Source organism: Lineus longissimus, chromosome 2, assembly GCF_910592395.1.
Source record: "Lineus longissimus chromosome 2, tnLinLong1.2, whole genome shotgun sequence".
In the NCBI taxonomy this organism is placed as follows: domain Eukaryota; kingdom Metazoa; phylum Nemertea; class Pilidiophora; order Heteronemertea; family Lineidae; genus Lineus; species Lineus longissimus.
The window spans coordinates 7,927,501-8,215,858 of record NC_088309.1 but is presented as its reverse complement, the minus strand read 5'-3'; the positions used below and the strand labels follow the sequence as shown (position 1 = coordinate 8,215,858).

At 40.1% G+C, this 288,358-nt stretch overlaps 13 protein-coding genes and 1 long non-coding RNA gene across 22 annotated transcripts in view; 8 read left to right on the top strand and 6 right to left on the bottom strand.

Annotated features, from left to right (window-relative positions):
* The window catches only part of LOC135482501 (uncharacterized), a 128,125-nt gene extending 3,720 nt beyond the window's left edge, over window positions 1–124,405 (top strand). The window contains exons 2-12 of the mRNA XM_064762575.1: window positions 67,718–67,786; window positions 97,410–97,508; window positions 114,746–114,813; window positions 115,170–115,242; window positions 116,642–116,769; window positions 118,269–118,450; window positions 119,108–119,267; window positions 120,741–120,806; window positions 121,262–122,771; window positions 122,989–123,080; window positions 123,342–124,405. Of these exons, the coding sequence (XP_064618645.1) occupies window positions 67,718–67,786; window positions 97,410–97,508; window positions 114,746–114,813; window positions 115,170–115,242; window positions 116,642–116,769; window positions 118,269–118,450; window positions 119,108–119,267; window positions 120,741–120,806; window positions 121,262–122,771; window positions 122,989–123,080; window positions 123,342–123,463 (2,569 nt within the window). The 3' untranslated portion in view covers window positions 123,464–124,405. The remainder of the gene's footprint in view (window positions 1–67,717; window positions 67,787–97,409; window positions 97,509–114,745; window positions 114,814–115,169; window positions 115,243–116,641; window positions 116,770–118,268; window positions 118,451–119,107; window positions 119,268–120,740; window positions 120,807–121,261; window positions 122,772–122,988; window positions 123,081–123,341) is intronic.
* A 9,117-nt stretch (window positions 124,406–133,522) lies between these two features.
* On the bottom strand, window positions 133,523–162,997 carry LOC135482500 (matrix metalloproteinase-2-like). 2 transcript variants are annotated; one of them, XM_064762572.1, is made up of 10 exons: window positions 162,286–162,997; window positions 154,950–155,224; window positions 143,996–144,177; window positions 142,586–142,681; window positions 141,911–142,069; window positions 141,226–141,423; window positions 137,448–137,599; window positions 137,088–137,232; window positions 136,331–136,603; window positions 133,523–136,135 (listed from the first exon to the last, which is right to left on the bottom strand). In XM_064762572.1, the coding sequence occupies exons 1-10, from the start codon at window positions 162,499–162,501 to the stop codon at window positions 135,858–135,860; spliced, it is 1,974 nt and encodes a 657-aa protein (XP_064618642.1). In that variant the 5' UTR covers window positions 162,502–162,997; the 3' UTR covers window positions 133,523–135,857. The 2 variants fall into 2 exon arrangements, with proteins under 2 accessions (XP_064618642.1, XP_064618644.1); XM_064762574.1 differs by having other exon boundaries at window positions 141,379–141,423.
* Window positions 162,998–168,919: 5,922 nt separating this feature from the next.
* LOC135483619 (ubiquitin recognition factor in ER-associated degradation protein 1-like) lies at window positions 168,920–174,599 on the bottom strand. The gene is made up of 12 exons (XM_064764601.1): window positions 174,439–174,599; window positions 173,698–173,839; window positions 173,379–173,411; window positions 172,955–173,076; window positions 172,352–172,485; window positions 172,051–172,123; window positions 171,738–171,806; window positions 171,293–171,364; window positions 170,756–170,800; window positions 170,369–170,460; window positions 170,027–170,102; window positions 168,920–169,575 (listed from the first exon to the last, which is right to left on the bottom strand). Exons 1-12 carry the CDS (start codon window positions 174,439–174,441, stop codon window positions 169,501–169,503), a joined length of 936 nt encoding a protein of 311 aa, XP_064620671.1. The 5' UTR covers window positions 174,442–174,599; the 3' UTR covers window positions 168,920–169,500.
* A 1,239-nt stretch (window positions 174,600–175,838) lies between these two features.
* Window positions 175,839–185,188, top strand: LOC135482499 (uncharacterized). Its single transcript, XR_010446227.1, has 3 exons — window positions 175,839–176,048; window positions 178,171–181,190; window positions 183,316–185,188. It is a non-coding gene; the product is annotated as an uncharacterized LOC135482499 (long non-coding RNA).
* A 532-nt stretch (window positions 185,189–185,720) lies between these two features.
* On the top strand, window positions 185,721–188,887 carry LOC135483618 (proteasome subunit alpha type-4-like). Its single transcript, XM_064764600.1, has 7 exons — window positions 185,721–185,957; window positions 186,171–186,333; window positions 186,623–186,700; window positions 187,062–187,150; window positions 187,392–187,522; window positions 187,919–188,189; window positions 188,437–188,887. Exons 2-6 carry the CDS (start codon window positions 186,197–186,199, stop codon window positions 188,183–188,185), a joined length of 702 nt encoding a protein of 233 aa, XP_064620670.1. The 5' UTR covers window positions 185,721–185,957; window positions 186,171–186,196; the 3' UTR covers window positions 188,186–188,189; window positions 188,437–188,887.
* A 9,223-nt stretch (window positions 188,888–198,110) lies between these two features.
* Window positions 198,111–210,912, bottom strand: LOC135482497 (P protein-like). Of its 4 annotated transcripts, none has more exons than XM_064762569.1 (19): window positions 210,788–210,912; window positions 208,104–208,394; window positions 207,770–207,908; window positions 207,198–207,273; window positions 206,647–206,777; window positions 205,831–205,910; window positions 205,289–205,448; window positions 204,359–204,430; window positions 204,025–204,147; window positions 203,376–203,500; window positions 203,015–203,153; window positions 202,496–202,631; window positions 202,086–202,230; window positions 201,765–201,816; window positions 201,363–201,471; window positions 200,945–201,072; window positions 200,388–200,552; window positions 199,995–200,182; window positions 198,111–199,775 (listed from the first exon to the last, which is right to left on the bottom strand). In XM_064762569.1, the coding sequence occupies exons 2-19, from the start codon at window positions 208,337–208,339 to the stop codon at window positions 199,682–199,684; spliced, it is 2,298 nt and encodes a 765-aa protein (XP_064618639.1). In that variant the 5' UTR covers window positions 208,340–208,394; window positions 210,788–210,912; the 3' UTR covers window positions 198,111–199,681. The 4 variants fall into 4 exon arrangements, with proteins under 4 accessions (XP_064618639.1, XP_064618638.1, XP_064618640.1 ...); XM_064762568.1 differs by lacking the exon at window positions 210,788–210,912 and adding an exon at window positions 208,778–208,937; XM_064762570.1 differs by lacking the exon at window positions 210,788–210,912 and adding an exon at window positions 208,774–208,792.
* A 120-nt stretch (window positions 210,913–211,032) lies between these two features.
* Window positions 211,033–213,206, top strand: LOC135483617 (lysine-rich nucleolar protein 1-like). 5 transcript variants are annotated; one of them, XM_064764595.1, is made up of 2 exons: window positions 211,033–211,108; window positions 211,514–213,206. In XM_064764595.1, exon 2 carries the CDS (start codon window positions 211,546–211,548, stop codon window positions 213,031–213,033), a length of 1,488 nt encoding a protein of 495 aa, XP_064620665.1. In that variant the 5' UTR covers window positions 211,033–211,108; window positions 211,514–211,545; the 3' UTR covers window positions 213,034–213,206. The 5 variants fall into 5 exon arrangements, with proteins under 5 accessions (XP_064620665.1, XP_064620667.1, XP_064620669.1 ...); XM_064764597.1 differs by having other exon boundaries at window positions 211,054–211,156; XM_064764599.1 differs by lacking the exon at window positions 211,033–211,108 and adding an exon at window positions 211,158–211,216.
* Window positions 213,207–213,811: 605 nt separating this feature from the next.
* Window positions 213,812–224,158, bottom strand: LOC135482496 (non-lysosomal glucosylceramidase-like). The gene is made up of 16 exons (XM_064762567.1): window positions 224,075–224,158; window positions 223,648–223,763; window positions 223,088–223,312; window positions 222,599–222,838; window positions 222,077–222,179; window positions 221,529–221,682; window positions 221,166–221,291; window positions 220,748–220,908; window positions 220,281–220,385; window positions 219,987–220,094; window positions 219,429–219,580; window positions 219,086–219,192; window positions 218,776–218,918; window positions 218,448–218,557; window positions 217,946–218,137; window positions 213,812–217,632 (listed from the first exon to the last, which is right to left on the bottom strand). Exons 2-16 carry the CDS (start codon window positions 223,690–223,692, stop codon window positions 217,435–217,437), a joined length of 2,169 nt encoding a protein of 722 aa, XP_064618637.1. The 5' UTR covers window positions 223,693–223,763; window positions 224,075–224,158; the 3' UTR covers window positions 213,812–217,434.
* A 776-nt stretch (window positions 224,159–224,934) lies between these two features.
* LOC135483616 (dynein regulatory complex subunit 2-like) lies at window positions 224,935–229,796 on the top strand. Its single transcript, XM_064764594.1, has 10 exons — window positions 224,935–225,026; window positions 225,701–225,857; window positions 226,031–226,283; window positions 226,522–226,745; window positions 226,937–227,134; window positions 227,349–227,426; window positions 227,739–227,879; window positions 228,091–228,243; window positions 228,655–228,872; window positions 229,245–229,796. The coding sequence occupies exons 2-10, from the start codon at window positions 225,708–225,710 to the stop codon at window positions 229,348–229,350; spliced, it is 1,521 nt and encodes a 506-aa protein (XP_064620664.1). The 5' UTR covers window positions 224,935–225,026; window positions 225,701–225,707; the 3' UTR covers window positions 229,351–229,796.
* Window positions 229,797–231,044: 1,248 nt separating this feature from the next.
* LOC135482495 (anaphase-promoting complex subunit 7-like) lies at window positions 231,045–240,107 on the top strand. Its single transcript, XM_064762566.1, has 14 exons — window positions 231,045–231,184; window positions 231,664–231,786; window positions 234,340–234,408; window positions 234,583–234,666; window positions 234,910–235,025; window positions 235,264–235,377; window positions 235,599–235,686; window positions 235,954–236,253; window positions 236,654–236,795; window positions 237,199–237,299; window positions 237,517–237,561; window positions 237,756–237,868; window positions 238,242–238,358; window positions 239,003–240,107. The coding sequence occupies exons 1-14, from the start codon at window positions 231,116–231,118 to the stop codon at window positions 239,169–239,171; spliced, it is 1,650 nt and encodes a 549-aa protein (XP_064618636.1). The 5' UTR covers window positions 231,045–231,115; the 3' UTR covers window positions 239,172–240,107.
* A 1,574-nt stretch (window positions 240,108–241,681) lies between these two features.
* On the bottom strand, window positions 241,682–246,726 carry LOC135482494 (serine/threonine-protein phosphatase 4 catalytic subunit). Its single transcript, XM_064762565.1, has 8 exons — window positions 246,662–246,726; window positions 246,110–246,170; window positions 245,032–245,155; window positions 244,779–244,931; window positions 244,417–244,590; window positions 244,055–244,181; window positions 243,650–243,839; window positions 241,682–243,426 (listed from the first exon to the last, which is right to left on the bottom strand). The coding sequence occupies exons 2-8, from the start codon at window positions 246,133–246,135 to the stop codon at window positions 243,297–243,299; spliced, it is 924 nt and encodes a 307-aa protein (XP_064618635.1). The 5' UTR covers window positions 246,136–246,170; window positions 246,662–246,726; the 3' UTR covers window positions 241,682–243,296.
* Window positions 246,727–247,082: 356 nt separating this feature from the next.
* Window positions 247,083–257,934, top strand: LOC135482493 (flotillin-2-like). Its single transcript, XM_064762564.1, has 9 exons — window positions 247,083–247,219; window positions 247,922–248,003; window positions 248,213–248,427; window positions 248,674–248,906; window positions 249,207–249,326; window positions 249,662–249,876; window positions 250,224–250,407; window positions 250,755–250,898; window positions 251,694–257,934. Exons 1-9 carry the CDS (start codon window positions 247,171–247,173, stop codon window positions 251,727–251,729), a joined length of 1,278 nt encoding a protein of 425 aa, XP_064618634.1. The 5' UTR covers window positions 247,083–247,170; the 3' UTR covers window positions 251,730–257,934.
* A 4,374-nt stretch (window positions 257,935–262,308) lies between these two features.
* LOC135482492 (uncharacterized) lies at window positions 262,309–271,934 on the bottom strand. Its single transcript, XM_064762563.1, has 14 exons — window positions 271,871–271,934; window positions 269,925–271,242; window positions 268,887–268,993; window positions 268,541–268,646; window positions 268,142–268,243; window positions 267,637–267,738; window positions 267,295–267,381; window positions 267,029–267,057; window positions 266,582–266,701; window positions 266,383–266,443; window positions 266,013–266,137; window positions 265,430–265,616; window positions 264,961–265,065; window positions 262,309–264,821 (listed from the first exon to the last, which is right to left on the bottom strand). The coding sequence occupies exons 1-14, from the start codon at window positions 271,927–271,929 to the stop codon at window positions 264,636–264,638; spliced, it is 2,694 nt and encodes an 897-aa protein (XP_064618633.1). The 5' UTR covers window positions 271,930–271,934; the 3' UTR covers window positions 262,309–264,635.
* A 228-nt stretch (window positions 271,935–272,162) lies between these two features.
* On the top strand, window positions 272,163–277,869 carry LOC135482491 (zinc finger CCCH domain-containing protein 13-like). The gene is made up of 8 exons (XM_064762562.1): window positions 272,163–272,227; window positions 272,545–272,616; window positions 272,983–273,088; window positions 273,424–273,491; window positions 273,786–273,855; window positions 274,010–274,222; window positions 274,416–274,625; window positions 274,978–277,869. Exons 1-8 carry the CDS (start codon window positions 272,163–272,165, stop codon window positions 276,940–276,942), a joined length of 2,769 nt encoding a protein of 922 aa, XP_064618632.1. The 3' UTR covers window positions 276,943–277,869.
* Window positions 277,870–288,358: the final 10,489 nt, after the last annotated feature.

Here is a 288,358-nt window from a genome sequence, read left to right as displayed (position 1 = left end):
CGGTATGAAATAACTTAATTTCCAATAAATTGTGGTGGATCACGCCATAAATTTGTATACATAGTACATGTATATACAATGTAATACGAACATGGAGTTGTAACACCCATTACTCGTGTTGTATGTATTCATAATGTGACATTCCCACTTAAATGACGTGTAAGAAATACCATAAATGTTCATCCTAAAACTAGTATGTTTTTCGGAGCAGGTCCTCGGGCTTCTGTTATATCAAGTTAAAAAGTCATTTGGATATCAAAACCTGCCACTTTAAATTGATTTTACATCTTGTGTGATACTAACATATAGCCATGTCTAAATTGAAAAATTGGAATGTCCCTGAACACAATCTAATAACACATGTATCCTCATTAATTTTCATTACGCGTGTCCCAATTCTGACTAACACCCCTGTGATTAGCATATGGGAATTTAACACGAACCCCATGACGGACTTGGCCCATAGAATCATCAGACTCATCCTAAACGCATCAGCAGGTTCCCATTCTCACTGGACAATGTGTCCAAATCATCATGACTAATAGATGGGCCAGACACTGACGTATGGTCAGGGATGCCAGTGGTATTCGGCGTTGGAATCTGGCGGCGTTCCTGTAATAAAGAGGGTACTTGTATTAGATAATGCCATTGGTTTGTGATAAATGTACGTGTATCTACCAGCTCTCTAGCATATTCTCATTTTTAAACCAGAACTGTTGATGTCTCTTTGCAATAACATTAACTTCAAGCATCATGAAATATAAATTGTTGTGAATACATACTGCAGTATACTGCACATGTTCATTTCGGACTACTCGTATGTCCATTTTAAGTTCGAAAGAAACGTTTGGACAGCGTATTACAGATCCTGGTTTTACTTCGCAGGTTAGCAGAAGATTGGTTAGCTTACATGTAACTGATATTATTCGTTTGTGATGGTAACGATTATCAACTGAAGACGATAGAGCCCCCAGGTTGGTAACAGTTAAGAATGTTTTACAAGCCAGATCTGGCTATAACAAGCAAACTTTCTTATCGTAGTGAGCCATGGCATTTGCTCTGATATACTACTGAAACCAGCCAAAATACCATTGTTCATTTCACCTATACCTCCAGCCAGTGTTTAATTTGTAACAATGGCTAGAGGATTTTCAAAATACCAAGGCCTTGACTGTTCTAATCCCAACAGAAGAAACTCAAACCACCCCGTTGTGTATTTCCGTCAACACAAAGGAAAATATATTAAGCTTGTTTTTAAAAGGAAGTATTTGAATTACTTGCATTTGATTTCAAGTTATCTTGGGATTAATTCCCAATCATCAAAGGCACGACATTCAAGCACAAACTAAATGAAATAGAAACATTAAAATATTGACAATAGAAATATGATTTGACTTTTGCTATGCGAAACCGTACCAGAAAAATGGCATTCATTCTCCATTGTATTCCTACTCCGAATAACTGTAGTAAAGCCTCACTTCATATCCACTGTTTAAAGGGATATCATGTCAGATTAAAGTATCATAACTGCTTTGATTTTGTTGACAGAAAAATGCCAAGCTGTCATATCTGGTTTCATGGGTGGCTCAGGTAGACGCGTTTTTGATCAGCAGACAGGAACGCATTTACCATCATCTGTATATTCGAACTAACCCATAAAGGTTATGCCTGACTCTGACACCAAAATGACAATATTTTTGACAGAATGACAGCATTTGGGCAATGTTACTTTTTAATGACCTATGGGATCAATCAATGTTTGGGTGTAACCTGATATACTACATGACAAGCTGTTAATTCAGTGTCAGTTATTCAAACAAGGTAATCCAGTACGCACGGAGAGTGACGGTCATGTTTGAGATGTTTAGGTAAAATTTCATGTGGTTATTGGCGACTTCTCCACCACTGGATCTCAATATATCATTTTCAACTCGTAAGCTTCAACTCGTATACTAACTATACAGTACCTGTGATAATTCTGTGCTGGAGGTATTCATTCACAAAACAATGGAAATACGAGACAAATATGACGGACGTTCTCTGTCTTACCTCAGCATTTTTCATCATCATAAAGCAAATAGTTATTCTATCCCAAGGACAGGTGCGGATGATTACAACAAACAAAGACCGAGTGCTTCATCACTACTGTTCATGAGTGCCTTCAGTAGGTCACACACCTGTATTTAACCAATCAGGTCGCAGTTGTATAGTTCAGTTTGAAATCAATGCCTGGTTACACCATACCAGTTGAAAGGTTATTTCCATTTAAAATATAGTTCTTCTTGAATTGTTAATTAGGTGTGTTTAGAATAAAGAAAATGATTGAGTTTCAGTCCAATAGGCTTACGTATATGGCTTCGGGGCTCAAATTAACCCGTCGTGGTTTAAAGCTGATTCGCAGGTTAAAAGTCGTAAAAAATCACCTTAGCCAGAACCCCAAACCCTGAAATTGTCATGCATAACGTACATCGAATGTGTCATCGTTTGACTAACTAATTTGTTTGTGAAAGCGTTCCTCCCTGGGTACGTCTCGGGAAAAGTTACGAGCATGCAGATGTACCGATTTAAATGGAAAACGGCTTCGAACTTTATTACAAGTGCGTGACCAGTGGGGCCACCGCGTCTTCTTCTTCGTCTCCTTCTGCGTGCGGGATTATTGAGATGCACCCTTGAGACGTGCACAGCATTCCTGTTTATTTATCTTTTATAAAGAAAGAAAGTTACAGATATGTTGGCATCATGAGTAGTCATGACAGTTTGTTAGTATCTCACTTAATTATATTTGCCTTTTCATTTAGCAACCAATTACTTGTGTTAACTTGCGAATGAAGGAAATAACCTGCGTTTGAACCCCGAGCCCCCTGACTGAGCACGAATTCTTCCATTATGACTCCAGGCAAGACTTCTCGTTCTAACATGGATGCTTTTGTAAATGCATTAGCACAGAGAAGAGAAATAAAGTAAAACATTCATTATCAATTATTCTTGCGAAAATGAATCAAAGCGTAGCATGTCTCATTCTATCAAAAGTAGTATTATCATGTTCCACGCTCATACATTCTACACGCATATTCTACCATACAAATCTACATATCTCTGGTGCTGATGACCGATACGGGCCAAAGCTGGGCACAAATCGTATGGGCGTTTAGTGCTGTAAACATAAAAATTTTCCCGCCAATCAATCTTTACGATTCGAATCGCAAAAATTATAAATTTCTTTCCGTGATTTTACATTTTTAAAATATTTTTGCGATATTTTATCTTCACGTGTTGAACTTATTTCCGAATTTTGCGGCAATAAAACGCTCGCACGGTTTAAAGTATAGCCATATATATGCACGGACCAGGAATAGCTAAGGGCCGACAACCAGTCGTTTTTGAAAAGTTAAATTTGAGATTTTTCAATTGTTAATGCACACTGTATTTCAATTTCAACATTTCGGCTGTGTAGACCGATATAGATGTATTAGGACTCAGTTATTTTCTTTTTTACGTTGTGACATGTCTGATTATGACATACAGCGGCAATGTTTATTTTTATTTACTTATGGCACATACAAAAACAATTTACACAAACCGCGTAGGCCATTTCTCTTCCTCAAGATAATGAAATATTGAATTACTAACACGTTTTCACCCTGATTGAACTTGACAGATTACGAAATGGTAGAATTTCACCTTCTCTTCACTGCACGCCTCAGATCAACCTCTTCCGATGAATTTAACATGCCTAAGGCAGATGCGTAATCTGAAGAACAGATTGCAGATAGTCGATGTTTAAATCATGTGCATGTATTTTACTCTATAATCAAGAGAAATCGATGAAAGCAATACTGGTTATCATCATCTTGCTCACAAATCAAAGATTTTTATTAAGTCACAAACAAGAATACTTCACCAGATTTCATTGCCTCACTTGTTTATTTTTTCTCTTTTTTTTGTCCTTTTCTTTGATCTTTATCTGAAATCATATCATATACGTTGATACAATGAGTTGTAAATAACGCCATGTTATAAATAAAACAAAGCGAGAAATAAGAATGTTGTTTTTTGGACGAGGGCACGAGTTTAAATATATCACAGCATTACAGTGCGAAACTACACCTATAGTTCGTCAACAATCATAAACATATCTAATCTCCACCCCCTTCGTTACACTAAACCTTTTTCATCCTCGTGACTGAATACACAGCGGAATTTTATAAAAATGAAAAATACTGCGACATGTATGTTGGATTACGATAAAAAGTATAAAGCTTTAACTTCTGTACAATATTGAATGGTCAAAATAACATGTATGTGGTGATAACTCCCAGGAATGTCAAGCCGAAGGGTTTTATAGAAACTTGGTTGTGATAATGAAGTCTCTTTCATAACCACTTCATTGTCCCGAGGTTTCCGATAAAAGGGCCTCCTGATCTTGCTCACGATGCTCTTTCAAGTCAACAGTTTAAACCGTAATCATTGGGAGACGCGAAGAGTAGTCAGTAGTTTATTGTGCCTCCAGTGATCATGCCTATCTGCAACAGACCCTTGTATCATATATATATCAACCCATCATACGTCTAAACCGGGTCCATATATATATATAGTATAGTAAATCATCATTTTGTCTCATCTCGCCAATGGATATCATCATTTCCCCTCCCAAAGTGGGTCAAACGTACAAAGGTCCAATTGGGGTGTTAATTATCCCATTGTCGATAATTTCATTAAATATTGAAAGTCGTCATCATGGATAATACCAGTCGAAATAATGCTTGAAAGTAATGTAGAATACACATGCATATATAGATCAGCAATCATGGCCCATCGAATAATAGTTGACATCAATTAACTGTCAATTACAATAAATTGACCTCTCATACTGCTACTGTAATTTTCACTCAAGGGTGAGATGTATATGAACTCTCTGGCGTATTATTTTTCTGATTCACCTTAACACTATGAACTTTTTTCGGAGACGGTTTGGGGATGTTGAGGGAATAAAGGGGCATGTCTACGTCGAACTGCATGTACCTAGAAACTGGTGAAAATATCTTTACGAATGATTCGTCAGAGGTTCACATCTGCATATTAGAACCGAACTTCGAAATAGAATATCAAGATATTGCAGAATTTTATTGAGAAAAATATCTAAACTTGTCTTTTAAACGACAAAGTCAGTAGCACACCTCGCACTTGACGTGCCTTCTTCCAATGCGGTTAGTGTTGCCAGCGGCGTTGTTAAATTTAAGCCTGAGTAGTCTTATTGTTGTTGGCATGCAAGTATCGGCATCACTTGCCTATTGGCAGTCATCGGTACACGCGACAGCTGCTGTTGGCAGCACGTCAACCCAATCCTCCGGGACAACTCGTGACAATGGTGGTTCCTTCTTTCAAGAGTGGAGATAGTGGTAGTCTGTGGCCGTCCCCTGCCACTGCGGTTTGAAACTGGTGGATCGCGCAGTAAATCAAAGTTCATATAGGAGACTATCTCTTAGGAAGCCTGTATTAGTTGGATCGCGCAGTAAGCTCAGATTTTTATTGGGTAGTGCGGAAGCTCGTGGTTAGAGTTGGCAGTTATAAAGCTCTTAGCTCTTGGCTCGTAACATCATGGACGATGAAACTCGCAATTAAAACGCTAATAGATTGATGTCTGATTTTGACAAATTATCGTTTTATGCGCTGTTCGGCTCGACCTACCCTCCAGTCTTCCCAATGCTGCTTTTCTCGTGATCAAAATGTACATTTACACAAACTTTATGTCTTAAAAAATGGCATACCGTACGTGAACCATAAATGTTAGAAAAAGCCTATTTTTTTTTATCTTTTGATTTTCATGTAGGCCCTATAGTGTAGCTAGAAATGCAATGTCATCTATTGTAACATCTATCTCCATGTATACCCGCCTTGTCAAACGTATATTTCATGCAGAAAATTCAATTTTAGGTCTTCAGGATTCGATATTAATGTCGATATCTATACATAATTGGCATTTCCCACTCCAACTCGATTTGCCTGTGTGCCATGCGGAAAATTGAAAGTTATCTGCCCTTGATGTTGGCTCATGATACGATGCAAATATTGCGCTACGTATCTGAATACATGTGAGATATAATCAATAAAATTGGCAAAAAGCCTGCGTGACACTGATGTTTATCTTGGTTACTAAGATCCGTGGACTGGTTTTAAATTCATTCTATCACTTCTGTATTTTAGCGCTTTTCTCTTTATATCTAAACGTTCTCAAGTATTTTTGTGTGTTTTTCATTTGTTATTTAACATTTATTAAATGTCTTATTTTTGTCACTGTTTGGACCACGAAAAAAATTTATATATAGACTAAGGAATGCTAAATAATACATGAAAAACACACAAAAATACTAGAGAACGTTTAGATATGAAGAGAAAAGCGCTAAGATACAAAAGTGATAGAATTTTTCTGGTCCAAACAGTGACAAAAATAAAACGTTTATTAAATGTTTTATTTTTGCCACTAAATGTCTTATTTTTGTCACTGTTTGGACCAGAAAAAAAATTATATATAGACTAGGGAATGCTAAATAACACAAGAAAAGCACACAAAAATACTTGAGAACGTATTGGAGATGATTTATTATATCAAGTGTTCAACATTAAACAGTTTATTGCAAAAGAATTTCCTATAGTTATCTCAAGTGCAGCGGCTAGTTTTTTTCTGCCTTTTCAAATAAGAGTGCTCCTTTGATCTTTCAAGAAAGGTGAAAAGGGTCCTTTGATATTTTATCTTATCCGCTTAAAAAACAACGACCATAGTCTCCGCCGTACTACCAAAGGCAATACAGTGATACGACGATTTAATCGGATTGTCTTTCATAAACATTCGAATTGCGGAATTTAAGCTCACCCGCGTGAAAACATTTAATCAACACGAGTTCAGTCTTTTTAGATTAAATTTTGAACGTAAAGTGTTTCAATCACCTACTCAAAATTTCAAGACAATCTGTTAAGAGTTCTCCCAACGGAACCTAAGGGGGTCAAAAGGGTTATGTTGAAAACGTATTTATTTTCGGTATTTACAACTTAAACATAATTTCATTCCTTAATTACTTTCAATTTTACGACTTATCAATGTTGATTTTTTCAACTCGACGAGAATATTTTGCATTTTCTTTCACACCCAATTGCATGTAACTAATTGTACGAATACCTCATACATTTTACCCTCAAATGCCTGCGGGGATATTATAAGCAAATGTAAATATTGAGAATTCTTACAAACTTCAATCGAATCAATTTTAATTATATTGTGGTTTCCTGAGTCAGTAAAGGGCTTCGTTAATCTGTAAATATTTCCATTGATAATAGTACGAAATGAAACGAGCAGGAGTCCAGTCAGATCAAGAAATATTTAAACTGGGGTACTAGAGTATCTCTTATCATAAAATGTTATTACTTACGGGGTTACCAAAATGTCAAGCAATTTAAAATTGATCTGTTCATAGTCAGAGTTTGTTAAATTCGGGTTCAGGGATTTTCTTCAAAATAATAAGGATAAAGATAATGATAAACTTTACTTTTCGTCTTAAAAGTGTCACAGCCATCGTCATGTTTCTGTCCTGCAGTAGCCGACTTTCTGGTTAGATAAGCCATGTTATGAAGGAAAGACGATAAACTTTTCCGTCACGAAATCTGTTCGAAAAAAACCCAGAAATGGCTTTCCAAGGTCTAATCCAATCTTTCTACTGCTTGGATTCTTCTGATCATGTACCCACAAGACGACCAGAAAAAAATGGATGTTAGTGTCTTTGGCAATAAAAACTATCGTGACTGGATTAATAAACAGGCCACGAAAGGATGAGAATCACTCATGTTACCCACGCTATGTTCAGCAGCATGAACAGTATGGAACAAGGAAAAAGATAAACGGCGCAGCGAAACATTTTTATAGATGATGATGTGTTCTTGAAACGTGTCCTGCATGTCCCAAATGTCAATTTCGCGGTGGACGAGAGGTTCTCTGCTATAGACATGCGTTATTAATTTTAGATCTTTTGGTCGCTCGACCTTCATATTTTCATTTGAGAAGAAAAATCGTTTTCTTGGATTTCGATTCGATGTACCGTATTTCTCTTTACATTATAATTCGAATTCGAATTTACCTTTTTTTTTAAATGCGCCAACTATCATCTGTCCTTGTTTGCCCATAAAAGTGTAAACATGTAAGACCTTGCTCAGCATCAAACTGCACTCAAATAAGAAAAGATTCTGGAAAATGGTCGACACCTCAAACATAACCTGTGATCTTTACTTTCTCAGTAACCCATTCGATTGTCCATTAGCTCTCACAGCCAGTATTTTTACCCAGGTTAAAAATAGCAATTAAGAGGCTATTTTCACCCATCCATTAATGTGCAGTATCAAGTGGTTTTGTGTAAACACAATTTACAATGTTCGAAGAGAGATGATGTTTCCCTTTGAACCGTTTTTATTCTTCCTCTTAGCCGGTAGGTCATAGGGAAACCGTCTTTGGTTTCAACTACCGGCCACTCCATTAGGCCTCTTCTTATATGAGCTTCGGGGGATGTTGAAAGCTTTCAATATGTGGTTTTTAAAAGCAAAATCATTTTTGTAAAAACCGTCAAACAGGGTCCTTAATACCTACGATATGTTTACTGACCATCTATCAAATTTTTCTTTTGATACTGATTTTACGAAGCAAGTATTATCCATATTACTAAAAAAATCATGTTCTGTCTATATTATGCTTATAAATATCATCGTGAGTTGACAACCTAAGCCATGTTAGCTAAATGTGCTGAAGTTCCAATGACCGGATACTCTTTCTAACCTAATGGTACTAGTAATTACCCACTTGACAAAGGGTGGTGGGCGAGGAGAGGGCGGTTAGTTTCTAAAGATACATTCAGTATAGAGGGCCAAAGTCGCAGGAAGTTCTGTTGATGGAAATGTCGTCAGGAATAAAGGCAATCAAAGAACATCGTGCAGGTCAAACTGGTGACGTCCTAATTTTATACAATAACACGTATACTTGTGTTCTGGATCCGTTCTGTTGATCATCTCTTTTTAGAACCAGTTTTGAATAAATAAGAACAAGAGAACGTCTGAACCGGATCCAGAAGACAGCTATACGCACCATTCCTCAGAATTGGGACGTTACAGTGTTGGATAAAAGAGGTGCTGGTAAAAAGCTACAGGAGTTGATGGACACCATGTCATCCGTTGTATTTGAATTTGAATTATAATCTATCTTTTGGGCCAGTGCCACGATTAGTATATTCACAAGTCCCATGACGCACTCGCCCCGATGGGTTAACTTTGGCATTCATTTCTCCTCATAACACAGCATCCTGCACGAGGGAAATCACTAACGGCGTGCTTCCAAGTCAAATGGGAAAAGGAAATGTCCCATATCACGCACCAATCTTACCATAAGAATGATAATTTGCTAACCTAATTATTAGCTTGACACATAGCAGATTGATGTTTGTGGAGAGGAATGGCATAATCTGCGTGATATAAAGAACTGAAGCTTGCGCAGCTACGAGACGAAAGTAGCTGCACCATGAAAATGCAATAATGAAAATAGGTTGGATTTGAATCAAATATGATTTACCGCGGTAATAGCCTTCTGGTTGCATTCCATGACTATTTCTGGTTGCTTTGTATTATACCCATAAGCCAAATTTGACAAATTCATTTTTCGATATGAGGAGCACTATCGTGCATACATATCTCACTTATTTCCAAATGATTTACTTTTGAATATTGAACTTAAATATTGATATTGTAGGTAAATAAAAGTTCTTACATGTAGTAATCCAAAGTTTATAAAATGATGGGCGTTGCCTGGGCTGGTATTAGGAAATACTAGTACTTGGATGTAGTTGTGCGAATATTCGCCGAGTGGAAGCTACTTTGTCAGCAGAATTTCAGTGAAATGCATCGTAACTACATGAGCAAGTTTTTGGAAGCCAACGATTTGATGACCAGAGGGCTACCCACGACGACAACCTATTTTTCTGAAATGTAGATTAAAGTTGAGGGTATAGGTCTTTAGAGAAACATTTTAGGACTTTCTAACCCTGATCATGTCCTGCAGCATAGATAAAATAATCTCTAGTTTTCCGACACGGCATCTATTTTGCTGATGCCTCCGTTCTTTGCAGTTCCCATCCAGAGGTTTACATTTGACATCGACAGTAAGCTGAGCTACAGCATGTACGGTGAAGAATGATCTTAACGAATTCAATAGCTATGCCTTATTAAATTTGACCCCATCCTCACTGAGGAAATGAAATCACCTCCAGTAGCCATATTGGTTTAACAATGGACAATGGTTAACTTGAAGTGTGCGGCGGTAGATGACGATATGAATTCAATAAAAATCATTAAATTTGCCCTTTGGCCATGTAGTCTGAACCCCCAGTTCGTTCGAAAGCAATCTGTATTGACAAAGATGGCGTGGAAGTGATCTAAATTATGGAAATCGTATATTGATAGCAATGACAGTGAGTACAAGCCAAGCATTGCGCCGGGCGAACATAAATTGATGAAGTTTCATCGGCAATTGGTCATGTTTTCTTCTGTAATTGAATATCTACATTTTTGCTTGAATGGATGACTGAAATATTGTATTTCATGTTTGAAATCCACATGGAAATGGATTGCTCCAAGTGAAAATATCGAAGTTTCCCGCTAACATAGTTCTTTCGTGACTAATTCATTTAATCGACCATCAATTTTTCATCAGTTGTGGTGGTTGAATCTGGAGCAAGGAGTAATTGGGTGCGACAATTTACTGGTGTGCAGAAATGGTGGGCAAAAAGTATGTTCTTATCTTTTCGTGTGTGATTCGATGGCTTCTGTCCCTACAACTGTTGCGTGCACAGTGCATCTGTTCAGAACCTACTATACAGAAGTCTGATCACCTCCATGCTAATGCTGATAAGGCCATGGACCCTCAGATCCATTATCATTTGATGTCCGAACTCTTTGTCAGTTGTCGCCGTTGGGTGACAGAAGTTCAATAGAAACAGATCAAATACTGGTCAATTGTATTTGCCAAATCATTCATGATTGACCGCGGCGTGATATCATTTTCTGTCGGTTATTAACAAAATGTCATGAGTATGTCGTTAGCATGTCATGATTACTTTGAAATATAATCTGCTCGAATGGTTTTAGTACTGCAAAATATCGTGTTTCTTCCTTAATTAATTTGGTTAGCCGTTGCCAGGCGCTGGCTTTGATCCGTACTTTGGTTTTTGGCGCCCTTTTGATCACGTTGGCTATCGTCATTCCTCTCTGTTGTCATCTGGTCCGTTCTGAATTCTTTGCCATCTTCTAGCAGAAGTTATGCGTCGACCCCTGTGGCCCTTCTTGTCCACTCATTGTTACACCAGTGTGCATTAAGTGTATCAGAGAAAGGCAAAAGGACAGGTAGATTTCGTGAAATCGAGTAACATTTTTATACGTACATAAGCATTGTAGATGATACACAGATGACATCAAATTCCTATATGCAACATATCAATTGGAACATACCACTCACTGCTATATATACACAATATTTGACCATGTAACAAAAACAAGTTACACAGAAATACATCTGATTCCAGCACATAAAATGTCAAGCTTTTCGAGTTATTTTTTGCTGACGTACGATACAAAGAATATATGTATTTCTGCAGGACAATCTCGACAATATATACATTTTGTATGTCTCAAGATTTTAAAATGTAAACAAAAAATTACATTTCAAGTACATACTCATAAAAGCTGCTTCGTAACCTGAGATAACCGTGACAGTAACAGAAAGGGGTCAAGATGCTCCTTTTGCAGAAAACAAACACCACTCGAATGACGTGTGAACACGATAAAGCAGGACTATATGGGGCCTACCATCAATGGCATGTACAGGGTGTCTCAAAAAGTATACTCACGTTGAATCATCGACTATGCGTAAACTACTAAATTCTATTTTAGGTAAAGTATGTCATTAGAAAGAGCTGGATTTACTCTTATACAACCTGGGGTTTACATGGGGGTGACAACCAGCTCACTGATACAGGAAAGACAGGTAGAAAGAGTATATGCGATGAGATTCCTGACTGCAAAAAAACGATGACATATTCGAACTCTGTCCGTGAAATCCTTTAAGTGGTTTAAATGGGAGGACTAATTGCAGAATTAATAGACATTTGACGTAGAGACTTGTCCGTGAAATGGCTTGAACTAATGCGCATTCTCTTTTCCTTTGGGATTACTAAAACGTGAAAGGAATGTTAATATACTGCTCCCTATTCCCTTGTGGGAGAACTATCTGTGAGGGGTATGACAGTAGAAACACATTACGGGCACACTTATTGTGGTTGATGACCTGGTCATCTAGGATTTGGGATTTGTCGTGGCCAGACTATTAATTTTTAACTTGCTGATCAAACATGACATCCATGTTAAGTGTTAGGATGGATAGGTGAAATGGCATGAGTGAGGTGTGAAATTTCCATCCTTGGTGAATTCACGACCTGTCCCGCCAGATGTTACTCGATCTCATTTGTGACGCAATGTTTTTCTCCTAGTCCGGAGTGTCAAAGAGAGGACAACATAACTTGGCCACCCTTTCCCGTGTGACCTTTGCTGCTGTGCCCTGACCACCTTGACCTCTCTCCCCTTGACGTTCCAGTAACACATGTACGACAAATTTTTGAAAATTGTAAAAGAAGGCGATGATGAAGATATTTTTGGTAAGATTGTGACTGGCCACGGTATTTACAGGGATGGGTACTCAATGATACATGAATGGGCAAATATAGATAACATTTCCAACTGCCACTTATACGTGTAAATTCACTCTAATTGACTACCCCTTATAATTACAGCCTGTCAGAAGACCCTTCATTATTCATTGACCTACACGCTGGTTTACACTCAAATGTTGATGGACAGCTCTTCAAATAGACATCAATACCTCCTTCATAACCATCATGTGTGTTCAGCCATAATAACAAAAGAGCAATCAATATCGGTGGTGATATTGCTTCGTACCGAATCATAACAAATAAGGTATTCTTGTCAGTCAGATGAAAGTTTAAACGGATGGTTTCCCCGGATGGGTTCACCACTTGAAGTCGCGGTGTGGCAGCTAATGTTCGACGTCTAGGTCATTGATTGCAGTGTTCGCGTGCATTGAGTGATGCCATTATGAAATTGGTTCCGACAGATTCTCAAAGAATGAAGTCCATATTTAGACATTTTATATATCATGTCATCATATTACTTATAACAAGAATTAGTCTTTTTCATTTCTCGTTTCGAGGCAACACTAGCCAGTTTACGCTAGTCCTATCCGCACGAGACATGCCCGATCTAATGTCCAGTTATCAGCTTGCCTTCCAGTGGCATTAAGTGTGAATTAATTCGACTTTACCATCGGCATCACTGCGAACCATGGGCAGATGTCCCCTGCTAATTGACTACTGTGCAATTAGATTGTTAATACGGTGCGCATTTACACAGTGCCCGTTGGCTATTTGATGATATTATTACAAGAACAAAAATACAGACTGTATTAAGTACACACAAGGCTGTGCACATATTTGCCTGCACTGAAGGGTTTTGCTCCCAGGCATATAGACGGTGTCATCTAATAATACCTTGACTGTGTGCTTTCACATGTCCATGATGACAGTAGCTTCTGGCGATGGCATCGCCCGATTAGGCCAATATGTGGGGAAGATGAAGTCGCCTCGTGTCATGATACTGTCCTGTCCATCCAGTGGTGTAATAACTCGAGGCCCGTATGAACTGATTAACTGTTCCTCAGGCCATGACCTTGTTTTCTTTGCGGTTATGTTGTCATCAGTCATGTCAGTTTGATTTCTCACTTTTGTGCACGAATAGCAGTCAGGAGGCCTTGCTTATATCTTCAGTAAAAAAACAGGTCGGCCTATTTTCATCCTTCGCCATACGATGTACATGTATAGTACCGAAGATATTCCTTGCTTCCTTTGTGTTTGGCCATACAGTTGTATATGATGCTTATCACTTGGGACACCATGCAGCCAGCTCGGCCAAGTTGCGTTTTCTGTAATTAATAATGCCCACCGGCGTCTTTCATTGGTTATCCTGAATTAGAATATCATCCAAAAATAATTTCCTGGTGTTTTTCATATTCTATTCTTTTATATTTCATCAATAATTGACTTGTTTTGCTTCTCTCTCGCCGACCGTGATGGCCGTGATGTTCCCCAACGGAGATCAATCGGCCAATTAACTAACTCTCAGGGGTAATCTAAGGCCATTGTGTAACATTGCCATTCACATCGACCGTAACAGAAAAAGAGGTTGCAAGACATGAAAAGAACGTGCTGCGTGCTGCATTATTTCTGATGTGCTGTAACCGCTAGTGGCTGGTACGTCCAGTCATAATACGTTGTTGTAATCAATTTCTGTAGAGCGCAAACAAGATGGAGGTTGTCATTTGATTCCGAACTCTCCTATGCGTCGAAGCCGATAAAAAAAACATGGGAAAAAGCTCACACTGCGCTCCTCCCAATGTGCTCTGACGAAACCCGGTACTTCACAGTCTCAAGTAAAAATGCTGAATTATTGCCGACTTTTTCATTTTTCGTCAAGTGAAATTACGCTTATCCGTTTGTTTCATACTGGAAATGATGACATTTTGGCCTCCGTTGATTTCTTTGATAACGATCAAATTGGAATGACTACCTTCCTCAGCCAGGAAAGAAATACGCTTGTTTTTTCTTTATCCCGAGGGGACGTGTGGTTCAATACCATTTGTACGGTTTCAGGAATATCAGAGGTGCAGCCATAGTCGGGAGGGTACATTTATTAATATCAAAAGATCGAACAGGCGTTTGCTTGGATTCCTCATATGTATCAAGAGGACAAACGAAGGGAACGTTATTCGCATAAAGCTTATTTCCTACAAATCACAGTTAAAAGAATTCAAGCCGATTCTGTCTAAACAATGCCCGCTCGCACCTAGGCCTAAATTGCCATTGTTCTTCTCTCTTATCAAAGGGTTATCAGGGCAAATCTTGATAACATCCATCTCCACGAGACAACGCTCATGGGGGTCGAAACCGGCAAGGTCAAATAAACGTACTGGACGTGTTCAAAAGGTTTACAGTACACACAGTCAATTTGTAAAGTATATCATTGATAATTGATACACTACATCAAGAATTCATACTGACTACATGTATGTGTACTTTTTACAGTCTACAAAGATGAACATGTACAATGTTCTTCATGTCGTACACATCTTCACGACCACCGATTAACCGCCTAACTATATGTTGTCATCTCTTTCTGCATGGCATGCCCCGGAGTATACTGAACACAGTCAATAACTGGTGAGGAAAATAGCATGAACTTCTAACGCAATCATCTTGTGCATTCGCGTGGACATTTTCTTTTCTTTGGCCACGTAGCGCTAACAAACCGTGAAGATCGCTGTGCTAATCGTCTTAATAGAAACCTTAGTAAATAGCAGCATAGCTGTAATTTGCCTCCCAAAAACATTTCCCTGTACAAATGACACTGCGACTGTCGATACCAGTTCGATTTAGTTTCAAATGTGTAGACGCATATGTTAAAGACGCACATAGTACCATATCTGGTATGGTGCTTTGATATTGCTGAGAAAATGGGTGACATTTATGACCAGCAAATGCTTTTACTTCGCACAGGAAGACCGATAAAAATACGTGAAGATAATGCATACAGTAAAGCCTAGTAAATGTTAAAAGTGGCGTAAAGTCTAAATTTACAAGTCAATTCAAATAACGCATTAGTCTTTCTTTATTCAATATCACCCAAATACGAGATACGCACGGTAGGTAAAGGTGTTGGTTTACCTTTGCAACACAGTAGAAACCAGCCCCTGCCATTACAGTGTTGGCGGGGTACAATCGGATAAAAATAATAAACACGGGCCTTACGCCCCTCATAATGAACTAATCTTTTGTATGTTTCTTTTGTGTCGTCATTTCCTCTTCAGGCAAGCACGTATTTTTCTTAGGAAAACCGATACCTTTAGCCACCGTGACACTTGTCTATAAAATGTACAATTTTTGTGGAAGTGCGCTTCAGTTGGTAACATGATCAATACGCGTGAAGTGTAAATAGTTTTCAAAATCTAATGTCAACATTGGAAAGAATTGCTGTAGAACGCATATCTGTCCAGTGTGCACGACCTACCATTACCAATATGGATTATGAAATTACCGCTTAATTGATGCAATTGGAATTTTCATTAATATGCGGGCCCTGATGGCACGCAACCATTCCAATGTCCATGCATATACTGTACAATGCTTCAAATATCATAATTCGAGTTACTTAGTACCCTGTTACATGTTGTTATGAGGGAGAATAACACGACCATGGCATGAGGCCATACGTCAAGATAAATCGTGTCATGTAACTTTAGACAGTCAAACAGATTTCGAACTCCACTCTGGTGATCTCATGACACAGAACCCAGTCAGTTAAGTAGGATTTGAAAGTTAAAAAACGGACTGAGCAATAGATCGGGAATAGTTTTTATGTTAACCTTCGCTGTATCCGAGCTTTGCCCAACAAAAGTTGATACTTTCATCACACAGGGCACGCGGCAAGCAGTTAAGTCCAATATGATGTAAGCCTTCATGCAAAAATACACCTTACAAGGTGTTTTATATCAAAGGAAGAATTCAAAAAGTACTGTTTTACCACATCTTTTCAAAAATCATAAGCTGCGCGGGGAATTACAGTTTGTGTTAAGCTGCATGCAGGGTAAAGATGATCATTCGTTCATAAACTGACTACCGGTTCTAGCCGTGGGCTATGTAAAGCGTGTACACTGTATCCATCGACTGCTAATGAATCAGTTAGTGCAAAAGACCGTAAGAATATCGTGAATGGATGTCCAGGGAGTGTACTAGCAAGTCAGAGTGTGAATACACATCGGTGAGAAAGAACGGAATTCTCTGATGAAGACTACATCAGAGTCAGCCGAGTCTTTGTGTGGTAATGACCCGCAAATTACCTGGAAATTACTTGATGAGGGCGATGTTAGTATAAAGCCGACATTGCTACGATTTCCGTGTGGTCAGTAGACGACATACGACTGTTGAATGAGTGAGGATTCCTGTAGGTCATCTGATGATCAAATGCCAATAATGTGAATGACGTGCATGCAGTGGATCATTTGGTCGAAGACTCTGTATCCAAATTAGAGGCAAAAAGTGTCATGGGAATGAAATAAATATAAAATGAAACACTGCTCTATGATATTACCTTAGGGCTACATGTACATGTATAGTAGTAAAGTCACTCTCCGGACATCCAATCATGACACTATTAGTTGCATCACTTCAATTTTTATTTTTGTTTTGATTCTTGTGTTTGACATTAATAAAAAAATGAGTGTCTCCACCAACGTCGGTGAATGTATGGTGCAATGAAGTAATTTTTCCAAGCTCATGATGTGATGTTGCACGCCACAACATTACAGCGGATTCTGTCACTTCCCGCCCTGTCTTAATGCGCCGACGACAACATTACAAGCACTGATTCAATGTCGGAGGCATTGTGATACATGGACAGATCATAATGTACAAATGGTGTTAGAATGATTTATTGGTATGAAAATAACTGTAATCTTCTAGCACCAGTATCATAAAAGAGTCGCGTTATAGAAACTAGCTGCTATCAAATTCTTTAGAGTTTTGCTGACTTTCCGGTACATCGATAGCTGTACATCCGTTTCTGTGTTGGCTAATAAAAGAAGGTCGACCTGTGTAATTTATTTCAGTCAAAGTGTCATGCTTACATGGAGTTGTTCATGTTGTGGTGAAAGAAGCCAAAGTTGAAATAACGTTGTCAAATTTGGGAGTTTGAGACTCACACAGCTAGATGGAATTCTTTTATTGCATCCAGAATACCTTGACTGTCATATAAAAATGTGCAACCATCAGTGGTATTGAGACAATGCGTTAAGATCATATGCAGATGGCCGAACTTTGGTAGTGGTTGTGCAGCGTAGCAGATGATTTAACCAGCCGAAAGTCAACAAAACCTCTTTATTGGGAGGCTGGTACTACACAACAGTTTTACACAGTCACATAACCTGGTATCATTCGCCAGTTAAAGCCCTGGCATTATCCTACAGTTAGCAGGCAAGTCAGTACACGACAATCTATGACAAGTCGATTTTTCGTTGTCGAAGTTATTCCTGGTTACAACTAAAATTCATGACATCCTTAACATCCCTGCCAGTGCTTTTTTTAATCTATTTCGTGAACAAATTGGTTGCCAGTCTAGCCTATGAGTTACAGCAGTCATGGTAGCGGAATGTCTCGGGTGGGGCTGACAACTCATCAATTATCCCTGTCGGAGTAATTCTATTAGATTGAAGCTTTATTTGAATGGATTGGTCTTTTTCTAATATTCTTCAGCTCTGTCACCAAGTAAGCTTATTTGACGATGAGCACAATAGGGATTTCATGGCAATATAAATATATGCACTCGCAGATGCAACCATATCAATGTTCAGTAAGAAAATATTCCTTTGCTTTGGTCCTGTAGAATCGCACATATGTATTCCAACTGCATGTATACATGTAATTCAGAGCTTCCCCTCTATACACTATCAGTATGGGGTAGTGAAATCAATTTCATTCCATCTATGACTTCACTCACCAGTAACAATCTAAATTGTTTTTCTCACATGAACTCGATGGAAATGGTCAGTCCATGGCATTTGGCAAAGACAATGGTCGTCAATACACAACCATTATGCCTATAAATACTCTGAATTGTTTCATATTCGATAAGAGCTCGATTTCCTGACAATATCGGAAATACGTTTCTCGTGACGCTAGTGGCCTATCGACCAGTACCGATCTTAATGTCACATGGCTATCGGACTATTACAAATCCATGACAAAATCGAATGCTCTGATAAGAGGGAGATTATTGAGACAAAATCCCCGAGATCCTCACCAAATTATCGGAACATATCATCTGCGCGGCGCCAGCCATTGTTACAATTTATTGATATTCATGACGTCAGCATCACGTGGTCATCTCGAAACCAATTAAATCCGCGTATTGGCTTGCATGTCAGTTTCTAGTCTGGGTGGCGCCAGCACCGTGCGGCGCCTCTCTAACAACAAATTAGACGTTTCGAAACAACAAGTGCGCTTATACAATATTCATGTTTTCATATTGGCAACTCATTGCTAAGTCCATTAAGTCAGTTTGATTATTCTAGCTTTAGCGTGAGGAAATCAACAAGACTAGGAACAATAAGAGTGAAACAATCGGTTTAATAATATAATGATCGTGGATACAGAACCTACTTGACACATTGCTCGCATGGATTTGTTTTGTTGCCGTCCATCACATAAAGACGTCAGTTGATTTCAGAACAACTTTGCTGTACACGTATGTGTCCATCCTCCCATATCAGGCCTTTGGGTTGGTCCAACTACAAAGTGAATATGGAGTGATCCAAAGATCTGCTGTGCGAGGCATGTACATGTATCAGAAAAAGCAAATTGGGAGAGACCTTATTGATCTTCTTTAATTGGTTTCAAGTTTTCTATATTCAATTAAAATGTGTTGCGATACACGTACATGAACTAACCCCATTTCTGCATAATCAGGGATGTCATTATTTTGGGAGTAAGCCGGATCTGAAATTTACGGTGTGTTGGTCTTTTTCTTCATCATACAGCATTAATGCTAACAGCAGAGAACAGAGTGTGCATCCGGGCTTGGCCTAATCTCCATGTGATTAATAACATTGATAATAGGCTAGCTTAGCATGTTCTGACCACCAATATATCATTCTCAAGCCTGTCATCAGCTGCTACAAACATCAGATTTCGCACAAACCTGAGAAGGATTTTGCTGAACGTGACCACTGCGGATTACATGCGGATGAGGCAAGGAAAAGCGTCACACTTGTCAATATGTGTCGCATAGATGGAGTTTTTGTGTCGTGCAAGCTACATAATCGATGTATATACGACGAGATGCTTGGTAGCATCCGTTTACCAATAAGAAAGTTTCAGAAGACAACCGCTGAGATGGACCCATCGCGAGGCGTTATTTTGAGGTAACATTCGATCGGGGTTTCCATCAGAAGGGTGAATGAATTAATAGGGTGTTTTTTCCCCATTATACCTCAAGAATCATCGGCACACAGAAATGAGAGCATCTTTTACCATCAGTTGCCCATGTGTCCATCCTCGATGCATAGGTAGAAAGCGCCTGGTCTTCTGTGGTAGAAGGTGTCTTGAGTTCTACAAATATCATTCACGCGAGGCAGCTTGCTGTCGTGATGCCGAAGAACATCGATGACGGCTTCTTCGGCGCCGGGCTTCAGTTCCACTCTGGCAACAGCTGTACAAATCAACTGATGAGCTGTCGTCGATATTGTTGCAGGTCCCACCTGGTTGATTAAGATGTGAAACCAGAAATTCTCAAGGTTATTTGCTGCTCTCCATAATTGAAGAAACATCCCCGATATTGGTCGAAAAACACCGGTGCGTTTATTACCAGGTGTCCGATGCACGAGTGAGACTAGGAAAGAAACGTGTCCTTGGTTTGGATGCGAGATTTGTATACGTAATGCACGTCGTTCGATGATAATTGTACACTTCTAGGTCGGTCAAGCCTTAATATGTCTTTTCATATTGAGTTATCTCTGCACGACGGTTTTCTTTCAACAAGTCATACCCCCTCCTATCACCTTTTTCACACCATTTCGTTCTGGCAGTTAAAAGATGTCACTTCCTGTAACCTTTCTCCTCTGTGTATTGCTCTTTCCTATTCTATCAGATGAGGACAATTTCCACGGATGTGGCAGCTGCTTGTAGCACTCGTCTAATAAGATGTCAGTTCAGCCTGTTTAGGAGATGGGTCGGCGTTTTTACAATATGTCTCATGGCAATCGTATTCCGTTGTTTTTCCCGTTGCTTCTGCAAATCCCGGCAATTGCTTTCCTCAGGGTTTCATTATTGCTGTCTTATCATGCAGACAATCTGAAAATCCAACAGCCTTCTCTGGCTGAACATGCGATGGGTTTGCCAAAGAAGTTGTAGTGATGTTGCAAGTACATGTGTGAATCGAACACTGTCCTCATAAGTCTCAACCATGTTGGTTCAGAGCAAAATGGAAATCCGTTTCTGAATTTGAAGCCTTAATATTTGGACGAGAACCCCAGTGAATTCGATGGCTAGACCCAATTCGTTCATTAGATAACCGACAAGGCTCTAAAAATTTGTTTCATCGCATAGGATTTCCTTCAGTCACAGGACATCCCGCTCAAAAATCATCGCAATCTTCGCTGAAAATCTTTAGCAATGTTTCGCAAAACAGTCAAACAAAATGGCCTGTTCTTTTGCCTATCGATCTGTCTATTCAAGAGGCTGTTAACAGAACGCTTTGAGATTTCAGACGATTGCTCTTGCATGAAATAAAAGGAAACGAGGGGCATATCAGAGGGGATCTTGTAATGAATTAGCTAAGGATTATGAGAAGACATTTCCATGTTGGGCAGCATCAATAGGCCACGGAGATAAAGGAAATGCGGGAAACGTTTCATTGTGATGCTTGATTGGATTTAGCAGCACGGAGTGTTTGCGGGGTCGTGTGGCTCTTTGGCGGAGGTTGTGCCTATTGAAAGTGGGGTGTGTTGCAACACAGAACTCTCAGGCGGTCGTGTTGCTCTTTGACTGCATGGATGGAGACTTGGGTGTATAGCAACACAGAGTGTTCACGCAGTTGTTTTTCCCAAAGGCGTTGATTACGCTGCAAGGAGTATGTGGGTCCAGCTGCCCGAAAAATAAAATCATAAGGTGTCTTCCTGCATTTACCCTGACTTCCCAGACAGGTCAACTTGAACCCTTGATGCACGACAATGACCGTCACTGATCAGAATCAGTGCGACTCCCACCTTCTGCAATTTATACTAAAATTACTCGACTTTCCCAAGCTCACAAGCGATGTATCCGTGTCGGGTATCGAACTCGCGGTGCTTCGGTGTTATGAGCCCAATACCTTTACCGCATTCCGGTACGATAAATCTCAAGTAGCATATCTTTCAACAGTCGTCGATTGATTTGTCTCGATCACGAGTATCCATATCTTGACACCACCGCTTCATTTCCGTCCTAATATCCAGGGAAACATTGATTTGCCATCGAGGCGAATAGCGATAAAACACACTTGACCATCGTATGGATTATTTTGTCCCCGCGGTATGAAATACCACACAAGTGAGGAACCTCATAGAGTTGATGGCCGTAAAAAATGTCAGTCATCCAATCCGATATGTACTAGACCGCAAGTGACCGCAGGTTGTTATGACCTGAACCACTCGTTCGTACTGCGTCCGCATCAGTACAGTCAGTGACATTGATACTTACTTGTCAAACGCGGAAAAGTGTAGAGCGTGGTTTGTCTGACTATGGTTTCTGCGACCATTCATGATTGTGCAAAGGAAAGCCCTGTAGCTATTCGTACATATTATATCACACATCACTCTTACACTGTCTCAGACATAAAATGTAATACGAAGTGCAAGGCTAAGATACCCTTACGGCCCGTCATCTGAGCTATCGTCTGGAGGATATTTCAAAGATGGTGGTAAGCCATTGATTCGACTTTAAACGGCTTATTATTTGAACATATATGAACTTTTCAAGATAGGGGATCAGCTTTCGAGCATAGTGGATCGAATGAGTTCAAAATTGTCAAATACAAAATTACTTGTGATTAGAATCAATTCGTTCCACTCCGCTGGATGTACATACTTGTACATCACATTACCATCACTGCCACATGTCACTTATTGTTGGTATCGCATCTCCTTAAACTAACAAGATGGCTTCCAGTCCTCCATTGAGTAAGCTAATTCCATGGTTTGTTAAATTACTGTCGTCATTACTTTCGACAGCGATGTTTTATCCCATGGGGGCACATTAGCATTAGGAGGACGTTAAAACCTACCCAGGGAATTCTATTGACTTATTCCCCGTCACAAACCTAACGATTTTTGTATTAGTTGGTTCACATGATGGCCAACGACAGGACATTGTATTGGCTGTGTGCATGCTGTTTTCTTAATGGTAACAAGCCTACATGTACTTCTTGAAATTCTCGTTTGATTTTCAAAGCTTCATCGACGTTTAGACTAAAACACCTAACACTACCACGTATCAATAATATTCAGTTTCAGCATCAATTTCGGTTTCAAAGCTTGATTCAACACCAACAATATAAAATCGACACGTAACAACATGATAATGAAATATTCAAAATATTTTCGTAACTAGGTGCTCGAAAGGGAGCATGGGTCTACTATGAATTGAAAATACATCGACGGTTACTCATTCGGTTTCAGTAGAGCAGTCTTGATAATATAAAGTTGCAAGTGATTGTCAATTTCAAAACCTCTATTTTTTCACATCTGGGCTTCCTGTTTACCGCGTCGTATATTTTCGATTGTCGCATACTACAATCCTGGTTACTCTAAGCTACAATGCATTTTAACAGTTCTTTTAAAAAGCAGGTGCGCGCAGATGGCACAAGAGTCCTGGGTGTACCACTTCCCCGTCAAAAACTAAGTGATTTCCTATGGCTTAATGGCAGTCATCGGCCAGAGTGCCATGAAATAGTGTGCAGGTGGCCACAACAAGTTTATTGCCGTCTAATGACCGTCTCTTATCCTCTTCACCAGTCTTATCAGGATTATGCCGCGACTTCCCAGGATGGTAAGATCCTCTCTCGAGTCTGTCACTATCTCCACCTCCAATGTTTCGTGGTGGGAAATGCCATCAAGTCGTTTAGCTGCAGGGATAAGTGGATGAGAGTGCTGGTGTATCACCGAAATTGGTCTAAAATGGCTTTGTTTCTTCTCAGTCATCGCATCGTTTTGGCTCCGAAAAAGTTTTGAATGGAGCTCGTACTATCTTTACAGTGAGATTGTTCGCTGGAGAGTCATAGGACGAATTATTTGGGTTCACCTGAATCATTATTGATGGGGAGTCATAATTGAAGCGGTGCATGCTCTTCAACTAAAATCATTGATCGCGCCCAACTGATGTCTTGAAATTATGCTATTAATAAGGCGTAAAGGCCGACACGGCTGCGATGTTCATGTTTACCTTTGTCAGCGACATAAAGTTGTTTTCCAAACCAGTGTTTGAGTTGCTATCTGTAACATGTTCCAATCACCCTTGAATTCAGGCATCTCGATATTGCTAAATCTGAATAATACAAGTGTATTAAAGCCTATCCCACTCCTGAAAAAAGAGCAAAATGGTGAAGTGCAAAAACCCCTTTGAGGCAAACTCGATAACATAAGACATCCTCAATATATCTTGATTCATCTCGATACTCACTAATTAAAATGCATTGATCAACGTACATTCATCATCAACGGAGCATTTTCCAATATAATTTTATGAGAAGAAACATCCGATGTCGAAATGCTCGGTGTTCTTTCCTTAGAGACATCTCAAAGAAAAACGGTATTCCGTCTAATGTTCAGGTCGCTCATCTACGTGTATTGCCTCTGTACATTCAAGTGGTTAATAATCCATACGTCACATGAAAGATGGCCCAATGGACAAATTAAAGGATGCATAAATGTCAAATGAATATCAAAGGGCAAATGTTATTGGTAATTGAACATTGTGTTATGAAGCTTATTTACCTATATCTGTGTGAAGACTCTGGAGTGGTTTTCAAGCGTGTTGCTGCGTGAATACGCTGCCAGCTGCTGACGTCCACTATTGGTCATTCTTTGAACGGGGGCTACAATTTGTCTTTCATGGTCTTATTCACATGGCATGATATCGATAGAAGATTAAAATAGTCCTAACTCATACTTACTTATTACATCAAAGAAAATCAAACTTTAGATTAATGGTATAATGGTTTCTCTGTGAAATCATCGTCTCTGTGAAATCATTGTCGTGTGAATTGTAAGTATATTACTGTCACAGTGTATTAATGCACTCAATGCATTGAATTGCATTGTGTAGAATATCAGTCTGACCGCATGGCGACATCGCTTCCTTTGGTTACAAAATGTATGCACCCTACCATAACAATGAGTACCAATGTGTTTATTCTATCACAAACCCTCCAATGCAAATTATAGTCGATACATTAGAACTGTTTTTGATTCTTCTGAAATTAATACTTTCACCTTACCGCGGGGCATGGATCTCTGTCGCGTTGATTTAGGGGGGCATACGATAGTACAACCCTCATATTACCTCGATATCAATCAATAGTTGAAACGGAATTCCGAGAGAAAAATGGCTCAGATACCGATTATTTGGTGAACTGGGTCTAGCATCTACCCTTGACTTGTGGGGAATAACAATTTTTCAATATCAAATTCTGTAATCAATAGGTCTGCGGTGTTATAAATAAAATCTAAAGTAGCAGCCATTTTAAATTCCTTTTTGTTCTTTTCAGTTTTTTTCATCTATGGATTTTTAAAACAATTACTGGTGTTCAGCATCATCGGATATTCAGCTTCATACTATAGTAATTGTTCTTAGTTCAAAATTGACATTGATTTTGAGGTTTTTTCAATTACAAAATGGAATAGGAAAATTTTAGTCATGTACATTGAATATAAACCTCAAGACATGTGATAAAATCAATGCTAATTTGTGTACCCGAGTTGGGTATCATTTATTTTTTAAGTTTCCGTTTCCGATAAAATGCAGTAGAAATGCATTAAGTTTACTTTAAATGACTTGAACTTGTTTGTTTTTGTAAAAAAAGAACTGTGCATTTTTACGACAGATGAGTTTTTGAAAGTGAAGTGTGAAGAGATAGAACATGCGGGGTTATACCATAGGTTACACAGCTAAAAGGGCATACATTGTGTGTAGATGCAAACACAATCATTGATCCATATCACCAATGAATTAAGCAAAGTCGGTATTTTAATGCAGCAGCACGTAGTACGTACGTACTATTCATTTATTTTAATATCATATCGTAAGTTGCCGCCGTACTAATACATGTAGAATCCAATGATGGTGCGAAACATTAAATCAGTTCTAGGCAATATCATTGAATACATTGATGATATGATATAATCCCCTTGATCTCGTTGATCATGGCAAAGCCACGGTTACATGATAGACCATGTAATTTCCGAGTTCAATATATTACTCATCAAGTATCACATCGTCCGATGTTATTGAATTGTGATGTGATCAGTACTCCATTAATGAGATACAATCATCCTCGCAGGGGTTGTCGCCAACCGTGACTCTGCCACAAAGCTAATATCCCTCACAAAGGCTGCATTATAGGAAGTGATAGATTGACCGGAGCCTGGTAGTCCGGCCGGGATCTACCATATCACGGGATGACCAGATAATCAGGGGAGCTGCCCGATCGTATCGATTGTTGGTCAGATGGCTTGGCCTATCGCTGAAGACGAACAGCCGGTACCCGTTGGGCTTCGTTTGAGCAAGATCCGCACTATCCAAAGTTCTTACGGGAAGGTGGGCATGAGGAGGCCAGATGACAGATCGTCGTGTTCTGTTCTTAGGTGGAGCTTGTTGTATGTGATATCCAATATTTAGGTGTATTATCCTATCACTGATAGCACAATCGGGATCTTCTCTTGCTGCATATCTCGCACACGATGAGATGGTTGCCTCTATCCATGGAGTTACTAATATAACAGACTAGACGATCATGTACTGACCACTGAACCAGCTGGCCGTAGACATGGTAACATTCTCCGTAAAAGTCCTCAACTCGTCAAATTTGTATCTCTTCCATGACCAGTTACAGTGACCTCAATGTCATGTAACAGTCTTCGCCTGTGACAATCGCTCGTCTAAAACACCAGTGTAGTGCCTGAATAATGTACAGGTACACTGATACCTACCAACAGAGCGGAGCAAAGCTCTTCACACCTTGGCGAACAAACAATGAATCCCTCGAGGGGTTTAAATACACTTCGATTGTAGTTAACACATGTAATTCGTGTACGCTTATAACAATAGGTTGTTATTTTGACACACTTGTGACATACTCCGTTGGATTGTATCCTGAAAGCATAATATAAGCTGCACTATTGTTTTTCATCTAAATCTATATCTGATCAACTGTTTCATCTTGTTGTTGTTAGTCAGACGACTTGCCCTATCGCTAAAGACAAACAGCCGGTACCCGTTGGACTTCGTTTGAGCAAGATCCGCACTATCCAAAGTTCTTACGGGAAGGTGGGCATGAGGAGGCCAGATGACAGATCGTCGTGTTCTGTTCTTGGGTGGAGCTTGTTGTACGTGATATCCAATATTTAGGTGTATTATCCTATCACTGATAGCACAATCGGGATCTTCTCTTGCTGCTTATCTCGCACACGACGAGATGGTTGCCTCTATCCATGGAGTTACTAATATAACAGACTAGACGATCATGTACTGACCACACCTACCAGCTGGCCGTAGACATGGTAACATTCTCCGTAAAAGTCCTCAACTAGTCAAATTTTTATCTCTTCCATGACCAGTTACAGTGACCTCAATGTCATGTAACAGTCCTCCCCTGTGACAATCGCTCGTCTAAAACATCAGTGCAGTGCCTTAATAATACACTGATACCTACCAACAGAGCGGAGCAAAGCTCTTCACACCTTGGCGAACAAACAATGAATCCCTCGAGTGGTTTAAATACACTTCGGTTGTAGTTTATACATGTACTTCGTGTACGCTTATAACAATAGGTTGTCATTTTGACACACTTGTGACATACTCCGTTGGATTGTATCCTGAAAGCATATAAAGCTGCACTATTGTTTTTCATCTAAATCTATATCTGATCAACTGTTTCATCTTCAGATTTGTTTATCCATCATCATATTTTTTAAAATAGGATTTATGTTGGTAATGTCACATCTTGTCAGTTCAACAGTTCGCTTCGCACGACTCTAAGAAGATGCTCATCCACAATATAAATGCCAAGGGGAATTTTTGTCTTCTCTAGACAATTGAAAAGAAAAAACTCTTTCTCTGTCAAACTGTCGCACCACCATTCCCTGTTTCAACCACCCCATCATTTAAGATCGGAAGTAAATCAGCCGTTAGATAATAAAAGCTGCAATGACTTATGATTCCCAAGCTCTGCACTAAATGCGTGATTTACTGACCATTACTGAGACAATGGCTGAGCAGTAATCTACGATTTAAACAGTTCAGGGTTGGCGTCTCTGTGGTAGACCATCCTTCATGACCCCTGTGTGATTTAATGCCTGCCATCGATCCTGCGAGGTGTGAAATTGGCAATAATAATAAATAAAAAAGGAAGGTTAACTGTAATAATATGTACTGAATGCTTATTTCACCCTTAGACACATAAAAAACAATAACAATTGTTACAATAACTTGTTTTGAATGTTATTATACAATATACCAAAGTATTTTGAGCAAGGAGTCAACGTCAAATGTCTATTTCGGGAATTGTGCAAGTTCGAATTGCTTCCAGTCTACACTGTCTACATATACCAAAATGCTAAAAAAGTTGACCATCACAAGCAAAAGCATGGGTGTAAATAGTGTCAGATACCTTACACCTGTTGTGTCATCGGTCAGGCGAGCCATTTAAGGATATGACAAAACATTTCGCTCCGCCAACTAAAAATGTTGCACATTATTCTGGCCTAATCTCTGATATCAACTGCACTATGATGTAATACTTGATACTTGTATTCAAGTGTCGTCCCTCAAGCATTGTTTATCAAGAAGTGTGTCAAGCTTATTTTTTAAATAGTGTATTAACATCGGATTTGGAATGTATCTATTCGATATATGTCAGTTACTTTGAATTTAAAGGAACCCAATAGGTCTCGGAAGGCAAAGACCCGCGTAAAAAATAGATCAAGGAGCAACTCCTTTACAAGTTCATACTTTTGAAGATCGATCGAAACCTTTATGTATTTCTCAAAGATATTTTGTAAGGAAGCTGTTGCACTTTGACAAAGGGGAAACGTCATCAAAAGCGTGGAAAAACGTCACAAAAGCGGCCATTAATTTCCTGGGAGATCACACAGTCTTTGTGATCAAAGTTAGGGATATCAAAACTATGAAATTAAAGTATCAAGAACACAGTATGTGTTGTAATCACGCCGCACTCTCATATACATCACTTTCAAAGTCAACCCTTGAGCTGTGTAAGGGTTGACGTTGGAACTGATGTACAGGAAAAGGCGACATGATAAACAGGCAATAAAAAATAACCTTCTGAAATAGCGGTGCTCTTTAGATGTCAATTAATTGCGTCTACGCAATTACTATTCAGAGAATGTCTGAGTTTCTAATTTTTCAACCTCTGGGCTTTTAAAAATAAAGGTCACAATGTTTGTGAAGACGTCATCACAAAAACACAACGAGTTAAGTACGGTTAGGACTTTTATACGTACTGGTGCAAACTGTCATACATGTTTATGAATCATGTTATTGTGTGTATGCTGTCCGAAATTTGATCGCACGTTTAACTTAAATGCATCGAATTCACAAATTCTCGTTAGTAAAGGTAAAAAGGGTCTTTCATCATCATCAAGCCGCCTTATCCGGTCAAGCACGTTTCTACTCGAGAACCACAGTCGGGAACATGAGCTCTCCAATGTACTTGGTGCGACGCGATTCTTCACTTAATTTAAAAAAAAATCAAATGACGTGTGCCTTCGACCGAAGGGGTCACAGCGATTCCGCCTACGACGAAGGAATAGCCTCTAGATGTAAAGCTGTAAAGGAATCTTTCGAAATGATGACACTAAATACATTTGAGGTGTCTTGAAGAATTTGGAAACCTTTGCAGTTAACATCTATCATCAGGATTACACCCAGGCAAACAAAAATTTCAATTAAAGCTTTTTTTACATGTTTTTCATGTCTTAGATTTTTTAAAGTTTTTTTTCAGGTATAGTTTAAAATATTGTAAGCTAAATAGAATCTTTATCAATGTATAAAAAACATAAAAATTTCTATAGGACCTGTACAGGGTTTCCTTTACCAAATCGATATAGAGAATTTCCTTTGAAATATCTGTAATCGGGGATAGATGATATATGGAGTATACATAGATTTTAGCTTGGATTCTATATACATGTTGATACATGCCTAGATACTGGCCACTTTATTTACAGAATTTTTCACCCAAACCTTTGCATAACGATCGATTACTGGTACCGAAGTTTCCAGCCTGACTTCATTCAATAGTCTTTGTTTTTTATCCATCATCAGTTGCCAATAAAGGGACCTCTCTTATCACCTTGCCTCACCAAAAGTCTCCTGTGAACACCTTCTCAATTCCATCAGAAAACGATCAATAACGCTTTCCCTGTTGAACTTGGCACGCTTCTTGGCAGCTTCTCATTTCATCATCATTCGCGGAGTTCAAAAGTCGACTTTCACCTGACGGAATAGGTACAGTGAGTCATTTACACCTCCCAAACCTGCCAAAGAAATTCAATTTCACCGTAATCGCACTTATGTGTCTATCCTATTTTCTTTAATAGCTATTCATTGTACCGTGCGAGGCATTCTAAATCCCATTTAAATTCTCCTAAGATCTCGTTATTGGACCACGAGGTAGAGTAAATCGAACCCTTCCTTATTCATGGTGTTTTAATTTGCCAATACTGTAATCGATGTTGACAAAGCTTGTCAAAGTTTTGCCATTAAGTTTAACCAGAAGTGGATTAATTTTCCTTTTGAGGGAAAGGTTTATAAGATGTGGTTGCAAGCGTAAAACATGGATTAGATAATCTTACTTCTCTTGTAAATATTGGCCCAATCCCGCCTAGCATAAAGTATTTTGCAACAAACTGTCAGATTCTTGAAGTCGGGTTCTAACTGACTCGATCGTGTACTATTAATACCAGATTATCACCTCTCGTGCAAGTATTTCCGTGATACCCATTTTAAGAAGGTTGTCAGAAACCTGCAAAAGATTTTGTTGGATTATGCGTTGGTTTTTATGAGCTACGACACAAGACATAAGCTTGTCGCAATTCTACGCGACTATAAGAGCATCACTCTCCCAAAATGTGGTGCAAGTCCATGACGAGTTCCCGGCAGAAGATAAGATTGCCCCTCGCCGATATTAAAGAGTAGGAGTTCTGCTATTGTTCACAACAATATTCATGACCAAGCTTTACGTTGCAGTTCTTTTAATTGGCCTTTCTTTCCTCTTATCACATTAATATTTAATTGCCTCGTTCTCCTTTAATGATAATCAGTCGCAGTTGCTCTGACCTGATCTGTTATTTGCATGCAAAACACCAACTTATCACGAGGCACAGCACTTTTCATGATAGGCAATGGGGTGATGACGGAGTTGAATTACTCACACAACTATACATTATACATACCCGCAAGTGGCCTGTCGATTTCCCTGTGGTCCAATTAGGTCTTCCGATGGCTTGTTCTTGATAGTTAATTTGGTTAAACCTGAACGATTTTGACACCGCACCACCTGCAGCCCAATGGAGTTTGATTGTGACAAGCTCCAGGTATTCTACCTGCTTTCAGTTCTTGTCTCACTTCAAGGGACAGAATGACAATGAGAACAAAAGACCGGTTGTACCTGAGGATCTTTCCGAAAGATAAAAGCTTCTCGAATTAACAAGCGAGGGGGTTTGGTACAGTGTAGTTTCCAGGAGTCATCATTAGTGTGGCTAAACTGTCCATAACTTTCCCTAAAGATCGGAGGAAAGAAAGTGCCCGAAGACTCTGAAAGAAGCTGTCATCACTTAAGAATTTCGAGTGTCTGATCGATGCGTTTGTTAATATTCAAACAATCGATACATTCTCATTGTAAAATGTATGAGGGTTAACGAAGCCAATGGTGCTTCTAGAAGCTACTTCTATCAAATTGGTATTCGGTTGGAAGTTCGTTGCTGCATCGATTTCAGTATCGAAAAGCCTCTCTCTTGATTTTTCCACAGAATTAGTTGATTCCTGTTGCGCTTTTCGTAGATAATGACAGCTGAATCTTTACTCTAGTTTCAACAGCTGTTTTAAGACATCACAAGGCCGAAAGGGAATCAATGTGCTCATCGCAAGCACGAACAACCAATATTGAAATATTGTAATGCAACTTCACCGGTCCTCTCAATAACACCTTCTGATAGATGAAACGTGTTTTTGCATTCAAAGCGTGGCGATGACAACGCTGTTCAGGGTTTGATTTATTCTTTCTGCTCCCTCCCTCAAGAAAGACACATCCTTGCTGCATCCGAAAAATTCCGAATATCGAAATTACCACATACCATTGTGCCTGCTAGGTAGCATTAAAATATCTCCTTCGAAACAATTACTTAGCACACGGAATGCGAGGAAGTACGATGGCTGCTAATGAGACCGATTACGTTGCAGAGATTCGCAAGCAGTACCTTCTATGCACTGTGATAGGTATGCGACCGTCTATAGCACAGATTCCCTTAAGGGAACTGTGAAACTATATCGGTGTTGTTCGTGCCGTGTTGTAATTCTATCATCAGGGAGAAAAAATGCCTGGAACTTGGTATCGTTATTGTGGTAGGGTTTGCTTTTAACTGGGTTAGTGCTGAGCTAAACCTTTTTGGAGGATGGCAAAAGGTATTTGCCAAACCCTCGATTAAAGAGATCATTAACATGCTTATAGTTTCTGTAAAATCAAAACAATGTGTAACTTCAGTACCTTTTCTTAGACATTCTTTGATATTTCTACTTTTAACCTCGGATATTCTAGAAAATATCATTTAAAGCTGGATTATAAAGATCGGCTGACATGTTAACATAAGTGCAAAAAATGGTACCTCTGTCTTCACACAAACTGTATCTAGTTCAATCCGATAGTCACCTTTCAAAGGTCTTTGGCAAATGAAATTTAAAATCAACAAACTTCTGAAATGCCGATTTGAATAGAATTAAATGATTCACAAACAGATACTGTATACTGTCAAAACCAGATATCTAAAAAAAGCTCGAAAGGATTAGTAATCCATTTCATTGAAATAGGTTTTAACTAAAGTTATAGCAGGAATAGTTAAATAATAGAAAGGAACTGATCTATGTATGATTTTTAAAAGCCAAAGAACCTGTCTGATTTGTAACATGAGTTTGAAATGTGACTGTCAAGACTGCTTGGATGTCTTCTAAATACGAATTGTGATCAATCCAGAATAACCTGACACGTCTTTGAAGACTAATGCAACAGGATGTGCGAGGAAATGAGAGTTCTCTCCACCAAACGAGGGGCGACACGTATACTTCAACACAACAGGAACAGGTAGAGCCTAAACGCGGGCACGTGATCTGTAAATGGCGGCGTGATTTGTCGTCCAATCGGCTTTTGATATTAAAGGTGGTGTCGCTATCGCCGATAAGCGGAGATAACGCCTGTGGTGTTCGTTGCGTTAGGTTAGTATAGGGTTACAGCAGAAAGGAAGTAATATCAACTGGTGGTTATGGCAAGGACTTGAGTTTCAAATAGATAATTGGTTTCTCATGTGCTACACCGTTTCACAACACAAAATGTGCAGTACCTTTATCATCCGGTTTTTCGCCTCATATATGGTGCTTTATATGGTCATTTACGAACCCAGACCGAGATTTCATTCGATGACCAAATGCGCAGTCCGAATTGCCGACCACCGGTTCGGCAAAGGCAAACCAGCTCGCGTTGATAAAAGAGCCAAATTGAATACATTTTACTCCAGTCACGTACATGGAAACAGAGCAGCTGCATTGACAATCCTTCTACTGGGATCAGTACAGTGATAGAATCAACCCAGTCGTGACCTCGGGGTATAATTTTAGGTCTGCAAACCTCAGCTTGGCGAACTCAAGTGCTGGGGTGATTGCTTGGATTGGGTGGCAAACAACGTTGCGTGTATCAGTGGCTTGATATGTCGATGCCTGGCGAAGTGTAGTGAAGTCAGTAAAATACAAAAAAAGTATATTTTATCACATAAGTATTAGTGAAGTCTCTTATTCCGACAAGTCGCTTCGTGATTCAACCTGATTTCACCACCTACCGACGTATTGATAGTGAATATCAGATGTTAAACTTAGATAGCTTGGAAAGTACATGTAAATTTCCACGGTCCATGTTCGTGTGTAAAACCCGGCGTAAAGGTTTTAAATGTCCTAGGATAGATTTTGAGAATGATTCGATTATGCACTTTAATGCGCTGAGGCGTTGACGGTTACGGTCTTTGTAGAACCATATACCGTAATGCGTCAAAGGGCAATATGATCGAATTTTTTCCAGGGGAACATTTTCGACTGCTGCACCGGCCTGGATTATGAAACTTACTTGACGCATCAAAACTTACGCCCACAAGCCACGTTCACGTTTCTATGATTGCCCTTTTAGAAAGAAAAGCCTAGTGGCCTCTGATGATGATGATGATGGACAATCAGAGGTAATGACACCAGGTTTTGCTCCTATAAAACGATAATCATTTCTCCCTGCCTATTTCGGGCAATTTTCTCTTACGTCCGGTAATCTATCTCAAGAAAAGAGAAGAGAAGGGGAAGTTCTGAGTCACATACTCAAATTATGATCACTTCCCCCTATTCAAAGTAATGGTCTTTCGTTAAAATGTTTTACCACTCGTCGAGAAATTTTAAGGGATTTTGCTCGTGCAAGGATGTGACGTGATCTTCCAATTACATTCTCTACAAGAGTATCGTTACGGTAGTAAAAGCCTTGTCCCAATTTTCTCAAGATACTTTAAGGAAAGGTTTGGTTGCATGTCACGTCTGCCCCTTTACATGTACACAGTCATGTATCTTGTTCTGCGGGGAAAACGTTGCAATGCGTTACTTATACTGGCGGGTTTCTTCACATTGGGTCCAATTAAGGATGCTCTGTATTTGCTATAGTCGTTGATGTGGTAGAAATGGGTGTGCGTTTTTCTTCATTCATCGCAATTTGGCACAGATCTGAAGCACATTATCTCCAATCTGCAATTGTCATCAGAGATCGTCTATGCTATCAACATGGACTATGCACCTGCCAGAGCATTGTTTAATGGCATTGCTGCAGCCGGCTTCTCCAGTTCCCGGCCCATTTGAGAAACATATAAAAGATCTTGCATAATTCATTAGCAATTAGTACGTTTCTTTCCCGGGGCAAGCTAACATTCCAATCTGATGAAAGGTGAATTCTTAAAAAGCTGAAATAACTGGATAAGATAATAGGTTAATTGAATCAGGCTTCTTTGGAATAGCAATAAACTGGAAAAAATTTGTCACGAAAAAGCGCTGTAGGTGTAGCCCAGTAGAGTGATGATATAACACCATGTGCTTTTGATGTGGTGTCGTTTTCTGATATCATATCAATGATGTCTCCGGCTAACATGTGCCGATCTTTGTTACAATGGTATCAATGTCATATAGTCATTTTCTCGGTGAGAATCTGACAATACTAACGCAATGAGCATTTAGTGTGGTGTCCTATTCTGATTTCAATCATGAATATCATTACCTCCCTAAATACCTTTGTCATAGAAAAACGTGATTATCCTCTTTTTCCGTCCTTCCTCCTAAAAAGCTTATTTGCCTTACCACGAGCTCATAATAGCCGTCATTCGCTGAAGGCAAAGTAACCTGATTAAAATGGCTTCTCGGTTTTTTCATCCTTGTGTATGACTGTCATTTATTTCGTACCTCATTACGTGACGCTGAGCGAATCCGACAACTTTGATGAGCTCTTCTCCCAGCCCATGCCAATGCCATAGATACCTTCACCATATTCTTGTGAAGCTTATGATTAGATGAGATAAGGTTGGTGTCCTTTGCCTCTATGTGTTATGCGTCTTACCAATTATGACGTGCACCATGAGACATCGTTACTGGAACACTAATGGCCTGAGAAATTGTTCAATATCTGGGAGCACCTGCGCAGGCTGGATATGGCGTCTATTACACTGATGGAATCTGGGGGACCACGCATAGTACGGGAAGTGTAATTGTAATCATTTCATTGGAGGGAACAACCTGTGCCCGGGGGACCTATATATCGGGGCTCTTCCGTACCGAGTGGCTACTTTGAGTACGCTTTGCACCTGCCACAAAATGCGTTGGTGTAATTTCGAGAACGAACGTGTCACCGTCATTGATAGCCGAATTTTGATTCGCTTTCTTGGCATATGAAGTCAGCAGCACGTTAAGCTGATGCGTTCATCTCCCGGGTTCATCTTAGGAACATGAGTGATTCCGTCCCTGTCTACCACTTACGCCACAACCAATCTCCAATTCATGTACATGTATACAATGATTGCAACGCTTAAGCATAACGCCAGACTCCGCTGTCCTATGAGAAAAGAAACATCGACAGAATTGCCATGAACAAAGTGCACGCTTTCTCCTCAGAGCAGACGAGGTCACGGCTACTTACATCAGTTAGCACTGGACCACAATCGAATTGATGGATTAGATGCTATAGTTTCTTTGTCAGTAGCAAAGTCCATCATCCACTTCTCAATTAATCCTTCTTCTGGGCCGATTTCTTTAGTCTCCGGTAACTAGATTGATCCATCTGTTGGGACGAGAAGAATCCAATGGTTAATTCAGTGTCCTTCAGTATCCGCGCGTCACCCTACTTGAGCAACTCGAAGAGCTTTCCAAGTCCGCTCTCACTTTCCCGAACATGCCAGAGCTCGCCCGTTTTGTATTTAACGATTTCTGCCATGGTCTTCATGAAAAGGACGTAGGTGATTTAAAACATCCAGATCCCCTCTAAGTGATGGGTTCTCTTTACAGAGATTAAAATGTCTACGTGAACGCTTTACAAATCACCACTTCAAATGATCACATAAGTGGCGCAGTGAAGCGCCCGTTGAATGGATAACTTTCCCCATTAGGGATGTCGTCCGTATCCTAGCACTGTCTGTCTTACATCAGGCTATTATTGGGGGATATGAGCTATTCGTGTACTTATGTATGAATCGATAGTCACTGTGGATTTGGAGTATGAAGTTTGGTATCAGGATGGAAATAGGTGATGTGTGGCAATACCAGGTCATTCCACATTTGGTGTTCATACGAAAGGACGATTCGGACCATTTCTTGGGTAAGAGGCGTTTTCCACGTCGGTTACTTCTTTTGACCACAATCCACCATCTCTGAACATGACAAACGACTTTATGGAAAATCTGAATGATAGATACTACCTCGTTGTCAGATTATCCACTATCTACTTGACTTTTAATTCATATATCATGTTATTTATCCGTTATTAAGAGGTTTGGTTTGTCATGTTATAAAGTTTTGTTATAATCATTTGTTTTTGACAATTGGTACCTGGGAAAACCTCTGAACCAGCGAACAATGAAAGTGGGACAAAGACGTCACAAATTTAAAGAAACGCGTGATTGCTCAATGATTCTTCAACATATGACGGCCGCAAACCCCGACTTCCGGTGGTACAGTGTTGCCTATCTTTAGCAGTCACAACCGCCGTTTCTCCTCCATCATTGATGTCACTTCAGACACGCGCGGCCAAGCTCGGCCGGACAGGCCACAAGTAATTATGTCCTGACAAGGAGACGATCAACATAAATTGGAAGCTATCGGGTTAATGAATTGATTCCACCTAAACCATGCGAGTAATATGACATTCTAAAGTAGCTTGTTAGGACTCTATTTTCCCCTCGACTGCAGCCTGTACCGCCTAAGTAACTACAGCACGATATGACATTTTCGGGATGAACATTCCGAGCATGATGTATAACGTTTCCTCTTGCCTGGATTTCTTTCTATGTAGCCTTGAATGAAATATCAAGCAATCTTTCATCATAACTGTCACGAAATGTAAGGAAATAAACTAGAATTAGACATCCGTTTTATTCGTCGGGTTTTTTTTGTACATTTACATGTCAGATGGAAAGCTAGGGAGTCATACCTGCACTGAATCCCCTGGAGGGTTACAGCACCGCCGCATAAAGCGGAGTCACGCGAGGTCAGTCAATCGAACGGTTTCTCAACGATCAACCGCTGCATGTGCGCATGGTTGCGTATGCATACCTGTGCATCGGAGTTTGTGAGATGAGACTAATGCATTGTAACAACGACAACGGCCATACATATCATGATACATTTTATATCAGTATTTTCCAAGGGCGGGAGGCTTGCTAAGGTATTAAGTGACAGTAGAATAGTTCATTTTTGTCGATATGAGAACACCTCCTAAAGAAATTTCCACCGTGCATAATAGACTTTTCATAATATCCCCTATGTTATTTTTGTTGGCAACCTTAATATCATTCTAAAGCGCGGTACTCAAATTAATAAAAATGTAAATAATAATAAGAAATATCGCGTTTCCTAAAATGCTTGGTTCCCATCTACAGTCCATCTATGCGGAGACGATAGTATCACTAACTTACCTTTCGACGTTCACAGTTGCATTTTCTGCTTCGATAATCTAATAGTTTACACCCTTCAAAGACGTATCACAAACGACGGAAGGAACATGCCAAGATGCCAACAAAGATGGAGGCCATTTTCATTGTGCCAGTGCGACGCCAGGCTAAACATCTTAATGAACAATGTCCTTGTCAATGCCCTTCATCAGCATATTGATGACTATTGCAGTTATTTCCTATTTCTGATTAGCATTTTTTGTTAATTTGTTCTGTGCTATGCCAAGCATGAAGAGATCTTTAGGAGTTCACAACTTGGGTTAATGAGACAGCGCTAAGATACCAGGTAATCCCGGTATGAAATGCTTGGCTGGTAATCTTAATGACGCGTTCTTTCGTCTTACTGGGAAGATATTCGGAGTAATATTTCCAGAGTAATCCTTCTCTGTTCCTATGGTGAATGATTTCCCTGGTTAATAAGTTTGGAATTATTTTGATTTCTGTTAAGTACAAGATTCAGCAGGTATGTGTGCAGCAAAGAGCTAAATTGTACAACCTGTAGTACATCATCGCACAGTCGTCGTGTTTTAACGCCTCGTGGCCCATCCCCGGAATATATTCCCCACATCGAAAACCGTTTAATCACTGAATTAATTGTTGCTGATGACTTTTATCGCTTTTATATGATTGAGCGACTCGACTCCGAATGAGATCTTCGAAAACATCGATACGTTCATTCGTATCTATTCTGTCTTTTTCATGGCCTAGACTGATTGATAGTTCACTGCATACAGTTCAGCCAGGTGACAGTCAATAGAGAGTATCTTTGGTGTAAACTTACATTGGTCCGATCCTCACCAATTCTGGTAAGTGCCTGTATCGAACTGACACAAACTCCTTACCCGCAGGCACCCCTTCCTGAACCGCGATATGATCGTAACCCACCACATTACATCGTAACATGCCTAACCAGACTACTATCGACTCAACAACATGAAATCCTTCATTGATTTTGCAATTTAGATGCTTTTGCGACGTTTCGTCGAATACCCTAATCTTTATCGGGAGTAAAGTCCTCAAGATGTACAAATTGGTTGGCCTGGCAACCTTTGCCTCACCTAGCAATCACAATATCGGCCAGCTGGTTTCTTCACTTATTTGATAATTAATTCCCGCTCGCAACTCGGCGCTTCATTCTCGAATCATCGGTTTATCTAATCTTCCAACTTGGCTCTTCATTCTTCAGTCACCCGGTTATGATTCATCAGTGGCTAAACACATTGCGCGGTGGTTACAAGTCCGATATTAGATCAGGGTTCGTTCCCAGTTTGTTGGCTAATGCCTTATTGTACGGCTATCACATTATGTGGGGAGAAAGTCCCTCATATAAACTGATAAAGCGGGTTTTATAAGCCCTATAAAGTGACAGTCAAGACTCCCTTTATGATGTCCATAAGACGCTTTATGGGGATATCCAACATCGGCTTCTGCAGAGTTTGTGTTATAGAGACAGCAACAGTCCAAACCAAACGACGTTTCTTATGAACTTAGCAAGGTTCTTATAAGAAATATTAGCTAAAGACAGATACAAGTATTTCAGAAACCTGTAATCAATGAATCTTAGTCAGACTTCTAACTTGGATGAGATTATACAAAAAGATGGCGTACTGAAATTCTTAGGAAAGAGATGCATGTTTTCACTGTATCAGTTTTTGCTGTAATGCATCACATTATAGTTAGAGTAAAGGATGGGATGCTGTCTCATCGGGCTTACACCTGCTGTTGGGCACCTGTAACTATAGGCCAACTTAACCATTGATAAGCCAAACTTAGTAGACCATCGACACAGTTGTACTCTCACGAGGTATCTATCTTACATGTACATCATTTTCACCTCCAGCGACTCCAGACACAGTGACACTGATATCGACGTATCATACCACTAGAAATCGACAAGGACAGAATGAGGGAATTGACGAAATGTACGCAGCAAATGTCACTGGGTGTGTGATCGAAGACGATCAACGACATGTTTTGTTAACATGCCATTCCCAGCAGATGAGTGAATTGATTTCAGATGACACTGATCAAAAATAGCAAAACCATTAACAGGGGAATAGTTTACGAAGATATATACACCACTTGGGAATCCCTTGTTAGGGTGTGTATGGCACTTAATCAAAGAAGCTTCATTGGCAATGTTATTGTTAATGTTTTTCGGAAGTCCGGGTCGTTTAGGGTATGCGAACCATCCATCTTCACATTGCATCCTCGTTTCAATATGATAGAACACAGTCTGTTGGTGGCGTCATTTTATTACTTGATTTAAAGCGACAATGCTGTAAAAAAATTAATGTTCACGAGGGGTCTACACTGAGGTTATAGGGAGTGGTGATTGGCAGCTACAGTTATAAGTCTGAACGGACAAATTTGCAAGGAGGAGGTCATCTCGTGCTGCGTGATCTGTAATTTCAACGCAGATAAAACGCGTTTCGCATCAAACAACTCGATTTTAATAACCATGAACGGTGTAAAATTGGACATTGCAGGAATTGCAAAATGACATTCATGCACACTGTTTCCGAAAAAGGTGCACAGCCTCAAAATTATAAATAACCAGCTACCTTGATTGATTAGATCTAATTAAAATTATGTCACATCAGATGACGTGGATCTAGTTACCGAAAGCACATTGTTTTTAAAATGCCGAATGGAACTGACGCATCATGTTTAATTAGAAACTGGTGATGATTCGGTGTATTTTATTAAAAATATGGTGAGCTGCTAATTTGACTTTTTTTTGAATGAAAATGTTTAAAAGATATTTTTACATGAAGGATGCTTTGAACTGAGATTCGCTGTTATCTTTGGGTTCACGTTCTTAAAATGTCAATGTCGGCTTCAAAGCATTCCAAATAAATTGTCATTTATTTGACGACATGCAATGCCAATCTGAGTATCTGGCAAATATACCGCTAAGTTTGCATGTAGGAAAAGTACACGAGAAACTATTGCCTTTAAATCAGAATAAGCCATTCATCCCATCATTGCTTTCTCAGAATATCACTTAAGTCGTTGAGCAAGTCATCCCTTAACAGGGAGAACCCGGGGCCCTGTCTGTGCTGAAGATGTTGAATGCATTACACGAACTGCAGAAACCGAGTACAACTATAGTCTTGATGAATTGATATTCGCTTACCATTATTCAACAGAATAACCCTAATTGATTTGATGTATTATAGTCCGGTGGGGCCACTCCTTCAGAAAAGCAAAAACCTATTTGTTGAGTCGATTCGATTTTACATTTTCTATTCAATAAATACAAGTGTATCCTCATCGGGATTTGTACGTCACTCTGTAAGTGGAAACCTCTTTGAGATACCGGAGTATGTTTCTTTGCGCGGTCGTCTGGTGATTCAGTGATTCTGTTCAACTGATGCATGTTAATCCATCCAGGCAACATATACATTTATTTATACTTAAACCAAACATTATTTTGGCAAACCTTCTTTTCTCTCACAGAGAAGTTACACCGTATTTGGACACTAGTTTCTTTATTCAGTATCAAAGTCTCGCTGTTGTCCGAAACTCGTAGAGACGTGTGCTCTGCACTGCTTATAATGATGTTGACGTAAAAAAGCCCGTGAAATGTTAGTTTCTAAGTCGACTTTCGAATTTCGAATGGGCATTTTCGGTTCTTGTATTGTTGCTTGCTACACAAGAAACAGCTGTGTAATACAAGCACTCCTGTCCTTTTAACTAGCAATAGTAACATTATGCTTGCAAATATGATGTCTTGGCTTTACTTGGCAAAGACGACCAGATATTCTGTCTGTCATCAAGTACATCAGAGGTGTATGAAAATTTCAGTCTAATAGCAAATCTAATGGTGTGCGTTTCTGACCATTCCACCATGTGTGTCTTCGTTGTTCATATACATGCAGCAATCATAGCATCACCCAATCTTCCTTGATCAGCTTGGGGTTGACACATCGGTCAAAGTGCCATCCAACTGCTCACCAGTTGAAGCTAGCCTAATGCAGGAAATTAGTCACTTATTTACAGTTGATTGATTAATTGATGTCAGTTGCACTTTCGTTGTGTGTCTGTTGTCGTTAGCATGTGATAAACACCAGAGCTTGACCACTTAGAGGAGGAGGGAATTATCTCATCTATCAACATGCACACTTCAGCTGGCTGACCTGCGAACAGTAAAGTCAGCAAGGTTTGTCGGATATTTAATGACAGTTTGCACTTAAGTTGTATCCCCATTTTGGAAATATGCGCGCGACACAAGCAAGCCTCTTTAGTATTGTTTGCACTGCATGCTCTGAGTAGTTGACACTGCACGCAAAAAGCCTAAAATCTGCTGGGAAAATATTCCAGTATTTTCCTTTAAATCTCTGTTCTTGGTGATGCTTTGTCCTATTTTGGCAAAGTGAGTATTTTTAGATAATGTACTTTGAAATTTCACAACCGCCGTCATCAAAACGTTGAGGGTCCTTTTTAGGTGAAATGGACTATGTAGCAGAAGGAAATCTATTCCATGTACACCATCGACAAGCCCGGACGTCGCGTGTACAGTGTTTTTGTTCGTAATGCAAATGAAACGTGTAGGCCTATGCATTTTACCGTTGCTTTCAAGTACATATGCATTTCGGGTTCGATCAAAATACGGTAGGCTCGGTTATACAGTTTTGGTTCTCCTTCTGACGGTTGACAAACTTGCTTAACGTGTATCTGATTTATTCAGTAATTGCACCTGGCAGCTCACAAGAAAACACTGTAAAACTTTGATGGCAACTGTACAAATAGTGATGCAATGTTCAGTATAATTATTTCCTCAGTTAATGTTTATCTTGGAAAAAATGGAACGAAACAAACCATTGGATTTTCAATCAATGAAATGAAACCTTTTCGTTGATGTTCACCCTCAGTACGGGTTAGATTAGGTCGGTACTCGGTAAAAATAAGCATGGCTTGCTCTTCTATGGCCATATTATCGGTTGTAATATTTGACCATGGCTACATACAGTACATTATTGACATTATTTTTCAGTCAAACTGGAGGCGGCAATGCCGGTGTCAAACCGTTGGCCAAAGACTATATGTTGGTTTTGATGACTAGGTACCAGATGGTAATCATGAAGTACATGTCGAGTTAACGGACTAACCTTCATTTCATCACGCCTACGGACCAGCAATGCAGCAGTTGAAAAAAGTGTTTAAGATTTCATTTGAAACTTCGAAGCCCAAAGTATATTCATGTATCTTAATTACAATGACCGGACAATACATTACCGGGAACGAGTCTTTCAAAAAAATGCTGACAGATATTATCGGCCATTTCCAAGCTTTTTTCACGCAGTGCCATATTTTGTGTAATCGAATGTACTTCTTGACCTGATGATCGCCGGACTTTTTCGACTGGAACAACAAAGTGCTGCTATTGTATCAACAGGAGCTACAGAGCACTCTTGTCTGACGGATGAGTTATTACCGGTGTTAATAAATCTCTGTTCAATGCCATTTTGCAGCTGCACTTTAAACCCCTTACCCTGCCAATGATCTCAGACAAGATCTACTAACATTGCACCCATAACTCACGTATATATATCTCGTGATTACATGTATCATAGTGCACAAACAAACAAAATACATAGATGTAAAAAATTGATAAACTGCAAGGCTTATCTGATACTGGAATTTGAACTATCTATTACTGAGAACTATCGACAACTGTCTCTGAAATCTATATGCACAATTTCGATCAAAAAAAATCATAGGTAACCTTATGAAACCAGGTGATGACGATTTAATTGACAGTTATCGTTTGCCCTCCATGAAAGCTTACTTCTCATTTGACTATTGGCGCCACACCCAAAGTATACGACTTTCAATTGTATCTATTGTTTTGTGCTTTTCAATCACCAGTGGCATGTGACTCGACTTAATCAATAGGACAACGCTCGCTGACGGATTGGGATGACCGAGACTTTAAGTGCACCGTAATATCAGCTGGTGACCATGCATCGGTTACGTCACGAACCTCGGCTTTTCCGTCCCCATCTACGCAACAAGAGAAGTTGTCAGAAAGAAATTAGAGTTGTTTAGCCTTTATCCTAAAACTGCAATAGAAAATATACTCTTCGCGATAAAAGGTTTCGTGGCACGGAAATGACTTGCTGTGGTTCATGACATGCACAACTGAGTACATGAGATTAATTTGGCATGTTTCGAAAGATACATGTACGAATAAAAACAACTAAAATCATTCTTTCGTTTTGTTCGGAGGCAGCTATATAAGCCACGCTGAAGAAAGAAAATCCATTATTTGGCGGAAAGACCAGCAACCAAAAATACTGGTGACCGAAATTGGACCAATATCTATTAGGGGTCATATAGATAAGTCAACCTTCCTTAGATAAGTTGCTTCAGCAGAAAAGGTTAATTGCGCGAAATCATCTATTGGGTCCTGGGTCTTCATCATTTAACATTGACGTTAATTTGCCCCTGGTGATGTCATGATAATGTATTATTGTCTCAATCAGGGGTGATATTTTGCCACTAGGCTTCCATCGGGGTGGTGCCATCATATTATGTTCTCTCGAATGGATAGACACCCCAGCTCGTCAGCACAATTAAACCCTGCCGAGTAATTTAATGAATCTTCCGTCGTTTTCTACGTGGTGGCTCGGGGTAATGAGGCCAGCCTCACGAACTGAGGACTCCTATCGCCTCCCTCATCGATCCCTTGGTCGCGTCAAGAGAACCAGCATCTGAGCAATTTACTGCTATCAATAATTCAACTTGGACATACTGCGTTATCGAAAACAAGTCTCATTAAAACTGGCCACGTTATGCAAACACTCTGACGCACTTTTGGCACAGCCGATAGAGCAGATACTACCATACATCCCGGTGAATCAATGACGCATTGAGCCGCGGACACGTACCGCACAGGCATATGCACAGACAAGTTGTGCGTTTATTTTCTTTAAGAATGTATCCAGAAGCTTCCCTTTATTCATAGGTGTAATGTAACACTGACAGATATTTTTTTAATTTTAATACAAGGATTGTAAATATCTAAATTATTTGATTGCATGATTTCACTCCAACAGACCCCTCGTGATGACATGCCATCTATACTGTTTGGTCTGTAGACGCGGACCGTGTGATGGTAACGGACCACGGTGCTCTTGTACAAGGTGACCTTTTCCAGTATCAACTTTCAGATTTCAATCGACTAATGTTTATTGCACCATTATAGAAATATCACAAAAACAATGGGTTGGGTTTCCACCACAATTGAATACCTTTTAACAATAATAATGTAAACCATTCCCTATTTGTTTTCAGTTGTTTTGCAAATATTGCGGAATCGTCCCTGAATATTTCATTGAAAAGGTTGGCAAACATACGCAAATAGAACAAATATTTGATTGATTTTATGGATAATAACACGAGTTTTTAATGATTAATTGAGTTGATTCATTGGTAATTAAGAGTCGCAAATGGGAGTTCTGGTCGAAATGCCACCCGATGTCGCGGGTACTGCGTATTAAAAAGAAGCTTTGAGTGTCGTTCTCATCTGTGATATCTACTTTCATGTTGATTTTATGACGAGATAATGCGTAATTTGTCCTTTTAGATTAGATGAATTGAGCGATAATATCTTCACAAAGAAGTTGGTACACAGTGAAGCCATGATAAATGATAAAATGAGAACAGAAAAGGAGTTTATGAATCACAATTTATTCATTCATTTTGTTTCTTTGAATTCATATCTGCACCTTATCGTGGTTTACATTATTATGTGTTGTCTTTTTCGTGTTCAAGTATCAATATCTGAGCATACAATGTAACTGGTAGACAGATGTCTGATGTGAAACCTTAGACATAAGTCATTTGAGGGTCGTATCTTATCTACATGTATCTTGATCGCAAATATCAGTATAGTCTATCAGGTGTCTTCAATTGGTACCATGTATCATCATCTATCGAAATACTTACCTTACCCGTTGCTTTGTTGACGGAAATCAGTTGTTAGAACATTCCTCATCATTTATTAAAGGTGATACGTTGATTTCCTTACATGTACATTGCAGCAGATAGATTATTTAGAAGGCACCTCTCGCTATTGATACAATCTGATCTTTTGTAAGAGACTAGACACATCTATAGCTCTCCTTACACCGCGGTGTCCTTAGATTCAGGTCCTTCGATAGCTACCCCCCTCGTGGGCAGTAAGAGGACCCCGGTTTAGCCAGTGAACCCATGAGACCATTGGCGTATCTCACTCGTCTTGCAGGTTAGAAACTGTTTTCACAATACATTGTCGCGAGAGAGAGAGTTTTTGTACAAAACTATAATCATGAGTTGAAAATCAGAGCAAAATGGCTTTCATGAAAAAAAAAACGAGACAGTTGAACAATTCTCTCGTTCAGTCCTGGAAAGTTGAATTGGGGGATTATTTTTTAATCAGGTCTCATGTGATCAGTTTGTGCCGCACGTTTTGAGGATTGAGAATTGGGAATCCTCTTAAAACACAATAGAGGCTCTTATATCGAACAGATAGGTTTCCAATACGGGGATAGAAAGTTATGATTAGTTTGGTCTCGTGTCACCGGCTATTCAAATCCCTTACAATACGCGGTACAGTAATTTATAAGATATGAGGATAGTTCATATTGTAGCATTTTCATGAAGACAAGTTCTTCAGTAGAAATGAAATTGAAAATCGGGTGTAATACACGTTGAAGGTAATAAATATCAGCGGAGAGAAAATGAGACTTGTTTACATATTTCGTAAACAGCGTGAAAAAACAACCTTGATTGCTGTTGATATCAATACGTTATGGCCTTGAAAGTTGGAATAGCTACAAATAATTATCTGTTTATCTGCTGCCCTTGATTTTTACTGAGCTGATTGCAACTTATTTGACGAGTACGCCAGTATACCTGAAAGAAAAAGGAAAGCTTTAATAACATTATCAGTCGTGAATTGATTCTCACCAGTGTATGATGCCGACGGCAGGAGATGTGTTCACTATGTTGACTATGACTGCTTACCCATGGACTATTCTCTTGTGGACTGGTGAACTCGTGGTGTCGTGGCATTGTACTCTGGCAAAAGAATGAGTATCTTTATTATTTATATTCCCAGTCGAAATGGCACATGCGCCTTGAACAAGAGGAACAGTTCAAACCACAGCGTTACAGAGAAGTTATGCTTCGTGACGCCTTTAACATCTTCGATTTATCTTGGGTGCACCCTGAACAACGAAGTTTTTTCTGGAAATTGTACATATTTTTATCTCATTAGTTTTGTTGTCGTGATTTTTTTTCGGATACCACCTTCCAAATGGTGTTTCTTGCGTACATAATAGGCTGAGGGATGTTTGTTTTTAGTACGCAACCACACTAATGGGTTGTCCCTTCCCATTTCAATTGACGCATATACCATGTCTAAAAGAATATTGGTTAACAGTACCCCTGGTACATTGAACAAGGTGTATTATCAACGCCGGAGGCAAGTGTCATTTTCCTTTCCCAAGCGGTTTAGACATATGCCCGTGTATACTTAGATACACAGAAAATGGGCCCTTGAGAGCGAGGATGGATTCTATGAATATGGCTGTGACCCTGAAGGTGTATTATCTGGTATCCCCAAAGATGAGATTATATCCCTTTTGAAATTGTAACTTTTAAGATTAACGCTCATCTTGATGCTTTATGCCTTGAAGTGGTAGTTTCCCATAAATTACAAGTTGCCCACACAAATTTCGATATTAAGTAACGCTATGATGAATAACTGACAATAAACTATGAGCAAAGTAGCAAAGGAAACAATATTGTTTTTGATTAAGACAATAAATAATGCTGCTTATAATAGATGATGACATGAACTGACTCATCTCTAGGTGGAGAATTTTTACTCTGCGCTGCACAACCCATTATTCCGTTCTCAGTTGTATCTGTCATCCGATGCAATCAACTTTGTCCGTAAATTTGTGCAGTGTAGTCCTGACAGCTGCAGACGGCAATGGTAGTGTAATTCTATATCACAAGTCAACTAAATTTGGGCGTGTGAAACGCCAAAGCAAATAGAAAAATCTCTTCCATGCAAGAGAGCTCGATCACGGTGGTTTGACAAACGGTCCATCACAACAAGGGGGGTTACAATGGATTTTGAACGATGTTTTCAATTACATGTATAACGTTTTCGGAAAACATTAAAATATCATGTGATGATATACATGTAGTATGTACGGTAGCTGGGAAAGGATATCACAGGATTTTTTTTCAGCATGAAGCGATCGATATATTATCTCGGGCGATCGAGTTATTTATCTCGATCGCTCGAGATAATATCTCGAGCGATCGCGATAATAAGTTCATCGATCGAGATATTTCCTGAAAAGTTTTTTTTCTGTTTAAAAAAAAAGTCAGTGTGATGTCCTTTCCCAGCCACCGTAAATTTGCCATACATTTTGTAGTCATGTTTAGGTTCATCCTCCTTTCAACAATGCGTAGAAATCCTCATTCAAGGTGCAGCTGGGGAAAGCAGTCAATCATGCATTGGACGTCAAAATAGCACACATTTTATAAGCCAATCGGAAAATGATAACAATAGTGATGTCCTGTTTTCAATTTATCACTATAAATGCACGGGGATGGTCTTCTCGCCTAGTCATCTTTAACGCAAACGAATGAACAGCTTTAGACAGTCGATTTCCTGGCCCTGTCTATTCACTGCATGAAATGACGAATTGCCCAGTTTGTGACATCATGGCCCGTAGAGAGATCAGTCCCTTTGAAATGGTAACAAGGTTGAAAACGAATTTCACTTCCTTAATAAATGCCTGTGGGGACGAATTTGTGTTGTCGATTGTATGCCAGGCGAGATAACACGGGGATATTATATTTTAAGAAAACACTATCACGATCACATTCGATTCGCATAGAGTGTGTTGTTTGATAAAAAGTGTACTGTCGGGTAGTGAATGAATGCAATTGGGTGTATGTGTCATATCATTAGTTGTGTCGCAGAGACGAGTGTTTTATGCACTGTTTCTCGAGGCGTTTGTAACTCGAATAACATGGCAATATAAGTGCATCGCAAATTCCTTGCCATGTATATCGGGAAAGTTGAAGGAATCTATCATGTGTATGCATCAAGTGTACATGTCATTTGAGGAATACTAACATCATGTTTGCCTTTATCTTATACTTTTTCCTTTTCTATCTTTTAGGTAAGTCGTTCACCACTTGATTCTTGTCAAGATGTGGTAAGTTCTCGTGTAGCTGTTTATGTTGCAAACATATATAAACAACACTTACGATTTGTTCCGGTAAAGATTTGATGCCATCATTCTAAAAAATCTAGCAGACAAGCGATTTTCTAACGATAAAATGTCGCTGCAGCAGAAATTAAAAGATTGTGGTGGACTTTAATCCTACACTGTCCTGGCAAAGAACTTGTCGCTTCAGATGAGCTTCTTTTTTTGTCGACATGTACATGTAGTTCGGATGAACAATTTTCCGTGCTGACTAGCGATGGTTTTGCTGCACTTCTCTGCGTGCAGGCTAATTTTTTCAACGTCGCAACAAAAATCTCTGGTCCATTGCACAGTCCAGAGTATTATTTTCAGCAATCTTTCTCCAGCCCCAGTCGCTGTTGGTCTTAAGATCCGGTAATAACTTCCAAAGCATTTGCTATGCAATTGTCGCCGTGCGCTAATTGACTTTTATATCATCCGTGCAAGTGAAAGAATCCCTGAGATAAGCTGGAAGATTAATTAACCTTCTTCGATCTTGACGGATTTAGCACACCTTCAAATCAGATTAACTATTCCATAAGTAAATAATGTGAGACGCGGTTCGATTTATGTTTTTCAAGAGATAGCTAGAAATAGTCAATTTCTTTCTGAATCATCTGGTGAAAGCTGTAGAAGTGGATGGTCAAAGTTGGAAGAAGAAAATAAGCAAACCCCCACCTGTTAAATGTTGAACTGGGTATCGGCTGATGGTTTTATCCCACTTTATTAGAGCCAACATCCCGTATACAGCGCTCGGCGTTACATGGTAGCAGAGCGCGCGGCATTACACTACTCTCACATACACTGCACATTACATACATGTAGCTATTTGAAAACGTTTTGATTTTTGTCCATTGCTCAGCTTACGCAACAGGGAGGTGCGGGCATATTCGCACAGTTATTTGAGTCGGGGCGTTTAATCAGTCTCCAGATTGATACCATCGCTGGCTTCCCTACGATTCCCTTGAAAAAAATGTTATTGAAGTTCGGTACGGTATTGGATTTCATTTCCGATCTCGTTGCTAGACGCTTCATTCTTGGCTGTCAGTATTATCTCTATCGATCAGACCATTGCTTGTTGAGTGCTTTACATCTGTTCTTTTAAACTAGATGAGGCTGAAACATGTGTGACAAGTTTGAGGATTTTTTGGATTGGACCGTCATTTGGCGCATACGCAAGAAACCCCACGATCTGTATCCCATCGTAGTTTGTGATCGTCTAGACAGAATGATATCTTGTGATATGATCGGTGTCACCACACTCATCCTCTCACAGCAGGGATTTGTTTCATTCCTAAGAAATGCTCTCAATCATAGTCTTCATGTGAGTGAATTTAGGCCTGATATGAGAGGATGTACCATATTAGCGTACTAGTGTCTTCGTCACATACTCGATCTTCAGGCTGTTTAAAGTCTCAGCAAAATTACCACGCCCTCTGACATCAAGCATTATTGGCGGTCCACGATATATCATTTCAATCGTCTCATTAGTCTTTGTCCAGACCATCGGTAATCAATCTTCCTGTACTTTTTTGTATCAATATGATACACAGCGCCAGTCAGATTACAGACGACCGCCATGGGGAGATGGATAGTACATATGCAATATTGCCCCATATCTTTCAAGTCAATTTCGGTGTAAAAGCATTCGAAATCATGTCACAAAAGAACCGATATACAGACTTATACACCTACTTGTCCAAGCTTTGATTAAATATTACCATACGCTGAGACGACACAAATGTAAAAACTCCAAACCTGATTCTCAGTGGATCCATTGCTGCAGCAAGGAACTAGCCTATAGAAGGCATTCAGTCTCTGGATGACATCCTTCGCCGTTAATAGTGTCGTGAAATTGGTATCTGAGTTCCTCGAAACTGCTGAATTGGGTGTCTGATCTTCTGGAGGAGCTTCAACAACTGTCGCGTTTGCCATCATCGATTTTCTATTCCGCCCTGATTGCAACATCTGCCCTTTTTGATGAGGTAATGTCGTAGCGTGCGTGACTGCTTCGTATCAAAATAGCAAATCACTTAACATTGGAGGGCTGTTGAGTTTGGGCCGTGTTGCTCTGTCGGATCGTGATGAGGTACAGCCAGGTGGTGAGTTCATGATGAATGAGAGGAAACGTGTTATTACAACATGGCAAGCTTGCCAGTACAACTGAATTCTGGTCAATGATGATCAATCTGTTTTAATATGAGTGCATCACCTCCACTCCAAACGTTGAGACATTGATGTTCCCAAGCTTACTTCGATCTGTAAGTCAGCGAATTCGGAACAGGCTGTGGTCGCAATGAATATGTCAACTGGTTACCCCGAGTCAATCAGGAGACGAGGCAAGTAATGGAAAACCTATAGTATCTATACCTACAAAGATATACGCGGACCTCTGATTACGAGCCGGTAATGCTGTATGTGAGGCTGTGAAAGTAATTAGTAAATTGAGACGACCGACCACTCCCCGATGTGGTTGTATTCTAGGCACTGGTGTCCGCTGAGTATTATGGTGGCTTGGGAGTGTCACCAGAGATCAATGCATCCGTTGCCCTGGGAGGTATCCTTTTAAGGGTAAATAGATGCATATAAAGAATATAGGGAAAGTTTCAGCAGGAGTAATATAAATAATCCGACAATTTCGCCATAAGAGGTGAGCCGAATGACAGTGCAACAAGGCATCAAATGAAATTGCGATCTAGTAAAATTTTGCCATTTGCCGATGGGGGGGGGGGGGGTTAAATATAAGGACGAGTTCGACATGTATAGTATTCGCATCAGCACAAGGCGTCGGTTTTATACCCATCAGTTGCTGCAATGGCGCCCCATACACATGGCTTAGTTGTTTATGAGATGCGGCACTGATTAAAGATAGAATCCCACATAGACAATTAGATTATGTTTCAATCATCACAAACTCAATTTCACAGAATCATCGTTCATCTCACACAAGATTGACTTTGATCTAGCTCACGGCATTGTTTCATCTTTGAGGTATTTTCAAGATGGCGCATCATTGTCATCTCTCACAAATACATCTATACTTGTATATCTGCCTCCTCTTTGATATCTGTATGTCACTAATCGATTCACAGCTAATTGGATATAGCATAAAGAGATTAGTTGAATTGGATTGGCTATGAAATTGCGATATCAGATATCACTCCCGGCATAAAATAAAAAGACGTTGATATACTTCAAATGGGAGGGGTGGGGTACCCTTGTTGCCAGTTCCCCTGAATTTCATCACAACCGTAGAAGAAGATCCCATTTAGAAGAAGCAGCAGTTTTCTATAGCTCGGTTGAGTTTTAGAAGAGGAAATGCCGGCTGAGAGGTCGTCAAGATGGTTATAAGGAATTGCCTTCATAGGACGCCACGTTTACATGTTACGTCTTCTATTAAGTGTGTCTGTAACTGCGCTCTGCTACCAGGTAACGCCGCGCGCTGGATACTACGCTCTGTTACAACTACGCTCTGCTACCATGTAACTACGCTCTGCTGCCATGTAACGCCGCGCGCTGGATACTACGCTCTGTTACAACTACGCTCTGCTACCATGTAACTACGCTCTGCTGCCATGTAACGCCGCGCGCTGGATACTACGCTCTGTTACAACTACGCTCTGCTACCATGTAACTACGCTCTGCTGCCATGTAACGCCGCGTGCTGGATACTACGCTCTGTTACAACTACGCTCTGCTACCATGTGACGCCGCGCGCTGGATACTACGCTCTGTTACAACTACGCTCTGCTACCATGTAACACCACTCTGCTACCATGTAACGCCGCGCGCTGGATACTACGCTCTGTTACAACTACGCTCTGCTACCATGTAACTACGCTCTGCTACCATGTAACGCCACGCGCTCGGCTACCATATAACACCACTCTGCTACCATGTAACACCGCGCGCTGGATACGGGATTTTGGTTCTAATAATACAGTGTATCTGGACACTGCGACATGTCAATGGAAGCGAAGTGAATGACAATATGGCGTTTATTGAAATCATCATGACTTCCAAGATACGGTTAGTCTACCTTACCTTTGTCATATTCATCATGCCAATTTTACGGCCATCACCAGCATCCGGTTCCCCAAGGGTGATCTCCGATGTCTGTGGTGGCGAGATCCGATCACTTCTCAAATGGCTTAACCTCATCGTTTATCATCTTACCCTGTATGACCTATCGCTCTTGCCTATATCATTCGCGAGGCGGCCAGTCTGATCCCAAATGCAACAATTGTTCATCAACAAACCCGACCACATCTCGCGCACTCTTCAATTTCTTCCCTGGAGGTCAAGGGATGACTCCAGCGCGGTCTCAAGAAGCTGGCGGCGGCTTGGGATCAATAGGTTGGTTAATAAGGAAGAGCTAAAGAGATTAGCAAGCCAGTGTCTCAATGGTTCTCATTTGTATGGATGATTAGGAGATTGTATGGAGAGGATGGACAACTCGGCTAATGGTCTGTGTCTACCTAATCAGCCATATAAAGTCAAATGTGATTGGGATTGTCTTCTTCGTCTTATTCATTGGATGTAATGTTGTCGCTTGTTGCGCCTTACTCCTAGGATGTGATCTTGTCGCTGGTGACACAGTCTTAAAATCGATGATTGTGCTGTTGCTTGCAGTGTGGATTTCTCGCGGATGTGCAAAAAACTGCACTGTGATGAGTGTCTGTGTTCTTCCCAAGTTCCGGAGTTCGCTAATTGATTCGAAGTAATGAGAATCTGCTAAGTGCGTTTTAGCAAGAAAGCTTCCTTAGACAACAAACTTCAGAGATGGAGTAGATATGAGGACGTTAATCCAATGGTTAGTCAATGGCTATTGTCATATCATCAAGGGGCCGATAATAGGCGTGTGATGGTGATATAAACATCGAGAAGTTGATACACAACCATGAATTGATGGAAATACAGAAGCAATAAGTAGAAAGCAATAGATTTTTCGTTTTTGATATGATTTGTTACAGAAATAACTTTGCGAAATCGAAATGCGAAAAAAAGAAAACAGCTAAAAATGAAATGAGAAATGAACAAATCACGGTCTGTAACAAAGGTCATAGCCTCCACCTGTATGCTCAGTTTTCCCAATGAATACATAGACGGCTGCCAGGGAATTGTGGAGAAAGATTAAAAGGAAATTAAAATGGAAATTGGTTTCATTTCGTTTCTGCACTTGAGGTTGGCTTTCGCTTTTCAAAGTCTGTACATAGCTGTATTGCTGACGCACATGGCAGAAAAAAATTGATTTCACATTTCGGCTGAGATCAGATAAACAGACCCGAGATTCACTAATGAGACTCGGGATTAATTTTAGCTGCCATGACTGCCAATTTCCTCATAATATATTGGCGGGCACTTAGCCAGAACATGCCGTGATGCTAGACTAATGAATTGATGAGTTGATTATTTTTGCCAGTTCATAAAACTCGCAAGGCCGGCGGTCGATTGGTTTCAGAGGCACAGAATATGGTTTTCTACATACTGCACAGACGTATACACGGGAGTGCCATATAGTAAACCGGCTCCAGAGGCATCTCGAAGGTAGCGTCGACCTATCGGCTCCCTATTTCCCTCCAAAAGATGAGGAAAATCCAAAGACGGAATCTCAAGTGACGCCATTTAAACAAATATAATCGATCGCAGTTCGAATTACCAGGAAGATTTTAGTCCCGCCACAAATTTACCACGTATTCGGTCACCAGGTCATTCTGTCGTCGTGTCTGAATTCTCTCAACCACCAAATCAGAATTGACGGAGCCCTGTTTGTGAAAATGCTTCCTCGCAGGGGTCCGCCACCAGGCTACAAAGTTTTCAGTCAGTTTACACCAATTTGCTAACTAAATTTGAACCTACCAGAGTATTAAATCTCATTACGGGCGGTTTGTTTGAAAATGTGATCGTCACCTAATTACCATTATCCTGATCTCTTATCTGGAATTATTCACGGTCTGACCAACCTCCGAAGACAATTACTGTTCAGTGGAAAACTTAAGGTATTTAACTATCCTTAACTGCATTATCACCCTGGGGTGTGACCACCCCACGTGCTTCCTTCACATTTACTTCAAATCATTGTCATCCCTTTCTTTGTTAGAACAACATCGAAAACAAAAGATTTATATCTAATTAAAAATAAGGGCTTCAAACAGTTTTAAACCCTTTGAGATTTTCCACCCTTTCTATGAACCCTTGCAATATTTCTAATCTCAGGATTAAGCTATCCCCGCTAAATCCAATTTTTACGAGTATTTTAAAGGGATCCTATTAAGTATAAAGTTTGTAAGGAAAATCTCATTTTATGTACTTTATCTTAATAGCGTGATTCATTGAGTTTCAAATGTTACAGAAGATATGCCACGACTTACATCCCAAACAAAGGAGCTTAAAATTTCATGCATTTGTGTTTCTATTTCTCTTTAAGTCAAATTAAACATCAAATAAGTACATGTATTTGTTTTATTATCAAGTATACTAATTCAAATTTAATGTAATTGTATCATGAATTACTTAATTCTACTTTTTCCTGGTTGCCGGCATTGCTCTGCGCTTTCTCGGTAATTTTACCGTGGTGTAGCAACATTGAGGTAATATCGCGAGTACATCTGAAGTAGAAATACATCGACCGAAATGTCCCTGAACTTTATTGAATTGACATCAGGTAAAAGCTGAGATACATATAGTGTACATAGTGTAAGGTAAACTTGTTTCCGTTAGAGAAATATTCCATCGTGTTACTATACGAACCCACGGTGAAATAAACATCTGTGCCATAATCTTTTTTTAAACAATCATTACTCTAGCTGAAAATATGGAAATATCTTGACATTGAACAGAAATCTGCTGATTTTAGTTCCTTGATCAATTGTAGACCCATATGTGCGTTTGTGTATACCCTAGCGGCCATGTTATTTGAGATTTGAACTACATTTTGAATGGCAGAAATCTAAAAGTTGACATTTCTGTTTTCGGCATTCTCAGATGTACTACAAGTCGTCCTCATGAATACCGATATCGGGTGCCATTTTGAAGAGGCCTCTTATGGTGCCATATATTGCATGCATTACAATTGGTTATTTATACTCCATGAACAGTGTTATTTAAATGCTATTGTATGCACAGGTCGTCACAGTCATTGGCTCAAGATCTGTAAGCCAGACCAACGGTTATTTCTATTGTTTTGTTAGTCAATGTTCCAGGGCAGTAGGGGAAGGGGCGCTTTGCAGATTGTGCATGACAAGTCACAATAACAGCGGGACCAGGGCCTATACTTAGTCCTACTGGTACCCTTTTGTAGACCTCCAAAATGTATGGTCGTACTTTTACAGTACATAAAGGATAAGCTACCGGTATTCACGAGGACATCCCGTGTATAAAAGACATTGCATCCACCATCACTATCAGTATGTCCTCGAAAACCATTTTCTTCAGTTTTTACAGTTCGATCTCCGATATCTTCATGTCATCTCCGTCAATATGTCTCCAAAAATATTTCAAAACATTAACGAGCTGCTCACCAAAGTAGAAAGCTTTAAAAAATTCTGATGAAATCTGACAGATGCTACAATTCAAATCCTTTGATCTTCCTATTAAATGTTCCATTTCTAGCTCTGAGGGGTTTTTGAAACGGAGATTTCCGAAGTAAAAACATTCTACTGTTTGATACGCTATCATTAGCGAGGTATGCCCGGGTTTGTTCCCTTAGCCGCCGGTTAGAAAACACAGCAGGGTAATTTTGTAATTTTCTGTGAAGGATATGTCATAATTTGGATGAGTGATAAAGAAGCAGATGCTACTACGTTGTCTAACTTCAGATGGATGGCGGTGATGGCGGATTTTGACAAACCATTGATTTCTTACCGACGGCAACAACAACTTGACCTCTTTGTTTGATGGATACGAAGGATTCGGTCGACGACAAGCGACACTGAGGACGCAAGGTCGTTCCTAGAAATTCTAACATTAGCATGGCTAACAAGACAAAAGTAGATACTTTGTGCATCTTCAGATTGTCGATCTTTGGTCAGCCTCGAACCCCGCACGCATTATCTGGTTGTATTGATCTGAAGGAATGTCTAGCGACAGCTAACGGACCGAATCACCAACCACCGTAGCATCCCGGTCACGACTCTGTCCACCATTACCAGATCTTCGTCATTGTTTCACGTCATAAATAAACGATGAAGTCAGTGATTTCTGATGTTCGTTTCGAATCTTGGTACCATGCCCTCCCCATTTATTATTTAGACTTAATTTATCAAGCCCGAAACTCGTATAGCCAGGTGATTTTAGAATAACAAGAAAGTAAGTACGTTGTTGGGAAAACAGCAGACTGGGAATTCCAATTGAGAATTCTAAGAGAGGAGAAAATTTGCTTTGAAGTCCATTTCGTGATTAAAATCTTTCTTTATTCACTGTAGGTTTGTGCTTTGGAAGCTAATCAGAGCTGACTGCTATTGTTGGCTGGCGTAAGGTACGAAGTTGTGTTCTTAATGAAACCATGAGAGGCATCGTTGGTATTTCCCAAAGGTTATCCCAAACCACATGAGAATGCTTAAATCCAAACTCTAATTTAGCCATTTCAAATTTTTCATCCTAAAGTGGTAGCCGCAACGCAAGTCACGCTCGATAGCCTGTTTAAAATTCTGTAATTGAAATTTTCTTTTTTTCTGATGGAAATTGTCCACTGAGCTCTCCCGGTAGGAGCAGATTAATCTCGCCTTCCGATCCTCAAGAGCTTTCGAGGGTTTGCTATGGCAAGTAACCGGCTAAAGTAACCATCGATCTTTATCGCAGTCAGTTTTTATCAACACGGCTAGTTCAGATTATTACGATTTTAACCTTCCACTATGGCTTTGCATTGGGTTATCGCTCGTTGCGTGACTCGATGCATTGGTATTACCACCTTCACGGATCTACTGGATCTACTTTGAGATCATAGAGTAATCATAATATAAGTGTATACTTTCATGATGGAGCAATACTGTAGAAACTAAGGTAAACATGAGTAGATGGTAACTTCTTATCGTAGTTTTCGATACAACTTTCACAACAAATACAACAAATCCATGATGAAGATACTTAGTATAGGACTGCTCGTACTTTTTGCAGCTTCATAAAAAGCGAACGTACATACCCAGCACTATTAGAAAACATAGCAGTACTTGTCGGAAGTGTACTTGACTGCAACCCTCAAGTACATCTCTGTTTTGCTGCTTCAGCTAAGCTCAAGTACTCGTTATTGATACAATCTACCCGAACCTCTTTACAATGTTACCACAAACCTCTTTCAGCTCTTCGTATTATTTTCATGTATACTTGCCGTGTACATTTATCGATTACATTACTAATTAATTCATTAATACGAGAGGGTTGCGTTTCTGTGCTATCTTGGGAATAAAAGCTATCGGGTGGTTGTGGAATAAGGTCTCCTGGGTTGTGCAGGGATAATTGATGTATGCCTTCCTACAGACACGCAGATTAGATGTCAAGAGGGAATCGGTTACAGCCAAAAGGATACAACACGTAAACCCATGGTAGCTTGCTTGGTTTGACCTCGCATGAAAGCACAGAGTCTTCCCAAGCATGACCTAGGAAGCAGAACTGTTGAATAGGACCTCGGAAGGATGACCTAGAGAGGCAGCAGAACTGTTGAATAGGACCTCGGAAGAATGATCTAGAGAGGATGCAGAACTGCTGAATAATGCTTCGAAAAGAACCAACATCTTTCCCGAAGTTTGACCTTGACAGAAATTAGCCTTCCCAAGCGGTTTCCTGAAGAGGGGCCTTCCCGGGGTCTTACATGGAAACGAGTGGCCTTCCCAACGGTTGACCTTTCTGAAAGACATGATCGGGTCACATGAATTCTACTCAGCGACGTAAGGTCGACTCAGTATAAAGGTGTGGTTGTTCGTTCCAATAAACTCCTCTCTAAGCATCCTCCCATCTATCTTTAATAATGTCACTGCTCTGATCCAACATCATACATAAGCACAGTTCACGTTCTTTATTCGCTTTGTATTTCCAGGGTCACTTCAAATGGATATTGATGCTAGTGCGCTACTTGCATGTACGTGTATCATCAAACATCAAATGGCCTCTTACAAGTTCAGTTTTGTCGGCAAGGCCAAAGGATTGTCATCAAAAAGGAAGCTTTGATGTCTGCAACATGGCAGATTAGACTGGTTGATCATGGACAACATGGACTTTCGTGTGAGTTATAAGGAACAAGGAACTGGACAATGGTTTCGAGACACCTTTCTCGCATAAGTAGTCCGGCTGCAATTCGATCCACACGTTTCTCTCCATTAAGATGATTACTCTTGTATTGAGAACTATATCTTTAAATGACGTACTCTGCTGAAGATGTCGAATAAATGGTAACAAACCAAAACGGATGGACCAGTTTCAATAGAAATTTAGAAAATACGTGCTTTGTATTCAGTATTACATGTACTTGTCTTCCATGCTTCCATGCATGGTTAGCTATCCCCGCTGGCTTAGTATCAGAGTGCTTTGTATCAAAGTGCTCGGTTCTTCCTTGAGCCCGATAATGAGTTACAGGACAACTCAAAGAACAATAGTTAAACAGCAGAACCGGCCACAAAAAACGATCTTATTGTTAGATTCTTGACAAAGAAGCAAACCCTGATAATAAAGGATACTGTATCAGAAGTCGCCTCGTCTTCCGTAAACAAGTAGCAAGGCCGCAAGAGGTGGTGGTACATCGTAAAGTACATTGCATTATCTATCCATACCTGCGGTGGAAGACACAGTGGTCTCATTGGTTATTGTCTTTTCAGAAAAACTTTTTCTACTTTGTCTATTTCCTGGGTAAAGGGCAGTTGGGCGGGTCCACCGTTATTTTCAATCATCGATTATTTAAAAAATGAAAGTGATTTTATCTTTTAATTAAGTGGGCGTTGATTCTTAAGAGTATGAGTCATGGAACGTTTTGAACATTGATTTCAGGAAATATAAGTTAGTGGACATTTTTTTTTTCTTTGCACTTAAAAGAACCTCCAGAGCAAAGTGTGATTGCGCATGCCCAACTGAACTGCCGATACGATAGATGATAAAGGATAGACAAAGGTGATTTTTTTTAACCTTACCCAGCCTTCAGATAGTTAAGCCTAGTAATGGATCTTTCCCCCGTAATTAAACCATTATCTTGGATTAATCCCTACCCTGTGTCATCTCTGATAATTGACATCGTGACTCTCAGAACTCCTCAAAAGTTGCTATCTAGACGTGATGTCGCTAAGCGAAACGTGTCACCAAGGTGACAGATCTCCGCCATCTTGGAACACCAATTTCTTCTACTTCCGATCTCATCCGAAAACCTTGTTCTTATCGCTTCGACTCTCATGAAATGACTTCTGTCATTTCCTGAAGCAGATGTTCTCCTGATTTCTGCCTCCGATTATTTCAACCATATACCACGTATCGTGTTTATCAGACCGCTGGGATTGGTTCTGGATTATTACAGAGCCCGATGATTGCTGTTCAGAGACTTGTCATTCGCCCGTTGATCGGGGATGAGTTGGGTAATGTGCTAGGCAAAAGGTAACTGCATTTCGAGCACAGCCGGCCTGATCGGACCACGGCATGCGCAGTCCCATAACGTTCAAGAGAACAATTCTTGCCTGCACATTGAGCGATAAGTTCAGTTCACTGAAACTAGTTTTGTCTATCTTCAACAGTTACTGCTACTTGAAGAGTAAATGTCCTGTGAACCTAACAATATGGCGTAAGAATTATATCTGATATAATTGGTTGCACATCTTCTGGGCGCTGCGTGGTTGCGGCTTTACATCTCCGGTTCTCAAGCAATGCACTGACACTGGTATCTAGCTCTAAACAACGCATAGAATGTAAGGTATTGTGTTATTACTCAAGATCGTTGCTTTCCGAATACCAAACAAATCATCTTGTCCATGGCAATTGCTATTTTGACATAAACAGCTGGCCTCCTTTATTAGTGTTTGCATTCCACAGAATGCCAAGAATTATCCTCACATTACCATGGAGAACATGTACGTTCTAGAGAAAAGAAGAGAGAACGCGTCGTTGTACTTTTTACAATCCAATTCCATTATGACCAAAGTGATGACCTTCCAATGACCCAGTGCTGTCTGTTGGATGAAAGCAAAAAGAAGCACAACATATAAACATCACGAAAGCTAATAGGCAGATGGTCAAAGCTAGATAAACAGAATGATGTAGCCATATACTCGACACGGACCGAAATAAGTTCGTGTTGCTGACAAACCTTGATACAGCGTGGTTTCCCTATATTTAGCCGATTAAAAGTGCTTTTTCCCAGAGTTGGAAAACGGGTGCAACTTGACTACATATTGTTGTTTACATTAAAAGCTGAAATCAGGGTATCGTTTACGGAATGCATCTTAAATGATGGACCGGGTCAAAACGAGCAGAACACAATGGATATGTCATAACATTACCTCTTTCTCTTTTAGTATATGGGAGGCAGGGAAACAATTCATTGCACGGTACAATGTCTCAGTGTTTAAGTAACTTGGCGCTTTCCGATTGCGTTGCGACTCCAATATTAATAGCAGATTGAAAAATGTAACATTCTTTGCCTGAAACCATTTACTTCATATAATATTCTTCTCTAAGTATATCTGCCAAAGCCCCTGGCGCATGTGTTATTGGCATACCTTGTACCGCTTCACTGGGTTCTTCAAGTCAGTTTCTTTTATCAAGCACAGTACGGTAATGCATTTCTTCCGCAGATGGCGATTGTTTAAAACAAATACATTAGGATATTTATTCTCGCGGTAAAAATTAGAAGTTGTCAAAAATTTGAGATGGTGATAGAGATAGTGTATTTTGTGTGATTTTAAAGTTCGTAACGGTGGTACCTTAATCCGCGCCAAGCGTATGCGAGGAATACAGCGCTGTTTCTGTAATTTACTGTTAGCCTCATTTTGTTCAGTTTCAAGTTTGACTGTTTTAGGAACGGATGCAAGAGATATAACCATAACATTGGGCAACTTAATGACTTGAGACAAAAAATGAAAACGAGAGAAACACACGTAGCTTTGTACGCCTCCTCGATCGGTTTTCTCATAAATATGTCTGTTGGTAAAAACAATCAGAAGTAATGTACACTTTTTAATGTCAGAAATGATAGTACTGTACTACACCTAACAAAGCGTCTGACCAGAAGATATCAAAAAGTAACACTCATCCTTTGATTGAAAAGGTTATAGGCGTTGATCCAAAGTCAAACGGTGGCTCCCACTGGTACGTCTAAAAATGATATGGTCTAGCTCTTCTGCATGGTCTACTCGAGCTAATGAGGACTGTAATGTGACCGATTCTATCTGATCATGGCTCTGGTTATCACTCAAGGATCATCTTCCCGAACACTATATTTAATTCGGAAAGTGGATAATTGATATTGATCTGATGGATTTTTCTATTCACCATATGCGTCAGGTTGATTTGAATCTGAGGAGCTGAGATTCATTCCGACCGAAGCATACTACAGCGGAAAATATTTTCAATGCGGACTTGGCATCATCGTTCCGAGGAGTCAGCAATTCAAATTCCGTGATAACGTTTATTTTGAACCCTCAAAGGCCCAAGTCAGTAAAAAGCCCAAGGAAAATCGGGAATTTCAGATGAGATTGACTAATGGGATTCACTAAAGGGTGCTCATTTGATATAATATAAGCTTAACAACTCTCTGCAGAACATTATTTTCTACCACTTTGATCAAGCAAAATCTTACCTCCGCCACCCAATTCCTAGCCAACGACATCATCGAATTGCCATATCGTGCAGCATAATCATAACAATGATAAACTACCACTTTCTCGGGGCTAATCGGAGGCTGTGCTTCTGGTATCCATGATTAGCATTCACGTCCCGAAGTCCGAGTAGCCAGATATTGTTCTCAAGATGAACAATCACCTGTAATGATGGCCTCACGAAGATGCTAGCCATGTAATATAACAACGTACCACTGCTGTGCGGACGGCCATTATGGTCGGGTTTATTTATTGCTCTCAGCAGAATGCCTAGGCGACCGGAAGAATACCCATAATAACTATTATGCTTTATAGGCAGAACTGTGTAAACCGCCGACTGGTTTTCTCGTACCAGCACCAGCATCATGGAGAAGTGTAGAATAAAAGTGGTGCGCGCATGCATAGCTCAGCTCACGGTCCATCCAAAGGTTAAGGTTACTGAGTTAATATGAAGAAATGGTATTATCAAGTATGTATAAAGACCATTTGGTATTACCAAGAATAAATAAAGACTGTATCTATGGAGAAATTCTACTATATCGACACATTTGATCGTTATTGAAAAGGTTACAAAAAGATATGCCAAATAGTGTACATGTACCATCTGATACCATGACAAAAGCTGATACTGTTTATCACTTGTAAGGATGGAAACAGATCATTTTACGATGCTGCCTCGATCGAGATCGTCTCCGTTTCGTATTCCACCTTAATTCCCCTAGTGATGAACAAACGAAAAGGACATCTAAATACTTGAATGTATCATCTCTACAGTATGCCAAGTAATCAGCTCGCAAATTTCCCATGGCGACAAAGTCCGATAATTGTAAAGAAGTCATCGCATTATCAAAGATGTTGACCTGATGTTCTTGTTGCTTAATACATGTACTTTTGGTGGAGGACCTGAAAAGTGTCGCTGTCTTAAGGCAACTTGATATAAGCAGAACAAGATAGATTATTTTTTAACTAATTTTGATAAAAAGACAGCATTATGTAACTACTGACATTCACACACTTTCGATTTTACATTTTTGGAGGAACGCCAAGTGTCGATGAACCTAGGCAGTTTAATTCCAGCAGAATTAGGTAGGTTATTTCATAAGCTATTTCAGTAAAAATACAACAGCTTCGCATACGAACGTTTGGGAAGAATTAAGAACTGAAAGGTATCACCGGATGTAGGAAAACAAGGTCGATTATCCTATTTCCTAATTCGCTAAAAATGAAAGCAGTCGCTTTCCTCCTTCCAGCCTTTTGGAGAACCCCAGGCAATCAGTTTTGGTAGAGAAGGGTAGATAATTTCTGAAGCTACGTGGTGGATGAACAACAGGAACTGTCGTTCTTTAAAAACACCAAGGCTTGCAGACCTCAGGCAGGCGGGCGACCTTGTGCTGTAGAAGTTGATTTTATCTGAAACAACGTAGATTTTTGAGAAAAGCATGACCCCAGGCGATCTATTATATTGTTGCAGGACAGAGAATTAAGAATATTTCGGCAACTACATGGTTGTGGCGGATGAACAACAGTAACAACCGTATTATTACCATTTCGAGAGACAGACCCGGGAAGCGAAATTTTTTTCTGCAGGATACTTCTGCCATAGTGTACATCTGACAGCCAATCAGAATTCAAGGCAAGCACGTGTCTTTGTTGACATCATCTTTCCACATGGCGCAATAATGTCAACAATGCCACGTGTTCTGATAATCTTGGAAAGAACAAGTTAGCAAATGGTTAGAGGAGTATATTAGCTAAAATATATTTATTTGCAGTATCTTAACATGTATTTTCATTGTCGTCAATGTCGAGTGGACTGTATTTATTGGACTTGTCTGTTAAAGGCGCACTGTGCTCGGCAAAATAGCCGAGGTTGAATGTTTATCTGTCAACCGTGTAACTAGTTCTGCTGTATATGCATAGGTGGCGCCACCATTCAATTTATTTTGTTTGCTTGTCAAAATGTGTTTTATACAATGGCCCTTCAACAATGTTCAAACTACCAAAATAGGCCTGATACCTTCAACAAACAGCAGACATCGGATACACTGTCCCTTTAATAATTATCAACATTGGCAACAATGTTTATCTGTCAACCGTGTAACTAGTTCTGCTGTATATGCATAGGTGGCGCCACCATTCAATTTATTTTGTTTGCTTGTCAAAATGTGTTTTATACAATGGCCCTTCAACAATGTTCAAACTACCAAAATAGGCCTGATACCTTCAACAAACAGCAGACATCGGATACACTGTCCCTTTAATAATTATCAACATTGGCAACACTGTCAGTGTCACTGCCCCTTAAAATTTCACAAATCGCGAGACATCGGATACACTGTCCCTTTAATAATTATCAACATTGGCAACACTGTCAGTGTCACTACCCCTTAAAATTTCACAAATCAATGCATGCACTGCAATGTAGCGATCAGATCAGCTGATGCCTCTTTTGTACGCATAATATCATCAATTTTACAATGAATCTGTGCAATTCATTCCTAAACACTACGACACAAACCTTGAGTTGAGCATAATTGGGGTCAGACAATGAACTATTGTCACATTCACAGTTGAAGTGGCACTCGGCATGCGACTCGGTATCGTCCATTGTATTTGCATTATCATGCATAAATAAACAGTGTGACGTCAAAGATCGCGCCAATTGTGATTGGCTGTCAGATGTACACTGTGGCAGAAGTATCCTGCAGAAAAAAATTTCGCACCCGGGAAGTGTCACTGACCCGAGGGAGTCTAGCTGAACCTAGCCAAAGCAGGATGGTTGCCTCTGCAACTATTTGGGTGCTAAGAAGAGTTTTGAATTCTTCTTCGTTTACATCTACAGGGCATTGCAAGATTATGCCTCTGTGGTTTTGCTTGGTGACTTAAAAGAAAAGATGAAATTCGGCATTCAGTGCGCAATCAACCAGCTACTTTTAATCAAGCAACGGAAAAGAAGCCGTTGAGAACTAAAAGAAAACATAATTTTTCTTGCAATTTCTTAAAATAATGGCTGAACGTTACTTGAATAATGATCAACCAATTCGCTGTTGGCAGATTCTCCTTTGTTGCCAGAATGACTCAAGAAATTTTAACCAATATTGTTACGTTGAGCCTGTAATGTAAGTTGTAAACAGAGCCAGTCGTGTCTTGTTTACCAAAGACTATTGTCGACATGGCTTTCTTTAATAAATACGGATTAGATTTCCTTCTCAAATTGATGGTTTGCGGAAATTAAAGATTTGAGCGAATCCGAGTGTACATAAGATTTTATCATGTATTGGGTTATTATCTCGCTTTTAAAAACCATGGTATCTCTCTTTGCTTTTGGGCTTCTTCACTTCCTTCGCTTGTTTGGAGCTGGGATTAATCTGAAACCTATCCGGAAATGAAGGCTGATGGTGTCGCAATACCTGCGACATCTTAATCTGCAATCACAGTTTTAGTAAGAACAAAAACAGCCGGCCTGATGCTGAGGTTCCGGTTAGATCTATATATAGTTTTTGATGAAAGTGGCATGTATATTATACACGTAAAATGCACAAAAAACAGAAAGGTCATATTCATTATATGAGATGTCTAGAAGGACGAATGGTCGCGTATCGACCGGACAAATAAGACCTATATTGTTTCCAAAGCCCATGTCTTCTTGGGGCACACAGCGTCCCATTTTCCCTGCAATTGACTTTGTCGAACGAACGGAAACTCCCCGGCTTTTAGTCACTCAGTCATGTGAAATTATGTTAGCAGCCATTTTCAAAAAAGGCTATCATTTCCACTCCGATATACCTATGAAATGGCAGATGTCGTAGTATCACGTCATTGTACACAGACCTGGTGTGCTACTCTTTCTATGAATCGTGGCCGATGCTGTTTGCTTGTTTTCATTCAGTGTCATCATTCAGTACCTCAGAATGCATGTTCTTGAGTTAGTTCCCGAAGAAGATCCAAGGTTGGGAGCGAGAAAAATTTGAGAATAAAATTTAATGTGTGACTTATCTTATATGTTCGTGTTGCTGGAGGTGCTTCTTCTATTCTCTATAGAAGACATAGAGTTGAATGTACAACACAACCACGGGCACAAACCAGGACTCTTTTTGTATGCATCCCGATGAGATCGGTGTCACGACAAACGCATTTGCTTGTGTTTTTCTCTTTTCCTGTACTCTCCTAATTAGTTTCCGTGGCTTCTCTCTTTTCAGGATACTCTGGGGCCTCATCATCATCGTTATCTTTGGGTTGTTCTTGTATTCCGTAGCAAGCAGTATCAGGTAAGGAATGCATTAGGCGATATCCACGTGTATGGGTTGCATGTGCCCTATTTAATTGGTGAGAGAAATCGCACAAATCATATGGGTTTTATAGGTTGGGCTAATGTGATAACGGACGTTCATCAGAATTAAAGTCACTAGATGTTGGTCAAAAGGCTGGGTTGTTCCAACAAACTGACATCGCGTTACGTTTAACTTATCAGAATGGGTTTGCAGGTAGTTTCTCATAATGCGACTTCTGTTACAGCTGTCATTCTCTCCTGTTACACAAGGTCGGGGCAAATTAACACGGCAGTCTATGGGTGAAGTCACAAAACATGTTTTGCATCTGTACATGCAGGTCTTGTGAACGGAACTGTTATGATTTCTGCATGTTAGGTTGAAAAAAGGACGTACATTGCCATCAGCCGGTTAGCACCCTGTCACTTAGTTAGTAAATATCAATATTGTCACCTAGCATACTACAAACATTTGCGATTACTGCTAATGGGAGGTTTAGGGAAGATTCCCACTTCATGCGATTGCGACAGCATAAGCATTCAGGGATATGCTATTTAAGTAAACCGCACACCTAAACACCTAAACAAAGGATTTGGTTCTGCGATTGCACATGCGATTCAAGCAAAATAGCATTTAGTGGAAACCTAACCTTACACTGAATGCGATTGTGACGACGCATGCGGCAGTGTTTTGTCATTTCTCGCTGGTCGCACCCGCGTCAAATCGCATTTAGTGTATATGTAAACCTACCCTGACTCAATCATGCAATGTTTATGATGATCAAGAATACATTCATTGTTATACATTTTATGCAGTTACTTGGTACAAATATATTGAATATTTAGATTTAACACTGACGGAGAATCCGATATTTGGAAGATTAGCCAAATCAGATATATATCTATACCGAAGGGTACTCTATTGCGATATCTCCACACTGCCTTGCGGAGGGCGGTGTGTTGAAAACTAATCTCGTAAAAGCTAGGTAGCCAAGAAGAAGCACACGTAGTATTACGTACAAGATATCACCAATACATTACGATATCTCGAAACAGGCGTGTATATTATACGACTTCATGAATATGCTGTGCTGTATTTTTCACATGATCGATATAAAATGCATTCATTTTCTTTTTAGAACTCGTTCAGCTCTGATTTGGTTCATCTGTACTTGTAGTGTTCAAAGACGTGGTCACTAGGGGTTTTTCAATCTTTACATAATCACAGGAAAACTAATTTGTAAAACTAAAATATCGCCAATGGTCGTCCTTTGACACATTCAATATGACATTCATCACGGCTTCTCATCATTAGTCCGATATGGCCTTATATCGGCATATCTTTCTTCTCTGGGTAACCACTGTCCTACTAAGGCTTCGTAGCCCTGGTACACCAACAGTCCATTGTCTACCCAAAGAGGCGTGTTTAATTACAAAGCGGAACTGTATAATGAAGTTGTCCATTGTCTGTATAATAAAGGAAAGCGTGAAAGGGAAAGTTCATTTTACAGGACGTCGTTCATCCTTTAGTGACCGAGACATTATTTTAAATTATTCTTTAAAAAATTTCCTTGTTGAAAGCTATTTAAGTTAATAAATAACTGGAAAAGTCGGTCTATCCCAGGCAACTTAAATATTCTAGGTTATCATTCCCTTAGGGCGCCAATGTCAATTTCAATGTACAACCAACAAACCAACCTTACATTACAGTTTCCACTCAAAAACGCACCCGTCGAAAACCTTGTAAAAGCGGGGAAATTAAACAAGCAGTATAATCCGTTGACAAGGTCTGGCTAGAAATTTGAATTTAAAAATTTATTATTCCCTATGGTAATTCAAGTGTGTAGGATCAGGTGTGACTCAGGTGAAGCTTTGCTTAATTATCCTATCAGTTCTCAGCGATCCATTGCCGAGGCTCTCTTGACAACCTCTGATGGCACGGGAGTGTGAGGAATCACCTGCTCCACGTGCTCAGGGCAACTTTCTACCATTAAACCAACTCCCGTGAGGGATTTGACTTTAACCATCAATATTTTAGTCCTTAAGTGCATCATTCCCATCCATGTGGAAAAAAAACATTTTAGGGCGTTTTTGGATTTGATTGTGTCATCTATTTTGCCTATATTGGTATAATGTGTGCATGTAGTATCTCAAATAACCTTTGCTTGTCATCTACTTTCAAGTTTTTACTGTAGACAAAGGTGAAGTTATGCAAGCGTATTGATTCTGCTGGAAACGAAAATCCAGGCGTGATGCTGTTGGACTGTATTAAAAAACATATCTGTCAAACCTAAGGTGTAACTTTAATAGTTATCTGATGGTGACCTATGCAACAAGAGATCATGTTAGACTTCATCTGCTTGTGTCATAAGACCCACAGATGCGCTTGCGGTATTCGGCAGATATGAAAGATCACACCAAGAGCTTGTTGCAACAACTACGCTATGAACAGAATCCCTGCAGAACTAGTGCACTGACACTGAATTTTTATCTAGACCAGAATCCCTGTTCAACCATTGAACTCCCGACACTGAAGTATCAGATAGACCAGAATCCCTGCTCAACTAGAGAACTTTCGATACGATGACTGAACTATCAGCTACATCTAAACCAGAATCCTTGCATAACCAGATAATTCCCGACACTGAACTATCAACTACCTGAAAATCTAGTGAACTCCCAAAACTGAACTGTCATCATGACTTGAACCCCTGCACAATCATCTTGAGAGATGAGGTGAGACTTGGATAACCGCCATTATGAAATATTGAAAACATCACTTTCCCATTCCAGTGACTCGCACATCTTTATCACGGGAATATTCCCCACAGCTATATACTGATTCAGATTATAGCAAAATAAACGACCGTCTCTTCATTTTCTATTCTGGCACAATTTATTTCGATTCGTTATCAATGGTAACGTGTAAATTTTATGCACAGCTGATGCATGTAATTGTGCATCAAGAATCTGTGGTGTGGCAAATTTCAAATTGGCATGAAGTGAGGTGCATTGCATTGTATCCTCTGGGAACAACTGGTGCATTGCTTTTACTGTACGTCCTGCTTATGTTGCGTGGAGCGTAGAGTTGATATTTTAAAATCATTCATTACACCCACGAAGCGAACCTAATTTTTTCGCTTCTTGCCTTTCGATTTTGATTTTGTTGATGATGATTTCACTTTGGACACATACTCCTGGGATTGAAAATCTGAAGGAGATTGATGTGTTTACATAACGAGGTCAGTAGATCAGGAGTCAGGAAATGGTGGTGGAATTGGCTGATTTGCGAGTAAAAGGCAGTTCCTTATAACTTGGGTCAATCCAAGTGCCAGCAAAAGACCCCAGCCGGCTGCGAAATGTGACTACTGTAGCTTGGGATTGACTCCTTCCTCGCCGCAGATGGACTAACTAGGCCAGTTGGCCCGGGCCCCATGCCTAACCGTAGCAAACACTGAGAGAAATTGAGCTTTGTAGCCAAGGCAAAGTACTGACTGCGGATGGAGACTCGTGATATTCAGTAATGTTGGATTAAAGGACTGCCTTCCCATCTTGCAGATATTCACACTATCAACCTCTTCTACATATTCTAGCTCAGTTGGGATTTGAGTGATCGACCTTGTAAATTGTGATGCAGATTGTAAGTTCCACTTAGAAACGCCAGTCCTGACACAACTGGCCGATTTCACCCATCACAACGGCCACAATTGAGTCTTATGGGTGGCGTGGTACTATGGTAATTTTGGGAATGTGATGACTTGAACCTGTGACTCAAGGGAGCTGTGTATCAGTAGTACATTTGCGGTTACAATTGGCTCGTTCAAAGTATTGTAATCGACTCGTACGTGGGCTGGCTGCTGTTTTGGAACATCAAAGGCATCATAGATGGTGAAAGGTTGTCCTTAAACGAGATGGAATTACTAAACATGGAATTACTAAACTTCCAACTCCTAGTGTTAGCTGATCGTACAGCATACATTTAGAGACCACTGGCGAAATATGTACGGAGAACTGAGAGTCCAAAGAGCATAGTGTCAACTCAATATAAAGTGAGCTTCATGCTATTTGTGTTGCTTTGAGGATACTTTCCAATACCGATACTAGTATGCTGGCGACTCTCCCCGTTTCTACACCATTCGGTCGCATTTTCCAGGGTCCCTCATTAGTGACCATTGATGTTCTGAAAAGAAAATACATGTGCTGACGAAAAGCGAGATGTTTTCAGTACACCCATTCTGAGTGCGGGTCTCAGGCAAGGACTAAGAAGCTCCGCATCCATTGTCAACGGCTATAGCTCCCGTATACTTGTTTTGCAGCTTCTTTTCATAGCCCTACGGCCTCTGTCTGCAGAACAGAACGCATCATAACCAACAGAAAGCTTTTACCCAGGATCTCGAGGTGACTTGCTTCGAGGTACATGTGGTGGTGCATTAAGGTTATATATTTCTCATTGGACAAGATGCTACCAGATGTCATGCGGAAATTGTTTGGCACTCTTGTCGTCATGTCTTCACAAGACACCTGAAAATTCCTGCCAATCTGGAGCAATTTTAGCTGACAATGCTAGCTATTTGATTGCGTTGCGTTGTCCGAGGCAGGTGAGAGTTAATCCATTGATTTGATTGTATCTTAGTCGAGATGACTTTATGACGTATCATGATGGATGGCAGCATCATGCAGCAATTCTCCGGACAAATTAGCTGTCTTGAATGATAACGTTAATGGGACCAAGGGAGCTTGCCACTGCATGGGGTTGGGTGAGGTACTGCATGGATAGAATGCAAAACCATCGTACCGTGGAGGGAGCTAAAGCTGAATCCACCCAATAGAGTATACATTAGATTCCCCGTAGGGCATCAAATCTATTGTAATTATTCAATATGCATCCAAATCATACAAAATGCTAGTCAGCGCTATTATTCATGTAGCATGTGGTTGGTTGAGGTACAAAATTAGTAGAATGCAGAATGATCGATGCTGCAGTTGTCGGAAGTGGGTATTAAGAAATAACTACAGTTAGAATAATACGGGTGTTTCCCAGTCATTTTTTCTGGGCCACTCTGTGAAGGGAAAGCCAGTTCCAATAACACTGAGTTCTCCTCTTCTGATATAACTAAAGAACCCATCTGTCAACATAGGATGGTGGTTTCACAGTCAACTGTCACCCTGTGATGTGTTCCTACTGGACGATAAGAATTGCATTTTTTTTAAAGGCCGCGGGTCAGTTTATTACGGTTTGTTCACATCTCTTAGGATTAAGGTTCGCCTCATCACGACTGATGAGTCAAATGGCAGCTTTGAAGTGACCATACCTCGTAGATAATGACAATAGGCGTCAGGGCTCGCTTCAACTGCCGGTTTGAGGCAGGTTAATACTGATTGATATGGCATTACTGGTCACAAGCGCTCGACAATGGTCACTAATCACTTAATATGTAAAATGAGTGCAATGGACAGTGTCACCTGCAGTGACCTAACTTTGGGTCAATGATCCCATGTTAAATCCCATCGTAAGACAATTTGTCCAGCCTGACTCATTACCTAAGCCGTGCTAAAACTGTTATCTCTCCGGCCATACACTTCATGTAGACCGCGCCAGACTACATCCCCGTCTCTGATCCCATCATTCGAGTATCGCGATGGTAATATTTATTCCACCCCAGGGAGTTAGGCTGGAGACTTATTGTTTTATGAGTCATTGTCTCTGGCCAGTGTCCCTATCTATTTGCTCATCTCAAGGAGATGCTATTACTCGTGTCATCAGTCTTTCGGGAATTCCAAAACATATCCAAAAAATCACTTTGTATTCTTAGCAATTGCTATGGTCACTTGGCAAATAGAATCGTCGGGTGGCTATTTGCGAGATCGCGCGACGACTTCTATCACACTATCATGACTATCTCTCACTTCTTTCATGTTCATCGGGTATCATAATTCTAACATGTACCAGTGTCAGTTTAACGTCAATGGGACCCTCGGGTAGAAATGAAGTAAGAGAAAATCACTACAAGTAAAGTTACTATTGGATCATGTCAAAATGGATTCCTATCCAATAGTTGCACATTCTCAGTTAAGAATCAAAGCTTGCGAAAACAGCCAAACTCTTCATTATAATAAATAGTTGATTAGCGGTCAGGGCAAAGCAACATTCAAAACAAGATCATTATTATTGACGGGGAAGAAAACAATTGGGCATTCTCAATTAAGAAAGCTTCCTGAAACAATTTTACTCTTCATTGTTGCTATAACAGTCAATAAATGGATATTCAGGGCAAGACAGCAGACACGAGAAGACCATTACTTCGGACACGCTTCGCGGGAAAGAAAGAGAAAGGCTCCGGATGAGAATGTCGGCCATCGTGCCATTATCGGACAAGAAAGAGATATTCTCCGGCCCATTTACTCAGAGACCGCCATTCTTATGGAAGTGTTTGCATAATTGGTGACACACTGAGACCAGCCAGATAATGGGCAGGTTTCCTGGACTGAGTTTACTTTGCTCTTATCAAAGCCGCTGCTGAAACACAACTCACTTCAAATCCAAAATCCCCTCGTCTGGTTAGCGCTGGCAAATTCTAGTTGCCCGGAGATTGAAAATCTTGACATTAAAGACGCCATCAGGCGATAGGAAAATAAAAGAGCAGGTCATTCCTCTTGGCGTTGAGAAAATACCTCTGGTTTGCTCAGGAGTATGAGTCATTCTTTTTATGCCCAAAGCCATTGTTTCCTCCATCTCTCAGCTAATTACAGTCCTAATTAGTCCCGTGAATGGCGGTCTGATTAAAAAAGACAGCGCAGTGGTGAACGAGCGGCGCAATTAAGCATTATGCAATCTCACAGTGTAAGAGTTGATAATATCAAACGGCTGGAATGAGGTATAAGCGTTCCATCACAAACAACACGCTGTCAACTTGCGTCTTTTCGTAACAAGTAATGAATTAGCCTGTCAGCGCTAAGATTAAAAGGGTCGGAGTAGTGAGGAAATGTTGCATGGCGAGTCTCGTGTTTTGAAGTGAGAATGCATTGTGGATTGCAATCATTTGTGAGAAGATATATGGGGAAGTGCATGTGGTCTACTACATGTACTCGTTGGCGTGCATTTAACAATGCTAGTCCAAGGTGATATACAATTTTCCCCTTTTTCGACACAGTGGACCTCTGCAACTCAGATCAAACCTACCTGCTCGTCTCACTTCCACTCTCCATTCGTTATCGTGCCAGGCACCCCGGCGAAGAAGCAGATTTCTTTGAAGACATGAAACTAGCAATTCAACATGATACTTCAATTTAATTATTAAATCACGTGTGTATCTAAAGAATTCTGCTAGTCTGCTTTATTGGAGGTTTTATTGTTTTAAGAATGCATCACTGTTATAAATTCAAGTCAACAAGTTATTAAATGGGCGTATTTGACATTTATATAGGCGTAGAAATTTCGCTGATGCGATTAAACCAGTAATTTGTTCGATATTTATTTAATCTATACCTTTTTATTACCGTCACATGACAATTATAATTGGATGGTCTACCTGGAGCCTGGACATTACACAAAGGACATGCCCTGGTTAAGCGACTAGAGTATCGCCTTCTGAACCGATGCGTCCATACGATCATGTTGACCAAAGGAAGCATGAAAATTGGTTGAGATAATAATACGCCCACCAATTATGAAGCTTTTCCCTGGAGGTATTGTTTTATTGGAACCTGACGCTTGATAGTTCTGATTGATATCAGTTGATGATCTTAAGACGAGGTTGAGCGCAAGTAACTACCCTGGTGTCCACAGTTGCCTGCGGCCATGTTGGATTTGAGACGGTTTCTGGTGTCGCAAAAACAGTCACCCGCGCGTGGTATATGTATGTTCAAAACAATTTTTTGTGAGGATTTTTTGACTCGAGTGCCATGTTAGCCTTGCCGTGTTTGTAACCAATTGGAGCAATTCTAGGCTTGCCCTATCGTGCAAGTTAGTGTTCTACAATAAAAAATTGTGACAAATGTTACATACCAGTGCTTTCTGCTGCCTACGGCCGTTTTTAATGCATGCTTTCAGTGTAGCGGTAAAAAATCCCTCCCTATGAAAATATATATTTGCAGTGAGACTTCTATTATGCTAGTGGGTCGACTTGTTAGTCAAAGCTATTTGCTGGTGTAAGTACGTTTCGTGAGGAGAAAAAGTTAAAATAATGGATTTTGTCAGTTCGCCGGGTTGGGAATGGAATTATTGTCTGTTAATGGCGCATCTGGATAATATGGTTTTTTTGGTGTGCTGCAACAGTTATATCCATTACTAGTTGCACTAATGTCTAAACTTTCAGCCTCAGGTGATATCATAAACATTTCTTTTTTCCTCATGTTACCACAACCCTGGCGCATTGGCAACATACTGTAAAAACTTATATAGTGTATTCGTCTTGAGACAGCAAGACCATCTTTGTATACCGTGTAGTTTTTCCACTAGTTACTTCCAATACTTTAACATTTCTTTTAGAATTACATGGCTAATGCATTATTTACGGTCTACAAACGTCAGTCGCTTTAGCTTTGGCTAACACCAAGTTCGCCACCTGAAAAATGTTAGAAGTCTGTAAACTCACTCGGCTGAAAATCTACATGCAGGAACATATCCACATTGGCGTAACTGTTATGAGTCTGATGGGTGTGCATTTTTCTCAAAACAGCAAAACTACATTGAATACGCCAACATCTGGGGCCTACAAACCTAAAAAATCTTTCCAAAGAATTTTCTTTTTGCGCACGGTGTGCGAATGCCAGATGGTCACTTCTGACCAAGGATGCACTTGACTCTCGATCGCGACCACCTGAACATTAATCAATGCGCTTTATGGTGGCTTTATCGCCAGTCTGCCAACCTTCGATACAGCAACTCATCATTTTTATTTGCTTTGGCTGCATTTGAGTGGAAGGTAAAGGTGTGCCTAATGGGCCAGAAGTGGCCATGGGAGAGTTTAAAGACATATCAGCCTAATTAGAGGAACCGGCTAAGGGGTTGGTAATTCGGACTCGGCAATATTATAGGTGAGATGGTCTCACTTTTGAATGACTCAGAGTTTGCTCATCATTATTTCTTGTTCTATTGCCGATTTATGGTCATTTATCAGTCTACTGGGCATCAGGTGATTATGACATAGAATTGTCTTACAAAACGCGCCATTTCATTTCTTTATTTGCCAATCTAAAAAGTATACCTGCTGCAGAACATTATCATAGATCCCGTGATTGAAACAGCTATGTCTCCACCTTATTAAGATTATAATTGACAACGGCTAAACTGACCTGACCTGACCCTGACCTTGAATTTCGGCCGGGATTTCTTCTACACCTTTCCCATACCAGTCCATCACAGCAGTGATTACCCACCTTTCATTTCTTCCTGCTGGCCGCAGGTTTCATGTTGCGCAAAGAGAACCCAATAACACTAATGCCCGTATAATGCCACTAATTGACCACGTGACCCATTGCCTCTCTTTCATCTTATCCACTTAAATTTGTTGCCAAAAGAAAACAAGAAAAATCCATCGTTTCAACATCGATCTTCTATGTCAATCCAACCTTAGAGGGTTTACATGTACTACTGGGGACGAGATTTGGGAGCGTTATCCCTTTTATACCATCCATCGTCGCCAAATTGAAAATTAGTACGCGTCGCCCCCACATGACGATTGTGACGAGGTCGCGCAGATGACAAGTGAATTGGTGTAAATAGTCATTCTCAGAACAATCGTACTTTTCGATATTTGTGCGCTTTTCTATGTACATTTGAATGGTCATTCTTAGATAGAATCGTGGTCAACAGAAGTAGTTTTTGACGCCAGTGACATCATTAATTGCGTATCTGCACTGAGGTTTGAGTGGATTCTCATGGACCCGAGTCAAATTAATTGCCCATTTACCACTCAGTTCATTGTCTTACTACAAAATAACTGAGAATCAGGTTTACAGGTATCTGTGCGCAATGTTTGAAGGAAGTATTCGCTTTTATCCATTTGTACATCATTTAAGCAGCAGGAGATACTGGCAAGTGTCATTGTGCCTTGTCTGCTTTGTTTTCCGTCAGTGATATCGTCCATTATTCGGTAGCCATACCGTTCCTTTGGCCGCCGATACTGAGTGCTTTGGCTCTGCGTGCATTATCTTCCATTTCAAAAGACTCAAATGCACCGGCGTCCTCTTGTGTTTTGCTGTAGCCAGAGGCGGTTTCGACCATTACATTTGATTAACCTGAATCAGCGAGGCAGTATCATCTCTGCAGATTAGCTGTGGTGGACATGTGTCATTATGCACCTACATGTTGACGCCATTAACCCGCTACTTTGTGAAATATGTGGCCGAATCCGGCGATGAAGACCCGTTTTAATAAACAGTTTGGACTGCGGACTTGTCTATGGTGTGGCTACTTCTACATCATTCTAAGCGTTATCCTCTGATGGATGCTCATAATTTTGTAACACAGTCAATAGATATGGAAGACGCCTACGTTGGACCTTTCCGTACAATTCACCGCCCAGTATCCAGCTTGTCAGACTCAGATAGTCTTTTCTGCTCCCTCTCCAATTTGTCAATGTTCAAGAGATTTTTATAAAAATGTTCATGTTCTACACTGGTGCCACATTTCCTACCATCAGAAATTTCTTTGTGATTCTTTGCTGTATGCCATTTAGGCCTCTTTTTATTTTAAATCGGGACTTCCTTGTCATTATTTTCAACACATCCCGTCGTTAATCAATTGTTGCAGTGTTTGGCTAATGGATCATAATCGGCATGATGATTGCACTGCCGTTGATGTGCCTAATTTCATTAGGGTTCAAGAGAAATGGCAGTCATTCTGGACTAATAGCCTTGTGAAGAATCAATTTCGCCAGAACACCTGTGTATCAAATTGGAGGATGGGTCCGACCTGTTCATTTGTAACGTTTTTGGTCCCCATATTTCAGTGTACCGTAAAATAGACAGTTAGAGAGACCATGACATTCAAAAGTGGGAAATAGAGAAGAACGCGTCAATCTGTTTTTCAGCGTTCCCCAACTTAGAGGGGAAACACTTGAAATGGAGACACTCAAAACCGTTACATCCACAATGCCAGATGTTTCTTTTTGAAAAAAAAATCCGGGAGCTGCGTCAGGACGTTACATGGGCGAAGTATAAGGGCCAAATGACCCACTAAATAAATAATGGCGAGTAAATGAGAAGTAACTCGTTCTTATATGGCTTTTGCATGGACCTTCCCCTTATTGTGCGAGCGAAACCTAATGTCAGTATGTTTACCAATCATTGACTATTGTCGCGGCGGTCTCCCTCGATGATGAGCAGAGCAAGCGCCGAGAATGCCAGCGAATCGTGTAGCGGCCGCGGCAGCTCGTGTATCAACCCGGCGAGACCGCTCAAAGACGTGAGATGCATCCATTGCTATCCGTTACTTGAATCTATGGACACAATATGATGTTACTTAAACAGTGTGTTTAACGCCTTAGAGCAAATGTTTGTTCTTTATGCCTTGATTCTAGGATTTCAAATATCTGCGTTCTTTGTAATCTGTACAGTACATGGCTGCTGGGATATCCAAATGTGTAATGTAAAAGAACTTGACGGCATCAGCTTTGTGATAGCTCAGCTAATGTTAGCGAGGTCAACTATCTATTTTGTCATTGCTGTTGTATAGATTACGGTTAAAGTAAATAGGTAGGTTTCGCAATCCTTCCGAACGACGAAGAAAAAAATACGAAGGTCTGTGGTGTCATCAGTTCCTGAGCTAATTCCTTACGGGTGTTCTACTGTATTTCCATTATGTCATGTACAAGTATGAATCTTGTATGGTGGGGTTCGCCACTCGTAAGTCATCGTTTAGACCTTTTATAGTTGAAGATGGAATCGGGTGAAAAAAATCGTAGATAAAATTCATAAACATACTTCGCACTTGGTCTTTCGTAGCTCTAAGGCTTGCGAAACCTGTCTAATGAAAAGAAGTGAAACGAACCTGATCATTTGACATTGGTAATGTTGAAGGGTACTTTCTGATATCGGAATGAAATCCTTTCAAAAATATGAAAGTAAATGTTTCCCCATGAAGGCTATTGGCCAATGCATCATTCTACTATATAGATTTCGACCATATACATGTACACAAAGATATTTCATGTCACTATATCGATGGTCTCAAGTCTGTAGTAGAACCACTTTCGGCATTTTGACAATTTATTCCGAGTTTCCGAACGAAAGCAAAAAACCGATCCATCATCCTGTCAGAGATTTAGAAATAGGGAGGACAGATTCTTCGTAGTTATCTAAGTCAGTCAGCCGCCATAGATTGCAATTCACATTTCATCTGATCGAGTGCTACGCCAGCTAGATCGATTTCACAACGTCTCGGTGTATAAAAAAGAACACACCTTGTTCTCGGTGTTTCACATTGAAACCTATCATCATTTAGTTCCGAAAAAACAGCAGGACATGTCGATTGAGAGCGACGAAGACTACCGCGTTAAATTGTCCTTAAGTGTACATGTAAGGTAAATGTTAATTACCAATTATTGGCGCATCTGCCGCAGTGCTTTGTTCATCGCTAAGAGGTGGTACATGCAAAACTGAGAAAAAGATATGATTTTTAGTTAGCAATGCGAAAGAGACGCCTGTTCGGACTCTGCACTATCGTCGCTTGAGATATTAATGCTATCAAAGTCAACAATAGTATAATATACTTACACTATAGTATTTTATGATTGAGTGATTTATGCATTGACAACGTTAACGCGCAACTGATTCGAAACTAATCTCTACCTGAATCAGATCAAAACATCGCTGCTAAACTAATCAGTTAAATCCCCTGTCAGCAAGCCTATTCCCTATCTCCACGGCTCCTTACCCCACGACAATCACGGCTAATAACCATCGCCAGCCTTCATGGAGACGCCATCTTGATCAGATTAAAAACAAATCATGTATCGAAGTATCGATTGGACGAATCCTCCATTTAATAGAATTTAATTTCATGGTGCATGGTTGCAATTTTCGCTCGCATCGCTCGCTAATTTGATGGCAATGAATGGCTGGGTAACTCCTTCTCCAGAGGAAGGTTTTTAATCGTCATATCATTTCAGTAGACATGTAATTGGTTATAGTTTACTCTTCGGAGATGATGATTGCCCTTAACATTGTTAGCGAGAGGAGTGCTGGATGGAAAGTAACCCGGTGTGGAAGAGATCATAGTCCTAAGAAAAGATGTTACAAATACAATATTCTTCTATATATACACCTTTTTTTTCAAATCCTGTCATTCGTTTCTTATCGAACAAAGGTGATATAAATGTACAGGATCTACCATCTCTTTTAGCAGATCATAGTAACTTAGCAATACAGACGATGATGGTCTATCCATAAAAAACAATAGTACAACTCATGCGAGTTCTGTAAAACATGTATCATTTTCCTTGTTTTATCTAATGCATGTATACGAATGTCATCTTTGAGTAACCGTAACTTTCACCCTCCGCCATGTATCTGGAAATTTTACTTCTGCCGACCGTGGTGTTGATTCAAAATCCTCAAAGAAGCATTCAGGTTTGGCTTGGCGTTGAAATTTTTACAGCGTCCGTCATTTTTGTCTCACCGTAGAGGAGTCTATACTACAGTGCTACCGGCAGTATCTCAGGATGAGATGATTATCCCTGGCGTCGAAAGACTCGAGGCTATTTGAGTAACATAGCTGGGGTTTGAAATGCCTAGGGGGATTTTTAACCATTCGGGAACGCAGTATGCTCATATTAATGGAGTATTTCAAGCTGCAGTGATCGATTTTTTAAATGACTTTCGATTTTAATAAGCTTTCAATATCATGCGGGAGGTCACTTCCCACTAATCCTCATCTAAACCTAAGCGACATGCGATAAGCTAAAGGAGTTTATATTCTAGTCATAATTTGGCTAAGAATGTAAACTTAAAGCTACCTAATGGACGCGGTTTTAGTTACACCCCTGAGGGTGAGCTGGAGGTGCATTGTCGCTTCGGCTAAGAAAATGGAACAGTCAGATCATTTGCACTGTATTCATTAAATTACCTCATCCTTCCTGTTTAATTAATGTCATGCAATGGATTAATGCACGCAATAACATGCTGAAGTGGAGCTAAAGAGAAAAGAATTCGAAAAATTACGTTTACGATTGATTCAGGATTCTCTTTCGCTCATGGCTTAAAACTCCTTGCTGTGGGATGTGTTCAGGCATGAGGTTAATGGGCTGTCGTGGGCTGAAATCGCGATCGATGGATTAAGCCGACACTGACATTGGAGAAAGGCTTTCTCTACAACCTCTGATACACGTCTCTTCCGTGATTCTCATTAAAACTTGTTTTTTCTTCTATTGGTTCGAGGCTTTAATGACTTCATTGACATAAAGTAACATGATATCAAACTAATTAAAAAAGGCAGCAAGTCAGTCTATGACTATTTACAAAAGGTTCCGATAAGTCAATTCCAATTTGGAAATAAGTGGTTTTGATCTTTGTACGGATCTAGGGAAAACAAAAGCTGGAATAGCATCACCAGACATCATTGATGTTAAATCGAGATGCGATTTTTGTGCGATAGTGCAGGAGAAGGCTAAATTGGCTGCTGGTTGTCAACGAATCCGAACTTACTTTTGAGTTAACTACTATCATGTTTCGCTCAGAAAGTAAATTTAATTGGTTTTTACTAATTAATGGCCACATATCTACTCCCTTTGGCACGTCATCCCCTCTCTGTTGCTATTTGATGCAACCTTTGATTATCTCCTCATGTTCACATCAAAGTCTAATCAAGTCCGGTAGGGTGGTCCGATCAATACTGATCACAGCACACGCCTTCACTAGTTGGTTTACTGGACACATCAATACGTGTTTGCAACAAGGTTTAATTAATCACGAAAAGTCGATATTCTAATGATTAAATTATTTCACGATGTTAGAGTTGGAAAATCGATTCAAAGCAATAGGAGCCAGTGCAATTAAAATCATCTTACATGTCATGTTGAGGTTTGTCAGCACGGCTGTGTTTGAATGGCGTAGTGGTAGCCCCTTTGTGCAGACTGGAAATCCCTGTTTCTGGTCTAGCTAATGAAACTGTAGTTATCTTTAAGCCTCTTATCTCGTGCTTTTGAACTTTGTTTGATGATGCAGGATGATGTTGGAATCATTGTTGATTTTTACTTTAAATGCAAATAATTGGTATCTTTGATGACGGTGTAATGAAGACTAGGTTTGCGCTTAAAGCAATGCCGTCATCTAATCAACTATCAGAGCCCATAATTCCTGAACCTAAGATAAGTTAACTCCCACTGGCCGCATTTACCCTCTCCTCCGAGAGTATTGGAAAACTATGGAGTACAAAACACTCCTCTTGACTCTCCAGCCTTGGATCCACTTCGCCGACTCGGACTCCGTTATACCGTGCTTGAAGTTGGGCTTCATGAAACATGTCGAATGCCACTTCAAGATGTGAAGTCTTCATTTGAAAGTGAGCAAATATTTTCATAACACACCGAGCCGATTCGATATCAGATTACTCGTGCCATTCCCTAGTTAATTAACATGCAACCACGTCTTTAAGCTAAAGCTCCAAGAAGCCTCTAATTAGCCTGAAATATTGATCAAGATTGCTGATTCTGCACCACATACTGTTTTTATGCTCCATCTTCAACATTTGTTATTGCTCTCGGAATATTTCCCATATTAGTTAATTGAATTAACATAGCCCAAAGCGCCAACAGAGCAACTTTGGTTTTCTTACCCCATGGCTTTGGGTTACTCATCATGCCCTTTGGCTATTCCTTCCTGAATCACTTCGTGACTCCTTGACTCTTTTTTGCTCACCGTAGGCGAGTCTATAAAATACCGTAGTGTCCGGGTCCGTCGTCGTCATCCGTCGTCCGTCGTCCGTCGTCGTTTGTATCCTGTTTCAGAAACAGTGGCACGTTTCATACCTGCTGGGGCTATGAACTTGAAACTTTGTAAACTTATGTGCTAAGGACCCCCTCAGACACAGATATTGGTCCGATCTCATTCTTGACTTGGCCACCGACGGGCCAAAAGTGAAAACCTAAAAAGTGTGATATTTCTCTCATAATTGAATCGTTTTCGATAACGTTTTTATGGTAGGTATTCCTAGCAAAGATACATCACATATCCTACGAGTTTTTTAATTGGCCTACTTTTCATGGTCACAGTTGTCACAGAGCTGAAGAATCTGAAAGACTGGTATTAAAGAAGTGTCTTCTAAATCTTACTTCTGCCAGCTTTAATCAGCACGCGACAGTTATAATGACCTTTGCTTCTTAAGCTCATCAGGAACAGAGCACAGAACGCATTTCATGCCTGATTCTTCTCCAAAGATCCTCTATCGAGTACAAGTCCAGTCACAAAATTCATCAGATTTTGGGGCTGGCCGAGTGAAAACGTTTATGGCGATCTCACAGCCTTTGGATTCAAGATGGCATATTCCTTTCCTGATGTTCTCGTTACCGGCCTCTTACCTTCTATATCCAGCAGGACATCATCATGAAGAATTCGGTTGATTGCCCACGGTACGAAGATGGTATTTTCCGCCACATATTAAGCCCCGGACATACGAAATTAGTTCCGTTACCGCGTGTGTTAATCATGGTATGACATTTGCGGGGCGGCAGATTGGTAACCGAAGCTTAGATGAATGTGTAATTAATCAGTTCTTGAGGAAGATCCAACACCTAATGATGTTTACCGCCCACCATGATTGCATAAAAGAAGCCTTCTATTGCTACGAGGAGAAAAGGCTTTAAAAAACGAGAGAACCTGAAAAAAGCCAATTCATGAAATTAAAGTGATAACTTCAAAACACAAGGTAGACTGCATTTCAAACTGATTTATTGAAATTTCTGTTCATGATAATGCGACTTGTGAAATTGAGGAGTGGTGGAGTGCAATCACCCAACTAAAATTCACTTGAGAAAAGATTTCGCCGGGTCTTTTGTGGCCCGTTACCGGTAAATTCATTCGTCACGATTAGGTACCGTGCAAAAAGAGGAGCAACTTTTTTTAACTGCCTCGTATACACGATAGTGCAATGAGTCTGGAGTCCAATATTGTTGTGACAACATGAGTTGAGATAAACGATGTTGACCATGCTGAAGTGGAGGATGGCAATATTACGGTCTAAACATGATTTGTTACAATTTCTTATTGGAAGCATACGACCGGACGTGCCATCGAATGTACCAAGAATAAGGTGTACAGGTTGCAAGTGTAAAACATGGTGATGATTTAAAGGTTCCTTTTAGGCTGTGGGTATTATTTGATAAGGTTGCGCTTGTGTACAATGGCAGCGTCACCCTTTCAGAAGTCGGTTTTCAAGGCACGGTATACGTGCAAAACGTATCCCCTTGAAAATGCTGATGATGCAAAATATTAGAATCAACCAACCCACCTACCACGAACACACAAAATGATCTTGTTGTTGCTGTTATTACATGAAGACGTCTTTATCGCAGAAGGTTCACTTGCAGAGGTGGTATCTGAATCGAATGACATTGTCTCAATTACCCTCTCCACCAGACCTGTTATCAGATTATCAAGAGAGGCACCTCCGAACTTTTAGTTTGTAGCGAGTAAACCAGACCAAGGCCATTGTTATCAAGACTCAGTTGACAAAGGCTCATGCCTTAATCGTAATCGTGTTATGTCACTTTCTCCAAAGAACTTGCGGAAAAACTCTTGTCTTCGAGTATTAATCAGATAAAAAGAAAGATAATGACCGAATCCTTAGGAGAAGTACCACCATAGGAAATTAACTCGGAGGAAGACAAGGATAGTCTATTATCCATTTGCATGTGCTCACGCGATTTGTTCCGAGCGTACTTGGTCGCAGATAAGCTAGTCGTAGCGCTGAGTATTTCTTCGAAGGACCATTGAGGCTGCCACGACCTAGGAGCAATACTCTCAGTGGCTTCTTCTGTCGTTTCTATAGGTAATCGTTAGCCTTCGCGATACCGTGATAATGACGTATATTTTGGGTCAAAGTTTAAATCGATGTGGAAACAATAGCTACGTCTTTTGGATGTGGAGGCGACTGAGTACGGATTAACTCTGTGAAGCGCTATAGATAAAATCCAACAATTTCAATTTTTTTATTGTTTGAGCAAATCATTCGTGGCCTACGAATAACATTCAAGATGAACCACGATGATATTTTGGATAACACCCCCATATATCATTTTCATCATATTAACATGACCACTGAACCAATGTTCTTTCTAATTTTACCGTCTTCTTCTCCCATAATTCGTGCTTGCTGTCAAGAAAACGTGTAAAATTAACCCCGAGAGCTGATAAGCTGTGCATGTCATGGCCCGGCCATACATCAACATTAACGGGGAAGAAGACTGACCATTCCATTACAGCGTATTACTCTCCGGCCAGAAGTCGTATGTTAGCTTGGTTAATGATGCCCTTGAGAAGGACGTGGAGTAGCGATAGTGGACTGAGGGGACAGGTTGAATGATAAGCAGATGCTCAACTTTGTTGGGCGACATCCGCGCAGCACTGGGCCCTTTTTGTATTTCGCCCAAGATCTGCTTAAAGAACTGTTGCCCACCTGATCCAACTCAACAACCCAACAGCTCTGCTCGACTAAACACCTCTTTGTTCATTCCTCAGAGACAGACAGCTTTTTTACAGCTCTGTACTGCGTCCGCGGAATCACTTTTCTGACTTGAGAATTATCCTCTAGAGGAATGCCTTGCTGAAAATACGTGTTTGCTGATGAGGGCAGTGGGAATTTCGGTGAAGCAAGAATCCTTGGACTGGTAGAAAGCATCTAAAATATATATATCATACGTTTCCTGTATAAGAAGATATACTTTTTTACATCCCTTCTGAGCGGTCACTCTGTCAATGATCTCGCCTATCTATGACTTGCATGCACGTATTACATGTAAGTCATATGCCTTATCATTGACCGGTTTGAAGGGATCATCATAATGATGTATTTCATGGTTGCTGCCGATGAAAGTCATTGTATTGAGATTTGACTACACCGTGAGTAGTTCTGTGTAATCCGCTATACCATGAAAAGTGCTTGAATCGTTTTAGTAATCTTTAACGGCTTTTATGATGAATATATCCGCAACACAGACATAGTAATTTCTTCAATGTCGCATGATAATCACAAACAGCGTCAAACTTCGCAGCTTGTTGGTCTCCAAACGGGTTAACGTTAATATAGGAACGGTGCATGCACAATGATTACCATCCCGATTGCGATGATAGTCATTTCCTTTATAGGACAACCGGGAAATAAGCTTGGACAGAAATCTTTTTTGCCTGTTGGAGCCAGTTTGAGTTGAGAGAGGTTTGTGCATTTCAATCAGGAGAGTGACTATGTGGTGTTTCGTGTCATTCAAGGACCAGCTTTTTTATTCCAGGTCATGGTTGTATTAGTAGTGTATTGCAAGGAAGTGTGTTGATAGCAACTGTTAATCATGCCAACAATATAGGGTCTTTCGAGAATATAAAGCATGTATTTGGGATGTCACTGGCAATGGTTGACCTTGGTCTTATAAATTCGGTATCATTTCTGTCGCTCGATATTAGGTATACACCCTTAGAAATAAAGCTATTGAGTGTTTGAAAAACCCTTTAATTGTTTTCGGTCAACACAAACATACAGCCTGGAGAACTGGCAACCACAAGAAAGATCGCCACAAGAAAGGAATTCACTGAAATAATCGTGCGAAATTAAGCTGAAACTTATTCACATGCGCTGTGTAATAACAAAAATATATTTCTTTGTAACACCCAGCTTATTACGTATTCTGTCTAATGGAACTACTCATTGTATGTCATGTTGTACCTTTCAAATCAACATGCATTGCAATATAAAGCGATTTGAAAGGGATATTTAGGCGCCATCGATTCGATTGCCGGTAACATTCATTTGTTGGCGACAAGAATTAACTCTTCGTTAACCGAACGTTGCTATATTATTAATTGAGGTGTTCCGAAATCTCTTTTTCGAAATGGCGATAAAGTTTCATGTCATTTAGGTTTATGCCTTTACACATTTTGAATGCTGAAGAAAGAGAAGATGTCCCGAATGTCAATTGTGTCTCTGCATTGATCAAAGAAGATAGAGCTTCCACCAATGAAGGTCTTCCACTATTGCCGTCTTATTACTAAGCTTCCTATTCTTAAGGAGAGCTCCTCTTGAAGGCACCACCTTCCCTTCCTCTTCCCCATCTCATTGCACATGGGTTAACTCACAATACTCTGACTAACCCAAGATGCAGAGCAACCGCGTGGAAAAGTGGTCGAATCAACTTATGAGAGAAACAAGAGATCACAAGAATCTCCTATTGTGTTCAGCTTCCTCAGTTTATGCGAAATCATTTTTCTTGTCATTATATTTGGACTGTGTCTTATTCGTTGAGTGATTGCGTGAACGTATGAATCAAGGCTTGTGCAGTGGCATCCCCGGACTTGGCAATGGCAGCTTTGGATTGGATTGCGATGTCATATCCGGTCAGTGAATTAACCTGACCAGGACATTCAATCACCCTGTACGTTTTACAAGGTGGTTATCAGTATTTACTGGTTATGTTATAGTGTTGCAAAGAGTTCCTTGATCATGGAAATATGACGACGCCTTCGCTACCATGTAACAATGCACTATCAAATCAAATAGGGTTTGGTTATGACAAGATTATTTGGCCTTTTAGTGTAAGGAATGGCTCTGCCAGTTCTAGGATTTCCTTCAGCAGGTTCAACCAACATTTCTGTACTGTCATGCAATATTTAGTTTTACTCAATACAGTAAATTTATATTTGAGGTTTGCTCATAGGCGAATCTGGGGAACGCCTGAGTACCATTTCGGGGTTCGTATAAACGGTATACTAACATGATTTAACGATGTGTGTTGCAAGAAAGGACGTTAAGTCTTAAATTGAAATGAAAATCGTGCGTTGCCTTCAATATCAGTCTTAATGAGAAATAAAGTTTACAAAATAAACATAGACATCCTCATTACGAGCTCATTTGTAAAAATGAGAGTCTGCCAGACAGTTCAGTCCCATTATGGGTCATGTAAGTGATTACATGATGAATACCCTAGATGGTCTTAAACCATTAACAGTAACATCGAAGTTTGTTCAGGTTCAAAAGTAAAACGATTTCTGCTGAGTCATTCCACGTGGTTCAATTATACGCTAGAATGTCCCCAACTCTACGGAAATCGAAATTGCAAAAAAGCGTATTTTATCATTACCACTGACAAAGGGCGTACCTTAGTTGTTATAAGAGGTGTAACAAGGCCACCAGAGTTGAAAGTAATTACCTGAATAAATTTAACCTAGAACTGAATCAAAAATGTGGATTTAAATTCTGCTGTAGATCTGGTGATGTCGAGCGCATCTTTTGTGTCAAAGATTACAGAAATGCACATCGCTGTTTGAAAACGAATTTGAAAATCTCGTTGTCACGACCAGTGGAATTCTTGACTCTAGCTCATCTATTGATATGAGTCAGTGTCGTCATGATAACTAATTAATATAGTAGATAAGACGACCGAGATCAGGATATTAGTCTTAGTAGGCTATTCGCTTTCAAACTCTTGTAAAAATATGACGCTGTCGCCTAGGTGGGTCATCAATAATGAAAGGCTTCGTAGCGCCCTCCCCACGGTCTACCACCTAAGTGACACCGCGATTTGTCCCGTTACCCTGTCGGTGATCGTCCCCTGGAGAGACCCTGTGGTACTGTAGCCAATTAACCGAAGCATCCAGCAGCTCGAAGATACAATGAGACAGAAGCAATCTCAAGTCCTTTTCATCTAACCGCGCTAAAGAGAACACATCACTACCTTAAGGTACTTTTTCAAATTCCTTATTAAGGAAACCTTTTTCGATGTCTTCTTGAGAAACTCAAAAGGCTGTTGGCCCGCAAATGAGCAATTTGCTTCAAAACCAGGAAAACCTTGAAGCCAGTGACTTATTTTAGCTAAGGTTAAAGTTAGCTTAGAAGTCCTTAGGATGCAAAATCTTAGCTCCGATTGACATTGCTTCTGTGTATGTCATTCTACTGAAGATGAGGGAGGGGAAAATACACATTTTACATATTCTTTAGAAACTCTTCTTTGCGTGTTTTCTCGATCATAGGGATTATACCTTAGATGTGGCATGTCCTTAGGAAAAAATTCTTTTGCATCGTAGATGATGGTATAAAATGAAGTCTACAAGCAACTTGTTGGATGCCTTTCGTGAGGGAAATTGAATTTTGAAAAAAGTTTTGTTATTAATACTGTTCAGTGTTCAAGTCACAGTGGATTAACTCCAACACTGACATCACTGTTCAACTTAGATTTTGGAGAGTGCGTCACCTTAAACCTTGTTTCACCTACGTTACTGATAGTTTTTGAAGATGTGTATCAAGTGACTCAGCAATATTGGTAGATATCTTACATTTCCAAGTTAGAAAACGTGTTCTTTCAATGTAGAAACTGGTGTACAAAATGTCTCATTCTTAAAAGTAAAGCTTTTGCATGCCTTGATTTCGAAAGACACGAGCTTGGCTGTTTTGTTATTCACTGTGCTACAAACAGATGCATACATTCCTGTCTACGGAGCACTTGTTATTGAAACCAAATAGACCCCCGATCTTATGCAATCAGTTCCAGTGACTGACTCGGGAGATGTCATCTAGCGTTCATTTCAGATAGCATTATCGAGTGACAGTAACTGTCGCACTTTGTAGTGAAAGAAAAGGAAGTGGTAATGTTCCTTAGTCACCCTCCAAAGATTTCTCTCGATGGTAACTGATTATTTGCGCATCCACAAGTCACCGTTTTGTATACAGTTTAAAAAAAAGCTTATTACATGAACTCTGTATAGCACCGTTCAGTGCTTATTAAAATGTTCATCACGAATGGGAATGTGTGCTTTTGAAGCCACTACATGAATCAGTTAAGGTATGGCTGGATAACTTCTGATTCGACGGAAGTGTCATCTACCGTGTGTAATACCTTGAAATGTGTTCTTTTCTTTTCTGATGCGTTTGCTGTTACGTAACACTTTCAAAAAAATCACAACAGGTGTGGCGACTCTTTAGTCTTTAGATGCAGAGATGGTAGCCGTTTCAACTTCTGAGCCGTTTAAGATTACCTTCAGTAATACATAAGACTTTTGAGTCTTTACTGGAAAAATCTGCCATGTCAACCAAAATATACTGAAAAATGGATATTTGATGAGCAGCAACAATTAGCATGTTAAAATACAAAGTACATTTGCTCACAAATTGCTTCTGCATTAAAATGTAAGCCTCTTGTATCCTTTTAACAGCCTCTATAAACAGCGAAAGTAACCAACACATTTCGGATATCCGCCATGTTCAGTACTTTTAATAGATGTAAACAAGCCGAATTTCAAAGGGTTGTATTCATCAAGCTTTCCTTGTCGAGATCAATTCCACTTTCGCAACGGAATGAAATCCTTCAAGTCAGAATCCATTACACGCGAGGATCAAAGGACTGTATCGATGGGATGCAATGAGGTAGCGCTTTGAATAGAGTTGTCTGAATTTGATAGAGCTATCTTAGGTGGCTTTCTTCTTATGTCACAGTTTTGCTGAAGATTAGCAAATCCGTTCATTTCATACCTTGATTTTATGTGGCAGTGTTTGAGAACTTAAAGTCCAAGTATAATCCCATTATCATAGTTTTCGTATCGTATATTAGAGTATTACCGCTCTTTGTTAGGTAAGACTTTAAGACTTCTTTTTTGCCTGTAATATTAATCAGTATACTTTAAAGATTTTGTTTTACTAACTTCTTCATGATTCAGACACAGTGTGTGTTATATTAAGGGTTCTCATTTCATTTTACAAGTATATAAATCATAAGAACAGATCATCTGACCTTAACATTGTTTCAGTGTGAGTTATAGGTTACAAAAGAACACTCTAGCCAAAAAATAGACCTTCTGTACAAGAGATTACATCGATTGTCTTCCTGAATGAAATATGACGCGGAAACAACTAACATTTACTCGGCATCGATTCAATCCTCTTTCAAAACGTTAAACTTATTGATTGCGCCAATTTTCTATCCTTGAAAGTGTTTTTACGTTACAATTGCATTGAGCTGAGAGATGAAGATGTCACATTCCCAGATAATTCAGCTCGCATCTGCAGACACTAATGGCTTAACTCAATGTACTGATTTCTAGTAATAAAACAAAAACAATAGCTTTGACGAATTTCTTCATTATTGCTCGATCACTTAATGTTTTCGGATGATGCTGCTTCATTCAACTGTCAAAGCGTCAAGGCAAACTCATCACTGTTTTTAACCTCTCGTTCCTGGCATTTTCTCGAGAAAAGTATTTTCGTCATCCAATTTGTTTTTGCCAATTAACTGAGGTCCATTTAAGATGGCGATGAATTGGAATTGCTGTACAGATGTTCCTCAAGAGGAACTGGACTTGTTGGGTGTTGTATTTTCACTGATTTTGCGAATGACCTCAATTCGCGAAAATGAAAATAGCAAAACGTTATTTGAAAAACAAAAAGACATTCCTCGAATAAAAAATCCAGAAATGTGTTGGCAGCAGTTGAAATCCCGGCTCTTTATCAGTTGGGCGTCCCAAGCCTTCTCACAAGAGAAGATATTCACTAAAAAAAGTGATCCACTGCGTCCTTGGATGCACTAATCAACTTAGACCCTGCACCCTGGAAATAATGGCCATTTTGTTGAGTGCAAGTAATGAGAACGTTGATGCAATTAACGGAGAAATCAATACTAACATGGTGAGGGGAGGAATCATGCCCCCTTTTTATTAAATCAAACCTTACAATGACCAGTTCTCTAATTGTGGTAAGACAAAATGAATGTAAATGGTTCATGTCTGGGTCGTCTTTAATTAAAGCTGTAATAAGTCTGTGTTGGTCTGCAGCAGTCTTCCTTCGTAATCACCGGATAATTGTCTGAGCTAATAGGTTTTGAATCATGTCTTTGGGTGAGCGATGACCTGGTAATGGTGAAGCCACACCACGTTAATTGCTGACCAGTGACTAACAATCAGAACACGCGGCTCCAGACCGACCTACTTGCACTTTGGCAAATCTTCTCTTTTCATTGGGAAGATAAAGAATTACTTAGATTCTGTCGATGACAGCCAAGAAACCAAGGAAAAACTGAGTTAGGTGTTTACTAGCCAGTTAGACAGAACATAAACTTTTAGCTGAGTTGAGTTGCCATAATGGTAAAAGATTCGTACATTATCAATGGCCTTGGTTTCATCATAGATTGGCAGATTCCCAGAATCTAGTATGGCCGCTTATAGAGGGAAAATAGACATTTTAAATCGTGCAATCTGGAAAAAATGGGCTTAAACAATTCTTTATTTGGTGGCTATCCACCAGTCGCTACCAATCCACTACGGGCAACCATATTGAGAATAAAACAGGACACGAACCAAGTACATGTAGTGTCCGTATCAATATAACGTATTATAAATATTACATTATTTTAGGTCAACCAGAGTTCTTGTCGCTGGGTATTAATAAGAACAAAAGCATATGATAGTTTATGAAGAAAAAAGTTTATTTTACATTATGTGTGACTCGTGGCGAATCACCGTTACTGCTCATCAATCTCTTCAACCTTGTCGCCCTCACCATTGAAGTCTGTGTCCATATCATGTTAGTACACACAAATCTCACATTTACCTTGATTGTGGCCAATCCATTAGTACACCAAACCCGTCACATATATACAAAAGGACACCTCTCCTTTCACTTGGTTAGTCATTGATGAGACATAAGTAATTCCAGCTCTTCCCAGACATGGCCAAGATTACTCTCTAGGAGGGCGTCAGGTGCGCTTCTGCTGATTCCAATCCTGGCATGTTAGTAAAATTAACCCAGTACACGCTACGATAATGACCTAACGGTAATCTCCCGTGGTTTAGTCGTCTCACAGCGTGCGGATGACCCGTTTGTCAATGAATTCGCTCTTCATCTTTCTACGCTGCCTTACTGTGCAGAGGAGAAGTCAAGAATCATGGAGATCGTCAAAATACGATATGACGTCTTAAAACATCTCAGTAATAGATATATTTGCCTGATTAAGGGACAAAAAATCGTGTTTATTGAAGAACAACTCATGAAATTCACCTGAGCGTCGCAATATCACCAACTGTCAGAGAAGAAGTATTGGAAGAGTTCATCCTTATAATGTAGAACTCTGAAAGACACTCAGATTTTGGCTGGTAGACTATAGGTCTGGGTAGAAAGGAATACTTATTGTTCATTGTTTGTCAAAATGCATGTATGCCGTAGCACGAGCAGAAGTAGTTTTGAAACTGCAGCGACTATGTTGAATGCACGGAGAATATCAAGCACTGGTCATGCACACAAAGTCACCGCCAAGTGATGTATCATTTTAGCATGACAGTAGCAAAGCATATTGTGTAACGGTCTAAACAATGGACGAGAGGGTGGATAGATGCCTACCTTAAACGCTATTTGAGATCAAGGGTGGCCAGCTTGTTAGCTTTGACGAGATCAGAGAAAATCGTCTAAATTGTTCATGGATATGGCCGCTTCAGGCTAAGTAAAGGATCCAAATAAAAAGAGAGTCACTTTGTAATTGCGAATCCCTACATGTTCTCTTCGCCAAATGAAGTAATCTAACCCGTCTACCGCCACGGGTTGCCCATTAGCATGGAGAAGACACTGCTTGTTCTCAGGCTAGATGTCTCTTGACTAAGTCATGCAGACATTGCTGCTATCTCCAGACATCGCTTCTTTTGTCTCAAGTCAACTGTGAAATCCGCTTGAAAGTGATGAGTGATTTTTTTTCCAATAGAATTGTAATCGTTCGATAAATCCCTGAACGAATCTTTTTTCAAGGGTGACCAGATAATGAGTAACTGTCTGCCTATACAAGAATGATCTCGATTCCATTGTTGTCGTTGAGCTTTTAAATTATTGGTTAATACATGCATTTTTTATTGAGAAACTGTTATATTGTGCACATCTATTAATATGGTTCGTACGTTTGTGAATTTGGACATTTCGAACCGATGCCACTTTTTTATTTATTATTTTATTTGTTATTGTTTTGGCTATAGGCCTAGCTTTCTTGTTGTTGTTGTTGTGTTGTCTGTGTTTTAATTACACTCACCACCCGACCTCAGCCCTCACCCACACACAGAGTTTGAGTGACGGAAGTCTGTTCGGGCTCTAATCCAACGAGTGTTCCATTACCACATAGTTCAGGATAGATAAGTAGACTCGCCCTTAAATCATGCGTCTTCGCGCATACGCTAAAGTTATGAACAGATGGATATATAGCCAGTGGCACCAGACGACGAAATTACATCTAAAATTTGCCAAAGGGTGATATGGCATATAAACGTACTTCCTGCACTTTTTTTCAATTAAGGAAATTAGCTATCGGACGTGACATTTTGCCATCTCATAAAAAAGTATCACGGCGTAAATTGGAGATGATAAGACTGCGATGACGTTGGCTCCTAAACTCAGAAGCTGGGACAACGGTGCGCTGGATAGTGTTTGGTCTACTGCTGTGACATACTGATAAAAAAAGACTTGATGTCGCAATGGTATTAATAATCAGTCAGAATGACACACATTGTACATTGTTGCTTTACGGACGATTTTCCTGTGAGCAAAGAATATGGCCAATAAGAAAAATACTAAAGGATAACTGCAGTCACTCTAAGCTGACGTAATCCTGTTATTGTCCTGGCTAGCTGATGTCCAGACCATAACTCGAGCAGCAAGAAAAACCAATTGCCCACATGACTCTGCATTAAGTAGAAATGCTGCATTGGCAGCAAATAAGATTGCATTCAAAGCCCATAAGACTGTGGGAAATCGGATTTGATGCAATATTTTGTCTTCAGCTTTTTAAGAACATTCATTGGTTTACTAGTATTCGGCGCGGAGTGTAGCATTAGTGACGCACTCGAGTTAAGGTTCAGCTCACCTGAGTTTTATACTGCTTGTTAAGACTTGATGTTTTGAACTTACGTCCATCTCAAAACAGGCAGTGATGTCAAGACTTTTTTCACAGAGTACAAACTAGCCTCGAATTTCGTACAGAAAGGGATCCCTTGAATACGTTAGAGCATGTTCCACTTTTAAATTCAAGTAAAGGTTTCTAAATCACTTCTTGGATGGGTTCCGTAATATATCATGTTACACCTGACTTCCCCACCGTGCTCTCCAGCTAACAATGACCAATTAGCCGTCTCTTACTTAAACCTTGCATGCCTGAAGACCCCTCGGTCATTTCACATCGTGTCTAATTTGTTAAAACGCAATCTTTTGTTCGTTTGTCTCAACAAATTGCCGATTCAAGCATGAAGCAGTCATACCTGTTTCTGGCGGATAATCACATCGCCTTGAAATCTTTTGTTTCGGGTCTTAAACGAGTATCGGGAACGTGTCCATTGATTTCCTTTAGTCATTTAGCAGCATCTTTTGACTAATTAGAGACGGGCCGTTTTGCAGTAGATTCGCTAGTGACTGTCCCTAATGTGATGTTTCAGATACTGAGTAAACATGATTAACTTTAGATTAATGGGCGTACCGGGATACCAGCACAGTACTTCGTCGGCATAAATGCGGGTCGACCATGTCCAATTGCCAGTCAAGGCACTAGTATGTGACTCAAATTTGCCTCAACTCCAGACATATATACTTAATTCTAGGATTTAAAATGAAGCATAAGTGCCACGCCCGTTTGGCATTACCGGAATTCACATCCCTGTGCTCATCACAGTTTGTAATTCTAAAAGGACCCTATGGTATAACTCGGTATAAAACTGTAATTGGAGTGAACTTTAGCCTATGTTAAAAAGCGCTGCAAGTTAGTCTACGGAGATAGTTCGAGACAGAGCTGAGATGCCTCTTCTTTGTCGTCACTTCGCAGTTGCTCATCACCACTGCAGAATCATGCAAGTTTCTATAAATACCACGAATAATACAGTGTATAGTGCAGTGGACATGGTAGACATAGCAGAGTCACTATTCTCTTGTCAAACAACACCCAACAAGTCTTGCCACAAGGAGTGTCTGCTCCGTGCCATATCATACATGTCAGATGGGCCCGGGGCAAGACGGCCAGAAGTAGCTGTCTGACCTTGCCAATAAGAATGGTTGAATTGGATATACCAGTAACTATTCTAATAAACGTCTCGCCATAGCCAAGTACAGTTGTATTTTCTACTATATTGACATATAGAGTTCCTGCCCGGAAAAAATATGTGCGTTGTTTTATGTCATTGCTATCTTTGTACATGTATGTAAGCGTAATTTGCACACGATTTATTGCTAAAGTGGCTTATACATATTATGTAAGCCGTACATCTCTCCGTGCTTGGGGTGGGGTAAGGGTGGGACCTCGTACATTGAATTGTATGATTGACTCGTAACATATATTTTGCTATCTCCAAGTGTGTTTTTTGCATTTTCCTTTTTCCTTCCGATTCTCGAGATGAAGCAAGAGCTGCGTTTCTCACATTTTAAATGATATGTACATTGTATTTTGCTTGTATTTTATTCACTTCACTTTCTGTCGTTGCAGCTACTTCATGAGTTATCCGACCTCAACATATATCAGCGTCCATCACAATACATCCCTCCGTTTTCCTGCTATCACCATCTGCAGTAAGAACCTTTGCCGGTAAGTCATCTTGTTTTGTCTGTAATGGGTTTTGCTGGCGAGTATGTGCACTTTTTCCACATGATATGTTGAGGGAACAGCCACGAGACCTACACAAACAGGAAATGGCCAATTATTCGCTGGATATCGACTTGTTTTTCAAATGTGCTCCAAATGATATACCTTGCTACTCAAATTTAAAGGCACCATGTTGTCCACTTCTACTTTCTTACAGAGTGTTCCAGATGATTTAAACTTCCTCTTTATATCATGCTATCCAAGGTTGAAAGAAAAATTGAGAGTTGTAACAGAGTGATCGTTCTTCTTAGTAGTTAGAATTAAATGTCCAGCTAGTTTTCCTTATTATATGGGAAGGGGTCCACAGAAAAACTAAAAAACGAGTTATTTCGGCTTAAGTCTATCTTGAGATAATTCCTTACATGGCAACCTACAGGGAGTAGCGACATATTCGGCCGCATCGCCTCTAACTGACGAATCATCATTGAACATATGATATTGATGGAGCTAACGATACCTTTCATTGATCTGCAATTCATCTCGATTTAATTCACTGTAATCAAAGATTAAAGCGCCATAGATCTGCCAGTTTCAATTTACTGATCACAGGATCAATGTTATGACAGTGCTTTATCGACACCACTGAAAGACTACCGGTATGCCCTCAGTTCAGCCGCTAAAGGTTCACTGGTTCACATTGCGATCAATTTGATTCATGTTAACTTAAGGGACCATGGCTTTTAAGTAACCTGGATTTTGTTGTCAACTCTACTTTCAAAAGCCACAACATCAGAAATAGCTTTTATGTTTTCCTCTGCGTGTTTCACTACTCTGGTTAAAGTCTTTAGGAGAAAGAGTGACGTTTTGCATATTTATTGTCTCTTAAACTAGTAATTTCTAATGCAATACTTAGTATTTATTTCGCATTAACCACTTTAAATTTCATGAGCTGCATGTTTTTAATAAAATTGGTTACATTAACTACGATATGAAGCCAAATGGACGGCGTCAACTCCAGCCTGGGCTTTATTTATACCCTACCTGCGTCATAGCAGCAGACTCCTTGCAAATTGACTCTACTAAGCACAACAAAAAAAATCAGTGATGGCATTTTTTCCTGCGCTGCCCTAATGGGTGCGGAGGCCGACTTCATTATCCCCAGCCAAGAGTATCGTATTCAGGCTGATCCGGTCCTTAATGAACATGAACTGTCACGTTGATTGGCAAGACGACTTCCTGACTCCCAACTTATAATAAGCCTGCCCTTTCAGCAGACGTCTTTTTGCGGTTGGTTGTTGTCATAAATATGGAGAATGTAAGCATGTTATTGATGTGCTTAACATCCTTAATTATTTGGAGGCCCAAGTGTATCTATATGGGCAAGAACACCTCGTTCATGAATATCCTAAGCCAAGGGTATCTACGGAGAGGCGGGAATAACGGCTGCTGCTTTTTATGATTAGTTCGGCAAAAACAGGGGTAATCTCCAACAGAATTATTCTTGGTTTCTGTTTTTGCATGAGTAATGACTTTGACGGGAAGCCCTAGAATTTCTCAATGCGGCGTAAGGAAGCGTTTCCTTTGTTATCACAGTTTTAGACCTGTGGCCTGATATTGTGTTGACAAAGGATATGCTACCATTTTCCATCGAATTAGAGTTGAGAGGTGATCAGTGCCTAGAGCGAAATGTTCACTTTCTTCTCAAAATGCCCAACTCACGTTAGTTTGCTTGCCCATGGCCAGCTGTTACCTCCCCAGTCCGCCATTAAGGCGGTCAGCCATGTTTCTTGGCAGGTCCAATTCCGGGCCGCAGGACAACTCATCATATCAAAGCAGTGTGTATGTGTCTCTGTCAGGTGATTGGAATGGTGAGGTCATCATCATCCTGGATACAACAGTCCTTCAACCCTCCCCTAGCTCTGAAACATGGCGAGGAGAGGATGTAGGGACTCTGGTATTAAGGATGGGTGATTGTCGACCTGAAACGATGTCTTTTGGCTCTGCATGCACCCTGCTTTAGCATACTACTGCAGCTGAGTGGCAAACTATGAATTGTAGATGTCAAGATTAAGTTTCATTGTACAGAAAATTACGAAATTGTTGTCCCAGCCATGGTGAATAAGAATCCTGTTCTTTTTCTGACCTCTCATTATACAAAGCAGAATTAACTCTTGATTCTACGAAACAATATAAAAAAGGGAAACGTTTCAGACCTAAGTCACATTCCCTCATCGCTCATCTTCTGGAGAAAATAACCGATATTTATGACAACTTCAAGAAAGCTTGTAACGTTCTTGTCATATACATTTCCCAAGGTCGTATAGTTTGAGCTACCCACACAGATCAACTTGGGTTTCGTGGCACACTTTAAAAAAATATTGACATGAGAGGTGAGCGTCAACTACATGTAGGGTATCATAAGCTGTCCCACTCCTAAAGGTAATCCAGCACTGTGTGACTTCCCGTAGCAGTCCCGTCGCTGGTGACGTCCAGTTTCATGGCCTATACGGCAGCGGACGTCTTGATCGGATCATGAGATCAAAAGAATGTCACGGCAACGTATATAAACCCATTATCTCTGAGTAGCCTTGGAAACCAATTAAGGCATCGTTCTAAAAAGGCTACATGTACATCGGCTCGTTTAAAAAAAATCAATTAAGCAACTGAGACGAAGAACCCGTTTTCTCATTTGTAGAGAGTAGGGCGCAGCAGGTGGGTTTCTTTTCAAGGAGATTTGTTTGCTTAGCTATTGTTTTATCATGAGCGTGTTCAGTGTTATTCGATACTGGTATAGTATTTCAACATACCGTACCAACCTTGTTTAACATGCCAAAGCAACACAGATTCAGACCACTGTGATATGTTTATAAAGATACTGACTGGCGTCACGTCGATAACATTCGCTATGAACCGCTAACAATAATTTTCCGCATTTTTCTCAAATTTCTGGTACGCTCCAGTGAAGTTACATATATCACCATACATGTATATCGGGCAACTAATCAATTTCAATACACATTTTGAACAGGCCAATCTTGCACACAACTGTTTGTAATGGTCCTCTCCAGGTCGTTACAGCCAGCGAAAAATCGTGATTTTAGCCTATCATTTCCGACTATCATTTCTGACCACAAGACGGCATCGTCGATTTATACGGCCGACAGAATCCATCTAAGTCTCTAAATCTTTTCCTGCTTTTTCCTCAGCACGCGCTTACAGACAGATCAGCCATAATCACAGCATTTATGTACCATTAAGAGAAGACATCGCCTCAACGAGCATACCTTCTCCAGGAAACACTAAGAAAGGAATTACGTTGAGAACGTGACGCATTAACCACGAGAACGTTGTTAGATATCGAGGAGGACGACTGCGCTCAGACACGAAGCTCCTTCTTCTTGAGAGCGTTGATCTTTCATTCTTGTTGGTTCTGTTGAAGTCAGTTTTGATTGACATAAGCGCTGGGTTTAATCAAGGGTGTCTTTGATGAACGTATTTATCACTTTGAAGTAGAATAGCAGAGGATGATATAATACACATGATGACAATAGAATCCTGAATTAACTCTTTTAGGTGATGGAGGTGTGTAAAATGTGCCGACTACATTGTTTTTTTTTACAGAAATGTACGAACTGGTGTGTCTTTATCTTCGTGAAAGCTGTAACAAATACGAAACAGACCCCAAAACAACCTCAGTACTAAAGGCAGAAATCGTTCTATTAACTTCTCAAGGTTCTTACCTTCCTGCCAGCCTTCATCCACCAGATCCAACACTGGCAGCTGTCTACAGAGGCGTCCAACCACTTTATACTTAACCTAGGATATCCCTTATGAGTTGACGCGAAATATGTAATTTTTTATCCAATTAGACTGTCATGTTTATGGCGGTCCAGGGAGGCCGCACTCTTTGATCAAAGGCTTCCTATGATGGGAATTCCTACAGTCCGGCACAAACCGCTGAGATATTAGCTCCCCTGAAGTGAGTGATACATCAAGCGCTTTACCATCCTTTACTGGCTGACTATACTTTTTTTAAAGTATGATTTCGATGCCGTCTGATGATACTGTATAATACTATATGTACATGAATGAATAAAAATATTAAGTGAAGAGAAAATAAATGTTGTGGATATACGGGGAGTCGAACCCATGACCACCAGATCGGAAGTCCAGCATTCTAATCGTTGAACCACAGAGGTTTTTTATGTTCGGGTGGAGATTTTCTTTGCCTGTAATAGCCAAGCTGTGGCAATATGAACTTTGTGTGAAATAGAGCGCCATTTTTATTTCACACATGCTTCAGATCACCATGATGCTGAATTCGCTGAGATTTTTTATTTGTGGTTGACACTTTGATGGAGGACCTGCGAGCAATAAATTATACGTAGTTGTTTTTAAGCAAACGTTGCAAAACAACAGTTTGGCAACTGTTTCGTCTTTTGTTGACTTCTGCGAATGGAGTGAAATGTCCACTGGCATTTAGCATCATCTTCATTGAATAACAACAGTCAGTTTTATCTTAACTAACATTTACACCGTGGTGAAATTAGGAAAAAACCAGCCACCCATACGTTTTACAACAACATTATTTCCCCATTAGCTTTCTAACTCGCGAAGCATTTCATCAACAAGCGATCAGAAATAAATTCTCTCTCCAGGATACCTTTCGAGAACATTTACTTTCATCTATCATGGCAGTACTCAACTAATGTGTTACGGAACTGTAGAATAATCGAGCCCACCGACTGCAACAATGGTGGCGATTTTAAAGAATTTCCTTTCGTAGACCACAAGCAATAACTTCAAAAGTAACACAACGAACCAATCATGGAAATGCGTTTGTTGGCATGCTTCAGTACCGTAAACCAGACAATTTTCGCGCCTGATATTTTTTCGAATGGCCAAAATTCTAAAAAGATCAAAGATTTTACACGGACTACGAAATTTATTCTGGTTCTTTCAATAACTTCAGTAAACCTTTAATGAATAAAAGCGTTAATGAAATATATTTTCGAGATACTCATTTCTGCGAAGCGATATTATTCCTGAAGTCCGCGAAAATAAAACGCCGGCAAAAATAGGCGGTCTACATGCATCATCGTTTGTTAAAGTGAAGAAATGGAGGGTTTCTGCATCCGAGCAATGACGAGAATCTTTGCGGCATCATTGGATGAAACCGTACAATAACAATGCACTTGTTTGTCGAAGGATGGTTCAGTGATTCGCTGCATTTTGTCCTTAACAATAAAGTGGGTAATGGAAACTGGAGGCGTAGATCACACGAGTGGGGAGAAGAAACTCGGCCACTAGGTTTACCAAAATTCAAGAAACAAAAAATACAATATGTTAGTGCTTGTGTTGAAATAAAACATCTTCCATCTGCTGAGTACACCCATCCTGTACACATTCATTGATATTCAGAAGTGAGGAAGCTCAATATTTTCCTCAGGGGCCCAACCATATATGTGTCTGGATGACTGAGCTGTTGAAGATAATCTCGCTTTGAAATTTCACTCAGTGTGTGCTAGACCCGAGTAGATGTGTTTCCAGATGGATCTGTTTTTGTTTGTACTATAAATTCATAAAATGACTGTTTCCTGGTATTTTCAATAAACTTTGCAAAATACAGTCCCTCGGCAAGATGATCTCCCCTTTCTCCGAGCTGAAGGCACTAAGCAGTCCGTTCTCCACCTCGTATTTCTATATGGTAGTTTGAACTTTGTTGCTTTCCTCTCGAGACACTGTAAGATCACTTTCACCAGCGCTAGGATAAACGAGAGAAATCAGATGAGCTTGCACAAATCTGTCAACACTTCCGACCATCAGTACGACTGTGTGGTAACCATTAAACATTGTTCTTGTCGAAAGTGAGCAGACAGTTTTACATGGGTGATAATGACGGAAGAGGTGTTGGCGTAATTAGGATCCGACTCATCACAGCACATCTGATTCTTGCATTCCTACCATGGCATCGTTTTACAACTTGCGGAAAGCTGGCAGACCATGTGTTGATTGCCTGATTCCACAGACCACCGTTTCGAAGGTATTTCGAAGATTTTGTTAATATGATTAACAGTACGAACGAAACCTTGGGAAAAATTCCGTTGCTTCAGCCACGAGTATTGACTCCAAAAAAACACCTCAATGCATTTTGGATGATCTTGGTTCCTTACAGTCGAGGCATTAGATTTCTCCGTAAATCAGCCATTTTCAGCGGACAATATGTTACCACGATTAGCCGATCACAAAAAATCTAATGTGGTTAAACTTATTGAACGACACACTAGTTTCTCTTTTCCGAATGTTGATATTCTTAATGTACTAACGAATGATTTTTGTCATCCCTTAAATTAAATTACTTGTTTGAAAACGAAACCAATTCTGAAAACCCAGGATAAATTGACATAGATTTTGTGCTATGGCGACTGATCAGCTGCCAATCGATCCCCGAAATGAATGAAACCGATTTCACAATATTCCCACAGTGTGCAGAATTCTTCCCCTTTCTCCAATGCAATTCGCACCTCTGGTTTTTGCTGGCAGCGTGAGGAGTTTATCAACTCTTAACCAAGTGAAAATCATTTATTAAGCACGAGAACGTTGAACTCGTGCTTACATGTATAATGTAAGTTGGCGGCATCACCTGAGATTGGTATATCGCGCTCTGATATACGACGGTAATACCGCGATTCTGACTGATCAGGCTCCCGTGAAGTGGAACTGATTATAATGATAGAATCAGATGACTATCATTTCAATAACCTACTTGGTTGGATGTCTCATAATTGCCAATTAGGCTGACTATCAATATTGCCATGGTCCAGGGATTAGCATCCAGGTGACGCAGGGACACTACCATCTGAAGGAAGGCGCGCATACTACATCAGAGGTATGCGCGATCCCTTGGGTGTGTAGAGGCGTCGGGTGTCCAACTGAGATTCATGCCGGAAAGCCCTGTACACATAATTATATTGGCGCCCTTTGGGATGCAAACTTTCCCAGTTACCTGATTAATTACCAAAATGTATGAAAGGACCCGATTAGCGATATCCCATAGAATGAAGGGAAACGCGCTGACTTGAACATCTTGAAAGGATGAAAGAAACAAGGGGAAACCAGTAAATAATGTCCAGTGTTGACATTGTATTGACACATTTAATTCATAACGTGTATTTGCCCTTCTCGATTTAGGCTTATGGCCTCCAATGTAAGCTGTTCCGTGGGGTCGATGTTATCAAGGCTTGCCCTGATAACCAGGTGTAAATATAATAGAACAATGAGAAAGTACATATAGGCTTGTATATCACCATCAAACTTCGTAAAAGCAGTTGGATAACAATAGTACAGGAATTTTTTGCTGCGAGACAAGGGAAACCGACTTAATGTATACGGCATTTATAATTTAAGAGAGAAAGAAATAATTTTCTTTTCGATCTCCTATTAACACCGAATGCTCAAAGCTTAGTCTGCTGTCACGCTGAACAAAATAGGGACAAAGCGAATAAGATTGACTGAGACAATTGCCACATGGCCTAAAAGCGCTGGTATTTAACATTTCATCCATTGGTAAAAAAAAACGGCAAATGGCGTTCCTTTATAGGTCCAATGTAGTGCATACAGAAACCAATTAGACATACGGTTTCATTAAAATGATAAAAAATCACATATGGCATGTCATACTGTCAAATATCCCTTGTTGACGACATTGCATCATTTAATCCCTTTTAGTGTGCTGTGTCTGATGGGTAATGTTTTACAGTTAATGTACACTGCTTCTTAATGGACTTTTTAATGATTTTTTGGAAAGCATATACACTATACGGTTTTTGTTACCTGAATGAGATGTCAATATAGTGCAACGTAAAAAAAAAATCAAATTGCATCTATCATGTCTATAGTTCTTATGAAACACAATACTAGCTGCTTATAATGGAGGCTACATGCAAAATATTTCTTTCCTAAATGATAGCACATTATTTCCTTCCTAAATAATATATATGCTGGACTAACTCTCTGTCAGCTTTTCTAAGACCTTCGATTCGAAATCTCCTGATTCTTCCAACAAGCCAGTTAAACTTTGTTATGAAGCAATATTGCACATTTTGTAATAATCAAAACACAGCTCAAATCTTTTCCAATTCATAAATAATAAACACCTAAACAACACGAAATACAAATAAAACGTATTAATTATTCATTGAAAGAAAACAAATAGAAAAGGCCCGTCAATAAAATATAAACTCAAGTGAAAGCCTTTGCAAAATTTAAGTACAATGTAGGCCTTGGTACTGATGACATCGCTTGTGAGGTGATATTGATTGGTGTATTTTTCACCATGAAGTATAGACTTATTTGTTATTTGTCCTATTCACCGATACGCCAATTTGAAGTAAACCAATTTGCCTGCAGTGATCCTGACAAATAATGCAGGTACATGAAGCTGTTGAATGACTCTGATGAATTTTATGCCAAGTTCGTTAATTTTCGCGGGTATCGCGAATGACCAAACTCGAGAAAATAGAACCTCAAAAAAGATTTTCTTAATGGAAAAATCGAAATAGATTTTGTAATCCGCCAATACAAAATTCAAAAATACAATAATATGAGTATCATATTTTTTCTTTTAGAAATTTGCGCGAACTGCAAAAATATAGAGGCGCAGTGCAGTATTTGTGTTCTTTTACAATTTTTTACATTTAGTTCCAACTTGTGACATATATATAGCAATCGATAGATGATGTAGTGGATATATTTACAATTTTTATTAGTGGTAAGCGTTGGTGTGAAAGGAAAATATTTTCTTATTGGAGAATTTCAGTGCGCTTCAGGACGTAGGTCTGTTAGTATTCTTGTTTCAGAAGCAAATAACATGTTGCTCAAACACCAATCAACTGCATCTTCCTTAAAATAAAAGCTCTCTTACATGTAGCCTAAACACCAATCAACTGCATCTTCCTTACAATAAAAGCTATCTTACATGTAGCCTAAACACCAATCAACTGCATCTTCCTTAAAATAAAAGCTCTCTTACATGTAGCCTAAACACCAATCAACTGCATCTTCCTTAAAATAAAAACTCTCTTACATGTAGCCTAAAATGCAAGTACCTTGCAGCTCAAATGCATTGCTTTTTAAAGCTTAGCCCAAACTGCTTTTAATGGATCCTCTTCCACTACATGTACACATACTGTGTAGAGTCATGTATCCAAATTGTCAGCAAGATACCTCTTTGCCATTTAAGTATTCTAAGAAAGTACGTGTTCCGATTATATATGGTGCTGCTTTGTAGCACTGAAAAAACCCGGTAGAATTTGTTATTTGTTTGTTCAGATGTTTGTTTGGTTTTTTTGTTTTCTGATTGATTGTAGATATTTTCAATTATCACGCGTTCTTTGAATAGCCTGGGGCCTCAACTGAATGAAGATCAAAAGCTTTTCGCATTCTTCAATCCATGTGTTAGAGGTTATTGAAGTATGAATACAGTGATATTCCCTGTCATTAGGGTGTATTTTGATTGTCCCTTTCGTTTGTACTCCATATTCGCTTTCGTTAGGCCGCTTGATATTCAGGTACTGCAAGGTTTTGCCAAGTCGTTGGATTGTTCATTGAATTGGATTTATTCTAATACATTGAGTCTATTAAAATAGCATTGTATGACTTGTATTAGGGTATTTTTAATTCTAATCGCATTGTACTATTTTATTAAAATACGTACAGTCATGCAATGCGAGCAGCAGGAAATTGACCTACATGTAATAAAAACATTCAAAAAAAAAATTAATTGTCGATACATGTGTGATGCACTATTGGTCTGTACTGGCAATACAAGGTTTTGAAATACACACTCTTTCTCTGAACTTAAGAGGTCAGCCCAGATTTTATGAATGCGAATCTGGCCTTATAAGTCCGTGGATAGAGTATATGAACCTATCTCAGCTTAACCAATTCAATCAGTTGAATTTTGATTAAATACGCGTGCACGTTGTATTCTCTGATCAAATTTATAATTCATAAGAATATTTCTATTACAATACAGCGGATTACATCTTTTTATACTTTATCACGAAACCAGCCTTTGTTGATTTGTTGTTTACGTGGCGTGATATAAAACGCGTCAACACTCACAAAAACAAAAAAATATGTACAGATATATCATGTCACAATAAAACAGCGCTGTATCCAATATTCTCTATTATGCCCCAATATTGTCAATTGGATGCCGATTGAATTTTTGTCAGAGCAAAACGTCGATTCATCTGTCGAGTTTCGATTTTTGAACGACTTTAAAAACTTCATCCGGGTCTAATATCTATCAGTATTACAGTATAACGATAGCTGTTCACTTCACAAAAAAGCTTACAATAAGCTTTAAAACCAATACAAAGCCCTAGGTTTTAAATGAATATCCAGAATTCAGGTTTTTGTGACGTCGTTCTTGACAAATTAATATCTCGGGCAGATACAATGTGCATGTACATTTTTTGTACATGTAGTCAAATATAAATGTTTGATGGTATTTGCCTTTGGCCTCGTGTTATTGTTTCGTCATTTGATCATCAAATTTACTGATCACATATGCCGACAATACGGCATTTTTTGTCACACTGCAAACATTGAAAGGTGGTTTCTTTAAAGCAGTTTCAACGGAATTATTTATTCATGAGAAGCTAAAGTCTTGAAACACATTCTACAAATAATTGCCGTTGTGAAAGGAATCTTTAACTGCAAATTGATCAGTACGGTGTGAATCGATAGGAGAACAAAATATCGATAGATACAATTCTTATATTTCATATACAATGTACTTGTCAAGCTTGGTACAGAATAAAATCAAGGTGTTTCAATAATAAATTAATTAATATTTTTTCAATTACTTGCTGTAACTATTGCTGAGTTGTTGGTGAGTAATTAAAAAAACAAGCTCCTCTCAGAATACGGTGTTGTTTATACTGATGTGGCTATGTGGATAATGGGCCAACCTCCCCGTATAGGTCCTGTGCACATTTCAGAATTCTAACTACATGTAGGACTTCGGGTCGGAGGACACCAGACTCCAGTGTGGCACAGAGCAAACCACTGATTCCCGGATTTATTTGCTAGAAACTGCAATTTCTGTACTTTCATGCCTTTCCTCCATCATAAGTTCGCTTGGTTTTAGTTAAACTACGGTTTGTATTCGTTTCATCATTGCTTCAAAAAGAATTAACAAAGATTACTCTTTTTTACTTCTTGATATCATATCTTTATCTTTATTACGGTTCTTAATCTTGAAATATGTAGATCAATTAAAAGATTCTGACAGGATCTGCTCCTGAAGTCATTTACCGGCCACACCTAGATTATCCCTGACGCAGGACTAGAGAAGAAAAACATGCACATTATGCAATGTATAAGACGTATAAAAACTCTATGGTGAGAGAAACAGTTATTTTCAAAATAGCTATCAGCAACTCTGCCTCTGACTTTGTTTCTTGCAATTTGTGAAGTAAGATAAACTCCGAGCCTAGAGCAATGATGATACAATATGAAAAGTACTTTAAGGTTGTATAAACAAAGGGAACGAGGTTAGATGTCGAGTAGTCTGCAGCGCCGCTGTGACCTATGACCCGAGGGTGAATGACACATTATCGTAGATTTCAATATTGGCAAGAAATGAACGAGGTTTTATCAAATCATGGTGGTTTCATTAGCAGATGTAGCGCAGGCGTGTCATTTGAATACGCCAGAACGTATCCTTAGGGATACATCGACACCAATTCAACCCAACTTTCTTGGCTGACAAAATGAACTGCGCAACAGGCGCAGCATGTCGGCATGAAGGCATGCATGTCTTTACTGCATGCGTGCATTTTCGACAGCTGGTCTGTTGCAATATTTTGACCCCATTTGATGCAGAGAAGGCTGCAAAAGTTGCTTGTACAATGTACACTTTTTCGTGAAAGAGTACATTACGTCCGCTTCAACTCGGATACCACCAACCATGAGACGGCGTACATGAGCCTATCTTAAAAATGGTCACGAATCGTACGTACATGAAGGGCATTGCCCAACATGCCCTTAGACTAACAGGAAATCTGTATCAGGTATGACAAACATTTACGAATCTCAACCCAGCCACAAAGAATTTTTTAGAGTCACTGTCGAATATCTCCTAAAAAATCGAACCAAATTCCGTACTTCTCAATCCGTCCTTAGTGTGAGCAAAATCATCTGAATAGCAGAATAAAAAATTAGCCCCTCAAAACCTAATTAAGCGTAATAATGTTATGAAGTTTTTTACTCAAATTAATATCCACCTTGTATTCAAGCTAATAATACGTGATCTAATCATGGTAACATCTTTTTAGACGTATTCCCAGATGCTATTCATGTTGCCCCCCAAGAAAGTTTTCAAATTAGTCAGATTTTTTTTATTCCAAATCATAGTCGGGATTTTTCCAAATCATTAGCTCTGATTACTAATTTCAAATGCGCACGCATCATAGTGATGTCACCAAATCTCGTGACCTTGGGTCCTCTCAGGCTCCCGGTCTAACGAGATGAGTCATATGACATCATACCTTTTAAATTGTAATCAACTTGCCTTTGTTAATCTGGTATATTAGAGAATAACAGCATTGATCAATATGTTTTCGCTCATAATTTCATAGCTTTGATTTACCTTTTTGAAGTTCTCACATTTTTTTCTTAAGCACGATGTCCTTGACTTAAGTTACAGTGCCAGACACAAAGGACCGCCACTTATCTGTTTTTCAAAACACGCTCCTCGTAATGAAAGTGACAGACAGCGTCTAAGTGAGCCAAATGGGATTTTACAATTATTTCAAAGGAATATATTTTATGTCATCCTTAGGTGAAGGTTGACATCAAATACTATAAAATGCTGAATCTTGTCGTATATAACACGACGTGTTTTGAAAAAGGTATTGCCTTTACTTGTTCTTCAGCCACTTCACACATGTTATTCTATCCGTTTTTTGGATGAGGATTACACCAGAAGCATAAAAGAATCTCCGTGATTTATCCATGCAACCAGTTCGTGGCCGACTCAGACCCATTACTTTGGGTTGTCATGGAAAGGTATGGGGCAATAATCCAAATATTCTAAGTAATACATCTGCTAAGTGGTGGCTAATGTCGCACACCATTATAATCAGGGTCACACCCAGCCAAGTGAGTCTGAGATCCGTTGAGTATGTAGCTTAAATAGGCATGCAGTGGCCTTGGATTAGACCAGAAACATTTGTTTTAGTTACTTGCGAGGCAAGAAGTGGTGTTCTGTCAATACCCTAGATAACCATTAGTCAGACAGCGCCCCTTAATGTCTGACAGGTAAGCTTATAATCTGGTACCTTCCAGGGAAACAGTGTGCAATAGCGAGATACCAAAGGACACACAAACAAAAAATATGAGCGATTTCTTCCCGTTAAGCTACCCCGTGCCGCTCATTATTCTCCAAGTGTGACTTTCTGCCCAGCTGCTTGCAGCTTGTTTATGATTTCTGTAATTGTATCTCTCATCATGTGGACTTGAGCAGAAATGGTTATGATATATGGTATTTTAGAGTACATTGTATATTAACTTCGACCCTGCTAAAATCAGGGATATGAACACAAAATGTCCAACAAAAGTAAACTTTCGTCCAGAAGTTTGTTCTGCTTCAAAAGGAGATGACTCGGAAACAGGTAATAATCTTCCTTCTGGGATCCCTCCGGCCATCGCAAAGAAGCAAGATATTACATAGATTTTTATGTAGCGTATATCAGCACCTTGGCAAATTGGATTTAGATCATGGTAATTGGACAAAGTAGATATTATGCGGTTTATTGAGTGAGATGATTTTTCTGTCCGTCACGTCCACAATTTGATGAGTCACCCAAAAACGACTTACAGGAATTCTGATAGGAAATAAAGATGTCCTGTTGTCTGGAAAATCGGGCTGATTTTATAAGCCGTTACATCATTTTAGTTCTTTGGATGACACGAACCGAGTCATCGAAAGATCGCATTTGAGATAATGCTATTTTCGTATACATTTTCTTCTGTTCCGCAAGATCGGCTTCTGTTAAGTACTTGATATATATTTGACACCACAAAATGGAAGAAAGTTAAGAATAAATTGTGAGATGTTGGCACCAATGACGAAGAGAAAGTATGAATGAAGTGTCAGTTATAATATCTCGTGCCAAGGAGGAAGAAGAATTTAGAACAAGGTACATTAACTGCATTGTATTTTACACCAGAAGAAGAAATATTTGGTGCCATGGGTTCAATACACATGTATCTGGCACCAGAAAGGAAAGCAGTGTGAAGAAAAGTGCACGTTCTTCATACAGTAATTGGCAACAACGAAACGTTGTGCACAGTGTTCCAAGCGCACTTTTTGTCGTGAGTTTCAATCCAACCAAATGATAGTGCCACATTATTATGTACTTTAAACACGTTCCATGTGCATCAGTTACTGGAGCCAAGACAAGTGAATACCCATTGCAACCAATCTGTTCAATAACCGTAACGGCCTAACATGCAATCGAAATGTAATCATGGGCAAATCAATAAAAGAGAAAGGTTTCTGCCTAATATCATAAATGAATCAATGGCTTCAAATCGAATCGGCCTTCGACGGCCTTTCTCGCTGGATGTAGAGTTACAGATGATAGAACTGTGTGATTGACTCTGAAACTTAGTAGAAGCCGGAGGAAATAACGTAGAAGTTATATGTATGAAAGAGCAAGAATCCTGTGGCAGTAAGTTTGAGTATAATACGGTTTTTTGAAGGTCCTACTCACTGAAGCATGGTTAAAAAATCAAAGAGATTGAAAATCTGTCCATCAGAATGTCGGCACTAATTCGATTTAACGACAGTCAAATACTGCAGCACTAACTTCTAAGAACCCAGCTGCCTCTGGGTGCTTTACATCTAGGTGAATTTTATTGGTATCATAAGAAGTATCAGGTTTGTATGACTGGCAAGGAAATAACCCCAATCTGGACCCAAAGTGCACATTTTCATAATTTTGTAACTGTTTCACGAGAAAACCATACACGCGAAAACTGCCATGAAACCAAGACCAAATCAGAAATTCGATTTAAGCCATTCTTCACCTTTGCGACATTTAATGTACAGTATCCATAGCCTCACAGCAATCACTTTAGGATTCATGCAAAAACCGAACCAATGGACAAATTACATTACTCATATTCTACTCTACCAGGAAATCTTTATTTTCCCTTTTTAGTTTTCCCAACATCCGGGCACTGTTCATTTTTATTTCCTTCCGATGAATATCCTTTGTTTATTTTTCACAAAAGGCCCATGATGTCGACGATGCCTTCGACGAATTTAGCAAATGGTGAAATCAAGTTAGTTTTTGTCCTCGTATATTCCATTTATTACTAGTCCAGGAATGGATTCGTGAACATTGTTGCTTCGTTACAGAGTGATATGCATGTACTACAGGATCTCAAGAGATACACTGCGTCTCCGCATTTACGCTTTATTCTGTCATCTTTATTCAATAAACCTTCGCTTGTTCCTAAGATGTAAAGCAATACATCAGAATGCAATTGTACGCTTCTTGGAACAAGCAACACCTGACAAACAGGGAAAACAAAATGAATCATACTTTGGGCCATCCTGTACACGAGAACTATGGAGAGCGAAGAAAGTTAATCTACTAGTCCTGGGCAAAACACCATCTCATCCCTGAGCGTATCCATCTCCATGATGAAGTTGACGCTACCAAACAATGCCCTCCATTAAAAACGCATTACTTGGTATTACAATGGGAGCTGGGCCTCAGGTTTGTTCACACAAACACCATGATTACCCCCTTGGTCAGAACATTGCTGATATCTTCCCATAATATCGAGATTGTGTATGTGTCTTCATGTAGAATGGCAATGAATAATGCATCCCGTGATTCCATCTCAGTTGACCGGATCCTTGTGTATTCACTACATACATTAAGGTTTTGAATGTATTGTTGATTTCTGCCATGCTTGAATTAGTTTCCAATCCAGGGGCCACGTAACACCTGTACAGCGAGGTAGTATAAAAAATCATTTCCCTTTTGTAACGTCTGCCGAGCTGCTGAGGCGCTCAGGAAAGTACCACGGTCCTGTCGGATGATCAAAGCAGATGATGTGCTTCGACTCTTGAATAATTTAGATGGCTGAGTTGGCTCTAGGAGCAGATCGGAGGGTGAAGCGGTCAGTGGTCCACTATGTCGATTTGGAATGTTGGAAACAGTTAGTCAAACGCAAGTTACTCGGGTCTCACTTGTCAAGGTATTTTTCCTGCCCTGGCATTGACAACAGATACAAGGAACAACAGTTTTAAGTCTTATTCGAAGGACTGGTGAAGAACAGGGAAATTTTGTCCCTCGACATCCAGAAATACCATCCTCGGTTCAGCAGAAACAAGCCAAACACAAGGTGATGTTATGGCGATACATGTATTTCCACGCATCTATAAAGGAATTAATGCGGAGTGATGACGATATTCCATAATAAGAATTCTTCGAAATATCAAACAGATGCAAGTCGTGGCTACAAGTGGTCACAAAGTGCTCTCTGTACCTGACAAGGCAACTCCTCTACTACTTTACAATCCCACAATATCAATTCGTTCATCCGTTTATAGAAAATAACCACGGCAAACAAACCAACGAATCTGTGTTTGTACGTAAGGACAAAATCATTACAAAAGCCTCAAACTTCAATATTTCATTCTTGTGCAAATATTCTGGTGGTTCTTGATTAATTTTTGTAAGGGATTACAGCAAGCTGATTTCTTATGTTATTAATCGTATTTGGTGGTGATTGGAATTGAGAGGCACTAAGTACCTTTGCCATTGTGTTGATGTCGTGGGGGAAAGGGAATAAGAAATGTATCAGAGCAATGGGATGTGACATGGATAGTTTAACTATAAAAGCATCTAGAATGTTAGTTTGAACAATATTATGGCCAGGATTTCCACCTCAAGCTTGACCAATTTGTTGGAACCTGGCTCTTCTGCTCCACAGTCCGTTCTACCCAGTGCGAAACAAAGAACCTCAAACAATTCATCAGTACTGATTCCTTTTCAGACGAACTCCTTACTTGAAAATGTGAACCGCCAATGTTGCTCAGGCGTTGCTTGTTGTTGTCAATCGCCCGATCCACCAACGAGCTTGATTGGCCCATCTCGATTTATGGCAATTTAATTTACCAAATATTCAATTTTTTTTAATTTCAGAATCAGTTCCCTCTACCGCAATGGGTTTGGGGCATTGTTGGATCCACAAGCATCTCGAAGTAATTTGCGTAAGTCGTGCTTCTCCAGCTATTGATTGATTTTTAGTGGGGTTTGTGTTCTTAAATAAACGATAACATCTATATGGACTTTCTCAATTCTCACCTCTACTTAACCTTTAAAGAATCTCTCCTGATATCACTGTGGCAACACTTTGAGTTCAAGACGATATCCTTCTTCTGTTAGTAAGAATCTATCATCATGAACCCGTAACTTACGGTGCTCGTATTTCTAGACTCAATAACATTCCCAAAGCCTTATTTTGAACACCGTTCATCTCAAGAGACCTTTGTAATATTATTAGACTCGATTTGTAGCATGTATATATACAATCATGTACCTACAGTGTTTCTCTCTACCCTTACAGGCTACGCCTACTCGAAGGACCTACGGGAATTCTTCCAAACGTGTGCTCAACAGAAGGATAAATTGATACTAAGGTAGAGGAAACATACTGTGGATCGGGAAATAATTATTTGAGCAGAATGAAAATGTCAAGAACGGCAAATGGACCTTCTCAAAGCATGTCACTTTAAATCTATAGCCAACTATTAAAACGAAAACTATTTATTACTACTACTTGAGCAATTCTGATTGTTTAATTTAATCCTACGAGGATCATCTTAGCAGTTAGGATGTTAGAAGTTACTGAGACGTTACCTTAACATGTCTGCACCAAATGCGATGGTCGTCGTCGTTGTCAACAGCCTTGGTGTTTGGCAGGAAGTCGAAGACACTGCGATTAGGCAGACGAAAGATGAGATTTGGGCTATTTCGGTTTTAGACGCTTACCTTCCGGTCGTAGTGGCCTTTCTTTATCTAATGCGAAGGTACAATCAGCATCCAGGTCAGACGATTGTTGGTCCACTCAAACCAAATGCTAAAAGTAAATATCGACGTTCCCTAATCTACTAGACATCAAAGGTTATCAAAGCTGCTTATTTCAGCCACTGTCTTCAGTTTGAAGCTCATGGGATTCGGGCCGGGAGTGCAGACTGGTCCTGAATTTCCCGTGTGTCATCACAATGCTCAGATCCATTTATTCAAGAGCTGTCACCCTGCCTCCCCAAGAGACCTCGCAGTCGGGTCTCGTGCGGGGACATTAAGATTTAGGAATAACATGTTAATTCAGAATTCTACTTTCCTACCCAAAATTAGGATGTAATTTAAATTCAAACCGCTTGGGAGTACCCATCATATTCAAATTCTAGTATCATTTGCATTTGCTGACTGTCTGAGGCGATAAACTGAAGTGAATATTACATGATCATGGATAGTATATTGCCATCTCCTAGGTTCGCTGGAGTGTGAAATGGACAATCTATACCTGATCTACCTGATTCCGTTGACAAATTGAATGATTTAATTTTATCAATGACAATCAGATGATTCAAATTTCCTATATTTTCTATAACGTTCTTTGCTTCTACAAAACTTCTTTGGTGTTAACCTAGGCGATAAAATTCGTAGAGGGACGTGATCGACTACAACAGGCGAATGATCATGACTTGCCTTTGTTATTAAAAAAGGGAACTGTGCCCACCGCGTAAGAGTTGGTAAACACTAGAAAAGTGCTCAGGATGGTATTCAGTTTTTTATCTTCTTGCAAATAGTCTAGCGAGTTGATGCAGTGCAACTTTCTTCTTTTCGAGCAATCCGGACAATCTTCACCAAACAAAGGGATGCGCATCGAATTGATGGGTGATAATATCTTTTCTCCAAATCCTAATCACTTTACCATCATAACCACAATACGATTCTGTGGGTATAATTTCATCAGCGACTATGGAAGGTTCTGATTTCATCAACTAATATTTCCATTGTCTTATTGCCTTTTAGCTGCGCGTTCAAGGGGCAACCATGTGGTCCTGAGGACTTCAAGGTGACCTACACGGACCTGGGGGTCTGCTACACATTCACTGGGATCACGGACGGACAACCGGACAGTAATATCATCAAGGAACCGGGTGAGTTTATACAACAACCGAGAACCGTTCTATGTACTATCAAATATTAACCACAAAATTGAATTCGTTTATAAAAAACGAAGTCTTATGATCATAGTAACAAAGGGAACACTACAAAAAGAAAGGTCGACCGTGGCTTTTATTCAACGATATGTAGTGCATTGTGTGGGCAACGGTAACTGACACTAGACATAGATGGTAACACAAACCGAATCGTAAATTACCAAGCAACCCTATTGTCTGCCATCTGCAAAATGAATTCCCTTTACGGTTATTACATCTCTGATTTCAAAACCATGTAACTAATTTAAATTTATTGTCTGGCATCCACTCACTCCGTCCATTTCATTTGGGTTTAAATAACAAACGGCACGCGAAATGCTCCTTAACATCACAGCGTAGTGCACCAGGGCCCCTTAATGACAACATTGTCACACCATGTAGAGGCTGTAGCCAGAATGTTAGTGTTAGTGGCTAGGACCTCACTGACGATTTGAATCTGAATCCTTTCTGAAATTTATCCAAGTTATCCTCCCAAAAATGTCAACATCTGCATGTATAAATAATGGGCGATGTACATGACGTTCTCAGCCGGTAAAAGCATTTACATTTACCACGGATCCGTGCATTTACTTGTCTTTTTTCATTTTACCCCGGCATTATACAGCCTTTATGTCTAAAATAGCACTGTCAAATGATTGAGGTAATTAAAGTACATGGTGTATGATATTTCATGTATAAACGATTACACGAAATGTACGCGAGCCACATTTTGATCAGGTCTCCTTTCAAAGAAGCTGAAGGATGATCCCTCAGCGGATGTCATCAAGATCATACCCCTGGGGACCTGCCACCCTTTATAGTAATGAAGAATATAAAGAAGTTGTTAGCTCTTAAGTCACTTAGGCGAAGATGGTTTTCCATTCTTGGTCGACCATTTCCTTTCATCCATTTCTTTGATCGGATGCTATTATCTGCATGGCTCTTATTTCTAAGCAAACAGATGCTACTAACCACATCCGAGTGCAGCGTCAACAAGAACGGCAATGATGCAAAACCTACCGCAGACTAACGCGAGTTGCGGTGACACTCGAGGGCCTTCAATTTCAATTCCAATAAAATCTTTGATAATGTTTTTTTTCTGCGTTTGTTAGCTTTCTCAACGCCTCGTTGTGAGTCTGCAAGCTATTTTACACTGGATCGACGTAGCCGTACCATTACACATGTACAATTTGGTTTTATATCACACACAAAAACTTGAGAAAATGGTCCATAGCACTTATTTGCGTGAGCACCTTCAAAAATACATCTTCCTTGTTGGTTAAAGTGGAGGAAACCCGTCATTGAAACTCTTTTCCTTCGTACATTATTACAAGAACAAAATAATTCTTGGTGATGATACATGTAGTCTTCGACTTGGCCCTGTGGTAAACTTTATATCTCCATTTAATTTATTGCCGAAAACACCCATTAAAAAATGACAGCCTGTCTTCTTTCAGGACCAGCCAGTGGCCTCTCCTTGTTTTTGAACACTGAGGGCGAAGAATGGACGCAGAGTTGGTACGGCGACGAAGGCTTCCAGGTAGTTGTGCACCAAGCCAGCGATTACCCGCAACCCCAAGCCAATGGAATATCGATATCGCCAGCGACGGCCACAAACATTGGCCTTCAGGCGTCGCAGGTAAATAATACTGGCAAAACGTTTTTGGAAATAACAAAAACATATAACACGTTTTTGGAAAATAACCTTACATCAATTTCGGCATGTCTGTTAAAAGGTTCAACGAAATGGCTTCTCCCCTAAAGTTTCGAGTTACAAAAAGGTTAATGGTTTGCTACATGATGATCTACCTTGATTCTCTGCAAAGAATTTCAGAAAAAGCACCCGTTCATAACATCTTCTTTAGGTTCGTCCATCTAAAATCAGTCGTTCATCGTGCTACTATGCCATCATGCTCCCAGCAGAGTTCTGATTCGGATGAGAACAACAATATACTGCTGCCCTCTGCTATAACGATGACACATCGTTAGCATCGTTAGCAGGGTTAGCATGGTAAATGGGATCGGATCGTTGGTACGTTACGATATGTCCTTTATTGATAGGCAGTTTCAGCAACCCTTACGAACGATATGGTCTGTGGGGATACCAAGTCATGGGGAACTCTTCAAAAACAGCCATCGATAAAATATATTCACTTACTTCGTCGTTAAAGCTCTTCGTAAGGGTTGCCAAACCTGGTTGTTGTAGAGTACATGTATATCAATTAACGTCGGTCCTTGTCCTTGCGTGTGCGGCCTCTTTTTGCATTTATATCATTTTCATATACACCATTTTCAGTCCAATAACTTGGCACCTCCATTCGGAAGCTGTGGTGTCACAAAGTTGAAACTGTTCTCAGCGTACAGTCACTCCAACTGCATACAAGAATGTCTACTGTCATACATTCTGAAGGCCTGCAACTGTACGTTGGTGTATAGTTTGAGGAGTCAAGGTGCAGGTAAGACAGACCATGCTAATACTCTTGGTTGTTTGAATACAACGTATTTATACCCAAGAAATGCAAGGTGGTGTCCATTCTTATCAAGAAGCCGTGATAGGGCGGAAGCAAACAGTTTGTATTGAAAGTTCTTTCGCGGAAACTGTACAATGTGGTTGCTTTGCTTCCTTGGTTTCATCTTCTCTACACAAAAATTAGCCTAAATATCTTTACCCCTGCATTTTCAGATCTTGCAAATCTCAAATCTAAAAAAAATTAATGACAAGGTGGCGATGGAATTGACTCATCTTTCTCAAAATCTTTTGTTTCGCTTCTTAAAAGTGCCATTTCTGCCATATTTTACAACTGCCATAAGGCACCCGCGGCACTTCGAGACAAAATAAGAAAATTCAATTAGAATGGAGCATTATTTTCAGAATTGAGTCGGGATAGATTCCCCTCGAATACAATTAAGACAATCAAATTTAAAACATTCGCGATATTGATAATAAACAGAAGGTCAAAAATGTCATATTATATTCCATCAGAAAAAAATGAGACCCTTATAACATCACCCAATCCCTTTGTCTGCTAATCTACTTGACAATGAGCTTACCGTCGTCAAGGGCCGTGCTTAACCAGAGTCTGGGCTCCGCAGGGAGATGCACCGCGCAAGTCTAATTCCCTCAGACTCCGAGCTGTATCCCTAGCGGAGACCAGCCCATAATCGGATTATCTTCATAATTAGTTTAAGTTTAATACAGATGAAAGGTGATCAGTTCAAAGAGCCACTTTTATTGAAGATTATCCCTGAGCTATTAACTTTACAAAAAATTCTACCAGTGGTAATTTTTTGATGATTTTATCATTATCAATTACGGCGTGGAACAGTGCTAGATGTCAACGCGCGTTATCTTGGTCTCTGTCAAGAAACATTGGAAATCGAAATCCGGCTATTCGCACGCAAAATCTCTCTCATTCAGATTAATTCTCAAAATTATGAATAGTCATTGACTTGGCTTGAGGGCCCTAGACAATGGTTCATTTGATACCGTTGTGTCACTGGATTTCACTCTTGAGGTTTCAAGAGGTGATATCCAAGTCTACGGTCCCAGTGCTTTTGTCAAGAACAGCCGATCATAATTCCGCATGTTGACCCATGATAGACCATTATAGCTCTAGGATGACAAATTACAGGGTCACCGAAGAAATACCATTCTCACAACGATATTGTGATGCTGTCGTAAAAAGAACAAGACGGACCATTTCCTTGCTCATCTTCTTGATGTTGAGATGCAGTGTATTATGCTTTTCCGTGTTCCAGACAAATCACCAGCGCCGCAGTGAATGTACGCTTGCACTCGCCTGCACAATGTGACATTGTCCTTAGCACACACATAGTGACCATGAGCTCTCCGACATCAGCAAATTAGATCACATCACATCATGAACATCGCGCCATTAGCTGATGCCCGTTTTTTTCTCCCTCTATAGATTCACTACTAAAGATGCCGATCTGTAACGTGAAGACGTATGAGAAATGTGCAAAAGCCGCTAGAGGTAAGATGTAATGAAGGTGATTAGATGGTAGTTGTTCCGTCTTTAACCCTTCATATCGCACTGGCCATCTTACTGACTGATTTTTATGCATGGGGCATTTAGGCCACCATCAGCATCAATGAAAAAAAACGTTTTCGTAGAAGGTGCACTGCGACTTTGTTTTCATTATCTGTGCTTTTTCGCCTCAAAGAAAACCATGAATGAATGAAAGTGTATCATTTTGAATTAAAAGAAAAGCCATTGTGCTATTTCTCAAAGTTCCATGTTTAAAATCTTCATGGTGCCCCCTTAAAGCTGCTTTTATACGATATTTCTCCATTACTGAAGAAGGAACCATCTACATGTATTAAGAGAAAAACTGCAACTAGAACATGCCAGAAGGAGTGGAAACCTATTTGGTTGTGCCAAGCTGTCCTCCTAGAGTAATTTAAATCTTCAAAGCTACTTTTTTTCAGACACTTTCTACAAGGTCAAGATCGGGACCTCCTGCAATTGTCCATCGTCCTGCTGTACCTTCAACTACCAGCCCATCCTCTCACAGTCCAGGCTATCGAACCAATACGTCGAACGACTAATCCGCCGAAATGACGCGGTGCCAAAGAGACTCGCGGACGATTATGCCGCCGCGAAACTATCCCAGTACACTCACGAATATCGACAGCTGGAAGGCGACAAGTTCCAAGCAGTCATTGGGGCATACAGGAACGCCACGACTTGGACTTACCCGAAACTCGGGCAATCAGTCGACGACATCGTTACAGTTCTGCGCAGCTTTTCAAGTGGCCAGAACGGTCGTAATCAATTCTTCGATTTCATCAAGCGATATCTAGATGAATACAACGATAATTATCATTCAAAGATCTTCTCAGCTTTATCCAGCGCGAAACATCTCGTCCCTAAGTACCTTGATGTGGTCACGGCGCTCTCATATTCGAAGAATACTGGTAACTACACTACGAGCTCCATGTCCCCCGAAAGAATCAAGTCAGTCACTCAAACGAAAATGGATGACTTCAGGGTCCATTATGAGCACACCATGCTCTCTCTTGACAAGATCGAATCGCTGTACATCCAAGGCCAACTTCGTGATTTCAGCCGCGACCAGAAAAAACATCGTTTTGACTTCAAGTTTGGCCTGACTGCCCTGTACAACAACATCAGTGCACTCTCCAGCGCCTCTGACGGCGACTACGACAAGTTCTACGTAGTCGCGGAACATTTCAGTCAAACTGTCTGGCCCAAAGGAGCACAGGCGTATGAATACTACGGGACTAAGCTACGCAATATGACGGACAATATGATGAAGTTCCAACGCGGCTTAACAGAAGTGATCCGGGAGCTTGCCAAGGGACCAAAAGACTGGATGTTCTTGGACGGCAGTCAATTCTCCACCTCGCCTGAGAGCTCTTACATATACGGGGCAGAACAAAAATGGACCAATCTGCGTGATGAATATTTCCGAAACCCTGGTAACCTGTCAACGAGGTTGATGATCATAAAAGCAGTACAGGATGACATGTTCAATTACACTGATTTCATGACTGGGTTGGCTGGCGATATCAAACGGATGGAGAATCTAACGAATAGCGCACTGACCCTTTTACAGGACATCTACGTCCAAATCATTGAAGCAGAGATGCTACAGTCGGATACCTTGGCAGGGTATCAAATCTGGAACATGACCAGCACTTATGTTGACATGACCACCAGGTGGAAAATATTCGCCATGAATCGGGAGTTGTTCCGATCTGTATTCATGGACATAATGACAAGAGTTCGAGAGAAGCTCCTCCCGAGACGTGAGCGCAGGACCTATTACAGGTCAGGCAAATATGATGAGCTCATCGCAGATGCGAGAACTATGGAGTTAAATGTAACAGACTCTTTAAATTATTTAAAGGATTATATGACGTATTTCATAAACAGTGTCAACATTGAGAAGGTTTTACAAGAGAAAGTATACAGGTGAGACTTGAAAGTTATCAGGCTTTCCATCGAAAAAAACAAGCTCTGAGAGGAAAAAGTTAAGAAATAACTTGGAAGAAATAAAATGGACACGAATACAATATATTGAAGGCTTTTTGAAAATCAGCTTCATTAGCCTCTTAGAGAGATATTAATTCTTGGTGAAGCAGTTTTTTTAAAACATAGTGTGCTTTACAGCGATTTCTTTTCATTTCAGGGAACACTTTAGCCAACTTAATATATACTTCCAAGATACGAGTTATAAAGTAGAGTCTCAGATAGCTTCGTATTCACTCCAGAAACTTTTAGGTAAGTCAGGTGGCGATCGTTGGGCTGTAGGTCAAAGTTCAGTGTTATGCACGTTCATAGAATTAACTAAGAGCATTTTCCGCCTCTGATCTGTTGTCAGCAAAAGGACCATCACTACCCGCAAGCACAAGCAATTTACCAGATATCAGAGTATTCAATAGGATAAGGGGTAAACCTACAAGGAAGAATCCGAAACCCACTAATAGACCGGCAGTATTTCATGACATATTAATTTCATTTTATACGTTTTCCTCATTTCAGCCGACATTGGCCTGTACCTGGCCATATTCCTTGGCAGCAGTATCTTCATCATCATTGAGCTCATTGACTTTATCCTTCACTCTCTTGCCACCAAGATGTGTGTCGGCGAGAAGAACACGTGACATATGCAGGAGGACTGGTGTTAAAAGTGAAAACTCAAAACGAATCATTATTGTGTCAACGTCACGTATACCAAGCGTCCAGATGTCTTGGTCCGAAGAACTTTCAAGGTGGATAATCGGCTTTCTAATCTCTGTAGTCTTGATCAAACGAGAAAGTCCTGCACTGAGCGACATGGTCTATGTACAACTCAAGCTGGGGATAGGGCCCAAGCACCGGCAAGGTGAATGAACTTGGCTTTGCTTAAAGCACCAATAAATATCCGACAGAAATTTTCCTATTCGACAAGTGGTTTTATGTTTGCCTTGACGTTGTTTTTTGAAAGTGTGAATGTATACATGTATTTGCAACCCAGTATGCTATTGCATACCGCATCAATGGTGGACACCATAGTAGATTACGCAACATCTGGCATGCCTTACAAGAGTGGTATGGACAGGAGCTAGGGGGCCAGTTGGTGGCCTCCAGTTGACCATTAAGCACAGCTTGGGGATTGGGTATGGTTTAACTTGGTGATAGAATATTCTAAGCACAGGTCTGAATTGAACTGATGTAGTATCAAAAAAGTAGATACACCTTTTGGTGACTTTCTGTAACTTAATTTGGCCCGCCTGGCTCCTGACTAGTCTTGGCACTCTGTTGACATTACGTTTAATTGCCGCGGTTAAGACTTATCGACCTCCATGAAAGCTTTTTCGTGGGGGTCGATGTTATCAAGAGTTTCGCTGATAACCTTTAGTAGAAACAATGGTAAATCAGGCCTAGGTGCGAGCGGGCTTAAAAAGACAATAGTCCGCTTATTGGCCTGTACCTGAATTCTTTTCACTGCGAGGTCGGGGCAAACGTAGCAACGCTATATGGTAAAGAGGGGTTTCCAAGGCTGTGTGATGGTGATATGGTATGATACGGAAATATTTTACTGCACATGTTTTCTGTGGTCATCCTCAAATGTGACCCGCTCTACCAAAACTAGGCGCTTGTCGCATCTGAACTCGACAGGTTGATACGGACTTGTTGTTCATTTCCCTATTGTAGACCTTTTGTGAAATCTATTACAAACTAATTTGGTCACATTTCACAAAAGGTCTACAATAGGGAAATGAACAACAAGTCCGTATCAACCTGTCAAGTTCACATGCGACAAGCGCCTAGTTTTGGTAGAGCGGGTCACAAATTATTGTCGTGCATCTTTCATCGTTCCCGGACTTCTCTTATACATTTACATAATGAACATTTTAGATAGATGTTAAATAACACGCGTTTTGTTCTTCCCATACGGAACGCCATACAATATCATGAATAAAATGTGATTGCTTTTTTGATAATCGAAATCGTTCATAGAAAACTAGATTGTGGCTAAAGCTTTTCATAGTGTATACTATTCATTAACCGGGAATGTTGAATTCAGTTTGACCGCTGTTTGCCTCTCCTGTGATGTTTAAGTGCCGCCAACATCGATTGCATCATATCTTCCACATTGTGCTATAAACCTCAAATCTCGTGTTAACGTCACGTCAAATTAAAAAATATCAAGATATTAAACTATTAAAAACTCTTCCAAATAAAACCTCTATTATTGCCATCGGATAGTTAGTTACATCAAACTGAACATAAACCCTATACTTCATGTCCCAACAGCGGACACTGGGCGCTATGATTAAAAACTAATAAATGCACTTACTGAAAAGTCATGTACATTGACACTTAGGGTTTTACGTTATACAAAGCTGCTTTTAAGCATATTTGATGCTTTTAATAAACAATTCATGTACATTTACACGAGGCTGTTGTGCACACAGCTGAAGTGAACGCATACTAGTCTTTATTCATATCACCTACTCTTATCAGGTTTAATTCTTGATATAACGAGTAAGCTTATATACAATTTATAACGTTTTTCCACTGTGCCGTCAAGACACTCATTGCAAATTCTATACGACTGGTATTAGATGCTTTACAAAGAAGGTTCAATTTTGAAACCTCTTCGTAAATGGTTTACTTTTTAAAATATTCATCGCACCAAAAGAAGCCGACTCCTCTATCAAAATCATTACGTCATGACATATGCTCATAGAACTGTCAAGCCGAAATAGATAATCCATTGTACATGAATGTACTACATTATGTAAATGTAGTGTTCACTAAACAAACTTACTTCGACACGGTCACGCCGACAAATTCCAGTTTGTAGTCGTCAAAATAAACATGGCAAATCCGAATTTGTCGGTCTAGATTATGAGCTACTGGACATTATAAAACTCTTCTTTGCTGCAGAATGATAACTCTGGTTTATAAGGTAATACTAAAACGAGTGTTTCAGTATTCTTTGCCTTAAGGTGCTCCAGATCTTTATAGTCAAAAAGGACCTGTAAAATGATTGACGTTGTTTTACACATGAAATGTCATTTTGCTGATGTATCAATGGTGTATTCTTATGGTGTTTTACACGGTTGATGTCGTGGTATTAATGCACGAACAATTAGGATGCTGTATCGTGATATTGTTGGCTGCCTAGAAAGTGCATTTGTCGCAAACGGTCCTACCACCAAAAAAACATGCTGAAATTATGTGTCAAAATTAAGTATGTCGGGGAAAAACACTGTGAATGTTGATATCTAATCTACTTGTCTCTTCATCATCTCGCGGTGAAGTTCCCCTTTTCCTTAGAAATCCTTTTGGAGCGGTCCGAAAATTGCATGCAAATCATAGGCCTATGCCTATTCTGTTATCTACTAAAAAAGAATAGATTTCAAAGTATGGCCAGAGCGCGCTCTCATATGGCGACAACGAAACTCAAATGGAAAAAGGCCAGTGATCTGATGTATCGTAAAAACACTGCTTCTCTCTTAGTGCAGGAACCGGTCTATTTATATGTATCTGCATTTACTCTCAATATATTTGCTATTATCGAGATAGTGTATCCAAGGTCAAAATTAAATACTGCACATACGAGTTCTTCGAATTGTTCCCTGTAAACTTGAATCTGAATGGTCACATTGTTGGTATTTATTTCACATTTGGATCAGGTTTTACCCAAGGGAAGAGGTTTGAGGTAACTACGCCTAATACTGTGCAACAGTTTGACGTAATGATATATCGAGGACAACAACTGACCAGGTTGATTGCCACCAAAACTTACATGTACTGTACATTATTGAATTTGGTATTGATAGCACATTTTCTTTAAAATTCTGTCTTCGTTGTAGCACCATGAACGGAAGCCACCGTTTTCAGGCTTAGTTTCAAGTTTGATTGCATCCTATACCAAGGTTCTTCGCAATGGTGATCCCACCGACGTTAAGCTTACATTTGGTGATAAGGACTTTATTTATATATAATGTACAACTGCTTGTGCAACATTTGACAACGACTGAGTTCTGATATTTATTAAATGAAAATGTATAGTATGATATAAACAATGTATGATGATAAAAATGTATGATGACTAAACGAAGTTTAGTTAAGACTCCTCAATTGATGTATTGAGGAAATTGATTGTAAATTCTTCGGTTTCATTCCGAATGTATGATTTCCTAGAAATGATTGAATATAGTATCGTGTCTTACTCTTTGGGGACAAAATGCCGATGTTAACTCATCAAGTAAAATTTGATGATTAACTTAACGAAATCTGCATTTTGGTCAATGGTGTGGTGAGATGTTAGTGTAATTTTGTGATCAATATTACTAATATAATTATGATTGCTGCCTGCCTTTTACCGTGTAAACCTGTCCCTGTAGTATAAAAGGTGGGTTTCGCGAGCCCTGTCCAAGGCCTACAAAACCGTATACGGAGGTCCTCATTTCGTCACATTAAAAGCACACGAGAAATCTGCGATTCTTTGTTAAAAGTACATTTTCATACTATAGACATACATGAAGTACATTACCATACAATAAACATACTTGGTACTTCGTCGTTCGGTTGCGAAACCTGCCCATTATTGTCCCCAAAGAGCAAAGAGATGAATTGTGTGTTTGTACAAATATGTAAATAAAGGTGGAGTTGCTTTTTTAACTTGACTCGACGCGTATTGATATAATCTGGTACATGTAGCAACTTAATCATGACATAGGCATAGTATCGTATTCCACATTAATTGAATCATATGTCAAATTTGCTCAATGCTACTCACAACATATACTTGTCATCGTTTGGGACTAACTGGAGAAAATCAACCAAATGATTTGCTGCCAGCTTTAAAGCCTCAACAACATACGAGAAGACAATAAAATCTAGTCAGAAACATGGGCTAAATTTAGTAGGATTGAAGAAGGAACGGTTTTACGTACATGTACGTACAGCTTCTCAAGACGAATCTGCAACGTCTTGGACTTACGTCCCCTGAGCTGCCCGCGCGGTACGCCTGGCTCGAGCCTCCTAATCTTTTCAGGATCCCTGTTCCAAATGGTGACAACAATGTTTTTAAATCACATCTATCTGTCGCTATTAAATGCAAGAGTTTTAATACTAGGTGTCTGTAGAATTAATTCATTTGTGTCTGTGAGAATTGAATCGTCTATGAGAAATGTTCACTTCCAATGTATTGTTGTTTGTACAACATCACATTCTTAAAGTTTTTACTTATTTCTGGAAAGACATAATACTTATACTGATGAGCTATTTGGTCAAATCGAACGAGTTAGATAACAATTGTACATACTGAATCTTCCTGTTTATGCCGTAAGTTTACACTATTAATATTGTTAACGATAGGGGATGGAGGTTTTTTTGGCTCCTCGACCAGCTGATGAAGTGACCATCCTGCGGCCGGTCATTTACAGACCGGTTTTTCTCTTGACGAAATATATCAGTTTCGTCAATGGATTCTTGATAAAATAAGCACTGTCATCCTCATAATGGATTTGTTTTAGAATAGAAATTGATACCTCCGGGTTGAGCCGTCATTTCGCCCAAAACCTCGGTTGCCGCCCCGGTTTTATGGTTGTGATTTTAGCTACACCTTTTAGCTGCTTGCATTGGTGAAACGGCAAAGGCCTGAAATTCGGTATCAATTCCTGGTGCTGAAACATATGAGAGATCACTCCTGGAGAAAATGAGCTGTCTCAAAAGGCACTTCACTAACCATTATTTTGAAGTTCTTTTGTAGTACCTTGTACCATGAGGTATCCTGCATCACTTCAAAATGGAGACTGGGTTTCTGCCTGTGATCACCCTGCAATGCTGCCGTGTTGATTCCGAAAAGACACCGGGTATTTTACAAGTAAAGATGTTGTATCATTTGTGTTGATATCTTGATCACTCACTTTTGAATTTTCTATACTTTCGTTATGTATCACCTTTTAAGAAAAACGCGCCCCTTTCATTACGACTAGAGTACTAATCAGTGTCTATAATACATGTACTTAATTATGGTTGTGTTAAAGAGTTGTATGTACAATATCTTCCCGGTGTTGTAAGTGATGAAGGCGTTGTTGAAATGCACCAGGCTGTCAGAACTTTGCATGTCCGCTTCTGACACCAGGAGTAGTTTGTCGCCTAATACGGTTTCTGGTGAAAGAGTCCCTTGTAAAGAATCTATATCTAAATCGTTGTACCACCTCTGATGTATAAAAGGCTATATGCTATGCCAAAGCCTATAGCCCAGCTGAGAATAGGCCTATTCAGTGGTGCTTTCCTTGTACATTTTCCTTGACTTCTCATTGAACCCTTCAGTTCTGACTACTAAGTCGCTTTCCCTGGTGTCGGAAAGCGCCTACTTCTGGTGCGTGGGCCAAATGGCGGATGTAAATATTAGATACATGTAGCTATTTATGTGGGAAAAGTAAAGTTTGAATTAGTCTATTGCTCCCTCTCTCAATGTGCACTATCAGCAAAGATTTATGTTCATTATATGCTTAAAGGATTTCCGTCTTGAACTATACTGATACATTAAACGGGCAATTCTGTGTACATGTATGGCAGAATTGATTTGTCCTTTTCTGTGACTGTATTTATTTGTAAATATATTTGACAACGATTGGATAGCTTTTTGGAATATTGTTCCGTTTTAGAGTTACAGAGAAATATTATTAGAGTTATTTTGGTGATACTTGCTGTTCACTTTATCGAACAATCAGCCGTTGCATATACAGTTAGTTCCTTTCAATTCGCAGTAGTTTATAAGAGGTAGTATCCATCTGCCTATAGCTGCTGCTATAGCCCTTTTCCGCATTAGCTTGCAACCAGAATGAGCTAAAAGAATGGAAAGACTTGAAAGAACTAAAAGGGGCTGTCATTGACGCAATTACCCAAGGTCGAGTGCAGCGCAGAATCATTCGAGACGGCCAGTTACAGAAAACCATGATGCCACTTGAGGTTGTTAGCCGAAGGGTTGCAATGCAAAATGACCTACATGTACATACATGTACGTCATGGTTAATACATGGGACTTTAGGGTCGTTTTGCCGTGTAGCCATTTAGCTGTGATTGGAGTGTTAGAATTTATGGCCAGGTAGATAGAGCTGCCCGAAGTAGATCTGCAGGTGTAGGGAGATGAGTACTGTTTCTTATATACTGCTATTCGGTATCTTCCAGCCACTTGATCTGTCTCTCATACGTGTAGGATTACGAGATGGCACATTCATCATATTGATTAATGCTTTCGCTGAGGTGAGGCGATTTGGCGTATTTATAGTCGGTGGTCTAACCTCCACAATTTCTGCACAACGCAACAGAAATGAACATGTTATATCAATACATGTATGTGCAAAACAGTTGCCAAGGTTCGCTTATATATTTTGGGTTAAGGTAATGTGTTTTTTGGTAATATTGAAGTAAGCCAACATGAATAATTCACCATAAGTAGTTTAACACAAGAACGTACATATATATTTATCACAATTTATTTTGTCGAATTTCGCCAAGAGTCCCGAACGTATACTAAATTCCCAACTACAATGTATATACAAAAAAAATTCAGACTTTGTTGTGAAAAAATTCTTGTCGTTCAAATCCACTGACATATTACAGCACGCTATTTATCATCTTGACCCGCAACCGATAGTGGTGACGCAAACGCATGAGAGTCAGGATGGCGTTTTAGTTCCGTGGCGTTCTCCAGCGATCGTCGAGAAATCTCGAGAAACATCACCGATATCAGCCGAGTTTCTAGTCGTTGCGAACTTAACCAAACCCCCAGCTAAAAATGCTTTGCCTTCACATGAAGCGTAAAAGATAACGGCAATTTATGTATTTTTTGTATGTTTTAATGAATTCTTTTTTGTAGCTTATCACGTTGTCGTAAAGCTAGAGAGAACGAAGTCGTCAAACCATACAAAAGAAATAATTTTGAAAGAGTGACTCAAAGATACTATTTAAAGATTTCTTAAATGCCTATTGCTTACTCTTACGCCACACTGTTGCGTGTGGGTTGGAAATCGACATCTATCGTATTCGTATTGGTGATGCCTTCTTGAAGTTGAGTTATCAGTATCCTTGTGTTGCGCTGTCTATTCCTCGCTTCCTGTGCTTCGTGGTCACTGTCAGCCCACCCCATTGTACTTTACATTAGACTTTATGATAAGATATGTGTCTGTTTGTCTACTTTGCGGCTCGTTCAAAGCGCCGAGGTCAATCGTGCTCAGCGTTGTTTCCAAAATTTTGAAATCCAGTGAAATATTTAGGGAAAAATGACAAATAAAGTCAAAATCACGCGACTGTATTGGCCATACCTTTACCGAAAAATGTCGCAGTCATGTATACTAAAGATATACTTAGCAAATACTGTGGCAGTTTTGAGTCGATACTTTCCCCTATACTTTAGACTTTATTACAATCTATCACAGAAGTATGTAGCAACAACGTCTATATAAGCTCGTGACCACGACGAATAATTGTAAATGCCCCACAATGCATTCCCAGATTCATGTAAATACATCCACACAACTGGTGCTTGGAATATGTACATGTACATGTATATGTAATAAATTGCACGATCACATTCGTAAAATAATCGACTTCCGTCTTTGTTTCTATCGGCACATATAATTGGTAACCGGAAAAACGCCGACCGACCGACCGACTGACCGACTGACCTGCCAACCTACCGTCATATGCAGTATCCCTTTCGCTTCTCTATAGCACATGTATCTGTGTAGTGCCCAGCGCAATGGACGTGATGGAGTCCGACGTGTCTGACAGCAGCATCTCCAGTCAATTATACCGGGAAAACGAGCCCACGCGGTAAGGAACTGATAACGATACTCTAAAGATATGCTTTGTCTACATGGTCGGTGGATATAAAAACATGATTGGGGCCTAGTATATGCACTGTAGTTTTTCTACTCGAGTGTCTCGACCGATGCAATGCATGAACTGCAACGCGCAACATGCATTTGTTGTCATTTGACCAGCTTACGTGCGCTTGTTTACAATTTCATTTCATATGACCTGCTATCGTGTATTGGATATCACATTGACTTATGAGTAGGTTGGCAGGTCAGTCGGTCGGTCGGTCGGTCGGTCGGCGTTTTTCCGGTTACCCATATAATTGCCTCATGATACGGTGACGGATCTTTGGCCAGAGGACATTAGTTATGGACTGTCCTTGTATACCGCCCAAACATGATTGACCCAGAGCCTAGTAACAATTTGCGTTTTATTTGACCGCCCCCTCCCCGGATATGTCCGACCAAAAGCCATGGAATTAAATATAAAATCGCGAGATGAGAAATCATCATTTTCTGCCACAAGATTTTCTACTTCCCTAGACCATCACAATCACCATATTATATAATGCTGCTGTCCACTTCTCCATTCAATGATAGTGGGGCCGAAGACAATACAGAGGTTACATGCAACTGCATGTTCATCTTGACTACAAAGGTGTTTGCAACTTATCAAGATATACATGTACTGTGAGTATAATATCACGAGGTTCAGAATGCTGCATGTTTATTTTCACGTTACGCCTAGCGGCACAAGTCACCATACCCAAGATTGACCCATAACAGAGGATATGCACCTGGTGAACGTCTGGTCATCCCTAAAAATAGCGCGGGATAGTCTGACCATCGAAACTAGGCTGTCTTTTCAATGGGCCAATCAAAACAAGGATAGCTCCCTACTTCAGCTTCGATCAAATGAATGTTCGCCTTTTCAATGTCCATATTTGCAATACATCCTCCTGTGGCGCATGGTACTCACCGAGGTTGGCATCTCGCGGTTGATAATAAACCATGGAAGATACCACTATGCACCAGTGTAATTGCATATGCAATGAGGTGGATCATTGTCTCCAGTCGTATGTAAGAGCAAAGGAAATGGTGTCGAAACATTGACAAGGCCTAATTGGGCGTTACTGGCAGCAGATACTTTCGAATAAGACAGTCATGCAGACACAGGTGCAGTCACGGGTAAGTGGTCTTTCTCCAGTATGAATACAATCATGTTCATTTACCCAATGACACTGCACAAAAAGCATCGGGTAATCTGAAATATTTTTTCTCCCGTATTGATACATGTACGTGTACATGGTAACTTTGGTTCCGAGCAAAATCATGACGCTGGCGCTCTCAGGAGTGACTGGTTGCGGCGCAAATGGTCTTTCTCCCGTACGGACACCTTTATGTTTGTGTCGCACAGTAACCAAACCATTGGATCAGAGCAAAAGTTCTTTCCCATGTGTTTAGCCACTTTCTGTACACAAAACAAAACACCCGGCCACGACACTGGTGGCGCTGTCAACATGATAAGTGGTTTTTCTCCCGTACGAATATCAACAGATGCGTTCGAGTAGAGGTTTAGATTTTGTGATGTCGTTCAATCGTACGCGAGGACTCGCGACGACAATGCTTTTTGCTGTTATTATGCAGGCAAGGACGACGTGGTTTCGGTCTCGCTTATGACCTGGTATCAGACTAATTAACCGATTGCAAGTTTGACCATTATGGCCTTGGTGCGGTCAGGTTAACGTCGTTCGATATGTAAAAGATTCTACATGTATGTGAGGTCACATTATGGCTGCCTTGGAGAATGGGTTATGATTCATGCAGCCTTCGGTGGCAGAGCAAAATGGCTGAACGGATATCTAAACAAAAGAAAGGGACTAACAAGAGGTGTCTTATTATACCTTTTATTACAAATTGTGTAGCTTTATAACAGTAATATAACGCCTTATGCGAACTTTGATGATAGTAATGTCACCAGATCGACATTTAAAATATCATACCGGCCTAATGGTACCCTTTTAAGCACGAAGTCTGTGTTTTGTATAGGACCTGTTTCAAAAGTCAACGGACATCAAGTGCATTAAATTATTCTAACAAACCTATCCCATCACTGTGAAAGTCTTATTTACTACCCTCAATATACGCAGACGATTTGGCATTTACGAGATTGCTGTGTGTGTGCTGTGAGTTCCACAAGAGGAGATCAACAATAGTGAACGATAGATATTCTATTTACAACAAATCGTCATTAAAACGGATACAACCTTTTTTTATATCTCTTTTGACCAGATTACACTAGCAATGACATCGATTGATCATTTAGTAGAGAGATAAATTATATCAGGATAATTTCCTCTTTCAAAGACACGAGGTAACTCAAAATTGATAGGTATAAGCTTTCGTTAAGAGCATACGCCCCGCCCCCCTAAGCACAACTTTCATTTATACGACAAGCAGCCGGCACTTCATGTAGCAAATTATTGGCAATTTTAAATTACATGTAGAACATTTGTAACTGTATCACGGCAAGAAAATAATGATGAATTAGTAATCATAGATCCCGGTCATGGATAACTTAATTAACAGAGGTGCAGAATAAAATAGGATTTTCATGCAATCTGTGCTAACTACTATAAATCTGTGCTTAATATGTACATACTTATTAACAAAACGTATTGCGGTTATGGAAGTTACATTATAGACGGTGTATACCATAGAAAATACATAGCGAAAATTATAGTAACACCTTTCGCTAATCTCATGTTTTGGTTGAGCAAAGTGGGTTACCATTGAGTATCAGTCGACAACCTTTTCAGCCCCTACTAGGAGGGTTTCCAATCAACCAAAATTGGGGAGTTGAATCTCAGCCGACGATAACGAAAAAAAACATGAGCACCGTAGTACTCAGCCCAGCAAATCATAATAGAAAAAAGTCGTAACATTAACATCCAAGTTGCATTGGTCTGTTTTAGGGAACTACAGAGAGCAAAAGGAAGTTCAATACCATCTAATTTCGCCAGCAAATCATAATATAGAGGTCGTCACATTAACAACCGTGATGCGTTTGTCTGTTTGGAGAAACAACATTTACAAAAAGAAAGTGTAGATTTTATTATAAGTCATAGCTGATCATAATCTTCTAGTTTCACCAATCGAAAACCGCTTCATAAATTTCTACGAAAGCGATACAAAGGCCAAGGAAGTTGTCATGACCATCTACCAACTTAGTGTCGCCTACTATGCCTATCCCAGTTCAGCATGTTGAATGGTATCAAATAAATATGCGACTGTATGTGTCTATTGGGACTTGGCTTGAATATTAAGAAACGGTCTGAGATAGGTGGAACTAGATATAAAATTCAAATTCAGTGCGTTATTCAATTGATCGTAGTGCTTCATTGAATTTGAGATCAAGCACTATCCATTTTATTACTCAACTCGTGTAGATCGGCCGAAATGTCTTTGCCTCGCGCCTGCATCTCATTCAAGAGGCTAAGACTGCTCGTACATCTCTTTGCGTAAGCCACGGATCTATATTGCTATAGATCCGTAAGTAAGCTTGGACAGCATTGTTCTTCCTAACCATTTCCTAAATCAAGAAAGCCCTATTGCATTGCGAAGATTGGCATTTTGGAATAAACAGAGGACATGCAAAAGATGACTGGTCAAAAGTTCCTTACGAATCTCATGATCAAATGGTAATATCTAACTAACTGGACTTACACTGTACAAGCCTTCAGAAAATATGAAAGGCATGTTTGCACATGTATGTTTGTGGTTGTAATACACTGGCGCATGTGTCTTCTGTTGGTAGTTTTTCTTCGATTATAATAAATCAAATACTTGTTCACACAAACATTGTGATTCCTAAGCTTTTTCAATTAGATTGATATGCTTCACGTCATGCAAGTATACAAAACGATATTTTTATGATAGCATCACAAGACAACATTAAGTCAGAGTATACTAATTGAAATTCACTTGACAACATTACCGTCATGATTAATTGCACATTAAGCATGAAACTAGACAAGCACAACCATGTATTTTGACATCACCTCAGTTTTACAAGTGACTTTGGCACAGTACATCGACATGTGAGTTAAATTGTGACCATTATAATCGGACGATAATCTGAAAATTTAAGCAGATGTCCTTAAAACGTGACGTTTAACTCCGAATATCCGTGGTAAGTTTTATGTATGCTGCCATTACGAAGAACAGCTCATTGCACAGTCTCTTGTGTGAAATATGATGTTAGCAAGCAAAGCACTATCATAACTGCTGAAGCTGAATATTTTTCAGCACTATTGTGTCCTTCCTGCCCTGCTGCAGATCTATCACTCATACCAGGGATTACATTGTCCGATGTCATAACCTTGGTCTCATATGGTGAGCAACCAAGCCACTTGGTAAGTGCGGACTTGGGGTAGCCCTCCCGTACCCGCATCTTGGCATCGTTGAAAGCATAGTAGTTGAGTCCCTTCATGAAGTATGTAATACCTAGGAATGAAGTAAGAAAGCACTGATAAGGACCAAGACAACAATCGAACATATATGTAAGCAAGCAGCCCCCTTTCTTGCTGAGTCCACATACCATGCTGCAGATGACAGCAGCTGCAAATTCAACTTTCAACTATACCCAAGTTCTCTTTAAAAGACACCTATCATTCAGCGGTTATCGTGAGTTCCACTTACCATCCCATGAGCGGAATGATGCATCCACCGGTGTAGGCACCCCCTTCCACATGCTCATGTCCCTAGGATAATCATAGTCCACTACAGCACTTTTCTCATTAAACCGCCAGTACATATCACCACTCATAAGATAAGTCTTCTTGTTGTGGCCCCAAACAAATGCCGCATCTATCTTCTCGAGATCGTGGGGGAGACCGAGTTCTGTGATAGGTCGACCTTGTTGGGGGAAGCCAACTATCACATGGTTTCCATTGAAACGCCAGTACTTCTTGCCTGTGAGGAACAGAACGAAGAGATAAAGAATAAAGGAAGTTCAAAACGTGAAATCACGCAAGGTGGCATCTCCGGAAAGAAAGAATAATTGTTCTGACAGACTTCTGTGCGCGGGTGCTCATCGTTGCCTATCAAAAAATTGTGAGAATACATGAAGGTAGGTTTCGCAATGAGAACGAACGACGTACGATGAATTACAAAGAACGATGGTCTGTGTTGTCATCATGTCTTGTGCTATACTTCGTTCGTAACACTCGTAAATCATCTTCCTACTTCGTTGGATAAGGAATCGAATTTTTTTTAAACGTAGATAAAATACATTTGCGGAGTTTCTTAGTTCGACGTTCGTAGCTCTTCGTAAGGCTTAGAGATTGGCTTGATCTTTTACATCATTCTACCGATTATGCTCTGCCCGCAATACAAACTTCCAACTTCGATGTGTGAAATTTTATGTTTGGGTTTCTCATCTCACTCTATCACTCACCTTTGAAGAAGACAATGTAACCATCTAACGGACTCTCATAGACAGCATCTACACTATCCATATTGTCGGGGAAGCCAAACCAGAATCGGTTCAGTTCGACAGGGTATCCATCAACCAGGCCATTCTTCGTCACTCGCCAGAACCACTGAAAAGATATTAAGCGAAATATTTAGAGACAACGGGGGAGGGTTTTAGCTGAGTACGATGAGTACGTTAATTCCTTCCTCCGCGGAAACACTCGCACGAATTTGATCTTCCTGCATAATTTAAGTTCTTGAGATAAAAGTAAATCGCTACTAGACCCGTCATGAATTGGAATGTTATAATACGGTCGAGCTTAATCCTTTAAAGTTGACCTACCTTTCCTTTGAATATGAATATTTCATTTCTGACCACCGCAGTAGCATCAAAGGATGTCCTACACGTATCAGGCCTGTTGCCAATGGGGACAAACTTGACTCTTGTCGGAACCTGTCGTGGTGGGGAGATGGTCGTTGGATCTGGCCTTGGACCTGAAGAAGATGATGCACACAACTGGTAAATTCTTTTGTGTCGAATGGTAAAGTTCTTGTCCGGCGAAGCTGGCATTTAGGGAAGGTAGGCAAACAAACAAAACACAAAGAAAACGAATTCGGCATTAGATTCCAAAGCATTTTTGAAAATGGAAAGAAAATGCTGGCAATGTTGTGGTAAGGTTATGTGACCGCTGTAAGACACCCGGGTCGAAATTCTTCCGAGGAGAACAAAAGAGTGCAAACAATATGCAGGCGCACAGAGGTTTCCGATGTCTCTATGTTCAGATATTTTGCACAAAAACTTGACGCAAATCGGGCTGCCAAGATCATCAACTGATATAAACCTTCGAAAAAGAGAGGCGACGCAATGATTCGAGTGGATGTTTGTAATTACACACATTTCTCGATCGACACTGAGTGTTGCTGGCTTCGTCAGAAAAGCTACTTCGGACATGATGTAATTTCCGCATCATGATGACATACATGTATATTGATGCGATACGAACGAAATCGCAGTATCGACCAAATGGCATGTTCTTTCATTCACAGTTCCGTAACCGTATTGCACTACGGCCTGAGTAAATCGCTCTACTACTGTAACACTACTTGGTCACAGACGAGTTTGCTGAGCATTGCTGCCTCTGTCTCACAGGTGATGAGAAAAGCGAAACAGCAAGATGATCATGAAGAGTAGGAAAACCTTAACGCGAGTCCTTTTAGCTAGCTCGTTTTATAAAAGCACGTAATCTGATACACTTCCTATCTCAATTGGCTAAAGTTTTCTGTGTTGCCGTTATCAAGAGGTAAATTACTGCGGTTCGGATGGCTAAAGGTTCAGAACTTCACACAGTCACGTACATGACATAGGAAGAATTTCTAACACAGCAATCCAATTGCAATATGCTTTTTTCCAGCGCCTAATTTTATCCAGTAAACTTATATGTTGTGCTTTTGGCATGTAGCCTTATGGCCAGCCCTATGCTTTAATGCCCTAGCGAAGTGCAATGAGACAGCTTACTTAGCAACGGTTTAAATGCAAAAAACACTTTGCGTTCTTCGTTGTTCGAAGACAATCTCCTCTTTAGCGTACATAATGTGCTCCTCTCCCTCGTACACAAGTGCTTCGGCAAAAACGTCACGTAGCAAAACCACCCATATCCTTTAGTGATGGGACAATTGAAATGCAGACAACGGATAAGTCGTATGACCGCACAAGAATGTGACAAATTACGACCTTCTCGCCGAATTCAGAATTTTTTACAACTTTTAACATGCTCCAGCACGATATTTTTCAATATTGAAAAAGTTGACAATGGTCTTTCATCAAGAAAACTGTCCGAGAAAGATGCGGTTTAGACCATTCAGGGATTGACCTCGCGGTTAATAAGGAATTGGGTCGAAAATTTCAACAAAGAGATACTTTTTTGTTAAGACAGGATGCCAGCTTTTCAAATGGGCGTTTTGTTTGATCTGGAATAAGCTGATGAACTATCTAGCATTGGTTCTATTGGTAAACCAGCATTCGTTGTACATGTATGTCACCAAAAATTAAAGTTTGTAATAAAACAGACGCATAATTTTGTGTTTGGAGACGTATTAATTCTCCAATCATCTCATTATTGCATGTAATTTCGGCAAGACACTTAATTTGGCCAAATTTGGCGCACCGATCTGGTATAGGACATACTGGCATGATCTGACGGGTTCAAAGGTATATAGAACATTGTAGAACAACCAATTCCTTGGCTTAATCGGCAAAGCATTGAAGGACTGCATGGCGAAACTTATGATAACGATTCCGTCAGTACAGCTAGACGATGATTCTTTGCAGCCAACCATCCCGAACGGTTGGCAACAGTTTATAAGTCAAAAGGTAAACTTACATGTATTAATAGTCTACTGGGATTCTGAATGCTTTTACATTGATAAATAATGTATCATATCAACAGGATATAAAATGCGTCCGCGAGAACAAAATGAAGCGTTACGGTAGTCAGAATTCGGCGAAGGTACACCTCCTTCATCAGCTAAGCCAGAGACAGCCGCCTGAAGAATTGAGTCATGATTCGCACCGCCGAGCAGCACTTGGACAAACACAGAAGACCACGTTCTTCTGTCTATCCCAAAGGCCAATGTCATGTCTGTCGGTGGTAGAGCATTTTCAATTGGAGCCCCTCAGCTGTGGAACAAACAGATCTCTGTTATCTTTCAAGGGACAACTTAAACATTTGCTTTTTAAAGAGGCCTATCAAGCGCTTTGAGCGGCCAGTTAATGGTTGGATACTGCGCTATATAAGACTCGTATTATTATTATTATTATTATTATAATAAAGGGGACAAAGATGAGATTCAAACACAAGAATACATGCCATGATGCAAATAAACACATTGAGTAGATTGATACTTATCATGCACTATAATTTGAAATCAGTGCACAGAATTTGAAGTCAGTGCATAGAATAATACGGTTCAAAACTTACCGTCAGATGTACCAACCCCTCCTTTGTATTTCCCCTCAACGATATAAGTGAGTATCACAGAAAGCCATAAGACTGTTAGACATGCAGACATAGCCCCTCATCATCCATTCCCGCCCACGTTACAAACCATTGCTTCTACAAGACCAGCGTAGTTAACGCACTTCACTGTATACATGTAGGTACTGCCAACACAGACAGCGACTAGTGTTGCAGCAGCTGCTCTTTTTTACCCGGGGAATTTTTTAGACCATAGGTATAGTCAATAGCGCATGCGTGAGATCAATTGCTGATAACTGGGCCATGCTGAAACATCCAACGATCTGTCGGGAAAACGATGTAGGATTGAAACAAGCTGCACCGTCTATATTGATCTCGATCATGATGCATTGAACTTGAAGCAGGTGGAAAGGTGATCATGGAATGAAAAATTATATAGAGGAAATCACCTTGACACAATTCCGCTCATATAAAACCGTTTAGCAGAACATCATTACTGGGATTCATCACATTTTATATATTTTTATCACGAGAAATTCTTCTCTATACCGAAAGCGATAACACATTTACAGGACATCGAATCATGCATACATTAATGCCGCTAACATGCGGATTTAAATCCTTGATGTAACTTTTCCGTTGACACATGTAGCGTTTACGAGTGAAATATCAATGCAAGGTCTTCTTGGGTCGTCGATCGATACGACGAAGAGAGCTTTCAACATACCATGCCATGCCATCGTCATCCCAAGGTTAAACACAAGACATGGAAGATGCGAGGTATGCGTCTTCAAAAGGAAGGTGCTGCCTTACACTCCGCCATGCATATCCCGGTATAAGTACTGTATTTTGCTTCGAATTCAATTAGATTTTAGTTCACAGTCTCGACTGTCATGGCGCCAAAAAGCCAAAAGGTGCTCTATGAAGCCGGGCCTGATACGTACAGCCGTATTTGGCAAAGGTCAGAAATTAACAATCAAGAAAAACGAAATGATGAGCATCCCGATTGAGGGTTCGATAGAATCTCAATTAAACTTCACCTTACAGGTAAGTCTCGTGTAATTTTTTAATTTTGTCATAACTTTGGGCGTATGCCATGTCGTCATGACAGTCCAGACATTATTGTTAGTAGAATGCTGTTAGTACCTGGCCACGGGCGTCTAGTAGTAGTAGTTGTGACTATCGGGCGTCTAGTGGGATGCGGAGGGTAAGGACGCCAAGTGGGCCGAATCGGACGCCACACAGTGGGCCTCGGCCGTGGAGGATACGTGCGTCCATATGGTCGGCGAGTTGGTTTACCTGGTCCACGGTCTATAGGCTTCGTGGGTATGACGTTCGGGTCTCCTAAAGAAATACGATGGCAGATGAACATATGATATTCAACAAGGAGAAAAGGTCAGAAAAGTACGTTAAATTGAACCTGTTCTGATTAATTCATGCTATAAGTTGCAAGGTAAAGCTCCCTGAAACTGGTGTGAAAAATATAACTTTACTCCCTTTGAGAACTAATCCGACCCTTCAAGGATATTTTTTAGGTAGAGAGAGTATAGTCTTAGTTAACGATGTCTGAGCTTTTGTGGTAATATATATTTGGCAAGAAATAAAGCAGTAGAGGAGTTTTCCGATGAAATTTATCATGTCAGCTGATCCTAAAACAGGTAAACACTCAAAGGATATATTTAGCTGAGGTATTTTCATACAGCACCAGGTTTGTAACTGGAATATTTAGGTACGCAAAAACGCAGCATCATATCAGTGAGGACTAAATACATGACCAGCGTCTACCTCCCTGTAACCATTCGAGATAAACTAACATATCCATAGTACTCACCATATAGTGCATGTATACCCCTTATGTCGTCCTCGGGCAAGCGGAAATTCTTCACGTAGCCTTGATACCATGGGTACATGAGCGATTTCTCTACAGAAGAATGGCCAAGTCCCAGAGCATGGCCAAACTCATGCGCGGCCACTGAGAACAGATTCACACCTAAAAAGAAAAGTAAAGGCGCTTGAGATTCCTGTTCGTTGTGAGGTAATCCACCAAGATCTCCTGTCAGGTAAGAACATCGACGAAGGTGACCAGAGGTAGTTTGAATTAATGTGAGTGACTTTTCGCAAATGTCCCGAAACGCCAACGCCAACCCCTCTCCGTTGTTCGATGTCTTGATCAGGAGCTCGAACAATGGGATGTAGGCGTTGACGTTGGCCTTTCGGAGGCTTTGCAAAAACTCTCTATTCATCGTACGCGTAATTAGTAAGATTGAGGCAGAGGGTTTGGTCAACGAGTTAGTATCATTTTGTTATTTTTTAACTTCTACTCCTGTTTTTACTTACATGTGCTTAAAGAATATGCTTTAATACGATTTGGCTTAAATATGATGTCGTATTATCACTTAAAATTGTTGTTAGTGTGGTACTAAAACTGTTGTATTATTTTAGTTGTTGTTGTGTTGTTTTACTGAAATTGTTGTTGCGTACTATAACGGTTGTATTGTTTACCTACCTGGTTTATCTTTGTAGGACCAGGTCTCATCGTCATCGAAATGTGTGTCCCCTCCTCTTCCGTCACCTGGGAAGAAGGCATGAGCCAGGATGAGACCTGCGAACAGAAGCAGTTGATTAGGTATTTCATAGATGGCATGGCGATCATACCTGAAGCTGCAACTGAATTGCGAAGCAAACACAAGCACGGTCGCATGCAGCAAAATCGCTCGTTTGCGGTGGTCATCGCGGTGCCTGCGTCAAGAATCGGTGATCGTAGCGACCAGCGGTCAGTATCAAACCCAGCGATTGCCGGTTTTAACTGCAGATAAGAGATTGTTTTGTCGCACATAGCAGCATATAATCGCAGATCGCGCAAACACCGAAGGCTAGTCAGTGAATGTATACAAAAGTACAAAAATCTCACGATATCTTAAATTGCGGTAGGTTATTTCCAAAGTAGTTCGGATAACCTAAATACATGGCTGTTGTTGTTATATAGAATGCTCATCACGTTTGATCCTGTCGAATAAGTTGATATAATCAAGAGTACACAATCATATATAATCCATCCCCGCTTAAATAGCGGAGCGATTGGTTATCACGCAATGTGATGGATTGCTGGGTCAGGCCAGGGTCATGAACCTTTCATTTTGTTTGGCTTGGATGAGATATAAATATGTTCCAATGATTTAACCTTATAATTTCACGTTTTAAAAGCGTTTAATTTATCCTGAATACACTCCATCATCACGATTTCAATTTGAAATGATTGATATATCAATGGCAAATTCCTTCTTTTCGTTTAGTGTCAACGACAGGAATGATGGCCATCCTTTTAAGTTTGATGCTTTCATTTAAAGCTCGTTATCTTGCCCAATATCAGTGGCCCGGTATTCCTGGTATTTGTAGACCATGTGAGATTTCATTCCCAAAATTATTTCGAGATACTTTGGTAAGCTGAGAACCCTGGGCTCGGCCAAATCGCGACTGAATAACTGATACGAAGTGATACCCACTCAGTTTAAATGACACGATTATATCATAGCGAAATATGACTTAAAATGGTTCGCCGCATCACCACCAGGGGCATCATAATCTAACCAAATGTACATTAGAATGCAAAAAGTATCTATTTCAAATTTGAAATTTGCACACGTACGATAACTGCATCAAGAACAAGATAATCATCGTATTACTCTACCTTACTTTAGTACATAGAGTCCAGGCAGAAAATATACATCACAATAATTAAACCAGGTTAGATGCTGGTGCCACCACCGGTGTCGGGCGAACCATCACAGACCTGACGTAAAAGTCCCTTTAAAATGTATATGTTCAAACTCCGACAATGGTATTAATGAATCGTTGTGAATTTTCCAGAAATGTTCCATTTCTGATCATGTGATTTATTCAACCAATGTGCGCCTACCTTTCCCGTCAAATGGATAGCCATCAGCATGGTAGCCGACGGCAAACTGAATGTTGATGTCAGCTTCCCCTCGCATGATCTCTCGGAACGTCAGAGACGTGACTGCGCTCCAAACATTGAACGCTCGCCGCACCGCGTCACGCGTTTCATTGATGTTCATATCTGGACTGTAGTTACGGATTCTGCAAAAAAAATATTGTTTATATGACTATTAATATGGTGAGTATGCAGCAAGATACGTTCCATCACTTTTTTCAGAATCCATGTATGATAAGTCATGATTAGGATAATAGTTTGTGCACACATACGAAGCACTCCCAAAAACCATGAGTCTAACGATAACCCGAAAATCTGCCTAAAAAATAAAACTTCAGTGCACTGGGTTATGTAGTCATGAATGAAAATTGTCATTGGGAGAGATTTGAAAAGTAGGAGGTTGGAATGGGCCTTTCAACTATAATAGTCATGTGTTAACATCTCACAAATCCACTACGCTGTCAATGCTTATACAATCATGTTCTCAATTGCGGGGTTTGGAATCTTGGAAATTGAAAGAGTCAAGTGTACTCTACTACAGAGAAGCAAACTGTGGGAAAACAGCAGGCAATGATAAATTAACTTCTGTAAGAGCAAAAACTGTTACAAAAACAATAAAAACGCGCAAGTCGCTAACACATAGCAGCCACTTGCCCTAAAGGTGCATATAATGGCGGTATGAGTTGCCATTCAAAACACTGTGCGCAAGCAATGATTCTAATCATTGATATTAGATTCGAATAAATAGCTGAGGTATCGAAGCTGAATTATGGCGAAGATAGACTCCATTAAAGCGCTATCAGCATGCAGTAGTGAAATACCAGTATGTTTCTGGAGAAAACGTAAGCGATTTAAGTTCGAATCGTTTAGCGGCGGGTGGAAGTTGCAACTGAGTTTAGAGTTCTCTTTGTCACTTCCACAACGTTCGATTGTGGTCATAGGCCTCAGCATATGTTCCAGACAAATGATAGTTGTATAGTTGTATAGTTGTAAAATATCATAGACCAATGTATAAAGCCTCCCGTCATGGAAATGTTGGCAGATAGAAATGTTTCGAGGAAAAATTCACGCACGCTACATGTACATCCATGATATTCTGGATGTAGCATTGAAGCTAGCTACTGAAATACATGTATAACGTACACGAAAGCTTCAAAGGATGTACACATGCATGTATCATCCAGCGAAATATGATTTATTTCTAAGATTATCGTCCGATACAAGCATTTGAGTCATTAAGCAAGAGAGATGATTGATTAGGCACTGGAGGCTGGTGTCAGACATGATACCTCATAGAGATACAAGTGAAAATTTATGCTAATTTACTCCCAGAATAAAATTCAAGTCCAATAGCGCTTTCCATAATTCAGATGATTCTGGTTTGGAGTGTTTGCCTCCAATGCATTCCTATTCATCGGCTCAACCTCAAATGAAACAGTTCGCATTATTTGATAGGACGATGATTTGGCCATGAAAATACAAGATATTTTGTCACTAAACTCTAGTTACTTATTGAGTAGCAACATACTGACTATATTAAGCAACTCGAAGAACATAACAGTTGAAAGAACATAGAACAATCAAGAATGTAGCATGTACATGTATCATAGCAGTAGTCTGATAACTTCGCATTGGGCATCCTTCCAATATTATGTACTTGTATTCCAGACGCTTCCTGTTTTTCTTGGTGTCTGGAGCATGCAGAAGCAGAGCTGAAACCCATATAATATGGAGCGCCGTCACCGTCATAGTCGGTCGCAGGTAACGAAGGCCACTTGCTAGAGCTCTTTATGCATCAATGGCTGCACGTCACGCATTTTCAAACAGCCATCGACCATCACTCTTCGATCTTGACCAATATTCCTCTCCAATCGATCCACCATCGATAGGGGATTAATCAATAGACTGTATTCGAATAGCCCGTACTGAAGCAAGGAATCATGTTGCTCGGGAGGAATCCGTGCGCACACGTGCATACACGTTTTACATTTCCTGAAGTAGCACGTTGTTCCTCATGTCAAACTTGAAGAAAAACATCAACTCTATATATTTAAAACTTCGAGGTTGGTCAAATAAATTTAATCCTTCGTTCTTCTACTTTCCAAATTAAATGATACCAACAGCTTACCATTGACGTAAATCCGGAACCAGGGGAGTTAGATCATCTACGCATTCGCGAAGATGACTCAGTTGATCCTGCTACCATGCTACTGAATTGTTGCTTTTATTCAGCTTCGTGTGCCTTGTCCTCCCCAGCAGAGACAGGGGAACGAATGGTTCCTCTGATCTTAAAGACTCTACGTGACACAGCCGTAACTCCTTTCTTATCTTTCTTTTCGTAGGCCAGCACAGTCTCTTATTCCAACTATCATGGCTATACGATTGACGATATCTTTATTAAATTAAGATATCACCTATTGTGATTATGATATACTCATTAAAGAGACCACATATTAGCCCTATCGTGTCAAAGTGTTTAAAACACAAAGATAAAGTGATAGCCATGATTCTGCTTCTCACATTTATTATTCGAAAACTCCTTTCGATAGACAAAACGCTCTGTCTTGTTCGTGTGGCCTGTCTAGCCCAAAACTACGCAATAGGCGCTTGGCTATGTCGCCCCTCTCCTCTGTTCCTTCTTGTCGATCACGGCATTCCGGATTGCTGAGGAAGAGGAATGACAGTGCTGCATTGTCTAACCTTCAACGGCGTTTATCTAACTTGGAATGTACATAAGTGCCTTCATTTTCGAAAACATGCCTCAACAAAAACAGATCATACCTTTGATCGCAGTTAAGGATGCCCCTTGGAGCGCCTTTGCGACAACAACGACTTCATTCCCAATGGGTGAATCGATGTTTCTTGGAAATATCTATCTAACTCACAGTCTGAAGTGGTCGCAACTGGTCTGCAAAGACCATAGCCAAGTGATGGATCTCCACCTTGCGGACTGACTAGGGTACATGTAAGCCTATTTCATCTAGTTATCTCGGTCACTGATCATGGTGATAGAAAGAATAAGTTGACCTTGGGCATGTAAGTGATGGGTGGTCGTGGCTCCCGTTAGCTCGAGTAGCTCCCCGCCGGCGAATGTCGAGTGGTTTGTGAAGCATAGGGCCTATGATATCCTATGACTCACACAGCAACAAGAGATCATTCGCTACTGGAACTGCTCTTAAGTTTGTATACCGAATTTCCCAATGATATTGAATGTAAAAGATAACCAAACCAGTGTTTCTCTCACCCATAAACTACCTGCCATCAGCTGAGAAGGAAAATTCCAAACGCGCTGACTCAGCAATTTCGCTCTGGGGATGTGCAGTCAGGTAACACGGTAGAGCAATGTATATGCATGTACATCAGATGCATGAGTAGGTGTATGCATACATCAAGCCTGCATGTACACTGTCTGTACCAGGGACAACTAAAACCATGAATGAGGTGAAGCTAAAATAACCTCCGGCGAAGTAGACTGGAAAAAAATACTGCAGCTGAAAAAGCCAAGAAGGTGGTTACCTCGGAGATGGTAGAGGTGCGATGAGAGATGGATGTTCAGTTCAAACTTATTTGAAGCCTAGGTTGTGATTGAAGCATGACAGCTGATACGAGGATATTCCAATTGAGAAGAAGTAAAGGTTTATTGGCCAATCTATGTGGCTGGCGTCATATGATAGAAACCCTCTAATTCTTGTTTTAAAAAACCTACGATTTTCTTCTATCTGACTGCATGTCCATACAATACTCTGAGAGCATTTTCGTAAGCAAACAGATTTGGAGGGGTTTACCTAATATTCTTCGCCAACCGCTCTAAATTGCCATGGACGATTACCACCATGTTGATGTCACACTAAGCCATGCTGACAGTGATAGCTCCCCAGTTCCATCCCACTACAGCGTAGTTCGATATGATCTAACCAACAATTCTGTCCATTCGTTTACGCCTGATTGGAGGCTTTGCATGATTTGAGGTATCGGCTCAACATCTCGTCAACCATAAGCGGCGGGACTATAGTAATGGTCCAACTCATTACAGCTCGCCAATAAAATAACCGAGCAGAGATAGCAAAGGAGATAGGGCTTGGAGACCGCCCGAAGTAGTGGTCTGTGCCGCACAGCAGCAGCGGAGGACTTCGAACCAGACAAAACTTGACAAAAGTTGGAACAAAATTTCCCGATTTTGTACCCGGTGTTTACGCATGCCCACGCCAGATTTTGCTATGTTACTTATTCAGGCGCATGAACCGATTTTTTTTATAAACAGCTGATAAAAGTTATTCCACTCAGCACGCCTATATTCCTCTTGAGTTGAAATACGATGCTACCATTTGTTTTTTGTTTGTTCTCTTTCATTTCGCCATCATAATTTCAAAAACCTCGTATTTTAACCTCACAACACACCAACACCTTTACACTTTGTCTTTGACTTAAAGATTCCACTATCAGCCTCTCATGCTTACTAAAGAAACATTGCAAATGTTTGGGAATGACATCAAAGAGATCTTCAAACACTGGCAACACAAAAGCAAAGGGCAAAGATTCTTCAGCCGCCATCTTAAATGAACTCTCCTGCTTGAAATCTCTTTAAAATCTATAAAGGATGGTGGCCATTAATTCAGAGTGATGCGGGGATGTCACGACCAGATTCGGTCAAGCACCCTCAGATGTCGTGAACCGGCTATCCTCAAGTACGAGTGCAATATTGATGGGAGCGGGCTCCTTGCTTGAATCTGGCGAATACGGGTCTCCTGCTGCCACGGATGGCAGTCTGTCGCGTTGTAGGCTACATGAATCCTCTATGTCTTCTGATGAATGCAGAATTATAAAAGCTACTTGGAGAAACTTTATCAGATGTCGTGAGTTGTATTAAACCTCAAGTACTTGTACGTGAACAACTAACATTGATAGTAAAAGCCCGTTGTATGAATGTGGCGTGTTGCTTTCGCAGTACCATTCGCCACTTTTCTCAAGAAATTGGTACTTCCGATCAGGAACCGGCCAGTCAGGCATGTCAATGAACTAGGCCTTTGCTTTCTGTCCTCTGCTTCCTGAGCCGAACCAACATGATAAATGTCTTCTTGTCGGCTAATGCCTAATCGAAAGTCTTCCAAACGAAAGTGGCGAATTGTTCCTTATGGAATTCTGATGGTTTGCAGTCTATGGTGTTGTCGGCTATTCGTCTCTTCTATGTCTTCCAAGTGAATTAGGAATGTCCTTGGAACCTTGAAATTGTTTTCGTAAGGGATGATCGGTGCGAGTCAGAAACCTTAGTAATACCCCTTCGCAGTGATGGGATTAGGGGCATCATAACTATATCTGGCAGTTGTGATACCCATAAAAGGAAGCAATAGATTGAGGAACTCAGTTAAGGTTCTCAGTATGCAACTCTTTCAATACATGTGCTTTCGAATATTTGAAGAGGAAGCCTTAAATGGTCGACTCCTTCACCAAAAAGTGGTTGAAGAACTTCTTTTCCAAAACAAAACATCGCTCAACACAAAAAAATACGCAGGGAAGAAGAAGAAGAATCAAACTGGTTTGATATCTTGCTTTCGCATCACCTTTCAGAGATTTAATCCATGGTTTTTTTCCAGCCAAGTTACCAGTTTATTATAAGAGAAAATGATGTACACTGAGTATGTATGATATAACAACAAGTGTATACATGTATACAGCATGATGTACCGCCGAAATACACTGACTAATACGGTGGTTGTCGGGAATGCCTCTATTATAACATTTTTACTTCCGCCCAGTAGATTGAGTACCGACCAATAAATGAAGCTGTATACCAGCTCGGAAGCTGTTTACAACAAGTTTTTCATTATTTGTAGTAAAACCAATTATTTAGCGTACCACCTAGAATCATGCTATCTTTTGGACTGGCGAGGTCAAGAAAGAGCACTGATTGGCTTCCTTACCAGTTGTTCAGGCCAGGTGTTTCCCAGGAATAAGTTTCTTCTTTGCGCTTGTGGCAAGGTAGGAAATGGAGGTTGATGTAAACTACAGCACTAAGACAAAAATCACGTGGAAATACTTCACGTTGCGATATAGTAGAAACTGAACGAGTTACTTTCCAATGGTGATGGGTTTTTAGTGGAGAAGAGCCAACTTGATGTTTACCTTTCTTTAAACATGCTGAACACAGGCGAAGTCTAGTACTATGAATGCTGAGGAAGACTCTAATTTGCATGCTGTCGGCTTGACCTATTTCGTGGTCAAAATACAAATGACGCCAGTGCGGACTCCTGATCACAGCAAAGATATTGTCCTTCGTGCCTGTATCACTCCATTCGATTAGTTTGTACTTAAACATCACCCTTCATTGATAATCATCTAATATGCTGACATGTTAAAAGTTCTTGCTGCAACAAAAAGTCGAGGTTTAATCTCAACGTGATGTGCGTATAGATTCTGCTGATTAAACACTTGGAGAGAACTCGAAGACAGCAGTTTCCTGGACCTGACTAACTAAACGCAATAGCGCCTAATCATATCGCGACGAGTTGTCATTCAAGGAGGGTATGAATGCGGCAGTGATGTTGTGTGAAGCCGTATCAGTCCACTGTCACCCTAGGGTTGATTCTGAAGAATTTATCGGCAACCGATCACTACCATATTGATAAAGTGAAATCTTAAGAAACTCTGCAGAGCTGAAATAATTCAGATTAATTAGGCATTTGTGATAGTTCGTCAACTTGTGGTAAGCGACGTTGAAGGATCGAGATTAATGGTATGTAATGATTGGTGAAGGAAGTCGTTCCCGTGGTGTAGTTGAACATTAAAAATCTCTTACCGCCAACCAGATTGCGAAATGAAATTATAGATGACTTTAGTTCCGTGAGCCAGGACTAAAACAAGAAGAACGGTTCTTCAAAATACGCCAAATATTGATATACCGTATCCCTGAATGGACGGGCATCAGGCTTCAACATCATCAAGTTTCGCCAACAAAATCCTAGTTTACATCAGAGTAACAGTTATATTTAAACCTATGTTTTAATCGTGTATTTGGAGACTATTATTCGCGAGGCCCCAGAGTGAGTCGTCCTTATCAGATAGATCGACAGGTCAATGCTTTCTACGAAATCGTTTTGACGAAATCACGCCAACAGGTCTTATCTCCTTAAATTCCCTCCTTTTTCATTGTTTCGGCTGTGACCTCGGTGATGACAGTATAGCCCCTGAACCCTCATTCAAGAAGGTTGTGATGAACACGTTGGTAACACCACAGCCAAGCTGAAAGAGGGCCCATGATGCTATTGGCGGCTAGCCTTCTGATGATATCCGGGAAATATTTAGTCCAGGATACGGTATGTTGAAACTCAGACGGACTTCATGTTTCCTTTGGTAGTTAATCCTCGCGATATGAAACAGTGATGAATTTACAAAAGCCGTGTACCGGCAGTGTCTCCAGAAAAGTGTATGTCTTATTGGTTGACGAGAAAGTGACGACAACGGAATTGAGTTCAGAGAAACAAGCCTAAGCTAATAGTAAGAATTACGAGAGTAGTCTATCCCCGTACGTTAGACTGTTGACATCTTCTTGTATGAGTAGCACAAAGATCATTATCAGAACCAATACATGAATTAACGTTTAGAGAAAACAGGATACCCCTGTTGGAAAATATATTTCGCCTTAATTGTGCATTTATCGTTGCCTAAGCTGAGAAGGGTCGCTTACTTAAACTCGATATCTCCTCCTAACACCTCAATTACTGTTCCCAGCCGCATGGCAATTTAAACGTCATTGCGATGACGGTATAAGTCGTTCAATCATCGTGTGATCTTCTGGCCAAGCCCGGGTGTACTCAACCTAATGACATGCATGGAATCGATTAAACTAAGACAAATCTCCTCAATTCATATTCATGATAAATTGAGGCTTGGGATCATCCTAAGGAGAACTCCATCTCGCCTGAATATGTATTGGGTAGTGCATTACCATGAGAAATGTCAAAGTTACATAGAATTGTAATGGCACGAGCAACAAATGGAAAATATTTCTAGGTTGGAGAATCACTGACAGGGCATGACTGCGAGGATTCGCTTGAAGGATTGATAAAGTTGACACGCTACACAGTCAAGAGTCAGAGTTACACGAGTCCAAGTCTGAACTAAATACTCAAGCAAACTGCATTCCTTGTTGTCATTCAAGCATCGATTTCATCTTTAATTTACATTTAGATAGCTAAAGCCTGCGTTTAGTAAAAAAAGAAATCTAGCAGTAAATAACGGTCAGCATTTTTAGTGTCGCCTTTGTGTTTTTTTAGTTTTTGGTCGGGTGTTTTTTACTAGAAGGGGAAGTTTTCCGGAGGAAAACTACCCGATATAAAAATACCGTCCCAATTTTGCTACAGCCATTTTGTTTGATATAAACATGCATATGGTGGCTTCACACCATGGTTTCCGTTCGTACAGAAATGGTGAGAATATAGCTCATGGTTCGGAAACTATCGATTGCGGTTTGTATTTCGAAAGTTTCAGGACCAAAAGGTAAGGATCAATAATTTATGGTAGAAGTTTCAAAGGAATGTAAACCTTTCTGTACGTGGCATATAAGATCCTGTAACAACTGTCTACCTTTACAACGCAATCGGAAGTGTTTTGACATTCCTTACTATACGGTGGTTTAACGTACTAATACGTTTACCGAAGCCATCGCATCAAGAATCTGTAAACAGTAAAACATTCAGAACTAACCGTCTCAAAGTACAGGCACATGATACATGTAATCAAAACGCCAACCCAACTGAAACTCACCAAATAGCATAATTTGAGAAGAGCTACACCGTCCGGTGTAACATGATTAATGTTCCCCGGCATTGTCTCAATGATTCCATACGAACAGTTATAGGAAGGCCATTCCTTTTTAAAAGAAAAACACAGAGAAACATCAGTCTTTTTCAAGCGTTCCCTAAACAAAAATGGAACAGTCAGAAACAGAAACAACATACACCCGTTTTCGCGGATGCGCCACCTGATGCGTCAAAAACTGATTCTGTCTAACGCTACGGCTGTACCACATTGATAAGTCCTTAAGTACATATCATTGGTGACCAGTGACCCTGAAATATATGCAACTGACGGCACGATGCGTCCAAGCGAACCAAGGAGGACCCGGTCGATCGTCCTTCGCATTCGGCCGCAGTCATCGGCAGAAAATTTCACGAGTTGATCATGCGTTGGCATCCGATAAATGCAACAGCCGCACCCAAAGGACACATTCAAAATATCCAGCTTATTAGAAGAAGAAAACATCGAAGTTGATATTCCGTGAAAAAAAGTTAATTGCACCACGAAGTGCAGATCAAACTTTACAGCAAAAATCGGCAAATGTAGCAAACCATTGGAAAATGTCCGGTGTGTAATGTCCAGGATGTGTCTCCCCAGAGAACCCAACCAACGTGTCGAGAGGCTGAGCAGCTAAGGACTAAACCACTTGAGGCTACTAACTACCTCCCTGGGCGCCCATCATAATGAATCCATTTCAATTCATGGCATATTCCAACGATAACAGAACAAAATCCACCATGATTACCATGAAATCCTAGCAGTCCCCCGAGCAGAAATGAATCATCAAATTCCGCATGAGCATAACAAATCCCAGGACCATTACCCTTTGCTGGAGACCTATGGAATGACCCGTTGCCAGGGAAAGTTGATCCCTTAAACGTCAGGAGTCGGGTAGCAAATTACCACACCAACCACAGAAGCCCATTTCAAATTATCACCGACATCTGCCGTTGACATATCAATTGATTCCAATATCAGACAAATTCAAGGGAGTTTCCTGCCGAAGAACGTGATTTCTATGACACATCCCGGCAATGAGTGGAGTCAGTCACTCCCATGGGCCGACTTAGAGACCGGGAGACCAAGAGATGACGCCGTGGCCATAACGACGGTCACATTGACGCTGTGAATTTATAAATCGATGGAATGTTATTGCTAGATCAATCAATGGGAAGCCAATTATTTCCCCACAATTGTGAGCTAAGACATTGTCAATTACTTTCATGTCAGTAATAAATGGTTGGAGGTTTGATTGCGGATCCGAGATTGCGTCCATACGTCGTCGCTGGCCGAAATGGCCTTTGCCCACGTGACTACAGAAACCAATCAGTGGCCGTCATAAAAATCAAACACGCAAATATCGTACTCACTAATGCAGTGATCTTGTTATCACCTTCGAGGTCGCTTCAAGACAATCAGAGACCATGGTTCTGACATTATCATACCTAGTACGATACATGCTACTCCAAAGACGCCTGACCATGGTTCTGACATTGCTTTACCATTCCGACATTCCTTCACCTGTAGCTTCTTCTCCACCATGGTTCTGACATTGCTTCGATGGTTCCCTTAACACTGTGCTGGCATTGCTTCGAGGTTTCCGAAATCAGCAACGAAGATGCCTCTTGACCATCATGGTACTGGCATCGCTTTGAGGTTTTCATCATCACAAAATGCATCCAGAGCATTCCTTCGACATTTGCACTATTAGTTTGTTCGCCATCATGGTCCAGATATTGCTTTGAGGTGCTTAACGATAGCTTCTTCTCCACCATGGTTCTGACATTCCTTCGTGTTCTTCACCGGTCTAGCTTCTTCGCCACCATGGTTCTGTTCATCGGTTCTTTTTTGTCGGTCAGTGATGTATCCCGAAAATCACTCCCAAAAAGTCCAGCCCAAACTTGACAATCCAAAGTGACGAGGTTCTTACGAGGTTGATCTTCAAATTTACCTGTACCAGAGTCTTTCTATAAATTTATTGAAATACTCTGCCTACGGAACACTTTGACCCACCAATAAGTCTTCGACATCGCAAGACTGCTTCTCAAAATTACTGGGATATTGTGGAGTCTGGATGTGTACGCGGATGCACAGAGAAATATACATACATGTAGGTGGTACTTACGTGTAAGTTAGGTCGTTTTTATACCATTTGCTCCCCGCGAATGCATATCGTTTATTCCTTGTTCGACTAGTCCTATCGTTTGATATTGCTGTATCTGGTACGCCACATCGCCGCTTCTGCATGAAGTCCAATGTTTTCGCGTCAAGTACTCCCGTCTCAGGGATGTGAGCTATCCGCTGAAAGTCTTTTATTGCCCTTTTTAAATCTTCTGATGAACGAAGTTCTCCTGTTTCTAAATCTGACTGAGGTAGGTAGCCGAACTTCATCAAGTACCCCTGTAACGAGACAAGATATGGACATTATTTACTGCTCTAAAGGGACGCTATTGGCCGGAGGGAGGAGGTCTCCAGTGACAAATATGAACAGTTCGGGACTGGGGTCTGGTTTGGTTACTCTGAAGGTTTGAATTCATTCCTCATACAAGTGAGAACAGTGGTAAAGAACTCACACATGGCTGTAGGCTGTAGGATGCAAGATGACACTGTACGGAATTTTTGTCTGAACGGGAAAACCGCGGTCTAACTATTCTTGGTCGCTTGTGCCTTTAAAGCTGATTACGACGAGACGGTGTCAAGGCGAGGCAGTCCACACCTTCCTCATGCGATCAGCAGACGAATACGTCAGCATTGAGTCTGTATACGATAAAATCTCAGTCCTCGGATGATCTAAAGCCACCATTTTTGCCAAGCGCTGCCCGAGGTAAAATTTCCTGTCATATCCTTCTACTGAGTACCGTTACTTTCCGTTAAGTAATTACTACGCTAAAAGCAAGCTGTTCTAAAAAATGCTGCCGTGGGGCCCTCATCACTCAGCAAGCTGATACAGCCATCCCTCAGCTTCCTGCTCTCCGCACTACACTTAAAGGTTTTTGAGCTCTTGAAAACCTTATCGACCAAAACAAATATATATACCCATTGGAGGTATTCGGCGAAATAAGAATCTCCCTTCGAAGAAGTTTAACGGTTGCATATTTCTGCGAATTTTCGTCAACTTTAGTCAATAGTACATTTTAGCACCATCTGATAACGCCAGGGAAGATGAAGTCTTTAAAATTCAAATTCAGGGGCTCAATCCTCAAGGTCCCCGATACAATATACTAACAGTTCATCATGTTTTAGTCAAAAGTGCACGCACCTTCCTTGCTGACATGTATTTTGCCCAGCACCTTCATCGCTTTCAGAGACCACCACAGGTTCATCGTTATCGGACTGTTCCAGGTGACAGAACAATCTCGACATAAACCAACACTGAGTGCGACAATCTCGTGAAATTGTTGCAAAAGTTAACTGAATGGGCTGGTCAGGAAATTGAAGAAGTGTCGGTCCCACAGACAGAAAACATAAACCTCATTCTTAATGTCCGTAATTGACTGGGCATAACCCAACGTGACACTGGATGAAACAGTATTACTGATGCGTCCAGCTTTGTCCGCGTTGCCAAGGACGCGATGGGAACATCATAAAGCACTTAGCACTCGCCTGGGTAAGATTCTGATTCAACTACAGCCTATTCAGGGGACGATTACTGATGCAGAATTAACTGGAGAAGCAAAAGTCGTGGTCCATTGCTTCACAATGCAGAGACGCGTGGCCCCCTCAAGCAACAAAGACCAATTCACCACGCGCCGTTCACGGCAGGTTGCCTTTGTTCAGTTCACCGCGAGAAGGAGATTTTAATAACACGATAATTTGCAGCACGTTACAAGCTAAAATTGCGGAATAGCTCTTCTAAAGAGACATGTTAACATCAAATGCTACTTACGGGGCAATCTAATTATTTTTGCTATGGCATGACAGCGGTGTTCAGCTACTGGGGGAAGCCTGGTGGGGACCGATAATACCCGTTTCGTTCGATTCCCGGTGACTGGGCGGGTTCATTTCCGAAGCAGAATTACATGTCCGTCGTTTATGTCGTTTCCACATAATGAGAGAGTACAATCACAACTGCAGTACGGTACGGTAAGGTACATGAACAAGGCAATCTAATGCTCTCCGTAATCGGATTGTGGTTTCGCGTAGAGAGTTGCGCATAGCGGACATTTAGGGTTCGTGATGTACCCCTCGATATCCCTGAATATTCCGGGATGCCGAAGCGCTTGATGGATGTGCTTAAAAATAACCGAACTTAAACTTTAACTTGGAAAATATCAGTTGTTCGGCAGGAGAGGGGATCAATATGATTCGGCGTAGAAGTACAATCAAGATCTTGTCAGGTTGTGGGGCAACTAAAGGTGACTCTTGCAAATATAACGTTTGTAGCGAACACGCCAGACGTATACAGTATGGCTCATGCGGCCGAATCTGTGAACTATGGACTAGCATTGGCAAGGTTGGTCATTTCCGTTACCCTTAAGGATAGAATTTCTCCTAAGGGATGTTTCAAGTGCCATTTTGATAATAAGTACTTCCCTCAACTTTGTTCGCCCATTGTTGATTACGGATAACAATGTACAGTAATTGTATAATTGGTGCATACATTTAGTTAGTTTGTTCTTTTTCAAACAGAATTTTTTCTCTGAATTTATGGAAACGTGTCAATAAAGGTTAGGCGTATATCTCTGAAGGTTGACAGTGAGGTAATTGTTTGCTATTGGTTTAGAAAGTCTCCGGTGTAAAAATAACATGCGTAGTTTGATACGAAAACACAGCAACGCTTTTGTCAAAATAGCTTATTTGCGTTGCCAATAATCGGAAATGCAAGTTTTCCTAATCTTCTCCGGAAGTTTTTGCCGCAGCATGTTAGTCTCGGTCCGATACAATTTGGAAGGTCATAGTTCGGCGATGAGCCGCAAACAAATTACTCAATAGGAGCTTTCGTAGAATACTAAGGGGTTTTGTATTTAAATTGTTTAGATGTGACTGCTGTACCCATCAGAAATTACAATAAATTTTAGTCTGTGATACAGTTATTATACAAAAGGTGATGATTTTTAGGGTGCATTTGTAACGTGTTACATATACTCCCGCTGGGTTCCACACTCATGAATACATCCGATGGAAGTCATTATCATTCGAGTTCATTAGGCATCATTGACTAATAAGATAATAGTATGTATTTTGTTGGGATAATTAACGGCCAATTGTAGTTCCAACTAATGTTTTTATACCAAGAACAACAATATGACATCAACGTACTTCAGGAACAATGTGGCTTGTTATTGACTGGAGGCAAGACTCAAAAGGCTGTCCATTGTCTAGACTGTCCATGTGGGCAGTGACGATGTCAACACAACTGCGTCCGGAGTGTAGACAGCAACATGATATTTAAGAAAATATATATTTTCCGACACACTGAAAGAGTAGCATAGGATATCGGAAAAACAGTGGTATTAACCCTGGTGTCGATGACGCCCTCTTTTGGTCAGAAGAAATCTACCTTGTTCCTTGTTCGGCGCAGAAGGCATAATTAGGCCTGACTTCCGATTGGTCAAGTTTGACCAGAAGACCCAAGCAAGTTGTTTAAGGAAGAGGCAAATGGTATTACTATAGCCTACACTGACATTTTTGGAGCAGATTTTCATTTTCATAAACATCATGAGAAATCTTCAACTATTTGCAATTAGGCTAAAGGTACCGTAATTGAGCCATTGCGGCAAAGATTTCGCAGGTATGTGTAAAGTACCAAGACCTGGACAGGACATGATTTGACAATGTACATGTATAAACCCTCGTCAAAAAGTACTGGGTCAGATTTAAATTGTCAATTAATTTCCCATTAATACTCCATTAAGTATGTCATTTCATACAATTCCATAAATTGATATCATTACCGAGTATGCAGAACTTTTCTTTATACTCAACTTATAGTGATCACATGCTCCACTTAAAGGACACTCAAACACTCTGACGAAAAGTTTATATTTTAGTGTAAATAGGCCAACTGAAGGGTGTCACACTCTAAAATTTACTGAGAACTTTCAGAATTCCAATATTTAGAAAACGACGTCATCACTTGATCCTCATTACTAAAACCATGTCCTGAAGAATGATATCATGGACGTACTGTTTCATACGATTTCTCATTAAAACTGTCTTACTTACAAATAAGAACATGGAAAGTCGTATCCTCCCTGATATTGTTAATTGATACGTTTAAAAATTATACGTATATAAATATATACATGACGAAAACTGTGTCTTTCTTAATTCATGGTAAAATATATACAAGAAATGCCGTTTGTCAGGACAACGAGGATATTGGTTGAAAACATTGAATTATTGTAGGAGTTAATGCCTCCATACGGTCGTCTTGACCAGCAATGTTTTGATATCGCTGAATCACTCACCCTAACGAGCTCGATAGTGGTGACGCAAACGCCTGAGAGTAAGGATGCCATACAGTCGTCCGGACACAGACACGTCATTGAATTAAATCAGCTGAAATTTTCTTTGACTTAATAAGATTTTATCGTTGAACATTCCTTATAACATTTTTAATCTAATATTAGCTTCACCACGATAGTGCCATGGTTTCAAGTAACATTCAACCCTACATAACACTCAGCCCCAAGGAGCTCCATGTGACCCTTAAAGGCATGTAGTAATACATGTGTCCTCGGGGACTAGGGAGACGGATCACCTAATCAAGATAATTGATATACGTTTACTGTCTACGTGCATTGATGTGCCCCAGTGATCAAAGCCTCAGTGATCCCTCTGTACATATAAACTGATGATTCACTGGAGAAATTGATGAGTCTGACGGTCTCTCCATACATAATCCACTCGGCGCAAACATGGGAGTGACAGACCACCCCGGCGAACAATGGAGATGATACCAGGGTCGTTCAAGCAATGAATCATTCCCTTTGAGGTATTTAGACCCCTTCCTGTTCTGTCTTAACTCGTCTGAGTTGAGAATGTCACCAATGAATAAAACTTCTCAATTTCAATTTGTCTGTGTGGAACGCGTCTCGAGTGGATCAGTTATACAAGTATTTGACAATGAGGAGTGCCTTTTGAAGAACTGATATGTATACCATCTGGCATCGCATGATGTAACACTGTGAGAAAAAACTGATCAGAAATTGTTTATATTTGTATAGGACGGGAAAAGTACTGATCTCGGGTTGATGATGACTGTATAATCTATCTAATCCAGTCGATCAGATCACACAAGGCATGAGGCATTGCTCAAATAATGCACATTGACTGGTGACTAATAAGCAATACTTAAGAGGCTCCATCTTGACGTCCACGGTTTTCATATTAACATAGCCTTTTATGGCATGTTCATTGTTCATGGAGAAGCTCTGGGTATCAGAAGTCACGCAGCAAAGAGTCCAATAAAGAAATAGATAACAAAATGAATACTATCATATATACGCATATTGACATTGTCTGCAGCATCCAACCTCCCTGTGGCCTGTATCATTTTAACATGGAGTAGTATTGTGATGACAAATGAACGCATCCAGACATTACCAGAGATTTTCAATGTACTCGATATTTTGTAATGAACCTGAATCCCAGGATGCGATGAACATGCGCCATCCCAGTAGCCATATTCCTCAGCAGGCCCTCGAACATTAGTGCTATTTCACCGACCCAACCGGTTTTCTAATGCTTGTGCATATTATGTTGATCGAAATTAGTGTATGATATTCTGAATAATTCTTCGTATGTATGATAGTATGGGTTGAACGTTTGATGTGACTCAGATCATGGCTGGCTATATATACTCCAAGGGGACAAAACAGAGCAACACCTGCGCCACATAATTCACCTCGGTATCAATTTATGGTCTTAATTTATATAAGCTCAATTAAGCATACATAGGAGTATCTGAAAAGTACACTCATCATATAACAGGATATTCTATTGAATTTCATTACTGACTTGGATGACTGGTTCGCACAAAAATCTATCAATATTGAGATTTGTCATTTCCCCTAATGTATTGCAAGACAAACAAAGCGATAATTTCATGATTAATTAATGTAGGTTGACAGCAATTCCAGACATATGCAGTATTTCGAACAACTCGTGGTCACACAACAAAAAGAGGTAATTAACCTTACTGCCGGCTGAATTTAATCAACAAGATTGTATCTTGCCATCTTTATTATTAAAAACACCATGAATCACTGATTGGTGCAGTGATGGTCTGGTCTGCATACCCGGTAAGCAAAAGACTTCGCTGATGCCAGGTTCGGTGTGCTCGAACCCAGCATATATTTCCATATGGCTATTTTCGATTCTTATTCCGCAAAACACCTGAAATTTGATATATTTTAGCCGTAATCCACCGCGAATCTGCTCTCGACACAGTTTATTTCAACCCAAGAGGTTATGACCTCTGTGACCAAAACGAGGCTAATACATAATCTATTTTAGAAGTGGAACATTGTAACCAACGTGTTTTTCAATACAGCATTTATTCAAAGTGTGTCTGTCAACAGAGAGCCCTGGACCGATCTGGCTAGGCCTGGAATCCATCCAAGATCGATAATCCAACCGAGGCAATAAATCGCTTAAAAAATATCACTCAGATGTATTCATGCAGAAGCATTCCACATGTGATGCATTATGTTCCTATGATACATAAAAACATCTCTCTTGCAACGTAATTACAGAGTCAATCATGCAACAGTTATTTCGTTCATTAGGACATTGTGTTATGTATGCCTGGGTCATGCATTTTCATACAGCATGGTTCTAGTTATAAAAATACTGGTATGGTACAGACATAATGATATGCATTCACATTGCACAGAGAGCAGATGAGAATGAAAACACAATGCAATAATATTATTTGTTAGGTCGCGCCAATCCTTCCCAGCATGCAATCGACAGTGGCAGCTCATATAGGAATAATCATAATAAGACTGTCACAGGCCAGCTGCTGCTGAATTTATCGTCATCATGTGCGGAAGCGGCGTTACACTTCCTCAAGTGCATCACTACTTTTGCATTCAGTAAACTACTTTTGCACCACACCAAAGAAGTTTATAAGCCCGCTGATTGACGGCCCCACTCGACTACGGACCACCCCTGAGCCATCCTCCGTCCTAACCTCCTGATCAATAAATGCGGATCAATGCGCCGAACGACCTTCCAAACCCAATGAGTAAAATGACGTAATGAGTGAATCCTTTCTTCTATCAGTTATGTGCACAAATTACAACTACTAAGAACCCCTTATTGACGCCATCGTAAGAAATGTCCCGAGGAAAACTTAGATAGCTATCCATCTATCTATCTCTCTATCTATATATATATATCTGATAAACAGGTCAGTCCGAAGCAAACAGAGACTTGCCTCATCTGCTCAACATAGATTACTACAGCATCATCAACAACAGCATCATTTTCTAATAAGTGATTGATAAACTTACCATCCCATGTTCCATGATGCCAGCTACCCCAGGATTCACTGGTTTCTTTGTCCCATGCTTATAACTTGGCGGCAAAGGCGTAGGCCTCGTCTCCACAATACTGAATAATATAGTCACAACCAATAAATAAAAAGTATGCCACGTTTCTGTTAGAATTACTCCTTTGTTTTTACCACTCCGCAACGTCCGATGATGTATCTGTACTTTTAGCTCCATGTTGTGTACTGCCTACTGGAGTTATAATCCCGCGCTGCCGACCTGTCTCGGAGGCTGCACAGCATCAACTCAGTCCAATCCTCTCAGCTACACTCAGCTTCTGTACTCGTACCAGCAGCAGCCAGATACTGGAATGTAGGTTTGATAAGCAGTTTGAGTAGGGAAAGCTGCCCGCTAATTCTCCTCACCACCACCGAATCCACTCAACTGATCTATATGAGATAATCCGAGTTATGAATTCATCACAAAAGCCCATTCATTGAAGACACACACACGTTGAACACTCACTCACAGAATGAAGTATGGAACAGCCATAGCATCTGCTTTATCATGTATATGCTTGTCGTGCTAAATTTAAACCAGCTGATATACGCTCATGAGATTTTCTCGAGGGAGTTTATCATAGGCCTATAAGGATTACATTCTGTTCTGTCACGTTTTATAACTCCGTTGTCCAGTTAATTTTCCTTCCAAGAAAATGACGGTGGCCTACTCTTCTGACTGTCCCAAATCTACGGATGGTGTATGAATTCTAGAGTAAGATGAACTGTACGATGGGCTACATCCTGCTTCTCTACGGCAATGTGGTTTCTATTAGAGAAGAAGCTTTCCGGACTCCTGGGTCTATCCAAGTAAATGATGTAATGAGAGTATTAAGTATATACCAGGTAGCCCAGACGCGAATAAATCAATCATACAGTGTGTGTATTCTGTTCATTTCTATAGCAACACGATTTGTCAGCGTCTTTGTTTAACATTCACTTCACAACCTGGGACAACGAGACACTGTTGCTTTGTTTGATCGAAATGAATACAGAAAGCAAACTTGCGATGGAAATGTTTGATTTCTCAATGTAATACAAGTTCTTTGAGTTTCTCATTCACAAAGATATGGTTACTTTAAGCAAAGATCCACTGTGTAGAAAAGTATGGTTGCAGCTTGGAAATGAGACATTTATTAAGCCGGCAACGTCAGCTTTGGAAAAACTACTACAATGTATAATGTTGATTTCTCTACGCTGGATTTTATCATCAGTAAAGGGCCAATCTTAAGATTTCTTGCCGTATTTTTGTTGTTGATGATAAGATCCTAAAAAAACAGCAAAAGGTTCTTATTCCCAAGAAAATCGTCTGCGGCCACCTCGATTGAAATGTTTTTTGGGTTTTTTTGTGAAAGAAATAACATTCGGAACAACAATACATCATGCCTCGGGATCCCATGACCGAGATGGTGACCTCAGTCAGCTGTAATCGTCAAAGTTCTATTACTCATAAGTGCCACTGTTTATAAACATCTCCTTCGGAGGAGACACAGTAATAAAGATCGAAATAGCATTTTTGGAATTAGTTTGTGTTGGCGTTTGTCAGCAGCAGTCGGAAATCTGCTGAAATGCAGGCCTCTGCATGGCGTTACTTTTGTGACCAAGATGGGGATTACCCCATTTCTCTAAAAAAAAAGTTAACCATTGAAGTGTTCGACGAAAACAGAAACAATAATGTGAAATTTTATTAAAATGAAATCAAGTTTAAATAAGAATCCATAATGAAGTCTTTCATTCCTTCTGTTCCTGATAACTTTGCCTTTTGTTTTAATGGTATCTCTGGCCATCCCCGAAATCTGACATTAAAGCCATCAATGAATTCCGTGTTTTCCCTTTGTTTCCCACATCTCGGTCACTTCACCAAGTGCCTCTAGCTAAGGATGTCCTTGACTTCCCTGCTGCCCAAATATACATTTTGGTTCAAAAGCTTATCTGATGTTAGTAAGCCAGAGAAATATTTGATTCCTGTGTAAACAACTATCATTGATTCTCCTTCTTCATCTTGCGATCTGTAGATTGAAGTCTGTGATAGTAGGAATGTAACAAAAAACGTGGCCAATATCTCAACTGCGTGGAAAGGAAAAGCGAAAAAAGTCGATATTTTGGTGCGGTTGAATGTTAAATGTAACCAACGAATGACAAGAAACCATTTCATTTACATCAAGGTTGTCATTCAATTCTGCGTTTTTAATGGGAACATCAGGAAAAAAGCTTGAAAATGCATACGGAATAAACCATTTCTGTTTGCCTTTCTTGCATGTTTGGCTGGTGTGTAGTAATTCATCTTATCCGTGCCGAAATAAAAACCCATACAGCCGACCTCTGAAAAAATACGACGCCCCATTTCATTAACCTCCGGACAGAATAACGGCTGTAAATGGAAGCTGTCATTGAAATTATTAAGTTTGGCCCAATTACATTCACATCATCATTGAAAATAACTAATTAACATCATCTAGATGCATGTTGCAAACGTCGTCTACTGGCGAATCGTGTCTTGCATACAATTGGTTAACAAAATAATGATCTGTTTAATGTGTTTCCAGTCAGAAATCAAATTTTAAAAACGAACTAAGTACAATTTCTGGTAATTGTAAATTGTAAAATTTGTATCTGCAGCGAATTTTGCAATGATTAATCACACTGCCTGTATATTTATTTCCATTGAAAACATGCTGAAAACCGTGTGTTTTTGAACATTTTTTTGCCTTGCAACCTGCTGTGCCTATGCCACGCGCTCGCACTGGCTCTTTGTGTCCTACTCGAAGTCCACATATTGTGTGCTTCGGTCCATTCAGGTGACTTCTTTGTGCTCTCACGATTATTCAACATGGAGCCCGACATGCCCGAAAACTAACAAAGGAGGCTGTGTCCCCATGATGAGGCTAGCCCAGCAGACCGTTAACTTTGGGCACATCTGTCAAAAACGGCTCGTGTTGCATTTTTATCGAAATGAAATTATGAATAATCCATTGCATGTGTGTATCGTGACAGAACTTGCACTGACACGGTATTCCTAAGGTCTCATTTACTACAATGTTGTATGTTGTTTCGAATGAAATGCTGTGATTTCGAACAAGAGACGTTGGTATTAAAAGGGACAACGTGTGCATGGGAGTAGCCTTGTCAGGAGGATAATACCCCTGCTTGCCAACATGCGCCGCCACTGGTAGTATTACACCAACGCTGAAAACGATTTTCGCTGTGTTGCGAGGCACTTATGGACAAAGCTTATGAATTTTAGGCAGGCCTAAGGTTACGCCCCGTTCTAATGCATTGTTTATTGCAATTCAATGATTTTCAGTCCTGCTGGAAGATATTATGTTTTAAGAAACCAACATGTCTCATGCCTAGGTTGACCCTTTAACGTTATTTGCTGTTTTTTCCAGTCTTGAAAGGGTTAAAAAATCAATGTAACACAGCTTGACTGCCTCACCACCTTAGCGTCAACGTAACATTAACTAAGTACGGTATATAAGCATATCCTGGTCAATACCCAATTGATCAATTTTAATTACTCTTCGTGGTGCATTTTCCTCGAAGTTATCCGTTCATGCAGGAAGAGATCAATGTTTCTCATCTCCATAATGAATATTATAAAATATGATATTGTTGGACGTATCGTTGTATCATGATGAAACAAACACCTTGCCACGATTTAACATTATACAACTAACTGTATAGTCAGGAAGCTGGAGCCCGAAGCAGGCCTGGTTGTCCGCTAAACATGTTGGCTGATGCAATACTGCTACATGTACTTAAAACATGTAGTTGTCAAGAGAACGCACATATGAATCTGCCTGTTGACACCCCGATTTCTTCCGACAACCTTGCGAAAATGCCCTTTTCCATAACGAGATCCAAGGGGGTCGTGGTTGGTGTGAGGTGATAGGGAGCATCCTGCACTAACATGCCATTCCAGTCGCTACAATATAAAACAACTCGCATTTTTAGTCCCAGCCACACCCGAAATCCATCCCAATTTGCCCTATTTGTCCGTTTTAAAATGACAATGGCGGGAAAAAACGAGATCCAAGGGGGTCGTGGTTGGTGTGAGCTGATAGGGGGCATCCTGCACTAACATGACTTTCTGACTATGTACCACTTCTTAAGAAATGTAGGCTTCCAATGCAGAACCAGATTCCAATATCATATTTTCTTTCTCAGGGGGGCGAAATGAGGCTAATATCACTACATTCGAAGTGTACCCGCGTAAGATGAGGTTCTTGTGTGTATACCGCCGTCTCGGGTATGGTCATGGTAGTGGTCGACTCGAAGTAATGTCCTCTAATTAACTGATGCGGGTCCGTCTGGAAAATCGTAGGATTAGAGCTTTAAGATTAGAGATAATTCTTGTCTCAAGTAATTGTTCGTCGTCGGGGTTGCGTAGAGTTCGGCTCGGTTCTTGATATCACAGACTATTGCCAGAGAGCGCTATTGGACTGTGGGACGGATCATCTATACCCGTGATAGCATTAGCCCCTTCCGACAGCCTCACCACGATGCAGAGTACGTGCGCTTTGATCGCGTTTGTCGACCAGCGTCATTGAGAAAATGAAATGCGTGCAGCCCCTGCTCAAGAAATCAAGGTACAAAGACCGGTTGTACCAAAGACCGCAACAGAAACCAAATCAGTTTGTCGTTGAAACAGCATTGCGATATTTTCAGAGGCTGACTTTCTCATTACGGTAATGGCATAATCAGAAAGCACTCTCTGGGACAGTATTGCTGCATCATGGTTGTGTCGTTCTGGACTAATTCTTAATGCTGCGACGAAGCACGCCTTCTGACATTCTCCCTGTGATTGATCTCCAAAGAAAGTAAATTAGAAATTCGCCTCATTTCATCCGAATTCCATAGGGACTATTTCCTATCCCCCAGCAGTGGCTTTCTTCGCAAAGTCCCGCAGAGACGGAACCATTAGCGTAACCGGAAATGGTAATCGCGGTTGGCTGCACCGTGGAAAAAAAATAGCCACGCATTGGTACCTTGCGCATCAGTGGCACACGACCACAATCAATGCTTCATTGATGAAAGTATGCTTGGTTTGGTCTATTTAATGAACTAGCTAAAGCAGTTGAATCAGCGAATGGGGAGCATGATTGTAAAATCATGTTCAGCAGACGACATGGTACTCTGGTGCATTTGGCGCCCGTTAAGATGGCGTGTTCCATTGTTTTGATGTCATTGAAATACGGCGCTGTGTGCGACATCACAAATTAAGAGCTTCTTCTTGCATAATCTTCCATAATGAACGGCACTTTCAGTCTTTTCCATCATGTTTCCATGCATAAGATAAGTGGTTATGGGTCGTAAATCTATCGAAGGATTACCATAGTGTCAATATCGGGGAAATGCGGTCACATCTCATGGTGGGAAATATCAGACTACATGAATATTCGGTCCTCCCTAGCTCACTAAAAGCATGATGCAGCTGCGTCCAAGGGTCTATGCGCTGATTCGACGACATCTTATTCTAAATAGGCGCTGTGCTCGAAAACGAGCGATTTAAATCACTGCGACCTGCAATTTAAATCGCATGCGACGATATTCGCTGGTTTGCGGTGGTAATTGCAGGTCGCAGCGACCTTCGAGTCACTCATCAAACCGACTGATCGCCGGTTTTATCCGCAGACGTACGAGAAATCAATTTGTCGCACATACACATAGTAGCCATTAATCGCTAGGCTGTGATTTAAATCACTCGTTTTCTCGCGGCGCTTCACATCCAATCCCAACCTCTATATATAACAGTCGCAGTCCCGAGTTCGTCTTAGGGACTGTGCGTCTAGATGCACAGATACCGCACGTATGGGCTACCCTCCGGAGGTAGGGATCGGCCTCACATCTCCCTCTTCTTTAGGGTGACTATGGACTGCTTCGGGAGCCCAACAGCACGGGGAATGTTTCCCGCGCAATGTCTCACCGGAAATCGACTTCAAAACTGTTTCAAATTTTTAAGGTCGGTCCTGTCACGGTGAGTGCCGGACCTCCAATTGCAAATCAGGGTCTGATAAAGCTTGACGCGAGATGCCTCAACACGGATGAAGTGACGGACGGTTCAACAAATGGATGTTGGACCGCCGCCGCGTCACCAGAGGCAATTATCATGAATATGAATAGGTGATTAGGTGATTAGTCAAATCACGGACGTAGAGCAAATGATCAAATGGTCAAATGAACCAAGCATCTTTAGAATTATTTATTTTATATTGTAATTACAGTTTTGGCTGATGGTGTGATGGTATTATCCTAGACGTCGATTTTACATCAAAAGTCAATTTTCATAAAGATCGACTAGGATATGCATGCTAGACTCGATGATGAAGTAGGTGCATAGAAGTACAATAGTTTTAGTGTCCATTACCTGTTCAATACCACGCTTGCTCCACCTGCTTGCTCCCATTATTGCAGATGGTCAAAGAGAGATGGTCACATGAGGACAAAGTCACAACCAGGACCGCCAATCTAATGCACTGCCATCTTTTTTCAGAAGAGTGACCTAATCCTGAACAAGGAGATAGCATTGATCTCTCAGAGACTGGCTCTTTTGCATGCAAAATGAGGGCAGAAAGAAAATTAAATAAATATACAATGTTTTGTGAACACTAGCAGTCATAATTTATTATTTTCTCATCTACATGTATTTACAGTATAAACACAAAGAACTCAGTGTTGGGGCCATTTTGTGAACTTGAATATAAATTCTTGCCGGACTTTTATACTCCCCAATGATTAGCAACAACTTACATACATCGTAGCAAAATGCTACAAGCATAATGAAAGGACACATACCTGATTACAAGAACGTTTTGTACAAAGCAGAAAACTTGTACAAAAAGGCACAAAAAACTATTTGTAGTTGTACCCTTCAAAAACTGAGACTCATCAAGTCTCAATTATCAGATTATATCCTCTCAACAATTAATATCATGGCTCAGAACAGGGTCGGGCTTTTAACCCCCACAGTTTAACTGGACTGAGTGTTGAAAAACTGAATTTTCACCAATGGATTAGCTGAGGCGGTGTTTTCATATGGCAACAATTCAAACCACAAAACGTCCACAGGTTTGCTCAGTACTGGCACAACAGAATCCAATTGAAATTTATCAGAATTTTCCATTCGGTACGTACTGACATGGCCCACTATATCACATATCATGTCTTTGTCAGCGGATTATTTCCTGGTGACTTTCTTTCGAAGTGATTGTCCTGATCCCGCAAATGCTTCAAACGAGTTGCCTTCTTTACTCTGTAAAAAGACAAGATTCAAATGAGTTGCCTTCTTTACTCTGTATAAAGACAAGATCCAAATGAGTTGCCTTCTTTACTCTGTATAAAGACAAGATTCAAATGAGTTGCCTTCTTTACTCTGTAAAAAGACAAGATTCAAACGAGTTGCCTTCTTTACTCTGTAAAAAGACAAGATTCAAATGAGTTGCCTTCTTTACTCTGTATAAAGACAAGATCCAAATGAGTTGCCTTCTTTACTCCGTAGAAAGACAAGATTAGTTTGCTACTGGCACAGACACAATACAAGATAGATGATTAAACCAAATGTTGCTTCTGGCCTCAGGATGCCATCTGGAGGCGTTGCACAAAGCCTAAAGTGCATTGTAAAATCGGTCAGGATCTGTCATTACTTTCAAGGTGAGATTTAAAGAACTGAATTTAATATTAACAGACAACTGAAATGTACTTACATCACCGTTTTGGATTTGTCTCTGTGTCCTGATAAATGTTAATTTTCCCTTCTTGAAATCGTAATTCGGAATGCCTCTGAAAGTGAAATAGAAATTAGGAAAACTTACCAAAAGAATAACATTAGCAATGTATGCAACAGCGAAATACACAGATTGAGTTTTGTCCAGTGCTGGCAACTACTCTAAGGCCAATACTTCCTCTATGGCGACCTGTTATAGTAAGCTGTGGAAAGTATCTTAGCCCTGGGGAGTATACAGAGTTGTAGAACTGGTTGTATATAAAGCATGTAAAAGTTGCTTATTTATTATTATCATTATCGCACTGATTGAATGCTGTCTAACCTCACTAATTCCTGTGGCGCCACTGGTTTTTCTGATGTGTTTTCCTTGTCCCTCTTCTTACCATCCAGTCTGTTGCCCGACCCAGCAAACGCCTGGAAATAAGGTTCTTCATCATCATCAACATTATCAATAAAGGCTTCCGGTCTAGAGTTGGGCCTTCGCCATTGACTGATTATGACTGATCAACAAGGCAGCTTGCTCACGAATTGTGACTATTCGCATTCAAAACATTTAAGACTTGAAAATGATGTTCTTTGCATGATGAAATTTGCTTTCCTTTTATGTCTTGCTTATTTCTATTGGGAACGATTTTAACTACACAGGAATGATAACATTATGAAATCGACACAACAGGAAGACTTCTTGATTGAAATGGATTTCACTCACTTTGAATCCTGGGTCAATATAATCACTCATTTCAGTGGACATATCCTGAAATCAAAGTGACGAAGGTGTAACACAATGGCACGATAAATTCTTGGGTAACTGTATGTACATTGGAATTTTAAGGAGAAAAACACAAGATTTGCATCGGTACTTCATGAAATTGAAAACATTGGAAATTTGCTCAGTTACTGAAGGAGTATCATGAGAAAATCCCTGTACATTGGAATTTTAAGGAGAAAAAAACACAAGATTTGCATCGGTACTTCATGAAATTGAAAACATTGGAAATTTGCTCAGTTACTGAAGAAGTATCATGAGAAAATCCCTGACTGGCAAGGCTGAAGTGTACAGCGTTTCTGTTCAAATCGCAGAGACCATGAGCATTCCACATACATTCTACCAACTTTTTGTTCACACTTTCCAGCGTACATGGTTATCTGAAACTCATGTTAATTCAATCTCTCCTCCTAACCAGTCAGAGTATCATCTTGAGATTATGGAAATATGGCCAAGTTCTTCGCGTTTACTTGATATTACCTCATCAACTGAATCTGTGACCACATTTGAAGGTAGCGGCTCCTTGTATCCAATGGGTGCAGCAAAGTCAACCTGAAAATAAGAGAAAAAGATAAAATATTCTGAATAAATAAAACCACGCTGACAACTGCAAATGGTTTGTATTATAATGTTTACATATCCTCCCAACGGAAATACACATTAATTTATATTGGAAGTGTATTCGTCCTTCCATTCAAATATTGCATGGGCTGTGAAAACTATTTCCTTTTCCTCCATCACTAAACTTAGTTCAGCGCAATGGCCATTGCTGTAATGGAAAGCCGTAACAAACCATTCTTATCATTGCTGCGTTGCATGGAAAGCGATTCTGTGACTTTTGATTATAATTGCCATTTATTCCAAATTGGTCTTTTGAGGACAAAATAGCAACCAGATTGCAGGTTTAAGTTCATTTTTAACTTACATTCAGATCACATTCAATAATCGACACTGCTTTTCCTGGCTTGGCCTCAAGAACACACAACTCGTACGCCTGAAAGAGAGAAGTCATCAGTCGAAAGTAAACGAAGAACAAGATTTGTCTCAGGTAGAGTAAAGGAGACAACTAAGTGACAGGACTATTGCCAGGGAGCACTCATTACTTGGACATCTGGAATTTTTGAAAGCAACTGGAACTGTCTCACTGATGATAACTCTGAAATGGTTACACAAAACGGTTATCTTTGCATTGGAGATGAATATCAATTTAAAAAGTGGCGAAAAATGTCCCAACTCACCTTGTCGTTGTACTTAATCGCAATCATGTCACCTGTTGTCAGACAGGCAAAGTTACGCAGGGCATTTTCGAGACTGGGAAGGGGTCAAGGAATAATCATTAAACAGAGATGAAACCATTCGAAGTTTCAATCATCCCTTGCCCACACCTCCTAAGGATTTAAAGCTATTGCCCTCTGAAACACTTAAAGGCAATGCAATTGAGGCATTCATGTTGGCTTCCTTTCATTTTGAGAAGTTAATTTATTCCTGGCCCTTTCAATTCACGAGGAAATGGGATAATTTCCCTTAATTAAAGGATACACAGCTTTTGGATTTGTTATTTCAAGGAAGTCGACGTTCTGTGGCTGGAATTTGGCAAATGTAGCAATCGGTAAGGAGACACTTTCCAGTTGCACAAGTCCACCCTCTTCATCAAGTAACAGGTTACACGTCATCTGAAAAAGATCAGTATAAAAAATAGCAGATGCATTCAGAATCCGAGAGACAACTGTAGGGATAAAGTGACTTTTGGTTTTTTTTACAACTGGACCCAGGCACCAGTCAGAACTTTTTTATTGAAAAGTTACCAGATAGACTGGCTCGATTAAAGTACAGTGGAACCTCCCTTAGTGGACACCTCTCTATTAAGGACAACCTCTCTACTAAGGGCTCTAGTTTTGGTCCCAAATTGGTTGTTTCCATTCAATTTGACCTGTCTAATCAGGACACCTCTCTATTAAGGACAGCGCTAGTCAGTCCCGAGGGTGTCCTTAATAGAGAGGTTCTACTGTATAAGGCGAATGATACCCTCTATCATTCTTAATATGAGACTAAGTTTTGTCAAACACAATCCAACCTCCTTTATACTTTCATCTTTAAGGCCCTAAGCAGGCATAAGGTATTTCCCTCATGACAAAGACTCACCCAATATGGTATGTAAATCCTACCCTCATCTGCAACAAATTCCAAGACACCACAATGTGTCTCTCTGTTGGTCTTCTTGTTAACTAGTTTGAACAACATTGGGTATTGTATGTTCAAGCGGGCTGAAAGTTAAGTCAAAATGATTAATTACGGTAAATAACTGGTAAACAACTGGTATTGATAAAAGGGGATGATTACTTGTGCTGATTGTTCGAATGAAAAAGATTTCAACATTTTAACAACTCCCATGTGTCCATCAATATTTTCCTCAGAACTATAGAGAGAAGACTAGGGCATTTGCACTTGCAAACCTATGTGACACAAGCCCCTTTTCCTCCCAAGGCAAGCTAAAATTTTAGGAGAGATGAATAACTTTCCCTCCCAGAACTGGTCTCACGTTCCTTTCTCATATCAATTTACTCACCAAGTTTATCTAAGGCCGATGGTGGCATCATGACTAAAATAGACAAATTCAAAACATTCATATGAAAGAGAATTATGATTCAATGACCATGCATTACATTTCTCCAGCTGTGGAGAAGTTTTAGCACAAGTGTGACAGCCGAACATCATACAGCCTAAAGCCGACAGACACTGATGTCCAATTTAAGTTTCAAAGGCCCATCTTATGTCCCATGTCTCATCATTCCAACAACTGAGAAAATCTTAAATTAGTTTGTTGACAACACTTTCATTTGCCTTCAGTACAAATAGGATTCTTCAATTCTGCATATAATACCTACTTTTCCCTCCTCTCTCCACATCCTGTCTTTCTGGACCAGGGAACATGCTGATTGAGTAACATCGGTATGTTACTTTGAAGCTCTCCCTTAGCCCCAAGCCCTCCATTCCTTGATAATTTTGAAACATGTTTTCTATGCTGAACTGAAAGAAAAAATTCGATAATTCTTGTTTTAAAAGCAATGACAAAATGACAGGTCATAATTCATCATCCCTACTGCACACACTACAGGCAGCTCTTTTGCACAGGGACTTGACGCAATACATGTATATGGGTTATTGTGTGGGTAAGTTGGGGTCCAGGGTGGGCAGAGAACTCCTCCCGCGTCAAGTCCCTGTGGGCCCTGCGCCTGGCCTTAATATAATTACAAAGTGGCTATTCTTACGACTAGTCGTAACTTAGGATTTATGCGATTTCAGAGATTAAACTGAGGATCTAGGGAGATAAGACTAGTGTAAAGGAAGGGTTAGGGTTAGGGTTGGCGCTAGGAGTAAGTGTTAGGGTCAGGGTGAGCGTCAGGGTTAGGATTAAGGCCCAAAAAGGTGAAAATGATCGTCGTAAGAATAACCAGTAGTTTGTATGTAAAATGCATTAGAAATCGTCGTAAGAATAGCCGCGGCCTATAATTATGTGATGGTTTTGTTTACACTTTTATTTTGATTTTATTTTGGACGATTTGCATGACACATTGACAGAGGCGATTTTCACATGAAAAACACTTAGGCCCTATTTCCAAACTTACCATTTCCAAATATCAAAGAAAATGTGTAAAGCAATCTTTCCTGAACAAAATAATTAATTTCCTATGGTGATATTAGCACAAAAACGAGTTAATTTGATGGAAAATAACGCAAGATATCTGTAAAATTTACCGGAAGTGATCAAGCAAAATATTCTGCGCACCGGAACCTTTTTGATATTGCGCAATAGAACACCCCGCGATTCGATGTTAATTCGAACTAGAAATAGCAATGTTGCTTCAAATTAATTCAATAGTCAATGTTGATATTCAATTATGGATTTATTGTTCAATGATTGAATTGCCTTTGTTTTTGAGAGACAGTCGAACCAACGAGTCATGGTACAGCCCGATTGTAGTTCTACATTTATCCGCTTGGTGAATTTGTTATATACAGTGTGTTACAAAAATGACGCACTATTAATATTTACAATACCTGACGGATCTCTGGGATCTCCGTCCTCCTTTTCGATCATCCGCAGTACTTATTACTGTAATACAGTGTAGACATTCAAAGTCATCCAAATATCAAAATTGCTGGGATCAGGATATCCGCTCAAATCAGTTATGGGTTTCAGCATTTCATTATATTTATTACTGTCCTTGTGTGCGACATCCTAACCAGACTACCAAGATAGACAGCGCAACCACGCTCTGCTCAGTATGTGAAACATCATTCAGATATTCAGTTCTAGTTAAAATTACTAAAGTACTCGTCGGGTTCAATATCTCTTGTCGCAACCACCAACTCCTTCATCAATCATTCATTCCGTTTCGGAAATATGCGATTAGAAAAACCTCTTTAAGAGAACATCAAACCCTAACCCCCCCCCCCCCCCCCCCCCCCCAACTTTCCTTCATTAAATTAGTTAAGCTGCTTTTTTTACTTGGATCGTTACACATTGTTGTTACAGATATCTAAACAGTAACAGACGAATTCCACATATATAACATTTGAAAAATCAGTCAAAATCGACCATGGGCAGAATCAGCGTTGAAATGTGTGTTTGAATATATAGAATGTATGACGAGGCAACATAAGTAGCAATTAGAAAAACGATTTGGCCTAAACTAAAACAAAACTCGATATCCCCGTTCGAGCGAGGATAGATGCGCTGTGTTATACATGTACATGCTGCAAATTGAAATCGAGGAATACATAATAAACACAGTTAGGATAGTGGCTATAAGATCAGAGATCACTCGCATCACCCGAAGACGCACAAGTTTGCCTCATGCTCAAGTCTCCATGGGCGTAGTACATCAAAATTTGTATTCAAACGAGAAGGACTTAAGATATTCCAAATACATTGCACTTAAACGAGGACAACAGTACAATGAAATATATACTTCGTTTGGAGGACTACTGAGATTCTGAAGTACTAGTAAGCAGCTGCATTTGAAGTGTGTCTAACTTTATTCAGCGGACGTCGCGTTTCTCATCGACTCACAGTCCTATCTGTGAGTGCATGAGAGCTGACTCCATAGCGGTCCGAACTTGTGCGACATAACAGGCATCGCAATGATCCAGAAATAAACTGGACCCCACTTCCAGGTCGATAGATAAAGGTGTTTCCTCAGGTTCAAAGTTACACTTTAGGATAAAATCAAAGGTGAGTTATCTAAAGTTCTCTTTGAAATAATCAGTTTTGCACAATATTTGGAACAACATACAGTAAACTATTTGGTCTCCCTGTCGTCTGCCGGCCGTTTGTAAAAGTTTCTAACTTTTACTAGGCCTACTATTGCGCATAATTGAATTGAAGAAGTCGTGTATCATATCGCTCGGGAATGTATTTGATGTTTAAATTTAAATTATAATTAAAATGACACAGCATATGGAAATGCAGAATTTTTTATGTCATGGTCGCACCGATTCGTCGTCACAACTTCCAAGGCGTGACATTGATGCCGGGACCTTTAAACTGTCCTATAGGCAGTGGTTAAAGACGGAGATGTCTAGATATTTTCTTATTTTCTCTTTTAGTACGGACGTAACGTGAGACTTGCGTTTGAACGTCGTCACTGCTTTATTAGTGTATGATTGTGCCCTACGGACGCCTATTCCACGCTCCGGTCTGATGCTTCGGCCACTCGTCTGATAGGTCAATGGATCATCCGATACCAAACGGCCACATCTTTAGATATCTTTTTTTAAACATTCACCTTCCCGAAACGTGCGCAAAAAGTAGTGACTGAAGGGTTATATAAAGTGATTGACATACATTTAAACTGCTTGCCCCCACTCGAGGTGGAGGGAGTTAGTTGTCGAATAATTCTTTTGTAACTGATTCATTGTGCCGAACTCTTCAGAAAAAAAAACTCCGCCAAATTTATGAAATATTGAAGCGGAGCTTTTGAAATTCGTTGGCCAAGAGGGTCCAGCATGAGATGAACCTGAAAGTTTAAACGCTGAAAAAAGGTTTTGAAACCGACGAGATTTTTGGATGAAATCTGGTGCATTTGTTCAAAGGCGTTCCTTGCTGCTACGCCTAAGAGAATACTCGTAGCTTTTTATTCGTGCGTGTGTAGTTGGTCGATATGAGTCGTCAAACAAGTGGAGTTTGACTAAAAGCAATATTTAATGATTTACATTTATTTGAAACTTTGCAAACTAGTTAACCATAGTCTTGTGAATGAAACCGCATGATACATCTACCTGGCTATTGATCGCGAGATGTTCTATGGTGCGTAAACTAGTGCAGGGTATGACAAAGTTTGATACACCGTACATTCCCAACTGCTAATGGAAATGTCTGCTGGTTTGTAGTTGAATTGATCCTACAGTAAGATTCGTGTTACATTTAACTTCACTTGTCACCACTTATACATTTTACACTATAATAATTGGCATATGGCTGAAGTTGCATGAAGGAGTGAATGTGGTTAAGTTCAGCAAATCAATTTTGAACGGGGTCCAGTTTTGAATTGATCTTGCGAGCAAGAGTGCCTGTTCATTTTCAAGTAGCAAACGCACGACATATTTTACACAACCAGTATTTAACGTCACTTTCAGTATGCACCGATGTCAGGTAACGCCTGCATGGTATTCTAAAATGGATTGTGCAGCCAAAGACGAATCCATGCACGGGACCTTTAAACTGTCCTTCAAGTAGCACATCGAAGGACATTGACGAATCCATGCATGGGAACTCATTGTCCTACGTGCGGCTCATCCGAAAACAAACACGAATCCAATTGTCTTCATGTGGCTCATCCAAGAACAGTGATAGGACGAAATCATGCATGGTATCTCATTGTCCTACGGGTGGCTCCTCTGCGGCGAATGAGTAATCCTTATGCACGGGATCTTATTGTCTTACCGCTTCTTCGTCGTAAAGCAATGATTCCTTGGTAAAACCAGAATATTTCAACGAATTTTTGAATCAACGAATCATTCTCTAAGAAGAGTCTTTGGTACCACCGAAGACCGAAGACTGGGACAAGAAACCATGGGGATATGCCCTTGGTTCTGACGTCGATAAGAGTGGTTTACTTTGGAGCGTTACGACCATGAATTCATATGGATTTTGATAAGACGGATTGCTTCTCTCCCTAGTTCGGATTCACCACATCATTTTTGACGGGAAATATTGATTTGAGATCCAAAGCAATCGCGGTCTTGACCATTGACCCCTTGTCCCGAGACACATGACGTATTGAATGTCTTTTTCATCACCTCTCTGAAATAAAAAAAAAGCTCAACTCATTCAAAAGTACTTCGTCTCGTTGCAGATCATTATGGGCGTGGAAATAAAAAAAGTGACCATCGACCTCGGCGACAAATGTCCGGAACACAAGAAGCTAATCATGTTCGTCTTGGCCTTGGGACAAATCATCCTTGGAGTTTTGGACGTTGCTTTCTTTATCGGCCTCCTCGTAATAAGAATGTGGCCCTACGCTTCTGGCTGCGGCATCTGGGGCGGAATACTCTTCATCGCGACAGGCGTCATAGGGATCCTCGCGTACCAGCTGCAGAAGTTGCTCTGGGTTGTCCTCTCAATCGGATTGAGTGTCATCACCGCCGTATTCGCGTTTAGCTTCTTCATCGTCCATGCTGTAGGAACATCGACGTTTGATGTAAAGTGTAGTGGTTTCAAAGCTTTCTGCAGCAATATTGAATCTGCGAAAGCACTGAATGCGATTTTGATGCTTGTCTGTCTAGCGCTTCTTGTCGTCTGCGTCGTCCTTGTCGTGTTTTCGGTTCTCTCTGTGATCAGTCACACGGAGAATGCTGACAGGTCGCAGTACAAGGCCCGAGAAGAAACGAATCACCAGGTACCCAAGAATGAAATGCAGGAACTTGGACGTGATAATGAAGCGGTAACAGTTAAAGCGGATAGTAGAAATGACAATAACATGGAGAATGTCGACGTTGTTCAAGTTGAAGAAAGATTATAGGTACTGGAGTTTTATGCTTAAAGTGGTCTTGCTTGGCATTCTGGCTGTGACATTCAATTGTCCTCGGACCAAATTGGGATGAATGATATTTAATTAAAACACCACGAAATCTCTCCCCGCAAAACTCAGCTATGATGTTACATATACGATGCAATATTAGTTTCGGGAGAGATTAGGTGAACCACTGCAGACGCAAGGAAAGCATGTTAAATGGAGGAAAATAACGTTGAACAACGTTGTGTCGAGTTTAGTGTTCATCTGCAGGAAGCGATCGACCACCCAAATATCGCGAGATCTCGCAGTGGGGTGCGTAAGTGGTTTGTTTACTAGGCTGGGAGTCTGATTGAAAGCTTCGTGGTACTTCGATTTTTCTCAATTATTGAACGTCATAATCCATCACAATTTTCGTCACTTTTACATTTACTATAATTTTTTTTTTTTGAATTAGAAATCCTTGAATGTAGGTCACTATGTCAAGACTCTTCTCATTCTCTTTGAAAAGCATAGCCATTGGCATGAGTGGTTCAGTAACTTTGAAAAACAATAGTCGACGGACTGTGTCCCCTCATAAAATAGAATTATCAGTAAAAAAATTATTTGTAGCGCTATAATTTGATTGTGAGTAAATCTGGATTAAGAGGGATTTGAAAATACCATTAGGATAGTTGTTAACCTCCTCCCAAAAAGAGTTACTTTGCCTTATTATATCAAAAGTTTAATGTTTAGCTTAATGCAGCTTCTATCTTATTCATGTAATTTACTTTTTCAATAAATATTCTATTCATACAACCGGTTTGGTTGAAAAATATTGAACCTTATGTGACGTTTCCACAATCTGTCACTCTAGATAAAAATGTCATCCGGATGACCTGAGTGTCATTGACTGATAAAATCGCGACAGTCGTTTTAAAGTTCAATCGGTAAACAAAAGATCTCAACTGACTCATTTATTTTGGCACTAATAAATCAAATTCGGTAAAGGTTTCTAAATGTCTCGTGGTATTTGTCTGAAGTGTCGCACTGTTCACTTGTTTGAGTGTCTTTATCGAAAAGACGTTGGGCTTTGATACGAAGGACTTCTTTCTGCATGTCTTCATGTACACCACATGCACGCAGCTTCGCCTTTTATCTATGAGTGGAGTTCATTCTACCCCAGGCCACTGACAAGAGGGACAAGACGACTCTGACACTTATGACGCTGAAAAGCACAATCTAGCGGTTGGATATCACATATTCCGTGCAGGCGTTTACCCAGTAGGACAATAGCCGCCTCTCTGTGATTACAAGTGATTCGAGACCGGAACTCGATTGTAACCGTCTAGTAAGTGTCGGAACACACTCAGCCAATAGCATTTCTGTCTTCGTTAAGAGACACAAGTTGAAAGACAAGGGATGTGACAGGGTACAACTGAATGTGTCGACGACGTCTGTGGCGGACAACTGTTAAAAATTGTCTACGCTGACCCTCAACTGCAATGCTTATTGCTCTTGTCCATCTTCGACACAAACTGTGATGGGGAATGCTGTTGGGTCTTTCAAGTACACGATATCCGCCCTCGGAGCTTGGTCGGAGGAGTCTAGGAGGAATATTCGCCGGGCAGCAGACACTCATGTGATCCTGACTCGCGCCGTCCAGAGACTGGCTACATCAATCGTATGTGGCATCACGGCCTTCGTGGCGGTAGCGACAGCTTGGCTCTTTGAACCCAAGTCGGATGAACGGATTGCCCTGACCCATTTATGTTTTGGTCTGATTTGTCTTCTCTTGCTTATTCTATTGAATATGTTAGTGAGGGATTAATTTTTCGAACAGCAGAAATCTATGTGATACATTTTGACCTGTGCTTTCTATTGACATTAAACAGTTGTCCTATTTGATAATTATTGTTGACAATCTTATTATTGATTTCATGACTTGGATTCGTGCGTAAAAAGTCGTTGCTCCTAGCTATGTCGCCGTGGCAAAGCTTTGTCGCCGCGCCTATAGCGGTACACCACTCAAATGGAGTCGATATAGGTGGAGCTGGTTGCAGCTGGTTCCACATGGAAAGAGTTGTAAACATCTCTTTATTGACATGGCACGAAGATCTAATATTTCATATTATCATTCTAATGAACTACCATAACAATCCCTGCGACAGTTCTCCCATTTTCCCCACCTGTTGCAGTGAACGGCTTAATATTTGCACGTACACCGCCCAGAGTTGTACAGTTGACCTACAGTGATCAATATTTATGCAGAACCGTACGGATGATCACTTTATGAGGGATACCAGATGATGTATGCAACACATGCTTCTACCGCGGAGTTTCTAATTCGAAAGCTACATTTTCTATTTTAGATAGGGTGTAAGGTAAATATTTCATAGTTGTATAGCATCACATTTTTATCAGGCCATGCACTTCGTTGAGAAAATCTCATTTTTTCAAGGACGTATTATTTTCAACGGCATCGTCAATGCTGTTTGTATTGAAGACAGATTGTGGTCCATTGTTAGATAGTGCGTGATACATTTATGTGTTCAGCAGAGAAACATGCCTTCGCTTACAAACAAAAAGGGGACTAAGGTTGCCCTCTCTGGTGAATTCTCCGACTCTGTTGTCTTTCTTTTCTTTAATTCCTGTTTGTCTGCTGAATAAGATGCAGGTGACGTATCATTGACGCATTGTTTTCTTGGAGAGCGAAAGCAAGCGTCGTAGAACTCAGATGATGCACCTGAAGTGCCCTTATGCGGTCATTCTGGTTATGACTTGGTCCTCATTAGACCAATCTTGGATGAGTGGAAATTATAATCAAACATCCCTCTGCTTAACATCTCAAAGTATGTTCTTTTAACGCGATGGGGATTCGAAAAACACACAACGAAATTCGTCTTTATCATTCCTGCGTGAGTTGCTCGGAGAGAGATTCGGCGGTCTTTGATTTCCATACATCCTTCATTGGTCTTGGGACGAAGTCACAACCAGGAGGCCGCGATAATATTTATTTTAGATATGAAAATTATACTGTAGGCGGTGAGATATTTCGGGCCAACCCATAGAATCTAGGAGGGAACATCAATCATTCATCCGGTTACAAAATTCTCATTTTCAACCATGTGAACCAGACATTTGCTTATTCATTATTCAAAATCATAACTTTTAAAATCTAGATGTACACATATTTTCACCTATACATTGTGATGTAGTATTTCATGTTAAAGGACCATGGGGATTATCAACGGCATTAGTGCATATGATGACGCGAATCAACGTTTTTTATTGTAATAATGATGAAATATATTGATTCAGATGACTTATAGTTGATGGGGTTGGAATACGTTATCTTTCTAGAATATCACAGGTAAAGCCCGTATTGGAATGCAGCCTTGGGCGCACTAACGACTTTTGCCTTCAACATGACTTAAAGTCAATCACTTCACACACGCCAGGGAGAATCCGATTGAATCTGGGAGTGAGAATGCGAACGAGCTGAATTTCCTCTCATCTGGTTTTTCTCAAGTCAACTGGATTGGTTTGCATCATTGTCTCAGGGCATGCCCATGCCATCTATAATTCTCGTTCTCGTTCTTGGATCAAAATATAAAGCTATCACAATAGCCTCTCCATTGTTTCCTGCCTAATACATTTCAACACAGCCACCATTGCACTGTAACCAAACACGCTGATTATATCTCTCATCTCGCTCAGCTCCGGGTGTACTGTTGTACGAGATGAATTGATTCTAATATAGCACATCATCGATTTTATTGTTTGATGTTGGGGAGGCTGGATGTATGCAGCAGTTGGCCTCAGTGGACTGATTCCATTACAGCCAGCCCTGGGGCGTGTCCAGGGCAAGGTCTTGAGGACATTGTCCAGAGGGGGGTCTCTTAGTCTGAATGATAACAGGGAAATTATCTATTAGCTTATTTAGGCCTTTTGACGTCTCCGAGATCGCAAATTCCCTTTTACGAGCTCTGCCTGTTATAAAGGTGGGATATGGATAATTGGGGGAGATGGTCTTTTGGGTGCAGCTCGCTTGCGCACCAGTAGTCAGGGTCAATCACTCCAACAGATGTTACCTTGGATGGTGTTGTATCAACTCACTTCAGCAGAGACTGATCTGACCGGTTATTCTCTTCCCAGCCAACACAGTGTATATACCGTTACAGGCCAAATCCATCCCAGAGCTAGAGCTGTCATACTGCCTTATATCGATTCTAGGGACAAGGACATGTCCTGTAAAAATAATAAATCTGAAAACATGCACATCCTAAAGTCACATCTCTATAATTCACTGTCCATTCGTCGTTGTGCAAGTGTGAGACAAGCGCGTATAGTCCTGAGCCTATTTCTATTAAACTATGAGTTCAGGTACCGTAGCAAAAATAAGATACGCAATGATGTTGTCTCATCCCGACCAGTTGATCAACCCGGTGTGCATGCTGGCCTGCTGCTGGCCATTCCTTTTCATATATTTTTCAAATTTCTTTTCAGCGACACCTCGCAATCATAAACTGATGGGTCGGTCGTACAACATGAACCCGCCCATGCGCAGTGAGACAGAGGACAGGCAGACGACATCAACAACCGATCACAACTCGGCTCCAGCGGAGTTGGACGTTGACGCCCATGTCTACGAGCACAACAAGTTATGGACACCAATCGCAGCGACTGTCGAAATAGTTGCAGGGTGCTTCGTTTTTTTCTTCTACATCGGAATGATGGTGGTCCGGGCGTGGTCATTTCAAACCGGGTTCGGTTTCTGGGCTGGTTTTGCGTTTGTTCTGTGTGGATGTGTTTCAATCGCTGCTCACAAAATTAAGAAACTTTTGTACATTTTGTTTACCCTCTTCGGACACATGGTAACATTTCTATTCGCCTTTTCGTTATTTGTTGTGTCTTGCGTGGGTGTGAACAAACACGAGGTGGAGCTTCACCTGCTGCGGCAGAAAACCTACGAAATGGTGATGTGTGAATCCTACTGGGATAAAACCAAGCCGTCGGTACTGAGCTTTTGCCTGAGTCACCAGGAGGACCGGAGTTTTCGGATAGCGTACGTCAGAGACGGACTCGTCCTTCATGCCCTGTTGCTTGTATTGACATTGTTCCTCCTGCCGTCCATCGTCGTGCAGTTAGGCCTCTGCATCAGGGCTGTAGACAAAGCGAGGAGAAACGTGCCTATTGCTCCAAACGGACAGGCAGGAGCTGGACAGAGTCGGGACAACAGGCGATACCCAGCAAACATTGTGTCAATGGTGTGAGAAAGGATTCTCAAAGCACAGCCAGACCATGACTTAAAAACGAAGAGACCATATTCCATGACGGATACGCATTCAGGGGATAAGTACTCAACTGAGACACTAAAAAGTATTATCCATTTTCCCTGGGAACTTTAGGAGACAAAATTATAAATATTTTTATACGTCGGCTTAATTACTTCAAGGAATACCATAAAAGTAATTGAATGCATTTTGATACAACCTATTCACTAATTATAATTAAAAACGATTATATTGAGAGTATCTTCAGAATGCAGATAGATTGTGCAGGTGGAATCTTGGCAATCTTGTTGGTCGTCCGTGTGATACTCTATCCTCGGACTCTATTTTGGAGACACATTGCGTCGCTCGCAATTCTCCTCCGATTCCGTAAGGGAAGAATACAGAATAGCGAAGATAGAGCAAAGAACTGATCCCTGACAAGAAATTTTACTCAAAGGTGAAAATTACTTATTCCAATGTCCTTGTACCTTGCACAGTGTGCGTGGTCTCCAAAATCTTTGCAAGGACAAAAGCTATTTAGACGCCCGATCGAGTTTCATGATATAACGATGCTCCGATACGCGCCCGCAGCCGATTATGCGATGGGAGACGCAAAAAGGTTGACACTATTTTCATCAGAGACGTATACGTTGTTCGGTGAGAAATATAAGCAATCTAGCCATATCATGTGCCTAATTAACTGCTCAATACAATATATTTCGGGATTATTGTACAAGTACATGTATTTCAATATTTACTACCGGTTTTATTGTGTTGAACGAGGAACAGATTGAGGAAGATTGTAAATATTTCCTGGCCTCCAGTCATTTTACTACTTAAATATCATATTAAAACTATTCAATAAATATAAATCCAAGACACGTTGTGTCTTAGTTAGTCTGTTATTTTACTAATGATTGATCGATTGAGCTAAGACCAACGCGAGCGACATGTGTGGAGGTCAGCTCGAAGCAGTCGAGACGGTTCCTATCCAATTTTACTGCGTTTCTCTGGACACGATCAGCCATGTAGCGGCGGTAAGAGACCGGTGGATGTCTTCCCTTCCTGTTTCACATATGAATAAAGCCAGGAGTAAAGTTCCTGATACAATACGGTAATACTTGTTTAATCTTTAAATTTTACTGTAAAATCGGATAGGATCGGTCCGCATATTTATGGCGGCACCAATGGAAATTATCTTACCGACGACCACAACAAGAAAAATGGTGAGTCGCAAACTGCATTGTCAGCGTACTATTCCCTTCGAATTCATCTATTTTAGACCCTTTAAACTTACCTGACAGAGTCGTATCTTATTTTACACGATGCGAATTATATATAGATTTGAAAAATACAACGAAACTGATAGATTATTGTGTAGTTTCTTGCTTCTTTTTGCCTTCCCGTCGGCCGGTTTTCGTCATGTGAATCAAATGAAAATGCACTGCACTGACCGACTGTCCACTGTCCTGTAGTGCAGACCTAACATGCTAATTTTACGTTTTGCACAGCAAAACATTTTGGGGTGGCAGTGATAATGGTTCAGTATACTCTGACTATGATCAGTTATGCGAGAGAGAATGGACCTCTTTCGATAAAGACACACCTGGCCGTGGCCTCTAGGCCTAGGCTAGAGCCCAAACTGAAACAAAACAAATGCGCAAACTCAGAACAATTCAGTTTTGGAAGGCCTGAGCAAACTTTGGCCAATGCCATAAGCCACTGACCCTTTGTTCCAGGTGAAACGCATGACTAGTCTGCGCCCTTGGCAAAAAAGGTTTCTTAGTCAGGCTGAGGAATGAATGTTACTTAGATTACCTTTTTCATTCTAGTCTCGACGATACGATTCCAAGACCACCATCTTTTCCCCTGAGGGTAAGTTATCGGAGGTTTCTGGATGGAAGATGTTGATCTACATACATAACACATCATGCTTCAACATTTTGAAGTGTGACTGGATTTGAAGACAGCTTTTCTTGGCTATAAGTATAAAGTTACACATCCTAGCTCAACACTATGCCTAATCAATGCCATTACTCGATAAACAGTTGTAACTTCCGACTTTCAATGTATTCATTCCTTTTGTAGGGCGGCTGTACCAGGTCGAATATGCCATGGAGGCTATTGGGCATGCTGGGACCTGTCTCGGTATCCTTGCCAAGGATGGGGTGCTACTAGCCGCCGAGAGAAGGAACACCAACAAGTTGTTGGATGAGGTCTCATATTCAGAAAAAATTTACAAATTACAGGAGTGAGTACAATTCCGCTTTCACATCGTAATGATTTGGGTTGCTTAGGAGCTACAGACAAAAGAAAGCAAGCCCAAACACTCCTGACAGCATCGCATTCAGGAAAGTCGTGCATGACAAATCATTGTTCTACTCGCCAATACGGCAGTGGCTGGCTATGAAAACACTCTACCCAATGGAACATTTGTAATCTCTTCTGTTATATCTTACACTTACAGTCCACTTCCTTTATCATACACTTGTCCAAAACAGCATCAAATTCTTATTTCTTGTATATTTTTGTCTTTACAGGGATATGGCATGTAGTGTGGCAGGTATTACATCAGATGCTAACGTCCTGACGAATGAACTGAGACTTATCGCCCAAAGGTATGTTCCTTTTTAGACCTCTGGAATTATAGTCACTGCTAATTCAATAACTGGAATTATTATCATCCTCATGATCACGAATTGGCTTAGTGACCATGATTTGTTCCCCGCCCCCTCTATGTGCTTGCTCTAAAGAGCATTTGTTCCATGCCACTATGATTGGGCGGTGGTTGGGTTTTTATCAGCGTGTGACTATTACCAGGGAGTGCAGTCCATCTTAAGCTACTGTCTGGAGGGTCAGGAATCCTGCCCATTGAGTTCATTGACACAGAGATGAAAAAAACACGCAGTGTTCCTTCGGAGAGCACCCTCGACCTCCTTATCAGGAGTTTTTTTAATGCTTCTTCTGTTCCTCTTCCAGGTTTAGTTTGTACTACCAGCAGCCCATCCCTTGTGAACAGTTGGTCAGTTCTTTATGTGATATCAAACAAGCCTATACGCAGTTTGGAGGTAGGTAGAAAGCCCTAACACTACAGTCAGCAGTGTTGATTGCACAACAATATTGTACCAACATTGATATCAATCAGTCACAAATTGTTAAGTGAGTCAGTATTCGATTCCTATATCCATATTTATAATGTTTAGGCTGTCAGACTGGAGATGAAACAGTGTCGATTAATTAAGTCTCTTCCAGTGTCAAAATGATGTTGATGCAGACTTTCCTTTCTTGACATGGTTGTCTTTTTTGCAGGTAAACGACCATTTGGTGTGTCAATACTTTATATGGGCTGGGACAAGCATTATGGCTACCAGCTGTACCAGAGTGACCCGAGCGGAAACTATGGTGGATGGAAAGCAACCTGTATAGGCAATAACAGCGCTGTAAGTAGAAACCATTTTCAAATGAAAATAGTGTAGATTCCTTCTCCCCTTTTGGCATGTTTGGAGTCATAAATTTGTAGCTTGAAATATGTGCAGTTGAACCTCCCTGACACCGCTGTAGTTTGCAAGACACCCTATCTAGTAGGGACATTGTTTCAAGTAGGTTGTTTCTATAGAATTTGGCCTCATCAGGACATCTCTCTATCAAGGACAGCATTTGTTAGTTCCATGGATGTCCTTAGAGAGATGCTTCTGCTGAAGGATACAGGAGATGAGTCAACTAGGAACTGGACACACTTCAATGTTCATTTTGAACGTCACTCTTGCGTTTATCTTCTACGCCACCATTAACTTTGGATTGTGAGCATTGTTACTGTATTCACTCTTCAATTTCAGGCTGCAGTGTCCATGCTGAAGCAAGAATACAAAGAAAATGAGACCACACTCGAAGATGCTTTGAACCTCTCCATCAAAGTCTTGAGCAAAACCTTGGACACGAACAAACTCACTTCAGAAAAAGTTGAGATGGCGACGCTCACGCGAGAAAATGGAGTGACGAAGATCCAGGTGTTGCCAGCAGAAACCGTGAATAAACTGATTAAGGTCTATGAGGAAGCTGAGGCAAAGGCAGAGGCCGAAAAGAAGAAGAAGGACAAATCGTAGAGAGGTAATATATCCTGCTTTCCTTATAGACAAAACTGACAATTCTTGTAGGGAAGTAGAGTGTCTTCAAGTGAATGATATGATATGTTAAGTTAATAGCTTGTAGTGGTCTTCTCAATCTCAGGGGCAAGGGACCCAAGTTACATTCTACCGTATTGGCATACAAGAAAAAATGTGCTGTGATGTGCCTACAGTAATTGAAATTAAAAATTGAATTGTAGTGCTAATGCCATCTACTTTCCTTATTCCAGGCAGGAGAGTTTGCAGCAGACCGCATAGATTTCTGGTATCTTCGAATCACCTCAAAAAATCGTTGGGACAAGAGCCAATGACTTTATTTGCCTTCCTTCTGTGTCTTTGGGAGCCACAACACAGTTTAGAGACTAAAATGCACATTTCCTTCAGGGAATGACAGACTTTATAAAAAGAGATTGACAGTACATGTACATGAAGATTGACTTTCTCATCACATGACAAAGTACAGCTATCATCAAAAGTGCTTTGATCAGTTTGTTTTGCAAAACAGTCAACTTGTATCGAGGGGTTAACTATTCCTTCAAGGACTTTTTCTCAACCTTGCAGAATTTATGTGCTCATCTGAAAGTTTCATAAGAAATAGATGTGAAACCAGATAAGATAGTGATCTATTTGTATTTGCATTTATTCATGCAATTGTCAATAAATCGTGAATTTGTTTCGTAATCAAAAGCTTCTTTGATCCTTTCAAAAACACAATTGCCAAAAAGTCTATGATGAAATCCCCTTGACAACTCAAACCTCAAGGCAACTACTGTCTTTATAACGTGACCACGTCTTTAAAACCTAGGATGGGAGACAACGGGCCAGAAACAAATGAAACTAGGCCAACACCCAATTAGGAATCTGGCCCGTGATATATTCAGAGTGAGGTTTTCTGCAGCCCCATCCTGCTGGCAGACACTGCTCCAGCCCAGTTTGAATGTTCCATAAAATAGGAAGGTCAGGTCATGCCTGACATTCCCACAAATGTGCCATATTGCAATGGTGAATGTGAATGGCCATCACATGTTTGGGATGTCACACTGTCCGAGGCCTGATCTGATTGTGACATGTAATTCATAGAATGATCCCCGACATCCATTGCTCTGTGGCATGATTCCCGTATTCCTCATGATAGAATGTCTCTTGTGGTTGTTCTGTCTCCCCCATAGTGAACTGTATGAGACATTGTCCATCTAATGATCCCCGACATCCATTACTCTGTGGCATGATTCCCGTATTCCTCATGATAGAATGTCTCTTGTGGTTGTTGTCTCCCCCATTATGAGCTGTATGTGACATTGTCCATCTCATGATCCCCGACATCCATTGCTCTGTGGCATTTCCCGTGTTCCTCATGATAGAATGTCTCTTGTGATTGTTCTGTCTCCCCCATTATGAGCTGTATGAGACATTGTCCATCTAATGATCCCCGACATCCATTGCTCTGTGGCATGATTCCCGTATTCCTCATGATAGAATGTCTCTTGTGATTGTTCTGTCTCCCCCATTATGAGCTGTATGAGACATTGTCCATCTAATGATCCCCGACATCCATTGCTCTGTGGTATGATTCCCGTATTCCTCATGATAGAATGTCTCTTGTGATTGTTCTGTTTCCCCCATTATGAGCTGTATGTAACATTGTCCATCTAATGATCCCTGACATCCATTGCTCTGTGGCATGATTCCCGTATCCCTCATGATAGAATGTCTCTTGTTGTTGTTCTGCCTCCCCCATTATGAGCCGTATGAGACATTGTCCATCTAATGATCCCCGAAATCCATTGCTCTGTGGCATGATTCCCGTATTCCTCATGACAGAATGTCTCTTGTGATTGTTCTGTCTCCCCCATTATGAGCTGTATGAGACATTGTCCATCTAATGATCTCCGACATCCATTGCTCTGTGGCATGATTCCCGTATTCCTCATGACAGAATTTCTCTTGTGATTGTTCTGTCTCCCCCATTATGAGCTGTATGTGACATTGTCCATCTAATGATCCCCGACATCCATTGCTCTGTGGCATGATTCCCGTATTCCTCATGACAGAATGTCTTTCATGATTGTTCTGTCTCCCCCATTATGAGCTGTATAAGACATTGTCCATCTAATGATCCCCGACATCCATTGCTCTGTGGTATGATTCCCGTATTCCTCATGACAGAATGTCTTTCATGATTGTTCTGCTTCCCCCATTATGAGCTGTATAAGACATTGTCCATCTAATGATCCCCGACATCCATTGCTCTGTGGCATGATTCCCGTATTCCTCATGACAGAATGTCTTTCATGATTGTTCTGTCTCCCCCATTATGAGCTGTATGAGACATTGTCCATCTAATGATCCCCGACATCCATTGCTCTGTGGCATGATTCCCGTATTCCTCATGACAGAATGTCTTTCATGATTGTTCTGCTTCCCCCATTATGAGCTGTATAAGACATTGGGTGAGGTCAAATCTCAGAGTTTACTAAGTGTTAACACCAGGTGTTAAGAAAGTGTTCCAAAACCCCGAGATTTGACCTCCTCACTTGACTCCTAGTTAACACTTTCTTAACACCGAGTTGACACTAAGTTAACACTTGGTAGACACCTAGGGAACACTTTGATCGCTCAGGTGTTCCCTTAATCTGAGGAAGTGGCCAAGTGTTAAGAAAATGCATTACAGATCGTGTACATCAGGTGTTAACCTCCTGGAGGTTAACACCTGTGAGAGGTCAATTCTCAGAGTTACAAAGGCAGCCATGTTTGCGATTCCTATGTTTCAAGTTGTTGCCCTAAGACATAATAGAAGAGCAGAGAACTTTATTCGAATGCCTGCCTACAGTGGAGAACCGATTGAGCGGCATATGAGGCTCAACCAAGAACAATTTGATCACCTTGTTGATTATTTTCATGGATGGAGGCAGGCTAATCACCAGGGGAATGGCCAAGTCAACGCAAGTACACCTTCAAGAAGAATGAAAACTTTTTTGCACTACCTCGCTTCAGGAGGCTTTCACAGACAGGTCGGTTATGCTGTTGGTTATGCTAAGCCAACTGCAATATTACATGTGACTGAGGTTTCTGACTTTTTCTTTGACATAGCTGCGCGTCATATTTCATTCCCTGAGCAGGATGAGTTTGATCAACTGGCCCAGCCTCTGGTTGATATCGACGGAGTTGAGCGGCAAGTGATTCTTTTCATAGACGGCGTTATTGTGAAAATCCAAAAGCCTGATAGGGCTGGTGATGCGTATTACCGTGGGAGGCCGGGGAAATGTTGCGACTCCATCAACGTGCAGTACGTTGTAGATCGATTTGGCAGGGTAAGACACGTTATAAGCGGAGTACCTGGATCGACGCACGACAAAACAGCGGCCGAGTGGTCTCGAGAATTGTTCGACTTCCTTGATCAACTTCCAGAGGAGTATGTTATGCTTGGTGATCCTGCCTACAGGAACCTGCACCGATCTGTGCTGATTACTTTTACTGGAAATAATCTTCGACAGGAACAACTAGATTTTAACAACAGATGCACTCGACTCCGTCAAATAGTTGTGAGGTCTATCGGATGTACTGAACTGATATGGAGGATCAATCAGCTAAAAGAGAATAGGTACGCTGCGAAATATGGCCCTGTTTTTCCATCAAAATGCACTGTAGCAACATGCGTGTTACACAACCTTTACACCAATTTCTTGGCTTGAACCATATGTGAAAGACAAAGACAAAAGTAAAATAACTGAAAATGATTGCTTATTCTTAGTATCCCCAATTTAGTAACTCAAAGAGAAGCCTACTTGGCTGTCCAATCTGTGGCATGTCACTACTTGTAAACAAATCCTGAACCAAAAATATGATGGAATAGTCATGGCTAGAACTGAAGAAACAAAATAGTCTGTTATCACACAACAATTGTACCTCTCTGTTTTGTGGGTGTAGTATAGATCAAGCCACCACTATAAAGAGCCATCTATAAAATTAACTAAAACTAATTCCTTGCTGTTAGCGTGACAAATCGCAGTTTCTGTAACTGTTTTCATCAATAAAATGTTGTTCACTCAGCAATCATGGTAATTAATTGCATAAAAAGAGTCTTGTCTGTATGACGGGACTCGGTGCTTGAAAAATCCGGTATTGAGCGGGTTAGTAGGGACTGTAATTTAGTCGGTATCAGGTAATTGTTCAATAATGGTTATTCCTCTCTCCTCCAACACAGCAGCACGGAATAAACGAATCTCGTACACAAGTTCACGGAGCGTATCCCTGATTTCTTTCATCAAGTCACAAGTTTGCTCTTGATGTTGCACAGAAGAGTTCATGAAATCACTTTCGTCCCTGGCCTTCTTTCCTGTGGTCACCGGGGGCATCATTTGTGAAGCAGGACGTTTTTTTCCGGCACTGGTACTGGCATCGGTTCCTGCCTGAACAGTTGGCGTTCCAGACCTTGATGTCGAAGGGGATGGAGTACTCCTATCTGAGCTGATGACAACACCGCGGTCATCTGGTATGCTGCAGTTTTCATCGCTAGGGGTTTGGGGTCAGGAGTTCGTTGCAGATCCTGGCCTAGTGATGCCGGTTGGTGTCATAACAATTGCAGGTCTGGCTGCCCCGCCCTTCGGATAATAAAGTCGATGGAAAGAGTCAAAAAGTTCAAATAATTCACGAGAGTCCTTGAGTTTTAAACCAGGGTGCATATCATCTGTTGCAGCCCCTGAAGCCTGCTGTGTCTTGATGGCATCTCGATATTCCTTCCCTAGGTTCTTAAGCATATTTTCAACCACTTCGGCGTGGGTACCAACGTGGTTCCCTACTGCTGCATAAAATTCCTGGACCAGAGCATTCTTCTTGGCACGACGAAATGCCTCATGGTGATCAATCATGTACTCAAGAGTTTGCATCCTCTTCTCGAGTGTCCACTGGAAGCGTTTCTTCCCCTTTCCGTCCATGATGACTGCTCAGATGACAGACTTACACTAAAGATCTACGCATAGTCCAATTCAACCTCTCTTCAACATGGGCAAAGTGCCAGACCTGTGCAACCAGGAAACCAAGTGAAACTAACATCATTATGTAACTGTGGCATGGATTATTTACCACTGACATGTGCCAGGCTTGGCACCTTGCCCATGTAGAAGTAAAGTATCTAGAAGGTGTTAGGAAAGTATTATTCAAGTGTAATCTTGGTGTAACCCAGGTGTCACCAAGGTGTTAACCTGAACTTGGTGTCTAGGGTTCAGGTTAACACTTTTCACAGAGATTACACTTGGATAATCTAGGTGTAGAGTTAACTCTGAGATTTGACCTCACCCATTGTCCATCTAATGATCCCCGACATCCATTGCTCTGTGGCATGATTCCCGTATTCCTCATGACAGAATGTCTCTTGTGATTGTTCTGTCTCCCCCATTATGAGCTGTATGAGACATTGTCCATCTAATGATCCCCGACATCCATTGCTCTGTGACATGATTCCCGTATTCCTCATGATAGAATGTCTCTTGTGATTGTTCTGTCTCCCCCATTATGAGCTGTATGAGACATTGTCCATCTAATGATCCCCGACATCCATTGCTCTGTGGCATGATTCCCGTATTCCTCATGATAGAATGTCTCTTGTGATTGTTCTGTCTCCCCTATTATGAGCTGTATGAGACATTGCCCATCTAACGATCCCTGACACCCATTGCTCTGTGGTATGATTCCCGTATTCCTCATGATAGAATGTCTCTTGTGATTGTTCTGTCTCCCCCATTATGAGCTGTATGTGACATTGTTCATCTAATGATCCCCGACATCCATTGCTCTGTGGCATGATTCCCGTATTCCTCATGATAGAATATCTCTTGGTTGTTCTGTCTCCCCCATTATGAGCTGTATGAGACATTGTCCATCTAATGATCCCCGACATCCATTGCTCTGTGGCATGATTCCCGTATTCCTCATGATAGAATGTCTCTTGTGATTGTTCTGTCTCCCCCATTATGAGCTGTATGAGACATTTCCCATCTAATGATCCCCGACATCCATTGCTCTGTGGCTTGATTCCAGTAATCCTCATGATAGAATGTCTCTTGTCGTTGTTGTCTCCCCCATTATGAGCTGTATGAGACATTGTCCATCTAATGATCCCCGACATCCATTGCTCTGTGGTATGATTCATGTATCCCTCATGATAGAATGTCTCTTGTAGTTGTTCTGTTTCCCCCATTATGAGCTGTATGAGACATTGTCCATCTAATGATCCCCGACATCCATTGCTCTGTGGCATGATTCCCGTATTCCTCATGATAGAATATCTCTTGGTTGTTCTGTCTCCCCCATTATGAGCTGTATGAGGCATTGTCCATCTAATGATCCCCGACATCCATTGCTCTGTGGCATGATTCCCGTATTCCTCATGTTAGAATGTCTCTTGTGATTGTTCTGTCTCCCCCATTATGAGCTGTATGAGACATTGTCCATCTAATGATCCCCGACATCCATTGCTCTGTGGTATGATTCATGTATCCCTCATGATAGAATGTCTCTTGTAGTTGTTCTGTCTCCCCCATTATGAGCTGTATGAGACATTGCCCATCTAATGATCCCCGACATCCATTGCTCTGTGGCTTGATTCCAGTAATCCTCATGATAGAATGTCTCTTGTCGTAGTTGTCTCCCCCATTATGAGCTGTATGTGACATTGTCCATCTAATGATCCCCGACACCCATTGCTCTGTGGTATGATTCCTGTATTCCTCATGATAGAATGTCTCTTGTAGTTGTTCTGTCTCCCCCATTATGAGCTGTATGAGACATTGTCCATCTAATGATTCCTGACATCCATTGCTCTGTGGCATGATTCCCGTATTCCTCATGATAGAATGTATCTTGTGATTGTTCTGTCTCCCCCATTATGAGCTGTATGAGACATTGCACATCTAATGATCCCTGACATCCATTGATCTGTGGCATGGTTCCCGTATTCCTCATGATAGAATGTCTCTTGTGATGGTTCTGTCTCCCCTATTGTGAGCTGTATGTGACATTGCCCATCTAACGATCCCTGACACCCATTGCTCTGTGGCATGATTCCCGTATTCCTCATGATAGAATGTCTTTCATGATTGTTCTGTCTCCCCCATTATGAGATGTATGAGACATTTCCCATCTAATGATCCCCGACATCCATTGCTCTGTGGCTTCATTCCAGTAATCCTCATGATAGAATGTCTCTTGTCGTTGTTGTCTCCCCCATTATGAGCTGTATGAGACATTGTCCATCTAATGATCCCCGACATCCATTGCTCTGTGGTATGATTCATGTATCCCTCATGATAGAATGTCTCTTGTAGTTGTTCTGTTTCCCCCATTATGAGCTGTATGAGACATTGTCCATCTAATGATCCCCGACATCCATTGCTCTGTGGCATGATTCCCGTATTCCTCATGATAGAATATCTCTTGGTTGTTCTGTCTCCCCCATTATGAGCTGTATGAGGCATTGTCCATCTAATGATCCCCGACATCCATTGCTCTGTGGCATGATTCCCGTATTCCTCATGTTAGAATGTCTCTTGTGATTGTTCTGTCTCCCCCATTATGAGCTGTATGAGACATTGTCCATCTAATGATCCCCGACATCCATTGCTCTGTGGTATGATTCATGTATCCCTCATGATAGAATGTCTCTTGTAGTTGTTCTGTCTCCCCCATTATGAGCTGTATGAGACATTGCCCATCTAATGATCCCCGACATCCATTGCTCTGTGGCTTGATTCCAGTAATCCTCATGATAGAATGTCTCTTGTCGTAGTTGTCTCCCCCATTATGAGCTGTATGTGACATTGTCCATCTAATGATCCCCGACACCCATTGCTCTGTGGTATGATTCCTGTATTCCTCATGATAGAATGTCTCTTGTAGTTGTTCTGTCTCCCCCATTATGAGCTGTATGAGACATTGTCCATCTAATGATTCCTGACATCCATTGCTCTGTGGCATGATTCCCGTATTCCTCATGATAGAATGTATCTTGTGATTGTTCTGTCTCCCCCATTATGAGCTGTATGAGACATTGTCCATCTAATGATCCCTGACACCCATAGCTCTGTGGCATGATTCCCGTATTCCTCATGATAGAATGTCTCTTGTAGTTGTTCTGTCTCCCCCATTATGAGCTGTATGAGACATTGTCCATCTAATGATTCCTGACATCCATTGCTCTGTGGCATGATTCCCGTATTCCTCATGATAGAATGTATCTTGTGATTGTTCTGTCTCCCCCATTATGAGCTGTATGAGACATTGTCCATCTAATGATCCCCGACATCCATTGCTCTGTGGCATGATTCCCGTATTCCTCATGATAGAATGTCTCTTGTGATTGTTCTGTCTCCCCCATTATGAGCTGTATGAGACATTGTTCATCTAATGATCCCCGACATCCATTGCTCTGTGGCATGATTCCCCTATCCCTCATGTTAGAATGTCTTTCATGATTGTTCTGTCTCCCCCATTATGAGATGTATGAGACATTTCCCATCTAATGATCCCCGACATCCATTGCTTTGTGGCTTGATTCCAGTAATCCTTATGATAGAATGTCTCTTGTGATTGTTCTGTCTCCCCAATTATGAGCTGTATGAGACATTGTCCATCTAATGATCCCTGACACCCATTGCTCTGTGGCATGATTCCCATATTCCTCATGACAGAATGTCTTTCTTGATTGTTCTGTCTCCCCCATTATGAGCTGTATGAGACATTGCCCATCTAATGATCCCCGACATCCATTGCTCTGTGGCATGATTCCCATATTCCTCATGACAGAATGTCTTTCTTGTGATTGTTCTGTCTCCCCCATTATGAGCTGTATGAGACATTGCCAATCTAATGATCCCCGACATCCATTGCTCTGTGGCATGATTCCCGTATTCCTCATGATAGAATGTCTCTTGTGATTGTTCTGTCTCCCCCATTATGAGCTGTATGAGACATTTCCCATCTAATGATCCCTGACACCCATAGCTCTGTGGTATGATTCCCGTATTCCTCATGATAGAATGTCTCTTGTGATGGTTCTGTCTCCCTATTGTGAGCTGTATGTGACATTGCCCATCTAACGATCCCGGACACCCCTTGCTCTGTGGCATGATTCCCGTATTCCTCATGATAGAATGTCTTTCATGATTGTTCTGTCTCCCCCATTATGAGATGTATGAGACATTTCCCATCTAATGATCCCCGACATCCATTGCTCTGTGGCATGATTCCCATATTATTCCTCATGGCAGAATGTCTCTTGTGATTGTTCTGTCTCCCCCATTATGAGCTGTATGATACATTGTCCATCTAATGATCCCCGACATCCATTGCTCTGTGGCATGATTCCCGTATTTCTCATGACAGAATGTCTTTCATGATTGTTCTGTCTCCCCATTATGAGTTGTATGAGACATTGTCCATCTAATGATCCCCGACATCCATTGCTCTGTGGTATGATTCCCATATCCCTCATGATAGAATGTCTCTTGTGGTTGTTCTGTCTCCCCCATTATGAGCTGTATGAGACATTGTCCATCTAATGATCCCCGACATCCATTGCTCTGTGGCATGATTCCCGTATTCCTCATGATAGAATGTCTCTTGTGATTGTTCTGTCTCCCCCATTATGAACTGTATGTGACATTGTCCATCTAATGATCCTCAACACCGATTGCTCTGTGGCACAATTGCCATATTCCTCACGACAGCCAAATGTCTTCAGACTTGTGAACAGAGCAATGATAAAGATGAGTCGTTTTGTGGTCACTGTGCTCAACAAGGCCTATAGTGGGAGGAACAGGAAGTAGTTTGGTACATTTTTACACCCCACAAAACACATGTTTGTGTATTTGAATTGAGGGGAGGACAAAAGGAACTGGTAAGAATGAAATTTCAAAACAGCACATTTATTATTTTGTAATCTAGCATATACAAGATTGCTCAATAAAATGTACAATCTCCTTGCAAAAATAGATACTAACACAATAACCGTGTCAACTAGTCGTCTAATATGTTGCAAAATTCTACTGCACAACCACAGTATTCACCGAGAAAAAATTCATGCACCAAAGCAAATTCACAGGCACCATTAAACCTGACAAAAATCTCTTAATCTTCAAAATATGATACAGTCAATTACCTGCCCTTTCCCAACCTAAATCATGGCATTCATTTGATCAAGAACTAATAGTTCTTGCCTTGAGGAATACAAACACAATTCTCGGCCAATGAGAAGAGCTTAAAGAATCATGTGGTGTTGGAGGTATGAATTCTTGCCATGAAAAATTGGTGAGATGGCATCCGACACCTCTCACAAAAGTGCATCAAAACAAGTGTGTACAATGTGTCAATTTAAATAGAAATTAAAGATAAGCCATGAAAAGTGTTATTTTATGAAAGTTCCACGCTTAATAAAAAAAAAATCATCTCCCTGTAAATCATATCACAGTCCGTTATCCAATTTATAGCTTCTCTTCAATATATTAGCACCGTCAAAAGTTGAGAGGCAAACTGCATAAAGTACCTACCCTGTCCAAATGCCTAGCAAGTTTAAACAAGTTCCAACAATTATTATACATTATACATTACCGGTATACATTTGTATTGGTTTGCTTTGCATTATCTAAATCTCTTAAAGTAATTATTAGAATCTCAGCTTTGAAAATAGTGTTAGGAGTACTAGAACATTATTATGGTAGAATGGTAATACAACATATAGGATATATAACTTTACCAACAACAAATCATTTTGGTCCACAAATGTTTGTATCATTTGCCATGTACATATATGACATAAATGTACAATATGAAATTATGTGGTCCTACAACACTCTCGTCAATGAATTCTGAATTCATTTGCAATTCATACAATAAATCATACATCAATTACATATCAATGTGTACCAAAGGAACAGTTTTCAAGTCAGCTCACAGTGCTTGAGTAAATGAACAACCCTAAAACATCACCAAAATCTAAAGTCTGGCACAGTAGTGGACAGTCCCCCAGTGAAGATTGTCCACACAGGTATCACTGAGGAATGTCTATAAGCCCCCCAGTGAAGATTGTCCACTCAAGTATAACTGAGGAATGTCTATAAGCCCCCCAGTGAAGATTGCCCACTCAAGTATCACTGAGGAATGTCTATAAGCCCCCCAGTGAAGATTGCCCACTCAAGTATCACTGAGGAATGTCTACAAGTCCCCAGTGAAGATTGTCCACTCAAATATAACTGCGGAATGTCTATAAGCCCCCAGGCATGGATCAAAGAGAGGGCAGGCAATGCCAGCTTGATATCCCCTTCCCTAATTTTAGAAAAATCCTTGAAATTGACCATAAAATGTCAACATTTTGAAAAATCTTTGATTCGACCATGCAATTCTATTGATTGGGGGGCCTGGGTCCCGTCCTCTACTCAGAGTCTTTGACTGCTTTGATAACACAGTCCATTATCATCACTCTGCTCACGAGTAGTTCCAAGCTATCGGTGTACAGTGGCAGATGAGGAGGTAAACCATGGCCATACACACTGTCATCAACATCATGGGGAAACCAATTCTGAAATGGAGGAGAGGAAGAAATAGATAAAATTACACATTTTCCCCAGTCTCTTCCAAATACAACTACAGATTTATTACTCTTTTATCAGTCTAATTCTAGTTTAAAGTAAGCTATACTATTATACTACAGTTTCTCGTTGTTGATCTCAGTATTTACACACCCAGAGTGAATGCCACTATTGTCTTATTCATTGCTCTCTTTCATTGAAATACTTACTTAAAGAACTGAACAAAGCTAAATCCATAGCCATGCTGCTCTGCTATTCCAGCACACACTACGTTAGCCGATGCACCAATCAGGGTACCATTGCCACCAAGACATGTACCAAATGCCAATGCCCAGACGAGAGGCATGAAGGGCAGGTTGAGCTTGGGGTCCTCTCCCAGCTGGATTAGAACTGGAACCTGAAAAGGGCAAGGAAATGCTAGTTCTTTTTGGTTCTGGGGCCAAACTAATGGTCAGATTTCATTGAACTTTGGGGTTTTTTATCAGAAAGGACATTAGAAGACTTAGGAATCTACATCAGAAACTGAGCTTGAAGACCATCTCGCAAAGTATATATTGATGGCAGAGAGACAGGATTCTCAGTATGTGAATATTGATGCTTACCATAGCGGTTGTGAATGGAATGTTGTCAATGAAGCTAGATGCCAGCGCAGACACCCATAATATGAGAATGATGGCCACTGCCAGGCGATCCTGTTCATTAACCGCCTCTATCCATGAGGCAATCAGACTGCCAATCCAATCCATCAGTCCCATCTCACTCAGGGCCTGAAATCAGTACAGAAAAGAAATTACTTTTCAATACTCACCGTACATGTGGGAGATAAAAGCTAGTCATGTACTGCATGGGCATTCACACTTAATGGATGAGACGATTGTATTTTTTAAGAGGTAAGTCAATAGCACTGACTCTAAGGAATTTTGGATCTACATTTACCACAATAATAAGGAATGCTGGATTTTACACTCTGGTATTAGCCAATCAGTAGCCTTGTAATAAGGCCCATTATTCTATGGCAAACAAACATGACAGATATCCTCTGATTGGTCAAATCCTGATCAGAAGCCCAAGATCTGCGCTCGAAATCATGAAAACACCAGAATCTTGAGCCGACGCATGTAGATCGAAAAATTCTTACTCTGATAATGGGGCTACTTACCTCCATGAGAATGAAGAGGGCAGCAAAGAACATGAGTGTTGCCCATTCCACTTTGTCAAGGATTGTCTCGAGATCGTGGAAGTCTGATAGCACCAATAACCACATCGCACCAAGGATAGCAATCCAACCTAAAAGAAAAAACACAATTTTATTTTGGTTTCAACAGCTGTATCCTACAGCAAGAAACCCAGCTCCAATAACTCCCCATTTATACTCCTGGATGAGGTAATGTAGGGTGAGGTGTCTTGCACAAGGGGAAACAGAGATGAGACTGGTGATCCTTCCAAGTCCAACCCACAACCCCCTGATAACGAGCCTCGTGCACATACCACTATACTTCTGATCTCAAGAAACTAGGGTCAATACATGTAAAATCTTACTGTTATCATTTCATTATCACAAACTGTAGACTAATTACCAAGTGAAAGCCGGATAGCCTCAATAAATGAAGACAGGAAAAACAGCACAATAACCACAGAGAGGACTATTCCTGTCTTGACGAGGAGCACTTTATCTCGAATCCGGTACTGAAAAAAGAAACAAATGAATTAGTGATGATGTTTATCATGGCAAAGGCCATGATGTCTTCGAAGTGGTAGGTCTTATGAGTCTAACTAAAAAGATACGCATCATATATGTAATTGTATAGCAAGTGGGCACTAAGTGCAGCAACAGAAGCTGAACGTTATGAGACATTGCCATGATAATAGCAGACGGAAACTCGCATATACATGTACCTAGTATTACGGTACCTGTACATGTGTATGTAGCTCATTCATGGAAAACAGGCCAAATGTAAGATACTGTTGTATGTACTTACCTTTGATTTCATTTCCAGTAAACTCTCTTCGAAATCTTTAATGACTATCCCCCTGAAAAGAAAGAAACATTACTTCCAAAATTCTCTAAAAACTTGCTGCAATGTGGAGCTGTTTGGGAGTGCCTAAACTGGCTTCAAATAGTTTCAAAACTCTTTCTCTAAGGAGAGGTGACCGTGGCAACTTTTGTCACAAGTATCACTCGGCTATGTTGCCACATGATGGCAGTTTGGCCTTTGTGTCAAGAAAATGAGTAAAAGCATTCGCCAACATCACATGGTACTAAAGTAGGGTGCAACATAAATAGACTCCTGTCTACTCACTTAATTTGTGATTTTCTATTCTGAAGTAGAGTCTCCAACGTTACCACTTTCTGCATCAACAGCGCTTTAACCATGCTCTCTTCTCTTGTGGCCACGGTGATGCGGTTACATGCCCGTCGCCATATCTCAATCTCATGCTTCAATTCTGGAATAAGCAAACTTGGTATTAAGGCCTGTGGGTCTTTCATGCACACCAAAGCAGACGAATTGAAAACACAAAATATGTAACAAACTGCCCAGGAAACCTTAAATTCGCTAACTGCGGCAACTCAGGAGTCAAATGCAGTTAGTTGAGAGAATGTGAAATTTTAAGAAATGATGCCAAACTCTAGTTGTTTTATCATGACATAACTGGTTAGAAACGGTGTAAGAAGCACAACATAGACTTAGAAGACTTTCAATATTCCTACCCATGATCTCTTTCGGCTCTGTGTTCTTCAGTTTGGACATGTTCATAAACATTAGACGGAGAAGTGCATAGGTTCCAATGAGTATGAATATCACTCCAAGTGCAAGGTGACTGGTGAAAGTGTTGAAATCCACACCCTGGAGAAACCAAGAAGTATTTATATAGTGATATCACAGAATGGGTACAGTCGAAGGGTTCTATACCAAGCGACAAAGAGGACAAACAGGCAGTTGATGTGTAGAGACAAAGAATGATATACATTGGAATTATTTCATGACAGAACACTCAATCAGATGAAGGTTTTTTGTCAGTAGATCTATCTGTGGTATGATTTATAGGTCGAAGAGAAACAGCTTTGCCTGGATTAGGAATATCACTAGACAACAAGTTCATCAAAGCCAACAAACAAAACTAAATAGTACCCTACTGCAGTCAATGTCATTCCACATCACCAGTCATATCAAAAACAACCCTCAATATCACACAAGGGTTATCCCCGATAGATTAGGATTATGTGTACCTTTCTGCTTGCATCTGCATTTGATACGATGATGACATTCGGTGGATCTCCAACAGCGGTCGCTGCTCCTCCGACATTAGAGAAGATGACCTCGGCGATTAGCACATATCTAGGATCGAGGTTGAGCACTTCACACAGCCTGAAAAAATGGGAAACATTTTTAATTTGAATGATGGAAATATGAGCAACTAAAACACAACTACATGTACATTAGTTACATGGAGGTTTCTCTTCTCTTCTCACCCTTTTATGAACCAACAGTGGAGTTTCTAGTCAAGGCCAATTTTTACTTGAGCCACAGTTTCGATAGTCTTTGGCAATTGCCTATGCAACTTTAACTTCAAGGATGATGCCAATGTACCTTATTGTTACCGGGGTCATGAGGAGCATGGTGGTGACGTTATCAAGAAATGCTGACACAATAGCCGCAAAGAAACACAGGATCGTGATCAAACCCCAAACATTCCCCTTGGTAATTTTATAAGCCTGAAATGGTAAAAATGAAAAATGAACGACACGCACCGTTAACATAAATTTTCAAAGGCAGCAAGAAATTTCGCACATAGTAGCATGCTACATGGCAGTAATGAATCAATGGACAACGGAGGTATGCCTAAGATCAAACCTGTCAAACCGACAATAAACACGATCATGCTGTTTTATCTCAGCTAGCAAGACAAGTGAGGGTTGCACCATGTGAACCTATAGGAACATGTTACAGACACCGCATGATCATTATTCAGGACTAGGAGGGCAAACATCACAAAGACAGAATTTGGTCGCAGTTTGTCATGTAAAGATTATACTTCCACTAAAATACAGTGTGTCTGGTACAACAGTATAGCAAATTAAATTAATTTGCTATACTGTTGTACCAGACACACTGTATTTGGGTGAATGCCACCATCAGCAACTGTCAGGAGTTTTTTCTGGTCATTTTATGGTGAACAGGGCCAGGTCAGATCAGCAAAAACAAATTAGTACTCTATATCGATCATCACAGGTTTTACCTGGAACGCTGCCCAGTCGAAGAAACCTGTCTCACAGAAGACCGACACCAGAATCATCATTCCTAATAGAAGTGTCAGTGTTTCATAGTCAATCCAGCTGACGAGAGTATCATAACTGGGACGCTGAAAAACAAAAAAATTTTATGTTATTTATTCTCTAAAATTGCCTTTTTATTAGTCATGAAAACTTCTGATTTCACTTCCGCCTCTGCCTGCTAAAACACCAACGTTTAGAAACCGATTAGTCATATCAAATAGGTACTCTGGAACCTGAGGACATCTTTCTATCAAGGACAAGATTCGTCAGTCTGTAGAGAACTATTCTATAAGTTACCTCATTGAGAAGTGAGAGAATAGCCAAGGCAGCAAGGGCTCCAAGCATAGCAGCAATCGTCCTGTGCACTAGCTGAAAAGTAAAACGAAATCATCAGATTGATGCAAAGAATAATCTACATACATGTATGTAGAGTCCTGAGAACTGCTTGACTGAAAAATACATGTATGTTTTTGATTGGTTCCTTCAAACTAAGACATCCTCATCGCTGCCTCCCTGCTCCTTAAACTGACATTTGTTCCATCCTAGTAGCACCTTTGACTGACATTCAGTAACTCCAATATTCTGATCCTGACTGCCTTGTAGCCAGGAGCAGGAGCTCAAAGGTTTGTCAAGACCTGTTGGTACAGCTCATTCAATTTTGACCGGTAAGTAAGCCACCAGCTAGGTTAATATAGAGTATAAACTACCTTCTGGTCTGGTGTCCAGCACTAAGGGACAATAGCATGGGAGTAAAGAGTGTCTCATCAACTCAGTTTGGCTCAGGCCCTCTCAGTAGATGAGACACTATAATAAACCAATGTTACTTGATTCTACCTTTCAACAACATACATGGCGTCAAGGCAAAGCCAACATGAGCCATAAAACTTCCAAAGGACAGAGGAATAACTGAATACCAATTCAATTATCAATTATCATGTATCATGAACCTTTAACATGTATAAACAATGTATCATGAACCTTTAACATGTATAAACAATGTATCATGAACCTTTAACATGTATAAACAATGTATCATGAACCTTTAACATGTATAAACAATGTATCATGAACCTTTAACATGTATAAAAATGTATCATGAACCTTTAACATGTATAAACAATGGTGCCCTCCTTTTTTAATGATAGCCACGGACTTGAACAACAAGTTCAAGATGTTCAAGGAAGGTCAACCTACATAACTAACGAGATGGTTATACAAGTTGCTTACCTCAAATATGATAAGAACATAGACAAAGGCCAGGACGGCTCCTGCATAAATGACTTGCTGGTTGATCTGTTCGGGGTGGCAGATATATTTCAAAGAGAATGGAAACGGATAGGAATTGGTAGACTTGGCACTCACGTCTACACTACTGACCGACCCATTTCTGAAAAAAACCAACGGCAGCCTCAGGGAACTGTAACAGGACAACAGCGACCAATTCTTGCAAACCTTACAAAAACTTCTCCAGCAAAAATCTTTACACCTTCACTGTTCAGAATTGCTGCCCGCTTTTTTTCAATCCCTATATTTTAGCTTCAGATACCTGTCTATTATGACAACACTACAATGTACTTTAATTGAGCATCTTGACAACTCTGTAACAGTGAGTTCAAATTGATTTTCCACTTCAGCAATTATTGCTGGGCGCGAATTAAAATGCAAACTAAAATGCACATGAAAAATCTACCAGTTCAAGGTAAACGTTTATGGATAACATACTTAAAGTGATCGTTTTAATCAATATTACCAAAAACACATTTACTCACAGTTTATCAAGGTCAAACACAAACTTCTTTTCAACTATTTCCCCTATGTAATAATCTCGCTGCAGGACAAGAACCCATTTCTGAAAAGAAACTGCACAGGTAAAACTTCAGAGAATAAGTTTGCTAAATCAGTTCTGGACGAGTCTTTAGTTGGAATCGCTTCCACATTCGACCTCTGTGTCAAAATTGGACTCCTTGGAACAGGTCATCACAGAAAGCTGATTCCCCAGCAGAACCGATGGTATGAACCATATTTAAATAACAAGACGTGATCCGAAAATTTCAGATATCCAGTGCTTTTCGGTGTAACTCTAGAATATAGGTGAGACGTCTCCAGAATTACTTTCATTACTTCGTGCCACGTTACTACCATCCTCGAATACCAGAGTCAGTCCTTAATGCTCCACCCCTCATGTTACACAAGCTCAGTCATCAATACCGACAGTTGCATTAAAGTTCGGATGTATTACTACAGAACATCACATAGATCAAAGGAGAACACTCTATACTAGGAAACATTTGCGGCCATTTTTTTACAGCGACTTTTTTCGAGGGTGACAGGACTGGTCAGATTGTACTCAAAATACTAAGGTACATAATACATGGGAGGTAAAGAAGTACTCAGGTATATCTAAGGTTTTACTAAAATGAAGAGCAAACTTTACAAGACCATGAACATTTTAGTTAGCTACCATGCCCTTCTAATTTCACTTTGTTATTAGATTTATCCTAAATTTGAATTAGAATTTATCATAAATCTTGACTTGGCTCATCCTTGCACACCTTACTAAAGGCAGGTGATGAAGCAGTACATACCTCAGCTGTAGCATCTCCTTCCCTGGCAGAGAATGTAAGATTATCATAGCCTTCTTGAGGGTGACGGTCTTCAAAAGCTCCTTCCACGATCAGCTTGATTTCTGGGTCAGTGCAACCGGTGAAGTTAATTTCTGAAGATATTTTAAAATAATCAGATCATTAGACAAAAACACACATCGTAGAGTAAAAGGGGGCTTTATCAAGAAGCATTCATCTCAATTGATGCAAGTATTCTGGAACCGTTGATTTGTATACATTTCTGATTCTGTATCAATTCTGCAGAAAAGTTGGGACACAACTTTAAATACTGACCAGTTCAGTGTGCCCCAACATCTCAACAAACAAGGAAGTTTCTTTCTTTGTACACACAGCAGAAGAGTTAAGGATATTTTCAGATTATTCACCGACTTACTCTCATGAATAATTGATAAATGACCACATTTCATTAATTTTAGTCCTAGATCAAGCACAGTTGGATTTTGGGACCTCAAAAGGACTACTTCTGGGGAGGTCCTCAAAGAATACTTTGTTAGGACCTCAAAAGGACTTACTTATTGTGCCCATTGCCTCGCTGATGCTGAAATATTCCTCCTTTGCCTGGGCATCTGGGGTGACAGCTATGACAAACTGAAAATGAGTCAGGTGACAATTTCATTGATAGATATCTGGTGACCAAATATGGGGGTTAGTAGCAACTGGTAGCTACATTGTGTCCAAATGTTTTTTCACTGTTGATTCGACAGGCTACTCTATCCCAAATTTGGATTTCTGATAAAGGCTCCTTGCCACTTTGTGTAGAAGTACATGCAGTGGTGAAGGTTGTGGTCTTAATTTAGTTGTCCATCTTATGTCTACTTCTACTTCTATACAACACCCATTTTCCCATCAAAACAGATAGATACATGCATAGATGATGTTAACAGAAGATTGAGTGAATGAATAGAATGGCCAGGTTTGAAGCAACATCAGTGTACTTTAGACATATTTGAGAACAAACGTGTCTGCCTGAGGGGAGGTTCTACTGTCTTTGTAGATGGAGCACCATAATTCGTTGGGCACATTCAGCAATACAGTTAGAGTAAACACAACCCGAATACTTGGTACTTATATATTATATACTTACTGAAAAAAAAATGACCAGTGCAAAGATGGTGTAAATCTTGATATTTCGTAGCACGGTTTTCCACGTGGACGAGACACTCTCTGTAGAACTAGTACTGCTGGAATCTTTCAGATATCCTGAACCAGAGCCCTCCGATACCCTAAAACAAAGGAGATGAAAGTTTATAAGGGCTACAAAAAACAGACTGGAGAGGTTACTCATACCGTACACTCCCATGGGAGCACACGTTTTTTTCTTTCTCTGCAACGAATAGAAATAATCACCTCATTTTCATCACAGGCATACCACAATTGACACATTGGTACATTAGTATACACTGTATGTTGGTACTCACATATTTTTGTCATGATTTACATTTTTCTTGGTTTCCATCAGAAGCGGTGTATCTTCCTCATCCATCGGTACAGTCCGTGAAGAACTCAGCCCATTCTCGTCCCTCACAATAACAGCACCGGGAGTACATGTCCTCAGTTCATGCACCTGGGGGGTCTTTGGACGATTTCTTATGCTACCACCTTCTGGAATGCTCGTGTAATGCAGGAAAGTCCCATAGTCCTCCTCTTCGTCCATTGTAAACTATTAGCATTGCACACTTCAGATAAGTATCACGCAGTCAGTTGAAATCCTGGAAAGACAGAAGCAAGCATATTACAATACATGAACACAACCCGCATTATTTGCATTTCCCAACAATTGACATCTCAAGCTCAACAAGTATTTTTTTAAAGAACTGGTTCACCTACCCCCAACATGTTCAGAAGTGCGAACTCTAGTTGTTACAACAAAGAATCAACCTAGTGGTTTTCAGTCAAACGTCTGGGACTCAACTGTCATGTCAAACCTTCATGTGACGACTCACTCGCAAAATACATATAGTTTGGAAAGTAATTTATCTAAATATAGTCACACTAGAACAGAAATTTGCCGTATCAAAACCCTGAACAAATCAAATGTCATCAACCATTTGTTATTTTTAAGAGAATAAAACTGCATGTGGATCTTACTTACACTCCTTATGCCCTATGGTCAGTACTGTTCATCATATAACAATGAATGATCACATGACCCACAGATAGAAAATGATTTGACCTCATTTTTCAAATCCAGGACAATCTCCAGCTCTGATGATAAAAGGCTTGACCCAGCACTTCAACGACACAATTTTTCACCTCGCTTAGGCCTATAACTGAACTATCACGACTGTTTACAATAGCTGTCATAAGAAAGAAGTAGTCAAGCATGACAATGTCTGTAGGCTTTATTTCTTCTGGCCCCAAAAACCAGGAAGAAAATCTCCCCAGAAGTATACATGCAATTCGAATAAGAAGTCATTGGAGAAGAAAAAATGCACGCTTTTTAAACCTTGCAAAAGAGTATGTAAACATGAGTCATTTCCCAATACCCAACTGGTTCTGTAATCTGATGCTGAGCTATGCTATTGATATTTTTTTCCATATTAATTATTCATTTTTTGCATATTAATTTCAATGTTTTATTTGGTTTCCTTACCTCATGTACCTCAATACGGTCCAAAGAGAAAATATGACCATATATAAGGGCACACAAACACATGAATATACAGTTGAACCTCTCTATTAAGGACACCCACGGAACTGACAAATGCTGTCCTTAATAGAGAGGTGTCCTGATAAGAGAGGTCAAATTAAATGGAAAGTACCAATTTGGGACCAAAACTAGTGTCCTTAATAGAGAGGTTGTCCCTAATAGAGAGGTGTCCGCTAAGGGATGTTCCACTGTATATTGGTACTTAAAATGTCTTGTGATCATCCTCGTGATCATAACAGATGTTCAACAGGTCTCACAAGACGTATAGCTTACAACACCAGAAAACAAGTCTAAATGCAACATGACAGGAACTTATCCTCAAGACAAGGGGAAATAACGTTATTTCCTCTTGTCTGAGTTTTCTACTAATTTCCTACTCCCACCACTGATTCAATAATGATGTCTTGCGGAGAAGTTTTGTGTGGGTGATATGGTCATGGGAGGAAGGTCAGGAGAAGGTTGAACCGACAGTATTAGGACTTTGGTCGAGTACGGGATACAGTTGGGAATTGCTCATCGGGACCATCAGCATTGTATCCCTTTAACAGTATTAAGACACATTAGTGTTGGATTTTTTGAGTTACAGTACACCTATGAAGGATCTTTTGCTTGCCCTGTGTAATGGACACACAGGTATCTGACAAACCCTTGTCAATGATGGATAACACCAACTACGCAACGAACACTCGCAAAAGGGCGCCATCCTAGATTTGGTTGCTACAGTATACTTTTTACTCTTAACAATAATATGACTTTATATGGCACGTATTGACCCACCCCTTGTTGCGGTATACTGACATTGATCAAGTGTGGTATATTACCAGTTAAACAGCTATAACTTGAGTTTGTGCCATGATTAGGCAGCCCATCCAGAGATACCCGAGGCAGGACGAGGTTTTTGATACTACAGTAGAACCTCTCTATTAAGACACCCTTGGGACTGACAAGTGCTGTCTTTAATAGAGAGGCGTCCTAATTAGAGAGGTCAAATTGAAAGGAAACTACCAATTTGGGACCAAAACTAGTGTCCTTAATAGAGAGGTTGTCCGTAATAGAGAGGTTGTCCTTAATAGAGAGGTGTCCGCTAAGGGAGGTTCCACGGTATACTACTACCTCATAGTAGTATACAAAATAAAAATATAGAGAGGCGTAGTATATTGAAAATCAGCGATTACATCAGAATGGGCACATCCCATTGTTAAAGGAACAATGCAGCAACTAGGCAGGCAGGATCATAGAAGATAAAGTTACACAAAGTCGGCAAAATAGGGTCTCTCGCATCTCACAGTACGTCGACGCTTGTTCGAGGAATGTACTTAGTGCTGAATCTGACCGTTAGCGTACTGTATACTCGTCAGCTGAAGATAGCCAAATTAGCCCCTCTGCTCCTGCCTATAGTCCCCCTTTAATGTTGTCATCACTCAGCCAGCTGGTTATCCTTCTCAGACTCACCTCAGAGCTCAGTTAGGTCAACTACTTAAGGTGAATTAGCTGGATGCCAGTTTGACCAATACACTAATAAGTACACCACCGAAAATCATTCATAATTTCGGTGAGTGAGAATGAATATTTGATGATTTTAGTTTATTTTGTTCCACGCAATTTGGACCATTCTCGATTGAACCAGAACTGAAGGGGTTTGCTCATTATCATAAAATATGCGCACATACTGGAGATAAACAGTTCTATTGGGAATGGTCCAAGTCGCCTTGTTTTCTTGAAATCGTTGAATCGTTTCAACCGGCCGTTTCCCCCACTTCATTCCCTTTTAGTGTAAGTTTATTGCTTTACTTTATAGTTCTGATAAGTTTTGAATATATAGTAAGGAAAAGTTGAGTTGTGGTCTCGTGATTTGTTATGGTTTCATTGTCCGAAAATAGAGTCAGTACCAACTGCCATGCATGTCGACCATGTGACTAACCTGGTTTTGCATGACCCGTTTTCCGGACTGATGAGGAGGCCATGGAGCGGCTATAGGCCCTATAATATGCCATGTGCCGGATTGGGATTGCCTGCCCACTGCCTATATATAGGCATGGCCTCCTCTGATCAGATTGAACGTTAAGACTTGTACAGGTTTATACAAATTATGCCACATAATCGCTTTCTTTCAGTGGACTTTGTATTTTTTGGAAAGGCCGCTCATTTATCGGGTTTTTTTATTGTTAATTCTTACAGGTTTCCTCTGGAACCAGCCGGCCATTTGAAAGATGAAAGAAAAATCAAAGAACAAGAAGAGGAAACATTTGGAGGATGGGGGGAAAGACTCCCAGGTTCCTAAGAAGCAGATAAAAGATGCTCTTGGTGAGGCAGTTGGCCTAACTTTAAGTAAAACAAAAAAGAGGAAAATGGGGAAGGATGACAATGGGGATACACAATGCGAGAATGATGTAATTAAGGAGGGAAAAAAGAAAAGGAAAAAGAAAAAGGAGGATCGAAAACTTGACTTGGATGACATTGGACAAGTTGGTGACCCTGACGCAGTTCATGTGACCAAGAAAAAGAAAAAGAAAAGTAAGAGAAAGGACTTGTTGGAGAGTGAAAATGTTGTTGTTGGCAAAACAAAAAAGAAAGCATGTGACACTTCTGGTACTGAAAATGATGGTATGGGGAATTCAGGAGCAGTTGAAAAGAAAGAAAAGAAGAAGAAGAAGAAGCAAAACAAAATTAAACAATCTGACATTAGTGTTCCTTCTGAAAATGTGGCTTCTGTCAGTAAAAAACATACGAAGAAAGATAAGGGTGTCAGTGGTGTAGGACATTCTGATGCTGAATTAGACCCTAAAAAGAAGAAGAAAAGTGAAAGAAAAGAAAAAGACATTGGTGACACTGACAAATGTGATGATGTTGGTAAAAAGAAAATGAAAGATAAGCAAAGTGTTTTAAATGAGATTATAAGTTCTGAGGGGGTGAAAAAGAACGAGAAGAAAAAACGGAAAGATACAGATGATGTTGTTGGTGTTGATAATGATTCAGATGAGGTTGTTAGTACTGATAAAGTTAAAAAAGGCAAGAAGAGAAAACAAAAAGATGTAGATGATATTGTAGGTGATGATAATGATGTTCCTGTGAGTAAAAAGAAAAAGAAGGGCAAGAAAGATAGAAGTCCTGATACTGATATTATAAATTCTGTGTCTGGTGCTAAAAGGAAGAAGAAGGATAAAAAGAGGGGGTTGAAGGAAGGGGAAGATGATAAGAATGGTGATGATAGTTGTGGTAGTCCTGTATCTAACAAAAAACCAATTGAAAAAGTTGTTGCTTCTGAAAACTTGGCTGTAGAAAATGAAAATGGGGGCCAGCTGAATGGTGGTTCTTGTAAGAGTAGGCCCAGTATTAACTTGGGTCAGTGGGGTACTGCTACATTTGATGATAAAGAGAGACAGGACAAGTTCTATCGTCTCCTTGGTGGGTTCAAAAAGAAAACTGACACTCCGGTCCAAAACACTGCAGTGACAAACTCGGTGAAGAAACTAAATCCATTTGTAAATCCAAACTCCCCTTTCTTGCGAAAAAATCTTGCTCTGTCGAGTTCAGATGCGAAGAATTTGGATGATAATTTGGAAAAGGATTTCAACCGTGCAATGGAGTGGAAGCTGACCATGCCAAGGGGGACAGGTATTGGGTATACCCCACCTCCAGATGCAAATAAAGTATTTTACATTGACAAAACTAAATCAAGTTCTATAAAATTTGATTAAAGTTGCTGGTACATGTAGATAGAAATTTGTCTTGGGACAAACGTTTGTTTGAAGCTGGTAATGTTGTTAAAATGTCATTTGCATTGGATGGTTATGTACGATTCTATTGTTTGTGAATAACTTCGTTGCCATCTCTGAATAAACTGTCAATGTATTATTTCATGATTCAATGTCATTCTGTTCACCCTCACCCTGGGTAAAGAAATACCAAAATGGATTTATCACGATGGGTTGTCTTGTTTGTTGTCTCAATCACAGAGACCACTTGGAAAGGGGAGCATCAAGGGGCTGCAGCTACAAAAGTGCTCATTTCTGCTCAAACTGAGGACAAAGCACAAGAGCGTTTTTTCCGAGCTCCCCCTCTTTGACCCAAGGTCAAAGCACAACGAGCAAGGTCTTTCTAGGAGCTCACCATCCTTAAACCGAGGACAAAGACATCTTTCTGACCTCACCATTCTTGAACAAAGGACAACCAGAGAGGTGTTTCTGAGCTACACATGTAATTGCCATCTCTCAATTCGCAATCTATCGGGGACATTTCCTAATTAGAAAGAGGTGTCCTCTTTGAAATATTTGCATAAAGTGCCCTGCAAAATTGCTGTGTCCTGCGTTCATGATCACATGCAACAAAAATCGCATATTGCATGTTTGTGCAGCCCTTTGTCATCATCAATTTTCCATTCACGGAGTTCTTAAAATAATGAAACTGAAGCAGGCACGAGATCATTATTTGTCATACAATAAAAAAAATTCAAATACTATCAGTGTATTTCACATTTTATTGCGTGTATATGAAAAGCAATACCAAAGCATGAAAGTGAATAAATTATACAATTACTCTTCTTACAAAAGAAAAACTTTTTTTCAGTAACACCACTCTTAAAATGTTTAAAACATGACTTACAAACACATATTTCACTTCAGATAAATTATTCCCAGTGGCAAGCATTCACATTCACATTCACATATCTTTTTCAGAGTTTTCTAGTATGGCCTACCTCTCATACTTCACATCAGGGGGTAGCACAGATACTCTAGTTTCAACGATCTAAGACCAACACTGAATAGTAAATTCTAGATATTATGCACATGGTCGCTGGATACCATTCAGCATGTTTAGCTTGGATAGATAAGGGTTGGTGGCACCAAGTTGTCCAGTGGTAATGACCCTCATGTTCCAGCAGGTCTTTGTTTTGATTTCAGCCAGGTCATAGGTGGGTGAAACAAATGCATACACACAAATGCATACATAAATAACCATAATTACCAGGAACAAGTCATACCCTCATCACTACCATTCAGCATGTTCAACTTGGATAGATAAGTTGTCCAGTGGTCATGACCCTAATGTTCCAGCAGGTCCTTGTTTTGATTTTAGCCAGGTCATAGGTGAGTAAAACAAATGCATCCTTACTAAATTCGAGAAAAGTTTGTGCGCTCATATCTCCCAGACCGAATGGCTGAGCGACCCCAGATTTTGCATGTAGCATTAACGGGTCCCGAAAATGTCCTTACGAAGCTCGATTTTTGAATTTCCAACTAACATCCGATATAACGCCGTTTATTGGTTTTATCTAACGTTATTCAGCTTGCCCGCGCGACGATTTTACCTTCGTGTCATGCGCGTCTCGGGCGACGTCACTCCCGACACAGCCTGAACGCGTCACGGCTCCGACGTCAGGATGGGTCTGCTGACGTCATGACGTCACAATTCGACGTCTCGAGCCCTGTCACTTCAGTCAAAAGCTTTTGCGCGTTCACACACAGCTTGTGAAAAGAAGGTTTGTATTAAATGTATTGATTGTTGGCGGCCACGGGTACAGTGGACTAGTACATACAAATGCATACATACAAATGCGTTCATAAATTACCATAATTACCAGGTACAAGTCATACCCTCATTACTAAAAAATTACCGTCATTACCATAAAAAATAAACCAGTCTCATAATATATATACATGTACCTTCTAATTGATACATTAGAATGATATATCAAAGCTTTACCAGTAACCATGGGAACCGCCCAACCTGAGAAAATATGATCAGAAAACATACCTTGCCTTCAGGTGTATGAATGCCACTGAAAATTTTCTATAAAAGTTTAAAACCATTATAACAAAATTCTTACGTGGTACAAATAAAAGATTCATTACAAAACTGGCAGACACGCTCAAAATATTAGCAAACATCACAGAATTATATCTTCACAACCTTCGCATTGTACAAGTTACGAGGATATTCACAATCAACTCAACACAGCCAGCAAACGACCCTAGTTTCTAGCTTGGTATGGATCTCGCGAGACTAGAGTGGGATATTCGAAGAGTTTATAACTCAACTGCAATACCAGAACCATCCAGAGAACCAATTATTGATGATATACATGTAGAGAAAAAAGAAACGGTGGCTTTTATAGATAAATTTCTTTGTTTACAAAATGATGATGACATTCAAACGCCACAAACACATTACTGGTCGCCAACTGAACAGAGGATGGCGTGATGCAACAATATTAATGTGCACAACTGATGAAAGAAGAAGCTTTTCTCGCCGACCTCGTGCTTGCAAAATATTTTGACACAAAATTTGGTATGAGGGCAGCTATACATCATAACCTAAGCTTCATTATGTTTTTAAGAGAAATGTCAACAGGAGACCAGTTTGGCACCATCTGCTTCACGTACACCAAGTGGACTAGCTGCCAATGGCCCCACGCAGCATGTACATGTATACAAATTGTCCTGATGTCATCAAATATCTCTTCCTGAGATCAGGTGTTTTTTTACTTCTATGTCATATAAAAAGTTTGAAATATCGACAGATGGAGTACATCAAAAAGCACTCGTTATGCCAAGATGCAAATATATACCGGCAGCACTTTTCACTGGCCAGTTTTGTACCTGGGCCAGTTTACCGCCTATGATATAGGCACCTGGGTCTGGTTTAATATGCATGTCTGCCTAGTGATAAATATATTCCTCGTACAATGGTGAATACTGTGGGACAACAGAAACCTATCCGTAACCTGGCCCACCTGGCTCCTGCCTATTTAATGGGTGATATGAATAAAGACTAGCAATTGCTTTTACTGAAAACCCCATGTACATTTACACTAGGCCTTTCTGTACAAAACTGAAGTAAAATCATTCACTAGTCTTTATTCATATCACCCATTATCTCCCTTTTAAAATGCCAAATAAATTAACAAGTGACAATTCTCCTCTGACACAGTGCATCTTTAAATCTCTATGAGGAAAGATCCCTGGTTTATGACATAACTTTCAAGAAGAATTTTAAAACAATATAATGTAGAAGCCTTATGAAAAGTTATGTATCCTCACCAATTCTTTATCAAGCAAAGATTTGTTTAAAAAAGCAAGTCTACCCTGTAACCTTTTCAACCACCCAGTACATGATTATGTCCTCTTGTCCTTTGTGATCTATGTCCTGCATGCATCATCCCAACACAGCAGCCCGCTACCAATGTTGGTCTTGGATAATAGATATGAATGAAAAAAGACTAGTCAGAGGCTACTATTTCTACATTTGTAATAGCCAGGTTGCACATCATTTACCGACTTCAACTTTGAGAAAAAAATCAATTTTTTTGGTATCAACTATGATTTCGCTGAACTGACTAGAAACATTTCATGTACTTGAACCAGAAGTTTTCAAATTCCAACTTGGACCTGTGCATAAGGAGAAAATGATGAAGTCGTATTCAAAGTCATGGAGATAAACCTCTGACTGGACTTCATTATATCCATATCAAACACATGTCCGTTTTGGATTTCAATAATAGTAATATGAATGCGTTCATCAGTCAAGTTAAATGGTAGATTATACCGACAACTGTAAATCAGCCTCAAAGTCAGAAGTCACAGTGAGAGTTGTACATGTGTAATGGTGTGCAACCTCTGTAATACACAATTTACAAGAGCAAATACTTAAAAAGTCATAGTGACTCTTCAGATAATCTGCACCAACCAAAAACCTATTTAGGCAATAACAAACAGTGAACAGATATGGAATTTTACGATAAATCCCCTCAACTCACTAATACATGATTGATACGAGAGAGAATATAAGCTATAGTGATCCTTCAAATAACCTGCCTCAATCAAAAACCGATTTGGGCAATAACACTGCATAAATATATAATCAAGTGGTGGACCCTTTAAACTTCCCTAGCATTTCCTATCAATCTACTACCTACATTTTAACAAGCCTTCAATGGTACATTATTATGGTCGATACAAAAGATCTTTTCTCATGAGGTATTTTGCATCACCTTGACAAAACCCATTCACTCAGCCTCGGGTCAACCCATTGCGTCCCAATTTTCAACTGGGACAAGGACACCCAATAGATGAATCTACGTTCATCTTATCCAGAACAAATTACTCCTCAAACAGCTGTGGTTGGAATTTTTCCAATGCGTGCTGAATTGACCAAATAGCTAGAGGCCTCATGTACCCTAGCGACCGGTAGACCTTCTTTTCATTGTAGGCCTCTGGTGACTGGAATTGCAAGCCGTAATTCTCATAGATGGTGTGGTACGCACCATAGGCTGTCTTCAGGCCTTCCTCCACCATTCCCTGAATGACAAGAAATCGAATTAAAACTGATAAATGACAATAGAAATTGGGTCAGCTGTTGTTCTAAAATCTTAAACCTACTTACATAATCAGTAGCATCACTTCCATGTTAACTTGCCCAGCAAGTCTGCCATAACATGTGCAGGAGTCTGAACCCACACCCACAATACAAATCAAGGCATTCACCACCTTAATACTTTGAAGGTGAGACCGCAATCCACAGTGATGTGTCAGGAACAAGATAAGTTGGTTACATGTAACTCACAAACTAACAAAATAATCTTGACTTCAAAGTAACTAGGCAGAACCTTACCTCCATTATCATTGTTGCCCCAAGTCCGTACGTCACACCGGTCCAGAATTCATCCGACTGCACACTGGTCAGGTCTTTCTTCTTGTTGGGTCTCATTCCATTGATCGCTCCAACGGTTCCATTCCTAAACGGCATCACACACACATCAAAGATCGTCTTCAACGTCTTCCGAATATTGTCCTTTGGAAACACCTGCAAGGTACCACAATGATTTATATCTATCCTATTAAGATTTTCTTGAAACCCTGATTTAGTCATTAACAGCAAGGAAAATGATAACCTAAAGAGAAACTTCATGTGAAGACCAGTACATGTAGGTAAACTAGAGAAACCAGAGTTGTCTTTCTGGATGAAGCTGTTTGTTTTGTGGTTGTATTATTCCTGGGTCTTCAATGTACACTGAGAAAGACACTAAACTGAGACTCTTTGCGAAGATGTACCTACATGTGTTACAGTGCAGCCTAAAGGTTGCACGCAAAATGAAATTGAGGAACAGACTTACTGAATTGTCAGGCACAAAGGATGACTTGAGAAACCAGTGTCCACAGAGCTGGTCAGACATTACACTGTCGTAATAACTGGATGCACTGCTGTCGTAGTTATAGTAGGAGCCTGTAATGCAGAACAAAAGCATTTGAACAAAATCCGTTAGAGTGAGGATACATGTGTATACTGATGAATGTGTTTTTTGTATCGATCTCAATAGCTGTGAGCTTCTTGAACTTCCGGTAAAATTTTATTAGCCGATACCTGAACAACAGAAGACGAATATATGACACCATTTTCATTGACCCCTCCCCCCGAATTCCTAAGGATGATGATAAACTCACCATTCCACAGCTTTTCTTCAAAAGAAGCCTTCCCCTTCTCAAGCTTTCTGGTGTAGCTCTCAGTATCGTCATCTTTGCCCAGTATGGTTGACATCTCTTGCATACACTTGAGAGCACCCAGCCACATACCACCACAGTATGCACTGAAAAAAGAATATGTACACTCAAAGACTTGAACTGCTAAATCATCAGTACTGTAAACCACCTGATTTCAGGGAAGTCGATAAATGTTCAGCATACCTAGCACCAGTAACATCATCAGTACTGTAAACCACCTGATTTCAGGGAAGTCGATAAATGTTCAGCATACCTAGCACCAGTGACAACCCATGCATCGTAGGTCTGGTCAGCAAAGCCGCCATTGTCAATTATACCATCTCCATCCGTATCCCAGTGCATCGAATATTCCATTACAGCCTGAAAACACACAAATTAAGACAAAATTCAAAATGACTGATTACAAAATGGAAGTAATGTACTGCTGTTACGTTCATGTCGAAAATGGTCAGTCAACAGTAACTTTGCAGACATTTAACAGAAATTGATATTCTTTTCTCTTATTCTACAATATTTACTCTAAAATATGTGCCACAAAGCCAAAAAAGGAGAACAAACCACTCATCAGAGACTTGGAAAAGGATGCTTCTACTAACCTTTGCCACAGGGTACATGTCTTTGAGATAGTTCTTATCTTTTGTGAAGACGTAATCCCTGAAGACTTGCAGAACAAACTTGGGATTCAGATCTTTCCAGTCGTGTGTGGGATGTATACAGTAGGCATTCACTCTACTCCAAGGCTCGTCCTCTGGAAATGAGACGATATCAAATATGAATTCCAAAACACCTTGGTTACAATGTCTTTTTTGATCAATTTGACCTTGTGATTCTGACCTTCGCCAGGTATGTGTTAAGGTAGTGCGGAGGTATGGACAAGTCTTAAAGTACATGTAAGAGAGAGCATAATTCCCTCATTTACACCAGCCATCGGCAAAGTAGACCCATGGCCAGCCAACTGAGCTATGCAGCTCTACTAAGGCGGCTTCAAAATGTCGCATTGCCTTGCCGATCCAACAGTTCAATACAATTCACTACAGAATCACAGTCGCCTCTACCTAATTATCTCCACAACTCTGGCGAGTGGTGGAATCGATATTATCTCAATCTATCAGAGTCTGAAATTTTAACAAAACAGATGTCTGTGTCTTTCTCACCTGGATCACCAACATCATGTGGAACAGTATCCATTGCTTTGAGGACCCCATGCTTATTTGGCATCAAGAACTTTATTCGGGAATGGTCCTCTGATTTGATGATATTGGCTGGAAAAAACAAACATAACTTGTTCTCATTTCCAAATGGGTGGAGCTCTGAATCAATTTTGACAATTTTTGTACATATCAAAGCATGAGCCTGAATCCTAGGCAGGCAAATCTTCACTAAATTATCGAGCTTTGAATACCTTCAGAGAAACATACGTTACCCACTTAATTCTAACAGATACTTACCGATATCGTACTGGATTGACAACTGAAGCTTTGGCCACAGCATGATGAGAGCAAATGATGCGTAGTGATGAACATCGTACGTGTTGTACATCCTGTACTCGTGACCTGTAAGAGCAAGAAGTACCAGTAAAACCTTTGGCCTTATCCTCAAATCTTGTTCGTTGTTTTTCACAATCTTAAATTTCAACTTGTTCTCCAATGCTCACTCTTCAGACAATCACGCTCATCACTCCAGTTTTGAAGATCCTAATGACTACGAGTTCTACATCACTGTAAACCCCATTATTTTCATGAGCCTATTTCTTTTGCAAGTTTGCGCAAGGGGGTCAAGACGTGAAAATTAATGGCCGAATATTTCTGATCTAATAGATACAGACACTACATACATCTGTATTTTAGTTTCCTTATGATAATTATCTGCATTACAGTTCAACAAGCAGTAATTTCAATACTCAAATGAGCAGTACCTTCTAGGTAAGCAAATTTTCCCAATTCTTTCATTTCTTCAGGAAGCTTCTCCTGACCGGGCAGCGTCTCTCCATCCATGGCATCCAGCCACACAGTACCACCATCACTCACAAAGTAAAGCTCATTGAACAGGGCAGACTTGTACCAGGCAGGGAGATTCCTGGAATAGAATATCTCAACAGATAAAGCATGACAAGCAGTATTGCACTATTGCAGTCAAAAGGTCAAGGGACTGATATAAATCATCACAATTTCCTCAGCTGTTGATGTGGAAGATCACAGTCAAGTGTTTACAGCTGTGAAGGCACTACTTCAAAGAAGGTGTAGTTAGTTGCTTTCTTCGTCCTTATCTTTTTTCATTGACATGTTGCTAAAGGGTCTGATTATCAAATGAAACACTTCTTTGAGGACACTCACTTATTGTCAAGTATAGGTCTTTGCCAATCGTCAATGTCCTTTTCCCAATGGTGATAGTTACTGAGCGCATAACTGGCAAGTTTTGGCGAAGCGTCACCATTGTCACCGAACCAGCGGGTGTAGCGTCTGAAGAGAAACAAAGTATGGTGTATATTGTTATTCATGTTATGTGCAGGCTCAAGAATAAATACAGAATAGTCTTTTTCTTTTTCAAGTTCTGTCATGATCACGAGGCACTGTCAAGCTTTTGAATGGAAGTGACGAAGTTGGTACCACCAATGTTAAATTTTTACTCACTCTTTCAAAGGTTCGTACAATGTACGAAAAATAGAACTATGTGTATGAAAAAATGTATCCTCTTACTTTCTGTACAGAGCTTCCTTGGCTCTAAAGTTTATTATTGGCATATCCCAACTGAGACATAGTTCCACATAGTTTGAAGAGCGAGCTTCCACTTTACAATGGGCACAGACAGCAGTGGCTATCTCTTCTCCTTTTTTTGTTGGCTTGCTCGACTCTGAAATAGAACATTTTGATAATTACTGAAACTTTTATAGACAGCAAGACATTGTGACATTTTATCCCCTCCATATTTGGACAACTGACTCAGTCAGCTACATGTATCACATTTTATTTCCTCACCTCGCTACAATTTAAGTTGAGGAATTTCAACAACTACTGGAGAAGGAAAGTGGTACTTGAGAAGAGCCAAGCAATCACTGTTGTAAGAAGACATATCTTTTTGGGTACTTAGGCAGAGGATCAAAAGAGCCTGATGTGTACAGGCCTCATTCAAAATCTGTGGCCAAGGAATGGAAGAGTCTGATATAAATATGTAGGCCACGTTCAAATTTTGAACAGGTCAAGAGCATTTCATAAGTCGCTCATGAAAGCAAGTAATCCACACATACCTGATGAAGAATCAAGCTGGCCATCATGCATTAGATCCGACCAAACTTCCCGCGCTGGCGTCTTAGGGTTAAATGCAACTCGATAACTCACATCAACACCTTCCTGTAATACAGCAATAAAGTTTCAGAATGAATCGTAACTGAATGATATTGTTTTAAAATTAATCTTAATTCAACTTTTTTTAAATGCTTCTCTCAGTTATGATAAAATGCACCAGGTATTCCTGGAATATGATTCGATTGTGTCATACTTTTGTCATGCATTTGCTTGAATTGAATATCAACAAAACAAACAGGCACATCACTTTGCAAAACATCACTTACTTTTAGCCCCATGTATGCATAATTGCAATACAGTGTTATGCATCTGATCTTTGCATCTGATCTATTCAAAGACTGTACGTGCAGACAAATCAGTAAATGAACAGTAGATCAGATCTATTCAAATACTACCTGTAGACATGTACCTTGCTTTTGGCCACATGCAAAACACCCATTGCAGGAATCAATATTGTGTCTCACCCTTTCCTTTCCTGATACTGCATACGCACAATCCATCCCAGCGAACTTCTGATGAATCATCACACCAGCAACGTTCGTCTTCTCCCGCGTCGTCCTGAACGGTTCATTCCAGAATCCACCCTGCTTGTCCGCCTTTTCACCTTGACCGCTTTGGAATGAGAACACGATGCTGACTTCGACTGGCTCATCATTCTTGTTGACGATGTCCCAGACAAAAACTGCAACTGGCAAGCAGGAATCCTGAAAAAAATGGCACATGCAATTATATAAGTACTGGTAGAGTCAGTAGATCGCATTCAAATTGTTCGAAATACTGTTTACCTGTGAGACACCAGCAAGACAAACCACAACTGACCGAATTCATCTGCCAAAATATTGGCACGACAGAGGCGTCTGCTTAGGTACATTCCACTGTAGTGTTAATGTCCTATGGTTAGAACCATGTTTATTTTAAAGGTGCAAAAGAAATTCAGTACAACCAAAACAAACCTTGTAATTATGCGGTATGACTGGTGATATCTGTCGGCAAGTCAGAGTAACATTTTGTCCAGGTAACTCATAGACTGTCCAAGCTCTTGGATACAGGCCATGGTAGGTGGCATGTTCTCTGCTGAAGGCCCAGTTCCAGGAGTTCAAACCATGACCCTTTGGGCGGAAGGGAGAGAGCACCTGCTGGTAAACTGTTTGCCCTCGCTTCCTGATGTTAACAATGAACTGAAAAGAGAGAAATTCTCAAATTGATGCAAACCAAACATATTTTTATAGGTAAGGTAAAGTGGGGCAATCCCACCATCAGTACAATTATAGCCCCTTCAGGTAAGGTTCTGCTGTTAGTGCTACTGAATGTCAAAACATTTCCAAGCTCTTGGCAGAGAACATTCAATCAAACGAAAATGTAGCAGGACAAACTGTCTACCCAATTTCCGCCAGGCATTAAAGATAAGATTTGGAAAGTACAGAGGGTCTCGCACACCAAATCTGGCCGGCCCTTCTATCAGGGTGACAGCACTACAACACAAGCTTTACTTTTCTGTGACACTTCACCTTACCTGATCTCCTTCCACAACATTATATTTGTATCTTCCAGGTATCATCTGAAATCGACAAAACTCTCCTTGATATCCGCGACCAATAGTCCCACATCCAACTCCTCCAATTGGAACGCCTAAAAAGAGTAAACGTGTGTGTAATGTCAGTCTGATTCTTCTTTACACTTACTACGCAAAATCCGTCTCCGCTTCTTTACACTAACTACTGTACTACAAGTACAAAACAGAGTAAATAATCAAGCTGAAATATCAATTGCAAACCCTTCATTCACACATCACAGGCACTTTTTAAATCTTTCAATCACTCAACACACATGTTCATTACAAGCTGGTACTGTAGTGAAATATCAAGAACTTGCAAGTCATAATCATGTCAGACCAGGCAGGGCAGTAGGCCTACCTGTATTTATTAATACCAAAAGCTCACCATAGATGCTCTTGTGTGGAACAAGATCAAAATGATCAATGAAGGGTTGTTTCTTCTCCCTCCAGACTTTCTTAATCCAAAACCTTATGTACCTGCAATTACAAATTGGTGATCATTTGTATGTTAAAGAGCTTTATTCAAAAATGAATCAGGGCTTTCAATTAGTTTTGCGCAATATTGTATTGCCACGCCCTGCATGGTATGGCTATTTACGTCATGACGTTAATTCCCTTCAACAAAAGGCGATATTACCATTCCTTCCCACAACCAGGCGGTGATACAATTGGCTTATTCAGTATTCACACTGTGGTGTGCGCAACATACGCCGATACGGTAGCCTACATGATTTTGCGCACACCCTGTATATTTCGTCTTTTGTTTACTGCCAGCTTGTATCATGTAAGGAGCAGAGGTTGTTTTAATTTTGGCTAGCGCTGGCCTCCATGAGGCACAGGCACAGAGTCGGTATGTGCACCATGTACATGTAACTGTGCAAATTGCATGCAAATCACCAAGGCATTCCAAAAACTCAGAATTTTGACCAAGCCAAAACAGCAACACCACACAAACCTCAGTTCAAATGGTATCAATGGTAGAGCAAGCTTCAGGCTGGGGATCTGAAATGCAGAACATTTCACTTTGCATTTGTGGGATAATTTAACACGCCATCCAAAATCGGGAACATTGGGTATTTTCTCTTTTATTTCCCATTTATTTTTCGATTCTGCATAATTTTCAGCCATGATCCTGCTATGTGAATGACGTCATCAAATTTGTGTTATTAAAAACCAGCTGATCCAGATCAGTGCAATTTGTCATCAAAATCTGTGCTCGTACGCATGCGTACACCCACTTCCGTCATCTCTAAGGACAACAAACGAAAAGAAAAGAGAGAATATCTACAAAAACAGTGAATTTTTTCATCTTGTATCCCTAGCTTGAATTCGGAAAGGTACTGAATGTATATTTCAAGTTGCATTTGTTGTGTTAAGTCGTGTGTGGTATTCAAAATGTTAGTTGCTTGCTCATATTTCTTAACTGAAAGGTGCAAATCGTAAATGACTGTCACTGTAGACCAAGTATAGTGCAGTGACATAGGTTAGATGTAGGCCTAGGCCTAGTACAAAAAATGATATAGGGCCTAGGCCCTAGGGTAGCCTAGGGGACCAGTATCATGGTATGTATAGCCTAGGCCTAGATTCATGCACTTGATTGGGAACAACGTTTACCTCCGAAGACGTTGCATCACGTCACGTTACAGTAATGTAAAGCCGTTAGAGCTGCAATGCATCGTGACGTGACGACAGCCAACATAACATGCAGTGCAACACACATGAAACATTGCTCCCAATCAAGTGCATGAATCTATAGACAGATATGTTTGTTTACAAAATGACGTCATTACCATTGCCTGCGCGCGCATACTGTTCATGAAAACCATGTTGAAGAAATACAAGTTCAATACAAGAGTTCGCACGCATGATGTTTACAAATTAGCCGTGCGTCGGCAGATATCCATCTATAGCCTAGGCCTAGGCCTACTAGCCTATATAATATTTTTGTAAAGTTGTGACTTCGTCCTCGGTAGGCCCTGGCCCTGGTAATTCATTGGTCATTTAATTCCAGATCAAAGATGGCACCAAAGGGAAAGAAGGGAAAGAAGAAATCTGCCAAGCTTTCTCGGATGACCGAGGAGGAAAGAATACTGTACTTGGAACAGCAACGGCTGGCAGAGGAAGAACTGAAAAAGAAGAAAGAGGACATGTTGACCCAGTTCTTGAAAGTAAGTCAATATCTTAGGAGACAACTAAGTTTTGCTGCTGGTTAGATAATATGGAGCTTGTTTCGATCAAGACTGTCTCCTTCAATGTGTCTCCTTACACTAATTGACTAAACAACCAAAACCATGGCAGAACTGGGTTATTCAGCTAAAAATGTTTCCCTTTTTCTTTGTAGGATAAACTTGGGAAGGAAGAGAGAGCCACAAAGTTCAATCAGAATAAACTCAATCACCAATGGCGTAACATAATGAGGGAAGCAAAATCCAAGGAACTGAAGAAAGACATTGAGATCTTGAGTCAGACCTTTGAGAGAGTTGTCGATCGTAAAGAGAGCGTCATCAAATCTTTGGCCAAGGATCTGATGGAGGCAGAAGAACAGTACAGCATGGCCCTCCGTAGTCATCTCCAAAATGTAGACAATTTGATAGGCAAGTATAATTCACAATCTGTATTGGATAAACTTTATTCAGAGGGAATTGAATAGAAAGAGCTGCATTCATAATAATTGAAATCTTGCAAGTGGGTAAATGAATACCTCTTCCCAAAATCTGCTACCTGACTCAGTTGATCTGTTTTTTAATTTTTTGACATTACATGTACTTTGTTATGAATTGAATAGCCCCAATTGTCAAACATTAGTCATGTTTTATATCTCAAATATTACAGATCTTCAGAAGCAAAGATTGCAGACTTTACAAAAGGAGTACGATGAAGAGTTGGAGGTTCTAAAGAAGGAGTTTGATACAGAGCGTGCCATGATGATCGAAAACCATAATACAGAAGTCAACGACCTACAAGACATCATGTTTGCTATGGAGCAGAACTTCAATGAAAGAGAGAGCGAGGCAAAGTCAGAGTTCCAGAGTCTCAGGGATGAAATTAAAAATAAGGTATGATCCAGCAAGTAATTTCATTATGTTTGTAAGGATTGATTCATCCAGAATGTCTCTTTTATGCTTTCCATTGAAGGAGACTAATCAATTTTTCAATTTTACGGTATCTGCTTAACAACAGTACACTCTGACTCAGTATTTCTTGCATTTCTTCTGAAGTTCTATTCAATATCTTTGTCTACTTTCAGAATCTTGAAGAGAAGCATGCATTGCGGGTCCAGCTTGAATCGGCCGTTGAGAACCTTTGGCAGCAGTTCCAGGCGGCCTTGAAGAACTATAATGAAACTACGGAGGAGAGGAAGAACGCATTTGAGTCACTGAAATCCAAAGATGAGAAAAGTGCTGAAGAGATTGAAACTCAAATGCGTAAACTACAGAGAATTTCAGTAAGTTTTGTCACTTTGTGGTTTAATTCAGGACCAAAATAACTCACTTGGACACAATAGAAATGGAGATTGAGATTTAGTTATGTATCATGCTCTTCCCCGATGTCTGACAACATGCACATGCTTAATAAAAGTTAAAAGACAGATTTTTTCTACATCCTATGAATGACTGCAATATGTCTATCAATTGCTGAATCATTGGTGTTTTCTTCAGGATGGCATTGCACAGCTGAAGTCTAAGATGTCTGCCAATGCCAAGGAATGCGATGAAAGAAACAAACAACTCAAAGATGTAAGTAAAAATTGAAACAAAAATGTTGTGCCCAATGATAACTATGCATCAGTGAGCTGACAAAAACCTTTTCATTCAAATGGTGGATTGATATACACTCTAACATTAGCTCTATCCTGTCATCTGTGTATTTTCTAGTTTCTCTAGCTTGAGTGTGCTATGTCCTCTCTCAACCAATGTAAACCAAATCTATGCAGCGGCATCGTGGTCAGTAGCCCACATGCATGAAAGAATAAATCGCACTGTAAAACAACAAGCCATATAGAAGAAACACAAATAGTTTTCAACAGTGGTTCTTCTCTTGTCTTCCAGGAACGAGAAATGATGGTGCACCACTTCCAGGAACTTAAGGGTCAGATGAACAAATTACGTGACGCTGAGAGGCAGCGTCTCACAAAGTTAACCTTGGAGAGCAATGGTGCCATCAAAGAACTCCGACGTATATCAGACAAAGTAAGTACATTTTGGTTGGTGCATGGTGTTGCCGGTTCGTAAACTTCTTCGAAGGGAGTGGTGTACCTTTGGATTGAAGGATCTGTTGACTCGGACCCATAGCCAGCTATTTCGAAATTGGGTAGTGTTGGTCCCACTGTCATTTGCCCCTTAAAAAATCTTCTATTCGACTTGTTCATTCAAATAAAATAGCATCAATTTCCTCTTTTAGGGTGAGCGTGGCCTCAAACTTGCTGAAATGTGTCGTAAGTTGGAAACAGAAGAGGAGAAAGTGCTGCCTTTCTATGCCACATCACTTACACAGGAGGAACAAGAGGATGTTAGTGCTGCTGTCAAAGAGCCTCCATCAGAACCACTTGCTGCTGTAAGTACTGAAATATGAAACCCAGAATATCTTCTTGTATTGTCTGATTGCTCCCCGACAGTCATCTGTCCTTAAGATGTGAAGGAGTTTTGCTATTTATAGCTGCTGTGGTTATGGTGGAATCTCAAATCCTGTCGTCTGATTGCATAGGGACTCGTAGAGTAGGTGGAAGCGCTATAGACATGATAGAGAAAGGATAGTAAGATAAAATAGAGTAGCAAGCCGACAGGAAGAAGAATGTTACAGCCACCTGAACTTACTTGTTCTGACCCTTTCAGTCAGACAGAAGTAAAATGAATTATGCCTAGAAATTACACCAAAGGCTGAAGTAGGCCAGTTGACAGTGCCTGGGAACACATTATTTAACAGAAGGAAAAAAAAGATATCTGACCCACCATTTGTTAATTGCAGGTGATGGATGAGTACAGCACCCTTGAGAACTTCTGGAAGAGATACAATAAAGTACTACTGGATAAAGTGGCCCTCGATAAGGAAAAGGGGATGTTATTAGGAGAAAATCAACAGTTACGAACCCTTCTCAAACAATATTTGGATGGTATCTCTGTCAATGATGAAATATTGAGTCAGGTTAACCCTCTATTCGTTGTCAATCAGAAGACAAATGTCAAGTAAGTTCTCAATATTTTGGTTTATTTTCTCTGGGATCTTTTTAGCTAACCTGGGCGATCAAGCTTATTTCATCTGTTTTGATTGGTTGTGACTATTGTCTCTGGAGTAATGCAAGGACTTCTTAGGAATACAAAAATTTGACCATATCTTAAGTTGGACACATTATTCCTAAGATTAGTGACACAGTGCCTTACAGTTAGTTATAGGAAGAACACTGAAATATACAGGCATGCTATCCCTGAATGAATAAATCCTTGTAATCCAGGGACGGAAGTTGTGTATTGGATGAAAACATTTTAGTCTCATCCTTGTTAAATCTTCTGATAGTTATTCTTTCGTAATTTTATAAATTGTTATCTTCTTTTTTTCAGGATGAATGTGCCTGTTGCCGACCCACGGGTACGCCGACCAACCCAGACGGTGGTGGAGGCAGCCCATGTTGTCAAGAACACCCTGGGAAGTTCAACTTTCATGTAACTTAATTTGTTTTTCATTGTATTAAACATATTAGTATCTGGAACATCACACTTTTCAGGTAAAAGTTCATTTGAAAATATTAGATCATGGGCCTAGCTGTCTTGAGGGAGGTCATAATTTCAAAATACTCCACTGTAAATTGGGTCAGTCACATTTATAAACTTTAAGTCAAGATAGGCCCTGTGGTTTATGCAGTTTGTTCACAAATTAGCGAGTCAAAGAAATTCTGACTATATTTTGTCCCGATATTAAGTTTGCTTTCAACAGATTCATGTTAGGCTAAACTGAGAAGCCACCCATATAACTTTGTACATTTGAAAATATCCGTCCTTATGTTTATATGAATGAATGCGATGTATATAAAACAGAGAATTTGAAATGTCATCTATTTATGTGTAAATATCATTGTAAATAAATATCCTGAAGGACTGGTGTCGAGAAAAGAATATGTGTCATTGATTTCATTTGTTATTTAATTTCATTTGTTGTTTTGGATATATTTAGCTGATGGAATGTATAGTCCAGGACTTGAGAATAGAAGATGACCAACATTATAAAAACCGAACATGACTAGGGATCTCCCAGATCAATGTCGTTTGTAGTGAGATCGGCCTGATGGGTTAGTCCTGGTCATTCTGTTGCAAGACTGTATAAGCAAGCGGCACTGTCAAAATTAAGATCGGCAGAGATGACTGGATGTCGACGTGAACATGCTGTTCTGAGAGTTGAATCTCTTCCTCGGTGAAAAATACTTAGCTGTCACAGGCCAAACCAGGAGCACCTGGCTGTACATGCCAATACAACAAAATTTTAATAAATTTGCCTGTGGGGTCAGGGATCCTTGTACCCCCTTAGTAATAGTTGTGACTTTGTCCTCCCCAGCCCCTGGCTGGTGATCCAAATTTTGAAACTCAAATTTTTTTATCTTATTTAACTCCGCAAGTAGCAAGTTTAATGAACAGCACCTGGCTTGCTTCACATTAGGTCTCAACCACGGTTTCAAAATGCACAGCTTGGTTGATGAATTCAGAATTTCTTGGGTCACTGGGACTGTTACCATGATACACATGCTTCCAAGACACAAAAATGTCTAACAATACTATAAACTTCGCTGATGAATCTACATCTCTCAGATGACCACAGTCACTTGAGTTTGCATTGTTTATCACCAGTATGAATCCATAACCGACTCCACAGATGATCACATTCACCTGAGTTCCCATTGAATGGTTCATCACCAGTATGAATCCATAGGCCTAACCGATTCCTCAGATGATCACATTCACCTGAGTTTCCATTGAATGGTTCATCACCAGTATGAATCCATAACCGATTCCTCAGGTGATCACATTCACCTGAGTTCCCATTGAATGGTTCATCACCAGTATGAATCCATAACCGATTCCTCAGGTGATCACATTCACCTGAGTTCCCATTGAAAGGTTCATCACCAGTATGAATCCTGGCTAACAGAAGCCCAAGGCTGGGACCCCCCCCCCCCTGCCCCCCTCCATGACCCCTTCACACTATCCTACAGGGGAAAAAAAAATCTAAAACCACTATTAAGGCCACACGTGCGCATTCGTATTTCCCGCGGGAACTCATGAACTAATGGTGGCGTCACCTGTTAATTCAAAAAGTTATTACTAGAACTCGGACATCCCTCAATGTGTACATCGAGGATGGAACAAATCGCTTTAATCTAAAGTTGACATCTCTGTAAAATTCTATTTTCTCTTCGAATTTCCAAACAATTCATCTATCAATGATGAATATATACGATCAAGTCAAGTCTCTGAATGAGTCTGGTCTTTATGATGACCTTAAAACTGTGGTAAGTTACATTTTATCTGCCATTTGGAGCCGATTACTTCTCGGCTAAATTTCTTTCTTCGTCCGATGAATAGAAGCCATGTATTTTTTTGTCCGAGAATAGGTTTGTTTCAACCTTCAGTTGCGATTGCATTGTAATCCGAAAGAATGCAACGCATGATAAGCAGGGTAAGATGTGGAGAAATCTTTGGTCATGATGCTGTGAATCCCCCATTTTAGGCGATACCCTTGTTGATAAATAAATTCTAGTCATCCTATTCCTAGTCAAGAGATCAAATATTGTCACCATCAGGCATCACTCTTTTTTGTCTATGCCGCACCCGCATTACCATGTGGTATAGTATTATTGTGGCTTGAAGAGGGCAATTAGGCCAGGATTTAGGATAGATCCATTGAGGTTCAATTTTTTACACTCTCACACCCACCAGCAATAGTAAGTGTTTACCCTTACTTTTAATTCCATTCACCTTCCTATTTCAGTGTTCACTGGTTCTAACTATGAGTGAGAACAACCTGGAGTTCTTGTCAGTTTGCCAGAAATATCAAATAACAGTCTTTTATGGAAATGCCTTGTATCAGAACGAAGAATACAAGAAATCAGAGGTGGGTCCATTTTTGGAGCTCAGACTCGGAGAACTAGATTTTTTCTCAATTTTTGGCTCACCGTAGGGGAGTCTTTACAATACCGCAGTGTCCGTCGTCCGTTGTCGTCGTCGTCCGTCGTCGTCGTCGTATCCTGTTTCAAAAACAGTGGCACGTTTCTTAACCACTAAGCCTATGAACTTGTAACTTTGTACACAGGACTCCCTTGGTCAGATGACCTGTGACACTAAATTTCTGTCTGATCTGATTCTTAATTTGGCCACCAGGGGGCCGAATGTAGATATCTAAAAGTGTGATATCTCGCTTATTAATGACTTGTTTGGAATGAAATTTTTGTGGTAGGTACTCATAGCAAGGATACATCATATATCATACGGGTTTTTAATTTGACGTACTTTTCAAGGTCACAGAGGTCAAATAGCGTAAATTGGCTGTTTCAGTGTAACTATGGCACGTTTTTCAACCTCCACAGCTATGAACTTGAAACTTAGTACATATAACCCCCTATACCAGATAACCTCTGGTGCTGAATTTCGGTCTGATCTGATTCTCAACTTGGCCACCAGGGGGCCGAATGTGGATACCTAAAAAGTGTGATAATTCGGTTATCAATAACTTGTTTTCGATAAAACTTTTGTGGTAGGTACTCATAGCAAGGATACATCATATATCATATGGGTTTTTATTTTGACCTACTTGTCGAGGTCACAGAGGTCACAACGCAGACACAGATATGGCCGAAATTGCATGTTTTGTGTTTTTCGTGTTGTGGCAATCCAAAGGTCGTGAGTTCAAACCCCGGTCAGGGACGGCCAAAAATATTTTTTTATTTTATTATTTTTTATCTTTTCCCTTTTGTCTTTTCTGACTTGTATCTTACATTTTCTTGATTTTTGGCTCACCGTAGGGGAGTCTTATGTAATACCGCAGTGTCCGTCGTCCTTCGTCGTCGTCCGTCGTCCGTCGTCGTATCCTATTTAAAAAAACAGTGGCACGTTTCTTAACCGCTAGGGCTATGAACTTAAAACTTTGTACACAGCACCCCCTAGGTCAGGTGACCTCTGACACTGAATTTCGGTCCGATCTGATTCTCAACTTGGCCACCAGGGGGCCAAATGTCGATATCTAAAAAGTGTGATATCTCGCTTATTAGTGACTTGTTTTCGATGAAACTTGTGTTGTAGGTACTCATAGCAAATATACATCTTATATCATACGGGTTTTTAATTTGACCTACTTTTCAAGTTCACAGAGGTCATATGGCGTAAATTGGCCGTGTAAACTATGGCACGTTTCTTAACCACTATAGCTATGAACTTGAAACTTGGTACATATAACCCCCTATATCACATAGCCTCTGGTGCTGAATTTCAGTTTGATCTGATTCTCAACTTTGCCACCAGGGGGCCAAAAGTGGATATCTAAAAAGTGTGATATCTCGCTTATAAGTGACTTGTTTTCGATAAAACTTTTGTGGTAGGTACTCTTTCAATTTGACCTACTTTTCAAGGTCACAGAGGTCATATGGCGTAAATTGGCCGTTGGAGTGTAAACTATGGCACGTTTCTTAACCAGTAAAGCTATGAACTTGAAACTTGGTGCATATAACCCCCTACATCAGATAACCTTTGATGCCGAATTTTGGCCTGATCTGATTCTTTATTCGGCCACCAGGGGGCCATAATGGAAAAAGGAAGAAGTGCAATATCTTGCTTATTTGAGTGAATTGTTTTCGATAAAATTTTTATGGCAGGGACTTCTAGCAAGGATACACCACATGTCCTACGATTTTTGGATTTGACCTCCTTTTCTAGGTCACAGAGGTCAAATGGCGTAAATTGGCCATTAGAGTGTAACTATGGCACGTTTCTTAACTGCTGAAGCTATGAACTTGAAAGTTGGTACATGTAACCCCCTACATCAGATAATCTCTGACACCGAATTTTGGCCTCATCTGATTCTTGATTTGGCCACCAGGGGGTCAAAACTGAAAAAGTAGGACGTGCAATATCTTGCTTATTAATGACTTTTTTTCGATGAATTTTTTATTGCAGGGACTCTTAGCAATCACACGATATTGATCTTGTTGATGTCATAGACAATTATTGGTTGGATCATAAACTTATATATACTGCCCTGTCTTATTACTTGACATCAATACACATCTAAAAAAAGTCTTCATGCCTGATTGTGTTCACCATATTCACCTCTAAACTAAGCATGATCCTGCCTACTAAAAGATGTATACGGTGAGCACAATGGCCCCTGGCCGTTTCATTTAGCTTTTATTTTCATTCGAGTGCTTGTGTGTTTTGATCAATTGTTAAGTTGAATTGGGTTTATGGTATGGTAGTTCTTATGCAAATTGTGAACAAGGCCAGTCTCCGGCAAGAGTTCAGCATTTTTCTAACATATGTTGCCTGGAAAGCTATTCTCCAAAACATGCATTTTTTATTTCAAGTCAGTGACAATGAAGTTATTTCCCACATCGCAGTGAGTAATCTGTTCTTACAATCAGTGACCATGTGCAAGTAAGTCTACTCTGTTTTTCAGTCAGTTTATCGGAAAGCTCTGCATCTGAAGAAACTCATCAACAAAACGAAAGGCAAGAGCCCACACGGGGTAAGTTGTTGACTCGGTTAATGCTGTGCTTCATGCAGTTGTAAAAATAATACACCATTGAAAACAAAGAAGTGCATTTTCTATTGGCAGAGTTTATAGCATCTGACTACAAGTACATGAAAATGTATACATGGATTTAATCATGTTGTGATTCTTTGATTGTTTTATTTACAGGAGCTTGTGTCAGAAGTTGATGTGAAATACAGGATCCATTTGTGTCATAATCAACTGAAACAATACAGAGAAGCTATTGGTGTGGTAAGGTCACTTTCAATCAGGTTTTTTAGTACTCCCGATATAGATGTTAGGGTAAGGACCGAAATGACAAATCCTTCAAAACACAGAAATATGACAAAGGGAGAGGTATCTGCTCAATGAAATCAAAATAGCCCAGCCTGGACTTTTAGTAATATTATGTTATGCGGTCGACAACGCATGTCACTGTTTTACTCAAAAGTGCTTATTAAATACACCTTCGTACTCATTCTGACTTTCCAACAGCTTGAAGGCATTAACAGTAAACAGAGAACTGCTAGGATTAACATGGCGCTTGGTCAGCTTTACCAGAGAACTGGAATGGATAGATCTGCTATTACGTGTTTTAAAGAAGTCCTCAGGTAAGGAGGAGATACAAACTCTTTGAAATGAAAAGCACATTGGAACAATGAAGCTGACACTTAACAGAAACATAGTCTCAAAAGCATTGGGCTTATTTACAATTTTTGCCTGTCTAGTATTATGGCAGAAACACTCAGCTGTTACGAATACTTTGAAATATCTCTGTTCTGTACTGTGATATATCTTCATTCAATAATGTTTGATCTGCTATGGTTAACAACTGCGCTTGAATTTCAGAGAATGTCCATTGTCACTGGAGGCTGCTCAAGGTTTGCTGGTTTTGGGTGTGAAGGGTACTGAAGTCACCTCCCTCATGATGGCCGGCCTATCAGGCGTGGCTAACTTAGATTGGTAGGTGATTTTTTATTCAGATTTGTTCAACCTAATTTTTTACTTTGCACTCCTCAAACACGTCAAAACTCACTCAGAAGTTGAAAGTAAAGTCATGTTCTAACCATGTACCTGTGTACTCCTCCGCAAGATAATGGCTCAAATTGCAAAACCAAGTAGTCTTTGGAAATCAGCTGACTGATAATTTCTTTCCTTGCTAAACTTTTGCCTTTGATTTGCAGGTTATCATCATGGATCAAAGCACACTCATTTGCTGCCTCCCGGGAATATAACAATGCTATAAGTACATTCAAGAATCTGGATACAAAGGTATATTCACTCACTTTATTATCATTGAAAACTTGAAACTTGAAACTTCTAGGGGAATGGCAGTCGACCTAAACAAAAGTTTCATTTCTTTATTCCGACTGCAGGGGTTCCATTTACATGTCCGCAGAAGCATTGAGCTACTAGGATATTTCTCACTGCATTTAGAAAAAGATATAGTTGACCTGATTGTATTGAATGAGATATCTTAGTGTACGTCAACAGATATATTTTGATCTCTCGGGGAATATCTTCTGCTTCCACTTTCAGGCATGTCTACGAGATAGTGTGAATATCTTGTGTAGTCTTGGCGAATCCTACGTCCTGAATGGCGACTATAACGCAGCCATTATGGTGTTACAGCGTGCTCGATCAATCGATCCCCTTCTTCTGAAGAACATGGATATATTAGCATTCGTGTTAGCCAAAGAGAAGAAGGTCAAAGATCTTGAGAATCTGTCCAGTCATCTTGTGACTATTACAGAGAATGCACCAGAGCCTTGGATTGCACTTGGATATTATTCTATGATTACGAAAAAGGGGACGAGGGCTGTCTACTTTGCTCAGAAGGTTTGTAGTCACAGAAATGTAATATTCTGCCTCAGTGAACTCAAGAGCTTGCAGGCCATTGCTAGTTGTTGGTTCAATTGAGTTCATTCTGATTAAAGATGGCATTCATTCTAATCATGTCTCTTTGACAAGCATGGTGCAGTGGTGCGCCAAAACTTGTAACCAAATAAATCCAGTGGTGATGTGATGAATTGAAATCTGCTAAGTGTTTCTCGCTTTACTTTTCAAATCAACTTCAAGTATGATTCATCCTGTCGTACTTCTTCAGTGATTCCATTGACAAAATCAGTGAAGTTCAGTACACTTTTCATGAAATACTGGTAATAGTACTCACATAGAGATTGCAATGTGCTCTGCATTTGCAAATATTTTAAAGAAAATGTTGTGTCTGATTTTCTAGGCCTTCACCCTTGACAACCGAAGTGTCCAGGCCCTTCTTCTCAAAGGCGTTGGATTACTAGAGCTGAAGAGAATAACAGAAGCGATCATGCATTTTAGGGAAGCTTTGAGATTGGCGCCACACCGATATGAAGCTCATAAAGGTATGTTTATTCACATTCAATCAATGGTTTAGACACATTACCTGGTAAAATTATTGCTGATGAGGCGACTGTTGTTTAGCTGAACAAGGGGGCTGTAATACTGACGACTGTGGTCACTTGCTGATTCATTGAATTGTTGAACCACAGCTGGAGAGAGAATGAAGCACATTTGCAAAGACTCCAATGAAATGTAACACAGTGAAGCATCCGTCAGCTGACTCTTCCCTACTGTGGACACCTACTCTACTAAGGACACCGGATTTGGACCCACATTGGTCATTTCCATTCAATTTGACCTCTGTAATCGGGTCACCTCTCAATTATGTACGGCATCAGCAGTGAAATATGTGTCTGAATATTTGTAACCATTGGTGTGTAATCACTCTTTCATGTCATATTTCAGGGCTTGTTGACTCGTATATTGCTAATCATCGTAATAGAGAGGCCATCACACTTGCTGGAAATGCAGTCAAACATCTTGGAACTACAGCAAGGTCCCTCACAGTAAGTTTATCACCCACCCTCTGCTTTTTGTGTCTCTGCAAAATCTTGAAAAGTTTACTCTCTATAGGTTCATTCAGCAGCAATAATTTGTAAATGCTGGGTTAATAGAAACTGCAATTTTCATCCTCTATTACACATACTTGTACTACATGTAGTCATACATGTTTTGCACTAAAACTATTTCTTATTTTCAATCATGATTTCCTTTCATTTTCAGTTATATGCGTCGGTGCTTGCTAAGGAACAAATGTCAATTGATAAGGTACGTTTTCTGTGAATATGTTCTTCTCTGCTTCACTTGATTACTTGATTCACCAATGGTTACTCTCGCATTCCTTAGAAGTGAGCCAGCATGTGATTGCGTCTGTTACAAATTATAGTAAAAACTCTCTCTTTCTCTGTTCTTCTGTTTCTCTGTTCTTCTGTATCTTTATAGCTACCTCTGTCTCCTTCCAGGCTAAAAATTGTCTTGAGAAAGCCATGAGGATAGATCCATTCAACCTTGACGCTGTGTACGTTATGGCAGATATCCTAAGCAGTCAACAGCAGTTTGAAGCAGGCATCACTCTGTAAGTTCTACGAGACATTTGAGTAAGACACTGGTAATGGTCTCGTTAGAAATTGTTAAATGGTTGTAATGTCAAGTCGATAGGTTTCGACAGTTGGTATCAGTTAGGCCTACAGTCCATTCACAAGTATAGTGAAGAAAAAAATGAACTAACTCCGATACTCTGATAGAGGAGATGTCATCATGATGAGGTTTCTTGAACTATTGGGTCCTTTCGCAAAGCTCCCAAATGCCACTGCATCACCTGGGCCGTCCTAGTATCTTGATTGGATCACGATTTCGAACAATTACATGTAGATAGGCTTTCTAGCTGTCGTTAGGGGGGCGTTTCTTTATTGTAACTAACATAGAGACTGCATGCTTTCCATTTCCAGGTTACGGAATACTCTCCGATCACAAAGTACACACAAGCTTCACCAACTCCTTGGTGATTTCCTCACTCACACCAACGAACACCAGGAGGCGCTGGATCAATACAGCATTGCACTGAGGTGAGACGTTTTTGTTTTTGTCTAGGAATCCCATTGGCGTCTTTCCTAATCCTCACAAGCTGTCCTTTGGCATGAGACTTCACCCTGTATGCTTCTTCTCACTGCCTTATGACATGCATGGGGGTCACACCTCGAAATGATTCCCTGCAATGGACTTGCATCGTGTCATACAGTTAATTAGAAGTGTTGCTCTTTAGCTTGTGATAGGAATCAGATGAGTTCAGGTCTGTGTAGCTCAGCTATCAACTTCGTGAAACAAAGTGAATGTTATACATGTACCTCACCTTGTTTTGTCTGTGTACGCAAGTGCATGTATATGTATGCTACCCGCTCTGCATCAGAGTTCAGCCATGAATGCTGCCCTTGGAAGGCACCAGTTGTACCTAATAAACCTAAGTCTAATGAATAGACAAGGTTACTCCTTTGGTCAGTAACAGGGAGGGCCAAATTCATAAAGGGTGTTTTAAGGGTTAGACGTGTGTAACTTCTCTCTAATCAGTTTCAGGGCCTATTCATATTCTGTGAAGATTTACATGAAGGGCCTGAACCTGTCTATTCAGTAGTTAAACACTGTTTTGAGCTAAACGCCCTTTATGAATTTGGGCCGAGATGTTTAACTCAACTTTTTGCTAACTCTTTTTCAGCCTAGACCATACAAACACTAGAGCACGTGATGGCATGGAACGAGTACAGAAGCATAATGATATGGGCATCGAGAGTCCGTACGAGATGGAATTGGAGGAAATAAGTGACAACGAGGCGGCGCTGGACGGCAGTGATATGGAAAGTGGATGGTCCGACACGGACTTATGACAGCAGGAAGATATGCATGCATTTGCTGTTTGAAAATAGACTTTACATGTACATGTACTTCTTTCATATTACTTCAAAGAAGCGCTGTAATGGGTTTCTGATTATACCGATGTGCATGCGTTCATACTTTATACATACAAAATTCGTTTGCCGTTAGTAGCTGATGAGGTCTTTGGGATATGTTAAATTTGCCTCCATTGGTGCGTGTAAGTGCGGGGTTGACTACATGTACAGTGAAATTCATGAGACTTGGTTGGATCATTTTGACAGTACAGTGTAGGATAAAGAGATGTGAATCACTTCGACTGTGGATATCTCTTGAATTCAATAGGAAGAGAGGAACAGTCTGCACATGTTTACTGTCAGAATAGGTTCCTTTTGGCAGCAGATTAACGTAACTCATACAGAAGAAAGGTTCTGGCATCTTCTTTCTGATGACATGACACTAATATATGACATGTATGATGAGAATTTATGTTTTGTAACTAAGCACACTGATAATTTTGTGACAGCATGTTGTGCATGAATTTGCTGTAGGAATACAAATGTATGAACTGATATGATAAAAGTCCAAAATACAATGTACATGTACATGTACTGAGCAGAGGCAATAATGGTGCAAAATCTTTTCAGTAGACTAGTGCTGTTGGCTACAATGTACATGCATATTGTACATGTACATGTACATGCACTTTTTCGGATGGTCAGTAAGTGCACAAGACTTTGACACTGCCATGGTACATTGTATCTGACAGGCAGGAACCTTTATGAATAGCACTATATAACTAAATGTAGAACGTACTATGATATACATGTAACAATATGAATCTGTATTTTACCCTTTTGCATTTAACTAACTGTCAGAAGATACCTTATTGCTGTACACCTCGTATATTTATTTTACTATGTTGTAAATGTATACTTTGATAGAAAATTAAAAATTTTTAAAATATTTTTATCTGTCATGACACTTTCTTCAGTACATGTACATGTATCTTCTACTGATGAGAGGGCCACCTCAGTTCCATACACATACCTTTACAAAAGAGTCTCAGAAATTAGGAACTGCTGATCATCATCTACATCGTGCAACATATACATGTACATGAATGTGTACAAAACAACTGCTGAGGTCTTTCAATTGATATACCATTGAGGTAGTGTTTGGGACATCACAAGCCGTGCTGTGTTTGTAAAATGTAGTTCAAATGTTGTGAGGCAACTTTGGTTGCAACATTTTTTCATCCTGACATGGGACAGCCACAAGCCATCAATTATAACATGGAGGTAATATCTCCATGATTATAACAACCCCACGAGCCAAACTATGGTTGACCTGGATTAGTTTCCAAATCAAATTCCAAATTAGTTTCCATCTACATGTATGAGTATCAAGTATCAGGATCCACTCCCCCTGGATACAGCTGGACTTGTCCTGGCCATGGACTCGAACACCAACTCTTCGCATATCCACTTGCATATTTTTACCTATCCCCTTGGGGCACAGCTTATGGTTGAGTATCACAACCTGTCCATTAGCCACAGCTGAGGACATCCTGAACTAGCTGAAGTCCAACTACATGTATGGACATCAGCTGAGAATCACAACCAATCGCCCTGATACCCAGGGTATCAAATATGCGATACCGAGGGCACCAGATGTGCAATACACAGCTAGCGTATCAGAGATATGTACCATAGAATACACAGGATATCAATTACATACATGTACACAGGGTATCAATTACAATGAGATACATAGGGTATTCCAGGGTATCAAAGATGTGACTGGGCATGGCCAATGTTGTCTATGGTTATCACCCATTCTCCGACCCTGGGTACAGCCATCGATTGGATATTGCAATGGGTCCTCCTGGGTAAAGAAGTCAGATGTGTTTGGTATCACAACACATCTTTCCCTTGACACAGCTTGAAAGGTTGTCCTGGACTCACAAATGACCACTATATAATGACAACATGTTGGTATAGAGTATCAGAAGCATACATGTAGCAAGGTTGCCCTTGACTCTTGGAAATCAACCATGGTCATCAGGAATGTACAAGTAAATGTTCTGTCTGCCTCGACATGAGTATCACAACCCGCACATCAACCTGGAAAGCTATTGCTCGAGTATCACAAGGTTTTATGACACAATGGGCCCCAGGATGAGATCAATTCAAGCCTGTCAACATGAAGATGTATGGACATCAGGCCAATCTCAGTGGTTCTTGGACTCATGCCGAGTTTGTCTCGTCCATACTGAAGTAATATTATGGAAGTTGGCTGGTATGGTCAACCTTGACCTCCTTCAACTTCAGATGGATGTATAGAATCTTACTAACTGTTCTGTACTTGACTGTGTGTAATCCTTGTTTGAAAAGCAGGAACTGAACTTCTGGGCACATTCGTGTACAAGTACCGGCAAGTATACTTGGTACCAGGCCCTCAGCTGTCAAGCTCAATTTGAACAGACATATGGAAATAAGAACAAATATTACTTGTATCACTTTTCTGAATAAATTTTATTAAAATTACACTACATAAAAGTACTTGATTGCAGTTTGATCAAGTCCATTCCATGGTGCACAGCAAACATTTGATCATCAGTCAATCTATTGGCAGACTTTGCTACATTCTTACAATTTTTACAAGACACACTTGATGCACCCCTGACCCCCCTCCAACAACGAGATTTATGAACTTAAGTATTTAACCTCAAATGGGACATTTTTTGACAGAGTATCCATCCTGAGTGTCCTGCGGTATTTCCGCTCTATTCAATCTGGCAACAATATCAACAGGTTTAGACAACGGATTGGATCAACCAAGTCACCACCAAAACATAACTGATCCGCTTATTCATTCCAAGCATGCAACAAATGTTTTCACTGATCCTGTTGTAGTGTAAAAATGCAGTCACCATTTCAAAAAATGTGTTCTTCATTTGGTAGTGGTACACACCATTTGCTGATATTTGACATCCATTCCCCCAGTTTACCCCCCCCCCCCCCCTTCAATGCTTACATACTAAACGATCGGCCCTGATACATGTATATAACTCAGCTTCAGCTATGACTGGCATAAGGAATGTCAACATCATTACTGAATTATCAAATGACGACATAATGTTGAGTTGTACAGAAGTTAACATTACAAAGTGATGCAGTGTCCCGGGGGTGATATTACAATTGCAGTGCATATTTTTTAAAGAGTGGAGGATAGAATCTACAGTTCTGAGTTCAAAGCCCAAAATACTACATGGATGCTTCACCTTGATGTTAGAAATCCTGGATATCTGGCATACTCTTCTCATATTTCATGAACTGATAACACCATAGACAGTATCACGTGATACCCTCAGTCATCAGAATACTCCCAACTATTGCCTTAGCAAATAATGATAATAACAAACGCCACAGTCATTCTAAAGTCCACTTCAAAATACGTACCACAAAGAACAGTCAATTGGTGTATTGTGTGTCTAATAAGATGCAGTAGCTGAAGAATTTAAAGGTACCATATTTTGAACTGGAAAGCACCTTGAATGAACAAGTAAAAAGTGTGCGCAATCCACTTCAGCTGCCTTGACATTGCTCCTCCATGTATTGGTGACAAGACACAATTCAAGGGAGCAACAACTTATTGGTCCCGCCATTCTCAAAGCCATTTGAAAAGCACAAAATATCAGGAACATTGTCTCTCAGATGTTATTGAAACATTATGTGCGAGGCTGATAAAGACTCTACAGTCCCAGTCACAACTGACATACCCTCTGCTTCGCGGAAGCAGCACATCACCTATGCTCTGGTGTCGCGTGTGCTGTAAACAGCTTAGACAATGGTTGCGTGCATATTGCCGTGAAGGTTAAGGGTAGCATGAAACCAATGTGAAACACACAACAATCCTCCTATGCGAAAGGAGCCTAAAGTTTAGCACAGCTCACATGAAGGTAACATAAATGGTGGCCAAACACAGTATTCGTGCAACATACGCAATTGTGACTATGACTGTACCTCAGAAATTTTATACAGGCTTAACAATTGTGAAAGAAAGTATAATACAAGTCTGTACAGTGACACATGAATGAATTGAATGCATGATATTGTCTTATGAACACACAATCCTCAAAGGAAGTAGTCAGCTTGAGGTTTCTTCGAAGGTATGCCTCGCGTTTCCTGTGGAGCGGCTTCAAATATTGTAAAGTCCCGTTGTAAATGTTCGTCTAATTCAAGTATAGCGGCAACGTTTCCGCATCTGAAAGAGGGAGTGATGAGAAAATTTAAGACAAGGCAAAACAAACATTTGAAATGTCACAATTCAAGCCGTTCATGGCGATAATCCTAAGAAATTGTTTTATACTAAATTGTCCAAAAATGCTATTTTAGTCAAACAGAAATGAAAAGATAGATCAACTATCAGTGAATTTACATGAACTGAAAGGGAACTGCAACCACATGAAGAAATATTGTTCCTTTACCTGTAACAATAATTAGGCGCCGACCAAACAGTTAGTACAGTTTCGTTAAAATGCCACTTGTAGCCTTCCATGACCAGCTGATGCGCTCGACAAATCAGATCAATATCATTAGCAGCGTTGAATTGTGCGACGACGTCACTTCCAAAGAGGTAACCAGCCCCTCGAGGACTCACACCCCAGCCTTGGGTATCTGAAACAACGAAACAAACAAGCATTAGTTCCAGTCAGGTCTAGTTTGAGCTAATCGAATAACATTGTAAACAGATCATAGCACCCTGTATTTTAGTCCCAGTTTCTAGATTGTTGCATTGTTATTTGAGGTGCTTTCAACAACTTTATAAACTCAAAGTGTGAAGACAAATACTACTCTAATATCTGTCGTGTAGCACAATTCGCTTAACATACCTTCAGGATCGGACCAAAGAAGATCACACATTGGCCCATCATGCGGCACCTCTTGTTTTCTGTCTATTGCTCGAATTTGATCTAATGTGTTGATTGACGGTGATAATCCTCCGTGGACACAGAATATCTGAAGAAAATCAACAAACAATTTGGATTCAGAATATCACACATTCACTTTTAAATAAGCTACACTTTACTCTTAGATTATCAGGTAGAGTTCTCTCTCCTGGCAGCAGGCATTACTGGCAAGGACAAAATGAAAAGAGAGAACAATTAGCTACTCTGAGATTGTGCTCAATACAAAATCCTCTGGTGACAACCCTAGCACAGACAACTCAGGCAGATGAAAGTCAGATGCTTACCTTTCCATCAATGATTGCTGACAAACTGAGGTAATCAAATATTTCTGTACAATATCTCCACACTGTGATAGACCCGTACTTCCTCAAACATTCGTCATAAAATCCATACACTTGTGTAATTTGTCGACTTTCATGATTTCCTCGAATTAATGTGATTCTGTCTGGATAACGAACCTGAAAGTGGATCGAAAAAAACTCGATGAACATACACTTCCACAATTAAATGAACTCTAGCCAAAAACTCACAAAAATCTAAGACGTCGTTTACACCAATTGAAAAGCTTTCAGCTATCAATGACTTTTTGATGTGTCCTTCTACCACGATATAATGTAATGACCGATTGATGCAGTCTGCGACTTACCTTTAATGCTAATAAAAGTAAAAATGTTTCTACACTGTAAAATCCCCGATCGACGAAATCACCCATGAAGAGGTAGTTTGTGTCTGGGACATCGCCTCCCACCTTGAACAATTCTTTCAGGTCATAGAACTGACCATGAATATCACCACAAACCTGGAACAAGAAAGGCACAATGAATGGAAGAGAAATATTCCCATTTGCATGCATCACAAAAAATTTTGAATGCAAAAGAAGAAGAAGAAGAAGAACTTACTGTGACTGGAGAATCCACTCGCTGGACATTGCTTTCCTCAACAAGAATTTCCCTGGCTTTAGCACACAACACCTTCACTTCACTCTCCTTGATGATCTCGCATCGCCGGAGCTGCTCAATTTGTCTGAAACATAATTGAAATTTATCAGCGACAGAGTTTCAAAACATATTGGCATCAAAATTAAACCTCTCTTTAACCAAATATGACAGCACAGTGCAGCAAGAATTCTTACAACATCCAAAATGATCCTGCAATACTAGCCAATAACACGGGGAGAATTATTTGTCTCAAAGGCTCACATTATCAAAACAAACTCAAGGCAGTTACAGGTACAGGGTAGCAGAAAGAAAGTGAAAAATATTTGGGAGATATTTTTCAGGGGCAACAACAGCGGTGATCTGCATACACCTATCTACATTTTTGGACCTCTGATACGTCTTCTATGAAAGAGTGCCTTGCTGTGTAAAGCGCCTGAGAGTTAGAGTTCCTTTTGAGGTGCTGTCTAAATCTGATTATGATCTAAGGCAGCCAACATGAGAATATAAATCAATGGTACCAAGTACGGGTCTATAGTAACACTGAAGGTATACAAGAATTGTAGTTCTCAGACCTATCTAAATCTCTGATGTCTGTCATGATGAGGATCTTGTGAATAAGTGAAAATTGTACACTGGACACAGTGAATTTATAACTGGTAAGTAGGTCAGAGTATGAAGAAATCCACAGCAATGCCTTGTCAAGTTGGGAAGGCTTTATCAATTGCACACACTTAGTTTATGAGTCATCATAGCAGTATCAGTCATACATGTATGTCACAGTAGGAATATAGAAATTATGATGATGTCATGTTATTGTATTTGTATTACATGTCATCCAGGCCTAATATTATTAACACTAACAGGAGGTTCATCCACACACCAATTATACTATACTCAAGACTTTAAAAGTACAGCTCGCTACACCTGCCGGGTGGAAAGTCCATGTAAATCGACAACAAGTATTGTCTACAATTGTTCGTATAGTTCTCCAAAAATATACACAGGGCCTTGCTTACATGTAAATGTTTTTGATACATACCTATCTAAATCGCTTATTTCAGTCATTATGAAGGCCTTATCAGCTAATCAAAGATATTAATCTGCAAAAAAGAAACATTATCATTGAATCGGAGCAAACATGCACTGACAAAAACTATGAAGTAGGCCTACGCCGGCTAAATACAGCAGGCCGTGGCATCAATCATTCAATCATCACAGCAAGGTCCACAGGCACAGGGACTAGGACTTGAAATCTATCATTCTATGATTACATGGTAAATCAATGTAGAATATACGACAGCAATACACTACGGAATACACTGGCGCAGTTTAATTTGGCACTCTGTCTGTACTGCACTGAAGTGTCGTGTAACTGTACAAAATCTATGTGTGTACACTACACTACACATACACGAAGAGCAAAAAATTTATGAAATATTAGCAACGGAAAGTGGACAGAAAGTTACTGAATAGGATTCATTTCGTCTTTATTTCTCGAAACTACTTATGCTAGTTAATGAAGGTATATATTAAAGAAAAGGAAATTAACAATATCAAGCCCTTTGAGGCAAAAATAGAGGAGGAAACGTACAAAAGCTGAGTGGTAAAGTGGTGAATTCGTCATTCGGTGACGCAAGTGCTTGTTCATGACGTACCACACCAAATATCAAATTAGTTTAAGTCATTTATTTTACGTTATGTTTGTATTTAGTTCAGTGTTTTCATCAAAATTCACACTAAATCAATAAAATAATTGACGATGACACAACTTTGCAAAAAAACATGCGATATGAAAAAAGGATTTGCATATCAAGTGGGTCTAACTAAATAGCTGGTACATCTATAGTTGTTGTGAACTTATTTTTGATTAAAAAATTAAAAGTCACACTTTTTATTAAAAATTAAGGCAGATATCACTTTATATTTGTATCACAATAAGAATCATATCATTGATATAACAACTTAAAAATATTTATTTCAATTTTGTGTTCTCGACAAACTCACGAGAGCCCGAGATTAACTCCATATTTGTTTTGAGGTGGGGTGGTTTTCATTCCTACAAAAACACCATTTATATCGTTCTAAAACCAATCAAACACAATGGGAAATATTCACACAGTCGGCCCAAATGAAGCCCTTGTTATATCAGGTAAAGTTTATGGTTATCGCTACTTGTTAAATGCTTTAATTCACGTTAAAATGATGTGTTTGTTTTGGCTTGTTTAGATTTTTTGTCCAGTGTTTTTCCACTCGACCACTGCCCTGGTTATCAATGTACTGATAGATATGTAGGCCTAGGCCTACATGATGATGCTCTTTGTAGTGTAAAAATCCGGAAATAAAAATGTTATTGACGCGTTTGAGCCTCTTGACACCAAGAATGTCCGGTCTATGACGATGATTGAAGCAACACTGTAACTGTCAATCGACATGCCGACCGCGACAATGTCACTGGCGACAGCACTCGGGTGTCGGCAGTAGCAGAGAGGTAGCCAAGGAGTGGACAATCCTGGACTGTACATAGGCCTACCAACATTAACATAGTCACCAAGTGGAAATTCCCATATTGACAGAATAATGTGCAGCATGATTGACCCAAAACTTGTTGATCTTCAAGTTTCAACTAATAATTACAACTAACGTTGTGCGATCTTGTATCGCCACCTCTGCATTATATCGCCATTATCGTCATGACATTTAATCCAATTAAAAAATGTCGATACGGCGCACAATCTAATCTTCTCCTGACATGACGATACGATATCGCGCATCGTTAGGTGTATAAATATTCGTTTTCATGGCGGCAGACGTGGACTGAATCATTGATCATTGTTGATTCCGTTCTTTTCAGGCGGTTGTTGCGGGGCCCAAAGTAAGAAGACTATAATTGGAGGATGGGGATGGGCGTGGTGCCTTGTGACGGATGTCCAACAGTTAGTATCCTTTGTCATCAGATGTTATATATGAAGTTGTGAACTATTCTGCTGGTAAATACAGCACAGGATCAGATATGTCAAGATCAATTGCAGCTATAAAGCAGAGAGGTTTGGACGTATATTACTGGCTTCTCACTTCCACATAAAGTCAGTCAATATGAATTCAGGATTTCATTTAATTTAAAGTATTGTAATCTATATTTCAGAATCTCTCTGGAAGTTATGACATTAAATCCTATCTGTGAACACGTTGAAACTTCGGAGGGTGTGCCATTGACAGTCACAGGTGTCGCTCAGGTTAAAGTCATGACGGAAACGGAACTTCTTGGCACAGCCTGTGAGCAGTTTTTGGGGAAGTCGGTACGCCACATTGAAGGAGTCATACTTCAAACACTTGAAGGTCATCTCAGGGCCATTCTTGGTATGTATGAAATGATACATTGCATTGTTGAATAGAGGCCTTCTTTAAATGGAATGTTGAATCTATTAATCCATTTCAGTCTCCATTGCTAATGGTCTTTCCAATGAGCCTGAAATGGCCCGCATGTAAAAATCTTATGTACATATTTATCTCGTACGCTTCAAAGAAAGGTTTAGCAAAGTGAGTCTGGCAATCAAAAATCATTTGAAACATCATACACACTGTATTGTATCTGAACCTTTTCAGGAACACTGAGTGTAGAAGCCATCTACCAAGACAGAGACCAGTTTGCCCAGCTTGTCAGAGACGTAGCGGCTCCAGATGTTGGCCGCATGGGAATTGAGGTCCTCAGTTTTACGATCAAAGATGTCTTTGATGATGTGGAGTATTTGTCATCTCTCGGACGGGCACAGACTGCCGTGGTGAAGCGAGATGCTGATATTGGTGTCGCAGAGGCACAAAGAGATGCAGGAATAAGGGTCAGTATCATTGATCAGAATTTAATATTGTATTGGGCTTGTACATGTAAGATCAGTTGTTCTTCTTCTGCATTCAGATATTTTGTGATCATCTAAATCTCTGACAATGTTGTACATTATAAAGCGCTATATAAGCACTTACATTTATTATCTATTTCAAATAAACGTTGCTGTTTTAGTTATTTACACTCATGCAGTAAGGACTACACACCTTTCTCAGTTGCTATAAAAAATTAAATTGGATGGTGTTGAAATGAGACGTATCACTTCACAAAGATCTATTTCTTGATGTTTTTCTAGGAAGCTGAATGCGAGAAGAGCAAGATGGATGTGAAGTACGAGGCAGATACCAAAATTGCAGATTCATCCCGAGAGTTCCAGATGCAGAAAGCAGCATTTGATCAAGAAGTCAATGCCAAGGTATGTCAAATAGAGAAGGGTTCCATCTCGAGCTGACGTCAAGTCAGTGAGCCATCCAGATATCAAATACCCGACTCAAAGCCAGTCACAACCCCATGGTCTCTGGCGTCAGGTCACTTTCAGTTCGTACCCAAAATATTTGTTCTGGTGGAAACCCTCTCCACTTTGCTGCAAAACTGCCTTGTAATGTTGAGAGGTAGTTCAATAGGCATGGAATCCTTGCAAGCTTGGCATAATGTTACATCATGAATAGGATGGGTAGATTTTGCTCAGCTTGTGCTCAGGAGTCATGCGTTGTGGTCAAATTCATTGTATCTCCTCATCTTCTACTTTAGAAAGCTGAGGCTGAGTTGGCATACGAGTTACAGGCAGCGAAAGAAAAGCAGTGCATCAGGAGTGAGGAGATTGAAATTGAAGTTGTTGAGAGGAGGAAGCTCATTGATATTGAAGAGAAGGAAATTCTACGAAAGGAGAAGGAGCTGACGGCGATGGTGAAGAGACCGGCTGAGTTCGAGGCTTTCAGGGTCGAGACTATCGCTGCCGGAAGGAGGTGAGTGGAGATAAGTCAGGAATTCTCATACTAGTTGGTGAGGTATTGGCGAGCTGCAAGATAAGAACTTGATAAGCACTGGTTTGTGTCATTGGTCACACTGGTAGTATTTAGATAGGTATTATATGAAATTATTATCTTGTATCGAGGAGTTGTTTTAGTTTGCTATTTAGCAGATCTCTGGTGAGGATTTCCAAACCAGATGAAGTGTATGATCCAAGCAACATTGAAAAACGTTGTCATGCTCACTGGAATCTAAAGGAAGACCTTATGCTAATGTGAGGTGGGACACCCTTCAAGGTGCTCATCTAAGAAGGCTCCTTTCAATATTCTCTTCCTCAATTCAGGACCGTTACGGTAGAAGCAGCCAGAGCCGATGCGGAGAAGATCAAATTGTTGGGAGGGGCTGATGCCCAGGCCATCGAGTGTGTTGGTAAGGCTGAAGCCGAGATGATGAGATTAAAGGCCTCTGCTTACAAACAGTATGGAGATGCTGCCGTACTTCACCTTGTCCTTGAGTCATTACCAAAGGTAGGTTTATGATTACGATGATGTTCCTGAAGGGATTAACCTTGTGACTGGAAGGTCTAAGGTTATGGTAAAAAATATGGTGATCTTTCCAGGTGCCTGTATTTCATTTGGTTGGCTGAGTTTAACAAATTTTGCTTTGAGAAACAGATATGTTATAAAAGGACAAAAAACACATCATTCTGATTGTTTCCTGCATGATGTGCTGATACTTTTCAGCACATACATCAACTCAGACATTTTCGATTGGCTAGAGATTTCGATTTAATTCCTTGCAGGTATAGATTAATCCATACTTGTTGTTAGCCATGTAGAAATCCTGTGTTTCATCAAAAATCCTCCCATTTCAGATTGCTGCCGAAGTTTCAGCACCACTATCAAAGACAGAAGAGATCGTTCTCCTGGGCGATGACCGCACTTCAGCCGAAATCGGTCGTCTTGTTAGCAGCCTCCCACCAGCCGTGTCAGCCCTTACTGGTGTTGACATCTCAAAGGTACGTTGTTAAATTATATAGGCCTTAAATATCTCATCATTACTCGATGTATGTCCAACACGTAAACACTGGTAGATATGAGAGACTGTCTGGTGTTGGTGTCTCTATGTTGCGTGTAAAATCCAGCAGCATCAATGTCTATTTATGTAAAATATGTGACCCGTCACAGCAAAACCAGGCGCATGTCGCTCTGAGCTTGGCAGCTTGAGACGGACTGTTTGATCAATTCTCTATTGTCTGCCTTTTGTGAAATATGAGCACATCAATTTCTTCCATTATCTCCTGGTGTCACTTTGGCTCATCTTCTGTCGACATGCGCCTGGTTTTGCTGTGACGGGTCACATATATCAGTCTGTCAACTGGGTTTGCCTCTCCATGACAGTCATGGGGATGAATGACAGAACAGTTTCTGCTCTATTCCTCAAAATACTAAAACAGCCTACCATTCCAAACTGATGCTAATGCATTTTACCTGTACTTTCAATGCTAGGTGTTGTTCAAATAAAATTCAAATGAGATTAGCTTAGAGGTAGGCTGGTACTATTTTTTTATTCATTTTGGACATGGGAAAAAATGATTGCTGTAAACTGCAATATTTTTGCATTTCGCACAAATTTCTTGAGAAATTTTTTGTGCATCTTGTTTTGCTTGATTTGTTTTGTTTTATTTTTATTTCCAGTTCTTTGAACTTTTCTTCTCTTTTTGCCTGACTGAGTCTGAGATATATATGGAAATCACAAGTCATGGAACCTGCCAAACATTTTAATCAAATTTCAATCCTCCTCTTCCTCACAGGTCCTGCAACAGATCCCCGGAGCCGTGAAAGCCTAGATGCAAAATAGATCCATGTTCAAAATGACAGTCCACCACAAAGGCACATTGTCCTTCTGTGCAAATATGGATGCCACTTGTGTTCATCTGTCTACCCGGGATGCGGAATATTGGACTTAGTTGCCTCATGTAAAAGATGCCGTAAATCCCAATATTTTCATGGGTTGTTTTGTCAAGGCTTTTATGTTTGCAAAAAAAATGTGTAGCCTACATGTATAAAAAAAGCTGAATATTCCGAAATTTTCTTTGGTTGTATTGACTTAATTTTGGCAACAAATAAAATCGGCACCAAAATAAGTGATTATACAGTAGTTGCATGTTTTCTAAACCTGAAATGATATAGAGTTGCTGAATCAAGTATCTTATGACAAAGACTATGAAGTACTTAAAATATGTTAGTGCGTTTAGTAAACACTATTTCTGTCTTCATCATTCATATTACGTGTGTATTTATTGAATATAAAACTTGAATGTAAACAAATGTTTCAAACTGCAAGGTGAACTTTACTGTTTCCGTCTCCCTCATTAGTGTGGTTCCTTGTGCCAAAATGTTAGCTCAAGTTTTCAGCTGCCTTTTTTTAGAAACTGAGGATAGAAACAACCTGTTCTTGTAATCACTGCATGGACGTATTAAACTTAGTTCTACACCTTATTAGAAAATATTTCGGCGTATATTAAAGCACTTGTTATAACGGTATAAAAACAGCATATATTCAATGATGACAAAAACCATGGCAGGGCCAGGGATGTTCACCTGCCTTGAAAAAAGTCTAGTCGAAAAGGGATTTTCCATTTTTCTAATATGCTGTGATATTGATTAGGCATTTTAAAGCAAGCAATACATTTGCAGTCAGACACAAGAACACTTGAATAACATTCAAGGCACAATCGGTAGAGCATACTTGTTCTATATTCTTAAACTTATTTGCTTAGTTGAAGGAGTGTCAACTTTGAGAAAATGAAGAAATTCTCTGCTGCTCTCGGCTGTAACACTAGTAATTCTTGGTGAGATTGCACCTTGGCCTCGGTTTAGATAGAGTTCATATGTGACCAGTTCCAACAAAACCAGTCGCATGTCGCTCTGAGCTTGGCAGGTTGAGATGGACTGTCTGTTCATTTCACTATTGTCTGCCTTTTGTGAAATCTGACGACATCAATTTTTTCTATTATCTTCTGGTGTCATCGAGGCTCATCTGATGTGCGATATGCGACTGGTTTTGCTAGAACGGGTCACATATTTCATGAGTAGCATGTCACTTTTTTTCACGCCAAGTCAATTAATGAATGTGCTTACGACAAGTGACAAGTGAAACATTAACCATTGCAAGTGACAACATGAATCCTATTTAAACCCAGCATTAGAGATACACATGCACTTGTTGTACACCATTTGTACAAGTAGCATGATTGTCGCTAAATCTTTTATTATTTTTCTACTAAAGTTTAGATTTGCTTATTTTATACTGTTAGCATTAGGGAATTGCTTCTTGTTCAAACAATTTTCGGAGACCTCTCCGGCATTCTTTTCAAATCAATACGTTCCATCATGATTGGCTACCTGTTATTACAGTTGAAAAGATAGAATATTTTCGCTGATGTTTTTAACTGCATACGTGTTCATGTTTTAAGCAGATTAGTGAGAGTTTCTGAATAAACATGTAGCCAACTGTATTTTGTCCTGTCCAATTAAAAATAATAAGACCTTCAACTTCCGATAATTTAACAAAGAAAACAAATTATGATACTCCATCCAAAGGTTTTCATACTAAAATAAAAGTGACATTGTCATCATTTGTTAAGGAAAACCTCTAATGATGAGCACTTATTCATTCCTGGAACTGCATTGACTTTTGCATCGCCTGGCAGTACATATTAGATATTCCATTGACAAAGTGATAACATCTTTGCCAATTGCGTTAGATCTGATTTCGAACTAAGCTGGCTCTTCCTGTGGGAGCTTGCAGTATTACAGTACACTGTAGTAGGACTTAGAAATGATGTATAAAGAATATGTGTTATCAGTTTTATTCATATTTTCAAAATGTAAGATTGATGTGGAATGAAATAAGAATAGAAAATTGTATTTCTGTGTGCAGCATACATGTATGTATGTTGAATGTTCATGATGTACATTGATGATAGTAATTTTACATTGCACTGATTTGGAAAAAGGTTTTTTTCGATGCACTTTTTGAAAATCTTAATCCCTGTTCCTGTTTTATATCTTGAATCCAGGCACAGTAATATTAAAATAGGCATTGGTGATGTTCAAGTGTTGTAATTGACTTACACATTGAATGGTTGTCTTAATATGTTTACAGTTTCTTTCAAATTTGATGAGAGAAATCCAATCAGGAGTCCGGGGGGGATTAACATATGCTGTGCCAATTTACATCTCAATGAAAAACTGTCATGATTCTTGTATTTATTTACCACCGTTGGACTGGTGGCAGTGCAATTCAGAGAAACATGTGCCGAAGACGTCCGAGAATTTTGTCCTTGATCTGAGCGATGAGGTGTGCAAGATTCTGATTAAGAATCAGGTGGCATATCTACAGACTCGAGAAAAAAACCTGCACTGTACAAATTGCACCAAAGAAATCCGATATTTTTGTGGCCTTCTGTCATCTATGTGCTCTATTACCACTTTGCACAAAATTTACTACTGCTTTCTGATTCTGATTCTGATTCCCCCTAGAAATGACTTTGAATCTACTGTTCCCTCTCTAGACTGAATAAGCATGGTTTCATTTTTGCATGGAGTTATCCATTAAGACAAGACTTTAAGGGAACAGCTTCTGTCACAAATCACTAAGTCCTAATCTAAGATAAGACATTGGTAAGTTTAAACGGCTCGTTCCGTCTTAATCATTCTGAATGCTGTGACCAGTACATGTAGCACTGTATACATGTACATGTTCAGTTTATCCTCTGCAATAAGAACATCCTTTAGACTGGGATTGTCCTTAATAGAGAGTTGTCCTGATTACAGTTAATACAGAGGTCGAATTTAATAGAAATAGCCAAATCCAGAACAGAATGAGTGTCCTTACTAAAGAGAGGTGTCCGCTAAGGGATGTTTAACTGTACATATACACTGTACATTGAATGTACTGGTTCGTTATGATATCAGGCTGATTCCTAACTACATAACTCGCTCCTCATAGAAAATGACTGATGTAAGATCTTATGAAATTGTTATTCTAATCTTAACGAGCAAGTACATGTAAAATTGACTTTTCCTCATGCTATGACTGCTTTGACGTCAACAATGTGTTATGCTGTAGTAAATAATCCACAGTGTTGTTTTATTTGTTTATTGGCCTTATTGCACGATTGATTATGTTTATTTTTTTCTTTATTATTGCGATTATTGTGTAATATTAGGAATATATTATGTGTTGGAGTGGGGAATAGTTTCCAATGGATCCGCTTACTACTCGCATATTTGTGTATATTTTCTACAACTTTTTGCAAACGTCGTACATGTAATAGCTTTTATTGATGTATCAATAATCATTTTTACCAAAGATTGATTTTACATTTTGACTCGTGAGTGTGTTAGGCAGCTCTGTTCTTGTCAATTATCTTATCTCAGATAATCTTTCTGCCTTATTTATACAGATTTTTTTTATTATTGTTTAATTCTTACCCATTCGTAATTGGTAAGATTGGTAAGAAAAAGGATCCATCTTTATCCAAACAAAAACCTACACTCCAAGTTATGTGACTGCTTTGTACTGGAGAGTCATCATTAATTCGGTCTAACGCCAATTGAATCTCGATTTCACTTTCTAATTCATCCGGTTTCATCTATGTTGACTGTGGATGTGAAGGCTACTTTCTTTCCTTTTTTTTTTCATCCATGAAAAGTATTTTTCTTGCACCTCCGGTAACATGCTTATGAACAAGTAAACTCTCAAACCTTCTGATCTCTCAACCTTAGTGTTTTTGGACAGCTATGCAAGTGCATGCTACAGTATATGTTCTTTCTTACCTATCCCAGATATATTCTGCATGCACTGAATTCAATACCAAAGCGTGTATCATAAAAAATGAGTGGTTTTTAAAAAAGAAATTGGCATTGATGCTTTAAACTTCAAATGAAAAGGGAAACATTGCTAATCTGAGCAGATGACAATGTCGATGTCAGACCTACGGTAGAATGAGTACCACGTCGACTTCTAAAAGTTAATGAAGACAGGAGTTCTTATTAATATATTAATGTGCATGTGTTATAAAGGTGTTATTTTCTGAAACGGCTGTCGTGTCTTTATAGGTACAGTAACACATACATGCAAATTTGTAAATACATGTAAGCGGATTATATTCTTATGAGGTTCTGCGAGTTGAGAGACCGTCATGAATACTTGGCAGTTTTATACAAATAGGGCCTATGTTTTTGCAGAGAACAACAAAATCTTAGCTGTTAAAAACCATACATGTACAAGCATATGCATGTTATACAGTATGAGTCCACTAATGAAGAATAGTTCTATTAGGATCAGAGATGAACAAAATTATTTCCTTGGTCTCTATAGGCTACCGGAAAATGCCATCAAAATTATCCAAGAAGTCTGCCAAGTTATTTTTGATTGGTCTATGCCTCAATAGTATCAGGTATTATCTTGTATTCTCAAAGGTATAAATGTTGTTGTTTGAAAAATTATATTCATGAAATCGTTCAAGTACAGTGAAAAGAAGCTGATGACTGGTACCTAGTATTTGCCAGACTATGACTGGTACCTGGTACGTGCATATTAAACAGAGTGTGCAATGTAGTTGGCTGAAAATGAGTAGGTCTAGAATTCGATTAGTGCACTTCGGAAACATCATGTGGCTTGCCTAGTGCGGTTTTACTAACATGAGTGTTGTGAATGAGAATCATTTAGAATATCTGAATTATATAGTTAAGAAATTGTAAATAACCACCATCTGTTTCTCATTAAAGCTATGAGACAACTTGGCAAAGTCACTATTTAAAGCGAATGAGGCCTTGGTTGACGGTCTATAGACATGCAGTGACAGTGTACATTTGAAGCCAGTAATGGTAAAACTGTTTAAATATTGTACTGGGAAACATCATAGCATTGATGTAATTGCTAGTGTTCGAAAGACTAACAAATGTATCAAATGACTGGTCAAAATTTCAGCTTCTTCTCCAAACAGTATCGGTATTTGAAACGAAATGTAACATCAATGTATCCAATGTTTGATGTTTAGGAAACTGTAGCATATATCCTGCTGTACACGAGCTTGCTTTAGCCTCTTCTCAAAGCCACTCACTGTTGACAGGTCAGTACACACATGCACTGTGAACCGCCAAATGCTTGCGTGCGTTTTTTTTTTTTTAATTGGAATAACTGAGAATTGTTTAGTAATTCCCCAAAATAAAAATTGTGAATTTTCTGTGCAAACATAACGAGGTGTGAATATTTGGCTGTTGAAAGTAGTTCTTATATAAATTAAAGTTATTTCCGAACATTTAGTACAGTAGAAGTGTTCGATTACATGTTGTTCATGAAAAAAGGATTAACAATCTAATGGTTATGGTGTCTCTATTTCATGTATCATGTAAAATTCATGTTTTAGTACCACAAATGACCTTCTAATAAGTGTCTCAGGGTTCTATGTTGATATTAGCTCCATTGCTGCCTTTTCTGACTGAAACTGCAGTTAACTAATGTTAAAAAATTTAAAATCAACTTGTAAATAGTTGTATGTGGTAAATGAACCATATTGAATGAAAAAAAGCCTAGACGTTTTTCCCGTATTTTGTATTGGACCTTGCTCTTGAGTGGCTTTAGGGTTGGATCTAAATGTGGCAGAGGCAATTACATGTAATCTCTGAAAGGCTTGTGGCAGTTTGAGAAGACCAAAGTAAACTGTTGTAGCATGTATCTGTACGAATTTAAACCTGGTGTAAACCATTATTTCTATTCTGCTTGTTCTACCTAGTCATCCAGAACCAAGAATTTATCAAGACTTCATCATTAAATTCTTACCAGTATCCAGTTAAAAATGTTTCAGTCATTGTACTGATTTGGTGTCTAATGTTGCCCACAGTGCCAAAGGGGTTACAGTAATTGCCTGTAGTTTTATACTGTAGTTCAGTTTCAACTTGTGTACATGTAAACTGTTCCTTTTAGTTGTAATTTGTCTTATATGTATTTATACTATCTGAATAAAGATACCCTACTTAGAATTTTGTGCTTGTTGCATACCGTATCAGGTTGTCCCATGGCTCAGCATCCCAGCAGTTGTCCCCCTAGAGTGAAGTGATTCACACTGGGTTGTCTCAAAGCCAGGCTCATTGTCGCCCAAACAGTGATTCATGTCCTCACTGGTTTGTTTCAAAACCAGGGTGGTTGTCTTTCAACAGTAATGAAAGACCACACTAAGTTGTCTCAAAACCAGGCTGGTTTTCTCTCAGACAATTGAAGATTGCACTGAGTTGTCTCATAGCCATGCATGCTGGTTGTCTCTCAACAGTAATTGAAGACCATACTGGGTTGACAGGCTGGTTGTGATGAAAGAACACACTGGGTTGTCTCAAAGCCAGGCTGGTTGTCTCTCGACAGTAATTGAAGACCATACTGGCTTGCCAGGCTGGTTGTGATGGATGACCACACTGGGTTGTCTCAAACCAGGCTGGTTGTCTCCCAGACATGTACAGTTGAAGACCACACTGGGTTGTCTCAAAGCCAGGCTATTTGTCTCTCAGCGGTGATTAAAGAACACACTGGGTTGTCTTAAAAGCCAGGCTTGTTGCCTCCCAGACAGTTGAAGACCACACTAGGTTGTCTCAAAGCCAGGCTGGTTGTTTCTCAACAGTAATTGAAAACCATACTGGTTTGCCAGATTGATTGTGATGGATGACCACACTGGGTTGTCTCAAACCAGGCTGGTTGTCTCCCAGACAGTTGAATACCACATTCGGTTGTCTCAAAGCCAGGCTAGATGTCTCTCAAGAGTGATTGAAGACCACACTGGGATGTCTCAAGTCCAGACTGGTTAGCTCTCAACAGTGTTTGAAGACCACACTGGGATGTCTCATGGCCAGGCTGGTTGTCTCTAAATAATTATTGCAGAACAAACTGGGATGTCTCAAAGCCAGGCTGGTTGTCTCTCAACAGATCGAAGACCACAATGGGTTTAAAGCCAGGCTGTTTGTCTCCCAGACAGTTGAAGACCACGCTGGGTTGTCTCAAACCAGGCTAGTTGTCTCCTAGACATGTACAGTTGAAGACCACACTGGGCTGTCTCAAGGCTAGGCTGGTTGTTCCCAACTGCGATTGAAGACCACACTTGGCTGTCTCAAGGTCAGGCTGGTTGTCTCCCAACCAGTTGAAGATCACACTGGGTTGTCTCAATGCCAGCTTGGTTGGCTCCCAAGCAATTGAAGACCACACTGGGTTGTCTCAAAGCCAGGCTGGTTGTCTCTCAACGGTATTTGAAGACCACACTGGGATGTCTCATGGCCAGGCTGGTTGTCTCTCAATAATGATTGATGTCCACACTGAGTTGTCTCAAGGCCAGGCTGGTTGCCTCTCAACAGAGATTGATGTCCACACTGAACTGTCTCAAAGCCAGGCTGGATACGGGTCTCTCAACAGTGATCGAAGACCACATTTGGCTGTCTCAAGGTCAGGCTGGTTGTCTCCCAACCAGTTGAAGATCACACTGGGTTGTCTCAATGCCAGGTTGGTTGGCTCCCAAGCAATTGAAGATCGCACTGGATTGTCTCAAGGCAAGGCTGGTTGGCTCTCAACAGTGACTGAAGACCACACTGGGCTGTCTGAAGGCAAGGCTGGTTGTCTTCCAACCATGATTGAGGACCACACTTGTCTCGGTTGTCTCAAAGCCAGGCTGGTTGCCTCTCAACAGAGTTTCATGTCCACACTGAGTGGACTCAAGGCTAGGCTGGTTGACTCTCAACATGGTACAGTGACTGAAGACCACATCGGGTTGTCTCAAAGTCAGACTGGATGCGTGTCTCTCAACAAAGATTTCTGTCCACACTGAGCTGTCTCAAGGCCAGTCTGGTTGTCTCCCAAGCAATTGAAGATCACACGGGCGCTCTCAATGCCAGGCTTGTTGCCTCTCAACAATCTTTGAAGACCACACTGGGCTGTCTCATGGCCAGGCTGGTTGTCTCTCAGAAGTGACTGATGTCCACACAGGGCTGTCTTAAACCAGGCTGGATACGTGTCTCTCAACAGTGATGGAAGACCACACTGGGTTGTTTCATGGCCAGGCTGGTTGTCTCCCAGAGAGTTGAAGACCACACTTGGCTGTCTCAAGGCAAGGTTGGTGCCTTTTATTCTGTAAATAGCAAGGCAGAAAGTACATGTATGTCTAACTGGTTCGAGAGAGATAGGTTGTGACGATGTCTTCCTTGGGCGCATGGTTTTCAAAGCTTTTGGTCAATTTCTGAGACATCATGTATATAGCAAGGGCAAATTGTATGGATGCTGTGAAATACATGTAGATTGTTGTGACGACACAAGATGTCTCAGGAAAGAATATGTAATGTCAAGGTCCTGCCAAAAAGACATCATCATAACCTATTTCTCTCGCACTGTAATTAGACACACTCACTCAACCTTGCTATACAGGATGTCTCTGAAATGATATACAGTGCCAAGGTTTTATCTGAAAGACATCGTCACATCCTTGCTCTTCCCTACCAGTGAGGCATACTGTTGCAATCTTACTTGTTTTAAAGGATGTCTCAGAGAGGCATATGTGGAACATCAAGGTGTTGTCACAAAGACATTGTCACAATACTGTTGGAATCTTCCTCGCCATACAGGATGTCTCAGAAAGGATTATGTAGAGTGTCAACGGGTCACAAAGACATTGTCACAACCTCACAATTTCTCTTGTACTAATCAAGACATACTTTCAGAAGTGTATGCTGATACTGCCACTTCCTCGCTCTACAGGATGTCTCAGAAAAGAAAATGTAGAATGTCAAGGTCTTGCCAAAAAGACATTATCACAACCTAGCTCTCTCGCATCAGGAAGACATTGGCCTACAACTGCAATCTGCCTTGCTGTGCCAGATGCCTCTTATGAAGTTTTCCGGCCAAAAACACATTTTGTTTTGGTGACTTCTGGGAAGGGGAGGGGCATTTTCTGACAGTATTGAGAACTGAAAAGACAGTAGCTCAAGTAAGAATACAAAATGAATTAATAATTTGCAATATTATAAGAATTTATTCAAGAGAACAAGAAAAATTCTTATCACGCTGCTTCAATCTGTTCTGATTTCAGAAATACAAAATTTACAATCTTATGATACATACAAATTTACATGACATGACATAACTTACAACATTATCAAAGTTTATTTGATAACCCAATATCCAAATGGATGGTAGTCTCTAACAATTTAAGATCATTCTGAGAAGAGTATGCCAGACTTTTACTCACTACAGGACAGGTGCTGCCACCTGACAGTCCCAGAGGTTCCTAACTGACTTTACAGTATGTGGAACAGTACTTCAAGGCCTAAACACTCCGTCTAACTGCAGCCTATTGCTAATGGTAAAGCTAGAATGGAATAAATATTACAGTTAAGAATTCCAGTGGTCACATATGGTCATCGATTCAATCCATTATTGAGAACCCCAGTTGTCTTTCCAATCACTCGCAAACAGTCGAAAACTGAGGTATCCAAGTAGCACATCACAACTTGCTCATATAACTCACAATATTTTGTGGTAAAGTTTAGAGCAGAAATCAATAGGAAAGTGATCCAAAATCAATTGATGCAACAGAAGTGAAGTACATGTACAAAATATCCCCTCCCCCCATTTATGAATCATAATGACAGTCCTAAGAAGTGTGCATTGAAGAGTACAAAGATTCATAAAAATAATCAAAATGGAAATCAAAGAATGAGTATAAAAGAATGAAAGGACTGCCAGGAGGCAGAAACCATTAAGCACATACATGGACATACCGAATTGGTATCAAAAGAAAGTTGAAAAGATCTCAAAGATCGGATCTTTCATAAAAAGTTCACATACTTAGTGGAATGCCCCTATGCAGCAGTCATAAGAACAGTGTGCGTTTCATACAGACTCCTTGAGAGCATAGTTCACGTTTAGAGTCCAGTCAATAGAAAATATGCCACAATTGCCCACTCATCTGATTCGTCAGCATCAAGGCAATTCTGAGAAATTTCAATTGATCTGGACTTGACAATATTTCAACAGCAACGCTTGCAAAATTGAAGCAAGTGATGATATTTATAAAGCAATATCTAGATGTATTAATTAGGAGTGACTAAACTTCAAACGCAAACTCCATGTACAGTGCACCATAACATTATTCATCACTCCATGTCAATATGATCACTCTTGACTTATTTTACAATGCAAAACACTATTTCACCACGAGATACTATTAAACTGGATTCTTGATACCAGTTTCTTTCAACCCAAAACATATGACGAGAATACACCATCAATATCCTTTCACAATGTAAAAATATTTCCTTAGTGCATTATCCAGTCAGTCCCACCAGGACAGGAAAGTTGCAGCAATAACTTAACAATGTCGAAACAACTTTAAACAACACTTGGTGATTAAATTGAGCCAGTTACACAGAGAGAGTCTATAATTACTGGTCGACTCAGACATGAGGTAGCTGTTATTAATTACGGTAATTCTTATAGTAAGATACAACTAAAAAAAACACTCTAAATGAAAAATTTACTTTACGAATGAATGCCAAGAGAACTTATGACAATGGATGCAAGTTAACAGCGCTGAGATAAGCTTGTAGGTTCCAAAATGGAGAGCGAGTTACGAGAACTATGAATCAATACCACAATTTGCAACCAAATTTCCAGATTTTGTATCGTAGCAGAGTCTACTCAACTATGTGCATGCACTCCTCTCAATTGTGGTGCAGATACGAAGTCATCAAAGGAGAACATATATTGCCTTCATCTCTGCTACATGTATCTGATGTGTCAACGGCAGTGCAGTATTTCAATACAAAGCCCGAACAAGACTTGTGCGTAGAATTTAAGAGCTGAAATCCCTTCCTTACAAAAAACCTGAATGCAGGCCTATCTTGTCTTATTTATAAATTCCAACTGATTGAATCATCCCCATGTATTCCTCTGTAAAATGTGGATATTGTGTGGGGGAAGCCCTAAGCAGAATACGAAGAGGCAAGTATTACCATGAATCACACTACACATTCAATGTACTTCTTAAATATGGCCATTACTTTGTGTCCAATATGTGGTCAAACTTTCCTCAGAACTCTGGCTTCTGTCAAGTCTGCTGTCAGATGACTTCATCTTAATTTGTCAACTTTTATCCACGCACACTTCCCAACAACCAGTTCAGAAATATCAACTGGTTATCAGAAAATGTAATTCATCAAACATGGAACAAGGTAAACAAATTTAAAAGAAAAACAGGAGAGAAAAATAGGAGAGGACATCTAAAATTACAAGCAACATGAAAACTGTCCATAGAGAGAAAAAAGGTCGATTTGTATACTAAGCTCGTTTTGTTCTGTATCATAGTAATCAAAACAATTGTCCGAAAGTGTATAATACAGTTCATGTGCCATATCAGCCAACAACAGTTCTTTTAAGTATTTTTGATATTAATTTTTTTGTAATTACCAAGACCAGCTTGGAGATTAAAATAATGAACAACAGTCAGTCAAAGAAAATCACCAAATAAAACACTACAATAAAGCAAGTGCAAGAAGTGACACAACACAAGGAAGAAGTCTCATCTTTACAGCAAACAATGTGTGATCTATTTTCAATTCGATTTGACTTAAACCCACCTGCACGTAGATGCGTTTTAGCCAGTTCGTGGGTGCCTGAATGAAAATATGTAGCCTACACTGTGTAATAGGCCTATGTGAAACATACGTATGAGCCAAAAACCGGTTAAATAGCTTTGACACAGTATTACCTTTTAGTGTATTTAAAACAGACCGTCAAAAATCATTTGCTCCCACGGTCACTGGACAACTTCTAGAGAAATCTGTATCACAAGTCATTCAGTGATTTAAATACCAGTACATTTTATATCACATCTAAATACATTGTAACATCCATGAAAATAAAGGTAACATTATCATTTGCACATTAATGAAATCAATACATTTAAAGACACTAATTATACCCAATCACTGACTGAATGGCGGTGAAAACATATAAATTCTCATTGCATGTTGGCTGCAAACAGAACTAAAGTTTTCATGATAAATAATCATCGTGGCATTATATGTGTATCATGTGAAACCCTGTTGAAAAAGTAAGTACGGCTGCCCATTGACAGAACTTACATGTACCCCGACCCCAAAGCCATTTAGTTTTAGAGTGAACATGAAGCTTTATAACCATGTCGATGACTGGACAAACCATATGAAAATTATGGCTTTGAACGCATTCCTTTCAAGTACAAGTTCCTTGACCTTGTGAATGTGACTATCTACATGTAGGCCTTGTTTCTTAGAAACCTTTCAAAAGTCACCCATGTCAGTTTTGGAGCACATATGTATGACCAAAAGTATGTATAAACTGAGCTTATATATTTCTGGTATGACCCATGGAAAACGACAGCACATACTGTGTTTTGTTTGAAATGAACTCACCAGGAGCAATTACAGTAAAAACCTTACAATCAAGGACACCCACAGGATAGTCACATCCTGTCCTTAACTGAGAGGTGTCTACAATACAGTGGTGAAATTCAATGGGTGTCATCTATTCAGGACCAAAATCAGTGTCATCAGTGTCCTGCTGACATAGTTGTCCACTTAAGGAGGCTCCACTTCATACTAGTCACAGAACTTCACCCTGACAAACTTCCACTCAAATTGCAAACTGAAGTGTTTTTTTCATGCGACCCGATGGTTTAATCCGTGAAATCAAATGGAGCAGTAAGCGGTACTCCATCATCCAGTGCATCGAGGTCTGACGGTGCTGGTGACACCCCCGGCATCGGACTGACGGAGTAATCGAAGCCACGTGTCATCGCCAATGGAGAGATTTCTTGTTCGTCTGTCGATAGCATTTCAAGTTCTGTATTAGCAGGGGAAGCCTGAAGGATAAGATAGATATTCTTGATAATTCAAGGGTGAACAGAGACATTTGGGGACTGCCTGTCAAGTCAATGCGTTATTTACATTCTACTGGAAAACTCAATGCTCAAGCAACTAAAAGAACTCCTGCTTGCTTACCTGAATGTCGGACTTTAAATCAAGAAGACTTTTATCAGAATCCTTTGAATTTGAAAATGGCAATGCTTTATCAAGGTCGTCAACACCAACATCACTCAAGGCATCCTGCAATTCAGAATTGAAAAGAATGTTTACTAAAGGTCAGTCAGTCATATGATCACAATAATCCCTACTTAGAGGAACACACCGCTATTAAATCATTGATGCCATCTTCTTAAGGGCCTAAATCAAGTTGCTTAGACAGACACTTGTACCTAATTACAATGTATGTTGCAAAGAAACAAGCTACTTGTATGTGGTCCCTAACCAAAGGTGTAAAAATATTGTTGCAATGAAAATTTCAGTTTACAATATACAATTCAGTTGGCATTAAAACAGACCCAAGCCATTGCCTTGAGCTCCAGAAAAATTTAAAGACTAAGATAGGAATGGCATTTTCCTCACGTACATGTATATCTGATCAACTTACATTAAGTTCATTGTCATGGAACAAGCTGCCAATGGACCTGTCTTTTCCCTGATCACTGCTAGGCGTAACTGACCGACTCTTTGCCTTATCTGTCCTCATCAACGACATCTGAGACCTCATCTTCTCCAGCATCACCTCGGGTACACTGAAGCCTTGCAGGATGTGCATCATAAGACCTGAACTATTTCTGCAACAGGTCAACAGAAATACCTTTCATCATTCATGCGGTATATTGTGCCACATCAACACATCGAGGTCATGGAATAGAAAGAGCAATGGCATTTTCCTCACTCATCTGATAAGTTCCTTGAGTTCAATGTCATGGAATGCGCTTCTAATGTGCCAGTCCTCGCCCTGGTTTGGATTTAGATAGTTTGCCAACTTCACATGCCAGATGCACTATGGTTTCTTTCACATAAGCTAAGCTAGGTTTTTTCAAATAAGGTTGTGACAGTGACAGTCCTATTTTCATTTCCTAAGGTGAATCAGATAAACCCTTCAAGGATCAGGCCTCATCTGTCTTACTAATACTACGGCCAAAAGAGAAACTGTAGAAAATTCTAAATTGACCACAACAACACACCTGTATTCATCCGTTTCAGCAAGTTCCTTGATATCCTCAACAAGGAGCATATAAGCCTTGCCTCCAGTTGCTGGCATATAATTGTTCTCATACAACCACTGCTTGTCCTCTTGGTCCCCGGAATACTGAAATGTAGAAGGAAAGAATGTGTTCAAAGCAAGTTTATAATTCTCAGGTGAAAAGTAAATAAACTGTATGTGGAAAGCAGGGTTTTTATCTCAGTTGGCCATCAAATTAAAACCAGCATTATGCAAACCTATATAAGTAATGCCTACTACTGATTTAATGTAACTCAGAATTTTTGAGCCAAATATTGAAATGAAATGTTTATTTGACGACACTCTTTGAAGAGTTTTATTTTAAAGCCTACCTTGAACGTCTCAGGGTGCTTTATGTACAGTCTTCCTCTCGTAGCTCCTAACCCAAGGGCTCTGAAAATGCGAAGGGAAAATTCATTATCAAGAAATATTCAGCAAAACTCATAAATGCATCTATTTATATCTCTTTAGAATCAATTGGTGGTTAGGCTAGAGTAAAATTTGAGGCCATGACATGTCAAGTATACTCACTTGTTAGCCCTTGCTCCCATCACAAATAATGTGTCTGACTTGAGCCGGTCTGGATCCCACTTTGGTCCCTCTCGTTTTGGGGGTTCGGTTGTTTTGGCAGTTTTCAAAGGGGTGGCACGACTGAAATAAAAGTTGTTTCATTATCAAGCAGCCTAAGAAGCTATTAACTAGCTTGGCCTAACCAAGGGCCTGGTTTCTCAATCAGCCTAAAAGATACTTTGACTACAGACCCATGATCTTCATGTGTAAACTTAGAGAATGAAATATCCGCAGAATATACCTGGGCAACAAGAAAATGATACCAACTATCGGAGTGACATCATCAATCAGAAATGGGCTTTCCTTTCAACGAAGGTCAGAACTCGAAATATTATCTCAATAAGTCAATCTCAACTTACAAGACAGATTTTCAATTCAATAAGAATGAGAAAGATCTGTCTTACTTACCCAGACACATGTGCTGGAGGTCTCCCCTTCTGCAAGTAGATAAAAGAGAAAAATGAATACTAAAGATGTATGTGGAGTTCTATGTTAGTTTTCTCAAAGAACCACAAAGTTTTGTAGTATTTTAATGGGCAAAATTTGAAATGAGAGCTCCCGAACTGACTGCATGATCTGTGACCAGACTTCTCGGCCAGGAAAACTGCATCAAGAAGAAGAAAGTCAGAGAAAGCAGTAACTTCTCTGGTTTCATGGAGGAAACGACAACTTACTTTTCGCTTATAAGGACCAACAGGTTGACTAGCTTCAGAATCCGAATCTGATATTCTCCTCCTCTTACTGAATATACTAAGAGCAGACTGAAAAAGAAGACAATACATGCATCTTATAACTTGTGGAGGGGACCCAATCTTGAACCGTTGAGAACGAGCTTTAAAATAAAACAAAATACAAATGTTTCTCATTCGGATGGAGTACGTTTGCTTGTAATGTATCACTACCAAGGAGATTTCTCAATCAAAGGATGTTGCAAATGCAATATGAGTTATTAAAAGTGTTGCTGTCATTGTCTCTGGTATCAAAGCCATCACACCAAGAAACAAACAATATCTTACTTTTTTCTTTTTCTTCTCATTGCTTCCTGCCTCTGACACAGTATCTGACACATCACCAACTGGTGTACTACTTCTATGCTCTGTAGTGTACATTTTCTTTGCCTGAAAATAAACACAATCGACTATGAACGCATTTGCTGAAAGCACAGTCAAGCATGATACCATATACATGTACATGTATGAAGCAATCATGTCTCAAGAGAACCATCCAGTTTGCTTTGTGACGTCATTTGCTTTTAGCTCGTCTAGCATGAAGCTGTGTGATGTCATCACCTGTTGTTACGAAGTCTGCACGAGTCCTGAAATGGTACATGACTCACTGCGCCAGCTACATGCCATCAAAAGTTTACTTCCCTGTCGCACTTCATCATCTATGTAGAGTGACTCCCCAACAGTAACATTCTTATCAAAAGCAACATAACATGTTAGGATGTATCACCAACTAACATGACCAACTACACAGCAAAAAGGAATTCAGCCTGCTTCAGACAAGTAGTACTCTTACCTCTTCAAGGAGCTGCCGACAGAGACCAGACAGGTGTTCAGCACTAACTGCATTTTCTCCATTGTTCAACTTTATATTTTCCATTGCAGGTTTGAAATAAGACTGAAAGGGAAAGATACAAAGTTATTTCAAATGTAACTGATGACAAAGTTATTCACCATGATATTGTAGTTTAACAAGAATATATCATAGCAACACTGGCAATATTTACTCAGTCTGCTCATTTTTTCTCTTCCAGCAGAAATTTTGATATTCTACATTATTAAGACAACCATTTTTTTCACGGAAAAGGAACAATTCCACTTGATCTGGCACACATTTACACACTCAGACAGAGTGTCTTTGTAACCATAACGACGCTGAAAATAAATTGTAACCCAAGAAAAAGAAGCAACTTACCTCCACATATTTCTGTACGATAACATCTATTTCTTTATTGATGACTTTTTGTAAATTCTGACGTAAAATATCTAATGATTTGGCAGCACTTGTTATACTCCCCGCCCTGAAATAAAGAATAATATCATCAGTTATAAATATTTGATGATGATTTGAGCAGCCTAGTGGTTTACCTATGCTCCCTGGATCTGTTAAGAGCCCCAACAGGTTGCTTAATAGAAGTCGGAAAGCCCTCCTCCCAAAGTGTCTTGTCGGATGAGAACTTTTTTAGACTTGATCATCTTGATGGTTTTTTTGGAAAACTACACAAATATGGACTTTAGAAACTGACTAGTTTGGTACTTACTTTGCCCTATGTACAGCAACAGAATGAGATCGATACGTTGACCTATATGTTGTCATTGTTGTTGGAAAATTAGTCAGAATATTCACACGTTGACTAAAGGGATTTGGCTGTAACGGGAAAAGGGACAAAAGGTGAAGTGCTTTGACTGAGCAATGAAACTACATCAGATTTAGTGCGATACATGAAGAGACAAGATAGAAGTCTCATCATTTGTCATTAGTTATCAAAATTCAAAAAGTTGTCCCAAAACAACATTTTAGTTTCAGGGGTTAATCAATGTAATGAATTTATCTATGGAAATGTGGTTAAGATTTAAGAATGGCACAGGGAGGTTTTACACCACAGAGAGGCTCCATGCATTCCTTGCTAAAGTAGCAAGGTTTGGTCCATGGTGGGTTAAAAATCATTATCCGCAGCCAATATCAGATAAAAATATAGCTACATTACAAGTTACATGTACTTTCTTTTGGAATCAAAACCGAATTTCATTAAAAAAATTGTAACATTTTCTTATTTTTTACTGTTTTTTATAGTATAACAATCCCCAGTAACAATAAAGTACATTCCTCAGGTGTTAAAATCCCCAATACCTCATTTTTTTATTAACAAGAGAAACCCAATACAACCCCTACTGAAGTATAGATCTTTATGTGCAGCCCCAGAATTCACCACGATAACCCTGGGAATGTTTGTCAACCTGGTAACAAATACAATCTAGTGCTGTCATCTATAAATTCAACAAGAAACTAAACAACAAAGCAATGTAAGGATAACATGTGCAAGGATGCATAGATAACTTCACATGCAAAAACCTCTCATTTAGGACGCGGTTTTGTTGAGACCACAAAAGCATTAATGAAACACATGAAAGAGATCGCAGAACAATGCAAGAGCCCACCTTGTATTGTAAAAGGGTAATACTAATAATAAAAGCTGATCAGTCAGCAGAATATTCAATATAAATATTGGAACTCTGCCATTCTGTAAGTGAACATGGGGATGTGCAGAATTCAGTACTGATAAAATGTGGGTACTTACAATATTATCCCATTCTTCTGACTTATCATTAGTACTACATGTACCACTTTCTTGTTCTTTCTCAGCAACATTGTCAGTTTTTTCTTTACACTCCTCCACTTCTGCTACAGGTTTTTCTACCATGTCTAGAGGCAGTGTTGGTTTTATATCTAGCACAGCCTCCACATGACCACTTTTAGAATAATCTAGCACATCCCTTGTTCCCATCTGCTCCGTTTCTAATAACAGAGAAGGCGAAGGATACCGATGTTCCTGTGCGACACTCGAATGTGGTTTATCTTCTTCTGTCTTATAACGGAATGGGACACTTTGGCTATACGGTGATTCTAAGTCAAGATGAGGTTTCGGAATGCTTACTGGTGACACTCTAGTTGCGGCAGCTGGGGGTGCTAGAGATGTATTTGTACTGAAACCTAATGTCTGTAACAAGGCACTTTGGTAGTTCACAGCTTGTGATAAACTTGTATCATCCGAGAGACCACTGGACAAGAAATGCCCCTGATTACCACTTAACAGTCCCATCAGCTTGGGTAATGCTTGAGCCTGGCTTAGTCCTAATTGAGCACTAGTTGTTTGTAAATCCTGTGGCCGATGTTGACTTGTACTAAACTGTCCATCAGGCAGTAAAGGGCTAGGCCGCCGAGGTGGAACAAGAGCTTGATTGTGATATGTTGGTATCGACAGCGACATGATGGGTTGTGGTGACTTAGACAGAAGTTGGGCAGCAGGTGAAGAATGAGCTGGAGGGGGTGCAATATTTTGCATATCAAGAAGAGGAAGTGGCGAGATTCTCTGATTAGGGTATTCTTGGACTAGTCTTTGTCGCTGCTGATGATCTGGTACTGGTTTATGAAGTTCAGCAGCTGTAGTTGATTGGGGAGATGAAGTCATTCTTAATAAGGGTGGGGGCGTTTTCCCCTGTGAGGCCAACTGGAACATTGCTTCAGGTTTACCCCGAACAACATGCGAAGGACCCCCATGACTCATGGTGTGGCTCTGGCTGAATGCAGGGGAGAGATAAATTTGTTCCGGAGATCTCGACAAATGTGAATGAGGTTTCCCCTGGCCTTGCTTTAACAAGAGCTGCAACTGTTCAGGTGTCAGCCGACTGAGGTCAGGGGGTAATCCTCTTAGAAAGTGGTCCGGTGTAAGGTGGTGAGCATGCTCTGGAGTAAGTCTATGCATCTGATCTGGAGTATGTCTATGCATCTGGTCAGGCGTTAGCCTCTGGGCATGTTCTGGCGTCAATCTCTGGAGAAAACCAGGTGGCATTGGTGGTGGTGGAGTTCTTATCTGATGAGTGTGTTGGATAACAATCCTGTAAGGAAAGGACACTATTTAGTAGCTGCCGTAATATCATGATACCGTATGCATGATGATGACAGGGCAATGAAGTGTGGTCATTTTACCACATAACATTTTCAACTAGCTCTCAACGGCATCCTACAACTGTTACGAAGTTAACCATGAACACAGCTGGGAAGATCAAGGCATTCATGAGAAAAAGGCGGATTGCCAGATATGTCAAAAAGTAACACTCCGGCCGTCATGCAGATGAGATGCACATCTCAGTCATCTGTGTCCTTGCCTGAAGCCAATACAAAACGGAAAAAAACACCGATCATTTCACATGCATCAGGTTGACAAAGCTAAAAATCAGGGGTTTCGAATCATGGAAACAATAACCTCACAGGAAAACACTTTCAAACGCACTGTCACATATCATATGCACAAGAGCTGTACATTCGTGTACATTATGTACAGACTGTACATTTTTATGTACATTCACTGTTGACGAGCGGATGAGCGATCCAGCAACTTCTGCAACTACGATTGATGCTCACAGCCTTGATAAGGCAGATATGCAGACGATATTACCGCATTACAAAGGTAAGATACCAAACTACAATAAAAACGCAATTTCATGTAAATTGCGTTGAACATACGGTCGCAGTGAGTCGGTAACTTTTGCATTGAATGCAGGTTCTCCTTTCCTTTCCGCCATGTTTGTTTTTCCGAATCGAGAGAAATTCGGAAGATGACTGTGAAAATGGACATACCCAAAACTTATCATTTACACTGTACTAAGCCACTGAACTCAAGATTATACTTTAGTTTGATTGTTACATTATGTCTACTGAGTAATAGAATTTATGATGGTCGTTATGAATGTTTTTCAGGTAAAGACAAATGTAAAATTGTTTAGACCAAAGGCCCATGAAAAACTGTTGTGTCAAAATGGAGGTTGTGAAACCACCTTCTCACTTTTCTCGAATCAATTCGACCTGTTCTGCTGACGATAGGTGATAATTATAAGAAATCAATTGGGGAAAACTTAAAAGACTACTCCTAGAAGCATTTGATGAATAAAAACTACAGGGCGGTTGCTGTCTAATGCAAAAATATTTGCTTTTAGGTGTCAAAATCAATGTGCAGGCTCCATGCAGTCCATCTCACTAGACACTACTCATACTGACACTAGACTTGATGACAGGGTCAGGAAAACAAACTAATTTTACAATACTATAGGTTTTTACGGTCAATGACGCAAGACTATGGCTCGAGATGCCACACAAAAATAGATTAGAAGTCTGTAAATACAATGTGATTTCTATTCCAGTTCAATAGAAGAAGAACTTGAAGTATTGGAGGCGATCTACATTCATGAGTTAAATGTCATTTATGATGAGAGGTACGTGAGAACCTTGTCGAATTGACACCTGGAATGGTTTATCATTGCCTGCCCAGAAGTCTTACAAATGCTGCTTTTGTAAATACCAGTCTGATAGATATCAAACATGGTGAGAGACTGAAAAGAAACTGTAATTTTTATCCTTTCCACACAAACCCAGTGTCAGTCATACCAGATGTTATTTAACTGATTGGTGACCAACTTGATGTAGAAGCCATGATACAATGTCACCCTTGGGCAAGTCAAACCCTTTTGTAAAAGGGTTTGTCCTGCCCAAGAGTGCCCATGGTCATTTCTCCATGACACTCTACATTAAAAATTGTTTGCTTCTGATTTGAGTAACTGAACTCTAACTTTCTTTTCCAGTAAGCGTCCCTCTACCATACAGCTGCAGTTGCATCCATCAACAGAAGATGATCTTGAGAAGCAATACGTCTGCCTCACACTTATATTTGAACTGTCTCCTGCTGAGGTTTGTATGATTTTACAGATTTTCTACTATTTGCTGCTCTGAAGTGAAAATTATTGTAGAAGCCGTACTTGCAAAGATTGTGAACAAAGTTGGTATTTTGTACAGTGAGTTGATTTCCTAATCTAGCTTGGTTCAATGTTTCTCATGCATTTTGGTGGAATTATGTTTTGGTTTGTATTGTAAATATGCCTTTCAGAAACAAATGCTTTTTAATTCCAAAGTACATCATAAAATATCTCTGAATGTTGAAACCAGGTGATAATTACCGATATGATGTGTTTTTTCCAAAGGATTTTATCCATCTTTTTGCTTATACGTAAACTTTTAAACTTCAGTACCCCAGACAACCACCTGTGATCAAAATAAGAAATCCAAGAGGTCTAGCTGATGATGAAATGGAAAGGTAATATACATATGTTTTACTTGACAAGTTGGTCATATGCAGACGTTGATGTTCTGATGAACTAAATAAACATGCAGCAAATAGGTGATGGCCCTCTATGATATCACTTGATGAAGACGTAAAGATGGTTTTATCACCTTTGTAGTGTTTTAAATGGTTGGCCCATATTTAATCTAAGCGAACTGGAGAAGATTGTGCCAAATAATATCCAGTAACTTACTGGACCCAAATCTCCACTTTCACATCTCATAATCTCGATAAATCATTCTAAATGTGTAGTGTATCTCTTTGCAGCTTATCAAGACGGTTGGATGAACATGCAGAAGCTAACAAGGGTAGCCCCATGCTGTTTTCACTAATAGAAGTAAGTCAGACTATGTATTATTGCCAGTTCTTCAAACCGTTGTGCGTAGTATCGCAACCTGTTATTGGGAATTAATATCATGACATAAATGGTGATAAAACACATGACATGGCGATGATATATCGTCTAAACGAAAGTATCGCCTTCATTCCAGATTGCTAAAGACGTGTTGACTGACAGCAACGTCCCGCACTGTCCGTGTGTCATCTGTCTGGAGCACTTCACCGAGGAGGACGCAATCTCGAGGACAGATTGCTATCACTATTTCCACCCCGTCTGCTTGAGCAGATTCATCAAGTTCAGTCTCGAGGAAACGGATGAGAAAAAGTCATCAAAAGCGTTGTACTCAGGGCAGGAGGAGAAGAAGGTACTATTCATTTTACAATGAAGAGTTTCATCGCAAATAGTGATGTGTGTCATAGCCAACATTTTGGAGGTAACGATACTAAGGCATTGCCCATCAATGATGAGTGATCCGTCCTTCAAAACTTCAGAGAATTCGGGCTAACGGTTTGCATTTTAAAAAGCCGTTCTTAGAATATTTGTCTAATCTTTTTCAGGTTTTCTGCCCAGTATGCCGTGATGTCATAAGCTACGATGACAAATCCTTAGAGATTAGCACCCGAGTTGACGATAACCCCATTGAGTACCAACCAAATCCAGAGATGGTGGCATTGCAGAAGAAAATGTCTTCACTCTACCTTCAACAGAAGGCCAAAGGTGCCATCATTGATGTCGAGGCAGAAAAGAACAAATTTCTTGTCCCAGCAGTAAGTACATGTATTCGGCATACAGTACTGGTGTGTGGTATCAAAGAACAAAACCTTGCCGTTAATTCTCACCTCTGAGTCTGGAAAGTTGAATCTTGCTTTGTGGAAGTCTTATGACAACATGACTTAACGCACCAAAAGGCCGAAATAAAACATGTTGATTTGAACAATCAAGGTAGCTAGTAGCCTAAGGGCAACATTTTTCTTTTTTGAAAGTAAAGGCTGTCATGAAAACCCTGAAAACAATGCTTGTCAAATGCCAATGTGCAAGAAAGTTCCTTGCTGGTAGTTTAGGGAGTACATCCTCTGCTATGCTTTGAGTGTTTTGTCTAATATAAAATGTCTTTTTCAGGATGGTCTGGTGTATGGCCTTCAGCTGCCTACAAAGGAAGAGGCGCAAGAACAATCATCACAGTCAAAGAAAGATGTGAAGGATAAACAGAGGAAATCGGGCCATTCTAGAAATGGTCGAGATTCTAATGATAGGTCAGAGAAGAACATGGCTGCTAAGATTCAGTTTGTTAAAGGGAACAAGGACTCTGGCAGAAAACAATATGAGGATAACAACATGAGGGAGCGATCTGAAAGATCAAGATTTGACGAAAGGAAATATTCTGACCGAAAACGATATGGGGATAGAAAGGAATATGACAGTTCAGGATTTGATGATAGAAGGGACTCTGAAAGAAAACGATATGAGAATAGAAAGGAATCTGACAGATCAGGATTTGATAATAGAAAGGACTTTGACAGAAAACGTTATCAGGATAGAAAGGAATCTGACAGATCAGGATATGATGATAGAAAGGATTACAGAAAACGTTATCAGGATAGAAAGGAATCTGACAGATCAGGATTTGATGATAGAAAGGACTCAGACAGAAAACGATATCAGGATAGAAAGGAATCTAACAGATCAGGAAATGATGACAGAAAGGACTTTGAGGAAAGGAAGGATTCAGAGAGAAAACAGTCTGATAACAGGAAATATGACACCAATAGGAAGAGATGTTCTGAAAGCTCTCGTTATGAGGATAGACAAAGTGCTAAGCATATTCAAGAGGATGGATCCGGCAAGACCACTGAGAAGTCGTCTGGTTTTGATCAGAGAGAAGGCACTGGTCTTAGAGATAGTCAAGTGAGCTCAAAAGAGGGCAGCGCTCATACTACAAATGGTAGACAAGCAGGTGGTTTCAGAAAAGAAGACAGGATAAAGGACAGTTCTGATAAAGACCGGCCTCGCCAGGATCAGGTGGAAGAGAGTGGCATTGCCAAGAAGGAACACAAGTCGGGGGAGAGGGGTGATCAGTCAAAGATTAGTGCTAGGGGGCCGGTAGAATTTTATCAGGCTGGTAGGAAGAGAGGTGGTTCAGGGAGAGGGAGAGGGAGGCGAACAGATGGTGTAGATCTTGATGAGAGGTTTGGTAAAGATGATAAGGAATCTGGTGTAAATGATCATTCCAGGAGTGGGACAGGGCAGGATATAGATACTGAACATGGCCGGGATTGTGTAAGGTCAGGGCGTGGGCGGGGACGAAGGAGGCAGGATACCACCAGCCCTAACGGTGAGAGAAATCACTCATCCAGTTTTGATGAGAGAAAGGGTAGGCCTAGAAGAGGAGGGCAGGATTTAGTCAGCTCTGACGCGGAGAGGGACAATTCATTTGCTCATGATGATAGGAAATGTGGGCGAGGACAAGGGAGGCAAGATGGTGAAATAAAACATGGACAGAGGGATGAACCAGATAATAAGGAGAGTTGTAGTGGGAGTATTATGTATGGTAGGAATTCTAGTCAAAATAATAATGATATCGTTTACAGTGGGAGGAAATCTGATGGGTATGGTGAACGGAGGCCAAAAGGGGCAAGATTTGAGGTCAATGGTCGTGATTATACTCATAGAAGAGATGATTATGGTAGGCATGATCATGATCATGATAGGTATGATAGGAGGGGGTCTGGAAGAAGTAAGGGGGAAGATGATCGTGATGGTCGGCACAGAGAAAGTTCACAAGATTTTGGGCGGTCAGGTAGTTGGAGAGAAGAGGGTGGCTCTAGGAGGGGAAGAGGGTCTAACCAGGCTAGTGGTGCTATGGAAATTTGCGACAAATCAGAGTCGCTTGGAGACGAGAAGAGGCAGTATGATTCTGAGGAAGCTTTCGATGTCCCTGGTCATGGGACAGGTAGAGGAAGGGGTAGGGGTCGAGGGCGGGGAAGGGGAAGGGCCAGGCCTAGAGAACCAAATGAACCTATCAATGGTTCCAGTTCAGACAACCCCAATGGCAATCTGAAAACCACTTTGGATGCCCGATCCTGACACAGGGCTGATTCTGCCGAATTTTCTTCTCATCTGGTATTGTTCATGTTGCACTGTTGTCAAAGGTATTGTTATTTTATGCGAAATGCTGACTTAGTTAAACCAGTGTGTTCAGTGTGACACAGATGTTGTTCTACGTGATACGTGTTTTGTTAGTCATGGAGTCCAAAACCATTACTCTAAATACATGTACAGTAGAACCATTCATTGCTATCAAGAAACGCCCGTACCAAATGATAGCCTCATAGCCTAGCGGTCAACACTAAAAACCCTTATGAACTTGAATAGCTGTGAATATAATGAACGTTGTTTGTTCAATTCAAAGTGGTGCCACAGCTTTCTAGTTTCATCGTTTTGTCGTTAGCATTGCTCAAATTGAAAATTAGCATAACTTGTTATCATGGTCTAATAACTCCAGATAAGGAGATCTGAGAGGATCTATTACTGTTTTCACAAATTACTAAATCGAAAAGGTGCACAAATTTGTTGATTTACAGTATGTGATATGAACTGATACAGGGTGTACCAAAAAGAATCAAAACCAGCCATCTTGGTAAGTTTTAGTATTGCTGGATAATGGATTAATTCTGGATATATGAAATATTCAGCTTGAGGCATAGTCTTAATGAGACAATCGTAAATAATGTAACAGGCCTGTGCAGGGCTGACTCTCTGGTGAAATGGTTCTTAGCCTACCATGCAAATATTACAAAAGCCGTTATCTTTGAACTGGCAACTGAGAAGGGACTGAGCTGTGGAGAGCATACTCTCCTTGTCAAACTTCGAAACAAGGTTGACTAGGGCTGTCCTCACCGGCAGAGGTTCTGTTTTGTTAACCTGATTGTGAATGTAGCAACTAATTTATTTTTGATGAAATTTCATGTTGTAACAATATTGTCACTGTGAAATAAAGTGAATACAGGTCAACTGTTTTTGCATATTTATATGCATCATACCTTATCTGAGATGCCCAGCAAAGTGATACTGTTGAGGAAGTCACAATCAAGCCTTTTTGAAAATCATCTTTAAAGCCCTCCCATTGGGGATGTGGTAGTCCTGCTACATAGAAGACAATTGTCCGAGTCGTGCTCCATTGAGAATGTCGCCCTCGCGCCACATTGGAGTGGCTAAACCATCCCACTGAGGATTACATACTACATTGAAGACAGTCGACTAACCCAACCTACTGAGGAAGGACAATCAGCCCATTGAAGACAATCACTCCATCATTCGAATGACGATGTCACAATCATGCCGTATTTGAAGACAATCAATCGTCTCATACATCCTCTAAGTCATCCTGATGAAGATGTCACACTCGTAGTCCTTCTGAAGTCCTACTGAAGACAATCGGCCAAGTCGTCACAATCATACCACATTGTTGACGGGAATCGGCCAAGTCATCCCACTGTTCCTGAGGCGCGCTGTCCTAGACATACCCCAATGAAGACAATCGTCTAAGTCATTCAACTGAGGATGCCACAATCATACTATGCACATTGTTTGCGGATATTGGCCAAGTCGTCTCTTAGAGCATGTCACGATCATGTCTCACAATGTTGAAGGCTCTAAGTCATCCTACTGAGGATGTGGCAATCATACCACATCGTCACATTGTTGACGGGAATCGGCTAAGTCATTCAAGTAAAGATGTCACGGTCGGGCCACATTGGTCCCATTGAGGGTTCCCATCACCAAAGGTACAATACAACGATGTCACAAGAAGTCCGGTCTATGTTGAAGAGATCATAGACATGGCTCGAAGCCATGACATGGTTGTTGTAAACCAGGCAAACTATAGACGACTCAAGAGCAAATGACATGGGCATGGTCACCACCGTTCGGGCATTGAAGACAATATAGACGACGACATGACTTGAGCGATGTCATACGAAGTCCAAGTTGATAAGATAGATCGAAGACATTGACTTTGATGCTGTAAATCAGGCAACTGTAGACACTAGCAAATGAAATGGGCGATGACACCACCGTTCGGCCATTGAAGACAATATAGACGACGACATGACTTGAGCGATGTCACACGAAGTCCAAGTTGATAAGATAGATCGAAGACATTAACATTGATGCTGTAAATCAGGCAATACTGTAGACACCAGCCAAGAAAATGGGCGATGATACCACCGTTCGGCCATTGAAGGCAATATAGACGTGGATATGCCTTGGACAATGTCCCAACTATGGACTGAGGACGATGTCACAACTCCATGTCGACCGTATTGTCGACATGGAGCAGATCATGGCAGAGATCAACGTTGTATAAGGGACTAAACGGGGACAATAACGGTACACAATCCGGACATCTATAGACTATGTCTTCGTCTTCTGCGTTCAATAATGGGCATCTGACTCTCAATTCCGTAGAAGTCACAAATACGGCGGTCCCGGTGGCGGCATTCGGGTTAGTTCATGCAACGAGCCCTAGTGGTCTTCAATTCTGCTCCTTCTGACAACGTCTTTAGTGACCTCGTTGCGATCATATTAGTTGGGGCAATCCTTTTATACATACGCATATGGTTCCCAGATAGCGCTTAACCCAATTGGTTTCAATCGTTAAACGTACCAGAGGTCCATGTTGAGAAGCTAGATCGGAGACTTGGATCGAAGACATGATATGGATGTCCGATAGTAAATCAGGCAATACTTTAGACAACTCAATAGCAAAAGACATGAGTGATGTCACCCCGTTCCAGCATTGAAGAAAATATTGGCGTTGACTCGACTTGGACGATGTCACAACGAGACCATATTGTCGATATTGACCAGAACATAGCTGGGATATACGATGTAATAACCCGACCATGTATAAGGGACTGAACGAAGACACTTTCGGTATCACAATCCGGACATTTGAAGACAATTTATTCTGCGTTCGTTCGATATTGATCAACGTACTTTCAATTCATAGCAGTCACCAATGCGGCGGTCCGGATGAGTTCATCCAGCGATCCCCACAGCTTCAGTCTTCCGTCTTGAGTGGTTAGGCTAATAAGATGGGGACAATCATGCAGGACAATCAGGCCATATTGAAGTCAACGAACAGAGGCATGTCATTGGAACCGTCTTCGTTATAACTATACGGAGGACAAGGGACAATTCTGTGGTCGATGTCACAACCAGGCTATATTGAAGACACTGGGTGATATGAATAAAGACTAGACTAGCAAATGCTTTTATCTAAAACTTCATGTACACTTACACCAGGCCTTTCTGTACAAAACTGAAGTAAAAGCATTTGCTAGACTTTATTCATATCAGCCAAGACATGCCTTTAGACACTGTTCACTGGGGCTGTTTAGTTGGCAGTTGCTGTGTGTGTGTCTACACGAGCTCTTCCGTCATGATAGTTTAAAGACCACTGTCGACATGGACAATGACGGTATCACAGTCTGAACATTGAAGACAGTGTCTTCTTCTGCCTTCGTTATTGGCCACCATGCTCTAACTTCCGTAGCATTTACAAGTGCGGCAGTCCGGAAAAGTTCATCCAGCGACCCTTACATCTTGTCTTCCGTCTTCAGTCCTTAGTGATGCTTCTGGCCACGTCTTTAGTCGTCAGGCAAAAAAGATGAAGCAATCACGCAGTAGGCCTATACCTGGACCTTTGATGGCACCACAATCAGTGATGGGCGTACGTATTATTATATAACATGGAATATGTGACAATCAGGCCATATTGAAGTCAACGAATGGAACCGTCACCGTCATAACCAAACGGAAGACAATGTTGTGGGCGGCGTCACAACCAGGTCATATTGAAGAAAATAAACGGCTTGAGACACTGTCACTGGTGCAGTTGTCAGCACTTTCACAGAGATGGCAGTCGCTGTTCATGTGTATCCGTCGGTTTTGAGAGAGGTTCAAGTACCTCCATAAAATTATGTCGAAAGATGGGATTTATCCGGCCGAATTTGATCATTGAGCGATCTAACCAACCACCAGGGGTCTGATTTGTACGCTGTATTCCTCGCATTACATCCAATATCATCCCATTTGCGGGTCATCTGCTGCCATAATGGACAGATGAGATTGCTATCTTTAAGCGAATCACTCTCAGGCGGTCACTAGATTCGATGTCTATGTTATTCATTCTTGGTCCCAACTGGCGAGATAAAATGTATGATTACCTACTAATAAACAACATGTAGCGCGCGGCCCACTAGCTTGGTCAACAGAGTTGATTTAATGGGTGCAAAATATAAGTTGCTTTCTCGGGAGGACACTCTTTGTATTACTTTCACCAATCAATCATGTGTCAATGTTTGCTGCATCAGTAACCTCTGCTCATTTACTCTTCCAGCTGGTTGTCGATGCGGTTTGGCTCTTCGAGCTGGTTATTCATTCATGTGAAAAGGTATCATTTGGACTTCAGTTAAATTCAAATGTAGCATATTATTCATGAATGATTAATAAATGATTGATATTTATCTTGTAATCCAGGTTCCGTGATCATTTGCAGAATCAATTCAATAAAATAAAAGTACGTTTTGTATTGGAATGATATTACACGTCCAATGACTGCGACACTTAAGGCCAAACATTGATGTATTTGATCATGAGTTAAATATAAATTTAAATGTAGAATTTATGATTCACTGTGAGCGCATGGACCATGCCCTGTGATTAAAGTTCGATGATCATCAATTTTACAGAACTGAATTGGAGAACACAAAGTTATTTCAGTCACCTTTCTGTAGGCATGGATGTCGGGTACATGTATCCATGAACGCAGCTTGAATTCAAAAGTAAAATTATTCACGAGATTCACTGGCACCAGGGTCAGGGTGAGTGTCTTATCAGAAGTATCACCTCACTGTAGAAGTTAAGCATGTCCCTTCGTGCTTCCATGAATTGGTAACTAAAAAATAATCATGGGAGTGTTTTGGAATGTTATTGTCAGGTACTAGTAAATGCATATAATTGTAGATCAAGATGTTACTCCGGAAATTACATGCTTTTCGGTGTTAAAAACAAAGATCATTCCTGAGAGCACAACCGATTGCAGAGGAAATGACTTCGCACGAGGATATTACTTCGCGGTCCTTTTATAGGTGATATTTACATCGAGATCATCCTCAATGCAATCGCATCTTTCAGTCAACAGTTAGAATTGAAATGAAAGGAGACGTATATTTCTGTCTTTGTCTCCGTATACTGTCAAGTCAATGATCCTAGTATCCATTGCCATTCATGAGAACCTGGGTGTAGTCACCTCCGTACTTCCCGCTGCTGACGATAGGCCGACCTGTGCGGCTACAAGTTCCACCATGCAGTGCCGTCCACCAGTCATGCCAGCGGCCGTGGTTTGGCCCGCCGGCATGGCCCGCAGCAGATGGACCGTTCTGTGGACAAGCCTCCTGGTTGAAATTGCTCGAAAATATTTGGTCTTCGCCCCGTTCATGAAAAAGAGATATTTTTCTCGAATAAGTTTTGCAAAAGCTTTTTCACAAGGCAAATTGCCTTTCATCTTGAGAGTTATGCTCGATTAGTTTGTTTTCTAATTAATGAAGGCCATTAGCAAGTCCCGTTATGAGCCTCTTCATCACCTTCTGAAGTGCGTGAGAAATGATTATAGCTTGCAGAAACTCTGATCTGTCATTATGGTATTTTAATTGAAGTTCGGGTTACCAAAAAATTCGCATTCATCTTTCGAGACTGCTCTATACACCTGAAAAAACGTCGCTGTGGTGAAGCGCCCCGCAATCGCTGCGACATGCGACAATATTCGCTGTGATGAGCGATAAAAACATTGCTCATCTGCGGGTAAACATCTGTGATAATCACCGCAAACGAGAGGAGTATTTGTCGCGTGCAACGACCAAAATTGCTCTTGTGCGAAGCGCTTATCATCAGCGCACATAATACAGGCCATACTATACATCCTAAGATCAAATAGAGCCCAACAGATATAGACAAAGAAATCCAGAAATACGCCAAGCGCCATGAAATTGTCATCAAAATGACGAGAATATACATGTACATGCACATGTAATATTGCTCTTTGATTTCAATCATAATGACGCGCATTAAGAAAATTTTGACTTATTCGTAGTTTGTGCGCCAGGTGCAGGAACCCGTTGCCTTTGCCGCAGGTGAAGAAACTATCATCATCATCAAAATTGCCTTGCACTCTCGTTTAGGGAAATGAGGATTTGATCGCTTTATTTAAAAGCCTACTCAGTTTGTTCAGAGATTTGAAAAAAAGAACTTGAACTGAATATAAATTTCAACAATGTCATCGTGTACAAAAATTCAAATACATGAACTATAACTGCTAAGTTTAAGCGAGTTTGCACGCCTAATGTATAACTGCATTATGGCAATATCTATATCTATTCCGAATGAACGCAAACAGTGTCGGCATTTAAGATAGAAATACCCTCAGGGATGAAATGCATCAAAAACATAACGTACAATGTCGGATGTCATTGTCATTAGCCTTACTAAGTACAAAGTCACACTTGCCCGAGGCCGTTTTCCGTCGCCATAAGTATAACCAAGAGAAATATAAAGAACATGTCATATCCTCTTGATATAAGCGACATCGACCTTGGATGGTATCGTTTGACATTGCAAACAATAATCGTTAGAAATGTAGATGCGTTTGGGAACGAGGCGGAATGAACATCTACGTCTTGCGGAGTTGTCTTAATTTTTTAAATAAGCCGATCTTTCATATTTCTGGATCACCGACTTTAAAATGACACCGAGAAGCGATTGATCCATGCAGTATGCAGAAGAAGATGGTTTAGGATGGTACAGAGAAGGGAAAAATACGTTGAAGATTTCAATAAAATAGTTAATAGTCTTCATTGAAATCCAACGCTCTTTGAACCTGTTGAGAACAGCGACTCATCACGGATCCTTATCATGTGCGTAATACGCATCAAACTCTGTAGAAAGATGCCTAAAATTTTGTGTACAGTCATTTCGATCCGTAATACGCGTGAGGATCCGTGATAAGTCACTGATCTCAACCTGCCTAATGAGACGAAAATATTCTACAGGTGAAAATGAATTTTATGTTTTTTTGTTAACTGAATCATAAGCCTGTGTATACTCTGACTGACAGATCAGAGAATATTCCATTGAAGCTAAGAGACTAAACAGGCGGTCGTTTATCAGTTTACAGTAAAAGAATTGTTTTTTAAAATATCATAATGCACTGATGGAGAAACTGTTCAGCCACTAATGCACCTTCGATCAAGGAAACCACAGTGGTTACAGGGTTTGTATGGAGAATATTTCAAGCCTTGTTTTGATCGTAGTTTTGAGTGTGACCCGCAGGGCCGCATATCACCTTTTTATCAGTTCATTGCTCGACGCAAACCATCGAGTGCCAACTGATCCTTACCCGAGAATATTGTACCCAGTGCGACAATTACGCTGAAACCTGTCATGATTTGACTCCATCTTTCAACAAGTTTACTTTTCTTTACCGGCACCTCGTAGATTTTAGATATCATCATGGTGAAATCTCCTCAGGTAAACGTAAACGTAAATGAATACTCGATTTCTTTCGTCATTTAATTCGAGGTGTCATTTCGATTCTCAAGGCTGTTTTGCTTTCCTTTTTTTCGCCAGTCTTCTTTCCAGTAATGTGCCATTAGCAGATAAAAGCTCCAGGTAGAAGTTGCTGTTTAGAATTTCTGCTCTCCATTAAGTGCTTTTTCCTCACGTGTTTGCTGAAAGACGACAAATTATACACAGCCAAACGTTTTTGTCAAGGAATCTAATATGAGATTAATCATCATATATAGATTGGTCATGGTCGTATCTGTCATGCATGGGCCCAACCTAGATTCTACATTGCATGATGGAATCCGTTCTCGAGTTTTTGACGGGCCATCAAAGAATTGATATTGAAATTGGTGAATCGTAGTTACATGTAGTTTCTAGAATCTTTGAAGACTGTTCTCTAATGTGCTAACGCGAACGATGATAAATCGCACCGCCATAGAATATATGATCAGTATGTTTCAATGAAAAACAAATCTGGTGTTATTGAGGCATAAAGCAATGGGTGACAAGTCATAGAATTGTAGAAGGTAGCCTACCATAATGTGCCGTATCTGGTGATGTTTCAACAAAAGCTTTGATGTTAATCTTTTAAGTATGAAACTGAGCCGTGGTGTCTTCTGCGGTGCATTTGACAGTTTTGATAATTCAGAATGAGATTACAATTTTTTTTAAACAACTCGTGTCGCCCGCTTCGTATTTCTCTCAGAAAAGTACTTTTTATACATGTGCAGTCTGCGGTATTCGAACAACATATCTTCATTTGTATCTTGTTGGTGGTATCACATGCAGGCTGGCTTTTAATGCTTACAGGCAGTTTGGTAACCAATTGTCAATTGAGAGAGCATCTCCCCGTCAGCCCCAAGCCACAAACAACGCGGATAAACCGGGGTTAAATTGCGAAGTCGGATGATAACATATATGTGTGGTTGATATCCGACTATAAACCCAAATCTTACATAACGTTATCCGCAATAAAAGTAAAGAACTCGAGAGGCTAACCACGTTAAAGGACCATTGGTATTATTAAGGGCGATAATACCAAGCTGTCGGCTCAGTGCCCAGTCACCTCCTATTCCAGAAGTCGTTTCCATCAACAAATTGAGCTATTTTGTCTTTTTGTTGTAAAAACGTTAACAGCACCATTATTAAAACGTGCACGAAATAGTCACTTCGTGTCATGTGCTTGTACATGTAAAGTGTCACGTGATTTAGACAGCGCTTACAAAAAGTTGGTAAAAAATAGATACCATCAATATTTTGGATGACACAGACTGATGCATGTAATGATAGATCAATACTAACAGCCTGTTTAACTTATTTATCAAATAATGCTTCTAAACCTTTGCTTTGAACATTCTAGAACCTCATTGCACTTTCTATTTATCTGCAAGCTAAAAGATAAATAACATTGATTTTCTATTTACCAATAAGTTTGCTGTTAGATATATTAGACTTGTTCACTTCATACGTCATTTTTAACCTTAATTTTGGACATCACATACAGGATACAAAATATCACGCGACATAAATATTTCAAATGCGCAAAATACTTTTCATTATGTATTGGATCAATGCGAATGTATGAAAACGATGATCGATATTATACTAATAATACCAATTATTGATCAATAGCTTATTCATAATGTTCTAGGCTACAGACGGCTGTGATGTCTAAAAATTTATATGATCACAACTTATGTTGTTTATTTTCATATTCAGCTCTCTCATCGCGCACATAAAAGCCATTAAACTTCCCTCAAAGGAGCTCCGGAGGAAGAAGTTAAATTTAGAGGCAAATTGTTGTCTTCATGAGTTTAAAGGTATAATCATGGCCAACGTGCGTAGGGCATACCGAGGATGATAAGAAGAACTAATCTGTTTTTTGTCAAGAATACATGTATCAATTCGGCATTCGACGAAAGAACCAAGGTTTCTAATTTTTCTGATTATCCACTCATGCATGAGATGACTGAGTCAAGCCCACTTCCTTGTAATCGCCAGATCCTCATTTAAATAATTTCTCATCGTTGCACTGTGTAATCCTTTTGATTCCACTGTCCATGCAACCCCCACCCCCTCCGAAATGTATATGGTTTTGAAAAAATTAACATGTGGAAACATTTCATCAGTTAGCGACACCACATATGTAGATTCACTGACTAAGTTATAATAATTTCAAATTTCGATTTGAATCTTGCCACACCTTGCTTTAATTGGCCGCTTTGTTGATTTCTTTACTCACACTGACGACTTTGCATGAGTATGAACCTTGTGCATTGACATAGCCTACTTACCTGAATAGATTGTTGGTGGTGCCCTTTACAAGGATGTATACACGTAACACGGTATAAATGCACCAATAAATTTGTTCTTAACACTGTTTCTTCAAACACTTAGACCAGTAGAAATAATTTTGTTTGAAAGTACACTAGCTCGATTGAGTTATGGAAATAACGCTCTGTCTAAGCCCCCTATGTTGCTTACTTTGTCTATCCCAAATGGCACAATAATAAGCAATTTACCTTAATCTCCATTCCAGTTGACGACTTTAAGATATTTACGTTTGAATAGCTTCAAAAACAAGCAAGCCTTATATAAAGTGCACTTTTCAAATGACGAGACGATGAAGAAAAAGACACAACGTCTCGGGTAAACCCAACACAGTTAGGAACAAATCTCATCCCCTGATCAAATTAAATTTTCTTGGGGAACATTGGCTTATAGGAGATGATTTATCCCCCAAAGCAAGCCGACACTGTTCTGAAAATATTGCCATGCATCTCAAGACTAATTACAGGTAAATCGGATTTCGCCGCTGAAAAAGTCGTTCGCGTTTGGTGTAATTCCATCATGGATGGTACGTGATGGGGCGTGCCGGTAAGGCAAAGGCGTCCGGGTTTTCTAGCCTTCGGGCATAATTGGGAGAGAATCATCGCTTCACAAGGAAATAGGCAGTAGATTGGATGTTTGACAGGCACGACAGGTTGTTTTTGACAAGTTTTCCGCATACGAGCTTGGTGATTCTTTTCTGGTCAGCAAGCGGTGTCAACTTCGTGTATAAGTGGCATTTTTCGATGTGGATTGTAACAAAATAAAGGAGACACAATCTCAGCAGGCCTGTTGTATAGTTTTTTGGGGGTCATGGCGAGGAAGGGGGAGGGGAGTAAACTCCCCTTACCCCTCTAGCTACGGCCCTGGTTAGTTGACATTTTAGTTGAAAAAAGGCTGGTTAGTCTGTCAAGGATTAATCAACATGTCGATATTTGACTATTTTAAGAACATTTTAAATGTCATCGATCGATTTCACGTTTTGCATAAACGATGGCATGAAAAGGTTACTACACTCTTGGCGCTGTGGATCGGTCTCGTTCCTTCCCCAATGGTGAAGGAAGAATCTACTGGATGACGAATGGACTTCCTTGAGAGTTTATGAAAAGGCCAATTGCATGCTTGCCCAATCAGGAGGGTTTGCAAAAATACTTAAAATGACAACAAAGATATGATTTTCACAAAATTATTGGACGCTTTATTCACTCACACAAGTATCAATATTGCACCTCCTTGCTTGCTTTATAAAAAATGATGACGCTTTATGTACATTATATGCACAATGAGATGCATTTAAGGGACCATCTCAAAATACTCTGAGGCAAATAGTATAACTGGTCTAGTGTTTCTATAGAATACCTCTTAAAAACGAAAAAATACCAATGTTTTGCATGATGCAGTATGTATTTGTTGATACTTTTCATAACTGAAAACGAAAACGGGGCTTCTATTTTAATGACCATGCACCTTCCCCCGAACAACACAAGGTTTATACTTTCAGGCGTTTTGCCTCGGTGTATTTCGAGATCTCCCTAACCCATTATAGACC

Coding starts and splice junctions, on each gene's coding strand:
- LOC135482500 (XM_064762572.1), bottom strand. CDS start 162,501: ATGGAGCTAAAAGTACAGATACATCATCGGACGTTGCGGAGTGGTAAA. Junction 141,424..141,910: donor GGGTATACATGCACTATATG/GTGAGTACTATG, acceptor GTATTTCTTTAG/GAGACCCGAACGTCATACCC. Junction 137,600..141,225: donor TACTAGACGCCCGTGGCCAG/GTACTAACAGCA, acceptor CATCTTCTTCAG/GTCCAAGGCCAGATCCAACG.
- LOC135483619 (XM_064764601.1), bottom strand. Junction 172,486..172,954: donor GGATTTACATACCATATTGG/GTGAGTCTTTGT, acceptor GATCTTTTTCAG/ATGACGTGTAACCTGTTACT. Junction 170,461..170,755: donor ATATTGACCCAGGATTCAAA/GTGAGTGAAATC, acceptor CCTTATTTCCAG/GCGTTTGCTGGGTCGGGCAA.
- LOC135483618 (XM_064764600.1), top strand. CDS start 186,197: ATGGAGGCTATTGGGCATGCTGGGACCTGTCTCGGTATCCTTGCCAAG. Junction 186,334..186,622: donor AAAATTTACAAATTACAGGA/GTGAGTACAATT, acceptor TTGTCTTTACAG/GGATATGGCATGTAGTGTGG. Junction 186,701..187,061: donor CTGAGACTTATCGCCCAAAG/GTATGTTCCTTT, acceptor TTCCTCTTCCAG/GTTTAGTTTGTACTACCAGC.
- LOC135482497 (XM_064762569.1), bottom strand. CDS start 208,339: ATGGACGAAGAGGAGGACTATGGGACTTTCCTGCATTACACGAGCATT. Junction 204,148..204,358: donor TTCTCTCACTTCTCAATGAG/GTAACTTATAGA, acceptor TTTGTTTTTCAG/CGTCCCAGTTATGATACTCT. Junction 202,632..203,014: donor ATGCAGATGCAAGCAGAAAG/GTACACATAATC, acceptor TGGTTTCTCCAG/GGTGTGGATTTCAACACTTT.
- LOC135483617 (XM_064764595.1), top strand. CDS start 211,546: ATGAAAGAAAAATCAAAGAACAAGAAGAGGAAACATTTGGAGGATGGG.
- LOC135482496 (XM_064762567.1), bottom strand. CDS start 223,692: ATGATACCTGGAAGATACAAATATAATGTTGTGGAAGGAGATCAG. Junction 223,313..223,647: donor ATGTTGTGGAAGGAGATCAG/GTAAGGTGAAGT, acceptor CTCTCTTTTCAG/TTCATTGTTAACATCAGGAA. Junction 219,193..219,428: donor ACATGTACCCTGTGGCAAAG/GTTAGTAGAAGC, acceptor GTGTGTTTTCAG/GCTGTAATGGAATATTCGAT.
- LOC135483616 (XM_064764594.1), top strand. CDS start 225,708: ATGGCACCAAAGGGAAAGAAGGGAAAGAAGAAATCTGCCAAGCTTTCT. Junction 227,135..227,348: donor GTAAACTACAGAGAATTTCA/GTAAGTTTTGTC, acceptor TGTTTTCTTCAG/GATGGCATTGCACAGCTGAA. Junction 228,873..229,244: donor AATCAGAAGACAAATGTCAA/GTAAGTTCTCAA, acceptor TCTTTTTTTCAG/GATGAATGTGCCTGTTGCCG.
- LOC135482495 (XM_064762566.1), top strand. CDS start 231,116: ATGATGAATATATACGATCAAGTCAAGTCTCTGAATGAGTCTGGTCTT. Junction 231,185..231,663: donor ATGATGACCTTAAAACTGTG/GTAAGTTACATT, acceptor TTCCTATTTCAG/TGTTCACTGGTTCTAACTAT. Junction 235,378..235,598: donor GGCGTGGCTAACTTAGATTG/GTAGGTGATTTT, acceptor TTTGATTTGCAG/GTTATCATCATGGATCAAAG.
- LOC135482494 (XM_064762565.1), bottom strand. CDS start 246,135: ATGACTGAAATAAGCGATTTAGATAG. Junction 244,591..244,778: donor TACTTTTATTAGCATTAAAG/GTAAGTCGCAGA, acceptor ATCCACTTTCAG/GTTCGTTATCCAGACAGAAT. Junction 243,840..244,054: donor TCTTTGGTCCGATCCTGAAG/GTATGTTAAGCG, acceptor TCGTTGTTTCAG/ATACCCAAGGCTGGGGTGTG.
- LOC135482493 (XM_064762564.1), top strand. CDS start 247,171: ATGGGAAATATTCACACAGTCGGCCCAAATGAAGCCCTTGTTATATCA. Junction 248,907..249,206: donor AAAGAGATGCAGGAATAAGG/GTCAGTATCATT, acceptor ATGTTTTTCTAG/GAAGCTGAATGCGAGAAGAG. Junction 249,877..250,223: donor ACTATCGCTGCCGGAAGGAG/GTGAGTGGAGAT, acceptor TCCTCAATTCAG/GACCGTTACGGTAGAAGCAG.
- LOC135482492 (XM_064762563.1), bottom strand. CDS start 271,929: ATGGCGGAAAGGAAAGGAGAACCTGCATTCAATGCAAAAGTTACCGAC. Junction 271,243..271,870: donor GTTACCGACTCACTGCGACC/GTATGTTCAACG, acceptor CTTTCCTTACAG/GATTGTTATCCAACACACTC. Junction 268,244..268,540: donor TCGTACAGAAATATGTGGAG/GTAAGTTGCTTC, acceptor TTTCCCTTTCAG/TCTTATTTCAAACCTGCAAT.
- LOC135482491 (XM_064762562.1), top strand. CDS start 272,163: ATGGAGGTTGTGAAACCACCTTCTCACTTTTCTCGAATCAATTCGACC. Junction 272,617..272,982: donor AATGTCATTTATGATGAGAG/GTACGTGAGAAC, acceptor TTTCTTTTCCAG/TAAGCGTCCCTCTACCATAC. Junction 273,089..273,423: donor TTGAACTGTCTCCTGCTGAG/GTTTGTATGATT, acceptor TTTAAACTTCAG/TACCCCAGACAACCACCTGT.